This window comes from Ciconia boyciana, chromosome 13, assembly GCF_034638445.1.
Source record: "Ciconia boyciana chromosome 13, ASM3463844v1, whole genome shotgun sequence".
Taxonomy (NCBI): Eukaryota; Metazoa; Chordata; class Aves; order Ciconiiformes; family Ciconiidae; genus Ciconia; species Ciconia boyciana.
This window is the reverse complement of record NC_132946.1, coordinates 3429948-3708118: the sequence shown is the minus strand read 5'-3', so window position 1 is coordinate 3708118 and position 278171 is coordinate 3429948. Positions and strand designations below refer to the sequence as shown.

Genomic DNA, 278171 nt, shown 5'->3' with positions numbered 1-278171 from the left:
ATGGTTCCTGGGACCCCTTCTCCTTGCCCTGCCCTCGGGGTGCAGGACCCCACGCTCTGTCCTTCCTCCAACCTCCCACCTCCCGCGCAGAGCTCGGTCCTGCACGGGGCAATGCGCCAGCGGGGTGCAGGGGGCTCGGGAAGGACCGGGCATTGCTGGGGGGGGGGCGCAGGGGCATGGCTCAAGCTCAGGCTCAGGCCCAGGCCAAGCCCTGGCCCCAACTCCAGCTCAGACCCAGACCCAGACCTGACTCAGGCTCAGGCTCAGGCTCAGGCCCCAGAGCAGGCCCAGGCCCAAGGCCAAGCTCAAGCTCAGACCCAAGTTCACGGGAAGGCCCAGGGGCTGGGCCCAGCGCAGGCCCAGGCCCAGGCCCCAGTGTAGGCCCAGGCCCAGGCCCAGGCCTATGCCCAAGCCCAGGCCAAAGCTGAGGGAAAGGCCCAGGCCAGGCCCCAGCGCAGGCCCAAGCCCAGATCTGACTCCGGCCCAGGCCCAGGCCCCGGCCCAAGCTCGGGGGAAGGCCCAGCCCCAGGCCCCGGCGCGGACCCCGGCCCAAGCTCGGGGAAGGCCCAGGCCAGGCCCCGCGCTGGCGGGGCGGGGCGGGGCGGCGCGGCCGAGCTCCGCCCCGCTCCGTCACTGCGCGGCGCCGCGGCCGCCGGCCGGGGTCCGCCATGGCCTCGGGGGGAGCCGCCGCTCGCGCCGCCGAGGAGCCGCCGCCGCCCGAGCCGCCCGCCGAGCAGAAGCCGCCGCCGCCGCCGGCGCCGCCGCCCGCGCAGGAGGAGTTCTCCTTCCTGCCGCTCGTCCACGACATCATCAAATGGTAACGGCGGCCACGGCCACCGGGGCGTCGGCACCGGGCCTTCCCCCGGACCGCCCCCCCTCCCCGGCGGGCACCGCGTGGCAGGAGCTGCTCTGCACCGGGCCCGGCGCGGGGACCTCGTCCCTGCTCCAGCCGCCCCCCTCTACTGATGCTGTCTGACCCCCGGCGTCCTCGGGGTGCCCCGGGTGGGGAGCAGGGCTATGGGGTCCCCCCTCAAATGATGCTCGCCCGGCCCCCGCATCCTCGGGGTGCCCTGGACGGGGAGCGGGGCAATGGGATCCCCCGTTAATGGTGTTCTCCAGCCCCCAACATCCCCAGGGTGCCCTGGGTGGGGAGCAGGGCAGTGGGGTCCCCCCTGGAATGATGCTCTCCAACCACCAACATCCTCGGGGTGCCCTGGATGGGGAGCAGGGCGACGGGGTCTCCCCTTTAACAATGCTTTCCCACCCTCAGCATCTCAGGGCAAGGGGGTCCCCCCTGGAATGATGCTCTGCAACCACCAACATCCTCGGGGTGCCCTGGACAGGGAGTGGGGCAATGGGATCCCTCTCTAATGATGTTCTCCAGCCCTCAGCATCCCTGAGGTGCCCTGGATAGGGAGCACAACAATGGGACCCTCCTTCTAATTACGCTCTCCAACCACCAACATCATCGGGGTGCCCTGGATGGGGAGCAGGGCAACGGGGTCACCGCTCTAGTGATGCTCTCCAACTTCCCAGCATCTCCTTTGCCCTTTTTCTCCCAACAGTAATTCCTGGGAATAGTGTCAGAGGGAGCTGGCCCAGCCCCAAGTGCATTTCCGCTCTGAGTCACGCCGGTACCTGGGTGGTGTTTGGGATACCCGGGCAGTGCAGGTGCTCCGATGGCCCAGGTACACTGCCCCACCATTCACAGGCAGGAGCAGGAGCGTTGTATGTGCGCTGGGTTATTGCTGCAGATTACTGTCCTGTTTGGCTGATAACAGCCTCAGAAAGTACAGGCAGTGCTGGGGCAGGAATGCAGCCCATTTCTGGGGAATTGTAAAAAGGAAGACGACTTCTGCAGCAGTACTGGTTAAATTGTTCTCTTCCCGGTTCCAGATCAGTACTGTAGGGGTAAAAGGTACTGGGGTTTACCTGGGAACTGGGGTGTTTCTGGCCCAGCATAACCCCTTCAGAGATGCTTGTCTGAGGTCCCGGTAGGGGCATGGCTCTGCCACGAACATCCGTCCAGGCCAGCTCCGTGCTCTCACCTGGGCACACTGCGGGGTGAGGCAGAAGGCATGGGAAGCGTGAATTCCCTTGTTACTGGTTGTGGGCCTGGCTGCCCTTTCCCTGTGTGCTTATTTAGGAGCTGAGGCTGGTTTGTGTCCTGCTGCTGTTTCACTTGCATCAAGGACGTCCGAACGGCGAGAGAGGTTCACCCTTAACGACTCTGCAGCCTGAGAGCCGTGGCAAGGAAGGACTGAATACCCCGATACACCAGTCCAGATACAGAACGGGCGTGAGAACGCAAACCCTCTGATTTCCCTCAGTCTCCCCGTTGTGCTGGAGGTGGACAGTTGTCCCCAACCTCGATTCTGCCTGATCTGTCCAGACCACAGAAGTGAGGCTAAGCCCAATGCCAGGTGCATACACGTACATAAGCAAAGTGGGCAGTAGCCGTGGGCCGAGACCTCCCAGATTCCTACATGTCACCGAGCAGGTCATGCTGACCCACAGATGACAGTCCCTAGGATATCTTGTGCCCTGTCCCACTGAGCCACCCAATCCCGCTACCCAGCTACCTCACTTGGCTTCGCACACGGCATTTCCTGGGTGGCTTGAGCAGACGTAGGTATGCTGAACAGTGCTGCAGACGGGTAGGACCACAGAGGCAAGCAGTGGGATGTGTTGCCTCGTGTCCCTGACAGATGGCCAACGTATTATCCTTTAACACAGCCGCTAGTCGCAGAGCCCAGCCCTGCTGTTTTGGCACTGACTCAGCTGTGAAGACACATCTCCAAGGTGACTCTGTGCTCGGGAGCGAGGATGTGTCGCGTAAATTTGCTTACATTCAAGGACACGTGCTCTTTCCTGTTGTTTGGGTCCCAAGAAAGTTTTCCCAAGCGGGGCTTGCTGGTATTTTCATCCTTGTACAGTCAAATGGTATTGCCGCCGGTGTCCCAGCGTGTGGCTCCGCCAACGGTGGGTTGTGCTGGTGTAATGAAGAACACCGCCTGAAGGGAGGTCTTATTTGCGGTCCATCAGCACAGGTTGTGGCTGGACGTTGCGTTGAATGCTGTGTTACTGCAGGCAGCTGCAGTCTCTTCCCACACCACCTCACCCCTGTCTGTCCATGCCCTCAAAGAGGGAGTCAGTGGCTTCATCCAGCAGGAAAACCACCCATCAGGAAACAAAAAACCCAAACCTGAAATAATTATTCCTTTGGATCAACCGGCCGAACAGGCAGCCATCAGTTCTCTAATTGTGGGGAAGGAAACAAGAACTGGGGAGGCCTGGAGTGGGGAGGATGTCCCTCTCAAAGCCAGCCTGCAGCTATCATAGATTAAAGGCAGCGTCAACTCATCTTTCCCCAGACGTGCCATGGGGTTGTGTGTGTGCCTGTACTTTTCCACTGCCAACCTGACCGTGAATGCCTGCATAATGGGGATACATTATAGTACCAGCTGCAGTTTTATTTAGAAGGGAGTAATGAATATTTTGTTCCAACAGGCTTTTTAAATGAACGGGGACCATCTGGTTAAAAGTTTTGCTCTCAGCCATGTCACGATTCCTCAAAGTTATAATCGAGCACCTCTCTGCCCTGGTCATGCCAAGCGGATTTATTTTTAGGTCTGGCTATTGAACAGGCTCCCAGATTTCAAAGACCATTAGAATCCCACTCTCGTTATTAACAGGCGCCCTGGAAGCGGGGACTCGCTTTTGCCTGGAATCAGGAAAACTTCTTGCTGGTGCTAACAAAGCTGAGGCAGATACTAATGAGGGTTTGAGGGCAGACGCTGCCTCAGACAACACTGATCCTTGAAAAGCACAGAGCAGGCTGCAGGACCAATTGTGCTGCTCTTAAAAAAAAAAAAAAAAGCTATTGCTTCTCTTTTATTAGGTATACATCCCTAGAGAGTTGTTTTAAAGCTCCAAAGTACCCTTTTCTCTGCCATTGGATACTCTGATACTTTGGGGAACAGTTTCTGTTTTCCGCTGTCAAGCTGTTTGACTGCATTGATTTTTTGTATTACAGCAGCAACAGGTCACGGATGAGACTGAGATCTTTTTTTCCAGGTGCCTACACACAACACGCGTATGTAATCTTATCTTCCCAAAGAGAGATACAGGAGTTCAAACAGAGGGAGAAGTTAGCCTGCTCCATGATAATGTTTTAAAGCTGCAGACCGGCTCCTAACCTGGTTGATGGGTCCTGAGGTAACTGGATTGTGTGCCGGAAATTAGCAGGAAACCAGTTTGCCCCAGAGGCTACCCAGTCTGTATATCTATCTGTGTCCATTTTATTGGGATGGGTTAATTAGGTGCGTGTAGCTAGATATCAAGACCAAAAGTTTCCTAGTGAATTCCCATTTAAGCACTGGTTGTACTGGACATGACAATCACCCCTGTGGGCTGAAGGGGTCTTTCCAATTGAATTCAACAGTGTCTCAATTTTTTCTCCTCTGCAGCATGGACAAGGACAGCCAGGATGTTCACCAGGTGCTGAATGAGCTCAAGAACAAGTTCCAGGAGATGAGGAAGCTGATCAGCTCCATGCCCGGCATCGGCGTGAGCCCAGAGCAGCAGCAGCAGCAGCTGCAGAACCTGCGGGAGCAGGTCCGGACCAAAAATGAACTGCTGCAGAAGTACAAGAGCCTTTGCATGTTTGAAATCCCCAAGGAGTAGGAAGGGTGCAGCTCTGCTCTCCGGGTCCGAGATACCTCCTCTTCTGGCTGATCAGGAGAGAAAAAGGTGGCAGAAGTTTACTTTTCTTTCTTTTACGCTTTTTTGGTCGCATTGCTCTGAAGTTGTGTCTGTGTGGATCACAGGCATGTGACACTGCACCAGAACACTGTGTGCCTCACATGTGATGATTACAGCGGTATGTTCACTTTGGTCTGCTGTAGGACTGTGCATTTATGTATGCATCTCTTCTGTTTTCTCTTGGGGTGGGGTGGGGTTTTTTTTTACATTCAAGCAAGCGGGAGACATTATGTTTTCTCTTCGCTAAGGGTCAAAGTACCTGCTGGTTAACTTCAACAAGAAAAAGAGGGCATTTTCTGCAATTTTTTTCACTTCTGAACTGACACAAGTGGCCAGACATCAAAAGGGAGCATAGGAGGGAAGCGTGAGCTGTTTGGCCCTGCTCCTGGAAAGGGTCTCTGGGGCACTTTCCAGTCTGTGTCGAAAGAGGAATGATTGCTTTCAATTACTTTTGTATTTCTCTCTCTCTCTTTTTAATCAAGTGATGGTTGTGTCTGAGATGAGTAAAGATTTAGAAATTCCAAACTGCCTCTCTTGTGTATTCACTGAGTAAACGTGCGCTGAGCAGGGGCAGGACTTTGGCAGCGCAGAGGACACGCGTAGCCTGGGCCCAGCTCCTGTGTCTTCACATCGCTTTTTTGGAAGCAGGGTGACTTGGGAGAGCAAAGCAGGGACTGCCAGGGGAGTGGATTTCGGTAGGCTTTGGGTGCGTATATCTCCTTGGGTGAGTGCAGCTTGTAGACAGTACATTGGGCATCTTGCTCTTAAAACAGGGGAAGGGCAAGCAGAATCAAAACAAAGGGCATAAATGACAAGAGCTTTTAGTTTTTCCGTATGTGACAGAAGTCAGGCTCAACAGGACGGGTTAGTTCCACATCCGAAGTGCTCCAGGGGCTTCCCACAAACACAAGCATTTGAGTGGCTTGGACATTTGCCAGCAGCTGATGGGAAGTTCTCAAATGTTGTATCGCATTCAGATGGATCTTGGGGCTCCCTGCCCTCTGTCCTCCTGCTGTTAGCTCTTACGGTGGCAGATGACAACCTGGTAAGCAGCGCTGCATCTCGCCGACTAACAAAGATGTGACGGGACCTTGAATACCACGGTTCTCTGAATTATGCTGAAAGATGGTGCAGGTCAGTAGTGGAAGGGGTGAAAAACCAGCTAGTGAAATACAGTATCTGTTGAGAACCAGCATCCGAAGGCAGGTAGCACTCGTGCCTTCCAAAGAAGAGAAGCGAGGTCTGTTTGGGTAGGCTTTTCCTTTCCTAAACCAAAAGGCAAGTAATTCTGCTCGTTGGGAGCTGGGATGGTTGCGACACACCTGTAGCCTAGAGATTACTCTGTCCCCACTGGAATGCTTTACTAGTACTTTCTCTGGGAAGGTGCCAGTGTGTAAACTCTGAGTAAAGCAGAACACCAAGATAAACAAAGCACAATGTACGCTCTTTTTATTACTGAAATTACCTTTCTGCTAGCCATTGCCTGTCTCAGCTCAATAAATTCTTGTGTCTCATGCCTGGACAGTGGTTTCCCTTTTTTTGCCAGTTGCTGTTCCTGTGAAATCAGGGCATATGCGGAGCTGGAAGAAACGTGTTTCCAAAGAAGTGTCTGGCACTTAGCACAGGAACAAGTTAACTCTGTCAACTTGAATCCAAGTTTCAAACGAAACTGAAGCAGTTTGGTTTGCAGTCTCACTCACCCACCTTAGTTTTGTGGCTTTGATAGAATTTTTTTGCTATTAATATGTGTTAAACATAGATTGGTTCTGATGCCTGGGAGGGGAACGGGGGCTGAAGATGAACTGAGAGAGAAGCTGGAGCCAGGGAGAGCTGTTCTTTGAAGAGCTTTCCCCTTTCCCTTTCACTTCTAGCAATGGTTACTGTGACTTGTTATTGGGAAGAGATTAAAAACCATCAGATGGAAAGGTGACCTTTCCAGCAAAGTACTTCCTTTACTCATATTGCAAAATAAAAACAATATCCCAGACGGGGTGCAAATGAATCACTCTCTGTTGACATCATTAAAGTGTGCTTAGTTAATCGGAGAAAAAGCACGAAACACAGTCAGCGCTTTATAATGAAGTGATGTCAGTTTGCTCGGTTTCTGCAGTGAATGACATGCCGATGCCCGGCGTGTCATGGGGTTGGCAGGATCGTAACTCGGCGTTAGCGAAGTGAGGAAAGAGTCCTGGCTCAGTGACCCGTTTGAGTAACTAGCTCTGTGCGTGGCCCCTCGTTACCCCGTGTGGCAAGAAATCGGCTGCTTGCAGAGACGGAAACCTTTGCACTGGGAGTCGGAGAAAATGGGGTAATAAAGGGATTGAGTTGAGAGGCTGTTTTTAGCACCTCGGAGCTGGGCTCAGGTCTCAGTTTAACAGGATTTGGTTTTGCTACGGGGCCAGGTGAGGAAGCAAAAGCAAACCCACACGTGTCGTTTTAAAAAGATTTTATTAATTTGTAGAAAATATAAAACATCAAGTTTCACCCACAGTAGAAACACTTGAAGATTTTTTTGTTCGTGTCAATGACAACCAATACCTACATAAAGTGCCTATTATTTTCTTATTTTAAAAACCCTTCCCACTCCCCCCACCCTCCCCAAATCTTGCAAATCAGACAAGACAAATGTAAACAAGAGTCAGTTTTTTGGTCCATCAGGGCTGTAACTCTGCAATGTCTTTGCAACAGTTTGGGAGTGTCTTCTGCACGTGTTTTGCAGACACAGAGGAACACACAACACAGAGCCAGAGTCCGTGCACAGCTTCTCAAGTTAAAAAAAAATAAAAAAAAACAACAAAAAACCAACCCCAAAGCCCCAAGCAGGTGCTGGCAGGCCTCTGCCCTCCCTGCTGAAGGCAGTGCCCGAGGCTGGGTGGTTTGGGAGGGAAAGAAAAACCAAGGTCTGTGCCCTCCACGCTCATCCTCCCACCTGGCTGCTCAGCAGCTCGCGCTTTCCCTCTCTCTCTGCCCAGAGGAGGCTGGTCCCAGCGACACCCCCCTCCTGCCCTCCAAAGCCTCCCCCTTCGCATCCCTCGCTCCCAAAATGCACCCCCAGGGGAGGGAGCTGATGAAAGCGATCCCTCGGGAGGAGGGAGGCTGGGGAAGAGGCGACCCTCTCTCTGCCCGGGTGGGCACCTGCCCACCCTCCTGCCTGCCCAAAGTCAATTCAGAAACGAGCATCTTTCCCCCCTCCCATCCTTCCTTCCTTCCTTCCCGTCGCGGGGCGAGCGGGGGGCTCCTAGCTGATGACACAGCGGTCCTTCTCCTTGCCGTGCCCGCCACCGATGGCTTTCTCCCGGATGTACATGAGGTCGCTGTGGACGCTGGGTCGCCGGGCAAAGGGGGCCACGATGCCGTATGCCTCCTCCGTGCTGCCCCGGCCCCCTTCTTTCAGCAGCTTTTTGCCTTTCAGCGCCTTCTTATGCAGGATGTCGCAGTACTGGACCGAGACCTTGCGGTGCAGGTCGGGGCTCATCTCACTGGGCAGCTTGGCCATGGCGAAGAGTGCTTGGAACATCTGGTCCAGGCTGCTGTTCTTCTTGGCCGAGATCTCGAAGTAGGCGCATTTTTTGGGGTCCCCTCCCACCAGCTGCTCGATCTCCCGGGGCTGCACCTCCCGGTAAAAGTCCCGGTCGCCTTTGTTGCCACAGATGACCAGGGGCACCTCTATGTTCTCCTTGGTTTTGTTCTTCAGGCATGACTTGGTCTCCAGGATTTGCTGCTTCAGGCGCTGCACCTCCTCAAAGGAGTCCCGGTTGTCCAGGCTGAACACGAGGATGAACACGTCTCCTGGGGACAAAGAGGAAGCGTGAGATGGCTGCAGGGACGGGGACACACACAGACACCCGCTGCGTAAGCCATACAGAGACCGGGGAGGGAAGGACCAGGCAGCACCTGGGTCCCTCATCCTCCCATCCCACCCGGTGAGGGGAGCAAAGTTGCCCGCTCCATGCACACACAAAATCCCACCTCCTTCCTCTCGGGACTGGAGAAACAACCCCAAACTGGGCAAGAAAGCCTGAAATCTGGCAAGGGAACCCCCCCTTCCTCCTAGTGCTCCCCAACCAAGTACCTGTGAGGATGGAGAGGCGGCGCATGGCTGGGAAGGGGTGGTTGCCCGACGTGTCCAGGATGTCGAGCTGGTAGACCTCGCCGCGGATGCTGTAGAACTTGCGGTGGAAGTCCTCGATGGTGGGCGTGTATTGCTCCTCAAAGCGACCGGTGAGGAAGCGCGAGACGATGGCCGTCTTGCCCACCTTGGAGGAGCCCAGGATGACCATGCGGTAGCAGTTCTTGGCGGGGATGCTCAGCTCGGCCTCGCTGGGACACATCTTCTTGATCATCGCTGCCAGTTTCATTGAAGCCGGCGAAGGGGCAGCTTGCACCGAGAGGAAGGAGGAAGAGGAGAAGGAGGAAGGCGATGTCTGCCCGGCTGCTCAGCCCCTCTCCCCTCGCAGGAAAGGCCGCTGTCAGCTCTGCACGGCCGCCGCCGCCGCCGCCGCGTTATATGGAGGCGGCAGCGACCGCCCCTCGGCGCGTCACGGCCCGGGGCGGCGGCGGCTGAGTCAGCGCAGGGCTCCGCTCCCGGCCCGCTCCCCCGCCGCAGCCCCGGCCGGGCTCCCGGTGCTGCACAGCCCGGTCCCGTTTGCAGCCTGGGTCGCACTCCCGGTGCTGCACAGGCCGGTCCCGCTTGCAGCCCGGTTGGGGCTCCCGGTGCTGCACAGCCCGGTCCCGTTTGCAGCCTGGGTCGCACTCCCGGTGCTGCACAGCCCGGTCCCGCTTGCAGCCCGGTTGGGGCTCCCGGTGCTTGGCAGCCTAGTCCCGTTTGCAGCCCGGGTCGCACTGCCGGTGCTCTGCCAGCCGGACCCTTTGCAGCCCCGACCGGGCTCCCGGTGCTGCGCAGCCCGGTTCTCACTCCCAGTAATGCGCAGCCCGGTCCCGTTTGCAGCCCGGTTCTCACTCCCGGTGCTGCACAGCCCGGTCCCGTTTGCAGCGCCGTTCCCACTCCCGGTGCTGCACAGCCCGGTCCCGTCTGCAGCCCGGTTCCCACTCCCGGTGCTGCGTAGCCCAGCCCCGTTGGCAGCCGGGTGCGGGCTCCCGGTCCCGTTTGCAAGCCGAGCCCTTTGCAGCTCAGCCCAGGGACCCGGTGCTTTGTATCCGTCCCGTTCGCAGCCCGGTGCGGGCTCCCGGCGCCCTGCAGCCGGCTCGGGGCTCCCGGGGCTCCGCTCGCCCTGCAGTGGGGTCGCCCCGAGCGGGACCCCTTGGCCAGCCGCGCTGCCCGGGGACCGGGACCCTGGGCGGAGGGTGCCGGGGGGTCCCGGCCCGCTCTCCAGCGTGGTTTTGCTCCGTTTTACACTTGCTCTCGGTGCAGAAGCGGGTGTGCGGGCACCTGCCCCGCAGAAAGACCGCAGGAAAGACCCCGTACGGTGGGTGCTCCTGTACCCGGGGCAGGGGACGGGAGCAGAGAGAAATCTCCGTCCCACCGGGCACTGCAGCCCGGGCTGGAGGCTGCGCGGTGCCCCCCTGAAGGAGGGCTTTGCATCGCTGCTGTCCCCTTAACCGCAGCCCCGACCCCAGCCCAGCTCAGCCCCAGCCCCAGCCCAGCCCAGCCCCAGCCCAGCCCCGATCCCAGCCCAGCTCAGCTCCAGCCCCAGCCCAGCCCAGCCCCGATCCCAGCCCAGCCCCGACCCCAGCCCCGACCCCGACCCCGGCCCCAGCCCCGACCCCAGCCCCGACCCCAGCCCAGCCTCAGCCCAGCCCCAGCCCAGCCCCGATCCCAGCCCAGCCCCGACCCCGGCCCCAGCCCCGACCCCAGCCCCGACCCCGGCCCCGACCCCGGCCCCAGCCCCGACCCCAGCCCAGCCTCAGCCCGACCCCGGCCCCAGCCCCAGCCCCAGCCCCTGCCCAGCCCCAGCCCCGACCCCGGCCCCGGCCCCAGCCCCAGGGCGCCGCGTGCGGCGCCGCTGCAGCGCCGACTCCCCCGCTAGGGGGCAGGCGAGGGCCCGGCCGGCGCGGGCAGCGCGGGCAGCGCGGGCGGGGGCGCGGCACCGGCCCGGGCAGGGCGGGGGCGGCTCGGCCTGAGGGCGTGAGCCGCAGCGCAGGGCCCGGCAGCCGCTGTGGGGCCGTGGGGGGCTGCCAGGAGGAGGAGGAGGAGAACAGGAGGAGGAAGGATGCTGACAGGGGTACAGGCGCAGGGCAGGCCGCAGGGTTGCTGCCGGGGCGGGCAGGGTGCATGGTGCTGCTCCGTATCGAGGGCCTGATCTCGTCGGGTGCTGAGTGGCTGGGTCTCACTGGAGCTGGACGCAGGGGCCAGCCCAGGCAGCCCCCCCCCGGCCCCGGACACGGCAGGGCTGCAGCGTGCTTGACTGGACCAGCATCTTCCTGAGACAGCGGGACACAGGAAATGTTCCCATTGGGGAAATGGGAATGTTGCTGTGCTGAGGGATCTCTGTGCCATCGAGTCAGAGACGAGGCCTCGGAGAAGCCAAGCTCCTCTCTCACATCAGGCTGATGAGAAAGTTTGAATCGAAAAAAACCCCAACCAAACCTGTGCAGTTCTATTGGGGAAAAAAAAAGCGAAAGGTGATGTTTAAATAAGGTTCAGGACAGCAGAAGCCTCGCCTACAACACTGAGAGGGTCCTCAGGGACAGCTGGAACACACAGATTTGTGGAGCATGGTGCGTTTCATCGGCACCGCTTGGGAAACGGATGCTGCTGGGCTTTTCATCTCCCCCGAGTGTGGTCTCACACTCTGGACATTAATTTAAACGTTGTCCGAAGGTTTACGGAGGAATTGCAGTCGTCTGTGGGGTGGAAGGGAGCAGCGGTTTAAACAGCCCCATGCAGCCCCATCCCTGCCTGCAGGGAAACGTCCTGCCCGGCAGCAGAGGCACAAGGACACTTCGGGGAGAGAAAGTGGGACAGCTTCCCGTGTTTATTGATCTGTGTGCGAGACAGCGAAGAGGTTTAATAGCCGATTACAGAGCACAAATGTATCACCCCAAAATAACAAAAAGATCATTTAATTGAAGCAGTTGATGGAAAACAACGGGGGGAATAGGAAGCGCCGACCTCTGGGGGACAGACAAATCGAATATCTCGATTGGCGTTTATTGTTAACTGTACAACTATTAATTGTGCCAGGAATGGGTAAAAATAGCCTGCTCGAAGCCTGCTCTTAGATTAACAGGCTTCAGCAATGGAAAATCCATTTTCTCCCTCCACAAGGCTCTTTGGTGACAGCAAAGGCAGAGCACACCACGGGGCAGATGTGTCACCAGGATCCCGTGGGCTCGGCTCAGGGGTGCGGGGTGCGACCGGAGCCACCCTGCCAGGGACCCCCCCGGGAGCAAGGGCAGGGATCCCGGGTGGGCGGAGGGGAGCCGATGGCTGCAGGAGCTCCCGGGGAGAGGACGTGGGCGCTGCCTGTGCTATCCCAGAGCCCAGCTCCTCGCAGAGTCACGCAGAGCCTAAGGAGAGGAGCATTACGAGGCATTAGGCTGAGTCCCCCCAAGATCATCTAGAAACTCATCTCCTGGTGGAAGCAGAGCACATTTGCCGCGAGCCGGCTGCCAGTGATGGATGATAAAGGATCCACCTCGCTGCGAGGCAAAGCCTTCCCACGGTTATGACTCTGTTAAAAATCACCACCTATTTCTGACCTGACTGCAAATAGCCTGAGTCTTAAGCAGGGGCAGATAAAATAGCATTTTCCCCCACGGCTGCCGTACCGCCTGTGCAGGGTTTGACCCTGCACTTGCAGAGTGTTTTGCTCCTCTCCCAGTTTTGGAGGATACAGGCTCTTTGCTTGCTCACGCAGCAGCTTGGTACAGCAAGAGCCTCAGGCAGGCTGCTGTGCACGAAACCCAGGGACCGCAGACACCTTTAATGGAATCGAACACCTTCAGCACAGATCATTCCCTGGTTTCTTGCTATTTCTCTCCCTATTTGCATCCTCCTGGGTTTACCAGCCACCTGCCAATGAACAAAACCCGCCCGGTGGCCATGAGCAAGTGGCTGAGGAAAGGAAATTCCACGAAAGTCACACAAACATCCCGGCAACAGAACATGTGGCTCCCCAGGGTCCGGCTTGGACGAACTGTGCAAGCAGCAAAATAAAGCTTGCAGCAGCGACAGCCTCTGCAAAAATGTAGGAAGCAAAATGTACCAGGAGGCAGGAGCGTGCATCGTGCCTCCCGGCCCAGGGACAGGCGAGCGGGAGGATACTTGAAAAAGAACAATTACATCAGAACATGACTTTGATTTCTGAGCATGCTGTGGAGCCAGGAAGTATCGTCACCCCGGGGTTGAGCCGGCCTCGGTTCACAGCTGGGTCCTATGGGTCCAAGTGGTGAAAAAGCCACAACTGGAACAGCCGTTTGTGCCTCTTCCGCCCCGGCACACGCAGACCCCGTGGCCTCTCCCGGGCCACGGAGAGGAGCACATCCGACACGAGCTCCTTATCTTTGCTGTTAAGATGCTTCATGTCCTACCAAGGGCTTGTCCCCTGTGCAGCAGCACACAGCATTCCCTGGCTCCAGACCGGGGCTTTGCGAGTACACGCATGGAGCCAAGACCTGTCCCCAGCCCGACTTTCCTGGCTCCCCAATTCCTGCTTTTCTCCCCCAGGACAGGGACCTGTTCTTCAGGCAGGGACCCTCTCCCTCTTTGGTGTACGGCACCCCGGCGTGCTGCTCGTTAGCCCACTCACAAATAACCAGCGTGGGCTGTGCCTTTCCCAGCGGCTGCTGGCGAACAGCAGGGTCTTGTGGGACCCCAAATCCTGCCCTGGCTGCTCCCCTGGGACGGGAGAAGGAGCGAGGGGCCGGAGGAAGAGGGGAGCAGCTGGGAAGGGAGGCTTTAGCTATAGCTCTTGCTTGTCCCCCTGGGGAAAAGCATCTGATTAAATCAAGATGCAGCATCCAGGGTTGCTATTCATTCCCTATATTATTAGCTTGTCTCATTTTATTAAATCTCCTTTAAGGCTTTTCAAAAGAAGCACGTAATTCACAACATATAATTTTTCCCAGATGAGATATGATGCAGAAGCAGGCTGCTCTGTCACTGGGGACCAGGGGGGTGGGTTTATTTGTTTCCTTCACCCACCCCCTACTTCTTTAGCAACACTTTTCATGTCTCTTGATTCCTTTTAGCATTTAGGATTCGATTAACAGAGAACTTGAAAGCCTGAGACATGTCTCAAATCCCCAATTCCTTGAGTCATCCAGGCAAGGGGTGGTGAGAGCTCCCTTGGAGACGCCATCCCTGCGCCCGGTGCGATGCAGCTCCCGGAGCAGGCTCATGCCGTGCCATGGTCTCCAGATGCATCTGCTCCCCTTCTCCCGTCTTTGGTGTGTGCTTGCTGCGATAAACTTGCCAAAAACCCACGGCAGGGGCTGAACGCCCGTATCGTGCTGCAAAACTGGGGAAGCGGCGTGCTCTGGCAGATCGCTCGGTGCCACTGCTTTCCTTGCCAGCAGCGCAAACGTGTGTCGGATGGCCGAGCATAGGGCGAGAGCTGGAGTTTCGGTGGCACCACTCCGTAGTGGGCTTGGCTTTGCTGCCCAGCCGCCCCGGGGACAGTGCCCCACTCTCCTGCCATGGAAACGTCTCCCCTCTGAGTACACCGAGGTGACATTAACTCATCGTCGATAACCATGCGGTGCAGCTGGGTCAAGAGCTCCATACAGAGCAGCACCGGGGTTCCCCGAGCCAGAGGCACCCTGGGAATCCTCTGCTCCCAGTTTCCATCCCATCTCGTGCCATCCTCTCGCCCGCCATTTGCTCAGAGGCAGCAGCATCCTGCCAGCATCTGGCATAGACAAAGGTGTTTGTGTGCCCTGGATATGTCCCCAAACTCCAGCACCTTCTGCTCCTTTCCAAAGAGCGGCAGCCTCCCTGGGATTAGAGAGAAATGTCACCTGTAACCAGAGATGGGCAGCGACTGGGCTTGGAATATAGGGCACAGGGGAGCGGGAGGCTTGGTGACCCCGGTGGACATCTTGCTACAGATTTCGGGAGGGTTCCCATGGGAATAGCGATTCCCGGCTGCCGGGGTTATAGGACAAAAATAAAAGCCTAAGAGGAGGCAAGGAGCCAGCCGGGCAGCGACGGGCTGGAGCTGGCAGAGGGATGCGCAGCCGGTGCTGAGGGCTTGGAGCCCAGAGGTGTTTCGTGCCTGGGTCCCACATCCACCCCCGCTGCTTCGGTCATGGGGTCTGGAGGGGGCTGAGGCCAGCACAGGGTTTGAGGCTGAGGGGGGGCTTTGGGGGAGTTGAGCTGAGCAAGGGCTGAGCCACGCTCCATGTGGGTGCCCAAATCGAGGACCCCAGAGGCTCCTACAAACGCTCAGCCCTGGTGCAGCAGCAAAGCAGAGCCACGGGCAGACCCCAGCCCCGACATCGGCTTCCCGGGGGGCTCTGGCTGCTCTGCCTCCCTCCTGCAACCCCGATCCAGAAAGGAGCCGCGCTCTGTAAACAATTCCCTTCCGAAGAAAACGCAATATGGAAAAAGCAGCACATTCCTACGATTTTTTTTTGAAATAAGATCCAAGGAGGATGCGGCGCAGCGTAGCCAGTTCACCGGGCTGTCCCGGGGCGGCTTTTAGTGTGCAGATTAAAGCCAACAGCCTCTCCTAACTTGTCCTCTGGCACATGGCGGGAGCTCCATGCGTAAAAGCCCCCCGGGGTGGAGGGCAGAGGTGGGCTGGGGCCGGGGTGGGTTGGGTTGGATGGCATCTCCGTGCTGTCCCTGGCAGGAGGGATGTGAAGGGCAGGAGGTGGGCACAGGGTGCCGCTGCTCTCCCGGCGCTGGGGGTCATTTTGAAGCATCCCCTGGGCACCCACGAGATGGGGGCTGCCTGCATCCACAGACCCCAAAGCAGGAGCCCGCCAGCGGTGCCCATGCGGCTCAACGCCGGCTCTGCCGAGGCGGGATGGATCCTGCTCCCGCCCCAGGCATTTGTTCGGGCTCCAGCACCGGTGGTGTCCCACCTGGAAATAGCTTCCCACCAGGGTGTTCTTCCCATTGCATTCCTTTGTGACCATTTGAAGCCCAGAGTGCTTTCCCTACGCAGCGGGGATAGAGGAGACTGGCTTATTCCCCTGTCAAGATAAGTCCTGTTGTGTCCCCCCTCTGCCTTCTCTGGATTAAGGAGTCCCTGCTTAAGCAGTCAGTGCCCAAACTGCCCCTGAAAGCCCCCGAACCGCCTGTGCTCAAAGCTTGGCTTTGCTTTTGCATCAAATCCCAATCGCTGGCAGACAAGCCTGTCTCCCCTGCCCACCGAACGGCCGTGTGGAGGTTCAACCTCGGCGTCGGGACTGGTGCGGGAGCCATCGCCAGAGCCCCCCGTTGCCCTCCGTACCCCTGAATAGCAAAAGTGCAGACTCAGCAAGCTGGGCCTGGCAGGAGCCCGGTGGGAATCGTGACTTCTCCATCGCTCCGCTGATGCGACAACGCACTGCCTTGATTGCGCCGTGTGTTTATTTTCCGTTCCTGGCTAATCGTGTTTGTTTGCCACGTAAGGGCCAGTGGCCGTCCCTCCCCCGGGTGAAGGCAGTGCAGCTTCGCCAGGCAAAAGCAAACACGGACACGGGGTTACGGGTGGTCACAACGGAGGGCAGGGCCTTCGGGGACATGTTCCTGGTTCTGGGTGTCCCTGCCATCCCATTGCCTTCGGGGAAAGGACCGCAGGACGCGGTCTCCGTCTGCAGCCCAAACTGTCCCTGGATGAAGCACCCCTAAACATGGAGCTGGCCCCGCACGGCGTGCCTGTCGCTGGGGCCGTTTGGGTTTGTACCGGTGATCCCCCCACCCGCGATAAAACATCACATGTGGCTTCAGGGAGGGGAGACGCACACGGGGAGCCACGCAAACAGCCACGGGGGGGAAAAGCCAAGCAGAGCGTGAGGGTGGGCACAGCCGCTGCTGGGGGCTGCGCAGCAGGACGGGGTGACCCGAGGCAGCGCAGTGCGATGGACCTGGTGGCCAGCCCATCCCTGCCAGGCAGGAGTTGTGGTTTAACTAGTTTCTCCTTTCCCGGTGTTTGCTCTGGAGAAATGTCCCAAACATCAAGGGAGGCGTTATCTGCACACAGCCTCACGTGCGGCGTTTCCCAAGGCTGCAAACAAACCCCCTGCCAAGCTCAGATGGGCCCAGCAAGCCCCACACTGGATTTTGTAGCCATGAAGTTATGAAAACGCACCCAGGACCACATTTCCAGGGATGCTACTTGGTGCTCGATGCCTCCCTGAGAGCCAGAGGGATGCACCCGCCCGTGCCAGGTCTGCAACCAGCTGGTCCTGGGGGTCCGACAGCGCAGGTCTCTCCTTTGGAAGCAGCAGGAGTCTCACGTCCTGACCTGGAAGCCGTGGGGTCCATCCCTGCATCAGTGCAGGACGCGGCCCAGCTGCAGCCAGGCACTGGCCCTAGGGAAGGGGGGAAATAGCTCCGACACCAGGAATGCTTCGTGCTCAGCCTGAAGGTTTCATCCCCACCCTCTGTAATCTCAAATTCTTAGAAATATGAGGTAATCGGAGAGGAATCAATTTTTTTCCTTAAAACCAGGGAGGGAGAGTCCCTTAACCCCTCGCTGTTAAATACTATAAAACAATATAAATAATGGTCTCTTGGTGTTTTCCTCCTCGCAGCACTGGTGAGCGGCACAGCACCTGGCCAGGGCCAACCCCCCCACCCAAGGGAGAGAGGCAGGCTTGGACCCCATGAGATGGGCTTGAACATCACCTTCCAGCTCCTCGGTTTTGATTTAGGGAACAGAACAGATGCCTCTGAAACATCAAACTCCAGCTTTATGGAAGCCAGAACCAGTTCTGCAAACGCAGCGACACATTAATCTGCGCTGGTTGCTGCGGGAAGAGCTACTAGAAACGGGGATACATCTGGCATAGCCCCAGAAAAACCCTTGTGCAATGCAAAGCTGACATGGAGCGGCGGGGAAGTGGGAAGGGTTGGATTTGAAATGGCAGATCAAGGGGGACGGAGTCCACGAAGCTGGTCCCAGTGCAGCACCAAACCCCCGTGCTTTTGGGATACTGCGGGCACGGGAGGGGAAGCAGCTCCAGCACTGGGGTTTATGGTGACAGACACCCATCTGGGGGGGCTGATCCTGGCTGGGGATGGGAATGGTACAACTGGGGTCCCCCCGGCCTCGCAGCGGGGACAGGGAAAGGCATACACGGTCCCCAGACTGGGAACGAGATAGCATGAATACAGCCCTCGCTGCGTTCTCGTTAAGAGTAATCCTTCCCAAACAAGCACGTGTCTCTTCGGTAAACACTGATTTCACCTATCAACAAATCTGAATTTATTTACATCAGAGACTTTGAGCCACAACTGGCAACTCTGACATAAATTGTCTGAATAATGCAATGTATCCTCTCCTTGCTGGTTGCTATGGGTACTGGGCTGTTTTACCCTCCGTCTATAAACACTAACCGTGAAGGGGATGTGGAAACTTATCTAAAAATAAAATACTATGCCCAAGTCTTTAAGAGGAAGGTCATTGAGATGGCCATAAAAAAAAATCCTCGTGTAATGGCTCTGAAGCAGTGAAACATAAACACAGCGTCTGTGAGCTGGGCCGAAGGAAATGGAGGCTGGACTGAAAAGAAACCAACACTTTTAATTCCTGCTGAGCAATGCCCGAAGGGTGAATTACAACATGCAAAAGCAAAAGGAAATCGGACCGTTTTGCAGAGGTGACACTGCGAAAAGGGAGGACCCTCTGCGGAAGGGACGATGCGATGCTGAGACGCGGCACCACATCCCCGGCGCCTGCACGGGAGCCGGCAGCAGCGCAGCTCCCTTCTCCAGCGCCGCTGCTGGGGGCTTTACGCTGCTATTTTTTGTTGTTTACAGCTTATTTCTCAAACTGTTCTGGGAATCCATAAACACTGAGCCTGGGTCTGGAGCATCACCCCTGGGATCTTCCCGCTCAGGGCAGGATCCAGCACCAGGCTCTTTGGGACTCGCCGAGGCTGGTGGCAGGGGCGGAGGGGCAGATCCGTACCCGGCTGCTGCACAGCGCAAAAGGCAGAAGCAGCTTTTTCCCTTCCACCGCCCCTGCGAGGCAGTGAAAAACAGCTGGAAGGCACTGGGTGGTGGGGAAGGCAGGCAGGACCCTCACGTGGCCCCTGGGGAACAGGAGGGACTGGGTGGGTGTGGAAGGGGCCGGGGCACCCACACGGCCAGGGATGGGATATCTGCAGGGTGTGGATGGGGATTGACTCTTCCCCTTGGTCTTCTCCATGCTGGGGCTTCCCCACGGGATGGCTGCCATCCCTCCATCCCCCTTGGGCGGTGGTTTAGGTCATCCGTTCACATTTATGTAGCTTTTCAGTCACCTTTCTCGGAGCCTTTGCAAATAGTGCGGAGATGCTACAGGGCTCTGCACAGGTGGGAAACCACAGCTCTGGACGGGGAGGTTTCCCTCTCCCAGAAAAGATGAGGTTTGTTGCTGGGTTTACAGCAGGTTTTGTTGTTGTGGAGTTTGCAGCAGTTTCCCCTCTTCCTTCCCCAGCCGTGTTTGAACGCCCCAGGGGCTCCCGAGCCCTCTCCATTGCTTCACCCGAGCTTCTGTTTGCTTCCTGTGGCTCTTCGGCAGCATCTTCAGATGACCTTCAGCAACAGCCGGAGCCGGTGCTTCCCCGTGCTCAGAACTCGCTTACGAAAGGCCCCCGGTGTCTCCATCGTTACTCTGCTTGCCCTCCAGTCCGGCTTTGGAGCTGGGTTGCTTTTTCCCTTGCAGATCTCCAGTAATCAGTGAGGGAGGAGAGGTCGGTCGGGAGGTCCCGCGCCATGCGGCTCCCGGGAGAACATCACCTTCATGGCAGGAGCCACAGTGACCCGGCAATGGGAACCAGGACCTGGGGACAGGGACCCCCAGCTCCCGCGGGCTGCAGCAAGGAGGTGCCACCATGCTCAGGCTGTTCCTCTGATCACTTCCAATACTGCAGGGTGCTCAGTTGGCTCATTAAGGGTTGCTGGGCTAATTAGTAGGATACATCTCAGTAGGAAAACGGGCAAATCGGACAGCGCGGGGACCGGAGAGGCATGCTGTGCCGAGGTATCCGAGATACTGCTTTGCAAAAGGCAAAGAGACAAGAGTCTGTTAGGGATTTCCCTGGTGCCACAGCATCTTTGCTGGGGCAGAGGCAACGGGGCTGCCAAAACCTCAGCAGTGCCGTGTGCTTGTCCAGCCTCTCCAACTGCCAGTGGGTAGATGCACCGGGGGTTTCCAGGGGGGCATTTAACCCCAGGGAAAGGAGCCCGGGCAGGAACTTATGCTTTTGCGAAACCTTTGGCCTCAAAAGGCAAGCCTGGGCTGAGTCTCTGGGGTGAGCCGGTGCAAGCCCATGTGCAGAAATGCTCTTGGCTCAGGCGTGGAGCAGCCTGGAGCAGGGATATGCGATTTCCCTGCGGGGTGGTCGGGCACGCAAGCCCTCTCGCACCATCCCTGCCGCTCGCTGGAGCACCTGCCACGGCCAATAGCTGTTTTTTTCTGCCTGATTTAGACTAAGCCTGGAGCCTCGAAGCTCCCCAGCAATTTTTTCTCGCGCTGACTCTCAAGTATATAATCAAAACAATTTGGGGGTTGCTGGTCGGGTGCCAAGAGGCGGACACAACTGCCACTGTGTAAAGCCTTCGTGCCTGGGTTTTTGCGGTTTTTGTTGAAGCTCAAACCCCTTGAGAAGTGCAGGAAAGGCTCTGGAGGAGCCGGGGAGGGCAGGGCTGGGCAGGGGTGCATTGGGAGGGCGGGTGGTGCTCCCGTCCCCATCGAACACGCTCGTAGGTGGGGGAGCCCAGCAAAGCAGCCCCTCTCGCTGCAATGCCGATTAGCAAACATACCTGTTGCTACTTGTTCTTCACTCCCTTCTGTTTCTGCCGATATATTTCCTCTGTGAAAGGCCTGTGGTTGGGAGGATGGGAATTTGGGGAGAGAGGGGGCAGAGAGGGGCAAAAGAAGGGGGGAAGAATTACAATCAAGACTACTGCGTGCTCTCCTTTGGGCACAGAAACTCTGCCCTTCACAGGCTGGCACGGCCTGACTATTCCTGTGCCATGGCAATCCTCGGCTTGGTCTCTCCGGACTGCGGAGCAGCTCCAAGCTGCTCCCACCCAGGACCATCCCTGCGCCGAGCGGGACGAGGCTCAGCACACGCTCGGACTCCCCTTGCATGCAGACCGGCCTCGGCTCTCTTTGCACCTCCTCCTCCCTTGCAAACACAAAAGACCTTTCACTGCTGAAGCACAACCGCTGCTTCTGGGAATAATTCTGGGCTGCTCTGTCCTGGGCTGCCGGGCTATTGTGGTGCAAAATATCAGAGAAGCCCATCTAAGGAACTACAAAATGCAAGCTCTTCTTGCAGGGTCTCTTCAGATGACACAGTAAGCCCTCTCACTGCCTTCCTCATTGTTCTTCTATAGACAGAATCAGGCACTCGAAAGAAAAAAAGAGCTCATTTTGATAAAAATAAACAAACGCATAAATGATCCTAGAACTCAGCAAATAGTTTCAGAGAGGAATCTGCCCATTATCAAAACAATTGAAAAACAATCCTCTGTTTTCCTTCTTCCCTGCTGAATTAATTGGAAAAAACATCTCTACTTCTGCAGTTCCCCGAAACCTTGGGAGTTAAAGCTGGTAGAAATAATTAGAAGCTCTCCAGTTTTGCAAAGCTACTCACCCCTCATACAGCATTGCGATTGTGTAGGAAATTGCCACTACAGCTGTCAGCAAAAGGCCAGCTGGGCTTGCATGCCTGTTTTGAAAGAGAAGAAAAAGATCAGGTAGGTACATGGGCTTATGCAAGACCTGGTTTAGAAAGTGAAATGAGACGCTAGGCTCCAGGAGAGCACTCTCGTGCTCATTAAACAGAAGCGAACAAAAGGGTTGGGTTTTTTTTACTTAATGTTAGCTGTCTTAGACAGATGTTACTTGGCAAAGACTCTTCCCCAGCCTACTTCGGCGACTTCTTTTAAGTCTGATCCCTGCACGTCTCTGCTAAGAGAGCTTCTGCTTTGATGCTAAGTCCTGAGATTATAAGGCCGTTTAATAGCTGAGCAGCTGCTTACGTAGGGCTGTGGCTCCCAGCCAGCGCTATAAGGGAAATGCCTGATGTGCGCAGAAAGATGGGCCACCCAGGGTGCAAGAGACACCTGGCAGACGGAGCAGCGTATGGTACCGTATACATCGAAACGACAGCTGAGTCATCCCAGGGCTGGGGATGGAAAGGGATGGAAAGGTCCATGCCTGCCCCGTGAAGGGTGCTGAGGTGGCTGCTGCATCAGGGCTGGGTGCATGGGGTGCTGGGGGCTCGGTTCACATTCAAACCCGTTTCAAGATGGTTTAGGAACACGTCCTATCACCTCCCCAGGCCCAGCTGAATGGGGTTCTTCAGCAGGGGGTCACCAGGCACAGCACGGGGGACCAATGCCACCCACCGAACCGCACTGTCTGGTTATGGGCAGAGATGCTCGCGGGCTGTGGATGCGATGGGAGCACTAAGGCCAAAGAATTGGGACCAAAATATCCCCATCACCTCCTGCTCTAAAGAGAGATCTCAACGTAGGCAGCAAACCTGCACCACCCACATGGGGCCACCTCTTTGATGCTTGGCCCAAAAGTGTCTGTGGCAGACGCCAGCAAAGGCAGCGAGGGCTTTGCTACGGCACCAGGATTTCAGCAGGTGAGTTACCGTCCCCAAACCAAGTGCTGAGACCATCCCGTGGTGTGCAAATTCCCCCGGGTGAGAGTGGCCACACGAGCAGCCGTTCCCCGCTTGCTAACCCAGCACCCACAAGGTCCCGGCCCCATCTCCCCAGTGAGAAGCGTGGCTGTGTCTGGCTCACCACAGGCACCAGCCCTCCCAAAAAACCCCTTCTGCATCCTACACCTCCAGCTAATGGCTGCAAGTGTTGCCCTTAATTAGGACACTGCTGATTGCCTTTAATTGCTGGTCGCAGCTCAGCTCTGAGGGGGGCAAGAGCTGGCTGTCAGCAAAAAAAAGTACTTAGCTGGTCCTTGGTGAGGATAAACATCCTGCAAGCCTTGTGCAAGGGGATTAGTCCTGTTGGGAAAACATGCCTTCAGAGGAGAGACCAAACTACCCAAACCTCGTACTGGCCCTGCCGTCAGGTACTGCCCAGCCACATCAGTTCCTGGAGAGACGCACACAAATCTTCACCTTTTCACTGTTTCCACTTTGCAATAAGTTTTTCCCTCATTAGGAAGCATCAGGCAACTTCTTCCTCTCCCAGCCCCCTACTATTACATGCTTAGTCATGTCTCCTCCTTGATTCCTATCAGAGAGAACAAATTTGCATGACTGTTTGTTGACAGCAAGACCTCTAATTGCATCATTTGGCTGCGGCTCCAGCTCTGATTTACACAGCCTGTTGCCATGAGTTAAAACACTTCCCTACCAAAGATACACAAAGCTATCCCCAAACAGCTAATGCTCCGTTTGTCTTTCGGGAGAAACCAGGCTGCTCGCCGCGGGCGATGAGAAGCATTGGGGTGAGTTGTTCCCCTCCTCTTACAAGCTCGACCTACTTATTGGGCAAGGGCTCGTGTTGTAGCAGGGTCGACAAAAGAGTCAGCCAGGTAGGTTTCATGGTCTTGGTAGGACTTTTTTTGGGTAGGAAGTCTGTCCGTCCTCAACCCTTGCTGCAGCTCCTCGTGGCTGTGGGTTCTCTGCAAAAGCAATAGTGTGGGCTCGCATCCTTCCTGCCAGCCTCGGTGGTCCCGGGTGTTGGACGTGGGGCACCCGCTTTGCCCTTTCCTCCTGAAGCTCCTGTTTTCGTGGTGATCGGCAGAGGTGCCTTCTCCAGAGCATTTGGCGGACACATTTTTGGCTGCAGAGCTGCCATTAGTCGAGCTGGGGATAGCTGCGATGTCCTGCAAGGGAGGAAACAGCGACTCTCGCCCCACGCGATGCTTTTAAAGTTGGACTGGAGTCAGAAGGCAGGCTGTCTGGTGCGCTGCCAGGCTCGCTTACGTTATGTGGTATGTGCCCTTACAGATGAAAAGGAATCAATCCTTTGGGCTCTGATGCCAGTATATGGAGCGTGATACATCACTGAGGGAGGACAAATACGCTCTACGTTTTAGGTCTGTCCAAAACCAGACGGCAAACACATTCCTCCAGCATCCCTCCCACTGCCACGGAGCCGGGACGTTAGCTCTGGCCTCTGAGGGCAGACACCTAACATCTTCTGAAAGCCCTGGGACCGCAGAAGAGATCTGGGACCCCCCAAAAACCTTAGCAGCCCAAGCTGAGATCCCAGGGAAGAGAAACAGTCAAAACCACTGCAGGAAGGGTTGTGCAGGGCTTCCCCAGGGCAGGTGGGCGATGTCCTGGTGCCACTTTGCACAGCTCCAGCAATTTGTTAACAGCAATTGTCATGCCTCGCTGCCCTTTACGGAGGCAGCCTTTTAATGAGACAAAGGACGCAATCACACTGTTGTCTTGAGCCGATTTGAGCTGCTTTTGCCCAGGATTGCAGTGGAACACCAAGCAACGTGCACCCGATGTGAGGATGCTCTCTCGCGGGGGTGAAGAAGGGATTTCTGCGACAGAAACAGCTCAGGAGGGTTCAGCTGGTTCTGCAAAGGTTCTAGGAAATAGTTCGATGCTGATCTTAAACAAATAAAAATCTTCTTATAATTCTTCCTGGTCAAATTCCTCATTTTGTGCTGTTGTGAGGGTGGTGGTGCCAGTCGCTCTCCAGCCGTGGTGCGGTACGGGGGGGCTCATTCGGCCCCGGCTCTGCCCCACTCCCCCTGCAATATCCACACTGCCATCGCGCCGCTGCCAACCCCGCGTCTGGCTCTCCTGCCCGGCACTGCCACAGCCCCAGCAGCGAGCTCGCCCCAGCTCTTGTGCACCATTTCCCAGGGTCTGGACCCAATCCAGTGCCGTGGGTCTGCCAGGAAGGCAAATGGCCTCATGCGGCCAGCCCTGATGGCAGCGGCGGGAATTTCAAGTGCAGAACGAAGAGCAGCAAGGCTCAGCGGAGACAGGAGAGGAACCATCAGCTTTATGTATTACCAGGGACCAAAAACCACTGCACACGTGGCTGAAAAGGTGACCAGAAAGTGGCAAAGCCCTTCCTTTTTTCCACTGAAGTAGAAGACAGGTGGAACTCAGGATATATGCAAAATATCTAGTGATAAAGGCCGGCAATGCTCCTCGGGTTCCCTGTGTAATACAGCCAGGGTTTTTTGTCCTGGGCAAATAAATAAAATGTGATCTTAAATGAAAACCACATAAAACTTGTTACACAGAATAGAGTATATTGCTCATTTGCTGCTAAATTACAGCCTATTCATTTCCTCCTAAGCAGGCTATTAAGCCATGTTGTATCACATGAGGAGTGTTTCGGAAGTGTTATCACCGTGCAGTGGGGGAAAGGGTGTGTTGGCTTGTTTTGCTTTTTTCAGAGGTAATTACAGGGTCACACTGATCCCCAGTATCAGTGCCCTGCCCCTGCCGAGTGACACCCGGCATGAATTCGGCCTTGACTGTTGATTTTTCCACGTGCAGAGCCTGCCAAGGACTTCATTCAGCTGCAGAGCATTTGCTGATGCTTCCTCTCCCCAGCACTTGGCCGTTATTTATTTTTCTACAATTAATGCTGCAAGTCTTTTATGACAGCAGAAGATTTTGCACGCACAAAAATAGTCAGGAAGCGAGAAGTCAGGGCATGTTGCACTTTCCCTGCCATTTTATCGCTGACCGCCATCACCAAGTGTTTCTTTGTCCTCTGATACAGCCCGGCACCGTATGCCCTGCCGAGCACAGACCCCACGCTTGCCCTACGACCGCTGGCGTTGGCGTGGGCACGTACTCACATGAGGGACCAGCCGAGGTAGACGGCTGTGCTGCCCCAGTACATGGGATTATCCAGGATGTTGAAGGGGAAGCTGGTCACTTTTGCCTCCATCAGGATGCCGAAGTAATCACCTGCAGAGCAAACAGAGGGTTGCTGGTTAGGCTTCGTGAAGCTGGGAGTCGCGGGGGGCTTTGGCATGCTAATACCCTCCTTGTGCCACAGGACATCCCTGCCAGGGATGCAGAGTGAAGGCGAACGAGGGGTTTCGCTGCTGACTTCCAGGCTGAGAAAAGAGCAACAAATAGGTTGGCTGTTTACTCTGTGTCTATCAGCTTTTCCGGGAATGGGTCTTTGCCCATGAGGAAGGTTTGTGCATTGCAACGAGGCTACGGCAGCCATGTCCCTCATCAGGAGGCAGCTCTCGAGGTCCCAACTGGCTGATTCTGGCTTTCTCATTTGAAAACTGCCCATCTGATGCCACTTGACGAGGAAGCAAATGCATAGGATCAAATCCATCTAATGGGGAAATAAGCCCAGCGCACTGTAATGGTGTTCCGAGATGTTATAATCACGACTGCCACCACCAAATGCCCTCATTCAGTGTCACCCTTATCTCATAGTTCAGAGAATTTCTCAGAATTTCAGAAAATAGCACCTCTGCCTACAAAACACTCAATTATCGGCATCATGATGATGATGATAATAGGTGATTGTCATCTGTAATGAGGAAAGCTTTCAGAACTGTCAGCATCCAACCAGCTTCCTATCTATCTCGGAGTAATCCTTCCACCCTTCTGAAAGGAGCCTGGAAAAGAAATGACAAGCAAGGAAATGTTGTGCAGCTTCTGAGTGGCATTTTGGGGGGGAGAAACGGCTGGGATGTCAAGCTCTGATTTCTGCTGGTCTTACTTGCGAGAGCATGAAGCCCAGCAAGGATTTTGCTCTACGTCCACTGTACAAGATGCAGCATCAATCACGAGGAGCGGTGCCGGTCCCTCAGCTCAGGGAGCTGCCGCAGCCCTGGGTCGCGTTCCCAGCTCTGCTGCCAGCCCATTTCCTGACCTTAGGCAAGTCCCCTCCATCCGTCCCGGTGCTATTGTGCACCGATCATAATATCAATCTTTCTTATAGCGCGGAGGGCGGTGAGGATTAATGTATGGTGAGAAAGTGCTCAGAAATCCAGATAAAAGGCATTACAGGAGTGCAAACTATTCAAGGTTATTATTATTACCTGGATCGCAGTGTAATTTCTTTGACCTCACACGGTGCAGAAGCATTTATTTCTAAGGATAAACAGCGCCTGCCCAATTAGACAATGCTTTTGGGCTTTAACTACAGGCCACTAAGTGGGATAATTGCCTGGTATTCATACTATATGTTCTCACAGTTACTTGGCAATGCATCTCTGAGATTGTTCTGGTAGAAAGAACACATCACCCCCCGCCACAGCCCATTTCTGTGCTTTCTTATGTGTCAAAATGCTTCATTATCCCCTGCCCGCCCTCATCTTTGGGCTGAACACCTCGCTCCCCAAACGGCGCTGGCACCGGGGAGGTTCGCACAAAGCCCTGGGTCCGTGGGGCTGGCAGGGGCTTATCTGAGCCTGGCAGCGGTGGGGCTGCAGGACCCTCCGGGCAGGCTCCCCGCAAGCAAGAGCACAGAGCAGCTGAGGGGAGCAGGCAGCTCCCCCAGGACACAAGCTTCTCCGATGTAAACCCTGCCTCTAAACCCACACAGTTAAATGAACACGACCGTCACAGAGGACCTGTGATATTTTTATATTCAGGCAGGTGCTAAGGGAAAGGACCGTGCATCAGTTTGCACAGCACCAGCCTGGGCATCTCCTGTGCCTCCATTAAGCCCCCGAATCAGGAATCAGCTCCTTGTCAGGCTGGGGGACTTTGGCATCTAATTTGGGTTCTTTTTTGCTGGAGGTCAGTGTAACCATCTCGCTGCACAGGGTAGACACTTTGGATCGTGGCAGCAAAAAGCCATCTGATGCACTCCGCAAGGTCCCCCACGGTCCCCAGAGCCCAACCTGGGCTGATGCACCACCTCCCCTTCTCTCCCGAGAGCCACCAGCTTCAGCATAGCCCAGTAACAGACTTTGGTCAAGTCAGATTTACTTGAAATCTTGGTCAGCACTGGAAGGAACCGCGCTCGGGTGCGAGACAGATGGGCTCAGACAGGCAAAGCCGCCTGTCGGTGCCCTCAGCCTCCGGGAAGCCAAGCCCTCGTCACTGCGTTCGTCAGGAAATAGGGCAAACGGCGAGGCGGACGGCGCTGAACTGATGCCCGAATCCCTGCGAGGGCATGGTGCAGAGACAGGGCACCGGGAAGATTGCTCTGCAGGGGAGAGGGCTGCCGGGGTGAGGGGCCGCATCCAGCTGCTGCAAACAGAGGCTGGGGTCGGCGGTGCTGTGCGGGAGACGGGGTGGCACGGAAAGGCTTGTTGGGTGACTCACGCGGCTCCTGCTGCACCGTTTAGCCCACGCTTAAGAGACAAAGTGCTCCGCAACCGCTCCAAAGCTTAAATGTGCTGTTAAAGAGGAATCTAACGCGCAGCCCCAATGCGGCCTCTGTGCCCTGCCTGGTTCAGCCCTCACTGCTGTAGGAAAACCCAGAAGGGAAGGATCAAATGCTGTTCCAGTAAGTTTTTGAAGTGCTTGGGTGTCAGAGGCTCTCTCAAACCTTCTCTTGAGCTCAGATACCGACTGTGAGAAGAAGCTGGATGCCCCCTTCTTGCCAAAGCAGTGCAGCCCTTTGCTACCTGCAGTCAGAAGTGCTGTCACTGCTGGGGGACCCTGCTCCTCCTGCAGCGCCAGCACATCACTAAAACCCTGCACGCAGGAGGACGTTGGAAGTACCAGTCCCAAGTGAGTCCTGAGCAAGAGAACATCCCACGTGAGATCCTCAGAGACCTGCAGACCCCTTGTCTTCCCCACAGCTGGGTAAGAAACCACGCTGAACAGTGTTCTCCATTAAGAGTTTGCTGACTTGGACTCGTGGGGGCTTGCACGGAGCAGAGAAGCCGCTATCGGTCCAAGGATGGATGCTCTGTGGGGCTCCAGCTGGGCCATGCCTCTGTGGCACAGAGGTCCCGAGCCAGCCTGGCTGCACCAGCACATGGTTTTGGCATCTCCCCGTCCTGACTCAGCTCTGCCCCGGCACCCGTCATGCCCCGGCTAGCAGAGAGAGCTGGCCTCGCTCCCTGCTACGTCATGCAAGGCTTGGAGCTGTGCAGCCTCAGCCCAGTGGCAGGGAGAGCCTCCGCCGGCCGAGAGGATGAAGCAGAAGTGCCCGATACGGGCGACTAACATCTGCCTCTTGCCTGCCCCGGGGGGTTACGGGAGCCACCGGCCATGCAGAGCAGAGGGGGACAGGGCCGCTCTCACCGCTTACGCTGAGCCTGACTCACTTGTTTGCTTTTCCCCAGCGGTTCAACTCCAGTGGATCCTCCTGGTCGGATGAATCAGGCTTTACGTAAACAACCCCATACCTGGCTGAAGTTCAGGAGCATTCAAGCAGCTCTTGCTGGTGGGTACTCCTGTGCCCGGCCTCTCTGGACATGTCTCCGCAGGCACAGCATCGCTCCCGGGGGCTGCGGGTGATTTTGGAGGACGCCGGTACCCGGTAGCTGGGGGACAGGGGTGTAACATGGGGCCAGGAGCGGGGCTGCACAGATGAAGGGTGAGGGCACACATTCAGGAGTGCCGAGCTCTATTTCTGGCAGTAGGATCTTGGCCAACTCAACACATTTCTTTGCAACTCCACTTGAAACCAGGAAGGCTTATTACCTCCCTCTCTTCTTCCTGGCGACGCTGCAGGAGCTAATTGAATTTGGTTTGTAAAGCACTTGCAAAAGCACAGCCTAAATGCAGTGTCAAAGCTGGGGCTGTGATTATTTCAGCCAGCGGGAGCTGCCCCTTTCCTTAGATATTTATTGTTCCTGTCTCTATTTTATTTTTATGAATTCCACACATACTGGCATGTTTTTAAAGTCAACAACGCTAATAGAATTACTCTCTAAATGTGAAAGCAGGCACAGTGGAAAATGCCTTCTGCCATAAAGCGGCAGATAAAAGAATCTGTCAACAAACGTCAGGTTTATTGCAGAGGGAAGAGCAAACGAGATCTTGCCTCGGCACGTGTGTCGAGCGTGTGGGGGCTCAGAGCAAGGCTGCCGGACAGCTCGCACCCGCTGTGCCTGCTCGCAGGGTCTGCACTTGGGGTCCCTTTTCTGGAGGGCATTTGGGCTGTCAGATGATCAGCTGCTTTCCAAAATTTCAGGCTTGACACTGAAGGTGATGGGACTCACCGTATAAAACCACTGCACCATCTCCTCCGTGCGAGGTGACGGCATGGTTAGATCACGCTTTGGTGATAAAGCCAAGACCAAATCCAACAGCCCTGAAGGCAAGGAGGAGGAGATTCTTACAGGACTCTGCTCTAGCAAAAGACCCCTCCAAGGATTAAATGCACTTTCTGGTTAAGCTGTTGAATTTTTAGTGCTTACCTAGGAATGTCCCAGTGAATCCCAGTGCTAAGAAGCTGGAGATGACAAACAAGATCCCTACAGCCAAGACGGCCAAGCCCGAGTAATAGGCCCAGTGGCAGTCCAAGCCCTCCAGCTTCGGCTGGCTCTTCATGGCTTCTGTGAAGCTGTTGGAGAGACAACAAGGGCTGTTAAAGCGGCGACTCATTACTAACACCATCCACCTCTCCCTGGGAGGAGACGCGGGCTTTGGGAGAGGATGCTACTGAGGAGGACCCTTCACCGCGTCCCTTTTTCCACCTGGACCTACTCAACCTCCCAATGGCAGAAGCAAGGAGCCAAAGCCTTGTGAGCAGCCAGGGCTTGACCTGGGGCAGCTCTTTCTACTTGCAACCCTTGCTCACTCCTGGAAATACCAACCCCACTGAACTACAGTATCAAAAGCTTTGCCTTGCTCACCAAACCCCAGGTTTCATCATGACCGGGAGCTCTGGGAAAGACGCCCTTGCGAATGCTGGAGGCTGCGATGCCTCGGCACAGGACTTGAAGGGTTGGAAACAATCGGCTGGGTTATCTCGTGCTCCCACCCCCGTTCCTCTCCATCAAAATATTTTGCAGCGTTCATGTGTTAGCCACGTGCCCAGGAGTGATTCATGGCTGAAGCCTGACAGTCAGGGGGAGGATTGGAACGGCGAAAGGAAAATACTAGAGACACGCATTTTCAAGTGTGAACACAGCTCCTCAGCTCCAGGCTCGTTCAGGCATTTCAGGTCTGACCTTCCAAATACTCGTTTGTGAGTGGAATAATTGTGACCCCTCCCTTCAGCTCCCTGAACCTTGCTCGGAGCAAGGCTTGGCAGGCTCAGCATCTCACATAGCTCCGATACAAACGTATGGCTACAAAGGAGACAACACTGTGATTAAAAAAATGTCTATTAATAATAGTGAGAGGAGATAACAGACCCGCAGAGCCATACACAGTGTTTCTCCACATGTTGCTGATACATGAGGTAGGAAACTTGGAACCTTTTTTTAAGGAAAACCCTGGAGGCTGAAATTCAAGTGGAATAACAGCTCTCCCATGCCTCTGGCCACCGCTGCCTGCCAGGGCTGGGCCAGGAGAGCTGCTCCTGCCCGCGCTCCCGGGCTCCTCGGCTGGAAAGTGCTTCCGTGCCGTTACCTGCAGGGCTTGGGACAGTTTTTTTCCCTGATGTCCAGCTTCCCCAAGCCCTGCAAATCCCTGGATTTTCTCTGTTGCCCAAATGAAAGCTGAGAGAGACAATCCTGCCTGCCCAGCTGACGGACAAGCGCCTGGAAAGGCACCTTTCGAAGGCTCAAAGACCAGACGGCAAGTTACATGCACCAAGCAAAGTCCAGGATTATATTTAAACCCCATGGTTTAGGGACCTGGATGATATTTTTTGTTTTCCTTGGAGCTCATTCCTACTAGGTTTTCTACTGCCGGGGAGTTTTTAGGACCCCAGAACAAGCCATTTAATCTTCGCTTTGGACTGGGGCAAGGAAACAGAACACAAAATAAATGTAATGTGCTTGTGAGTGAGCAAGAACACAGCGTCTTGGTGATTTACACTCTGCCCCCCACGCTGGAAATTACAGGGAAATTCCCTTTTCCAAGGAGCTGAGCGCAGGCACAGGAACGCCAGCGTGGCCCCGGGCAATGTAAGAGCAGACGTCCCCGGGGCTGGCCCTCCTCCAGCGCCCAGCACACCTCCCTGCGCTCTCCAGGCTCATGTTGGTTTAGCTTAAAATCATTACTGATGGGAACACACACATCTGGCTGCAACGTGAAGCGGCAGCAGCTGCACAACCCTTTGTATAATTTCCCTGGTATTTATTTTTAAATGACACAAAAGTCTCCCCTATGAGGAAGCCCAAATCTGCATCCCTGCTACCAGCGCTGCCTGGGTTTGGGAGGAAAGCAATCCCCCTGTGCCCGTCCGCCTGAGCAATCCTGGCCTGGCCCGTGCTCTCAAAGCACAATGTGACATCCCTGGGGATGCTCTGGAGCTCTTTGCTCCCGCAGAGGAAGATGCTAATGCCTTTTCACAGCACTGGAGGTTTGACTCTGCAGCTGGCCAGGACCTCTCCACAGGGTACCAGCACCGGGAAGGGATCTCCCAGCAATCAAAAAACGCTGCTGCTGATCCCTGGGGAGGCAGGTCTGGGAGATCCTGGATCCCAGTTCCCAGCAAAGAGACGGGTACCAGAGAGAGGTGCAGCTAGAGCACAGTGCTTGGAGGCTGCTCCTCGCTCCAGATGAACTGGATTCATGCTATCTTACATCCTTGAGGCTCCTCTATCCTACGCTAGTGACCTGAGTTGGCCTCAGAGCAGGAGAAGAACAAAGGTGGCTTCAAGACCGTTGAACTGGTTGACTGCAAATCAGCCTCTGAGGTTTTGCAACCAGCACGTGACATGGTTTGATTTGGCAAAGCTGTCTCCCCTGCTCCAAATGATCCCATCCTTCCTTTTCATGGTCGGATAGGCCTGCATTAGTTACCCTCATCAGCATGTCTTGCTCGGTCCCCTACTGTTTGGCTTACAGCTAGAGACGGAGGTGTTTGCACGGAGATAATGGACTGCCTTTCCCTCTAGTAATGTTTTATACCTTCCTAAACATACTCTCTATTTGCATTAAACATGATGCGCGCAGGAGTTTTCAGAATTGGTAAATAAACCTTTTAGGCATTTATGATGCTGGGCCTTGACAAGCAGCACGGAGTCATCAATTATTCTGGCATCCGTGACTGCTCCTCGGAGGCGGGGGAGCCTCACCACGCCGCGTTTCACCCTCCCTGGCAGGGGGAGGACAAGGTGTTGGCCATCTCCCTTGCTAGGGGAGCTAGTCATGCAGCCGATCTGTCATGAAACCAGTCCCTTTCACCATGTGCCTCTGAGTCATGTTTGCTACAGCATTTATTTCTGGCTGCACGACAAGGCAGCGGCCCAGCTCGGCACCCAAGAGGACACCAATTAAAGCCACGCTTTGTCTCAGTACCTGGAAATGCTTTATGTGCCAAGCGGAGCAATTGCCATGGTGAGGAGCATCCCTCTTACCAGCGCAGGGGAGGGGGGGGCTGGGCTGCGACCTACTTTAATCCCATACCCGGCTGCTATCACAAGGACATCTGCCATCGGGGGGAGGCTGGAAGGTGCCCCCAGCTTTGGCAAATGGAAGTTGGGAAAATGGGGCTTCCCCTGACATCTCCCCATGCTTGCCAGCGTGAAGCATGATACCAGAGGCACCCATTCTCCACCCCAGCAGGGAAAAACCCCAAATCCATCAGCTCTGCTCTGGCCAAATTGGCAGATTTGGCCAATTCCTGGCAGGGCGCAAGCAGCCGCTGCGGCTGTGGTTGGGCTGCTCAAGTGCCACAGCGTGGCACAGGGTTTTGCATGGGGAAGCCAAGGCAGCGGGCGTTGTTCTGCCCACCCTTCCCAAATCAGAGACACGCTTGTTCAGACACTCAGCTGTTGCTGCACGCGTACCACTGCTTTGTGGGAATCATGGAATGGTTTGGGTTGGAAGGGACCTTTAAAGGTCATCTGGTCCAACCCCTGCAATGAGCAGGGACATCTTCAACCAGATCAGGTTGCTCAGAGCCCCGTCCAACCTGACCTTGAATGTTTCCAGGGATGGGGCATCTACCACCTCTCTAGGCAACCTGTTCCAGTGTTTCACCACCCTCATCGTAAAAAATTTCTTCCTTATAGCTAGTCTGAATCTACCCTCCTTTAGTTTATCACATAATAAACCACATGAACTGGAAAAACACTCAAAATGGTACTGAAGCACGGGGTCGGAGATGTCACGCAGGTGGGCTTGCAGGAAGAAAGTGGGAGCGAGGGAAACAGGCTGCAGGTCCTCTCGCTGGGACGCAGAGGGGACATGGGGCCAGGTTTGCATGAACAGGCGCTGATTTATTCAACCGGAGAACGGTGATTGCAACACCAGAAAACTTATAAACCCACAGCCCAAATACATCTCCAAAGGCCACATGGAGCACAAAGTAAATCGGGAAATACCGTACTAAGAGAGAAGCTGAGCTTTTTAGGTCTCTAGGCCTCTCTTGGTGGCCCACAGTGAGCATATTTTGTAATCCCTTTCCCACAAAGGAGGGTAAAGACCTCACCCAGCAAACTGGGTCACTGCTGGGAGCACAGCACAGCACAGCCCAGCAGTGCTCCCTTTGCCTGATCCCAAAAATCAGCCTGGAAACTGGGGCTGGCAAATGCAATTGGGGCAGAATTGGGCCAGGGCCAGCAGGCAGCAAGGAAGCAGCGGTGGTGCAGGCGGCCAGGGTTTCGGAAGCAGCAGCCGCCGCTGCAAGGTGCCGTTCTCACCATGCGGGATGTCGGTCCATCCCCCACGCCTGAGGTTTTGTTCCTCTTGGCAAAAGGAGGCAACGGGGGTAAAACCATCCGGTGGTGCCCAGCAGCACACACTGCAACAAAAGATCTTGTTCATTCGAAAAAAACAACCTCAACAACACTAAAATCGTCCTGCCAATACCACCGGCAATTGTTAGCCCGGTCATCATCTTCACAGCTTCTTTTGCCAATAATTGACTTTGCTTTTCTGCCAGCGCCGGTGTGCATGTTATTTAGGTCAGCTGGGGACTGTGGCAGCTTCTCCCCTCGCCTCGCATCTCAGCTGCCCGGTTTCCTCATCTGGATGAGGGGACACGAGGTGTTGTTGGCTGCCTGGGGCTTTTCCTGGACAGCCATCAGAGATTGCTGGCAGCATCGCTCAGAGGGAGCACTGGCTCCTTCAGGCCACACTCGATTCCCATCATTGAACTTGGTCACTTCTGCACAAAAGGCCACGTGGCTCTCAGATCGATACCGTTTACACCATGCTTGTTCATGGTACGAGCTCACAAAACTAAATAGCACTGAGCACAAAGGCGAGAGGCGCTACCAGGCAATGACGGATAACCCCTTCCCTGTGCAAAATCCCATCCCAGGGTGGATTCATTTTCTTGGAAGCATCAGCTCCAAGCGAGAAGCCTGTCCATGCAGGAGGCCATGCCCAGCGGGCGGCATCAATGAAGGACTTCATGTCAGCCGGCAGCACGGTACCCACCAAGCACATTGCCAAAGGCACTGCCCTCGCTCAGCCTCTGCAGGGCTCACTCTCACTCGAGGCATCATGGCCCCAGGCACCCCAAAAGCCTCCCATCTGCAAACCCCCCCCCCCCCAATTCAGGGTGTGCACATGGGTGCTGCCTTTACAGCTCAGGCAAACACCCCGAGACCCTTAAGGTGGGAAGTTCATAAGCTCCCTGCATACAAAACCACCTGCACATGCCTGCCCCGAGATGGGGAGTTTGCCAGGGTGTGCAAAAGGGAGCGCAGGAGGGCTCGGAGGCAGCACCAGTGGCTAATTGTAGAGCTGATGCAGGGAAAGATATCAACAGTGCGGTAAGGCAGGAGGGAGCGACACTGGATGCAAGTCTGGAGGGCATTGAAGGTTGTCACATCCCATGTCACACAGGTAACAGTCATAAACTGCTGGGGTAGAGCAGGCAGAGCAGATAGTTCAAAAGTTCAGGAATTGTTTTCACAGATAAGAGCCTCGGTGATGGAAGTTCCCTGCTTCTTGCAGCAACAACACTGCTGTAATGAAAATAATCACTGCACCAAAGCAATTAAGGATGCTTGTCTTGTGCAGTTGACTAAGCAGGTCCCCCCCGGTCACAGGTCATTCTGGATTGCTTCTCAGAAAGAAGCCAAGGCTGATAATGAAGCTCAGAGCTGGGAAGCACCTAATTGCTTAACTGAACACAAGACATTCCTCTTCTTACACCCAAGGTATCTCTTCGGAGCAAAGCTTGACAAGAGCATCACGGTGCCGAACCAGGGACAGGACCACAGCAGAGACTCATGTGCGGGGTAGGAGGCGAAGCAGCCGCGCAGCCCAGCTCCCCGGTGCTTTCAGCCACGATGCCAACCCGCTTGCAAAGTTTCTGTCTGCTCTGCCCTCCCCTCCTCCGCCCCCAGCTTGGAGCCTTTCAAAAATTCAGTTGCAAAAAGGAAGCTGGTTTTTAAAAACAAAAGAGACATCCCGTGGGCTCCTCAATTGCTCCCTGGCAGCCCCCACCCACATAAAAAGTCCCCAAAGCATGCAGAGAGGAGTTTTAAAGGATGGATTACAGCACTGGGGGTGGAGGAACCCCCCTGAGGCCGCCTTTTCGCTCACTATCAGCAGCCAGCAGGCTCCGCGCAAGCGACCCCAACCGCTGCGCACAGCCGAAGCACGAGTTTGCGCTTTGCCGGCTGGATTGCCTCCGAGGGGCTGAGGAGCGGAAAACCTGCTTTCATCAGTGCGCTCCAGTACAAGTGACTCAGAAAATAAAATAAAGGGAAAAGTGAAATAGCAAGAGCGGGTGAGACTCGTCCCTCCCGGCATCACCGGCCGCTGAGATGACAGCGCCTGTGTCCTGCAACCCGGGAGCTCCTCTCTGGCCAGCTGAACCCTGCGTTTGGAGCTGGCTGATATCTTCATGCAAGGGCAATGGACAGGATGAAGCCTTCCCAAACAGCACAACCTCTCCAGGCTTGAGCAATAAGCCCCAGGCAGCCCGGGAGGGCTCGCTGAGCTGGGAACGGAGGCAGCGAGTCTCCCAGATGTGTTTCAGGGCATCTCCAGCAGTTCCTGCTCTGATGACCACCCTGAAACCATCCCATCACTCCCACGGTTAAGGGCTTGCCTTGCTTGAACAGCCTCCAAAGCCTGCTAGCTGTCACTCGGGCCAACTTCAGTACCCAGGACAGGCAAGGGAATAACCCAATCATGTTGGAACACCTGGGCAAAATAAACTTCACATTGCAATCATCTGAAATGGCCTTGGCCCATCGGGGTGGGCTGGCAATCGCAGTCGGCTAGTGTTTCATCCGTGTTCTGCTAGGAGTGAGCTGCCCCATCTTCTAGGGACCCTCCTCCAAAACCAAGGTCCAAGTGGGGCTTTTCCAGCCCCCCGGGTTGACCTTGCTGTCTCCTTCAGGACCTGACTCGTGGGCTGCACAGGCAGAGCCACCCCCAACGAGCCCCGCAGCACTCACAAACTCATCGCATAGAGCAGAGCCAGCGATGCCAGCCCTGCTAGGGCACTGAGGGGTCTGCAGGGGGAAAGCGTGATGTAGTGCTGGGACAGATGAGGTCTCTTTGGCTCTCCCAGCAGTTCCCCATCAGTGCCTTGCTGTGACCCAGTGAGCCTCGCTGACCCAGGAGCCAGCAGGACCGCTGGGAATGGAGACTGTCCCTCCATCAGCTGTGCTTTTAATTACAGCCAGGCACAAGGCTTTGCATTGCTTCCCAGACAACAAGTGACTATGTCATCTGTGCAAGAGTCTGCCGAGACATTCTCCAGCGAAATCCAAGCCCGCTGTGTCGCTAAGACATCAGCAGAACACACACATGCCCTCTGCATTGCCCGCATTCAATTATGGCCCCGTTCATTGCAAGCTTTCTTACAGTTTCTGCAATAAGCAGCAGCTGGGACAAATGCAGAAGGGCAAGGGCAGGTCTTGGTGTCACTTCCAGGAAGGCCAAGCTCCTAAATACATGTGCAAATTCCAACCTGATATCTCTGTGCCTGCAAAATTACCCAAAGTACTAAACAATCCATTAGCTCTGACCCTGGCATAATTGAATCTGGGAATTTAGTAAGAGAGTCTGTCTCTCCTAACAGCGTTGAAGATAGAGCCTACCAGATCGCAGATAAAGTGCTGGCATTGAGGAAATCTTCTGCAGTAAACCTCTCTGCTGCACTCAGAACGTCAAAGGACATATTCCCATGGTGTATGGTGCATCAGTCACACAATACTATTAGCTAGCACAGGTGGTATTTAAAAAGATCGCAGATAAGAGTTTAAAGAGACTGCTTGCTAAGTGCACAGATAATCCCGCTCTTCTACACAGCAAACTGCGGCTTCTTAAAAACAGGTTTGATATTGTTTATGATTTTTACAAGAAAATTAAAAAATTCTGCTGTTACATATGATCCATCCTGTGCAAACAGCCCTCCTGTCACCTGGGCTGCTCACAGGGCAGGGGAAACCATCTCCAGAGAGCGGAGCAAGGAAACCTGCGACGCTCAATGGCTGCTGTCACTGATGGTTTTGGCCACGCCACTGCATCCCCCTCGTCTTTATTACAAATCCTGGAATAAATCTGCTGCTGGCTGAAGGTATCCAGTGATGTAAAAGCAATATGCTGAGGCCAGATCCAGCACTGCAGAGTAAATATCCCTCATCCCCCCACCCTGTAGGGGCATTTCTCTGCATTGATACATAGCAGTAGGGTTAGCTCCTTACCAATGGCTCCGCACACAGTTAAGCATCAGGATAACAGCACCCAGGCAGTAGCAGGCAGCGTGTGGAGAGCCGAAGACTCGGCTGAGCGCTCGTGTTTTGTGCTCCCATCTGGCTACCTGAAGAGACAACAGAAAACAGAGCGGGTAGTCGGGGGTGCCAGGATGCCGCAGGAGCGAGCCCCGCAGCCTCCGCCCCACGTCTGCGTATCCCCAGGGATATGCACCGTCTGCATGGCTTTGGGCAAGAAGCAAGCGGAGACCACTGATGGGACATGGCTTAAACCAAATGGGGGATGAAAGCTCCTTCTCCTACCCATGCCAGCCCCTGCTAGCGCTTGCATTGCCCTGTTCACCAGGCCAGCCAGCAGCACTGAGGCACTGGCTCAGTGGAAAAAAATGGAAAAAAAAACCCCTATGCATCAATTTTGGGGAATATGTGGCCTGGACAACATATGTCCAACAAGGCTGAGAGCATTGCTAAGGCTGCGCCCAGGCCACCAAAGCCAACAGACCCCTGCCATGGAGTCTATTATTGCTCTCCTGGAAGGAAAAGAGATCCCTGAATAGGGGATGGATCACAGGGACACCCAGCTCTCATTTTCTCAGCTCTACCATCTCCTACATCCAGCTGCAGGGATGTAGGAGATGGCAGAGGGGACCATAGGCTATATGGGACCATAGAGGGGACCATAGGCTGTATGGCTATAGGAACCATACCTGGCAGGAACAACCCCTCCCTGCTCACTTCCAGAAAAGTTTGCAAGCACTCCCCCAAGCTCCCCCCAGGTAAGACCTGTCAGCTTGGCCCAGAGAACCGCTTCCACGTGTATAGGCTGAACCAGCTGGCCTTCCTGAGCACCCAGCAACTGCAGCCGTGAAGGGCTCACCCGCACTCCTCACCCATCCCCGCACGGCTGGCTGAACCCAATCCACGCAGCACGTCAGTGACAGCCAGGACTCACACACACGCACGCAGGCAGCATCTCCGGGGAGGCATTAGCATCCTTTACAGCACACTTTTCTCTGGCTGCAACGTTAAGCTCCGTGTTCTGCAGAGCAGCAGAAGCTGACGGGCCTCTGCCCAAAGTGCCTGGCAGCTGAGGAGGTGCCCCTCTCCCCCTGGGAGGCTGCTGCACGCAGGTGGCTGGAGCTGCTCCCAAAATCTGCAAAACTGGATCCACTCAAATCACCAAATCCAGGACTCTCACTCCCAAGCTTATGAAAATCCTTACAGCTACTCTGTTTTCTACCTTTCCTGGATCCCTCAGAAAGCTGTCGCTGTATTTATTGCCTCTTTTAGGCTCCGTTTTCTGGCGCCAAGCTTGGGGTTTGGATCAGACCCTAAATTCAAGCCAAGCAAAGCACACCTGGGCAATGAAGCAGGAGGTGGGAGTCAGCAGAACATCTCGGCACCAATTTACTTCTCAGACACAGCTGGCACTTCACTAGCTTCAAATGCACTTCAGTCTCTCGCATGGAGCCTGGGCGGCTTTTGGGAGGCACCTGCAACCCAGCTATTCATCTACTCTGAATGCATTTGGTCATTTATTGGCTCTATTTGAGCAGAGAAAGGTGGCCTTGCAGGTCCCGCTTTCTTCCCAGGCTGATACAGAAGCACAAAGTGCTGCTGGTGGAGGGGGACCGCTGGCTTCAGGAGGGGAGAACGATGAAAACCTCCGATAAGCAGAGTACTGATTTCACATGCTGAGAGCTGATTCAATTAGTTATGCAATGATTGCTCTGAAATTACAAATCCACTCATGACAGAAAGAGCTGCTTCACTGCCTTTTTCTGGCTGGTATAAATAGTTTGTATTCTAAATTGAATTTAAAACACTGTGCGTCATGCTGCTGCTAAAATGGGAGCTGCTGTTTGAGTGCTGCAAGAGAAAGAAATATAGGGTGAGTTACCACCTTTGGGAAGTAAAAAGAAGTGACCAGACCAGTGACTGAGTCACAGATGGAAAAATGCAGCCACATGCCAGTTATCTGTACCAACTATTTTGGCAGCATTTGCACGGATGGCAGCTCCTGGCTCGCTTAGAGAGCTTCGCAAAGCATCTCAGACGGCGGCAGAGCTGAAGCTGAAAGAGAAGGCAGTGCCACCGGGATCAGAGGGGAGAGCCTGCGTGCTGCTGGGAGCCGTCGAAGCGGCCTCGTAATTACCCTTGCCTTTAGAAAGGCACGTCTGGGCAGCGACAGAGCGTGGCGGGGCGAGGGGACGTGTTTCCGAGCCCTTTGGAGCTGGCTCGGCTGTGTTGGGATCGTTCCCAGCACAGCCCAGCTCACACTGCATCACGTCGCTGCTGACTCCCTGGCTGGGACCGAGACGCCAACTTTTATTTAGCTGTCACAGCCTTCAGATGGGACCCTGGGCTCCTTTTCGAGCCCGCACGGGAGTCATCACGAGCAAAACGGAGCGGGAGCCTGCGTGGGGCTGGAAGCGGCGGCGCCTGCCAGGCCCCGCGGCGATATTTCAGCAACAATTAATTTGTTCCGGTTCTGGTTCTATTCCTTGAACAGCTAATTAGTTCTGGCTCGGTTCTAATTTTCTAACTTTAGTAATTTCTAGCTAATATTAGCTCTCGCTCGACCCACGGCTATGCAGCTGGCTTAATGGTTTTATAAAATCATGAGCTAACGTGTTATTATTTACTGCATGACGGATGCAAAGTGCTTTCAGCATCCTCCACGGCCACGTGTGGGACGTGGCAGGGCTGAGACCGGTGGCCTCCCGGGGAGGGCTGTGGCTATTCCCGGTGTGCCATTTGCTCTCCCAGCCGAGGCCGGCACCGTGCTGCCCACGGGCGAGCACGGCATCGGGGGGGAAAAGCCCCACGCCACGGCTGTGTGTCCTGGTGAGGGAGGGAAAGGAGCATTTTTATTTTTCTTCCAACCTCCAAGTTTGGAAATGGAGTTAATACAAAGTTTCCTGACTTACCCAAGGGTCAAAGCAATAGAAAAATTCAAGGCTCCTTTTCCAAAGCTCTCAGCCTTCTGCTTTTACTTTAGGATACTTGGTGAGGGCTGTAAGTAATTTTTTTAATGTTTCCCCCAATGCTCGTTATTGAAATAAATCAACGAGCGGATGCGGCTGCAAAGCTGGGGAGTGCTCTTGGGTCTCATGTTCTGCCTTTGGCAGGCCGTTTCGGCGCTCGTTGGGGGCAGGCGCAGCCGGCTGATGTTCCCAGGGAATTGCCACCTTCTCTATGTAAATTTGGGGCTGATTTCTACGTAACCGATCCAAGCCATCTCCCCAACTGCTCGGGCAAATGCGTAAACAAAAATGAAAGCACCAGCACGCATCCCCAGTGGCTGCCCTGATGCAAAATGGAAATGCTCTGAGTTTTCTTTTCTTTTTTCGGGCAGGCAAACCTTCCCGAGCCACATCGAGAGGGGCCGCAAATATCCATTCGAAAAGCAATTTCATCTCACCAACCTGCCTCTGCAGCTGATCAACGGGAAACGCTCTTTACAGCTCTGTGTGCATGGCAGGCCATCGCCTCTCATTAATATTTAGTATTTGTTTCAAGGAAATTGATTATTTTTGTCTGCCATCCAGGGAAGCTGGCTTTTGAATACGCTACATTTTAATTTGCTCAAGCCCAGCTCTGAAATAGAGATTTTGTTCTCTTTTGCCCGACTCCATTTCTATATCTGGCTCGCCCCAGAGATGAGGAACGAAACCAGAAAGCGCAAAGGCTCAGGTCTAAGGGACGTTTTGCATCTCGATGCTAATCAGCCAGTCTATGTCCTCACATCGCCCCATCACCATAGTATCCAAAGAAGACCGAGTGGGCGGTAGTGAATTTAGCCTTGCGGCATGCCTGGGAGGCTGGGATGGATTAGCAGCTCCCTACAACGCAAGGGAAACTGAGGCACGGGAGGGTTGAGGTGAGCGGCTGCTTCCCAGCTCTCTGGGGAGCAGGGTGGCAGGGCTGTGCTCACGTCCCGGGAAATCCCAGACCCATCGCCCACCCGGGGAGATAGATGCTCTGCCCGCTTCTGGGGATGCTCTTGCCCTGGCCAAACCATTGGCATAAAAATGTTCAGTGCCCAAGACCAGGCTGGACAAAAGATGACAGTGAATAGGATACGCTGCCTTCACCATACCTGTCTCGCAGTATTTGCCAGCATGAAGGATTTTGCCATCACGCGGGCTCTGGGAAGCAACCCACCGAGAGACCTAAAACTCAGAGATTCCATGAAAAGCCCAGAGGAAGAACGATCAGCTCCTCGGGACATGTCTGCACCCTGGTCCCAAGAGGATGCCTGTGCATAGGAAGAGCCCTGCATGCATGGACAATTCAGCCCAAACAAAAACATCCTTAAGATAAAACCCACCTGGGCAAATTTTTAAACTTTCTCCTTCAGTCTGACCTCTCCTAGGCCAGCCGTGGGGATGCGTCCTCCTGCAGGTGCTGGGGCAGGAGAAACCCTGACTCTGGACTTAGATGGCTCCATGTGAGCATCTCCCATCGCAGGAGATGCGCCCTGGCTAGCTCGTAACCCGATGAAAGGGCAGGAAACCTGATGTTACCCTTATTTCACCTATGGGGACCAGAGGCACCGATCTGTTCCCCTGTATGAAAAATCCATTTTTCCTTTCTGATTCCCCGGAATCCCTCGTTAAAGCGTAACGACATTCTCTGTTCTCTGTCACTGCTTAGATGCTGGAAAACAACCCTGCTTGCAGCTACTATGCTTATCGAAAAGACAGGGAGGAAAAAGATACAGCTGAGCACCCAAAGTCTGACTGTGGTGCTCCCAGGAGCGAGCAGGGAAGCAGAGCCAACGCAGAGCAGCAACAGCAGAACAGCCTGCAATGTAAATGCACATCCACCGCCCGCCTGCGAGTGCCGGGGCTGGCTGACCTTTGCCGAATGCCGGAGGAGCCAGCCTTTCTGGCTGTCCCGAGTGACCGCGGAGGAAATGAGCGTGGCCTGACCTTATCCCTCCCAACGAACCACGCTCGAGCCCCTCTGCGGTTGGCAGCGCCTAGCGTGTGCCGGTTTGGCAGCGCTGACGGTGCCGGTTGAACATCGCGGCCAGGCTGAAAGCTCCAGCCCGGGCTCCTGTGGCTGCTCAAGGCAAATGTCCGAGCGCTCGTGCTGCTTCTAGGTGAGAAAAACTCTGCTTTTCTAGGAGACTGCAGGAGAGATGGGAGGGGAAACTGCAGGGCTGCTCCTGGGGAGGATCGTGAACGGCAGCCCCGAGGGGTGTGTGGGGGCAGTTCCTGCAGCCCGCTGGCACGGCACTGAGCCCCTGGCACAGGAACAGCACTGGCCGAGGCTGGCACGTGCCCATGTGCAGCCTCATCCGAAACACTGGCCCACCAAGCGCCCGCCCCAGCACCGGGCACCGGCACAGGCATTCCGAAGGCATGTGCAGAAAACACCCTGGGGACTGGCGTGCCACTGGCAGCAAGAACATGATTAGCAGGAGCTCTGGGCAGCGAAGGCAGGAGAAAAAGAACAGAACAAACCACGGTTTAATTTGTACAAGCTGGTAATTATAGTCGCTATCTGTCTGAAATCTCTACTGAGTTTATTTAAATATGTTCTCCGTGAAGGCCATTCAGACAGGAATTATCAAGGTGTTGCAGCAGAGGAGATAATGCCATGCAGTTTTCAACAGATCAAGGGCTGATTAGGAGGAATTAATTAGCTGCTTAAACAGTCCTTGACTCGCTGCAGCAATTAGCCATCACCTCCACGCAGTCACGTTCCCCGTGCAGCAGTGGCGGCGATACGAAGTGCCCGTCAGCAGAACTGCCTTCCCCGTGCCGCCGGTGAGCACTGGGCCAGCCCCGGGCAGGCACGTGGCCCGGGGAAGGTGCCCCAAACCCACAAGGTTTAGCCCATGGCCAGGGCTCGGCAGACGGGCAGCGATGCATTGGGCTGGGTGACTCCCTTGCACCCGCCACGGTGCCCATCGCCCGTCGGTACGCGGGCGTCCCTCGTGCCACCCAACACGAGGCAGACAACATGTCTTCCCTCTTCCAGCCTTTAGCGGGCCAGTCCCTTGTGCATCCCCCATCCACCACCTCTTACATGCTATGAGCCACCAGTTCTCAGCTGTGCTCTACCACCAGGGCCAGTTGATCATCCAGCAGCCTTAACCCCGCGTGCCATCGCTCGCTGTCCCTTTGGCAGGGCGGGAGCATCACCCCCACCTCTGCCCATCCGAGCCATCACCAGCCTTCCCCAAGCCCTCGTCCCACCCAGCCCTGCCTGCTGCAGCCCCTCCGTCCTGCCGCAGCACGGCTCGGGGTCCCTTGCTGCTCACCCCTGTCCTTCCCAGCGCAGCCCGTGGCGCAGGACCCATCTGCAGGGTGCAGCCCAGGTGGGCAGCAGCTCTGGGGCTGGCTGGGAGCGGGTGCTGCAGGGCAAGCACTAAACCATGGAAAGAGCTGGTGTTGCAGAGCTGCCTGGGGAAAGTAGGCTGAGCTGGCCCCGGCCGGACACTTTCCAGAGGCAGGAAGAGAAGCCGGTGCTCAGGGGCGACCGTGAAACCACTTTCTGTCCCTCCTGCCAGCACAGCACCCCGGGGGAGCTGGTCACAGGCTGCCAGATCCTGCCAGCACCACGACAGGCTCCACTTTGTTTAACTGCTGCCTGCCTGCACTGGGAAAAGCTGCGGTGGCTCTGGACTACCAGATCTAGAGACCGAGTTATTTCTCTGAAGGCTTCTCAACTTGCAGGCACTCAATTACAGAGAGCCATGAGACGGTAATGGAGCCTGAAAGCTTTTTAGCAAATTATTAAAGCCCTGTGAAGTTCCCCTACTAAATACTGGAGCAGCAGCTTCCAGTTCATGCAATTAAAACACTGAAGCGATATTAGAAGAGACAGGCACCGTCTTAACAGCTTCATGTGAGCTGTAAGACAACACAGGCCAGAGACTTTGCCCATGCAGCTTGTAAAGGTCTTTTTTATGATAATGCACCAAGAAAAGATGCACCCAGAGAGGGGCTGCTGATGAGCAATGGGCACTGGTGGCAATGGGTGACAGCCCACGCACATGGAGCTGGAGCAGGGCAGGGACTCCCCATCGGAGCCTGGAAGCTCCGGGCACCCCGACCTGATGATCAGAGACCTGGCACGTGTCCCAAGAGATGGGGACAGGCAGCTCAGCCACAAAAGGTCTCCCCAGGAGGCTACACCAGTTAGTTCTTCCCATTTTCCCACTGGTATGATGGCAATAACAGCTGTCAGCAAGCCGCAGCTGAGCAGGATAGCTTAGCTTATCCGTGTCTGCCAAGGGCTTTCAGTTTGGAAAGGAAGGCGTCAATTTGACTCAAGGAAGACTTTTCCATTGCCTTTCACGGGCTCTGGATGGGGGGGTTGTTGTTTATTCCAGCCAAAAGAAACAGCAGTGGGGTTTCAGAGAGATGGGGTTTCAGTACGTAGACTGGCTACGCAGTGATTCTGCAGCATGGAACAGCCAGTTGGAACGACGGGGCTGTACACCCAGGTGACAGAGAATTTCACGGAGGGAAAAACCACACGTTTGCAGGCTCTCGCAGTGGAACCTGAGGCTTGGAAAGCACAAAAGGTTACAAAGAAATGAGAATATCCAAGAGGCTGAAGAAGAGAACTATCTACAAGCGGAAAGCAGGGCCGGCTCCTCTCCAAAACCAAGGGGCTGGTTGTGGAGCTACAGTGCTGAGACGAGCCGGCGTGACAAACCCTCGCTGCCTGCAATGCCCACTGCCCAAACGAGCGGGTTAAGAGGACGAAACGCAAGCTGGAGTGCCTCTTCTAGTGACTTTTCCCCGACGAAGCTGGCGTGCCACCACCGAGGGGTTCAACGTGGTCCCGTCTGAGCACTTCGACACAGGGAGAAGAGTAAAGTGGAAAGATGACTGTTAAAGAAACCCACAGCCTGCCTCCACAATGTATGAATTTAGCCTAAAAAATAAACCCCCTGCATCCATCCCCAGTGAATGTAATTGGACTGAAATGGCACAGGTCACCTCAGCTAACAGCCTTGAACTGGGGAAACAAAACAAGCCCGCAGGTAAACAGATAAGGGTTTTGTAAGGACTAGGTACGCTCTACCTCAAAGCCATCCCTTGAGATTACCTCCACACGAGTCTTTACCTTGAATCCACTCATGATGAACAGTTAGATAATAAATTTCATTTCTCTAATAGTGTTTATGTGATTTGTCAAAGTACCATCTCATTAGCTGGTTGCAATAAAAACAAGCCCCTGCTTAACGTACGCCAAGGCAGCCCGGGTCTGTCGATGTTCCATGAGCCACATCCTCTCCTCTTCAATAAAAACAAAAATGACACGGAATATGCGCTGTATTTGCTAGCAATTTCCAACACAAAATCTGAACAGTTTCTCCTCAAGGCAAGGAGCTCATGATTTATGTCCGAAGAGCTGGAAGCTGAAGGCAGGTGATTTCGAGTAACCCAGAACAAGCTGTGTTAATTAATTTTGAGAGTGGGCATTGGGAGCCCTTACCATCAGCTCCCCAAGACTGAGCAAGGGAAGGGTGACGCGCTCCAGCTGCAGGGAATCAGGCTGCACGGCCCAAACAGACACTCCCGGCCAACAAAACCCATGGAAAAAGTATTTGCGAAATAATGATTTCTCCAGAGCGCAGCACGGGATGGGGAAGGACCTTTCTAGTCCCAGTCTGGGATGTGGTAGGGATGGCCAAGCGCTGGGAGGGACATGGGCTGCATGGGGGAATGGGGAGCCCCCAGGATCCACCCAGCTTCTCTAAAGCAATACAACCAAATAAAATAATCTCCCGAGATTAGGGCAAGGCAGAGGCTGCACCTACACAAGTATTTGGGGCTCTGCCGGAGCCCAGAGGGAAGGCAAGTGCTGCCAGATGAGCATCTCATGCGCTGGATGGTGAAGCATTTTGCCCAGCGTTTTGCCGGATTTTTTTTCATCTTCCATGCCCAGATGACTTGGCCCACACTCAGCTTCCCATTGCACACAGTTCCCATCCAGAAAACCGCAAACATCATATTTTCATACATTTTTCTGAAGCTCAAAGCATTTTCTCTGAGCGAAACAGGTCTGATTTTGCTCAGGCAGTCCATAGCAGGCACCTTCCCAAACCAAGCAGAAGCAAAGGTGTGTGTTGGTCTCTTGAGTGATTGAGAATTTTCTGCCCATCTCACATCCTGTACTTGCTTATTTTTTTTTCCTGTTGCTCATACTCATGCAACACTAAAAAAAGCAAAGCTGGGGAAAGTGCCTGAAGTGTTATACACACAGCCGCTTTACCGAAACAGGCTGTCTACCCAAAAGACCCATTTTCAAACAAAGCAATCCAACAATAGCACTGACGATGTTTGAACTGGCATTGATTTAGAAAGACAAGCTCTTTGCTGCACCACACTGTCAGCAAGCGCTCAGTACAAATGCCACGTTACAAGACGAACGCCTCTCTTTTTTTTAAGACTTCTCTTCTATTTTCGCGCCTCTGCTCCGTTGCGTTATTTCCAAATCAGGCCCTGGAAACCAGCGAATCCACAGTTCTAAGGTCAAGCCCCTCTGAATTCACTGCAGACTTCAACACCTGGGGTTTGGTTTTAAATGTAGGGACAAAGCTTTTTATCTTCGTCACAAAGCATCTATCCTGCTCTTCAAAGCTTTCCAACCATGGCTGCAACCCTCCAGTTCAAATCGCTATCACCGTTGCAAATAAGGTCAGCCTGATTAAAAAACAGTTATTCTAGCTGGAATAAAAATGGAGAGTCTTCAGCAAGTGCATCCTATGTAAGAAATATCCTCTTACTGAACCGAGACAAGTCTTCACTGGCTCCAGGTAAAAGAAGATTGAGGTCACCTAACGACTCTGACATTTCTTGCAGCCTCTGATTCATTGCAAAGAGACCGTATAAACCTATACTGGAGATGTCAGCCAATTCAAGTGGCTTTTTGCTCTCCCGTATGACCTGTATTTAGTTGCAGCTCTGATATGTGTTCAGGTACCGGGGCTGTGTGAGCACCCAGCTCTTTCTCCGTGTCCCCAGCCAGCTGGACCTGCAGATGGGCCGCTGCCGGCAACCAAAAACTGGGGCTGGATGCCGCAGTATTTCAAGTTGGGCAATTCTTCAAGCAGATGTGGCCCATGGGAGTGGAAATACTTTGGCTCTGTGTCTTAAAGATTAAATCAGAAGCTTCGGCTTACTCAACATACAAGAGTAAGAAGGAGCTGGCAGGAAAGAAGGGGATGGAGAAAGGCTGGGGGTGATCAACAAGCAGAAGCCTCTCGAGACGCAAACACGTCAACACACAACCACACAGCCCCATGCGGAGGAAGAAAAAGCAGCTGAGCCATCCCAGCGCTGCCTGGGATCTTGTGTTTGATGTGAGGGTTTTCAGACCCAGGCATCATCTTTGCAGTTTGCTCTCATTAATAGGTTTGCTTGCATTCCAGCTCAGCCCAGCTCATTAGCCACACTGCCGAATCCAACACTAATTCTGGATCACTCCTATTGCTACAAATAAATAATAAAATTGCCTCCACGCAGGGGTTGTTTTCTTCCTCTCTCCCCCTAACGCAGGTCTGGTAGCATCTCGTGTATCCGTTAATGAAGTCCATTATATCCAGAGTTTCTCAGCAAGTAAAAATTACAATCATTAGCCAGTGTCTGACGAGAGACAGAAACACCATTTCTGCCCGGGCTGGCAATAACAGTACGCCAAGTACACGTCCCAGTGAGTCGAGCCTTGCTCTCCTGTAATATGGTACCCAATGTTCTTCATTAGCATCTCTCTTTTTAATAGAGCAAGACAGCGTCCTGCGGCAGGTCGCAATTACACACAACAATTAATTCAGGCAGAAACAACGACGGGTGTCACAGAGGCACATTTTGCAGCGGGGTTGTCAGAAGGTCAAGTGGAAGATGATTAGGAACATTTTAAAGCCCTGCCTAAAACCAAAAACAAGTGGAGGCACAAGTGACAGCACGGTAGAGGAGACTTGACTGGTTTCCTTGTAAACTACTTTGTAATTTTAGTTTTAAATAGTAAAGAAACACAATTATTCGTTTGGTCGTAATACCCCAATGACCAGGACCAGTAGTCTCGGGCCAGGACTTCTTGTGCTATTTGCAAACAACACACAAAGCCGGCTCGGCTTCTCCCAGAGCTGCAGCCGCTCTCTTGCTGCCCTTTTGTGAAATTAGGGTTTAATTCTCTCGAATAAGTCTGCTAATAAGGACTCCCAACACACCCGTCCTCTGGACAGCGTGTACTTGCTCATCGCTCCCCCAGGGGCTGTGATGGGAGGGGGGACGGGGAATGGGGGAGAAAAAAAAATACATCTCGCAGAGCACAAAATGCAAGAGAAATCTAATACCCCTTCGCAGAGTAGTGAGAGTTCGTTGGAAAAGAGGTACTGGTTGCACTGGCCGCACTCGGTGGAGCGCCGATTTTGGCTGGAGGGCCTCCCGTCCTCTCGCTGCTCGACATATCACGTTCCACGCTCCGTGTTAAGCCTCCCCTGGGAACATTTCCCACGGCACCGAGGACACGCATGTTTGCGATGCTGCTGTCGTCCCAGCGGCCAACAATAGAGAGGGACAATTTGATCTTTATGTAACGCGGGCAGGCGCCCGCTCTGTTCCCCTCTTCTCGGGGATGGGATGTTCAAACCGCGCAGCACAACAAGTAACAACAATCTGAAGGGTTAAATACAATCATCAAACCGCTTGGGCTTGCTGGTGTTATCACTGGGGTTCCTGTGGGTGTTGATGGGTGTAACCACCTGCCCCACGGTATTCGTTCAATGCAAGAAACGTAACCCAAAAGCCGAGCGAACAATCAGTCATCCCCAGACCCAGTGATCTGCGCTGCAGGGGAGCTCCTTCCCCCTTTTACAGCCTCAAAGCCCAATGCTGAGATGCATGTACGAGTCCTGCACGCAGTGCTCAAACCCTCTTACAGTCTTTTGCTCCGTGCATTTGTACCGGAGCCCTGCGCAGAGGTGGATGGGGGAGGCTGAGCAAGTCCTTCCAGCTAAGGATCCCCACACATCCACACCAGAGACCAAATCCTGACGGGTACAGGCAGGAAAGTAATGTTCCTCAGTTGGGCAACGCACTCGCTTTGGCTTCCAAGTACATCAATCTCTGGAAAATGATTGCACGACAAAGCCTTGAAATGAAACTAATTCATTGCTGCTCTCCAGCCTTGGGAATCAAATTAGTAACTCTGCAGTCATTAAAACAATGTCCTGGTAAAAATAAACAGGAAAGGGCACTTAATAGGAATGCTTCGTAGTTAAAAATATTGTATCTCGTCTGAGGTCATTCAGTTTTTAATAGGAACAGCCACGCGTGCCCCAAGGTGATGTGATTTGGCATTACTCCAGTCCTGTTTCGGGCATACACTGTAGTCACAGACGGATGGACGGGGGTTTTTTCCCAGTTCAAAATTCTCCCCAGGATTTTGCAGATTGATCATCTGCTGTCAGACTCACCGCAGAAAACACAGCTCTGAGGGAAGAGGCAGGAAGAGAAACATCCGACTACATGGGGGGATTTGGGATCCCTCTTCTCTTCACCCAGCAAGACTAACAAGGAGGATGCTCAACTTTTTCTTTCTAAAAGGGGCATTTCTATAGCAAAGGAGAGGCTCAAGCCAGAGGCAGGGACACTGAGCACCAGGCAGGCACAGAGCTGATGCTGGAGAAAGGGCAGGAGGCGAGAAAAGTAGGCAGAAGGAGTAATGTAAAGGATCATAAAAGCTGCATGTACATTTTCCTTCCCTGAAAATGTCTTTGTGCTTTTATGGCAAGGAGCTGCTACAATTACAGCTTCTTTTATAAGCGAAGCACAAACCAGATAATGAGCAAACCTCCCACCGCACAAAGGAGGCAACGAAGGCGTTCTGTGAGCCCTGACGGTCAGGCTTCCCCGCAACAGCCAAAGGCAGAGAAAATTGCTAAAACCCATCTCCATTTCACCCACTTCAGGGGTGTGAGCTGCTCACAGCCTGCTTTTTCTTCCCAAAAGCACAAAAAGGATCACACCAAAAATGATTGTGCCTACGCAGACAGGGAGTGAAAACCCTTCAGCCAGACAAAGCAGCAGCTCGCACATCCCGACCTGCAGAACAAGCCCACGACTGCATCATCCCTGGTCTGGAGGAGTAAAGAGAGGGAACAAAAAAGATTTTGCAAGGAAAAAAAAAAAAGGCAAGATATTGCCAAATCCAGACGAGCAGGTAATGCACCGCGGAGGTTCATGATTTCAACGACACGGGAGAATCAAGAGCTCCTGCCAGCCTTCCTCTCCCTGACCCCAACATTTGCTGGGAGATCGGGGGAGTTTGACGAAGCCACACGCAGGTGCGCAAGCCCGGGGCTTCCAGCTTTTCTGGCAATCAAATTTGTGGTCTTCTAAGAGAGTTGCCCCTCTTTCCCTGCACGTGAGCAAGCACGGAGTTTCGGATGGCTTGGCAGAGAAAAGGAAAATCCGGCAGCGGCTCGCTGGGTAGGGCTATTTCATCCCACTCCACAGCCCTTCCCCTGCGTCGGGGTCACCCTCCGAAATCAAAGCCCCGTGCTCTGAACAGCCGGTGCACCGCTGCTCCCATCCCTGTGCAACGTATCAACCAAAGCCACTGCCCAGGCACGCTCTGTGTCCATAGCTCGTGTCCTCCATCAACGTAATATATCAGCACCAGCTTCCAAAAATCGACTATTTCTCCCTGGGCTGGGGTACAGGGGTTTCAAAGCTTTGTCAGCATGCCTTAGAAAGGGGAAGGTAAGGGAGCCGACACAGGCAGGCAGCCATGGGGGGAGTGCAGATACTTGTTTGCTTTAGCTGATATGAAGCTCCTAATATTTACCAGGAACCACTACTGCTGTGATCTGGCTGCTGAACTATCTGGTTTCACACTCAAGAGAGCAGGGATGTGGGATGCTCCTGCCAAGTGCCACTTCCAGCTGCTCGTGTCATTGGGGACATAATACAGGTGGAATAGAGAAGGAGGGGTTTGCTTTACTGATTTACTAATCTACTTTACTACCCATCTCCTCCTGCCATGTGAGCAACTGGAGATAAGTGTCCCCTCAGAGTTCGTCAAGGGGGGGAGAAAGCGGAGAAAACGAGGAAGCATTTTCTTTGGGGTGCCAACCTTGCGTGCCACCAGCCTGCCGCAAGCCGGACCCAGCACCCCCCCCCCATTGAAACCCCAACGCCTCCCTCCCCAGCCACGAGTCTCCAGGCAGGCAGGAGATGTAATTGCATCGTGACAGAAGCCACGCAGCGGGTCTTACGGAAATAACCTCCCCAGAGCACCCAGCAGATTGTGTGTCTCTGCATTTCTTCGTCAAAGCAGCCTATTTTGGGAGATCCCATCCTTCTGGGAACTGGGCAGGCTTCTGCTAAACAGTCTGCGCCATGGCACAGCCAGAAAACACCAGCTCACGTCTGCATTTGCAGCAGACACGCAAGCCAGGAAGCCCCGTCCAGCCGCCAGACGGCTGACGTCCCAGGGGAGGCAATGGGTTTCCCTGCTCCGGGCTCCAGCACCTCCCAGCCTCAGGGCCACATAGGAGGACTCGCCGTCTTCCATGCCTCCTGGGCTGGGTAGATCATACGACTTTCTTTTTTGCCTCCAAACGCATTTTTTGCCTTGTCCTGTGGGATGCAGGTGGTCATAGACTTGCCATTTCATAGACCAACATCGTCAAGCAGCACCTCATCAGCAGGAGAAAGTGTTTAGCAGCAGCATGGCAGGATAGGGATGGAGTGGGACAGAGAAAAAAGGGCCTCTCCCAACTTCTAGGGTCTACAGATAATCCTCTGATGCGTATGGAAACAAGACCGCTGGCTTAAATATATTTTTTTATCTTTCGTGTGTGTGCTGACTTATTCCAGCAGGGCTGCCAGCAGCCCGCAGTTTATTTTTAAAACCCTAAACAAGAAATGTCCAGCATAGGCAACAAAAACCCTGGGTTTCCAGAGAAGCATTCTGCAGAAGCTAAAAAAAGGAGGTTGCTTTTCGGGTCAGCTTAGCCATGATCCATAGGGAACTGTGAGGTGAGAGACAGATTCTGACCTCGGTTTAGAGAAACACTGAGCAGGCACGTCGTACACCAGCTGAATCCCAAATTCACGCTAGGAACAGGCATGGGAATGGCTCAGCCACCCAAGCACACCCTGCCTTGGCAGGTACTCGTGCACGGTGGCTAGGCAGCAGCTCAAATGATTGCCACTGCCTCGCCTGGAGCCCCGAGGGCTGAGACCCTGCCTGGCTCGACACACAGATGAAGCATCTCAGCTCACAGCTGCCTGGCCAAGCTGGGCTCCATGATCCCCCCTGCCGCAGGCAAGCTCAGCCTGCAAGGACATCGTAAAAAGATATTGCATGGCTTCTTAAAGAGGATTTAGATGAAACCACCACCACCACCACCTAGCTGGGAAGCTGCAGGGAAGCGGCGCTGGGACGAAGCATGTGGCTCTCCCTCAAGGTGACAGTGCTCCTAATTGTGTCACTCCAGCTGGCAGGCTGGAGGATGCGACCCAGTTTTGGTGCCTGTTATGTGGCTCGCAGCGGTGCCGACACGCTGGAAAAGCTAAATTTAGGAGCCAGACAGGCGCAGTGTTACACACACGGCCAGGACTCACTCCGTTACGAGATGGCCAGAGAATCGATGCCGTCCGCTCATGGCACACGTTACAGCATCGCTGCAAAGCCCTCGCCGCCTGAGTGGGAAGCATTACCAAGTCACTCGGAATGAAACTGCCACTAAATGCTGTTTGGGGGAGGGAGGAAAATAAAAAAGCAAATCCTCACTCTTTCTCAGGCATCGCAGGAAATGAAAATGGCTATTGCTGCCTGGTAGAGAGTCCAATTACGAATAATGTGCGTTCTCTCCCTGCACAAAGGATGAAAGGCATCAGAGCTGGTGGTGACATTTTAAGACCGGAGATGTAAGAGCGAATCTGAGCCTCGTTGCAAGCCCAGCTTTACCCCAATAAAGAAACACTTTCTGCAGTCAATTGCCTTGCAGCGTAGCTTGAAGCCCTGCTATTGATCTAGCATCTGTTATAAGCAGATAATCATCGTCACTGTGCTGTGGCTTCTACAACGGGATCTAAAAGCACTTTCCAGAAGATGGTTGAGGGCTGTTTTTCTGCTCTCACCCACGGCTGCAGGCAGGCAGAGGGTTGCAGGGGAGCCCACGAAACTCTCGCAGGTTTGCGGAATTTGAAGGCCAGAAAAAGACCATTAAATCACTCCGACTCGTTCACCTCCCAACCCTGTAAGCTCCAGCTAACCGAGGTGTACTCCCCGCAGGGCTCTGCCTGCCGCTCCAGCCCCAGCCCTCGCACAGCCATTTCATACCCTGCAATTTCCTTTCCCCAGCGAGATGCTAACACACCACCATCAAGCCACTGCTCAGTCCTTCCCTTCTGTAAGACAGACAGCGAGAGCTGCTGAAATCCCCCAGCATCGGGCATTTTTCTCCTGTCCCCAGAAAGTTTCTCGGAGTTTGGCTCACTGAGGTCTGAATCCTGATAGATCCCAAGCTCCCGGCTGCTTCCCAGCAGCACGACGAGGTTTTGGGCCAGGCACTTTCCTCCGAGTTTAGCAAGAAGTGGTCAGAGGTAGGTGAAATCGGGCTGCCAGCGCCTGCAAACTCCCGCCTCCCCACTTCTTATCCACTTGGCAGATTCCTCTAGTCTCAAAAGAAGGAGAAAAGGATGGGAAATTAAAAATAAATGAACCAAGAGATACACATCCATCAGGAGCCAGGCGTTGTCAGCCCAGGTCCCTGTGCAACTAATTCTTTAATCAAAACCTCATGCAGTTTAAACACTCGACAGAAGTCTAGAACAGAGATTTTGTTACCCTGAACAGGAAAAGCTGCAACCTTGAACAATAAAACCACGTTCCTCTGATGGGGTCTATTTTCTTTAAAAACATGCTGAATTACGTTAAGCCCGTTCCTAACCGTGACATTTGAGGTTTCACCCTGCAGATTCCTGCGAGATGCACGGGTGTCTCGAGGGCGTCACCGGAGGTGACGGGTGGAGCAAGCTCTCGGGTGGCAGCTGAAGATGTGCCATTTCTAAATCAGTCCGTGACGCCAGCCATAAATTTTTAAGAGGCTCAAATCAAGAAAAGGATTGCTGATGGATGCGCTCCCCACTTGAAACTCACTTGCATGGTGACGGACGTCAGACTACCTGGCTCACGGCTATGCCACTTGCCTGTTTGCTATTGTGAGAGTGTCAGAAACCTTCCAGCTTTCTAGAAACTCCCCGTGTGCCAAGGCTCAGCGAGCTCTTTAAAGCCTCCCGCATGCAGGTTATCTGCCTCTCCCGGCTTGAAAATGTTTGTCCCCGAGGAGTTGTTATTTAATACCTTCCTTAGTTACCAAGGGATGGGAAGTTTCTCCCATCGTTCTGCGGCTTTCCAAACACAGATGGGATTTATTGAAGTTTCTACTGCTCTGACCTCATTAATGTTTTATGGCACGGCTCCAGCGATGCACCTACTCCTCGCCGGGTGCCCCTCAACAGCCCCACCGCGGCTCAGGTCTCCTGGCTGTGTTGAACATCCTTGGGGAGTTTTAAGCAACATCATCCCCAAAACAGCTCCGCTGGTGCCTTTTGGGACCTCGCCTGCACCCTGCCTCGCATGGGATGGTGGCTCCCAGCAGCTCCTTTCGTAACAGCCGCGGCGGGTGAGAAAGCAGAGACAGCATGGGGAGGAGAGACGAAAAAGAAAAGGAAAAAAACCAGAGAATAGTGCAGGAACACATCCAAGCTGTGCACGGACAACATAACCTGGGGGCCACCTGGGGATGGGTGGGATTTTAATTGGCATGGAGCGGGGGAAGCAGAAGAGGGGGTGCGAGCCCTGGGTTTGGTGGGGAAACGCAGCGGGTGACCCCGGGGCGACTTCATGGTACCCCCAGCACAGGCCTACAGGGAGGAGGGTGGGAATTGGGAGTCCCGAGGCCTTTTTTGGAGAGCTTTTCTTCCCTGTGGAGAACAGGAGGGAGCATCAGCACAGCCCGGCTGGAGTCCTGCAAATTGCCCCACTTAGGCTCTGGTCCTCTAAATTGCTCTCCTAACGCAAGTACATAAATCGACCCGACATCAAGGTTTTCTCCAGAGCCACGCTCCCCCACAGCCTTCAGAGTTCGTGCTTCGTCCCCAAACCCTGCAGGTCTTGTCCCAAAGAAACCTTCCTGGTTGCTTACCAGGGCAAACGCCTCACTATACTTGAGGCCTCGAGATGCGCCTCTTCATCGGCCGAGCACCCCACCGAGCGGGGGTTTCCCCACCACATATTTATTCAGAGGCACTGCACAGCGAGGACAACCCGGCGCCAAACTTTGCAAGAGGAAGACCTGGCCGGAGTTCAGCAGAAACGGGGAATTAAGACACTGAACTAAATCAATGCGTCCCCACCCAATTTCTACCCAAATCAGGAATTTCATGCACAGGAGGGGTTTTGACCAGGCTCCCACATTACTTATTAAGCACAGAGAGCAGAGAGTGCTTGGCACTGCACAGAAATACAGTCTTTGCACTAAAGCTCCTGCAAGCCCAAAGTAATTCAGATGCAGAAGCGATCTCAGCTGCTGGGAAGGAACTCAAATAGCAAAAGACAAAGGGAGCCTGTGCAGGGATGTAGAGAAAGAAAGAAGAGCTGCTGGCTAGGTGCAAGCAGGGGACACTGATCACATGGAAAAAGGATGGGGAGGAGGTAAAGGAAGCAGGTCAGGGAAATCCAGGGATGGCTGGGGCCACTCCTGCTAAAACGCACTCGATAGCGGGGGCTTGCTCGGGGCTGCAGGTCCCACAGCCCCCTGCAAGAGCCTTCCAGCAGCGCCTGGTGCGAGCCAGGACTGGCAGAGCCTGAAAATGCCAGGGAGATGCCTGGGGGCCTGGGCAGAGCAAGCGTACGGATGGAGGCACATGGACTGCGAGAGCCACCCGGCCCGCTGCAGCCGGGGAAACATCTAGTGCCACGCTCACCTCCCCAGAGCTTTCCACCAACACACCAGCTCAGGTTGCTCACTGCAAACCCATGCAGAGATGCCTTCTGCTCCCAGGCGCAGGCCCTGCACGTCTTGCTTGCAGTGCCACCTGCCGCCAACGGCAATGCTCTTCAAACGCTGGAAGGGGACAACAGCAACGCAGAGCAATGAACTTCCTGCTGTTACATCAGCTTTCCCTGTCCTTTAACAGCAGCCAAACTCTGGATCCAAAAAGCAACACTATTTCCCAAGCTGCAGGCGTCCCACGAGTCGCAGGCGTAGCAGCAGACACTAATAAAGTACTTTTTTCTTTCCCTTTTATGCAGTTTCTCGCTGGAGCCGGTCTCTCCCCCCAGAGACCACATCCTGAATCTTCTTATTCATTGATTCTTTATGCTAAATGATGACTCCGCAGTCGAAATAATGTGGCATATTCTAGTTCGCATTTCAGACACCGTGAGACTTTTTAATAACGAGTTGCATGAAAAATTAGGGAGGCTGCAACAAAGAGCTCCGACGGAGGTTTCCAAAGTGACTCACAGCCAGGAGAGCCTCGCTTTTCCAAAGCCCAGCGTGAGACAATCTCAAGAGCCCCCGCGCTCAGAGAGAGCCGAGTCCTCCCCCTCTGGAAAAATAAGGCCTTTTTAAGGAGACTTCCCCAGGGTGAGAATCCCTGCGGGGAGGTTTGGCAGGTGGTTTTGGGAATCTTGGCTGAGATGACATCCCGTTCCCATGAGCGCTCACAGGGAGAAGGCTTCACCCCGCACCTCAGCTGTGCTGCCGAGGGTGCTGCGGGGTGGGAGTCACCTCGTGCTGCAGCCGGCCTGGGCTCCCCGCTTGGCTCTGCGACGCTCCAAAACGGGGCCAGCAATGATTCTCGCTGCTCTTGCAGGGAGGTAGCAAACCACAGCAGCAAAGAACAGCAGAGACTCTTCCAGTCTCGGCTCCCAAAGTCGTATCACACCCATGGGGATGGTATGGCACCCACAGGGACAGCGAGCATCACCCGTGCACAGGTATCCCTGCTCCTGCTTCGGGCTGGCCTGCTGCCAGTTCTGCAGCTCTTTGCCAGACTTTGCAGCATGATGGAGGGGGAATTTCTTCAGGCTAACTTTTGGCTGACTGTTTTTGCTTCCTGCCATCCACACAACCAGCTGCCAATATATTTCAAGGGGAAGCAGCGGGCAACATATGCAGTGCAGCCCCCCCACCTTTCATGCCATTTATGCTCAATCCCAGTGGTGACCAGTGCCTGGCTGCTGGGGTGGGAGCTGCGGCAGGAGGGGGCTAAAGGATGGGTTTGATTGCTCTGCCTCCTCTCCCAAGCTCAGCTCCTGATTCATTCTGCATCCTGTGCTGGCTCCCGCCTTCTCCTCTGTGACACCCGTCACAGCCACCCCCAGCCCCAGGAGTTCTCTCTGCAGCACAGCTCCCTGCTCACCCCCTTCGAACGCCTAATAACTGAGCACCGCTCGCCCCACCCAGCCCAGCAGACTTCCCTGAAAGAGGTTTTTCCTCCAGTGCAGCCCAAAGGACATCCCCCTGTAGCTGGCAAAGGAAGGCTAAAAATAACAGGGTGGCTACTGAGCAGGCAGCTCTTACCACGTTCCAGAAGAGCGGGTTGAAGGCGATGGAGAGGACGGCCGCAACGAAGCCAGAGTCGGTCACGTCCACGTAGCTGAAGAACTGCGCCATGGCTGTCACATCCACCTGCGGGGGGAGAGCCAGTTACTGGGGGTGCGGATTCCTGCAAGGGCACCGGCCGTTGTGCCCGAATGTGGGGCACTTCATCTCTAACCAAATGCATCAGCTGCCCTGCAAGAGCGGACGGATCTTTTAATGGCCCCAAGCAACACGTTGCTACGGCTTGCAAAGCGCTATGTCAGGGTGCAAAGCCAAGAAGAGGGGTGGGGGCTCCTCCAAGCTGGCTCCCCCCACACCTGGGGGGCACCGGGCTCTCAGGGAGCCCCGCGTTTGCAGCAGTGCCCAGAAGGACACGGGCACTGCGAGGACAGTGCTGCTGTGAGGACGAGCACCAGCCCTACAGGGCAGCTGCCAAGCCAAGCGTGTTTCCAAGCCGCAGGAAAGGGAGCATCGTTTCACAGCGTCTCCGTGTCCCTGGGGACAGAGGACTGTCCCAGGGATGCTGGTCAGCATGGAAACTCCAAGCAATGAACTGTGGCAGCCTCAAACTTGCCTGCCATAAAGTAAGACTGATGCAAACCCCCTCCACGGTGAGGGGGGGGATGCCCTTGCATTGTAAGAAGCTGCAAAAGACTTTCCTGTCTTACTTAATGACAACAACAACAAACTCTTAAAGCTCGCTGGTTTTCCCCCTTTCTCCTTTTAAGAGGTATTTTTCCCAGGACGGCTCCCTGACATCGTCAGCATTTTTACGTGCAATAAGCCATGCTGCTTCTCCCTCCCCGCCCCCTCTCCCTGCAGTGGTATTTGGATGAAAAACAGCCAAAAACTTTGAAAACAAAAGACAAAATAGCCCGGCCCAAGCCCTTCCCTCGCTTGAATCAAAATCAAGACAACATCGGGACGTGGAAGGTTTTTGCTTCCCAAACACAGCTGTGTTTGCAAGTCCTTTGGATGCCAGGGGACAGGAAAGGCTTGAAAAGGCATCGGCTCCACCTCGCCCGTCCAAGAGAGAAATTCCCACTGGTTCCTCACAGGTTCTTTGAAGGAACCAGAGCTGCAGTGGGATTCATGGAGAGGGGCTGCTAAACCTGCCGTCTCTCGTAGCCAAGAGCAAAGGCCCGGGGAATGGCTCCCACGCTGTCCCGGGGCACGTCCAGCCGCTCAAGGTGCACAGCCGTGACCGCCCACGGTGCAAAGTGCACAAGCAAAGGCCGTACCGCCCCGGGGAAATGGGGCGATCCTCATGGGAGTCCGCAGCTCTGCCTTCAGCCCCCGCTCCCCCAGGCTCCTCCATCCGAGCCCTCGGGACATGGGTGCTGGTGAGGAATGGTGGGAACAGCCCCCAGGGCCTGGTCCTGACCCATCTCCCCCTGTTCCTACCCTCCCGGCCTCTCCTCCCCTCCCTTCACCCCTGAGCAGCCCTTCGCCACCAGACCTCGTCCCTTAAACCCAGCGCTGTCAAGCTGTAACCCGGGCACCGAGACAGCCGCTGGCGCCAGGGCCGAACTGTCTGGTCCCGCTTCAATTGCAAACCCGTGGGATCAGGACAGCTTCTTTCCTCTCGTTTTGTACGGCACTGAGCACACCGCCAGCACGGGCTGAACAAAAGCTTCTTGACCTACTAACTCCTGGCTGGCAACATCGTTAACATTGCACTCACCTTCTTTTCTCCTCCTCAACAACTAAAGTCGCCGCTGCCAGTGGGAGGCAGATTGGCCTGTGCCTTGTATGTGCTTTTAGGGATAAAAGGGGAGCCCATTAGGATGAGCTGTCTCTGCAGGCTGCTGGGACAACCTCGTAACAGGCACAGAACATTCAACTTTGCCCCCTCCTCCCTGACAAGTGATAAATAACGGTGGCAAACGCTGCCCGCTTGCCCGCAGCCCCAAAGTCAGGGAGGATGAAAGTCACACGGGCACCTGGGTGAGCCCTGCGTGGGCACCCTGGAGAGACCTGCATGGGCACCTAGGTGAGAGCTGCACAGGCACCTGGGTGAGCCCTGCACGGGCACCCAGGCAAGAGCTGCATGGACACCCTGGCAAGAGCGGCATGGGCACCCTGGCAAGAGCTGCACGGGCACCCGGGTGAGCCCTGCACGGGCACCCGGGCGAGAGCTGCACGGGCACCCGGGCGAGCCGGCGGCAGCACCCACGGGACTGCCGTGCGGTGCCGGTGCAGCCCTTGCCACGTGGCTGGAGCATGCCGTCGTGGCCTGGGTGGAAAGGGGCCAGGGACGGTGGCGGGTGTGCCTCGGGCAGGGGGTACCGAGAGCCCCCGGGGCCTGCTGCACCCGCGGGCGCAGCCCGGGGGTCATTGCCTCCTCCCGTGCCAACCAGCTCTGCGGAGCCCCGCGATGGCACCGGCAGAGGCCGGGGCTGGCGGCGGGGGAGGGGGGGGGGGTCCGGCCCCGGGCCGCCCCCCCTCAGCCGAGCGGCAGCGCCCCAGGCCGGGCCCTTTCCCGGGGCCGCAGCGAGCCCGGCGCTCCCCGCCCGCCCGCCCGGCCCCGCCGGTACCTGCCCGTACTCCAGGCCGCCCAGCCCTTCGCAGCACTCCCGCGGGAAGGGCCGGCCCCCGCCCGCCGCCGCCCGCCGCCCCGCGCCCGGCCCGGGCCCCCCCGCCATGGCGCGGGGCCGGGGGCCGGGGTCGCCCCGCTGCCGCCGCCGCCGCCGCCGCCTCCCCCGCCCGGGGCCGGCCGAGCGCGGAGCCCCGCGGTGGCGCTGACGGGAAGCGCAGTCCCGCCTCCTCCGCCGCCGGCAGGGCCCCGGCAGCGCGGGGGGGGGAGCCGGGCCTGGCGGCCGGGCCGGGCCGGGCCGGGCCTCGGCGCCGGGGAAGCACTGACCTCGCCACGGGCCCGGCCGCCTCCGTCGCGGGCTGCGAGCGTGTGTCCGGCCGCGGCGGCGGGGAGGGCGGCCCGTGCTGCCGGCGCCTGGACTTCGACCCTGCCCGGTGAAGCAACCGGGCCGCGGCGCGGGTCGGCCCCCCCCCTTCCCCTCCCCCGGGGCGGGCGGGCCGGGTCCCCCGGGGCCGGGGCTTCGCCTCGGCGGGCAGCCGGCGTGGGGCCGACCGCGGGGTCGTGCGTGGGAGTGGGGGTAAAACAGCCCCGAGGGGAGAGTGGGCGAGAGCGCGAGGTGCCAGCGCTGCGGTGGGGGCAGAGACCCGGCCCTGCCGGCCCCTGCCCGGCCCTGCCGGCCCCTGCCCGTCCCCCCGCCCGCGCTGCCCGTGTTCAGCGCCGACACCGGCCCAGGGGGAGGGAAACGGCCCCAGTGCCTTTCTGGCACTGGAAGGGCTGTGGAAATGAGATGTCGCGTGCCCACCGTTACTCATTCCACAGCAAAACGTAAAGCCATCAAGCCTGGGTGTATTTTGAGGACAATTCACTGTGCCCTATTCCCTTCAGCAGGTGTAATTTTATTTTTTTTATTGCTGTTATTATTCCTACTAATAGTATTTCACTTCTTCACTCCTCTCTAGGATGTTTCTGGTTGATGCACCTCATGGGCTGCAGTCCCGGACCTTCCTGTGCGTGGGAAATCAGGTAGTATCATCCCTGCAGACCTCTGAGGGTCTCTGCACGGACCGTCTGCTTTTGCAGACCCTCCTCTGAGGGGAAATAAATTTTCTTCAAAAAGGAGTTTGATATGAAGGAAGCCTCGTGAATGAGCTGCAAGTGTCCCTCCCAGAGGTCTTGCGGGAGTGGGGAAGGGACGGGATGTCTGAGCGCTCATCCCCTGGCAGGCACCGAAAATGTGCGTGAGCGATGGCTCACATGAAACCCTCCCCCGCAAAATGGCATCCTTGGAGGCTGCGCTTCAGGAGACCCAAGGGGATCCCAGCTACGACTCTCATCCCTATGAGAAACCGGCTTTCCTTAGTTCTGCTGCTCCAAACCCCTCGCTGCAGCAGCGCATGCCCACCTCCCCGCCTGCAGGGTCAGCTCCTGCACTCGGGGTGCTCACACGGGGATGGACCCCATCCCGCCTGGGCCCGACGGGCGCATTCACAGTACAAATTGCAGCGCCGGGCCGGTTTGGGGTGAGGCGTGCACGAAGGCGCCATGGGTGGGAGCAGCGTTCCCTATGGATGATCTCCAGCTGTTTCCGGCCTCTTCTCCCTCGCGCTAGATAATTTTGCTGTGCCGAGTGTGTAATTATCGCCTCTGTCATCTCCCAGGCTGGGGCGCGGGAGCAGATGGGAGGATGTTTATTTTGCGAGTCCCACCAGCTGGGTGCTTGGGGCAGTGGGGAGGGCGAAGGGGACGCAGTGGGGAAAGCGATGATGGCTGTACTCAGAGAGGACGAAACGTCCCCCCCGGGGATGGAATTAGCAGGGAGAAACCTTCTCCAAGCTGTCCTCCCTGCTGCAAGGGGAGGAGGTCCCGGTGCTGCCAGCGTGGCCAGCTGGGAAAGGACAAGGATGCCATGGCAGGCTGGGAGGAGGAATGGGTCTGGCCGAGGGATGGACGGTGAGGAGGTGTGGAGGGGTGAGCTGTCTCACTGGCTCCTCACTCGAGGCCAGCAGAGCTGGGCTGTCATGTACACATCCGTCCTGTCACCCCACATTGGGGGGCACCCAGTGAAGGCATGTGCTGCAGGGCCCAGTGCCCCACCACCCACTCGGCTGTGTTTGGGGCAGGGAACCACGCCGGAGCCCCCATGCCATTCCTGCCACGAAATCCCCTGTCCAGGGAACATTTTCCGCCTAAGAGGGACAAGGGATGTTTGCGGTGGTGGGGCCCCTCTGCATCAGCCTCCATCCCACCTCAAAAACATCCCAGCAGCTGTGAAGGAGACAAAGAGGGCTTTCTGCAGGGCTGGATTTTTCTTTGTGTCCCCATCCCTCCCCTTCTCCCCGTGGCATGCCTTTTATCCAGCTCTCCGTTTCCGAGCACCGAGCTAAGGAAGAGGGCATTGCCCTCGGCTTTCCCAAGTCCCTTCTCAGCTTGAACCCTCCCCAGCGCTCTTTGAAATCCCACCAAGGCCCCGAGAGGTCACCGATGAATATGGAGTAGCAAATGCCTGTGTGGGCAGAAGGCACTTAAACGAAGTCATTCGTAACGGCGGCGATGAGCTGCCCTGTCGGAGGGAGGACCGGGAGCCGGCCCGCCGTTTGGCAGCTGTTAGCGGCATACAGGGATCGTGCAGCCGCCGTTGCTTCCACTGGCATCTGCTGCACTGGCACGGAAGGGTTTCCACGCGTTTGACACGCTCATCGCGTGCAGCTCAGCAATGCATGTGTGCATCAGTCCGGTGAAGGATGCTCGCTGCCTGCGAGTTAGCAGGACGCTGCGGCTCAGCGAGCTGCAGTTTGCTCAGGAGCATTTCAAACACGAGGAGACTCAGGGGACTCCCAACACGTGGAAATCCAGGGCAGGGAGTGCTGTCGGGTAGGTTTCCCTTAGAAATGGGACGTTGGTTGGGAAACTGCATCCAGGTCAACGTCAGCACAAAGCAACATCTCTCCTTACAAGCCCAGGAGAAAGTTTCCAGGCCAAAGGATTTCTTTCTGAGAAAAAGGAAAAAAGGGGATACAAAGCACCCACAAGCTTCCACTCTCTGCAGGTGACTCTTGCTGCCATCCTCTGCAAAGCAGGACAAGCTCATGAACTCCCCTGCTTGCCCGCAGCTCCTATAACCTCCCTCCCACCCATCGCTCCAGCCAGGCGAACCAGACTTTATGTTTGTCCCAAGCAAGCCTTGGTGGTCACCAGGAAGGGCTGCTTTCTGCTGGCAATCTTGGTTTCTTGTATCTGAGCTTGCAATCCGCCGAGTCCCACCCCAGCTACGTCCCTTGCTGACAGACGTCCCATGGGCGCAGCGTGGGGCTGGGGCCTTTTTCCCAGTCCTTTTTGTCCCCTTCCCCGAGGGTTGTGTCATGGTCCACATGTTCAAAGCTGCCCTGAAATAAATCTGACCCCTGTGGGTTTAACCCTTGCAAACCTGCAAGGGCTTGGACTGACGGGTCATGGAGATCAAGGACAGAGCATCAAAACACATGGGAAAGGACGGCATTGCAAGCCTAGAGCGGAGCACAGAGCTGAAACCTTGGGCAGAAGCAGCAAAATTGCAGATTCTGTCCTCCATCAGATAACACATTGTCACCAGCGGTGCAATGCTGCAGTCCAGACCTGCAATCCTAGTGGAAATCCTCTAGTGTTTGTGCTGGAGGTTAGCTCTATTTATATTCTGATGAATGATTTACTCGAGTAATTGGCACACAGCTCCCCTATTACAGATCATAAAGAATTAATCACGAGATTTTCAATGCTCCCCTATCAATTTTATTAGGCTTGATTGAACGCAGTGGATTGGGAACATATGGTATGTGAGTCAGACTCCGCTCCCAGTTACACCCTGGTTAATGCTGGGGACTCGCTCGGCTGCTGATCCCTGTAAATCCGGAGAGGCAGCTGCTCCTTTCCTTCTTTCCATGCCGCGACTGCTCCTCGCATTCCCTTAAATGCCCAGAGATGCAGAGAGCAACCAAGATCAACTCCAAGATCAAGATGTACCTAAAATTCTCCAAAAGCCTGAGATGCTCCCAAACTGAAAGCCAGGCTGGGAAGAGGATGCTTTGCCTCCAGCTCCTCCACGTATCAGCATGAGCCAGAAACCGGAGCCAAATGCTTGGGAGCTCGAGATCTGCCCCTAGAGCAGTTGTCGAACAACAGCCCCTGCGAAGGGGATGTGTCACGGCGTGGGAGGCTTGTCGCCGTTGAAAGCTGAGGATGCCTGTGTTGGCGTCGGGGCGTCCTGCCAGGCAGGTTTGCCCATGGGAGATGCTTTCTTGAAAGAAAGAATTAGCAACAAGAAGTCCTAACACCTGCGGGAGCAGGATGACGCATCCCTGCCCTGAACCCGCAGCGTAGCATGATTCCCTGGAGCAGAAACCTTAAAAGCTGTGTCCCCTGCATGGCTCCCCTCATGAAGAGAACCAGGAAAACCTCCAAAATTTCTGCGTCAAAGGCTCACAGTCCTTCCAGTGCTTTTTCGCCTGTGGGTGTTGTTATCGTGCTAGCTTATCTGCAGAGTCGTGATGCTGGGAAGGGGACGGTACGGGGCCCTGCTCCAGCTCGTGGGCAATGCTCACCCCTGGTGAAGCCATTCCCGCTGCGCTCCCAGTAACTACACCAGTATCTCAATAGGTATTTACAGGAGGGAATGGGAACTTTTGGTGTAGATGGAGCTACTTGCATAAGCCTAGCTTATCCTGAACCAGGCTTGCAGAGCAACCAGTCTGGCACAGCTACAACCCACGTCCCCATCTGCTCTCTTGAGCAGCTGCATTGAAGGGCACCGAGAAGTTATTGCCAGCAACTCTTGGCAGGAGCCAGTGAGGAAACCTCCCTCTGGGGAGGGCTGATCTGGGGAGGGCAAATCAGAAATGCAGCAGAGGACAGAGCAGGATCTGTCCTTCCTGCAGGCAAAGGGGAATAACAACGGCCCCTTTGCCTTTACAGTCAAAACATTTTGCGCACACAAGGTCCTGGTTGGGAGCAGAGCGGGCAGGACCTTGCACAAGGGTCTTGCCAAGCGTCAGTGTGCTCCGATTGCCTGGGGCTGCCTCTTCTCTGCCCTGCCTGCACTGCCTGCACCCAAACCAGCTCTCCAGGACTGTGTCCATGCTCCTGAGTGAACACCCCGCGCCAGCACCCCAGGCGCTGGGAACCCCCCAGCTGACTCCAGGCACGCCTTACGTCGGCAGCTCGGAGCCGGGGAGCACCGCCGCGGGTCTTGCCTCGGTGCTCTGCCCTGGCAAGAGCCACAGCTTGCGTTGCTTTAACCCAGGGCATCGTGTCCTCGTCACGCATCAGTAGGGAGAACCGCAGAGGGAGGGGACGGACACAGAGGCACTAAGGTGCATCTTTCCAGCCTCAGCCTATTTCCAGGGAGCTCCGGTGCCCCATGAGCCATGCGTGTGATGGGCACTGCGGGAAGGAGCAGGCTCCCTCCGAAGGAAGTCACGCTGTCAGAGGAGCTTCCCGGCATCTGCGCTCTGAGCCCGGTGGAGACAACATTTAGGGAAGAATTCACAACAGCTTCCCCAATCCCCAAGGCCGCGTTCATCACCAGCATGTCTCTAATGAAGCAGAGGCTTTACTTTCTGGGATCAATGAATCCACCGATCGTGACCTGTCTACTAAGTGGGAAATCAGGTCTCTCCCTCCCCGAACTCGTCTGAGCTCGACTCAAACAGCAGGCTCCGTCCCCAGGGTACTCCGTGTCGCTTAATTGCAAACCCTGTGTCTGATTAGAGAGCAGCAGCGAGGGTGTGCGGAAGCCCTTGCTACCGCAGCTTGGCAGAGCAGCGGCTGCTCACCCAGGCTGGGAGATGGCTGCAAGGAGGGAGGAGGTTTCGGGGCTCCAGGAGGGTGGAAATCCCCCCGGCTTTCTCTTCTCCAAAAGGTCCTGACTCTGCACAGCTGGCTGGAGGGTTTATTGCCAATCTGCTCTCCCTCAAAGCCCTAAATCCTCCAAACCATTTAAATCTCTCCGAAGTACCTTTCATGGGGACAGATGCTTTAAGAGAAGCTGAGGCTTCCCAAAGCAGGAGGCAGCTGAAAAGGTCACTGCTACCATGTCCCCTGGCCACAAGCACGTCCCATGCCGGAGGGGGGAAACAACCCCCATTGCCCCCTGGGTCCGTCCAGCTTTCCCTAAAGCCGCCTGCACCTCCCGGTTCTCTCTGCACCTACAAACCACCCTGTGCACCTCCAGCACCTTTGCCCATACAGTGCAAGCTGCAGAGGGCTGAACCAGCCTCCAAAAGCTTCCCTGCACGTCATCAGTCCAGGGATATGGGGCATTGCTCCAGACACATATAATCAGGGTGTCCCCATTAGCCGACCAGCCAGGTTTAGGATGCCAAGCTGTCCAGACGCTCGCCTAATGCTCGCCGCAGCAGGGATGATGGAGGGAGATGAGTCACGGAGCCCAGCATCACCTTCATGGCCATCTCTCATCCCTCACGCTGCTGGCAGCCGGCTTTTCCCAGGCAATATCAGTCTTGCTCTCAGATGTGACACCCAGGAGGGCTGTGGAGAGAAAAAAAACCCTCATCGAGGACTCGGCTGGGGGAAAAGCCTGGTAGCGTGGGCTGCTTCGTGCCGCGCGTGATGGCCCCCGCAGCAGGCACCCGGCCCCGGTACTCAGCGCTGTGGAGAGTTGGGCTTGGAGCTTATTTGGGGCATCAGCCCTTCCCCGAGTAGTCGCTCAAAGCTGCAGGGATATGCTCTGCCTCTGGGCTTAAACCACCCGGGGAACCCCTGGGGAAGGGCTGACTTGCAGGTCTCGGACAAAAACACGCGCTTGCAGGGGCCAGGGAAGAGGCTTCCACGGGGGCACGCAGGTTTATCCCGAGGAACCACAGAGCCGGCTATAAATACCTCCTCAGAGCATCACTCCCCTCCTCTTTGATGTTTTGCTGTTATTTACTTCAAACCCAATCCTGCTGCTGTTATTTTTATCTTCTCTTCTTTCCCCTCTGCTTTTGTGTCTGTTTATGAGCTGCATCACAGAAGCACCACAAAGAGGAAGATGGAAAGAAGGTCGGGGACCCCGGGATGGCAGAGTCCCTGTGGCCAGTGAGCTCCCCAGCTCCTGGCACGGTGCCCTCCCAGCAACACGCGTCCCACTGGCGAGGGGCACGGCAGTCCCCCAAGCAGGGAGCTTCTCCGCTCCGGGCATCGTGCTCACCCCAGGCTGGACTGATATTAAAAGCAGAAGGGGTACAGAAGCCCAGCAGAGCCTTTCCCATCTTCTCCCTGGTGCATCCCAGGGGCTTTCTGCTCCACTTCCATCCAACCTTTGGCCAGACACTTTCCTCCACCAGGATGAACCGGTCCCGCTCAGCTGCTGCCAGCTCCCGGTGAGGCCAGCTCCCCATGCCACCCCCAAACAGTGGCTGGTCACGAGGCAGTGGGTCCCCATAGGACCCCCAAAAGTGCCCCCCTCTGTGGGGATGCAGCTAACAGGGCCTCCTGATGCTCCCCAGCCATCAGCATTTGTTGAATTTGCAGGAAATTGGTCTCCCTGTGATGCCAAACCCCTGCCAGAGCCAAAGGAAACCAGGCGAGCAGCTCAGAAATTAATGAAAGTGGAGGCGATGTCAGTAGTCAGACACAGACGAGCTTAATTCCCTTAAACGAATTAAAAATACATTGCTCTGCACCACCATGAGCCCGAAGCCCTGAATCGCAGCGGCAGGAGGGGAGCGCGAGCCGTGAGTGCCAGCAGCCCCACCGACCCCCTCCCCACCCAGCCACGGGGCGGGGGGGGGTCCTGCCTTGGCCCTTGGACCCCCCCAAATCGAGGAACCAGGTTTTGCTGCCACGACCTTCCTGGTAGGCAAGCTGGGAGCTGGGTGCCGATTCAAGTTGTTTCAGCAAAAAGAAGCTGCTGGAGCCAACTTTTTAATTCTCTTCCTTCACCTTTTCAGCAAGATGAAGAACACCAAGCACAAACTGATCTTCGCATTGTAGAAAACAAGGCCTGAAACAAAAAGTCTGGGGTTTTCCCACCTGAACCATAGCAGACTGTTTACCTTGTTTAAGGTTTAAGGCATTTAATCCCCTTATTGCTAAAGAGAAGATGCTGTCCCCGCTCTCTCCTCCACACATCCCTCCTTCTTCCCACACCCGGAGAAGCCAAAAACCGCCTGGAAGCACCAAAACCCAGATGTTTGCTTTGCCGGGGTGCCTGCCTGCAGCATCGCCCACCTGCCAAGAACTGGGGGTTTTTTCAGATCCCCATAAAAAGGGCAACCGGCTGGGCTACAGGTCACTGTCTGGGCAGGGGTGCAGAGGCTCCGTGCTGGCCGCGGCCGTCGGGACGGATGTTTTCTGCTGCGGTTTGTTGTTGCTGGTGGGGAGCCCCTGGGACCCCATTTGGACATTGGCTGCAGGGGGAGAAATTGAATCCAAAGGGCAGAGGGGGAAGGACGAGCGGCTGGAGCGGGGCTGGGAGCATGGGGTGGACCCGGCACCCACCAGCCGCAGCCCCGTGGCAGGGCACAGGACGTGGGCGCAGCAGGGGTGGGAGGGGGACAGCCCAGCTGGAAGCACGGCTGGAGCAGGAGTAAGGAGGCTTTGCCAGCAGATGGGTTTAGCGAGGGCTGCCATGAATTCTTCAGTATGGGGAAAACTTTAAATCCCAACAGGCTGCTCCTCTCCAAGGTCTGCTCCAGCCCAGACGGGCAGGCGTCCCGGGGAGCCTCCTGGCCTGGATTGCGCAGGAGGTCACGGCTGTCCCTGTGGGCTCTGCGAGCCGGAGCCCAGCGAGGATGGATGCCGAGTGATGGGAAACCGCGCTCGGGGGTGGCCGGTGGCTCCATGCCAGGGCACGGGGACCCTCCGTGAGGGCACCCAGGGCCCTGCTCCCTCACGCTGCTGAGGATGCTGCGATGGGAAGCAGCTACCCCGGGCTGAGAAAGCCCTGCGTAGCCCCTGCGGACGGGCTGCCCCTGCGCCAGCAGAGACCCCGCTGCTGGCACTGGTCCTGGTTTCCAAGGCAAGGCTCAAAGCTGTTGCCTCTCCTTCTCTCTCGGTGCCGGCCGGCGTCTGGCCCCGCACCGGCTGCTGGGGATCTGCGTTGGGCTCCAAACAAGTCTCAGCTGCACGGAAAGCGGTTGTGTCCCACAGTTGGTAGCGCAGGGCAACGCTAATTGGGAAGAGAAATTACCTCCATCTCCTTGTGCCTCTCATGAAAGCCAAGCCTGGCAGCGTGTGCTTTTTCTCCCAGGCGGGTGCTCGGCGGGGATGGGTGCTCCCCTGGCCGGAGGGCACATGGGTGCATGTGGGGAAGGAGGCAGGATCCAGCTGCTTCGCAGCATGTTGATGCACAGCAGCTGGGCATCGCCTCCGTGGCGCTGGGCAGGGCTCCGAGCTGTGCTGCATCCGCTGCAAGCCTGCTCCGGCTTCCCTTAAACACTGCCTTTCATCCCCCCATGTTGGATATTCCCCATGTGGTCGCATCCAGATGCTTTCCCCCCTCTCCATCAGCTTACAGCGTGACGGGACAACCCAAGCAGGCTTGCAAAGCACCGGGTGCAGGACCCAGGGGTGCAGGGGGTACAGGGATGGGGCACAAGGCCACAGCAGCGCTGCAACTGCCAAGGAGCATCTCAGGGTTTCCTGATCACCCCCAAATCCAGCCCCACCAGGTGCTGGCGGAGGGAAGCTGCCTGCAATCCATCACCTCTCTGCCCGGCGCGTGGAGAGGAAAATAGGCTTGGGGGCATGCAGTACGGGCTCAGGGCGCGTTCTCTCTGCTTGGCTAAAATGACACTAATTAAGCCCCTTGCAGCGTGCAAAAGCTATTCCTACAGGGCAGACAATTAACCTTGAAACTTGGCTTTTAGTGCTTGGAGGGGAGCGAATTTTTCATCCTGTTATTTCCCCGTGCTATTAAGCTAATCCTAGAGACCGCAAGGGAAAAGCGGCATTACACGTCTGCAGCTCCCAGCCTTGCCAGGAGCACAGCGTGTGGCCGGCAGCCTCATGCTCCATCCCTCCATCATGCTTATATTTTCACCCACAGTCTCCAACAGCATCATCATCGCTGGGGAGCACTGGGAACGAGGGATGTGACCAAGGGCACGCGGCAAGGCTGTGGCATTACACGATTATTATGGTCAGAAGTAAATCCAGCCTCCTCCGAGCGCGCTGAACGCGATGCCAGCCTGGCCTTGACTTTTCAGTGAGTTTCCCTCGAGGGACGGCACGTCCCCGGCTCGCCAAGGCTGTGGCTGCTGGCATGGCATCGCCCCAGCCCAAGCTCTGCAGGAGACTAGCCACCAAAGTTTTGTTTTCGTGGAGGAGGAAGGGAAGGATGAGGAAAGTGGAGAAAGGGGGAAGATTTGGAGTTCAAACCCTGCCCCAGGGGCTGGGGCTGTCCCCGGGCTGCCCCATGTCCTCCCCAGAGCTCACAGCTCCTCTCCCCCCCAACTCCCCTTTTGCCCCCCAAAATGCAGCCGATGACAGCGCTGAGCTTGGGGACACTAGGGACAGGAGCTGGTGGCTCGGCCTGATCCTGCCATCAGCAGAGGCGAGGGGAAAGGGAGGATGGATAACCCACAAAACCCCACCGCAGGCTGCCATGCAGGCACAGCAGCACATAAGTAACATGTTTAAGCACTAAAAAAACAACCTGAAGACATTTGTTGCAACAAGCTGCAAAAATTAACCAAAATGATTCATCACCCCAAGAAGAGAGCACTGGGAGGGCATCGCCACGGCGCAGGCACCCACAGCCACGCCAGCATCGGGCAGGGCTCTGGCAGTGCTCCAGACCTGAGCCAGCCGTGCCGGGGCAGCCGTCCCCGCAGGCGAGTGCCTGGGGAAGGGGGACGGGGGGTGAGGGAGACCCCAAAGCCATGAGACGCAGAGGGCAGAAGCCGAGAGGAGAGCTGGGAAAGCAAACCCGGCAAAGGTCTCGGGGGTCTTTGGGACAGAGGAAATGAGTGAAAGCCATCGGGAAGGCAAACGGGAGCGTATTTTGGGGTGTAACACCAGGAAAGCTCAATGCCAGCCATGTGCCCAAGTGAATCACAGAATCACAGAATCGTATAGGTTGGAAAAGACCTTTAAGATCATCAAGTCCAACCGTAAACCTAACACTTCCAAGACCACCACTACACCATGTCCCTAAGCACCTCATCCAAACGGCTTTTAAATCCCTCCAGGGATGGGGACTCCACCACTGCCCTGGGCAGCCTGTTCCAAGGCTTGAGAACCCTTCCAGTGAAGTAAAATTTCCCAATATCCAGTCTAAACCTCCCCTGGCACAACTGGAGGCCATTTCCTCTCCTCCTATCGCTTGTTACCTGGGAGAAGAGACCGACCCCACCTCTCCACACCCTCCTGTCAGGGAGTTGTAGAGAGCGAGGAGGTCTCCCCTCAGCCTCCTTCTCTCCAGGCTGAACAACCCCATTTCCCCAGCCGCTCCCCCTCAGCCTTGTGCTCCAGACCCTTCCCCAGCTGCGCTGCCCTTCTCTGGACACGCTCCAGCCCCTCCATGTCTCTCTTGTGGGGAGGGGCCCAACACTGAACACAGCATTCGAGGTGCGGCCTCACCAGTGCCCAGTACAGGGGCACGATCACTGCCCCGGTCCTGCTGGCCACACTGTTCCTGATACAAGCCAGGATGCCATTGGCTTTCTTGGCCACCAAGTAGCAGCTTGTGAGCAAAATGCACCCAGGGTGATGAGCAGCAGGCGATTGATTTGGCAAATGCAAATCATTTCCCCGTGGCTCAGTTAATGTCAATTAACACTTCCACAGGAAAGCCTTTTTCCCTGTGGTCAACCTTGGGTTAAAACCTCCCTTTCCCCCTTCAGCTGCTCCTGCGCGGCTCTTGTTCAGCTGTGAGGTGAGCAGTGGTGGGGAAGGGGTGGCCCTATGGGTCCCCACCTCCAGGGATCCTGGTGATATTGGTGACGGGGCATCCTGGTGATGTTGCTGCCAAGAAGCAAGGGAAGATGTGCAAGATGTCCTGCTCCCATCGGCAATGGTGCCATGAGAAGGTAAACCAGCCTTTGGGGGTGTCCCGGTGCGGTGGGAAAGGCTGTGCTGGTGGGACACCGCCATTTGCTGGGGTGATGCAGCAGGAGCCTTCCCCCCAAAATACATGGAGCAACCCACAACGTTGAGGCCAAGGCTGAGATGAACAAGGCACGGGCAGAAAGCTGGCCGAGCCAGAGGAGAGACAGGTTTTGCCTGCAGAAAATTTAACACCATTCTGCTCGCTGGGCTGGTGTTATCTGCGTCAGCCCATGCCACCCTGCACCCAGATGTCTTCCAGGTGCTCCTTCAACCAGGCCACTCAGCATCCAGCACAGGAGCTGCAGCCGATGCTCATCTCCCCCAGCTGCATCCCCCAGAGAGGTCTTCTTCATCTTCAGCAACCCTTTCCCACTGGTGGAAGCTGCAAACCTCCCCCTGACCCCCACACCGAGCTGAGCGCTGGCTGCTGTGTTCCTGCTCCCAGCCTCAGCACCCCAAAATAGCAGCAGACCTCCTACCTGAGCACTACTGTAAGTGCTTTCCCAGCTTGCTGCACTAATTGCTTGGCCTTTAAATCAGAGCATGGAGGGCTGCAGCAGCCCTCAAGGAGCCATTTTGTATGTGGGTGCTGTTTCTCTGAAATGGTCTGTTTTTTTAACTGCTTTCCTCTTTTTCTTGAGGGGGTGGTACATTATGAAGGCTGGATAAAGCGACTGAAGGGAGAGCTGCACCGTAAAAGCCAGTCTGCTGCTAAATCTGTTGAAAAAATGATGCTGTAAAGTGCCTTTGCAGTTGTTTAGTCATTTGTTAGCCTGGCTGAGGGGTGATTTGCATGGCCGTGCTCTGCTTGTGTGCACAAGCACCGGCTACAGAGCATCACGTAGGGTAAAAAGCTCTTAGTGTGTACAGGGACCAGAGGAAGGGTCAGGAAAGGAGGATGAGAGAGCACTGATAAGAGATTTTCTTTTTTCTGGGGGACTTTTTTGGCTTGTCTGCCTTACTCTCCCTTTTGCGAAATGATGCTCATCTTCTCCAGGGCTCCCATGGAGGTAAATTCAGCTCCCACTGCCTTGCAGCTTTTGCCTCCCCAAGAACCATGCCCATGAAAGACACTTTTCCTGCAGCTCTGTTGTTTCTCACAGCTAGCTTTCATGCTTAAAAAAAAAAAAAAAAAAAGAGTAGGTGCCTGGGGTAGCAGATGGGACTGGCTTCTCCTGCCTGCTATAAATCACAGAGGAGGTTTTACCTTCCTGGGATGAAGCCGTGCTCTCGGAGCACCGATCCTGCCGGAGCCGGCCGGGAGTGAGGCCAGGGAGTGGAGGCACGGCCGGCTGCCAGCACCGTCACCGCTCACTGCTGCATCTTTCTCTCTGGAAGAAGACAAACCGACCCGCTGCGCCTCTTCTGCAGAAGTGGCAAGGTCCTAATGGGATTGCTAAATCATGGCCGTACTTTGGAGCGTCCTTCTGCTGGCGTAAATCAGCCCCACTGAAATCGGTGGCATTGTGCTGATTTACACCGGGCGGGGGGGAAGATGCTGGATGGTTCCTCTGAGCATCCCTGTCCTCTGAGCGGTGGCAGGCGGCCACAAATCGTCCGGCGATGATGGAGGGAACTCAGCAGCCCGAGCTCAGGCATGGGGGATGAAGGAGATATGTAAAGCCAAAGGGGGTTTGGAGTGGCTGTGGGAACGAGTTCCAAAATTTAGAATAGAATAGAATATTTTCAGTTGGAAGGGACCTACAACGATCATCTAGTCCCACTGCCTGACCACTTCAGGGCTGACCAAAAGTTAAAGCATGTTATTAGGGGCATTGTCCAAATGCCTCTTAAACACTGACAGGCTTGGGGCATCGACCAGCTCTCTAGGAAGCTTGTGCAGGGTTTGACCAAGAAGAACAATTTCTTCTTGGTAAAGAAATGCTTCCTAATACCCAGTCTAAACCTCCCCTGGTGCAGCTTGTAACCATTCCCATGAGTGCTATCACTGGATACCAGGGAGAAGAGATCTCACTGGAGACCTCCCAGGCCTGCTGGAGGCTGGGTTTCTCTGGCATTTTGGGGGGGTTTAGCATGTACCTCATTTAGCTTGCAGGAGATGCAGCCTTCCTGAGCCTGGGTGGTGCAGGATGGGGCGAGCAGGCACTGAGCTCAGCCCTGGGCTTTTTGCAGTAGGGCGAATGGTTACGAGCGGCTGGTTGCTCCAAAATTGGAAGGGATAAATGCGGAGTGGAATGCGTGCGAGACGACTGGGCTGTGTTAAACCCGGCGTGAGCGCTTAGCTGTGACAAAGCATCGGCGCACCGAGGGGCTTACATGCGCGTGAGCTGGTGTCCAGCAAGCCGGGCCGTGCTTTATCGGCATTCACAGCTGCAAAGCGGCGGTGCCGGCTCCGGGGAGCGGGGCTGGCTGGGACCTGTGCTCTGCTGAAAGCCACCATGTCCTCGGGTGACTGTCAGCTGTACCTGTCCCCAGCCCAGGGGAAAAACTGTCTGTGGCCCTGCAAGTTGCATTTACGCCTCTAGATGACTACGGAGTTGAGGTGCAAATGTACTATAGCCTGCTATGTCTATTTGATAAGGTCCATGCAGGATTGTATTACCTGCATGTGCTGGGGTAGACCAGGGCTGGGGAGACCCCAACCCCCCCCACAGCATTTTTTGCCCTGATGGTGCAGGATAGGCTGCGGGACCAGCAGCAGGTTGGTGTGGGAGCGAGGGTTTCTGCTCTGCACAGGAATATCTTGGCAGGCTGAGAGCGATTCCCAAGGATAAAATTTGGTATTGTGCCAAGGGCAATGCCTGGGGCTGCCCCGGTGTCACGCTGCCTGTCTCCTTGATCTCTCATGCTGGGCTGAACTGGTGGCTTCCACCAAAACCTCCGTGATGGTAATTTGATTTATTTTTATCCCCTCCCCATTCTGTGCTGCAGAAAATCCAGAGCAGCGTTTCCCCAAAGTGCCAGCGCTTTATACAGCACAAGACCCAACGTGCTCCCTTAGGCACGGACACAGAGCCGTGCACGCAGGCAGGATACAACTCCCAGGACTCATTTATGTCCCTGCACTTCTTTATACCACTGCGAATCCCCACGCTGGGTTACCAGGTCATAGCAATACCTGCAGCAGAAATACACCCCTGCCTTAAGCAGCACGTTTTTATCCCAAGACGCTATTTGTTTAGTGCGTTGTGATTCTAATTCAGCAGATGGTACCAACAGCTGCCAACGCTGCTTCTTCTCTCCCTCCTAGCAGGCAGCATTGACCCCATCTAACCCCGAGCGGGGCTCAGCCTGACACCCATGGCTTTGTGGGTGAGGACATCCCCTGGGCAGCACCCCCGGTGTGGGCTGCACCCAGGCAGGTATCAGCCGGGTTGGGGTGCAGAGGATGCTGCAGCCCCCCAGGGTGCTGCTGCCCGGGCCCTGCTGCCAGGGGCTGCCCCAAAGCCGGGCAGAGGCTGCCACTTAGTGTCGGGAAGGCAGCACGGCTGCTGCAGGCACCTGGCAGAGGGCCTGCGGTCGGGGACAGGCCACCCCTCTGCTCCTCGGAGGGTCCCCAGGCTCCCGCTCACACCCCGGGATGCCCGAGCTCCCCCCCGGGCAGAGCCCAGCCTGCCCCGGGTGCGGGTGGTCCCATCTGATGACGGCCCGGCTAATCAGTGCTAATGGGACTCATGCTCCTCCACCCCGCTGCCCTGTCCCTTGGGGTGCTGGCAGGCCTCACCCCGCTGCCTTCGCTCCCAGCCCTGCACCCCCGAGGCAGCTGATGAACGCCCTCGTCCCTCCCCAGGCACTGCCCGCATCAGCCGTCATCGCGTTTTCCAGCATCAGCCAAGGCAGCCCCCAGCAGCGACACCAGCGGCCCCCTGCCCGCCGGCAGCCCCCAGTCCCTGCTGCTCCCCAGCTCCTGCTCGCCAGCCGGCACAGGCACCCCAAATCCCACAGTTTGGGTGACCCCCGGCTCCAGCTGCCCTCCTGGACATGTTTCTATTTAAACAAGGTGTCTCGTACACCTTTTCCTAGGGAACGTGGCACAGAGGCACCCAGGGGAAGCAGGATCCTGCTACTGTCCTTGATCTCCTGGGTGACTCTGGCAAACTCTCCCATGCCTCAGTTTCCCCAGACTGTACAGTGGGTCAATGGCAAATAAGCCCTTCACCCAGCTCCTGGGGTCTCCTGGCTGCTGGAGCAGAGCTCACTGCCCCTTGGCCACACGGGGAAACTGAGGCAGGGCTCAGCAAAGCAGGGCCGGGTGGTCCTGAGCCGGTCTGTGCTCCCACCGCCCCGAGCACACCGGCTGCTGTCATCTCCTGCTCCTTCCCCTCATTACGGCCCGATTCCCTGGAGACCACGGCGGCAGAACGTCCTTCCCCCGTGATGTTACATTAGCTTAATAGCAATTTTCCACTCCATTTGAGAGGGGAATTTACAATGATCTCCGATTAGGACTGCCTTGGCAGCGGCATACGTCCGCCCGCTTGGGCCAGCCACCTGGCCCCACCCTGCTCCGGGTTCAGGGGCTGAGGGTGCAAACTGGCCTCTGGCCGCTCATCACCCCGTGGTGCAAAAGCCTCCATCTCCCTGCGCCCCATTTCTCATCTGCTAAAGAGCTCGGGAGCAGGGGGCACGGCTATTCCCGTGGCTCTTTTTGCCCACGCATCTCACCCTGGTCATGCTTGCGAAGCCGGCTGGGCACCGCTTTGCTCTTCCAAACCCTGCTCATGGTCTTGCTTGCAAACCCCACTCGAGGTCCTACTTGCAAACTCCGCTCGCGGTCCTGCTTGCAATCCCCACCGGCAGCCCAGCAGGCAGCCCCCCATGCAGGGCACCCCCAGCCCTTGCTCTGGGCACCCCCAGCTCTTGTTTCAGGCACCCCCAGCCCTTGCTCCAGGCACCCCCAGCTCTTGCTCCGGGCACCCCCAGCCCTTGCTCCGGGCACCCCTAACCCTTGCTCTGGGCACCCCCAGCCCTTGCTCTGGGCACCCCCAGCCCTTGCTCCAGGCACCCCCAGCTCTTGCTCCGGGCACCCCCAGCTCTTGTTTCAGGCACTCGCAGCCCTTGCTCCAGGCACCCCCAGCTCTTGCTCCGGGCACCCCAGCCCTTGCTCCGGGCACCCCTAACCCTTGCTCTGGGCACCCCCAGCCCTTGCTCTGGGCACCCCCAGCTCTTGTTCCAGGCACCCCCAGCCCTTGCTCCAGGCACCCCCAGCTCTTGCTCTGGGCACCCCCAGCTCTTGTTTCAGGCACCCCCAGCCCTTGCTCCAGGCACCCCCAGCTCTTGCTCCGGGCACCCCCAGCTCTTGCTCCGGGCACCCCTAACCCTTGCTCTGGGCACCCCCAGCCCTTGCTCTGGGCACCCCCAGCTCTTGCTCCGGGCACCCCCAGCCCTTGCTCCGGGCACCCCTAACCCTTGCTCCGGGCACCCCCAGCCCTTGCTCCGGGCACCCCAGCTCTTGCTCCGGGCACCCCAGCCCTTGCTCCGGGCACCCCTAACCCTTGCTCCAGGCACCCCCAGCCCTTGGTCCAGGCACCCCCAGCCCTTGCTCCGGGCACCCCCAGCCCTTGCTCTGGGCAGCCCTGGCTCTGGCAGCCCCTGCCCTCCGGAGCGCTGCGGGCTGCACAGCCCTGGCCTCTTCCTCACCCAGAGCCGCCACTGCTCTTCCCTCGCCTCTGCCACAGACGGTTCTGGGATCACTTACCAATTAGTGTGGCCTGCTCATTAAAGCTCATTATCTGCCAGTGTGAACTTGGACAGGATTGTGCAGGCTTGGCGGGGGATCAAAATCGTCCTTCTTTCCAATTGCATCCCGCTCAGCCCCCCCCGCTCCGGGAGCAGCCCCGTGGCCACACCAGAAGGCTGGGGGATGCGATGCTGCCTTTTAGAAGGAAAAAAAAGTGCCCAACAAATTAAGCCGACCCCTCCCCACGGCAGGGACTGGTCGCTGCGCTGCACTGATGCTGCGATGGAGTAGGAGGACGCCTGGGCTCAACATCTTCCATGGCTTTCCAGCAAGCTGGGGACACACAGGCGGTAAACGGCTGGACTCCATGTCAGACCCTAAATCTCAGAGTCAAGCTTACAGCCCAACAAGCCCAGACTAGTGATTTCGGAGGCTGGGAGGCAGCTGCAGGTACTGGAGTGCCTGCAAGGTCACACTTGCCAACTGGCCATGGCTCAGCCCGGGGAACTGGCGTGCGTGCCCAGGGAAATCCCCAGGCAGGTCCTGGTCCAGCAGCCCCAGCTGCCCCCGGGCGATGCCCGAGCCCCCGGCTGTGCCCGCGGGGTTTTGGGCAGATCCCAGCACTGCACGATAGCGAGCACAGCTCGGCTCCAGGCCACAGAGCCAGCAGCGATGGGGAAATACCAGCTGCCAACCACAGAAATTAGGTTTCTTCTCTACGTGCTATGGTGTCAGAAGGGGCTGGTCTCAGAGCTGTCTTGGCTACTTGCTGCTTTTAATTGCAAGGATAGAGGGGAAAACACAAATCTCTGACAAAAACATTCTTCTCCCACGGTGAATATTTGCCTCGGTGGGTGTTTGAGTTAAATAGGTGCTACAAAACCCAACAGATTACATGGCTTGGATGGAAACATCTCCCTTCAAGGAAGGAGACTTCACTGCACGGGGACCCCTGGCTGTGGTCTGAGCTGGAGGGCAAAGCCCCACGCCGCCGTCCTGCCCCGCTGTGCCCCATGCCACAACACCGCTGCGGGGCTGGCTTTGCTGTCATTGCACGTGTCCCTGACACTGGGACATCGGTTCCTGGGGGGGTAACACGGACTCAGGTCCCCAGGCAGGGATGGGGCCGTTGCTTTCCTGCCGCGAGGGCCAGTCCTGGGCATGCTGCACCTAGGAGGCAAACAAGCCAAAGCCTTTCCATGCTGGGAAAATCAACCCCAAATGCAGGCTGGTTTCATAAGAACCAGCGGCATGGGAGAGGGAGCCCTGGCTTTCCCAGTGCCTCCTTCCCCTCTTTCCCAAAGCCGTCCTTCCCCGGGGAGCCACCAGGTCTGGCTTTCATTAGCGAATGAGCCTGTTTGGGTGAATGGCTCTTGTCAATATTGATTAAATTCCATCTTCCCATGTGCAGAGAAATCCTTTTGCGGTTCCTTTAGCGCTACCATCCTAAAATAACTGAGTAACAAGACCCGGTTTAACCCTTCCTTCCTTCTCCAAAAAAAACCCCTCCAAGGTGAAATCACCCACTAACTGCTCCTTTGTTCATCTCCCACACGGAGCCACCCAGTAACGAGACAAAAATCTACCAGCCAGTGGAAAGCAGCTGGTCTAAATTCAAGCCAAACAGCCCCAGCTTGCGTGAGCCAGGGCTTTAGCACAGGCCAAGCTGGGAAGGCTGCGCCTGCATCATTAACAAAATCCCCAGGAAATGCTTCCCATGGCATCCAACCAGCTCTCCAGGGCTGCAAATTGTGCCCAGGAGCGTATTCTTCCCCAGCTCCTCCTTGCCAGGGTGCCTTTCACCGCAGACATCAATGTGCCTGCGTCCCGCGCCGGCGTGGATTAACTGCCTCTTTTATTGCTGCCAATTACTGGCAGCAAAGATGGCGTGGGGATGGAGCATGCGAGATGGGTTACCACCTTCCCGGCCCTAATGCTGTGAGGTTTTGCAGGCTGCAGTGGCAGCTTCAGCTCCCCACGGAGGGGGGGATCAGCCCACAGCCCCCCACCCTGCTTCCCTGCACCCCCCACCTTTGCACCCCGCTGCTGGATGCTGCAAATGGCGTTGCAGAGAGCGCCGTGTCCCCGAGCTCTGGCACGGATTGGGGGCCAGGGATGCGAAGGTGATGCCCGTCCGTGGTGACCCGGAGACCTTCACGTGCGGGTGGGAGCAGAGGCAGCGCGGGGCTGCAGGCAGCAGACCACACTCGCCTGCTGCTGAACGCTCTGAGGATTCACACTGTGAGAAGAATGAGCAGATAATAGGATTTTCTGTCTCTTCAAAGGGCGCGCGAGCCAGGCCCTGGCGCTGTGCGGCACCCTGGGAAGAGCCGCAGGGAAGATCCCGCACCTCCCAGCCGGTGCTGCAGCCACAGGGATGCTCCCAGCTGCAGAGCAGCCACCTGCGTGCAAACGGGGAGCAGGGACCCGAGTCCTGCGAGGGCACAAGGCTGGCGGGCACCTCCTGCACCACGGGGTTTAGCGCTGGTGGTACCAAGGGGAGGCAGGGAGATGCCAAAACCCTGGCGATGCCATGCCAGGAGCCAAGGGAAAGTTCAGCCGCCTCTGCCAGCCGCCCCGACACGGCGCGTTTTTGCCGGGAACAGCTGCTCTGCTGCAAAAGCAAACGGGAAAGCAGACAGCGGGCTTTCCACTTCGTACTTATAACAGCCAGGGCACGCACACATCACCACACCGAAGGCACGAAACGCTCACACCTCCTCTTCTGCACACACACTCTGGCACCAGCCCGGGGCAGAGCAGCCGCCCCCGGCGAGCCCGGGGTCCCTCGGCCCCCGACCGCCACGCAGGGCCAGCCGAGGGACCATCTGGAGGCTCATTTGAAGAGCACCCGCATCCCTGCATCCCTGTTCCATTTCTCCTCGGATGGCTTATCAGCAGTGACTTTCCCGACAGCAATCGATAGAAAACATTTTATCGCCTTCCCAGGCGGCAGGATCCTTGGAGTGGGTCTGATTTCTGTTTCTATGGTGACATCTTCCGGGCTTATGAAAGATCTTGCCTTTCTTGGTTGTTGTTGGGTGGTGGAGATGGGGGGTGGAGGGGGGCTGGTGCTATATTTTTTTGTTGTTGTACGTTTTGCCTTCTTTTTTTTTTTTTTTTTAATACCGTTTGCAGCGTAACAAGGAAGTCGCCAGCCAGCCAAACGCGATGCCCGCAGCTCACTCGCAGCACTGCTGCTCGCTGGGAGGGGCCCCAGGGCAGCTTTCATCCCCGAAACACGCCGCAGCCTCTGAAACCTATTGAGGCTCGAATGCACGTTGGCTCGGCCGGGGACGTCTCCCTCCTTCTCTCACCCCCGTCCCCCTTCCCACCCCTCCAGGCTTCTCCTGCCAGGCCTGGAAAAAGCCACTCGGCCACACAGCAGGGATGGCCTCAAGCACAAGTGACTGCTCGGGGCGCTTTGTAGCGCAGCTTATTTTGCTCCTCAGCTCTGCTCCCTCCTCCTTCCCCTTCTTTTTTTCCTCCCACCACCTGCTTTGGAGGAGGAGGAGGGGGTTTGCCACGCAGCCCCCCACTGCCAGCCCCTGCCCTGCTGGCTGCGGTGGCCCTGGGACCCAACCAAAGGGGCAAGGAGGGATGCCGAGGGGTTCGCTTCATATCTCTGGGACATGATCGCTTGCCATCTCCTGCATGCAAATGGCCCGGTGCTTTTGCTGAGTTATCTGCACCTGAGGATCTCACTGCCTGCCTAATTAGTGTCTGCATGGTTCCTTCTCGTTCGACCTCCCTTCAGCCCGTGAATGGCATCGTCTCCTGCTGCCTGCCCCTGCCGAAACAGCCCCCGTGCTCCAGCTGGAAGCCACCCTCCTGGAGCCTCCTCTGGGAGATGGATGGATGGACGGATGGACGGATGACCTCTCATGTCTGGAGGCGATACCCTGTGCTGATGCATTTAGCAAAGCAGCCCCCAGCTCCCTGGCCCTCGTGGCTTGGGACCCAAAGGGGAGCCCCTCTCCTCCACCACCGAGTCCCCAAAGGGGTTGAGCCCATGTCCTTACTGCAAAGGGAGGAGATGCCTGGCTGGGGTGGACATACCCCACGCTCCAGCTTCCCAAAAGCCCCATTGCATTCATCATGCAGCAACCCGGAGAGGTCGAGCAACGCGAGGGGGCCAACAGCCCCATGCACCTCCCGGTGCGACACCGGCCGCGCCGCCCGACCTGGGATGTGCCACGAGGGCTGGCACAAGGGCAGGGACTGGCGCTGAGCAGCTGGGAGGGCCGAGGTGCTGCCGATGGCTTCAGTCCAGGTTGCCAGAAGTGGGTTTGAAAGGCATCGCCGGCTTGGCAGTACTCTGCCCACACCTTTCCTGTAACGATCAAGCTGCACCGCTCTATTTAGTTGATGTTTCTCAGTGGCACAGCCTTCTGCCTGCACAAAAATAAATAAATAAAATAAAACAGAGGTTTCTTCTTTTTTTCTTTTTCTTTTTTTCTAATGGGAAACTCCAAAGCTCAGAAAGTTGGAACCGCGTCCTGGTGTTAAGTGACAGCAGGGGATTACTCTTTGCATCGGGCATAGACCCAAAGCACTTAAAAGCAAGGGCAGGAATGGCTAATGTGGGCCTGCCATCACCTTACCCAGCTAAGAGAAACGCACCGCCTGTGACACAGATCAAAACCCCTGCATATTTCATCTCAACACAGCGCCCTTATCTTTGACCCAAAATAAAAATTATTCCTTGCTCAGCAATCTCAAAATACAAAATTATCTACGTGTGCATTAATGTCATGTATCAATCAACTTCAAATGCAAATCCACCGAGCGTTTATCCCTAATTTTACCATAAAAGGATGGTTACACGCCAAGCACCTCGCTCAACATTATTCTAGGGAACGGCAGTTACGATCAGCAAATCTTCTCCTGGCCATTGACAAATACTTGGATCCTCAGCTTCTCCTAATGGAAACAATCTGGCCGGTTCCTGAGAGAGGGCAAAGCGCGGAGGCCAGGAAGGAGAGCAGCACGTTCTCTTCTCTCCCCCCTTTTGCAGCCTCCCTCCCAAAAAACCCCCTGCAGATCTGGAAGCCGGTACGGGGATGGGTGCCAGGAGAAGGAGAGTGGAGCTGGCTGGGAGCTCGGGTGGGAGCAGCGAGACAAACCCCTCTTTGCTCTCCGTGCGAGGGCAGCGGGCAGGACCAGCGTTATCAGCCGCTTCGGGGAGAGCCTGCAGCCCTTCCCTGCTGACAGCAGCGCTGCTCAAAGGGAAGCCCGTTTGCTAGGACGTGCAGAGGGTAATTAGGGATTTGCAAGGCTAGGCATATTCTGCAAGTCTTTTTCTTCCTTTTTAAAGAAATAGGGGAGCGTTGGTGGTAAAAGGCGCTGTACAAGCGAAAGGAAAACACCAGGGAGCGCTTAAAGAAATGGCAAAGCACAGATCAAAACCAGACCATATTAAATGTCTTTCCAGATGACTGCGAGGCTGCTGCAGGGCGCTGGCGGGAGCGCAAACGGACAGACAGCAGGGCCCTGACAAGTATCAGTAAGAGCTCTAGAAAGGCTAAAAGTCCTTGGGCACATGGCACGCGCCAGCCGTGAGGAGCAGGAAGCCCCCTCGAGCGGGCTGTCCCACCGGCGCTGTCCCACCGCCACCGCAAGCGGCTCAGCCGCCAGACACGGGGTTTGACGAATTCCCGGCCTGATCCGCTTTGGCAGCTCCTGGGTCCCGCTCACAGCCCCGGATCAGCCCCCGGCAGCGCTGGGAGGGTGCCACACAACAGGTCCATCCGAATTTCCGCCCCGCGTGCTCAAGGAACAATGGCCCGTGTGTCCCTCGGAGGCTCCTCCTGCCGCACGCGGCTGCAGCCGCCTTCCGAACACTCTCCCTCTTGTTCGCTTTGGCCGGGGAAGCGGCGGAGCAGCAGGTATTTCCTGCCATCGGCCGCCATCCCCGCCTGGCCGCCCCCGCGAGGGACGCGCTGCTCCAGCCCGCGTCCCTGGGACCCCCAAGGGACCTGACACCCCTCGGGGACAAAGCAGGGGCCTGCAGAGGTTGCTGTCCCTCAGCAGGCAGGTGGCCCTGCTCCAAAGGGACACCAGTGGCTTGATGCACCCCCCCCGCTGTGCACATCCTGCTGGAAATGATTTCCCTTCTGTGGTTCCAAGTCCCAGCTAAAACGAGGCTAAAAAACGTGCAAAACGCTGTTTTCGCTTCGTTTCCTTTGTGCGTTTCACAGCGTGTTCTGCAAACAGGGCACTTCCTCATAGTTTCACTTTGGCTCTCACGTTCGGGAATAAGAGAGAGGCTTTTATTTTAATAGGAAAACAGGATTATAAATTAGCAGCTGGGCTGCGAGAGCCCAGAATCTTCCTGTTAAAAATACCTGCACACGTTGCCGTGGCCAAAGCCGGGTGTCAGCACCGGGGACACAAGCAAGGAGGGGTCCTGGGTGCCACCCCTCTTGGTGCAGAGCGGGTGCCGGCGGCCGGTGGCACATCTGAGATGCAAGCGGTTAACCAGCTGCAACCGCTGAACAGAAAGGGCTTATACCAGATACCTGATGGAGAGGAAAATCCCAAGCAAGCATTAGGCAGCAGCGCTGGCTGCAGCCAATTTTCCTCGCTTAATATGTTTCCTGCACTCGTCCCCCTCCCTGACCTCAGCTCCTCCTTGGAGCACGTTCAGCCCCAGACGCACCGCTGAGCAACAGCCAAGGCCAGCGGGACTGCTGCCATTTTGTCCCTCCCCTCGGCTCGGAGGCCAGGGCTCCTGCCGCGGCTGCTGCCGACCCCAGCTTTCCCTCAGGGCTCCCCAAGCCGCCTGGGATAGGGTAAGGGGGCAGCAGCCTTGGGGGGTGAGCACCCCGTGGCACGACGGTGCTCTGTGCATCCGTCGGGGCTGCCGTGGGATGCTCGGAGAGCAGGGGGTCGGACATGTCACCTCCATCCTTTGCAAAGGATGCGTGTTCCAGATTCAGAGGCAGATGCGGATCCAAATCCAGATGAGGATCTGAATCCAGCTCCAAATGCAAATCCAGATGTGGATCCAAATCCAGATCCAAACCCTGATCCAAATCCAGACCCAGATCCAAGTGCAGCCCCACATGTGGTTCTACCCTGATCCAAATGTGGATCCAGATCCAGAGACGGACCCAGACCCAAATCCAGACACGGACCCAGATTCAAATCCCGATCTAAGCCCTGACCCAGGCTCTGCCGTGCGGTCCCCGGTGCGCGGCGCCCAGCCCGCGGTGCCTGGGGCCTCACCCTGCCGGTGCCCAGCACCAGCACCCGGCGGGTGCTGCCCAGTGGGGTGCCCTGCACCCAGCACCGGTGCCCACCGTGCAGTGCTCGGTACCCGGTGTGCCCAGCGCGGGCTGCCCGGCAGCCGCCCCTACGATGCCGCTGCCCGCTGCCGGCTCCCGGTGCCCCGTGGGCCGCGCCCAGCGGCTGGCGTGGGCTCCCCGCTGCCCGGGGCCGGCTGCCCGGGACGCGATGCGCAGCGCCCGTCGCACCGGCCCCCGCTGCCGTGGCCCGGTGCCACCGGCGGCGCGCGCTGCCCGTTACCGGCGGCGCGCGGCGCGACCGGCAGGTGTCGCCGCCGTCGCGGGCAGGGCGGCGGGCGCGCGTGCACTTCCGACGGCGCTCGGTCATGCCCCCGACTTTCCTCCCCTCCCTCCCGGCGCCGCGCGGGGCTCCCGCCCGCTGACACCGCCGAGGCGGCTCGCACGGCGCGGCGCGGCGCGGCGCGGCGGAGAGCGGCGCGGCCGCCCGGGGATGGCCGCCGGGGCCGCCCCCGCCCAGCGCCGCCGCTGAGACGCAGCGGGGCACGGTCCGCCAGGTAAGACGGGCTCCGGCTCCGGGGGTCCGGGCGGGCCGCGGCTCTGCCCCGCCGCCGAGGCGGGCCCGGGGAGGGCGGAGGGGGGGGGAGGGGGGTGTGTGTGTGTGACAGCCGTTGTGCGGCGGGGGGGGGGAGCGGGGCTGGCCGAGCGCGGCGGGGGCCGCGGCCCCCGTGCCCTGCCGCCGGGCGGGGGGCCCTGCCCGCCGCCCCGCGTTACCACCCCGCTTGGCTTCGCGTCGCAGCGGCGGCTGCAGCCGCAGCTCCCGCCGGGCCCGCTGCGTTCCTGCTGCCGCTGGAGTGGCGGGGGCACCGCGTCCCCGCCGCGCTGCCGGCATCTTCCCTTCCCTTCCCTTCCCTTCCCTTCCCTTCCCTTCCCTTCCCTTCCCTTCCCTTCCCTTCCCGCTGCCCAGCGCTGCATTCCGGCCGCACTCATATTTGCAACCGCAGCCCGGTCCGGCCCCCCGCTCCCCCCTCGACCTCCCCCCGCCTCGATCTCCCCCCCCCCAAGCGCGAGCCTGGCCCTAGGTCGGTGACGTCACGGGGGGGGGCGCAGCGAGGGTCTCCCCGGCAGCCCCGGCCCCACGGGTGGGCGCAGCCCGTGGGTGGCCGCGGTGCTCCCGGCTGGCAGCGCGGGGATGCGAAAGGGACTTGGTGCAGCTGAAGCCCCCCTGGAGGAAGGCGGGCTGGGAGCCCCGGCCCCCCCCCCCCCCGAGCCCTTCTGCTGCAGCTGATTTGAAGCTGCTAAATTCCAGCTCCGTTTCAGTGTCTGTGTGTGTGTGTGTGTGTCCGTCCCACCACCCCCTGGAAATGTGCAGCTGGAACAGCAGCCTGAGCATGGCGGTGCATGCACAGCCAGGGATCCCAACGGAGATGCTGACCGGCCTCTTCCCCCGGCCCAGGGGTCGGCATCCCGAGGGCTCTCCGGCCGGTGGCGAAGCGTCGCAGCTGACGTCGCAGACCTGCCGGAGGTTTATCATTGACGTCAGAGCGGGGAGCTGCTGGGGTGTGTGTTTGTTCCCCGCCACCTTTGACGGAGCGCGATGTCGTCCCTTAGATGTGAGCAAAAGCTTTGGGTTTGCAAAAGCTCTTGTGGCCACTGGTGGCCTGCTCTCCCTTTGGCTGCCAGCGGTGCCCTGGCTGGTGCCCTCAGGTGACCTCCCAAAGTGATGTTTTGGAGGAACAAAAACAACAGTGGGGTTTTTGCGTGGGAGAGGGCTCCTAGGGCCCTGTGCAAGGTGGAGAGAAGGCATCTCTGGTGGTGCCAGCACCTTCAGAGGGCTCCCCCAGCTCAGCTCCAGCTGCCCCAGCTCTTGGCCATCGCTGGAGCCTCTTTGAGGGTCCAGAAATGGTTTTCTGCTGGGTGCCGGGACTTTGCAGAGCACTCCTACCCCACAGCTGCCGGGACGGTGCAGCCGCCTTCCCCGGGGTGGCAGCTCGTGTTCCCCAGGTGGGCGAGCAGCGCCGTGGTGGCTCTGCGGATGTGGGTGCTGTCACCCGTGTGTCGGTGGGGGGACCCGCGGGGGATGAGGCGGGGTTTGGCTCTGCATGGAGCCCCAGCGCTGCACGGTCAGGTGCACAGCCGGCGCTGAGACCGCAGCTCCTGGTGTGTGTCACTGGCTGATGAAAATGGACCTTGAGCTGCTGGGGGATGGATTGGAGAAGGATGGGAAGGAGCCAAGTGAGATGGAGAAAAGGACACGTTCCCCCTGAGCGCTCTCGATGTTCCCCATGGGATTGAGGTCTGCCTCGAGGCACGGCGAGAGCAATGATGGTGGGGGGGGGTTCAGCGTGGGTCTGCGCACGGGGCTCAGAGCCCAGGCTGGGGGCACCCGCACCCTGAGCAGCAGCTCTGCAGCCCGGGGCCGGGAGCTGTGTGAAGTTCAAGGCAGGAAGTGAGAAATAAAAAGAAAAAAATACCACGACCGGTAGAAACAGCTGGGGAGATTTAGGGAAGCGGCACGGCTGTGCCGTGGAGCCCAGAAGAAGCGTGCATCCTCGTCTGATGAGGAGCTGCTCGTGCCAGGGACCGCAGACCCACCTCTCCTCTCCCGGCTCTGTCTCCTCTGCAAGCCCCAGGGAACAATTGCATACAGAGTGCTTCGTTTCAGAGCCGCCACAGTCATTTCAGAGACCTTTTAGGCAGGAAAAGTGCTCTGTAGCGTGTAATTTGAAGGTTCTGCTCTGAACCTTCACTGTCGCTCTGCTAAATGATCCTCTGCTCTTCCAAACCTTTGCTGCCTGGAAACCAGCGGCAGTGACCTGGTTCCTGGCCTCGCTCCGTCCCCGGTCTCCCTTCAGCCCTGTGCTAAGGTGAGGGGAGTCGTGGGTTGCAAGGAGCAGCCCAGGGTGTTTCTCTGTCTTGCATGGGGCCTCTCAGACATCAGAGTCCTGTGAGATTTCAGCCAGTCTTAATCATCTCTCGCCTCTGCCTGAGCTGCAGAGGTTGTCACAGCTCGCTCAGGATTTTACAGCCCGGAGGGTCGGGTCTTGTGAGGGCTCTTCGGGAAAATCTAGGGACCCTGACTGATTTCCCCCAAAATGGGGGAGCTGCAGAATTATTTTCTGTAGCATCCCACAGGCTTGGCAGCTCGCGGCGGGGAAGGACGGTTTGTTCTGCCATCAGAGGAAACGGCACAACTTTGGTTTAACTGATGGAGCCATACCGCAGCCTTGCCGGGGGCACGGCAAGCTGAGCCTTGGAGGTGACGGGCCATCAGTTAGCCAGGGAGCGTGATATTGCTGGGGGTTTCCTCACCCTCGTCTTTCCTCTCCTGCCCATCCCAGCGTGAGTTGCCTGAAAACTTTTGTTGGTTGGAGGCACACCTGCAGGAACAGAGCGAGCTGTGGGTTTCCTCTCGCCGTGGGCGCTGCCTGCCCTGCCAGATGCAGGCAGGGCTTTCGGTTCCCGGCAGCTGAGGTGTGCAGGCAGCTTTGCAGTGGGGTGCAGGCAAAGGGAAAAGGATGGGGAGAAGGAGAAACATTTGCACGTGAAGGGTTTGGCTGTCACCCCTCGGCCTGTTTGCGGCTGGTCCGGTCCCGTGCTGCGGCACAGGGCTGAGCGCTGGGCTGGTACGGTGGCAGCGTGCCGGCTGGCACCGTGCAGGCACGCACACGTCTCCTCTTGCCTCGCGCGGCTTCGCTCTGCTTTGGATTCGCTCCTGGTTTCCGCCGAGGCAGGGAGAGTCCCGGTGACGGCGGATTTATGCACGTTACCGAATCAGACGCGCGGCCAGGGCAAGAGGAAACTGTCTTGAGTCCATCCTAGCGGGCTGGATCAGCCGTGCCAGGCAGATACCTCCATCTAACCTGCTCTTAAAAACTGACGGTGCTGGGGACCCCACCCTGTCCCCAGGCGATCGCTGCCACTCACTAATGACAGACTTCCAGCTATGCAACTTGGCTTCTGCTCGCATCCTATCCCCCGCAGCAGGGCACGAGGCAGAGGAAAGGCAGTTTCCCTTTCCCGTCTTCACTTCTCCGAGGGATGCTCTGCAGCTACAGCCCTTGCGATGACTGGGCAGGATGCATCCCAGCTGGGGCAGAGGGAGCAGCATCGTCCTGCCGGCGTCCTGTCTCACCGCCCACCTGAAAACACACTCAAAATCCACCTGCCCACCACTCGGCACCTCGCGGATTTGGGATTTTCCCCAGGAGGGCTTGTACAGCTGCTCGGGGCCAGCAGCAGCGAGGCTTTCACCCCGGTGCGGAGGAGGAGGAGGAGGAAGAGGGAGGCAGGTGCAGGCGCTGGGTAGCCGGCGTCGTAGCCCAGCGCAAAGAGCCGGCTCCAAGCAGTGGTCACCACCTGCGCTCGCCAGCACCCAGCCGGCAAAAACTACACGTCCCAGCGAGCCGAGGGCCACCGCCAGCCGAGCAAGATGGAGAGCAGCTTCCTAGGGCTGGAGGTCACCCCCGGTCCCCGGCGGGAGGGTGGGCATCGCTGCGGGGAGGCTGCTTTGCTGCGCGAAGGCAGCCGCTTGGTTTTTGCTTCGGTTGCACGGCCTAGTTTTGAGAGCTGGAATATGCTCAAAGATGGGCTTTCTGAGTTGCTTTTTTTGGTTTTGTTTTGTTTTAAATGACAGCGTTTCCCCTTTAAATTTACATCTCTAGCTGGGGAACACAGAGCCTGGTGAGAGAGGGAGTGTGAGACTTTTATAAAAAGAACGAGTCGGGTTTTATTATCCCTTTGAGACGAGCAGGGAAAATCTATACTGAAGGCATGAAATAGCAATAAAAATGGACTTTTTGCCAAAGCAAAATTAATTGAGTGAATCTCAGTCCTCAAGCCTGAGCTCTGAGAGGCTTATGAGTTGGATATGAACCACGCTGCCCCCTTCCAGGCTCTCATGCCCCGAGGAGGGGAGGCAAAACCTCCCTCCGGTCCTCAGCGCCGAACAAGGAAGCGCGATGTGATCAGCGCACAGCAGCAAAGGACTCGTGCCTGGGATACGGGCATCCCCACCGCTTGCAGGGCTGGGGTTGCCTGCAGTCCTGATGATCCCTGGAGCAAGGACCTTCTCCAGGTCCCTTGGCGTGGGGACCTGCTCCGATGGCGTGAATGCGATGCCAATGATCGTTCAGTGGTCACCGCTCCAGCGTTTCCATCACTGTGAGTCATGGCATCCCATCTGGATTGCGGATTTGGGGCAGTCCAACAAGAGAAAGGAAGAAGGCTGGAAACAGGCTCCTTGCAGCCCGCTCTGGAAGCCGGGAGAGGAACCTGCTGTCTTATCCTGACCTGGGCTTGCTCTTATTAACCATTTTCCTCCCTTGTCTCTGCTTCCCGCTCCTGCCCCACGCTGGGGTCTGGCTCTCCAAGGCGCTTTCTGGGCAAAACCTTCCCAGAAAAGGAAATCCCCTCCTGGGTTTTGTTCATCTGGACGTACACGTGTGGTGGCACCAGCTCCGCTCTCCCCTTTTTAGGGGGGAGGATGACAGGAGGAGCCACCGGACAGAGCAGCCAGGGGAAAGACAGCTTCTTTTCAGCAGATGGTGCAAAGAGGACGAAGCTGCGTAAACCTCCCGAGCCCACCAGAGAGACGGAGATTAAATAGCGAGAGGGCTGAGAGGCAGCTCCAGGCGGGAGAAGGAAGGAGAAAAAAGGAAAATGGGGGTGGAAATAGGATTGGAGAGTGGAACTGGGGAGAGGAGTGTTGGTTTGAGCAGGAATCTCCTCCCACTTGATGTCTCCCCTCCAATTCAGAGGGCCTAGATTCAGTGCCATAAAAATACAGCCCTTTTCAATCCCTTATCTTGCAGGAGCAGAAACAATTGGCCTGCAAAGAAGGAGAAAACAATCTGTTTGACTGACAAACAAAAACACATTTCTGCACAAAAGGAGGAGGAGGAAGAGGCAGCTGTCTGGCTGCTGCTTCGGCTTTTTTCCTTTCCCCTCCCTCTCCTGTCCCCTCGCCCGATGGTGTCGGAGTGGAGCTGCTACCCTTGCCAGCAAAACACCCGCCGTTCTGACTGGCTGGGTTCAATGTCAGGCTCCTGCAGCAAATGTCATTGTCCGCCCCGCTGTCACCAGCCGTGGCAGAGATGCACAAGCCCCGCTGTGATGCCCTCCTGGGGACGGTGGGGAGAAAGGTGGTACCCTGAGCATCAGTGGGGCAGAGCCCGGCTGCCAGGAAAAGGTGCCCGTTGGGTGCCAGAGACAGAAACTGGTGCTTGAGAGAGAGGGACCAAAGCTGGCAGCTCACGGCGGCTGAGTTGGGGATGGAGGGGACGCAGGAGATCCCTCGTCGGGGGACCTTGGGGAAGTTCAGCCGGGTTGTTGGCGATACGCTGATAACGCAGCACGTGGGCAGCATCGTTGGAGCACCTGAGTGCTGCAACTGGAGATATTGCTGGAGCCTCGGCCATCTCCGGAGTCAGCTCTGTGCCTCGGTTTCCCTGTCTGCAAAGTCAGCAAGATAACATGCAAGTGCTGTAAGAGAGCTGGGGCACAGAGGTGCCCTATGCACCTTAAGTCATTATCCCAGCAAGCTGTTATCCCCACAAATCATTATTCCCAAAAAATCATTACAGCAACCACCGTACAAGCCAAATTGGTGCTGGGGGGAATCCGTCGGACAGGCAGGAGCAGAGCCCGAGGGATCTCGGCAGTTCTCCATCTCTCCAGAACAAACTCCTCGCTCGGAGGCTTTTTTAAAAGAAAGAGCAACTGATTTTCCCCATGCGATTCCCTGACCAGAAGCAGCAGCAGTTTCCTGCCTGGAACGGCCTTCCAAGGGGACTCTGTTCTACGGGGACACGTAAAGCAAATACCTGTGCTCTGAAAACAGCTAAATGCCATACCCAGCGCCTGCCCAAACCTGGAAAAGCGGGAGGCTGGAGCAGGGCGATCTCTGCAGGGGCTGGTTTAGTGCTGCCGCAGAGGGAATCTATGGTAAATAAAGGGGCACAAGAAGAAAACCCTGAAGCCACCAGGACACTCTTAATTGCTTTTGGTCCAGGTTGCTGGTGACCTGCTAGAGTCCACTGGCAAGATGATCCTGCACTGATGGACGATTTGCTTTTTCCTTTTTTTTTTTTTTTTTAAGGAGCTGTTTCATTCCACAGCCAAGTAGCAAAATAACATGTAAGAAATCACAGATTCCAGGTGAGTTAATAACAAATAATGACTCTCCGTTCATGAGTGGTTCTCTCGATGCCTCCGTCCAGGCGTATAACAGCCAGGCTTTCCTGTGCATACGCAGCCAGGCTTGTTGAAATGCTGGTACAAATTGATAGAAACATCCTGAATTCAAGTGAATTCAAGAGATCCAGCCTCTGCTTTCTTAGAGCACCACAACAGAAGCTTTGGGGAATATTTGACCTGAAACATGAGAAGAATTTGATTTTTTTTTTTAATTCCTGCACCTAAAATGCGGAGTAGTCTGCATTTTCCTTTCCTCTTTAGTTTCAAAGGAAGGTGAGAGGAACCATCTCTGCACACGTCAAACTACAGGCAAAAGAAGATAGGAAAGATGACTGGACTCCTTTTACAACTTTGGCGCTTGACTTTCCTCCCCAGAAGGGGAAGATGCATTGTCAGCCTGTCTTGTGATCGGGCTGTAACCTTTTGTTACCCTGATAAACGTCAGCTGACCAGGCTGGGATGTAGAAAAGCTCCATCTCTACCAGACCGTTGCTGTGCTGCCTTGCACGCAGTATTTGGGCAGGAAGAGGCCCAGCGTCTCCCCGCCTGAGCCGTGTTTGCAGACTTTGCCCGGCGTGGGGGCAGTTGAATGCTCTGCAGGGAAGTGCAGGCAGCGACTGCAAGAGCAGGTTTTGCCTGTGCTGAAGCGGGTGGCAGCACCCTTCAGAGACCGTGGTTCCCAGCATACGATGCTCCAGCCTGGGCTGAAAGGGTCTTTGCTGGGATGGGTGGTCTGCAGAGAGTCTATACCAGAGAGGCAAAAAACTGTTACTGAAGTGGCATGGCTGACCCTACCGTCAGTGCTGCTCGGGGATGCTGGTTCCCTTCCATCTCAGCAGTGTCATGATCATCCCGCGGCCTCCTGCCCAGCTTCTCCATGCTGGTGCCTCCTCCAAGCTGCTCTATGCCCTGCTGCGGTCCCCAAGGTCCTCCAGCACCCTCTCTCCTTCTTTACTTACTCCTGCCCCTCAAACTCTCCCTGCCTTCTCCCTTCTGCTCCTCCTTCCTCCCAGCTGAACCCCGTTGGCAGAAAAGCAAGCCTGGTGAGGGTTTGGCCTCCAAGTTCAGTGCCGGCAGATGCAGCGCAAAGCTAATGCTGTGATAAAGTAAATCTAACAAAGACTTGGAGTTTGGCTCCTGGGCAAGAAAGACCGTTGAGGTTTTAGCAGGTGCCTGCTTCTCTGGTCCTGCATGCTCTGAGCATCAAAGGTGGCCACGGGAACAGCTCTCAGGGCGAAGCCAGAGGTTGGCTCAGCCCAGGGCTTGAGGAGAGGTGGCCGAGACAGAGCGGGATCTGGTGAAGCCCCGGCTCTCAGCTTCAGACTCTGCAGATGTCTGGATGCTCGCAGTCTCTTGCCGGTGGGATGGTATTTCCCATTGCAGAGCCAGCATTTGGTGAAGCAGCATCCACCCGTGTTTTATCCAGACCTACCTGGAGCCTCTCCTTTCCCTGCTGTTGCCATGCTTGCCAGCCACGCGCAGGGGGGGAGCAGGCGTCTCCCACCCCTTCTACCAGTCGCAATCGCGCAGTCCTGAAGCTCGTCCTCGATGTTACTCTGCCCTCGTGCCTCTTGGGATTTGGCCAGCATGTGTCCGGGCGACACTCCTCTTCCTCTACAGCTGCTCTCTGCTCGGCTGCATCACCCAGAACATCCCTTCCTCCTGCCTGGGGTCGCTTTGTACATCCTGTTTCGCGAGTTATTTTGCCCTGATTTATACTAGGTCACGGGCGTGTGGGTCCCTTACTTGGCCGTGGTAGCACAGCCTCTTCGATTAGGTGTATTTCCAAGCATGACTTCCATCTGTCCGTCAGTCGCTATAGCTAATTTCTGCAGCATTTACAGCCATGCAGGAGCCTCGTTCGTATGCAATAATCGCTGATGGTGGCGGGACTGTGATAAATTATCTACTCCATGCATTTCACCTCTTTTCTATTCACAAATTGTTCGTGATTTTTGTAGTTGCATTAAGTATTCAAAGTGACTGCGATTTCCCCCATCGTATTCATTATTCAAAATTGTTCTCCAGATAATTTCTGCAAATAATTCGCGGTCTTTGCTCTTTTGTGAATACTCGGTCTCAAGAATGAGAGTCGTTTTAATTGGGATCTTACATCACATGATGGATTTCGGCTTCCCGATTGGGCAGGCTTAATTTTTAGACTTGAGGTTTGGGGAGGGAACTGTTGCAATTAAGAATTTGAAATTCACTTTCTTCCAATATCTTTAGTTGCCGCTTAAAATTAACAGTCTGTCTTGTCTTTTTTTTTTTCCCTTCCTGGGCAAAAATCCCTGCCGGTAACTTGTTGGCAAGAAACACTTGGAGAATATAAACAAAAAGGTGGCACCAAAACAGCTAAATTTAACATATCTAAAAACTGGAGTGATGATTCACGGTGGTTTGTTTTGTATTATTCGCCTCGCTCTGGTAAAAATAATGATCAAAATAATTTAGAAACATAAGAAGTCACATAGCAAGGGGACATTTATAGCACTTGCTTTCATAAAATCTTCCATCGATGGCTCTCTGCGTGCCTGAGAAACATCCTGTGGGCTGGCCCGTGTGTGGCGGTGAGTTGGTACCCTGGTCCTGCTCGGTGCTCTGGCCGCGGGCTGAGGCTGCTGCCGGCTTGGTGGAGGCGGAGGGAAGGAACGTGCGACCAGCCTGGCTCCGCGTACTGCCTTGATCCACACCCGCAGCAGACAAGACTCCGGTTGTCTTGTGCAGAGCTCGACTCCAGGCAGAGCGCGAGCATAAGTGACTTGGCCAAGGTCGCACTCCAGCTCCCTGGTTCAGCTGGAAATAGCCCCAAGGTCTCCTGATCCCCCCCAGCAGCCCCTCCTGCCGCGAGGTGAGACGGAAAGGTGCGGAGTTCAGATGTTTTCTCTAACCGACAGCCTGGCTCCTGCCACCTCTCATAAAACCTTCTTGGCTCTATTTTCTGCCCCCTCGCCATCGGGCTGAGTCAATACGGCCCCACCCGTCCCCCCCCTTAATAGCACGGGCTCCCGTGGCATATTTATGCCTCCGAAGTGGAGCGTTGTGCCGGCGTTTCTGTTCGTGCGGCACCCGCACACCCTGGCTGCTCGCTTCCACCAGCTGCTGCTGCCGATTTCCCTTAAAAATAAAACCCCTCTAAAGGTACAGCAGGGACACCTTAAATGCAGAGCTGTGGCGTGCAGTTAATCATATCCTCTTAACGGGTTTATTCGCTCATTAAATATTTAAGACTCGTTTCTCTTTATCAATAGTGTGGAGGCGTGCAGGCCCCGGTGCAAAGATTTATGCACACAATAGGATCGGTGCATTTAGATTTGTTTGAAGGGATCCGAGAGCCATTTAAAACTCGACTGAGGGGGACGGTTTCTGCTGCTGCTGTTTTCCTCCGGTGAGGTTTCTGCCTCCTGACTGTGGTTGGGAGGTGGCGGGAGGGGAGGTCGGGGGGTGCGGGCTGATGGCTGCCTCTAATATCCCCTTTGGTTGCTTTTGAAATAGCTGTGCCCCTTTTTGAGGGATGCAGAGGTCTCGGAGGGAGCCCACTCGTGCCTGGCGTGAGCATCCTCCATAGCTATGAGGATGGTCCACATGGAAAACGCGGTGCGTGGAGGCAAGACCTGGTGCTGGGAGCTCAGTTGTGGAAGCGGTGTTTTGATCCCCGCTTCCCGCCGCTGTCTGTGGGAAGAGCTTTGCCGTTGCGGCTCAGATGTGAATTCCAGCTTGTCTGGTGCCGTTCAGGAGCCGTCATGCAGGTGCAACATCTGTTGTTCTCCTGTTATTACCTGGGCTTTGCTCTTCACGCAGGCCTATGAGCAGTGGTGGCCTTTTTGGTTCATAGGATGGGGAGGACCAAACCCACACCATCACCTTGATCCTGCCTCCCCATCCTTCCCATCATCTACCCCCCTGCCCACCGCAGCTCACCAGCCCAGACCACCACCCAGAGCATCCAGTCTTCATCCACCCTGCCCCATGCATGGTCCCCAGTCCCTACGTGAGGTTCCGTGGCTGCCAGCTGCTGCCAGATGTGTTGCTCACCCTCGGTGCAGGGACGCAATTCCTTCTGCCGATGTGCACCCTGCTAGCATGTGTGTACGCCTGTTCCCTAGGTTCCGAGGGCTGTGGGTTGCAACCTTGTGCTGGAGCGAAGTGGGGCCTGAGATGGGGCCGGGAGCCTGACTGCACATCTGATGCAGTTGCACAATGTGACCTGTACCCGTCCTTCCATTGAGCGCGTTGCCGGAGCTTGCAGGGACGGCAGGTCCCGGCACGCAGGACTCTATCACCGTCTCAGCGGCCCGTGCTTAGATCAGGAGGAAACATCTCATGCCAAGACCTGTCCTCCCCAGGCTGCAGCTTGGAGCTGGCGATGGCAGCAGCTGACGCCCAGGTTTTTTGGTCCCCCATGGCATCCCAGCGGGTTCTTCCTGCAGCCTCGTGGACAGCCAGACGTGCCTGTCCCAAAAACTCCTCTCCAGGAGGTGCTGGGGTGGATAAGGAGGGTGAGTGGCTGCAGTGGCAATGGGAAGAGCTGGCAGCTCCCTCCTGGGGGTGTGAGAAATACCCCGGCTGGATTATTGACAGCCCAGAGCATGGGAAGAGCATGCATGTGTCAGATATTTCCCCAAACCTCTCCTGCTTTGCAACGTGCCCACTGAAAAAAAGGATCTGACAGCAATAAAACTGTCGGGCGGCTGCTGCTGCTTTTTTTTAAAGTTCTATGATAGCTTCTCCCCCCCTTTTTTTTAATAGCTAATGCATCTGTCACTACTTTCCTAATGAGCTTTCCGAAAGGGCCTTGGGGACCTCTACCTATCCATGTGGGTTTGGATAGGAGCTTACTCAGGGGAGGCAGAGAGAATTCAGCTCCCTCTTTCACCCCCATCTCCTCCCCACGCCCTCCCAAACTCCTCTCCGAGGGCAGGTTGTCCAGAGGGAGGGGAAGACAGCAATATCTCAGCACTCGGCGAGCTGGCATGCACCCCCTGCAATCACAGCCAATAATGACAAAAAGACGGGGCTGCTGCCAGAGATAGAGAGCTGAGCTCCAAGCGTTACAGCAATGTCACAGCCTTGGGACTGCTGCTGGCTGCTACTGGAAAGAAATTTCCTCACAACAGGCAGAGTTATAGGAAGGAGCCATTGATTGCATTAAAAAACACCCTCCCCACCTCTTTTTTTTGGCATGGATTTTCAAGGCTTTTTTTTTTTTTTTCCTCCCCCCCCCCCTTCCATTTGCCATTGAAGTTGCGTTCAATAAAACCCATCGCCCGAGAGCGTCTGTTCGCGTGTTCTCAGCAGTACAATGGGCAGAGGACTGCAGTGTGCAGACGCTTAGCCAGCCTCACGCAGACAATGAGGGGGTGGGAGCGGGGCAGGGGGGGGCTTTTATTTTATTTTTTTTTCCCCCCACCTGCCGGCCCCCACTACTAATTGTAATTACAAAAGGCAAATGGGAAGGGACTGGGGGAGCAGGGCTGTGGTTCACTGGGGTCATGGTCTCCATCAGTCATTCTCCCAGCCTGTTGCTGGGTAAAAGCCCGGCTCCGCGGTTTATCAAAATGACTGTGCAGTAAAAGCCTCTTCGCCCCCCAAAAAAAGAAAAAAAAAGCTGTTTTAACTGACTCAAAAAGCATGAACTTCCCATTGCCGTCCATGGGAGACTTTCCATTGACATCTCTAGGCGCAGAAGGGAAAACAGAGGGTTTGGTGACTCAGGCATAAACCTGGGATCTCTTCCTCTCTCTGACGCTGTTGGCAAATCATTTAGGGCCCGATTCAGCAAGGGGCCGATCGCTGCCATCCCTGTGCCATTCGATAGGGCACGAGAGGATGCACCGCTTGGCAGGACTGAATCTCTAACTGCACCGTGCCCGAGTTCCCCTCAGCTGTAAAAGGTGACGGTGTTAACCCTACGTTGCATGATGGTGGAGAAGCTAATAACTATTAATGCCAGGGAGATGCTTCCAGATCTCTAGATAAAAGGTGCTCAAGGAGGGAAAATTATTATCAACGTGGGCCAAATAGCTACAGGGGATTCGAAATCTGTTTGTATTTGTAGGATGTAACCACTAAGGAGGGAGAGACTGGGACAATGGAGCATGCACAGCACTAATGGAATGAGCGTAGGAAAGAGGATATCTCTGGAGACCCTTAGAAACCATTTCCCAGTGGTAAGATCTGCTTGGGTTGTTTGCTCTTCTTCCCAGATGAGAGCTGCAGTCGTGGATGCTTTTATCACTTATGAACTGGACTAGATGGAGGGCCAGAGAGCGTACTGTAGGGACGAGCCTGCATGGCTCTCCAGTGGGTGGGTCTACGGATTTAACAGGTCTCAGGTTCCATTTCTGTCTTTCAGAGCTGCGCTTTATAATGGAGGAATCTAGACTGGACATTTCAGAACTGTTTTTCAAGCTTATCGGATGCAGGTTTGGCCTCTGGTAGAGATGCAAGGGCATGACTTGGGCATCTTGAGGCTGCAGCTGCAGCAGAAGGGTTGTTCAGGGTGGGCATATCCCCGTCCCATCCCGGGATGGAGCCTTGGCATGCAGCTTGGGCTGAGGTGTGGATTTGGAACAGCCCTGTGGTAGCACATGTGTGTGGTGGTTCCTTAAAGCCATTTCACTCGGAAAGTCACTTTTTCCAGCTGATTCATGTTCCCGGTGCAAGCCCATTTCTTGCCGTGGTGACAGTAAAGCTTGCTGAGGCTCTGCATACTAACGTGCAGTGGTCCAGGCTAGAGTCTCTTAACGGGCTCTGAGCCCGGTGGTGCCAGGAGCTGTACAAACACAAGTTGTTCCCTTGAGATTAAAACCAAGTTAGACAAGCTGTTTCTTGTCTGTGGTCTGGCAATGCTGAGAGACCTGTGCATTGCTGTGCAAAAGCATTGGGCAAGCATGTAAGAGACAGGCAGCGTCCGTCCCGGCTCCCCTGGAGCGTACATCCTTGCTTACCCACAGTTCCTCGCTCGCGGTGGCACGCACTGCTCCGAAATCACGACGTCGCCTTTCCTTTGCGCCCTGAGACAGCCCCATTTTGTGCTCTGGGGAGCTGCAGCCTTTCTCACTGAAGACCTGCAGCACACCATGCTCTTTTCTTTTTTCTCTCCTGGACACTTTACTTAGGTTCTTTCTTCCCTCTCATTTTCTCTACCATCAAATGAAAGCCATTCAGACCAAAACGGTTCAGTCTGCTCTTTGTGTCTGGAAAACAGAACACCAAAGACAGCTGGACCTACCCGAGATGGCCACGGCCGTGGCAACAGTGGCTCTTTGTTAGCGCTGTTGTCTCTGCCCCTATCTCCAGTGTCTGGGGCCCTGTCTCTTTAAAGCTTTAGTGTGCTGTGTCAAAGCCAACAGAGAGTTCAGCTTATTAATGGATTCGCTAGGTTAATATCCCAACAGTTTGGTTGTGGGTTTTTTTGTGTTGTGGTTTTGTTTTTGGGTTTTGTTTTTTTTTTTCCCACCAGCATAATTTAGAAAGGGGGGGAGGGGGAGAGAAAGATAACCCAGTCCCATTTCTGGGGAGGAGGGCACTGCATGGCTCATTGCTTTGGAGAAATGGAGCTGGAATGGTTGGTCGGGGCCACGAGGAGGTGGTGGCCCAGCCCTTCGCCTTCCTGTCTGTCTGTACATCTCTCTCTATCTCCTTCTCCTGCGGGGTTCCCTGCATCAAAGCTTCTTCCAGTTCTTATGCTAATGAGGTGCATTAATGCTTAATGACTGTGAACAGGCTTGTTTAATTGCACCTATCTGAGCAGGAGGCACGTTGCTGTATAAGAGGGAACGACCATGTAAGCAGCTGCATGCCCTCCTGGACAGTCTTAATTACATGTAAAACTGATGTGATCTAAACCACCAGGCTGGTGATTAGTTTAGTGAGGCAGGTGGTACTTTGCAATTCAGTGCCTCAGAAACTCTAGAGCAAGTGAGATCAGATTCTTTCGTAGGCTACGGAGGATAAGGCAAGCCCTGATCATCCTTGAATTTGATGTTGGGTGGGGACAAGCACGGCATAGTAGATTAATTTAATTAATTTATTGCAGTTAGTTTGCAAAGACATTATCCGCCAGCGTCTGTGCAGAATACTGAGCAGTCCCATTAATGCAATGCTATTTTGCCTGTAAATCCTCTCCCCCCGCCCCTTACAGGAGGAATGAGCTGCGATGGTCTCAGCTTTCTGCAGTGTTATCTCGCGCTGTTTGAATACGACTGATTGTCTGAACTACAAAGGGGCCCGGCGCTAATGCAAAGCCATCCCTATTGGCACTAGACCTAGATTAATGACTCTGCATGCATTGCCTTGGCTCTAAACTGGATTTCCCTAAAGCAGCTCACGGCGCTGCTGTCTGCGCTCCCGTATCGGTGCCTCTAGCCGGGCTGCGATTGTTCAGCTGGCGAGAGCAGCGGATCTGGGAGCACCTCCAAGTGCGAGGGCTGTTAAGTAGGGGTGCACAGGTATGAAGGTACCTGTCATCGTGAGCCATCTGCTGCTAATTACCCGGCCTCGCTTCCTGCGATTATTTGTTTTGCTTTTATTCACCAGAGGAGGGGGATTTAAAAAAAAAACACAACCTTTTTTAGAAATGGCTTTGGGCAGGGGACTAAACCGAATCCAGCAGCGTTTTGGGGTCGGTTGTGCTCCCAGGACTGGCGTGTCCCAGCACACCGCTGCCCGGGGGCTCAGCCCCCTCCCTGTCCCCACACCGGACCCTTCCCCTCAGCCTCCTCTCCCTCGAGCGCTTCCTCCCCGTCCCGTCCCGTGAACTCTCTGATCTTCCCCTCTCCCTGCCCGCCCGGGCCCCAGCGGAGGCTCTTCCTGACGTTACTCCCACAACAACCACTTCCTTCCCGTCCCGGCAGCCCCCGGCTCCGCAACCGTCCCTGCCCAGCCCCGCCAGCCCTGGTCCCTCGCTATCTCCCCAAGACCCTTCTTCTGCTTCTCCACTTCCAGCCACCGCTATTTATTTTGTAAAAAGGCTTATTTCGGACGTGGAGGCTCTTTCTGCATGGGGTGAAACTCGCGGCCGTGGAGCTGCTGGGTGGGAGGTGACTCAGGGCCCAGCTCCTGCCATCAAAGCCCTCTCCTGGTGTCCGCAACACCCGTGGGGTTTTGGGGTTAGAAACCCACCATGTGGGACATGTTTTAGCCAACCTGCAGGGACCAGCTCCCCAAAATTAAGCATCTCCCCAACCCCGCCACGCTTCAGGCTTGTCAGTGGGGAAGGAGGGCCCAGCCATGGCAGCCATCTGCTTGTGGCGAGGCAGGAGCTGGGGAAGAAGCGGGCTGGGTGTGTGGCAGGGGGATGAGAGTGCTGCGGGTCTTCCTCGGCGTCTTCCTCGGTGTCTTCCTCCCAGCCGGCATGTTTCCTGGCAGGAGAAGGTGCATGGTCATGGCAGGGCAGCAGCGGGAAGGCAGCAGCTGAGGAGAGGGGGTGGCAGGGGGAGACGCAAGATGGAGGCTACCCTGAGGGGAGAACGGGGCCCTGCCTGGTTTGGGGTGGGAGCTCTCCCTCCATGGGAGTGAGCCCTGCTCCGAGGGGCCGCAGCTGCCTGGCTCCCCATGGGGGAAGACAGAGGCCCCGCCGCCATCTGCCTTCTCCTCACGCACCCCATCATGGCTGTTTTCCCTCCTTGTCCCGCCGAGGCGCGTTTTGCTGCGCCAACCCTTGGCCTTGCGATGGCCCCAAGGCAGACTTTGGGTGGAAAAGAAGACTTTTCCTCTCAGAAAAGCCACCCTAAGCGCAGCCCCTGCCTCGGTGTAACGCCACCACACGAGACCACGCTGTCCTGGCAGCATGGCCGCCCGCAGTGCTGTCCCCTCGGGTGGGCCGAGCACCCCAGGACACTCCATCGCTGGGAAAGCAGGAGTGTTTTGCAGAGAGATGGAGCCGCCGCGGCAGTGGGGTGCGTCCGCCCGTGGGGGCTCAGCCCTGCCTCGTCTATGGGCAAAAAACACCCGAACTCGAGCCCCAGCGAAACCTTTTTTTAGCACTCCCCTATTTGCCAAGCGTACTTCCTTTCTTTTGATTCTTACCACCTACATACAGTCTGACTGCAACAGCAGGGAAAAAAAAAAAAAAAGAAAAAAAAAAAGAATTGCAACATTCAGTAGAAGGCTTTTCTGTCTAATGACGTTAAATTTATTAACCAAAACTCCAGCTGCACCAGGCTGGGATCTAATAATATTCAGGCTATGGAGACATCAAGTAGAAAGAAGCTTAAAGCCCTTTTTATTTCACAGTAAAACTGTCAGTAAATAACTGGATTGTCTTGAGACTGAGAAAATGGGGATTTATCTTCCTGAACATGAAAAGTGTGCTTATTTTTTTTATCAGCTTCAAAAAGCCCCAGCAACCTTGATTTTCCTTCCACACCGTTCTCAGCATCTCTGCCAAGCCCCAAAACCACACAAATCAAGAGACAGGCTCTAAAGATATTTTTAATTAAATTAATTCCTTTTCCTTCCTTCCCCATTTCTCCCTTGTCCCCTCCTCCATTCTCTCTTTCTCTCTCCCTGTGTCCCCAGCTAATGACTTCTAAGCACTGTGACATTTCAGCACTGGCTGTCACTAACACCACACCTCCGTGCTGGTTATAAATTGGGCACAGAGACATAAAATTCCCCACAGAAGGTCCCCGTTTGATGATATTCTCTGAGGTAAATCTCCAATAGCTCCCTGTTTTCTTTAATAACGCTAATAGGCATAGATTAATTAAACTGTTATATTACTTCCTTCTTTCTACCAGCACCAGTTAGAAATCTTATTACCTGCTCCTCTCCGCTTGCCTTTTCCCCCAGGGTGGTTATATTCCAACCAGTTACCAAGGTTTTTCAGAGGCTGTAGCACAAGGTGAAACGGCAGACGTCGTCTCCGCGAGGCCGGATCCTGCCCCCAGCCCTCAGCTCCGAAACCCCACCGACCTCGGCAGAGTCCAGGCGGGTGTAAGCGGGGTCAGGATTAAGCCCGGTTTGTCTGAAGAGGTTCTGTCTTGAAAGCAACAGCGGGGCTATTGTTGAGTCTGGATGCCCCCTCTAAAAGGGACCACAGCTGTAGGAAAGGGAATTGTATACATCCATCAACTCCTCCAGGGCCCCAGGATGTATTAGTTAAGATTGCGGGATAGCATGTCTCGGCTCCACTGAAGGGGTCCTTTGAATGACATGTTGGATATACTGTTGCACATCTGGCCGCTGTATTATTGAATTGCTCTACGGTTGCATTTTCCAGACCACGGGAATGTGTCGGTTCTTTGGGGGGGTGGGGGGGGTTGGATGAAGGGGACAACATGTGGGAAAATTGGAGGGATGCATCCCGCGGGGTGGGGTGGGCTTGGATGGAGCCGCGTGGTAGAGGCGAGGAGGGAAGGGGGGGAGCAAGGCAATGCTTTCACACAAAATGCCGTGTTGCCATTTGAAATCCACTCCAGAGCTTCCTGCTCTAATTAAATTTGTCACCATCGTTACTATAATGCCTGCCATTCCTCCGGTGCTTTTTTGTTCTCAGGGATCCCAAAACACGACAGAGGCAAGGGCAGAATCTCCAGGTCCTCCGTGTTTCCTCTGCGGGAGCTTTTTCTGAGCAAAAGCAGGAAAATGCAGTTGTAGGAGCCGCTTTGGGGCAGGAGCGCAGCCGCTTCTGGTTTGGGGACACCTGAGCGAGGGACACTGAGGCCGGGGGATCTGGGCAGCTCTTGCACTCACACAGAAGGTGTCTCCTGGGACCGCTAGTTTGCCGGAGCTTGGGCGAGCACCCCGGGAAGGCCCGTTGCAGCAAAGAGCCCTTCTTGGGCTCTCACTTGGCTCGTCCCACTCTCAGCCCCTCCGGACCCGCACGGGAGCCCAGCATCCCCGCAGCCACCACTGCACCTCTGCTCTTGGCGCCATGTAACGGCCGGGCAGCCACCGCCGGCCTGCCACGAGGTGCCGCGTACGGCTGCTCCGCACCACGCTGGGGCAGGAGGAATTCACTAATTACTTGCGGCTCTTAATATGGCCCCTGAACGCTGCCAGAGTGGCGTGAAGGGCTCAGAGCAGGAGACACAACCTGCTCCATCGTGTCTTCTGTGTCAGCTTGCGACGAACTGAATGCAAAAAGGCTGTCTGTGCTGCAAACAGCGGAGCCCTTGGAAATTTAAAGGTGCAGAGCACAGAAAACAAAGGCGAGGCGATCGCGCTGCTGAATATTCATCCCGGCGTCTGATCCTGCCAGGAGCAAAGCCCGCACAGCTCCCGTGGAAGCTGATGGGAGGGAACCTTGGTCTGAACCTCATCTTGGGCTCCAGCCCAAATCTGAGGGGGGAGGGCAAATTAGTCCTTAATGCACATATATCTGAGACTAAAACCTGATAAGGGAACTCTCCTATGTTAATTTACCTGAGTTATTTACTATACTGATTGCTGAAGGTACTCTGATTAGCGCATGAAATATTTCTATACCTTCGGTCTGATTAACCCATATCTGCAAAATAAATATTTGTCTCATTATAGTTATGCGATCGTGCAATCAAAGACCCTATCGTAATGGGAAAGGGAGAGAGTATCCGTGTGGAAAAGGCAGGGAATGGCGACACAGAATGAGTGGGTTTGAGAGCAGGGAGGGGAAGAGCAGGGGCATAACTGGAGGGGGAGGCTTAGCAGTCACAACTCCGGCCAGAGGGGTTGAAATGCCGGGGAGGGCACGATTCTCCTCTCGTTTCACCAGTGCTAATTGGGACTAATTCCGTTTGACTCAGCAGCGTTGCGCCAGTCCCAGCGAGAGGAGGGTCAGACCTTGGGAATCACAGGGGTGAGTCCCAGCAGGCTCCCAGCCTCCAGCTTTTTTGAAAGAGAAGCAGGGAGTTCCCGGCAGCGCGGTGCGTGTGCCAGTCTCCCCAGACAAGCTCTTAAAATAGCCCAGCGCACCAGGCTGTGGCACCGGGGGAGAGCGCAGAGGATGAAGTGTTCAGTCTTTCTGGCCCAGATCCGGGGAGAAGGGGGGGTTGGCAGCTCCCAGCCCAAGGCAAAGGTGGCTTAAAGTGCGGTCTGGGGAGGAGGGCAGTCGGCACCCCGCGACCGGGTGTGAGGGAGCAGAGGAGGCGGCAGCTGGCGATGCCGGCATTGCCATGCGTGCTGGACATCTTCCCTCGGCGAGGGGAGCTGTAAGTCATCTGGAGGAGAGGATCCCCCCCCCCCCCCGCCGTTACAGGGCTGTTTTGCATATGCTCCGTTAGGAAAAGAGAGGAGTTTTATTGTGGCTGTACAGAAGAGCTAAGTCAAGAGGTTGCTTTATGGCTCGCGGGTCCCGGCGTAGAGAGGAAAGCGTCCCAGATGCAGCATATAGTAAGCCTGGCAGCGCTGTATAGCACTGCTGCATCGCGGAGTGGCTGCGAGCACTGCTCTGCAAAAGAGCTGAAGTCATTTTTCTTCTAAGGGCAGGGGGTAGTGGGGAGGAAATATGAAGGCAGCCCTGTTGCTAAGGAAATCTGCTCTTTGTATGGTTGTACATTTAGGTAATGCTAATGAAAGGCCATATAGTAGCGAGGTGCAGATGTCAGCACTGTGCACTCCTGGATATTTGATTAGCATTTCCTTGACTTTGCCTTCTCTAACAGAAATACCTGAGTGCATGGATATTAGGAAAATAAAATCCCTCTTCCCCTCTGCCAACAGCCCAACAGGACGTGTTACACAGAGAAAGGAAAAGCCTTACCAAAATAAGACGCTCCATAATGAATGTGTGTTTTTTTCCCCCCACACACACCCTGGAGAGGATGAGAGCAAACATGTGATGAGAACAGAAATAGTCACATCACTTAATGCATTGCTGGACGGTACCCAGCCGGCACAGCGATGAACCTGGCGTAAGACCCGATAGCAGCAAACCAGCATAGCATCCTATTTAATGGCTGGTGGCCCACAGATGTTTTAAACCTCGAGACTGCATCTCTCAGAGGTTTCCCTTTTGACTCGAGCATCGGCGGGCTGCTTTTGGAAGCAAAGGCTGCGGATGCTCTATCCAGGGACCTAGCGCATCTGCGGATTAGCTGGTGCGTGCGTACGTGCGTGGCGTCTGAGCCCAGATCCGGTGATCTGGCTTACGAAGCAGGAGAGGACCCAGGCTGCTGCTACAGAGCGCCGTGTCCTGCTCTCAAGCATCACTGGAAGAATGAGTCAGCCGTTTTCCTTTGCGCGAGGGTCGAGTGGATGCCCCTGTCTGAGTGTCACTAATAAAAGCACCCAGAAATGTAACGGCTCTGTGCTTGCACGTCGTGCTTGCGACTGTCTTAAAGACCAGCTGCTCTGCGTGAGACTTCCAGAGAGCGAGAGCGCTTGAATGAAGCCCTTATATCTCTCTCTTTTTCTTTTGCCCTTTTTTTTTTTTTTTGGCCACACATTACAACGTGAGCTCGGGTCCTCCTCGCCTTTTCCTCTTGCTCCCCAGGGCAGCCCGCTGTGTCTCAGAAGCATGAGGAGTGAGTCCTCCTGGGAGTCCTCCAGCTCGTGTGAGGAATGGCTCCTCGGGGGCTAAATCGGGCAGCAGGGCCCCGAGGTGGCAGAGACGTCCGTGTGGCAACGCTGAGCATCTCTCCTCGATGACAGCAGCGCCTGGGACGGAGGTTTGCATTTTGGTGCGGTGGCCGGCCGGGGACACCTCCCTCCCTGCCCGCCCTGCCAGCACCTGCCCCTCCCTCTCGCCGTTGTGCAACATCCCAAGGGCAATTACAGCAGTGCTTACGTGGAGGAGTGATATTGGGGAAGTATTTAGTCATTTTTAACTGTTCTGCTGGCGGCTCCCCTCCCTTAAGGTGGTTCCTATTTCTTCTTCTCCCTCTCCCAGCATGTTGTGGCAACTCCTCGCAGCAGCCCCTGGCCCGGCGACCCTTCTTGGTGCATCCTTGCGTACCGAGGGCTTGTCTTGGTGAGGGGGAGCCCGCGCTCCCGTGGAAGAGCCACATTCCCATCGGACGACTCTTTTCCTTTCCTTTCCCCATCTCTCCCGTGCTTACTACTGTGATTTTAAAGCTTCTGCACCTTGACAATGATGGCGGGGGGGGGCATGGTTTTGAAAGCAAAAGTAAGAGGCAAGAGGATGCGGAGCTTTTCCTGCTCTCAGAGGCTTCTGGACGCTTCTCCCATCTCCATCCCCGGAGTGATTTTCCCTGGGCCCAGTGTAAACAAGGCAATCCGTTATGGCAGTTTGAGCGTTACTCCACAAACACGCCGTCGTCCCCTGCCCCCACCACAGGCTCCCTCCGCTCCCTCTCTTCCTGCCGCCGTGCCGTGCCGTGTGGCGAGCGTTGCTGTGGCACGGGGTTTATCGGGCACTTGTCCGCACGCAGGAACGGCCTCCGAGCATCGGCGGGCGAGGAAGGCTCCAGCGGGAACTGGAGTCAAGTCTGCAACAGCCCCGTTGCTTCGCTGCACGGCTCGCCCCGGTTCGGAGGGACAATTGGAAAATTGAGGAGCATTTGGGGAAGTTTAGGGACGCTGATGCGCTCCCAAGGAGGGACATGGAAAAGTCCGGGTATTGTTTACCCTAGAAAGATGGTGAAAAGAAGAGGCCACGGTAAAAGAAGAAAAGCTCACGTGCGCACAAAAACAACGCTAAAAAATACATGATTAAGGTTACAAAGTCAGGCGCTGAGCGCGTAAGAAATCCCAGTATTAAAGACACCTGAGCGGCTTACATCCGGCAGAGTGGCGTGCATTCATTAGGGCGCAGTCTTAATTCTGTGGTCACAAGCTAATTCTTCTGCAGGGGCTCTGCCTCAGGGAGTGTGTGGGACGGACGGAGCTCGGTTAAAAGCAGCTCAGTGTCCAGTATATGGCTGTCCCACTGCTATTTGGTGTGCAACCATCATGCGAATCCTGCTTGGAAGACGAAATTGTCTGTTCCTCCTGGACTATCCTAAAGTGCAAAGCACTTAAGTCTGCTCTCGCCTCTTGCTTTCCTTTCTTTCCCTCTGTCCCTTCCACCTCCATGCGGCTCAGTGGTTGGCAGGGGGGATTAGCAGGACCCCCTCCAGTGATAACCCTTTTGGGGAAGGCTGGCTTTGCCTTGGGACCCCAGAGCAGGACGGAATACACTCTGCAGCTCCAGGAGGTCTGATGCAAGTGCAGCCCACATGCTTCACACTGCCAGCATTTAATTTTTCCATCTGTTTTTTGTTTTGGTTCAGTTAAAGGCAGAGAGGAGAGGTGGATTTTGGTGTGAACCTCCTGTCTGTCTGCATGCGGTGTGTGGGACAAAGGCGGCTTAGCTTGGAAAGCCCCAGAAGCACCCAGGAGCAGGCTGGGGGACTTAGCAGACATCGTTTCTTCTGAAGCTGCGGGAGAAGCATACATTTAGGAGAAGCAGCCTCGCAGCCTGCTATATGGATTCACCGTCTGAGAGCTGAGCCAGCCAGAGCCTGGAGGGGACAGATGGAGGAATTAAGGACATCTCAGCTGGGCAGTAGGACCAAGGGATGCTTGCAGGGGAGCTGGCTCCCATACCTGAACCACTTTGGAGACAGGGCTAGGAGTTATCACAGCTTTTCTTAGCAAGAGAGCCCTCCACCGGAATAATGTGTTGTGGACATAAAAGGAGATCTGGAGAGGGAATATTTTCACCTTGGAAGCTGCTAAGGAACTTGCATTTAGCTGCTAGCAATCTGTTTCAAACTGGGTTTCTGTCCCAGGAAAGAGAAAGCAGAGCAATCTCGCTGCCCTGACCAATTGTAAATTCTTTCCTGGCTTTGCTGGGGAAAAACAACGCACTCTCAGAGAAAACCTCCCAGAAATCCACGACATGGGTATTTTATATGTCAGCCCTTTACCACTTTGGAGAGAGCAGTTGAGGAGACCAGTCAAGTAGATCCCCTGACTTTTATTTACCAACGAGTCAGTGGTGTGTCTGGTGAAGGACGGAGATGCTGCCTCCCTCCCTGAGCCGGGCCGGTCACGGGGACACACGCATGACCGCGGGAGAGAGGCCGAGAAACCGTTTGTGAGAGAAGAGATTTGAAAGGGATGTGTGTAGCAGAGCACACAACGCAAAAGCCATGTTGAAACTTTGCATTTAGATGCCTGCAGCAGCAAACCGAGGAACTTTCCATGAGGACCAATAGATTTCCCGCCTCACAGCATTTGCTTAAAAAGTATTCATAAATATACCCGCCACTACTAACCATCCTTTTCTGCTGGGAATTGCCATTAGCAGCTAAATTCAGCATTTTACATATAAAAAGCACTGAGACTTAATTCTGTGCCATGTTTTCTTCAAAGTCCTTGTAGAAGAGACAACTCCAAGCTGGATTTTGGCTAAGAGTTACAGCGAGGTGTTGGGAAGCGGGGATTGTAACGCTGCTCAACGTACGATCGCAGCACCCAGGAGGTGCACGTGGTGCGGTCAAGACGAGATGCCACGAAGGATGGGGTGTGCTCCCCGAAGATGGACCCGTCAGACCTGTGAGTTGCTGCAAATGGAAGTAGCCTCCATCGAGCATGCATGAGCGGCGCTCCCTCGGAGGCCAAAAATGGACACCTATTTCTGGATGCAACAAGAAGTGCATCCCTGACGCTAATTATCCCGTTGCATTGCAAATCCCTGCTGCAGCACGGAGGGCTGCACGAGTCGTTCAGCCTTTTAAACATGGAGGCCACTTTCTCAAAAGCACCTGGACTTCCCCAGCTGAAGTTTTACCCGTGCCAAAATGAGCACGGAGTGAAGGTCCCCGTGGAGTTGCTGCTTTGGAAGGGAGATGCAGTCTTGTGCTCCAGTCTGTGGAGGACTTTCCAAACACGGGGAATTAGGATGGGATTTCAGTGGAAGCGTATTATCCTGTTTCTTCTCTGAGCACATTTCTTCCTCCAAAGCAGCACATGACAGGCAGGGCAGCAGCCGAGGTGGCCGGTGAGGCAGCTCCCATGCGTGCCGGAGGGGACCGGGCCAAGAGCTCCAGAGGGTTCCCTGTGTTCCCGGTGCAGCTGGAGCAGGAGCAGCAATGGCAGGAGCGGGATGGCGGGGGAGCAGACGGCGGGCACGGAGCTGTGGCTCTGAACAGGCGGCACAAAGCACTGTCGGAACAGCAGGGGCTCGCGCTGGCGACGGCTGCAAATGGAGATGGAAAGGGCTGGAGAGGAAAGGACGTGACACAGCTGGTCCCCTTCGGCTTTGATCTCTAAAGCAGAGGGGTGTTGGCCATGGAGCGGGAGGGGGGAAGAAGGGGGGTGACTCATAAAAATATTGGTGTTTCCATGAAGATGCAGTTACCTGAGGACAGGAAGGAGGAGGGAACTTCCCCGCAAACGTGGGGGGAGCTGGAAGAAAAAGTCCCACTTGTGTAGAAATTGCCAGCCCGCTTAGGAGCACAAAGCTGTTTGCTTTGGAGCCGGCGGGTTGGTTATTTGCTGTGAGTTGCTGGTTATGTGCAGAGCAGAAGGTGGTTTGCGTGCTTGTTGCTTCAGGGCAAAGAAAAAGAGAGGAGGGGGGGAAAAAAAAAAGGAAGAGCTGATTTTCTTGGAGGCCTGTGTGGTGGAGATGTCTTTGGAAGAGAAAAGAGAGATCTCCTTCCTGCTGCTGGGTGAGGGAGCAGGTCGCGGGGGATAATCCAGCCCCGGGTAGCTGGGGAGAAGTCAAGCGCACCCCAGGATCTTCGTTCGGAGGCTCTGGCCACGGCAGGGCTGAGGTTTCGCCTTCCTGACCACCATGGGGTTTGTGCTGGGGAGAGGGTTGTGGTTTGCTCACAGGCACGTAGGTTTGCTCTGCGTACCCGTCCCTGCCCCTGGCAAGCTGAGAGGGGTGTCCTGTCCTGCACAGGGGGACACGAGAAGGGCGGGTGGACACAGCTGACGCCTGCCCTGCACCAAAGCAAGCTCAAACTTTCTCTGGCTGCTCCCTCCATGAGCCCTTGGGGGATTCCAGCTCACAGAATCCCTATATGTGGCGTAGGACCAGCTCTAATTTTTATCCTGGAGGCAAAAATCACTGGAAATAATGCTTCATCACTCTGAAGGTCCTGACACCACCCTTAACCACCACATCACGAACCTCCTGTCGCAATTGTGATCTGCGTATGTGTCAAATCTTGCCTCGCAGATAAAAGCTGCTCCGCAGGCACCTTTTGTACTGAAATACGGAGCCTTTAAAATGTGAAAGAAACAACAAAATGTAGGACGCCACACAAAGCTGACCCACTGGGGACTGGGGGGGGAAAAAACCGCAAGAAGGAGGGCTTGACACACAAAAATTGTTTTGTTAACAAAGCATCATTGTTCCACTCTGAATCGGTTTGACTGGAGTGGTAGAAACACCCCATCTGGAGACAGATGGAGAGTTTTCTGGCTAAAGAGACGGTGGGAGGAGGGACGGCTGACAACCCAGCAGATAGCATTGTCTGCTGCTACCTTGGCAATGGAGAGGAGAAAGGGCGGGTGGCAGATTAGGCGTCCCCTTCGCAACCCGCCCGTCACACTGGCTCCTTCTGCGCCCCGGGCCCTGCGCCCGGAGGGAGGTGTGCGCCCAGGTTGGCAGCTCGCACGCCGGGATAATCCTCCCTCTCTGCTTGCAGGGCTGGTTGGGTGCTCGTGGGGGCCGGTGAGGTGTCTGGGGAGGCTGCGAGCCGGTGTCCCCCCCTTCCAGGGTGCTCTCAGTACACGCCACGCTGGCAGAGCCCAGCTCGGCGTAATGGTACTGTACTGCTTGTGTGCTGTGCCGGGGCATTGCGTGATGTGGTTTTAGGGGCATTGCGTGATGTGGTTTTAGGGGCATTGCGTGATGTGGTTTTAGGGGCATTGCGTGATGAGGTTTTAGGGGCATTGCGTGATGTGGTTTTAGCAGAACCGGGGGACCCAAGTGGAAACTGCTTCACGGAGCGAGCACTGAAGGCTTGCTCCTGCTCTCGCATCGGTTTTGCCGCTAACTTCCAGGAGAGCAGGATTTGGGCTGCTGAAAGGATGCTGAGCAGAAACAAGCACGGTCAGAGCTGCAGGGAGTAAAACTGGTGACAGCAGCAAGAGTTAATGCAATGCCGAAACACACAGGGATGGGACAAGCGCAGGGGTGCTTGGGTGACCCAGCGGGTCTGCAGGACGCCTGAGGACCCGCACCTTGAATTGCCCTGGCCACCTTGCTGAGGTTGGGAATGAGGGAGGGAAAATCTACGCTTGAATGCCTGGGGCCGCTCAGCTACAGCACACACTAAACGTGAGATGGTTTATGGCAGCAGGCTCCACTGGCACAGTGTCTGCTCTGCTCCCCGAGAGCTCACCAACAGCCCCTGCTCCCTCTGCTGCCTTCCATGCCTGATGGGAAACTCCGGGGTGCGTTTTGCTCCTGCCAGAGCTTTGAGGGATCGTATCCTGCCCACCCTATCTGAATTCCTGATTACTTGCTAATTGCTTGACACACTCTACTTGCAATGCAAGAGACGGGCTCACGTCATCCTCTGTGGTTTTCCAGGGGAGAGTGTGAACCTCTTTTTGACTTGCCTTGAAATAGATGAAAAAGAATAGAGCTCGATATGATTAATGTGAAAACTTCAGCTTGGTTTCCTGCCTTGGCATCTGGGCCTCGGTCATCTTAGCATCACTGTGCCTTGTTTTTTCGAGGGTTGGGCGCAGTGGGGGTATCTGAGGGCTGATGGTGCGGGCTGCAGTGGCCTGGGCACTCCTCTGCGAGGTCCGTCCATAATCCCCAGCCGCTGGAGACATTTCGGACATTTCGGGTTTGTGCAGCAGTCACGGAAGGATTCAGGTGGTTGCCTCGAGGCACTGCTGAGATAATACCTCAAGGGCTTCTATTCAAACCCACTGGGGCTTTTACATTTGCATGGTGGAAATCTATTCAGATGCACCATGGCTTTTCACTGAGCCGAGATGAGCGGGCCAGCTCGTCCAACTCGGCTGCGGGCAGGCGGTCGCCCATGCAGAGGGGATCAGGGGACCGGCACGGCTTAGATACAGCCCTGCAAAAAAAGTGAAAGTAATAAAATAAAAGGTAGTTTTGGTTTTTGAGCCTCGGGGCTGCAGATGCAGCAGCACGGCGGTGGCAAGGGGTGTCCTGCTGATGCCCCGGTGTCCCCAGACCCATCCAGCGTGTGCCCATGAGCTTGCGGAGGTGGATGCAATATTGGCTTCCCTGCCTGGCTCACCAGGTTTGCCTCCTGCATCCCCTGCTCTGGGCTGGATCCTGGCTGGTCCGAACAGCCCAGAGGGACGTGGCACAGGGAGGAACGTGAGGGTGATGGGAAGGTCTGTGTCACGCTGTGATGTTCAGCACATGAGGTCCCAGAGCATTTGCATCCATCATGGCACCGCAGGTGACTTTGGGATGAAGCGTGGCCTCAGGGAGGAAAAGTGAAGGGGGTCAGCGAATGCGACCGAACACGCAGGATGGAGTAACACAGGTCGGATGTATTTACCTGAGCTCTTCTGCAAGGCGTTGTGGTTGTCCCAGAGGGAAGGGACCTGGACTTCAGAGAAGTGGGACGCTTGGACAGCCAGCCCCTGCTTTTGCAGCCATTTGCCTGCCCCGAGCTGCCAGGAACACCGTCCCCACAGCCTGCCCTGAAAAAACATCATTCTGCTGTCTCCGATTTCAGCCCTGCTGCAGGCAGGGACTGGACCAGATGCACCGTGCTGGCAGGAGAGAGGAGGTGAGGCAGGGCGGGCAGGCTCGGCTCGTGCCGACTGCTGTCACGGCGCAGCGCCCTTGACATGGCTTTCGATGCCAGGAGGCCAGCCAAGGTGCAGACCCCACTGCCGAGCGCTGGCTGCCCTGGAAGGAGGAGATGGGACCCGGATTGCTGGTCATGCAGCAAAGCATCCACGAGTGAGGACTCTGACACATGCATGGCGGCAGGTCAGGGTGCTGTTTGCTTTGCCCTACCACTTGGAAAGCAAAGTACTTCCCTGAGGACCCGTGTGCCATCCACCTCACCTCCCACACCGTGCCATCCCTGCCGTCCCAGTGCTGGGCACATGGCGTGAAATCTTTCACCTGGCTTTCCTCTGTGCAGAAAGGAGAGAAAAATCAGCGCGAGAGCTCTCCCGGGGAGCAAGGGGGATGAATTCACCTTGCTGAGAGGCGAGGGAGTTGCTGGGTAAGAGGTGCCGGAATAAGCGCAGAGTGGATTAATCTGCAGTGACTTCGTTATCGCTAATCACTGGTGTAAAAGCGCACGGGGAGGTCGGGTGCTTTCGGGTGGCGTTGTGCAGAGGCAGCGCTGCCTGCGCAGGCAGCAGCAGCCGGGTCGCTCCTCTCTCTGCCTCCCAAACGCCTCCTGCGCCGGGCTCTGTGAATCAGCATTTCTGCAGTCGAAACGAGACAGCGGGGAAAGGCGGGAGGCTGTCGGGGCGTGGGGAGCCTGGCGGGGAGGAGGATGGGGGGACCTCGTTAAAAAGGGGCAGCCTGTGAGTTGAGGGTGGTCTCATGCCGCGGATCTGCAATCTGCTCCCTCTCGGTTTTTGCTCATTACCGCCGTACACCCCTCGTGCGCGGCTGCCGAGGTAAACAAGCGCTGTGAGCAATGCCTCCCCTTTTCCCTCGTCCCCTCCCTGCCGCCGGTGACGGGGGAATGTGACAAGCTGGCACTGGGAGAAGGCATGAAAGCGATGTGATCCGCTGCGGCTCCTGAGCTGAGAACCTGGGGAGATCCAGTTACAGCAACGGGGTTAGAACAAAAGAGATTTGCCTCCGGGATCAATTCCTCTCCATTTTCCGGGCTTGTGCACGTGCGTGTGCGTGCACGCGCGTAACAGCCTCCGTCTCCGGCGGTTAGCGCTGCCGGCTCTGCGGCACAAGCAGCCCGGGGCCCGGCCAAGCACCAGCTGGGCCCTTCTCCGAAGGGCTCTGACACTCCAAAATGCTTCTTTTTCCCAAAACAGGGAGAGCGGGGTGATCCCCTGGGACAGGCCTAGAAATAGCAAGGCCAGGCTTTGCAACGCTTGAAAACCAGCAGCAAAGCCGGGCGGTTGGCAGTTGCCGGAGCTCCAGCCTGTCCTCTGCCAAGGGCCGACCCGATGCGGGGCTGAGCTCCGGGTGTGGGGCTGAGAGCGGTCTCCGTGATCCGCACGGATCGCTCCCTGCTCCCCACGTGTTTCGAGGTGACACGTCCTCCCCTCCATCACATGGCTGGCCAGCGAGCAAAAACCGAACCCCTTAAAAGCCCTTTTTGCGACATAACGGCTGTGCCAACACCGCGTTAACTGAGATGCCTTTAACCCGCAGCCATGGCGGGGATGGGGGCACAGCGAACGTTTCATACGTGCTGCCGGACCAACTCGAGGAATTAGCAGGGTCCCGCACCCTGGGATGCTTCTCGCTCATTTTGGGGGAGATTTGGCTTATTTGTTTTTGGATTTTTTTTTGGCATATTGCCTTCTCTCAAATGCCGCTGGGGATGAGCCGTGGAGAGCACAGATGTGCATCCCAAGCATACCGCAACGAGGTTCCTGATTTAAGGACTGTGATTAACCTCTTTCCGACAGTTGCTAACCAGGTGCAGAATTGTAACGGGAAGAGGAGAAAGCTCAGTGAAAACAGCCAGTTTTCCTCCGTCACCTGGAAATGCACACGGATGCCATTTTCTGCCTGGAAATCAGGCAGGGTTTAGGATTTATAAAGGGCGCAGGGACACCCCGTTTTTATCAGCACTGCCCTGTAGCTGCTCTCCGGAGCCCATCTCCTCCTTTCCGGCTTGGGATCCTGCAAACAAGGCATCGATGCAGCGTGAATCCGGTGCAAGGTGTGCCGGTGTGCGGGATGACGGGCTGCGGACCGTGCCCCGCTCGGGGCTGGGCATTCAGGAGTGCTAACGAGAAACGAGGCAGAAAATCACCCTGGATTTCCTGCCCTTCATGTCATGAGTCTGAGCTGGCAGAGCACTATCCCTTGCGCAAAAAAAGCCGTGGCATCTCCCAGGCATTCCTGCGTGGGATACATGTGGGGACCATGACCTGCACGCATGGCCGTGCACATGGGTTTGCCCAGGCCAGGTTTCCGTGGGACCTTGCTCTTTGGAAAGCTGGGTATTGGGAAGAGAAAAGTGGTTTTCCATGGTTAGGCATGAAAAAGGGGAGCCATTGCAGCTTGTGTTTTGCAGTCAAAGGTTAAACAAGGAGCTGCCAAACTCGCTCATTTTCAGGAGATCTGGCATCTGTGGGACTCAGGGCTCCTCTGCCCAGGACTGTCACTGACCTCCCAGGTCTGGTCTTTGTGTGGGACACTCACAAGTGCCGTATCTCACCTCAAATACCGCTCTGGCATCATGGTCGGTTTTAGATCGACTTTGAAGTTGTCCACCGGCCGGCCAAGTGCTGCGGTGCATGTGCATGCATGGGCTTCTGCACCTTGTTTTTCAGAGAGCTGGACTTTTACTCCTGTTCCAGCCGCTGGCTGGATGGTTTTAGGACCCCCCCGTCGTACCTCCTCCCCTTTCCATCTCCCCATCTCTTAACCACAGCCAAATCCCTGTATTTTCCCCCAAAGAGGAGGCTGCAGGCTGTATTTCACGCTGAGGCGTCCCCAGGCAGGGAGCAGCGGTTGCTGGGCTCCAAACACTTTGCAGAGTCAAGAGCTGTCGTGTCCCTTGGGGGAACAGCAGGGAGAGAGCGGGACGGGGTACCGGGAAAGAGGGGCACCCCCAAAGCGGGCAAGTAAATGCGAGGAGACAGAAAAATTTATTTAAAACAATTAATAGCTACTACAACCAAGGATTTAAACTGAAACCAAAGCCTTAGGGAGGGAGGAAATGAAGTGGCTTATGATTGTTATTTTATTGCTTAATATTTTTTTAAAAAAATATGATATGCTAAATGCAAATAAGCGTTCTTACCAAGCAGGAGAGGGAGGGGATGGAAGACATGCCGGGAAAAGTGAGTGGGATCTAGGTTTTGCATCGTTCGCTGAATTACTGGCAGGTCTTTTGTAACATCTGTTAAAAATAAAACAAACATTCATTTCCATTTCTCACTGCCTGAGATGGCTTCTGCAAAAAAATTTCAACCTGTCCAGGAATTTGTCTTGAAAGTTGCCCTCCCTCTCCTCACGCCTCCTCTTCTCCAGGGGAGATTTCCTTCCTGGACTTCCCAGGGGCTCCATTAGCCCCACATTAAAGCCTTTTTACTTTGCTCTAAAACTCTCCATCGAAGTAAAAGGAATTCTAATAAACCGCTGGGAAGACTCTGCTATTCACTCTTTCCATGGAAACACGGCGCTGCCTCGGAGCAGAGTTCCTCTCGATGGAGCCTGGGTCACGTCAGGAGGAGACCAAGGAGGGATGGAGAGATGGTTTCCATTATAAGAGATCTTTTGAGAGAAATAATCACTGCTCTCCCACCAAGGAAAGCCTTCAAGACGACGGGGGCCTTGGCACGCCGCGGGAGCGGGGCCGGCCTCGGAGGGGGCGGTGGCATGAAGTGGTGATGTGCCGGGCGCTGAGAAACTCATTAAAACATCTGATTAGCGGAAACGAAGGCACCCGGTACCGATTCCTCGCTCTCGATGGGAGGGACGAGTCTGGGAGGGTGGATGGACCCGGTGCTGCGGGCAGAGGCTACGCAGGGGGCTTGGGGATGGGGACGTGGGGTGCGGCAAGGGACGGGGTCGTGGGAGGACATCGGTGGCTCCTCGCCCAGGGCCATGCTGCACCGACCGAACATCACACCAGGCAAATACAGTTTTCAAGGCCAAAAAAAGCCTGTTTGCTCTGGGAGGGGGTTTCTGGCTGTTCCCTGGGTCCCAGGCGGGAGCCGGTCCGAGGAGGTCAGTGCGATGGCCTCCCTACCTAAAGTGACTGCGATATAATTAATTTTGAGCCCCCTCGCAGGCACAATCGTCCCGAGTGTTGCCGCTCCGACACCGTGCTGCAAGATGAAGGATTTTTTTTTTATTTTTTTTTTTTCCAAGCATGAGGAAGCTCGTTAGAAATAGCCCGAAGGGCAAAGTTAGGAAATGAAAATCCATCGGATCCGCTCGGAGCCGGTGCACGGTGCTTGATGAGAGTTGAGGCAGGGCTGCCTGCTCCCTGCCCGCAAGGAGCCACGAGCACGGGGCGTGTGGCACAGGGTGCGAGGTGTCACCCCAGCCAGGGGACGAGAGCAACCCATTGGGATCGTCGGGAGCGGGGCTGGGGGAATCTCAGCCAGGGAGAGGGATGAGAGGAAGAGGAATGAGGAAGAGCCGGCTCAGAGCATCCCGCATAGGCGCCGGGGAGGTCCCGGGGACCCCGGGCCAGGGGAGCACGGCACGGCCGGGCGGAAGGGGAGGCTGGAGGGGAAAAGCTCCTATTTCTCAGCATGGAGGAGGAAGCCTTATCTTTGTAGGTCGCAGTGGTGAGACGCTGAGGGAGCCGGAGTGCCTTTGTTTTAGCAGCTCCAGAAATGACATTGCAATGAGTCATTATTTTTTAGCCCCCCCCCCCGGCGTAGGAGGTGGGGGTTTACTTCCAGGGAAGCCTCCGACTTTGGTCAGCAAGGTGAGCCCTGTCCTCACGGTGAGGAAGATGGGCTTTTCGATGCCGGTCGCGCTGGGTTTGTGGTAGCTTGGGGTGAGATCTGCTCTGCAGAGGCGGCCGGTGAACGGACGGGGCACGGGGCCGTATCCACACCCATGGCAGGGGGCTGCGTGCCACACGCGGGGATGCTCTGGAGCCAGATTTCACCAAGAGGATGGAAACTTTCCCATCCGCGCAACTGCGCAGCAGCATCCTCTACGAGCTCAGAGGCTTTAACAAGTAAAGTTAATTGCTGTGATAGGTGATGCTCTCCCACCCAGCCGGCGGTTGGGCTGAGACAGACACGGCCATGTCATGCAAAATGGAGGCGACGTGGGTGCCGGCACCTCAGAAGTGCCGAGAAGTCAGGAAATCAAGCCTTTGTGAACCCATAAATTGCAGAACTATGAAGCTGCCGGAAAAATCACAGCATTTAAAAAACAAAGCGTTTGGTGGTGATTTAATTTGCATATGGGCCTCGTGGGGGCTTGTGGTTTCAACCTTTCTCCTCGCCACGGTGAGGTCAGGGCTTAAGGAGAGCAGGGCTGAGGTTCTCCTGAAATCACAGGACTCCCAGAGGCAGGGATTTCAAATATACCAGAGCCGTTAAATGACCCGGATGGACCAGATCACTCAATTTATGGGACGGTAGTGTAAAAATAACAAATCCTTTAGCCTTCTCTCAGTCCCAGAGGAGAAACTGGGGGTGATGCCCGTGGGGTATGTCCCACCTTGGCTTTACTAGGGCGGCAGTCACAGCCCGTGGTGCCAAATGGCGGAGGAGCTCTTCCCTGTGAAGGGCACGGGGGATCGGTGGTTATGGGGGATAAATACCGAATCCCCGGAGAGCCATGAGGTCCTGGCTCAGTTTACCATCCTGCAGAGAGGCACGTGTGAAGTCGGAGGTGGCCGGGAGCGTGCTGTGGTGTATTAGCTATAAACAGCCAGGCTGGGGCTGGGATGGGGATGAGGGTGAGGATAAGGATGGGGATGAGGGTGAGGAGAAAGGGGACAGGGGAGATGAGAGCAAGCGGTCTGCTTTGGCAGATGCTAGGTCCCCTTACGAGGTTTGGTCTGTTTTGCAGCTCGATGCCTGCTATCTCGAGTAATTAACAGGGAAAAGAGAGGGCCTGGTTATCCATCCTTCAAGAGCAAGGGGTTGAATTGAAAGGCAGCACCTTGGAAGTGGATCAAATAGCTCTCCAGCCCCCCGCGTACGGCTCGGAAACTTGCTGCCGTGCTGCGTTATCAAGGTGAACAGCTTTAGTTCAATTAAAGAGAGGTTCAGAGCGGAGTCGTGGGAGGAGGCAGGGCTGGGTGTTTGCACCCTTCGGGCAGGAGCCAGCACGCACGGAGCTGCATGGCAGCGACCCCGGCCAGCCCGCACGGGCACGGCTGGCAGCCGGACGCGGGTGTCCCGGTGTGCCAGGGCCACCAAAGCCCTCCCTGGCAGGCAGCGCTGCGCGTCTCTTCACGAGGGGACCAGCTCCCCCTCCTCGCCTCTGCACCGGATTTTATTTACCCCTTGGAAAAAGCAGCGTGTGAGGAAGGATTGCTCTTTGTTACCGTCTCCCTTTCTCCCCCCCCAAAAAGAAACCCCCCAAAAGCAGTCGATCCCGGCGATGAGCTACTGTCAGCTCCCCGTGCACCTAAATCCCCGCAGATGCATGGCCCTGGGAGCCCACGCGCCTGTATTTTTCCTGCCGGTTGCTGCCTGGGCTGCAGCTGGCTACGGCGCGCAGAAAGCTGCAGGTGTGATTTGTTCATTTGCCTCCACCCCCCCGCGCTGCCTCCCTCTTGCTTTCCTTCCCCACTGCCGCGCGAGCCCACCTAGCTCATCCCACCCAGCTCATCGCGGCGGCGAGACCCGCATCCCACCCCACGCCGACTCCGGCATCTCCCCGGTGCAGCGCTGGCGGAGGGTTGGGATCGCTGGGGCTGGCGTGTGTGTGTGCGTGGAGGGGAGGGGGGGTTAATCTGATCCTACGAGGCTGGAAGAGGAAAAAAATCAAAACTATAAAGAAGGCAGCAGCCTCCTCCTTTTCCCTCTCCCCCGCTCCAGAGGATTAAGCCTACAAAAAAAAAAAAAAAAAAAAAAAGGGAAAAAAAAAATGTCTGCAGCTTTCTGTTGACCCTGCATGATGGCATTTTTGCGCTCTGTGTGCTGCCTCTGCTGATTGCTATTCCTGGCACAAACACACACACACACACGCGCGCACACACACACGCAGCCCCAGCACGGCTCACACGGGCACGGCGAGCCCACTCCAAAAAAAAAAACCCAAAACCAACCAAACCCCCCAAAAAAACCCCAACCACCCCCAAACCCAACCCAAAACCAGTGCCGTTGGCCCTCGGCGTCCCTGGCCACCCTGGTCTCTGCAGGGAGGGCCACCAGCACCCACTGCCGCTCGCCCTCTCCTCCACCCCACTTCTCACCTCGTCCCCAGCTCCACCGAGCACTTTCTGCCGGAGCCGCCCGCAGCCAGAGCCCTCCACCACTCCTACCGCTGGCATTACATTTTCAGGCTGGATGCTATAGGGCCGTTTCTAATTACCTTATATCCCCTAGTGGTCTATGAATAATGGTTAGTGAAGGAGCTCAGAAGGGCTGCTGAGAAGGGAAGCAAAAAAAAAAAAAAAAAAAAAAAAAAAGGAGAATTGTGCTATTTCTCACATTTTTTTTTCTAAGGATCTAATCTGGCTACTGTGCTCTGGAAGAGGAGGAGAGCGAGCCAGCAGGAGAGAGAGGAGAGAGCGAGGACCATCGCAGGTATTGTTGCAAGCTACATCTTTGTGCTTTTTTTTTTTTTACCTTTTTTTCTGTCTTTTTTTTTTTATTGAAGCCGCAGCAGAATTGGGGGGGTGTGGCTGTGTGTGTGCGGACGGAGCTTTTTCCGGATTTATTTTTCTCTTGTGCAACTCGTGTGCCGCTGCAATTGAATGGATGCACGGCGCCGGCATCGCGGAGTTTGGGGGGGGGGGGGTGTACGTACGTGTGTGTGTGTGTGTGTGTGTGTGTGTCCGTGTGTCCTATTTGCAGCAGCGGCAGAGGAGGTGGGGGGGGGGGTGTTTTGCTTTTCTGGAAGTAATAAAGAAATTTGCAACCGGTCCAAAAATCCTCTAGACTTGCCGATTGATGGGTGTCTGAACAAAGATACAGCTGAGACTTGGAATATTTGTGTAAGGGATGGATTCATTTTGCTTGTCCTGACTCCTACTTTTCCAAAGTTAAAATAATAACGGGCACGGGGCTGCGAAAGCCTCTGCAGAGGGAAATCTTCCAGGGGAGGTTTATTTAATTTAGGAGTTATCCATGTGCATGGTTTTATACTTATAAAAGTTGCGGCAGTGCCGCGGTCGGGCGCCTGGCTATCCTTGCCGTTGTCTGCACGTGAGAACGCTGACTTGATGGATTTTCTTTCTTTTATTCGGTGGCTGGCGGGGCAGAAAAAAAATGGATCTAACAGATAACCCGAGGAATCGTGGGGTTTGCACATCTGGCTGCGCCTTTGGAAAGCCCCTCGGTGGGACCTTCCCCTCCCGCTCCCTTTCTCCCACGGCAAATTTTTGCCCCCAAATCCTCCGTTGACATTAATAAACAAACAAACCAGGGAATAACCGAGGAGCCCGGCAAGGGGGCTCGGAGCCTGCTGCCGGGGGGGGACCCGTGTGCTTTTGTTTTAAATAACGAAACGGCGATGATTGAAAACATATGAATAGGATGCAATGCAGAGCGGGTGTGTTACGGGGGGGGAAGAGCTGGAAAACTGCTTATACAACAGAAGCGGAGCTTGAATGAGTGTGGTGAATTGAAAGGCGAGGGGTCCGTCCCTCGCCCGGCTGCGGGGCTGCGGTGGGGGGGCGATTCCCAAAGGCAGAGGAATGGTCTTGGGGTGGGGAAACTCACTGGGGAAAAAAAAAAAACAACCCTGGAGTGAAGTATGCGATTATATCCCATCCAACTTTGCCGGCTACGGCGTTAATGGAGCTAATTGTACTCGAAAATAATAAAATCGGAGGAAAATACGCCTGTGCGTGGAGGGGGGAGATGTGTGGGGAGCAGAAGCAGGTCCCGAAACCCCATCGGCCCCCCAAAAGCGCTACCGAGGTGGGTGATATTGAGGCGGTATCCAAACGGGGCCGGATTGTGTTTATTTGGGCGGAAATAAAGATCGAGCAACTGCCCCGGGAGGGCTGTAATCCCCCGGGGAATGGCTCCGAAACCTCGCCGGTGCTGCCCTTCGCTGCCTGCCCTTCGCTGCCTGCCCTGCCTGGCCTTGCTTTTGTGTTTGTTTGCATCCAAGGGGGGAGAGAAGGGAGCCGGGGGGGCGCGAAGGCGGGGAGAAGCCGTGAGGGCGGAGAGCCGATTTAAATTGGACTTAATGGATTCCCAGGGCAGCTCTTTTAGATGAAAGTCAAAATAAGAGCCAAAGTGAATCTCAGCAGACCTGTCTGTTGCATTAGAGATGCAGCCTTCCTCTCCCTCCCTCCCTCCCTCCCTTTTTTCTTTAAAAGAGAGGGGGAAAAAAGTGTTATCCGTACAGAAGACGGTGTGGAGTTTCTCGTTCCTATAATGAGAGCTCTAATTGAAGAACTTGCAGCCTCTTGGGAGAGTCTTTACTGATCGCTGCTTTTGTTATTCATGCCGCGTTCTGTTTTCTTGGGGTTTCGGGGGGGCTGGCGCAAGTCTGGCTGCATCGGGGTCGGGGTGCGATGCTGTGTGCACCCCAAGCTGGCTCCGCGGGCTGCCGGCAGGTAAGACCCCCCTGGTCCCCGCCGTGGGGGCCATGCCGGGGTCCCCCGGGGAGGCTGGGCGGCTGGTGCTGGCTGTGCTGTGCCGGAGGAGGAGATGTGCGGCTAAACCCCCCCGAGAGCCGCGGGGTGAGACGCCGCAGTCTGCTGCGGGTGGCTCTCATCCTCGCAGGACCCCCTGCGCTGCGGGACGGATCCTGCCCGGCGTGGCGCACGGGGATGGCCGGCGGTGACGGCGCAAAGCAGAGCTTGCGCTTCCCGCCTGGGCTTGCCGCAATAGCGGGGAACCCCACGCGGCTGCGGGGTGCCGTGGGGTGCCGTGGGGTGCCGCAAGCCTGCTCGGTGCAGAGGGCACAATGCAGCCCCGCTGTCACGGCTCTCCTGGCCCACAGGGGTCCGGGGTGGCTCTCTGCAGCCGGAATGTCACCTGGAGGGGACAGGCGTCGTGCCAAAGCCACGTGGATCCTCTGCCCGCCCAGGGTGCAGAGTGCGACATGGCCACTGAGCCAGCAGGACCTGTGCTGGGCAGGAGAGGTGAGGGTCCCCCCTCTCCTGCCTTTTCCATTGCCCACCAATTTGGGACGGGGACGGGCAGGGGAACCGGCAGATGGGGCTCTCCCCATAGGGTTCTTGTCACCCCCACTCCCAGGCCCCCTTGGGGGGCCAGTGTCTCTGTGACCACGGGGAGGTGGTGGCTGTCCCCAAGCCCCGTGTCCCCACGTGGTCCCACGGCGATGCTGTGTGTGGCAGTGGGCTCGTTTGATGCAGCCGAAAGCTCCTGGGGGGCAGGTCCCTATTGCCCCCGGGTCCCTCTCCCATCCATGTAGAGCTCCCATCCATGAGCTCTACATGGATGAAAACAAGAGCCACGAGCCCTGGGGTTGCTCTCGGTGGCATTTGGTGGCTGCGGGGCTGAGTCTGGCCAGGGAAGAGGACGCGTGAGCAGGACAGGGCTCCACCAGCCCATCGGCTTAGCGTGGAGGCAAAGCAGTTAACCTGGACATCTGATCTCCCCGAGAATTGTGTATTGACCCTGACAGCGATGCATCAGGAGCGACAGACTCTCCATCATCAATCCCTCTCCTCCCATCACCAGGTGTCGACACTGACGGTCGCGGAGCCGGCTTTAATTTCAGGCTGCTGGCTCCAGCGCGTAACACTTAGCCATGGTCCCAAGGTGCCGCCAGGCTTTGCAAACACCTCCGCGGGCAGGTTGCCATCCCCGTTTTGCGGCAGGGATGGCAGTTGCTGGGGGTGGCCGGCTGAGCCGGGGATGGGGCTTACGGAGGACCTGGGAGTCCTGGCTCCCAGGGCCATTGGGTAGGGTGGCCTCCCAAAGCGGCATCGCAGCCTTTGGTGGAGGACCCAGGAGGGCACCTGGAGCTCCTGCTTTGCCAGTTTTTGCAAGGAAAACCCTCTGGTGTGGTCGCCCCGTGCCGTCGGTGCCGAGCAGCAGAGGATGCACCTGAGCTGGGGAGTCCTGGTCCTTCTGCAGCCTTTGCCAGGTGATCTTGTCTGGCCAGGATGCCTCTTGCCCTCCCTGCCTCCGAAATGGCCACGGCCAAATCCAATGGGCACGTGGTCACATGTGTGTGCCACCCCATGGAGACCTGATGGGGAGGGTGCTGTTTTTCTTGGGTGCCTTGATTTTGGGCAGGATGAAGCCACTGGCGGGGGCCGGCTGGCACGCCGCCTCTCCTCCTTCCCAGCATCTTGAGATTTCCGAGACGCATGCAGCCAAGCTGAGGCTGAAAAAGCTGCTTGTGGTTCAAGAGCATCTCCTCGACGGAGGAGAGAGGAAGGCTTTTCATTCCTCCTTTTCTTTTGGAGCTAGCTGAGCTCCCCTCGACGGTGCAGGGGCTCTTCCCGCTCCCCCCTGCGAGGGAACGTTAAAAGCCAGGGGCAGTGGATATCTTGACACCCCGTCAATCTGAGCCTTTTACAGCAGCAGTCTCTGAAGGCTGGCACTCTGCTGCACAGAAGAAAACAAGTGAGAAGAGGGGGAGAGGCAGGAGCAAGCCTTTGCAGCCGGCAATCGATAATTGTAGTGTCAGTCACTGCCTAGGAAGTTCCCGCATCCCCACTGTTGCTGGCGGCGGGGGGAGAAGGGGAGGGCGAGAGCTCGGCTCTGCCCCGCACAGCGTCGGGCACGGGGCAGGGAGCGATCGCGGAGGGCGAGAGCCCGGCCCTGAGCAGCAGCCTCCCGCTGCATTACTCACCACTTGATGTAGCTTGAACCTTTCAACTCCCTCCCCTTGGGGATGGAGTGGGCTGGGCAGAAGGTGTCAACAGAGCAAGGGGAAAGCGCTCTGCTTTCTTAGGTTTGAGGGTTTTTTTCCCCCTTTCCTTCTTTTTTTTCTTCCCCACCCCGCTCTGTGTGCATTTTGGGGCTCTAATATTCTCCAAAAAATAGAAAAGACACGCAAAAAAAAAAAAACCCAACCCACCTCCCCCTCGTGTGTCTCTGTCTTAGCAAAAGCCAAGGCAAAAGATCAAGGAATTCTTCCTTTTGTGCAGCTTTCAAGACCAAAGATGCGCTGGTGAAAAGGGGAGGCTCAGAGTACCAGGCACACACAAGTGTTAAAGGAGAGGCTTCCCTTTTGTCTCCAAGGCGATCAGCCGGCGAAGGGATCCGCAAATTAATTAAAAATTGCTCTGTCTTGATTGAGTTATTCCTGCTCGCATCCCACCTGCCTATCAAAACACTAGGAATGGCAGGAGGAAATTCCTATTTCTTTCCCAAACAGCTCAGACATGTACTACGGACTGGCTCGCTCGCCTTTTATCCCAGGCAGCAAAGGAAATAAAAAAAGGAAGGGCTGGCGCGCTATCCGAAGAGATCTCTCCCGGAGGATGCGTCCCTCTCCTGCGCTAACAAATGCTGTGTTATTTGGATGATTCGGAAGAAAAATGAACAGATTTACACGTCACGCATGGGCCAAATTGTGGTTGTAGCTCCATGAAGTTGATGGAGATCCATCGGAGATTAATTTGGCCCAAGGTCTGGTGCTTGCTCCACGGGGAATAGGCTGGATCTCTGCCTTGGTTGAAACAAGAGTTATTCAAATGGGTTTGTTGTGGCTGCACTATGCCCAAGTGGTAGAGCCAAGCAAAAATCCCAACTGGTTGTATCCCTTGTTCCAAAGCGCCATAAATATGCCTCGATCTGTCAAGTCGTGCACAATCGCTACCGCATTTAACCGCCGCGAACATTTTAAGGGGGTAGATTTATACGTAGAGGCTGTGCAGAAGTCTCCCTGTGTGCTTTGCTAAGAGGCTTGAACTCCGTCCCAGCGTCCTGATGCGGGGAAGCCTTTCTCCCCTCCCGTTCATGGGATTTCCACCCAAACAGAGCCTGCGCCAGGGCCGAGCTCAGCCCGAGCCCAAGAGAGCCTGGCTCCCCATCGCCGGCTCGGCTCGTGCCCACGCAGGGCTTGGGCTCTGTTCTCGTTTGGGGGAGCATCGTCAGTCAGTGCCTCCAAGCTGGATTCGGGGGGCTGGTTTGCTGCTTTGCAGTCAGACCTTGCTTCCTCCGCTTTATTGTCATCTCCGCTCTTAGTCACCGCTCGATGCCTCACCAGGGGACACCGCTCCTGCTGCATTTATGGCAGCCACTAAAATTGGCGCTCGGTGCTTGTGCCCAGGCAGGGAGGGACATTGAGCATCAGGGAGGCTCTGCCCAGCTCCGTTACGGTCCTTGACATGATGTGGGGTGTGCAGAGGAGCTGCAGGGCAGGTCAGTCACCGGATGGGTCCCCTGTGCCGGGGACGGACCTCTGGCTCCGCTGGGTCCCATCCAGCTTGTGCCGGGAGGGGATACATGAGCGGTGCTGGAAAGGAGCGGCACCAGCCATGTTCTCAGGTGGAGACGGCCGGCACGTAAATGAAAATGAGATGCTCAATAAAGTAGGAAAGAATAATTAAAAACGTTCACGGCTGCTGGCTCGCAAAGGTGTGAGCACTCAGTGATCCAGCGAGGCACGGCCGCCCCCCCCCCAAACACGGCGTCCTTCAGCTTGGCTGTCGCTGGGTAAACCCCCACACCTTCTCGTCCTGTAATAGCGTGTCCTTCACCATGCCTGTCGCTGTATGATCTATAGAACAGGGCTGGCCTGTTCATACCACCGCCTTTCACCAGGCTGGCAACTGGATTCTCCGGAGGAGACTCTAGTCCTATCGTAGCATGTCCTTCACCGTGACTGCTGCTGCACGAGAGGCACGGCGGCGCGGGGCTCTAATACCTTGTAATTCACTGTGACTGCTGTGGCAGGACCTGTACGGTGCTGCGCTGCGGCAGCCCTTCAGACCCTTTGGCTTCTGCATCTGCTCTCTGCCTTCAGAGCGAGTGCTGGGTGGGAGGGGACTCGTGGGGGGGGGACCTTAGAGGTACCCCGGGCTCGGAGCCTGCTTCCTGGCTCCTGGCGGGTGCGGGGAGGGCACGGAGCATCCCTGGGGCACGGTCCCATCCTGCCTTCTGTGTGGTTTGCAGGGTGAGGTCCCTGCGGGGAGGGGGTGCGGGGGGCCAGACCCTGCCTAGGAGGGGAGAAATCCACGTCCGAGTGTGCCAGGGTGAGAAATGGCCCTTAGATGCAAGGAAAGCATCCTTCCTCTGGGTGGTTCTCGGGCAGCGTAATAAATGTCAAAAGCCCAGCACGCACAAAGGAGAAGGGGACATTTGGCTACCAAGTGCGTTTGTTCCAGGAGCTGATTTACTTTGAAGACTTAAAGGGTTCTCCGATGCTTCCCTCTTCGCTGGTTAACCTTGTTCCTTTGCCAGTTAAACAGAAATGCAGCCGCCATCAATAAAGCCCTTCTGGAGGCTCCGCCGTGGACATTTGCTGTGGCGTTCTCCTCCCCAAGCGCTCCCGTGCGGAAGTGCCGCACCGGACATCGCTCCCTCTTCCACCGATCCGGTTTAGCTCCTCCGTGGGCAGAAGGCGGCTGTACCCATCAGCTTTTGCTGCCGTGATAAAGCGAGGGTCCCACGAGGGGCGAGGGTCCCACGAGGGGCGAGGGCTTGCCGGCCAGGCGATGGAGATCCCCAGCGCTCACCGCTTCCCCTCTGTGCGCAGAGGAGCCGGGAGCTGCGGTGCCGCGGTTGTGCTCGGCACAGGGTGCGGGCGACTGCGGCTCAGCCAGGAACCGGATTCAGGGCTGTTGCTTTGTGTTGCTGGGTTTTCTTTGCAGGGGAGGCGATGCAAAGCCACGCTGGGAGGCTGGAGCCTGCAGGAAGAGCGAGAATGAAGGAGAATGTCCTTGGAGGCCTCCCGGGCTGGGAGAAGGGCACGTTCGGCGGCAAGACGGGCGAGGGGGCAGATTTTCGGAGCCGGCACTTCCCTGCAGCGCGATGCTCAGCAGCGAGTGCCAGCGTGCGGCATTGCCGGAGGAGCCATCAGCCTGCCGATGGGAGCCCGCGCTCCAGTTTTCTGAAAGACGGGGGTTGGCATCTCCCATTTCGCTCCCGTGCAAATGGAGAGCGACGCCGCTGCTCCTGCTTGGACTGGAGAAGGAGAAATTTGGCCCGGTGGCTTTTCTTCTTCCCACTTCTCCCAGCAGCCTGGGCTACATATCTGCAAACAGCTGTAAGAAGAGCAGAGATCATTAGCTGGAAGGATCAGATGAGATAGTTTCTTAAAAGGATTGTCTGATTTCTGTATTGATCAGCCTGATTTAAAAGGGGGAGTTGGGTCAGAGGGCATAAATTATCATTGAAGGAGGGGTGAAGGCCTCAAAGGCTGTGCTGCACTTAGCTGCAGTGCTGAGGAATGTGTCTCTTGGTAGGGACGTGCATAGCTGAGCGCTGTGGCTGCCGGCCAAGTTGGGTCTCCTCTACGCTGAACTGGGAACCGAGTCAAGGGAAGTGCATTTAAACTTGGTTAAAGAGCCTCTCTCCGCCAAACTGGTTTCTGCAGCCCCCGCCGGTATTGCAGGGGGGGTGTTTGGGGTCATAGGGGGAAGGGGTGCAATGCGTGGCCCTGCTTGAAATTTGGGGTGCGGTGGTGGGTTGGGGGAGCTGTGGGGTCCCCCTGACTGCGAGCTCCCTCCCTCCCTGGGGAGAGGATGCTCTCGCCCCGCAGAGACCTGCGACCTCTCCCTGGCTTTCCCCAGGCTCCCTGTGTGGTCTCCAGTGAGATGTTGAACCACGGGAGGTTTCTGCCTCCCTGGCTATAAAATGAAGCTAATCTGCAACCTGAGGTTGCTGCTTTCCCCGTTCTTGTGATCGCTCCCCGGGGCTCCCACATCTCCTGCCGCCAGAGTCACGGGACTTGCAGCCTTCGCTGTGGCATCCCCCGGCCCTCCAGCTTATGGGAAGAGGAACGGGAAAACATCCGCAGAAAATAAGATGCCATCCCCCTTGATTGCAGAGGGTCCGGTTTGGGGGACACACCACATCGCCCGCACCGGCTTGTTCTGGAGCAGCGTGGATCCTTGCAGCACCTGCGGAGCTCCCTGGGCAGCCGGGGCTGTAGGAGCGTAATTGCTGTTCACTCGAGGTAGAGCTCCCGTAGCACACGGCGGCACAAGCCGATCGCCGTGGAGTCGCTGGGCAGCAGCGTATTTGTATCTGTCGGGGTGCAGGGAGCACCCATTTCCCCAGCGAGTCTCACTGTCGCCACCTTCTCGCTCCTGGAGCTCCGTCTCGGCTCCCACTGCCCGAACGTGGCATCTCCCCGCGCTGAGTTCGGCGCGAGCTGGTCGGTGTTTCTTGCTGTTTTGGTGTCCAGTGGGGGTTTGGGGTGGAGCAGGAGGGGCTCAAGCCTGGGGCGTTGTGTGCGGGTGGGAACCGCAGCCCTGCAAGGTGCATAAAGCCCAAGGCCAGCCCTGTGCATCATGCTTCTCCTTTCCTCATCCTCATCCTCATCCTCATCCTCATGGTGGCGGAGCCTCCTGTGCCCGGGTCAGCGTCCATCTCTGCCTTCTCCTGGGGTTTACATCTCCCACCTCCAGCTGTGCTGGCTGGGGACAGACCACGGGGATCTGTGACAGGGTTGTGCCACCCCGATGAGGCGTGAGCTGGAGCCGGGACAGGCTGGCTGGTGCGGAGGAGGAGCAGGAACGGTTGTGGGATGCTGCAGCATCCTCCGAAGGGGGTTTGCGCCCTTTCCAGCCCCGATGGGGTTTGTTCCTCTTTTGCTTTTGGCTGTGCTGAAATAAAATGATGCAAGAAATGTGGTTTCTGGAACATCATCGGGATAAATACAAGCAGAGCCGATCCCAGGGGCTGTGGGCAGGCCCACGGTGCCCCGGTGAGCGCTGGGTTGGAGCATCTGCCCGGAGCAGCGCCATGGGGGAGGCTGATACAGCCGCACCGCTGGTGTCCCCGAGCTGGGGACGTGTCCCAAAGGTGGGTCCATCCACCCTTCCCCGGTGCTGCTCCACACGCCAGCAGTGCTGCCGGTGCAGCCGAGGCTGCTGCCTGCCCCGGTGCTGCCTGTCCTCTTGTTCCTGCCCTCCTGTGCGCCCTGTCCCCGTGCACGGAGGCTGTCGGGGACGGCAGCACGGCAGTTCCCCGTGGTCCGCAGCTCGGGGCTGGGAGGAGGCGAGCTGAGGCATTATTGCAGGTCACCTCTGCCAGGAGGAGAGCAGGGGGCCGGGACCCCAGCCGGGGGCATGGCAGGGTACGGGCAGCATCGGGCAGAGGGTTCAGACCCAGCACAAGGTCGAGCTGGGGCGGCAGGGGCTTGTGGCAGCCCCGCGCTCGCCGAGGAAGCGAGCATCTCTTCCAAGCATCCGCGTGATGTTGGCCTCCCGGCATGGGTGCAGTAGCGGCCACCGGCAAGCGGTGGCTGGGCTGGCATTATCCTGGAAATGTCAGCCGAACGCCAGCCCGCCGGTGCGCGCCAGGACGCAGCGGGAGGCGGTGACTCGGCTTGCTGGCATTGGCTACCATTTTAGAGGAAATGTGGAGCGGCGGGTAATTATTTCTCTTTCTTAATTGAAATTTCAGCCTCAGTGGTTTGCGAGAGCGGGCGGGAGAAGGAGCACAGGCGAGCGTGACACGAGCGTGGGGCTCATCGCGGGCCGAGGGGGAGTGCAAGCATGCCGAGCCCACGGGGTGGCAAAGCATCTCACAGCTCGCGTGGGGTCCGGCACCGTCAGGAAGGGATTCCCACAGCCCGCGGCACGGCCTGCTCCTGGTTGCAAAATAAAACCAACCCCAAAAACGCAGGGATTTTAATTTTTTTAGGGGTGAGGATGCTTTATTGTTTCTTTATTCCTCTATTTCTGTTTTGCTTTGGATGGAGGGCCAATTACATGAAATTACGCGCTGCAGTCTGGCACCCCGCGCCGGCTCGGAGCAATCAGGTGTAACGCAGCATGGCTGATGAGAGCCAATCAAGATGTATAAATGAGGTGTTGACATTCAAACAGCAGGTACCCGCGCCGCCCAGCCGCAGCCGCGCTCACGGGCTGTCGAGCCCACGCCGCATATTCAGGCACAGGGCTGTGACAGGCGGCAGAAGGGCCGGTGCCCAACAGGGCAGCCGGGATCCGCTTTGGCTCCAAAGCATTTCGTATTAAGCGTGACAGTGAGGACACACCAAGCAGCCCGTGCCGTGGGCGGTGGGCATCTCCGCCGGGGTCTCTTTGCTGGCAGCCCCCATGCCTGGTGCCAATGCATCGGTGCATCCCGCGGTCGAGGAGATGCAGCAGCCGCCGAGCCCTTAGCACTGCTCCGGGGTGGGCAGCGAAGCAAAATGCTGTTGCTTTGGGGAAACTGAGGCACGAGGCAAGCTGATGGCATGCGGGCAGCTCTCCTGGCTCTCAGGCTTGCCATAGCCGCCGCCGCAGGGTGCGGTCCCCTCGCCGGGAGGTGGGGACCGGGGGGCCGGCAGCATGGCAGCACCATGCAGATCGGAGGAGCTCGGAGGCTGTCCGGGGAGGAGAAAGCAGCTCTGTGGCGAACAACCTCATCAGCGTTTCCTGTCTCACGATGGAGAAATCGCATGTGGTGAGAGGCTCTAAAAATAGGCTCGGCAAACTTTTAACCACATTTGCAGATGTTAAAGGTAAAGCCAGAGCAGCCCTGGGGGAGAAAACATCCCCGGCCGTGCCTCTCTGGCGTTAACCCTCAGCACTGCTGGCGAGCTGGGGGGCACGCAGCTGGGAGCCGGCACGGCTACGGGCGAGCCGGATCGGAGGGCAGCAACCCCCAGATGGGCAGCGGGGCCAAGCCGCTGTCTCGCCGCGCCTCTCTCCTCCGCGTCCCCATTAAGCGTGCCGGGGAGGACATTAGGAGCAGGAGCACGTAGCGGCAGGCTCTGTCTAACAGCGCTGCCGCCTGACCCTGATTTGTAGCAGGGCTGAGCGGGGAGGTTTGCTGTAGCGTTACAGCTCTTCCTGTGGTAATAGCCGGCGAGGCGTCACACGCACGGCGCTGCCGGTGGCACTGGGAGGCCGCAGCCGCCGGGGCGGATGGGGTGGAAAGGAGAAGCCACCGTAGCTGCGTCGCGGCACACTTGCTTACGAGAGGGGAGGGAGGGTGCACGCGGGGACGCACGCTCCCGTGGCGCAAGCGGTGTTGCCGCCGGGGTTGCTTCTCCCTGCAGCAGCGGTGCCCAGCAGAGCGGCAGGGAGACGGCCGGATGCCGCCTGTCCCTGTCCCCACCAGCCCCGTGGCCCCATGTCCGGTGGCTTGTCCCACACGCCGCAGCGGGTGCGTGGCGGTGGTGCTGCCGTCCCCTCGCTGCCTGCCCCTATTTCACATTGCCGGTGCTGGAGTCACTCGGGGACAGTGGCCAGGGCCGCCAGGTCCTCTCCCAGCCACGGCGTAGGCTCCCCGATGGCACCCAGGGGACATTGTTTCACCTCCCCAGTCTCCCCAGGACAAGGGTGACAAACTGTCGGAGGGTGCCAGCCCCACGCCTGCCAGCATGGTGGTCACGGCGAGGTGCCCGTGCACCATCCCTGGGCCACGGTGATCTCGGCGTGGGGACGGCTGCGTCCTGCTGCCGTTCATCCCCAGGAACTTGCAGAGACAGAACTGATCTTGGCAATGGAAATACAAAACCTGGAGGGTCGAGCTGGCCCCCGGCGTTGCTGCCCTTGGGCTGGCAAGGGTGTTCTGGCCACGAAAGATGGAAGAGGCGGCACTGCCTGCCGGCATCGCTCCATGGTGCTGTGGTCCCCTGTGCCTGCACCGGCCCTGCAAGCCCCAGTGGGAGAGAGCAAGAAACCTTTAACCTTGCAAACCTGGAAGGTTGACTCAGACCATCAGAAAAATGAAAGAGCCGGAGAGAGGGAACAATTAAAGGGAAGAAAACGAGATTCCTCAGGTTACCTTGGCTGCCCGCTGCCTGATGCCGGCAGCTCTCAGGCCCTCGGCACCTCCGCACACGGCTCGCATGGAGGGCGGCATGGCTTTCTCTGGGTTGGGGTCCCCGGGAGGTTTTTTTGTGCAATGACTGGGGGGAATCCATCGCTTTCTGTCCACCATAGCCTGGCTTCAGCTCTCCTCCTGCCTGCAACTGCTGCATCCTCGCGGCTGGGTTCTGGGTGATGGTTTGCATTGTCATCAGCCTTTACCTGCAACCCTGGAGGGGAAAAACTGCCCCTCGGAGGTTTATTTAGCTAAAAATAACCCCAAAACTGACCCTCAAACAGTCCCAAGCTGCATGGTGCCTCGTGGCTGGGTGGCCAGGGTGCCGGGGAGCAGCGCTGGTCCCCGAGGGTCTCCACAGGTTAGAGCCGGCCATGCCGGGATTGGTGTTTTGGCAAAAGGCATCACCTTGCTGGTAGGAATAATAACCAGGAGGGGGAGGGGGCCGGGGCAGGCAGACAAGCAAATCCGTTTTATCAGACGCTGCATATTTTATGAAAGCACATTTCAGCTCTTCAGCCTTGGAAAGCTTTTCATACCCTTTAATTTTCTAATAAAAAGGAATTACGTTTGCTGAAAAGCCAGTAACAAGATTCACTGTCATTGTCTTTTGTACAGACCATAATTCCTGGCATGGGCTCCTGCCTGCAGCCCTGATGTGTGGTCCTAGGTGTGGGTCCGGCATGCTGGCAGGAGGGTGTGGGGGGCCACGGCCGTGCCGGCAGCGGGCAGGGGAGAGCTTTGCCGGCGGGAGCCCGCGGCAGCAAGCCAGGGATGCCAGGGGCGAAGGCGAGCGTCGCATTCGGCTGCAGCCGCGGCGATGCCAGGGGCGAAGGCGAGCGTCGCGTTCGGCTGCAACCGCGGCGATGCCTCGTGGCGCCGCGCACCGAACGCGGCTCCCTGCGAAAGCGAGGTCTGGCTTTGAGGCACACCGAGGTGGTTCCCGCTGGCTGTGCTTGCCAGTGGGCCGTGCCGGGGTGGCTCCGGTGCACCCAGACCCGCAGGGTCCTTCCCTAGCACCTTCCAGGCCGGGAAGGCATTTTGCGATCCCCCCTAAAACAGGGGTTTGGGAGGGTGCGGAGGACAAGGCACAGAGGGGAGCGGTGCTTGCTGCACCCCATGCGGCAGCAGGAACTGGATCAGGCCCCGCTGCTGTGCATCCCCCTGCGCCATCCTGCCTGGTTTTACACCATCAGGGCGGTGGGGGTTCCCCATTCCCGGCTGTCCACTGGCGGGAGAAGAGCTGCCGGTCCTCCCGCCGTCCCCCCCATCTCATCACCCATCGCAGGGTTTTACTCCAATGGCTTTATCCCAGTGGGGAATCGGCACGGTGTTGTCCGGCACCGTTCCCTCCTTTGGGCGTAGCAAATCCGTGTGTGTAGGGAGGTGAATCTTCCTCGCCTGCTGCTTGCATCAGATGGGGTAAGGCTGGAGCAGGAACCTCGTATCACCCCGATGGGAACTGCTGGCAACTCCCAAGGGCCGGGATGCGCCGGAGCGGCTGCTCCCTCTCCGCCCTGCACTGGCTCCTCTCCGGGGGCACCAGCTCCTGCCGATGGCCCTGCCGGGACGTCCCTCCCTGGCAGCAGCTGGCTGTGCTTGATGCAGGGGGGCCATCGCAGTCCTGTCCCCCATGGGGAAAGCCGTCCCCAAAACCCCAGGGATCTGGCGGCTGCTCATGGGGTGGCGGGGACGGACAAGCACTGGCACAGGCTCGCTTCTTCCTGGCTTCGCCTTGGTGAGGGGCACACTGCTAGCATGGCAGGTGGGATGGCTCTTGAACCAAAAAACGGGGAATTTAATTGCACTGTCAGCAGCCTTGTAACCGCGAGCTCAAGAGCGGTGCAAGGCCCCGGCTAGGCTGGTGGCCGGAGGACAGCTTTGCCGGTCTTTGGTGGACAGAGGACAGCTTTCCTGGTCTTTGGGTGGACGGGGCAGGTCGCAATTACATGCGTGTTGGAGCAACCAGGTATCTCTGCGAGCAGCCCAGGACAGCGAGCCAGTCCCCCGGGTCTGCACCGGCACTGCGGACACGGCTGGTGAAGAGGGTCGGCTGGGCAGCCGGCGCTTCCCGGTCGCCCCCGACCTCCCTGGGCATCCCTCCTGCAGGGTGCAGGATCCAGCGTGCAACCCACGGCTGCGGCATGCGAGATCCCACCGACCACGGGCTGTGCCGGTGGGCAAAGCGTGCCTGGGTGCTGGCTGTGGCACGGTGAGCAGCAACCGTGCGGCACGGCTGGAGCCGGCACCGAGAATCACCAGCTCCTCCCAGCTCCCCCCAGCACATCCCGGCCGCGCTTGCAGCATCAGGAGCCCTTCACAGGCTCGCTTGCTCCCTGCGTCCCTCCCGGGATGCATCTCTTTCCGACCGCTTGAGCCGCAGCTCTACCTTTGCCGTGCGGGATCCCGGCTAGCTGCCACGTGGCACCAGAGCCACGATGCCGCAGCCGCCGGTGCTCCGTCTCCCTCTGAGTTGCTCATTTGAAGTTTCAGCTCGCCGGCTGTTTTCGCGCAGGGGGGATGCAAAACCAGCCTGCAAACACCAATAAATATCTTCTACATCCTCCCCCCCTCCAATTCTCGTTTTCATTCTTACTTCCCAGCTGGTTTTGGGGGCGAAACGGGTTTTCAAAGCTTTCCGTAAACGTGTGTAACAATAGGAAGCGTTGCCTTTTAGCCTGCGGCCGGCACAGTTTTAAATGAGGTCCCAGGTAGTCATGGTTACCTCTCCTCTTCAGTAAGAGATGACTTTTATTTCCTGCCTTTTGTATTTGCACATCTCAGATATACATTCTCCTAAACCATAATTGGTATTCACGGATAGACGGGGACGCGGGAGCAAGCCGCCGCGAGAGGGGAAGAGCCAGATGGACGCAGGGGGTGTCAAGGTCTCCAAGCCCCCAAACATCAGGAAATCTTAATTTCAAGTCATTTTTCCTCCCCTGGCAAGGGCGGGGAGGCAGACCTGCCTCTCTGCAGCCTCAGGGCTTGTCCTGATCCCACCTCCCTCACAGCATCCTGGTTAGCCTGGATGCTGCCCGGGGATTCGGGATTCACCCTGCCCGTGAGCAGCGGTCCTGTGAGCCTCTCCTTGCGGAAGAGCTCCCCGGCATCCTGCATCCCCTCCCAAGCATCCCTCGATGGTGCCGGGCTGGGAGGGTGGCAGCGGGGCTGCCCTGTGCCCCCCGGCCCCAAGCAGGATCCTGACCTCATGGGCACTGGGGGGACCAACCCTGCACCCTTTGCTTTTTGGAGGCGAGGATGGAAAACGGAGCGGCGGGGCCGTACGCTTGCAGCGGGCACGGCCTGGGGAGCGGGCGCGGGAGGGAGAAGCGCTCAGCAATGATTGATGAAAGATCATAGCCTCATTCCACAGGATCATTGCTCAGAGTGTGGGCAAAGCTGCGCGTCCCAGGGGGACCATCGCCGGGATGCATGCGAGCCTGCGTTTCAGGGCAGAGGGGATGGAAAGCCACATATTTTATGCCTTTTTTTTTTTTTCCCCTCTCTCTCTAAAGCACCAGGAAAACAAAAACCCAAGCTGTCTAATCAGAGACAAGCAGATTCCACCCACTTCCTTGGAAAACTTGCATTTGCTAGGAAATCATCTAGCTGCATTTACAGCAAGCAGAGTGCCCCAGCGGTAGCTCGTGCCTTTCTGGCAGGATGATAACCAGCGCTGAACAATTATTGCGCTGGAGCGGGAGCAGCAGACATATTGGCTTTTCTCAGCCAGCAGGAAAGAATTTGCAAAACTAAGCAGGCGACTGGAGCAGCTTGGATTTGCAGCGCTGGATGCGCGGTGCCGGGGATTTGCAGCTCACCAGATTTGCTGGTGGCAGCATATCAGGGACTCGCACACCGCATGCACCTGGGCTCCTATTTACTTTTTTTTTTTTTTTTTTTTGCAAGGGAAGGGCCTGGTTTTGCTGCCTGGAAAATGCATGCGGTTGCCAGCTCCCCCCCCCGCAGACACTCAGCCCCCCAGGTGTGTGCTAGGGCCAGTGGGGAGAAGTTGTTTGCTTCTTTATTTTTGTTCCCCCTTTAATGAGAAAAATGTGTTCTTGCCAAGGAGGTTGTCCTTAAAAAATACAGCGCTGGGAAGAAAGGCGGCCGGCTCCGTGACATTTACCTCTGCAGGACCGCGATTGATGTGCAGCCTCCGGGAGCCAGCCCTGTGCCAGCCCGGCTGCCCGCAGCATCGCCGGGAGGAGCAGGGTCGGTCCCGGGGCTCCCAGGGGAAACCCTCCTGGGGCACAACCCCAAATCCCCACTCAGGGCAGAGCTCCTTCGCTTGGTTTTCACTCCAGGCAGGGATGTATGGGATTGCTGGAGTGACTGCCATCCCGCGGAGGATTTTGGTCCTTCCCTGGGCAAAACTCCCGCTGATTGCAGGTCGCACGTCCGCCCTCAGCTGCTGCACGGGCTGGGCACGGGGGAAGCAAAGAAATCACTTCTTTACAGCCTCGTCAGGTTGGGAGCCAGGTTCTGGCCCCGATCCCCTTCCGCCCGCTCACAGCAATCCCCTTCTCAGCTGGAGCATTTCCAAATTGGATTCTCCGATGTGGAAAAGTGGCACGGCAGGGTTTCGGCGCGGATTCGCACCCTGCTCCCACCGCGGGTGCCGCCAGGCAAGAATGGCAGGGCAGAGCCTGGCCCGGGATACGCAACCCAGCCCCACTCCGGATGCAAACTGCACATCAGTTGCAACAGCAGCTGATGGAGACTCCAGTATATTAGCAGCATTAATTAAGTTACAAAAATTATGCATGTTATCAGTTATGAGACGACCTTTCATAAACTCAGTTATTAAAGCAATAAAGCATGACCCGCTGGTCCTAACCAGTTTAATGGCTGGCTAAGAGTGCGGTTTTTCACATAATACTTTTAGCAGGTCATTAGCTGAGCAATAAGATAACATGGAGAGCCTAAGTGATGCGCACGAATGGCAGCAGAGGTAGACGCGTTGCTCGACGGGGGGACGTGGGGCTGGGGGTTATCCATCCTCCCGCACCGCTTCCATGGGTGTGCACGGGCTCTGGAGTGGGCAACAGCGGCGAGGCGGGTGCTGCCGGGGCTGCTCGCAGCCTGGCTGTGCCGTGCCGAATTCCCGGTGTCGTGGGGCAAACCCATTCCTAGGGTGCTGCGGGGCAGGTCTGAGGCCAGCGTCAGTCCCTCTGCAGCCCCGGTATCACTGCCCAAGCCTGCGCTGCAGAAGGGAGATGGCACTTCGTGACGTGGCCACCCCGGGGCTCCCAGCTGCGGCCCTGGTGCTGCTGTAAGATGGGAGACCCCAACCCTCCGTGGGGCTGGGCGAGGGATGGAGGGGCCTGGGTTCCCCCTGCCTGGCTGGTCTGGGCATACGGACGGTGCCCGTCTCGGCATACGGATGGCGCTGGTCTCGGCGTACGGATGGTGCCGATCGCGGCGTATGGATGGTGCTGGTCTCTCCGGGCTGAGACCCCGATTCGGGGCTATGCAGGTTGGTCCCTGCATCCCTGCCGTGCCCACCGCAGCACCTGTGGGGACACGCCGCACTTCCAGGGCCATCAGGAGGAAGCCACCGAGCCCTGGCCGCCAGGTCCTGCTCCCTCTATGCACCGTTGATGTCGCCGAGCATATCCCAGCCAGGTGCCGATATCCTCCCCACCCGCGGCCACGCCGTGGTACCCAGACCCGCTGAGAGCTGCGCCGTGCCGCCGGCACCCCCGGCACCCCCAAAGTGCCTTTCCCCGTCCCCGCTAGCCGTTTCCAAGCACTGACCCTCTCCATAAACAAAGGAGAGGGAGAGGGAGGGTGGCTGGCATGTTAATATACTCTCCCCCCCTCTTTTCCTCCCTTCATCCCTCTGGGAAAGGCCTTTGCAGATATAAGCAAACCTTGATTAAAAGCTGCCTGACAGGCAACGGCAGCAGCAAGCAGCAGGCAAGGAAGCTCTCCAAGTCCAAAGGGAGCTGCTTCTGCTGCTGCCGCTGCTGCCTCCATTCTCAGATGTCCCTGATCCTTTAATCAATCACAGCCGCGGAAGAGAAGAGCAAACACCCGTGCCGGGGCAGAGGTATGTGCATGCATTCGTTCCAGCCGCAGCCGAGGCAGCAGGGCGGCCGCACGCCTTCAGCTGGAGGCACGGAGCCGTCCCCGAGCTTGGAGCTGCCCTTTCATCTCCCGGAGACGGCAGAGGCCGTGTCCCCGATGGTCCCTCCGACGGGACCCGGCACAGAGGATGGGACCCCGCGGGGTGTGGGCAGCAGGATGGGTGCGGGCAGCAGGATGAGTGCAGGCAGCCTCTTGCCCGCGTCTGCCCCCTCTCCGGGTGCTCCGGTGCAAAATGCATCCCCGGGGGGAAGGATGCTCTCCGCTCCCACCCCATGGGCTGTGCCACACTGGCATTCACGTGCCCGGGTAGCAGTGAGCGGGGAAAATGGGGTGTTTGCGGATGAGTACCCCGGCGGGGAGCCGCCGGGATGGGGACGGCCACGGGGCGCCAGCCTGGGTGTTGCATTTAACATAGGGCTGGCCAAAACCCAGCCATCCTTCGACGGCAAACCGCAGCCGGGCACGTGGTGCTGCGCCTGTGGCTCCCTGCTTGGCAGCCCTGGGGATGGCCCCAGCGGGGAGCAGAGCCCTGTCCTGGGCTGCGTGGGGTGGGCGAGGGCTCTGCTCCAGCCCCGGGGCCAAGCACCAGCCGTGGCCGTGCCCCGAGCCACCGGCATGCAGAGAAACCCCCCCCCCGGCATGATTTGTCACCAAGTCCTGTGTGTCACCGCAGGGCTCGCTCCTCGGTGAGGCTGGAGATGGGGGTGGAGAGAAGGGAAAAACGTGTCATTTTAATAAAACCCAGCAAAATCCTCTCTTTCCTGCCGTGCTTCCCCAGCCGGCGTGCGGCCGCGGGGGCTCTCCGCGCGCGAGGCCGGCAGGAGCAGGCAGGGACTGCGATTTCCTTGCTTATTTTTGCCGTTGCTTATTTTTAGCGCCGCATCTTAATATATTGTGACAGTGCCCTGGGACGTACTGCGCCTCCGGTCGTATGGGAAGGTGTCTGGGGCAGAGCCGCTTGACGCCGCAAACGAGTTTCAGCCAATCGCCGGCACGGCGCTGGCTAACAAGGCACCCGCCGCTAACGGGGGTCCCCGGAGGGGGCCGGGGGGGGGCGGGAAGTGGCAGGGCTGAACCGGTGTACCGAATTTGTTGGGGCTCTGCGGGGAGGGACTTGCTCTTGGGGGAGTCCCGGGTTTTAAAGCCCTTTTATGTTTTTTAATAAGGCGGTTGTGGTAATGACGGGCTGATCGCTGGCAGCCGCGGCGGCGGCTGAGCCTGTGCTTGGCGGGAGCGGTGTCTTCGGTCGGGGCTGCGGTGGAGAGCGGGTGCCCACGCAGACGGGGACATCGAGGTTTTGGTGTTTCGAGCAGGGACCTCGTGGGTACGGGGGGATGCCGGAGCCGTGCTGGCCTCAGTCTCCCTTCCTGGAGCTGCTTTTTGGGAAGGGTTGAATGGTTTCCATGCCAAGACGTGCCATGCGGTTGCATTTTTGGACCTGCAAGTGGTTTTTATTGCAAAGAGGCAGCCGGCAGAGACATGGGGACATCGGGATCTTGCCGGGACCTGGGTGGGAGCCCACCAAGCCAGAGGTTGCCAGCACCGGCTCAGCTGTGGGTGCAAATCCGGCAGGGACCCTGTGGCCGGGGGAGAGCCGGGCACATCACGGTGCTGGTTTCGGCAGCAGGCATCTGCGCGCGGGCACTGGCTGCCCGCACGCCCATTAGTAACGGGTCTTTGTGGAATAACCCTCCTCATTAAGGTGAGCTACCCCCCTGTGTCAAAGCCACTTTATAAAGAAGTTATATTCAGCTCCGGCCAGGCTGTGCATGCGTACATGGGGCGATGCACAAGCCCTGACTGAGACATCACGGGACAGCTCAGCCCGGGACCCCCGGGGATCCCCAATGCTGCGGGGGAGCGGGCGGCTCTGGAGGGGCCAGAGGGTGCTGGTGGCAGGGGACGCACCCCAGCCACCTCCCGGGGTCCGGCAGCCCCGGTGTCCGCTCGGGGCCTTGGCAGGAGCCGCGGAGCTGTTTAGGGCTGGGATGTCTGCAGGCGTCTGAGGACGGATGCTCCAGCATCCCAGCTCCAGCCCCCCCGTCCGCCCCGCTTTGAGTCCTCCCGACAGCACCGTGACGCGGCTCCTGCCTTCTGCACCGCGGCATCTCTCTTGGTTTGGGGGAGCAGAGGGGAAACCCCTCCTATCCACCCCCCCACCCCCCCAATTTTACCATGATGTCCCTGCGTGCCCAGCGCTGGTAGTGGAGGCGTGGGGTCCTCCTCTGCTCCCCGCCTTGTGCCTGACCTGGAGCCCTGCTGAGCCTTCAGGGATTAAATCCTCCCGATCACACACGTTTGGGATGTTGGGATGCTCCACACACACATTTGGGATCCTGGGATGCCTCAGGGTTTGGGAGAAGCTGGAGCAAGGTGCCGGAGCTGCGGCCGTCCCGAGCATTGGGCAGCTTTGGAGCCCATCGAGGGACCTTGAGGAACACCAAGGGACACCGAAGAACACCAAGGGACGTCGCGGTCCCTCACACGGCACCGGCGCCTGTTCTGGTTGCTGCTTTCCAGGAAGGATTGCTCAGGCCCGGAGTGGACACAGCAGCACCAACCCCCAGATCCGGCCGCAGCATCCCCACGTGCCGGGGCATCGGCGCCTCTTTGTGCAAACGCGGCGGCAGCTTGGCGGGGAAATAAGACCCTTCTTTTTTTTGGCAGCGTGTTGCTAATCAGCACGACCCAGCGCGCACCGCCGCGGGCGCGCGGCTCGCTGCTATTTAAGGAGCCTACTTGAAATACACCTGCAAGAGGGGAGAGGAGCGCCAGCAAGTAAATAACCCAGCAACCCGCCGGAATAAAAACACCGGCGGGGGCGCGCGGGTAGAATGAGAAGAGATGCAGCGATTTAAGGAAAAAAAAAAAAAAGAAAAATGAAGTGCGATCTGGTGATTGAGATCCCAATCGCGGTCCCAATGGCGTCCCGGTTTTCCCTAGGGATGCTGCCCAGTCTCCGTGCTTGGCGGGGAGACCCCGTCCTGATGGCTGTGGTTGAGGGGTCTCACCCGTGTCCCCGGCATGGGCAGGGGGATGGATGGAGCCCCCCGCCCGCGTCCCCACTCGGCGTGTTTACCACACGCTGCCATTCGGCTCCTGCCTTTATCCCCCTCCCCTCTCTCCCCTCCTTTTCTGAAACATTATAAATCAAACGGCTTAAAATGTAAAGCATCAAAAATTCTAAAACCTTCATCTATTATTAACTGTGACAGTAAATTCCACCTCTGAATGTTTCACATAGCAACTGTTACCAGGACTCGGCATCCGAAGCTGATGTTCCAGCAACTTTCCATCACGCCGCTGCCGCTCCGGCGATGCCGAGACCGGCCCGGTGAGACACACTGCCGCTCCCGACACCTTTCCGTGGGAATTGGGATGCCAGCAGAGAAACCCAGCTTGGATTTACTGAGCGCAGCCTGGCCACGCTGCTGGGATAGGAAAGGAGCTCGGCACCTGCGTGTTGGGGTGCGGGAGCCGGTGGTGGGGGTCCCCCATTATGGTCCTCCCTCCATGATGGTCGTGTAACCCCCAAACTTCATTACTTTCACCATCACGTTATGGAGCACCGTAAATAACGAGGATGGGAGCGGGAGAGTTAAAATAAATGGATGGAGAGATGCTTTGCAGGGGACGGTGTTTGCTTTTCTAACGCCGCTTTGCGCCAGTGGTGGTTGTGGTTGTGCTCCCCGGCACGGGCAGTGGGTCTCGCTGCTCCGAGCACTGGGCTCGCGGTGAGCTCATGGTGTGCCGGGTGCCCGTGGGGACCGGGAGCCTGGCGTTTGCCGCCGGCGCTTGTTCGCCTTCCCCGCGCGGCATCGTGGCTCCGCTCTGTGTTGTGCCCCCTGCGCGGAGGCCGGGATGGCTCTGACTGCCGCCGGCTCAGGTGAAGCTGGGTTGCGGTACTTTGGGTTGGATTTGGCTGCGCAGCAGCACCGGGAGCCCGGTCGGAGGCGGGGAGAGCCCCGGTTCTGCAGCCTGGTCCGATGAGCCTGGTCCGGTGAAAGCCTGGCCAGCACACTGGCATCCCCGGTGCTGAGCCGTGACCGCGGCGAGGCTCACACCCGCATCCCCAAGCACCCAAAACCACCCAAACCCCCCTGGCAGCGCCCACCAAGCCATGCCCGGTGCCCCCACACCCCGGCGCGGGCAAACCCGCTGCGCCATCGCCCCGGCTGTGCTGCCTTCCCGCAAATCCCGGCGGCTGCCCGCGTGCCGCCAGGATCTCTGCCGTGCCGGGCGGCAGCGGCTGCTCCGCCGCCTCCCCAGGGACAGGCAGCAATTTTCCTGCTCTGAAGAAGCTTGTGAAGGTTTGAGTGAATCTGGGAAGCAAATCTAATTGGCAACCTGGTAATTCCTCGGGGGGACATGTACTTTGGTCATATCTAAGTACATTCCAGCCAGTGTTTAAGACACGCTGAATCCAAACTTGGACAGTCAAATACCAGTAGCTCTAAGCTCCTTATCTATTTCAGGCAGATTAACTCCTTAATCATCCCTTTTGGAAGTTCCCTGCCCCAAATTCCTCTCCCGTCCTCTCCCCCCCCCCGGATTTTTTCAGCAGGAACAAAAGGAGCAGGCAGATTTTGCGGGGTGCGAAAGGTTGGAGCAGCGCCCACGGTGATTGACAGAGTCAATAACCGGGAACCAGGAGAAGGCCTTGGAAATCTGCTTCCCCAGTTCACCTGCCCCAGTATTTGTCTTCAGGATTTGGAGACGGGGGATGTTTAATACCGAAATAATTTATCACACGGCATCGAACCTCGGTTTATTTTTTTCAAACCTCTTTTATATTCTATTTTTTTTACCTCGATTTATTTTTTCAAGTCCTTTTTAGTCTTTTTTTTTTTTTTTTTTTGGTCTTTTTCCCGGGGGATTCCTGCTCAGCATCCCCTAGCGGGGGTCCAACCAGGGGTACCAGCTCCCACTGTGCTGGCTGGGGAGACATGCCGCTCCACAGCCCCCAGCCCTGCTTGTGGCAAAGGGATGCTCATTTTTCCCCCTCTCTTTTCCCCCCCGGCAGGCAGAGTAGGCCAGCCGAGCCGCCGGGATGCAGCCGGTGCTGGCCACTGTCACTCAGGGGAGTGTCGGAGCATTACGCTTCATTACCGAGCTGTCTGCTGCCGGCGGGAGATGACTTAGAGGGCAGAGCCTGGCAGCGGCGCAGCCGAATTCATCTCCGGCGGACAGACCTGTCTGCAGGCAGACGCCGAAGCGCGGCATCCGCGGGGCGCCTGCGACCGGAGGGTTTGCCGTGCCGGCGGTGGGGAGCCAGCGGTCGCTGGGTCTCTTGGCTCGGGCAGCGCGATTCGGCACGGCGGAGTGGCTGCCCCAAAAGCAAAGGCAGGAGGTGCCACGAAACCGGACCGCTGGATGGCAAACGGGGGAGGGGGTAATGCCCCCCGTAACCGTGGGTCCTGGCAACCACCATTTAATAACCCTCAATTTTTGGTCAATGTGATAATTACCAAATTTGGTAAATGGTGGCCAATGGGGCAACCATTTGATAACCCTCATCTAAAACATGGGCATAAATGTCCCCGTGTGCTCACCAGCAAGGAGGGGACATGACGGGGACATGGTGGGGACATGGCGGGGACATGGTGGGGACATGGGGCACTGGTGGCAAAGCCCCATCGTCTCCCAGAGAGGGAGTGGGAGCGTGGGAGAGGGACAGGGTGCAGCCGGGTGCCAGGGTCCATCCTTTGCCCGTCTGTAGCCCTCCCGCAGCAGCTGGTTTCGGCCACCACAGCGTGAATTTGCAGAAAGTTTTTTGGGGAAAAACTGGCTGTGGCTGGGGCAGAGCCCGACCCGCTGAAGCTGGAGGGGATGGACCCAGTGGCATGGCCGGGAGAGCTGGAAATGTCCTGGGGGTGACGGCCACCCGTCACCCTCTGGGGTCTTCAGGGCTGCCGGGGATGGAGGAGGTCCGGGACCCCAGCATGGGGCTGGGACACGAGCCCGCTCCATCCCCTTGCTCCCGGGCTGGCATTTCCCGGCCCAGCGGTGCTGGCTGGGGACAGGAGCCCCAACACCGCACACAAACCTGGACTACCCCAGAGGTGAGGAAACTGAGGCACGGCTGGAGAGCAGTCCCATCCCAGCCGGGTTCCCCATGCGGGGTGCAGGATGGCTCTGAGCTGCGGTGCTGGGCAGGTGCCAGGTCCTGCCACCAGCTTTGGTGTGATTTTGCCGGGTCGGCGGGCGCCTGTGGGCCAGCACAGCCTGGGAACCACGAGCCATCCCCATCGCGTTCCCCAGCTTCATGCGTTCCACTGCATCCGCTTGCAGCATCCATGAGCAGCCGGCTCACGAGACAGCCGCCTGCAGAGCGGATCCAGGACCGGGACAAGGATCCATTTGCTCTCCCATCCTTGGGAGAGCTTCGATTTGCTTTTATTTTTGATGCAAGCAGCATGAACCGCGTGGGGCCTCAGCATCACCGGGGAGGATGCCGTGGGGCACCCTGCTTTCCTCACCCAGCGAGGGGGGTCCCGCAGCACCTCGGGGGTCCAGCACCCGCTTCGCTCCCGGTAACGACCCAGCATCTTGTTTATATAATTTCAGCTAAACAGCTCGTCCGGCAGCCGTACCAATGAGCGAGCGGTTGCGAGGCTGCTCCGCGGGGAGGGTCTCGCCGGCGATTTGCATATGAGCAGCGCACGAAATATTGCAAGCAATCAGCCGGCGTCGGCCCTGGGCGGCACAGCCGACGGGCCGCATCTGGAGAGCCGCAGAGCAGCGCTTCATCGCCGGCAGCGATTGCCAGCGTCGCTCCGGCTGCTCTGCTCCCCCTGCCCTTTCCTTGCAGGGATGTGGTTTCCTTCTGGCTTCAAGGGGAAACTGAGGCAGGGGGCAAAACAGGGCGTGGGAGAGGGAGGGGGGGAGTTAATATTAGCAGTCGCAGTAATGATTGGAATGGTTAATTGTTATTGGAGTCCAAGTGAGTCAGGCTGAGAGCGGGAGGGGAGGGATGAAGGAAGGGAGGAAGGAAGAAGGATCCCGACCCATCAGGCAGAAAATGAGTAAAGAAGAAAAACGGGAGCGTGCCAAGACCCGGCCAGGCTGTCGCCTCATGCCGGCACTGCGCCGGCACTGTGCCGGCACCGCACCACTCGCTCGCTTTGAGGCTGGAGGGTCGGCTGAAGGTCACCGTAGCGGCGAGTGGCTGCCCCACGGCCGCCCCACGGCCGCGGTTGTGCCCGTCCGTACCCCCAGCATGGGCTCCTTCTGCCCGTCCTTGCCGCCATCTGCCCGCGCCAGCAGCTGCAGGCAGGTCTGCAGCAGGATTTCGGTGCGGAGGCTGGGAGAGCCGGGTCCCTCCTTAACCCCAGCCGTATTTCCAGCCTCGTGACAGGCTTGTTTTCCTCTCCCCGCCAGCGCCTCAAGGTTGATGTCAATCCCCTTGCTGGGGAGCGAGAACACGCGACGCCCTCCCTCCATGTTACGTCCGGCGATGAATTTTGCTCCGGAGCGCGATTCCCCGCCGGAGAGGGAATTTGCTTAGGAAGGCTCAGGCTGAGCATCTGCTTTGCTGTGAGCCTCCAACCTTATTTTTCCCATTTTTTTTTTCTTTTTTCCCTTTTTTCCCTTTTTTCTTTTCTCCCTTTTTTCTTTTTTCCTTTTTTCTCTTTTCTTTTTTCTTTTTTCCTTTTTCCTTGTTTTTTCTTTTTTCTCTTTCTTTTTTATTTTTTCCTTGTTTTTTCCTTTCTTTTTCTTTCTTTTTTCTTTTTCTTCTTTTTCTTTTTCTCCTTTTTCTTTTTCTCTTTTCTCTTTTTTTTTGTTTTTGTTTTTCTTTTTTCCCTTTTTTTTCTTTTTTTCCCCCCTCCCCCCCCCTTTTTTTTTTTCCCCTCCCTTGCTTTTCAAATCCTTTCCTGCCAGCTGGCATTTTCCAGCAGCAAGAAAAAAACACAGCAACTTGCTCTGACTCTCAGAGCCTCCCCATCCTCCCCAGCCCAACCCTCTGCAAACCTCCCAGCCCTGACATCAAGGACCCAACCTCCCCCCCCCCCCCCCCCGAATAAAGGAGGAAAAACCATAGGGAGAGAGGATGGAGCTGGCGGATGAGCCGGATTTCCATGCGAGGGGATGAGGTTGGGGAGGCCATGGGCTTCCCCTGGCAAGCAACGGAGAAACCGAGGCCAGCAGAAACGTTGAGTCATGAGTGCGGTTCGCAAGCAATGTGTTGGGTTTTGTTTTTTTTTTCCCCAGTAAAATTCCTCGCTGGGGAGGAGCAGAGCTGGGGGTGCTAGGGATGAAGGACTGTGCCCCCCTCAAATGGGACATTGACCTGATGCTGATGGGGATGCACCCCATTGCAATGGGAATTCCCTGGGCAGGTCCCGTCCCCCCCAAACCCCCCCTTTGGGGGGGGTTGGGGGGGGCGGGACCTGCCCAGGGAATTCCCCAGCAGTTGGATGGGAGGAGTAGCGTGATCCGGGGGGGGGGCTGCAGGAGATGGGGGACCCCATCCCTCCTCCTCCTCGCTACCCGCATCCGCCCACCCCCACGCAATGGGCGGCGCAGCCCCAGCTCCATTTATCATCATCTGCGGGCAAGTGAAGTGTGCAGGGAACAGCTGCTCCGGTCGGCTGAGCGCCGAAAGAGGGGGGGAACACGGTGATGGGGGAAGGGGGGGGCTGGGGTCTGCCCTGTGGGTACCCCTCCCCTCGGTCACCGCACTGGGACGGAGTGTTGGCGTTGCGGGAGATGGTGGTGATGATGGGACGGGGGGGATTGGGGAGAGAGGGTGTTGTTAATGGGGTGCGCTGGAGAGAGGGTGTATTAACGGGGTTCACTGGGGAGAGGGTGCATTAAGGGGGTGCGTTGGAGAGAGGGTGTTAAAGAGGGGTGCATTGGAGAGAGGGTGTATTGACGGGGTTCACTGGGGAGAGGGTGCATTAAGGGGGTGCGTTGGAGAGAGGGTGTTAAAGAGGGGTGCCTTGGAGAGAGGGTGTGTTAACGGCGTTCACTGGGGAGAGGGTGTATTAACGGGGTTCATTGGGGAGAGGGTGCATTAAGGGGGTTCATTGGGGAGAGGGTGCATTAAGGGGGTGCCTTGGAGAGAGGGTGTTAATGGGGTGCCTTGGAGAGAGGGTGTGTTAACGGGGTTCACTGGGGAGAGGGTGTATTAACGGGGTTCATTGGGGGAAGGATGTATTAACGGGGTTCATTGGGGAGAGGGTGCATTAAGGGGGTGCCTTGGAGAGAGGGTGTTAAAGAGGGGTGCCTTGGAGAGAGGGTGTATTGACGGGGTTCACTGGGGAGAGGGTGCATTAAAGGGGTGCATTGGGACAAGGGTGCACTAATGAGAGAGTGCATTGACGGGGTGCCTTGGAGAGAGGGTGTATTAACGGGGTTCACTGGGGAGAGGGTGCATTAAAGGGGTTCTTTGGGAGAAGGATGCATTAACAGGGTGCATTGGAGAGGGAGCGTATTAAAGGGGTTCATTGGAGGGAGGGTCCATTAAAGGGGTTTCCTGGAGAGAGGGTGCATTAAGGGGTGCCCTGGAGAGAAGATGCATTAAAGGGGTTCATTGTGGGGAGGGAGCATTATTGGGGTGCATTGGACAGAGGGTGCATTAGAGGGGTTCACTGGAGGGAGGGTGCATTAACAGGGGGCTTTAGAGGGTGCATTGAAGGGGGGGGCGTTGAAGGGGGGTGCACCCAACGGGGGGTGTCCGGCCCCGCCGAGCTGGGTGCCATTGCCCAGTGCCAGGCACCGCAGGGCCGTCCGCGGGGTGCAGGGACAGACGGACGGCCGCAGCTCCACAACCGCCTGGAGGGTTTGACCCTGCCCTGGGCGAGCCCCGCGGGTCCCTTTGCACTGCCGGGGGGTCTGTCTGTCTGTCCGTCCCCCCAGTTCCTCTCACTCCCAGCTCCTGGGGACAGGATGCCCTTTCCTGGGCTGTCCCCCACACCCCGACCCCCCCGGCTCCCCCCAACCGCCCCTTTTCTCCCCTCCCTTAATAATCAAATTCTCTGGAGCAGTTTGCGGTGTGGCAGCTGGCCAGAAAGGGTTTCTTTAAACTCCACCAGCTCACAATTAAACAAATCCGGGGCTGATGCTCCTTGATAGGCGCTTATTCACCCCCCCGAGAGCCACCGAGGGGGGGCCGGGGTGGGGGGTGGGGGGGGTCCTCTCCCTTTGCTCTCCCCTCCACGTGGGGCTGCACCCCTGGGTGGGGGGCAAGGGTTGGGAGGGGGTTTGGTGCAGAGGTTTTGGGGTGGGGACCGGGGGGTGCCAGCGCTGCCGCGATGGTGAAGCATCCCCCCGCGAGAGCGCGCTGCTATTTTTAGTCGCCGAGTCCTTGTTGATGGCGCAGCGGCAAAGGCGAGGGAGCAGCCGGAGGAGCAGCAGGGCTGGGGGTGCTGGATCAGGCCCCGCGGGATGAGCAGCAGCTGGGAAGCGAGGCCGGGGTGCAGGGGGCTGGGGGATGCCCGCCGCCCCCAGGGCCAAGGCACTGGGGGGTCTTGGGTGCTTACCGAGGGTCCCCTGCCACGGAAAGTCCCGGGGTGCCTTCAGAGGGCTCCGGATCCAGCCCTGCCGTGTCCCTGCCAGCCAAGGGGAAGGGGGAGGAAAGGGGAGAAGGTAGGGAAGGAAGGAGGGATGGGGGGAGGAAAATAACACCAAACCCAGCCACGCAGCACAAATCCTCCCGAGCAGCAGGCAGGCTGCGAGCCACCGCGCGAGCGGGCGTCTGCGGCAGCGGGGCTGCGCTGGCCTTGGCGGTGCCGCACGGTGCCCCCGGCTCGGCTCCCGGCACCAGCCCCGGGCACCGCATCAGCTCCATGCGCTGCAGCGTGGCCTCGTGCACCACGGCGTGGCCCCGGGTCACGCACTGGCTCTGGGAGGTGCAGCGGGTCCTGCGTGTCCCCGAAGGGTGACGCTGGGGCTGTGCTGGGAGCTGTGGGGCCGGCTGGGCTGTCCACGCGTCCCTGGGGACTGGGGCGACGGGACGCTCCGGGGTGGCTGTAGCCGGAGGCGAGCGCGGCTCCTTGGATTGCAGGGACAGGATTGCGCTGGCCCTGGGCACCGTGATGGCCCCGGGTCCCTGCCGCCTCCCACCGATGCCCTGGGGACCCCTTCCCGGGGACCCATGCCGTAAGCCCTGGCTGCAGCCGTGGTGGCTTTGCCAGGCCACCAAGGGCAGGCATCCGGCTGCAGCCATGTTCCGACGGCCCCGTATCGATTCCCATCGCGGGGGCAGCAGGGGCCAGGCTGGAAACTTCTTCGGGGCCGGGGGGAGCACGTCTGGCAGGGACATGGCGGGGGGAGCGAGTGCACAGGGCCCCAGGGCCGCGGCCGCCTCCCCCTCCCAGGAAGGGCCGTAACCTCGCTGCTGCCGACAGCTTGATTTGATGCCATTAAAGTGTTTGCTCGGAAACAGCCTCCATCAGGAGGCAACATCTGTTATGGCCCTTCTCCGGCAAAGCTGCGGCAGAGCCCAGGGCAGAGCTGGCCTCCGGCTCTGCCGACAGGTCCGGGTGCTACCGGTGATGAGCGTGTCCCCTCCCGGCCCCAGACGGCAGCATCCGACCCCCGGCGGAGCCCGGTGCCCGGCTGTAGTCTGCAGGGAGATGAGGCCGTGGCTCCCGGCATGGCACCTCTCTCAGCACAGGATTTTGGCTCATCTCGGACGGGGAAGCAACAAGGCAGCCCCCGCCGCATCTCCTGCTGGTGGGCCTCATCCAGCCCCCCATATTGTGACCCCTGTAAGAAGATGCCCAAGGGCGCAGGATGAGCCCCCGGCCTTGCCAGGCACTGGGACGTGGCCGAGGCTGGCTGTCCCCATGGCCTGATCCTGCTGGGGGGCTTCCTCCCACCCACACGCGTGCACACCCTGCTTGCGTGCGCGGCGCTGCACACCCTGCATGCGTGCATACCCCCCATGCATGCACACCCTGCGCATGTGCACACCCTGCATGCGTGCATACCCCACGTGTGCACACCCTGCACGCATGCACACCCCGCACATGTGCACACCCTGCACGCGTGCGCACCCTGCATGCATGCATATCCCGCACGCGTGCACACCCTGCATGCATGCGTACCCCATGTGCATGCACACGCTGCATGCACGCACACCCCGCACGCGTGCTCACCCCGCACACATGCTCCCTTTGTGCATCCCCTCCTCTGCGTGCTGGTGAGCGACCCGTCCCCTTGCACCGGGTGCTTTTGCTCAGCCTGGCATTGTCCCAGCTGTTTGAAAAAGTAACAATAATTAATTAATAATCATAATTAATATTAAAAGAGAAAAGCTCCCCTTAAAGGACCAGCCCAGGGTCTTCTCAAGCTGATTTCATTTTTCAAACCTGCTTCCACGTGGAGCGTGAGGGGCCCTTTTCTCCCTTTAATTTTCTCGCCGCCACCCAGGGCTGCCCCAGAGCCCTGGCTTTGATTTTGCTGCCTTTGTTCCGGCAGCCCCGGCGCAGGACAGGGCAGCACCGCGCCCACACCGCGGTAGGGGCTTTCGTGCCGGCCTCACCAGATTTTTGATTGACCCGTCTTTTCCCCGGGATCTAGGCTTTAACCCATCCAGTTGCCCGTGCAGCCTGCGAGATGCAGCTGCAATATGGGGAAGCGACATGGAAAACGTCCAAAAAGGGGATGGGGGGCACGGGGTGCCAGGCTGGTGTGGGTGGCACCGAGCCCGGCTCCAGGCATGCCGGAGGGCATCGTGCCATCGGTGCATCCCTGAGCTGCTGGCAGTTATGGAAATATAACTAAATAAAGCCCCGTGTGTGTACATAGACCCTGAAAAGGTGCTGAGACGTTACCGGTGTCCACAGGGCGCTGGGGGGAAAGGGGGCCAAGCTGGGACTGATCAAACCAGCCGTGCGATTTGCGCAGCTACGGCAGAGCTACCGACAAAGGGCCCGTCCGGAGCCACGCAGCGTTTGGCACGTTGTGGCGGTGACACGAGGGTGGCAGGGGGACACGTGAGGACACACGTGTGTGTCCCCCGGCTCGGGGCTGCCCGGCGCGGCTGGCACCACGGGAAGGTGTGCCAGGGAGCTCGGCTCTGCCGGTGGGTGCTGGGTGTCAGGCACCACCAGCGCCCCGTCCCCTCCCCTTGTTACGCTCATCACCCTAATGAAGGCAGAGGGGACAGCATGGGCTGCACCGGGGTCACCGCCGCGGCACCGCACCAAGGGAGAAGCACCGGGGAGGTCCCCGGGGAGCTGCAGACCCTTGGGGCTGCCCTAACCGCAGCTCCCAAATCTCAGGCCGCTGCTGAAACAGGCTCATGCCCCCCCAGCGCCTCCGACCCACTGGTGCTGGGGACAGGCAGGATGCGTCCCCCCCGCCACTGACCCCTTCATTAGCTCACGGGGCCCTCGCAAGCCACTCCGCCGCCTCCGAGATCAAACCGGTGACCCAGGTGCTTCCCTGCACCTAACGCAAGCGGGGCTAGGAAATGGGGAGGTTTAATGACGACGGTGGCGAGGCGCTCGGCTAATAGACGTCTGCTGGCGGGAGCAGACAGCTTCCAGATGGTATCGCACTGGGGCAGGGGGATCGGCTGGGGCCGGGGGGGCTGCAGGAGGCAGCAGCAGGCAGAGACGGGCAGAGCCAGCAAGTTGAAATGACTTTTTTTGCAGCAGAGCCTGCGGTTCTGGCCCTCCACGCTGCTGCTTCCAGTAATTAGCCCAATAATTAAAAAGAATGGCGATAAGCGGGGTGTTTGGAGGGGCTCGCAGAATCCCGGCATCCCCGGGGAGGGTGTGCGAGGAGGGGGGGGTAAGTGATTTGGAGAAGCGAGGGGCAGTGGGTGCGTGAAACACAGAGCGCCGGGGCTGGGGGACCCCAATACAGTGCAGGGGGTCACTGCGCCACGCGGGGCAGGCAGGGAGGGGGTTTGTTCGCCCTGCAAGGGGGGTAGGCGACAGAGACGGGGAAGGCTCCCAGCAGCAGGGCCAGGAGGGCTGGCTGGCCATGCCGCAGGCAGGGAAGAGGCAGCCGGACCCCAGCCACCCCCCAGCTCGTGGGCACCGTGCTGCGAAGCAGGGTGATGCAGCGTGGGGCGATGCAAGGAGGTACGGTAGAGGATGATGCCGGGCGATGCAAGGTGAGGCGGTGCAACACCAAGCGATGTGATGTGGGGCGACACGATGCGATGCAGAGCGATGCGAGGGGATGCAAAGCCAGCTGCTGGGATCTAGGGCAATACAGGGCGGTGCGATGCAAGGCGATGTGATGTGATGCGATGCAGGGCGATGCGATGCAGGGCAATGCGGTGCAGGGCAATGTGATGCAGGGCAATGCAAGGCGATGCAATGCAAGGTGATGCGATGCACGGTGATGCAATGCAAGGCGATGTGATGCAGGGCGATGCGACGCAGGGCGATGCAAGGCAAGGCAACATGATGCAGGGCGACGAAATGCAAGGTGATGCGATGCGATGCAGGGCAATGCAATGCAGGGCGATGCAATGCAAAGCAACATGATGCAGGGCGACGAAATGCAAGGTGATGCGATGCAGGGCGATGTGAGGCGATGCAGGGCAACGCGATGCAAAGCAATGCACCGCAGGGTGATGCAAGGCGATGCAGGGCGATGCGAGGGGATGCATTGTCAGGGTGCCGGCGAGGCGATGCAGTGCCGGCGGGGCGATGCCCTGGCAGGCGAGGCGATGCCCCCACGGCGTACGCGGCGCTGCCCCTTGCCGCGCGCGGCCGCGCTCCCCAGCCCACCACGGTGGGGATACTTCATTTGAATTCTCGCCTCTCTCTCTTCGCAGATAACGAGCCCGCGCCATGCAGTCCTTTCGAGAAAGGTGTGGTTTCCATGGCAACCAGCAGAGCTACCAGCCGACTTCACAAGATACATCACGCCTGGAGAATTACAGGCATCAAAGTCAGGCAGGGCCGAACTGCGAGCGGCAGAGGCTGGTGGCGAAGGAGTACTACAGTCAGCAGCAACTGCCGTACTCGGGCTACGAGAACAGCGCCGTGGAGAAATACCACCGGGGAAACAAGCAATTAGCGGGGCAGCAGCTGCAAGGCAGGCCGGCCTTTTCCAATTACGCTGTGCAGGAGAACAGCCCCTATCCGGCCCGTTATTCGGGGGACGAGAGCTTGCAGGCGTGGGGCGGCCAGCCGCAGGCGCTGCCCGGCGGCGTGGCCAAGTATGAGGACAGCCTGATGAAGAAGACGGCAGCGTCACTGGCGGGCGGGCGGCCGTACCACGAGCCGGCAGCCGCCTCGCTGCCCTTCCGGACTCACTTTCAGCAGCAGCAGCAGCAGCAACAGCAGCAGCAGCAGCAGCAGCAGCAGCAGCAGCCGCCCGCGCTCCCCTACCCCAAGCTGCAGCGGCAGAAGCTGCCGAACGACGTCTCCTCGCCCATGCCCTTCTCGCAGAGCCCCCACTTCGGGCAGCACTCGCAGTCCTTCCCCGCCTCCTCCACCTACTCCTCGGTGCCGGGGGGCAGCCAGCCGGTGCACTCCTACAAGAGCTGCACGGCACCCTCGGGGCAGCCGCCGCTGGAGCGGCCCCTGGGCAGTGCTGCCAGCCTGGCCCCTGGCCCCCGCGTGCCCAACCTGCATGGCTACCAGCCCAACCGCATCGGCTACGAGCAGCCCCCGCAGCCGCCGCCGCAGCCCCCGCAGCCACCGCCGCCACAGCCCCCGCAGCCACCGCAGCCCCCGCAGCCCCCGCAGCCCTTGCAGGGCCGGCATCACGCCCCGGAGACCCTCCACTACCAAAACCTGGCCAAATACCAACATTACAACCAGCCAGGCCAGACCTACTGCCAGGGCGACGCGCCGCCTGTCCGGACGCCGGAGCAGTACTACCAGACCTTCAGCCCCAGCGCCAGCCACTCGCCGGCTCGCTCGGTCGGCAGGTCCCCGTCCTACAGCTCCACTCCCTCCCCGCTGATGCCCAACCTGGAGAACTTCCAGTACAGCCAGCAGCCGCTGAGCGCCGGCGCCTTCCCAGCCGGCATCGCCGACCACAGCCATTTCATGCCGCTGCTGAACCCTTCTCCCACCGACGGGACGAGCCCCGACGCTCAATCCGGGAACTGCAAAAACTTGCAGAAGGAGAAGCTGCCCGAAAACCTGCTGTCGGACCTGAGCCTGCAGAGCCTGACGGCGCTCACCTCCCAGGTGGAGAACATCTCCAACACCGTCCAGCAGCTGCTGCTCTCCAAAGCGGCCGTGCCCCAGAAAAAAGGCATCAAGACGCCGGCAAGGACCCCCGAGCAGCTCAAGGGGCAGCACTGCAGCCCTGAGAGCAGCACCTACTCAGCAGAGCAGGTGGGGACCCCCCTGTCCGACCCGCTGAGCACGCCCCAGTCCGTCCACGCCGAGACACAGGATGCCGACTACCTCAGCGGGTCAGAGGACCAGCTGGAGAGGAGTTTCCTGTACTGCAACCAGAACCGCAGCCCTGCCCGTGTCAACAGCAACTCCAAGGCGAAGCCCGAGTCGGTGTCCACCTGCTCTGTGACCTCCCCGGACGACATGTCCACCAAATCAGACGACTCCTTCCAGAGCATCCACGCCAGCCTGCCCCTGGAGACCTTCACCAAGTACGTGACCAACGAACGGGACTGTCCCCGGCTGCTCCTCAGCGCCCTGTCCCAGGAGGAGCTGGCTTCCGAGATCATTGTCCTGCAGGACGCCATCAGCGAGAAGGCGGACAAAGCCTGGGCCAACTCACCCATGCTGAGCAAGGAGGCCACCAAGTCCCCCTTCCAGCTGGAGAACCACCGGCCTTGCCTGGACTCCATGGTGAAGGGTGCCTGGCCCAGCCAGGGCGACTCCAGCACTCTCACCGAGCCCCTCAAGCTGGACAAGGCTTCGGGGGCCAGCGCGGGGAAGGACTTTGGCGAGGAGGTGTACGAGGGTCCCCAGGTGGAGTTCGCGGCCACTGAGACCAAGGACGCGCTGAAGGACGCGGCCCCACTGGCCTTCAACTCCAAGCCCAGCATCCCGGCGGCGACATCGAGCACGGGGGCCGCCGGCTACAGCTGCTACTCGAACACCACTGCCAATTCGGTGGGGTCCGAGAACGCCATGGAGCACTTCGAGTGGCCGGAGGAGAGTCTGGGCGAGGCGTGCCTGCGGTGGAAGGAGCTGGGCTCGGGCCTGCAAGCTACTGACCTCCCCAAGGGCTTGTTCCCCAGCAAATTGGTGGGCTCCTGCAAGGAGAAAAAAAATGCCTGCGGCTTGGATCTGTGTGACGGCGAGCAGGCGGCCAAGAGCGAGCCAGCCCGGGAGTTTGGCCAGCAGGTGATGGAGGAGGAAGAGGAGGAGACGCTGACCTACGACGAGGCCGCGAAGGCGGACAGCGAGAGGTGGCTGCAGGACACTCGGCACTGCTGCTCGACCGGGGACTTCAGCGAGATCCCCATCATCTCCTCGCCGGAGCTGAAGGAGTCAGACCTGGAGGCGGAGGAGTACTCCTCGCTCTGCGAGCTGGCCGCCTCGGAGCAGAAGTCGGTGACGTACGACGCCTCGCCACCCAAGCCCCCGGAGATGCCCGCCGTGCTGTCCTCCAGCGAGGTGCCCGTGTCCGCCGAGGAGACCGTCAGCACAGTGGAGAAGGAGAGCTCGGCTCCCGCCGCACGCCTCTCCGGCCAGTCCGTCATCCTGCTGGGCCCTGCCGTGGGCACGGAGACCAAGGTGAAGAGCTGGTTCAAGTCCTCCCTGCCCCACATCCAGCCCGAGGAGGAGAGCGGTGGAGGGGAGACGTCCCACCCGGAGACGGCCGATGCCCAGTCTGCCCCGTTGGTCACGGTGAAGCAGCAACTCACCTCCGAAAACGCGATGGGGAAGACTGAGCCCGTCTCGCGGGGCAAGAGCCTCCGCAACAAGAGGGTCCACTGCCGGCTGCCGGAGGGGGACGGCCCCGGCAGCGCCGTGCCAAGCCCCTTCGATGACCTGCCGGCAGCCGGCAGCGTGGCCAGCGCCTGCCTCGGGCCAGATGGCCAGGCGGAGATACCGAGCAAGAACGCGCACAGCCAAACGCCCCGGTTTCCAGCCGAGGGTCTGCCGGCACGCATGTGCACCCGCTCCTTCACCGCCCTTGCCGATCCCCGTGCCCCAGCGCCGCTGGAGGGGCTGAAGGCCCCCGCGCACCAGGAGAAGCTGGGGAAGAAGCCCGCCTGCGGCGTTAAGCAGCGGGTAGCTTTCAAAGCCAGGAAGCGCAGCGGCCGGCCGGCCCCCAAGGTGGTCCAAAACGCTGGCGATGCCGCCCTCCTGGTGCCCGGCTTGGTAATGGCGGAGGAGGCGGAGGGGCCGACACCGCCGGAGGGGGATGCGGTGGAGGCAGGGGAGAGGGACCAGCGGTCGATGATCCTGCGCTCCCGGACGAAGACGCAGGAGGTTTTCTACACCAAGAGGCGGCGGGGCAAGCGGGCGGCCGACGTCCGGCTGAAGAACTGCAAGGCACCCAAGAAGCTCATCTCCAACAACCACCTCCCGCCTGCCTTCAAGCTGGCGGCCCCGGGCAGCCCCCACAAGGAGGGCAAGGTGGGCGCCAGGATGAAGCTGCCAAAAACGGGGCCGGGCGTAGGGGGCAAGATGTCCGAGCGTCCCCTGCACTCGCTGAAGAGGAAGTCCACCTTCATCTCCCCCATCCCCGCCAAGAAGAGGAACCTGGTCCTGCGGAGCAACAGTGGCGGCATGAAGGAGGAGAAGCCGGAGGCCCCCCCCAGCCTCTTCAAGAAGATGCCCGTGGCCAAGAAGGTGAAAGCCAAGCTGCCCCCCAAGAGCTCTGGCGAAGCCGTCCCAAAGCCCCCCCCGCCGAAGGAGGCCCCCGATGTCTGCATCAAGATCACCTCCCGGGCGGCCTTCCAGGAGGCCACCAAGACCAAAGTGCTGCCTCCCCGCAAGGGCCGCGGCCTCAAGCTGGAGGCCATCGTCCAGAAGATCACCTCGCCCAACCTGAAGAAGTTTGCCTGCAAACCGGCAGCCACGGCGGTGGCGGCGGCGGCGGCCACAGCGGCTGCCTACGGCACCTCCCTGAGCCCGGCGGGGGCAGAGAGGGAGCGGGCGGTGAAGCACAGCGGGGTGGCCCTGGTGGCGGGCGATGCGCGGCTGCCCAAGCTGGCGGCGGCGCAGAAGGTGCCTGCCGCGCCGGTGGCCGAGCAGCTCTGCCGAAATCCCAACGGCCGAGCACCGAAGGGGAAGCTGGGCGGCGGGAAGAAGCTCTCCACCGACAGCTGCCAGGGCGAGGCCTGCGCGCCGGCCCCGGGGGCCCAGCCCAGCTCCACCATGGCGGCCAAGAGCCTGGGGCTCCTGCCCAAGAAGAGGAACCGCAAGGGCAAAGCAGCGGCGCTGGGCATGGCCAAGGTGCCCCTGGGCCCCGTGCCACCGCCGCTGATCCGGGAGCGTGCGGCCGGCCCGGGCGGCGGGGAGGAGGTGCCGCGGGAGGGCAAGAAACCAAAGAGCGAGGAGAAGGAGGCGGGGGGCGGCGAGGGCCCCCCCGAGGGACGCCCCACTGCCGGGCCGGCGCGGGGGCCGAAGCCGCGGGCCAACCACTCCAACTACAACGGCTACTCCAAGCGGCAGCGGAAGCGTCTGGCCCACGGCAAAGCCAAGGCGGTGCCGGCGCGGTGCAAGAGCCGCGGCAAGCGGCGGCGGCAGGCCCAGCAGGCCCCGCTGCTGCACCCCGCCGAGCCCGAGATCCGGCTGAAGTACATCTCCTGCAAGCGGCTGCGGGCGGACAGCCGGGCCCCCGCCTTCGCCCCTTACGTCCGCGTGGAGCGGCGCGGCGAGTTCACCACCGCCTGCACCGTTGTCAACTCGCCCGGCGAGGAGGCCCGGCTGCAACGGGGACCGGCCGGGCCAGCGCCGCGACCGCGGGCGGCCCTGCCCGCCTCCTCCACCATGCACATGGGGCCGGTGGTGTCGAAGGCGCTGAGTGCCGCCTGCCTGGTCTGCTGCCTGTGCCGCAACCCCGCCAACTACAAGGACCTGGGGGACCTCTGCGGGCCCTACTACCCCGAGGACTGCCTGCCCAAGAAGAAGTCGCGGCTGAAGGAGAAGGCACGGGCGGAGGGGCCGGGCGAGGACGCCATCCTGCCCGCCGCAGCCGAGCGGGTGCCCCGAGGGACGGAGGGCGGCTGCGGTGCCGGTGGCAAGGCGGCGCGGCCAGAGGGTGCCGCCGAGGCGGCCAAGCAGAGCGCGCTGCGCTCCAGCCCGCGGGGCATGTTTCGCAGGCTGCAGAGCTGCTACTGCTGTGACGAGAGGACAGAGGGCGAGGAGGCGGCCGAAAAGCCCCGGCGGCACGAATGTCACAAGGCCGAGTCCCTGCCGCAGGAGCCGGCAGGCGACACGCAGGAGCACTGGCTGCACGAGGCCTGTGCCGTATGGACCGCTGGGGTTTTCCTGGTGGCGGGGAAGCTCTACGGGCTGCAGGAGGCCGTCAAGGCGGCTGCCGACCTGGTAAGAGCTCGGCTGCCCGCCCGGCACGGTACGGCATCCCGGGGCGGCATCTCCCACTGGCCGCCTTCAGCCGAAGCCGTTCCCGTGGCTGCGCTTCCAGCTGGGATGAAAATAGGGTTGGCCCCCGACGAGTCGTCCTGGGAGAGCGGGGCAGATTCAGGCACCATGAACCCCACTGGCTTCCCGCGAGATTTGTGCTGCTGCGTCTCTGATAGCACCCAAACCCCCCTCTTTTAGGCGTAGAAGTATATTTACGTCGTTGTGTTTTGGGAGGGCGGCAGGGCCCCCCCAGGACCATGAGGATGCTGAGCCCGGTGGGTCGCATCCCCCAGCCCAGCTGTGCGTCGCAGGGGACGGCTTGGGGCGGGACAGCCGCAGCCTGGCGAAGGCAGGATGGGAGACGAAAATGGGCGCGACGTGGCCTGATGCCACAGTGATGGGCAGCAGGGGAAGGGGAGCTGGAGGGAGGGGACGGCTCTGCGCTTCGAGCGAGCAAAATAGGGAGGACGCTGCTGGGAGACCGCCAAGAGGACGCAGGGTTTTGTGCTGGGGAGAGGGAGGGGACAGCCACCCAGCAAGAGGCCGGGCAGGGGGTCATCAGCTAGCCCCCCCGGTACCAGGTTTGGGGCTGGCCATATTCCCAGGCGTGCGTGCTCGCAGCACGTCTGTCTGGAGGCTGCTGGCCTCTCCCTGCCCACACCACAGGTCCGGGTGCTCCCATCCCTGCAGCACCCGCTGGGGACGGGGCAGGAGATGGGGAACACTGCGGTCCTCCACCACCACTGCCACCGAGCCGTGGCACGGCCCAGGCCATGTCCCTTCACCTCCGCACCTCCTGCCCCATGGAGGATGGCTGTGGACTCGGTGCCGTCCAGGGGAGCGGTACGGCGGGTAGAGACCTCATGCGTGGCTGCAGTTGGCCGAGCAAGAGGCACGGCATTGCCCGCGGTGCATCGGCATGGGCGGAAGGATGCTGCCCGGGGCGAGGCAGCGCGGGGCTGGAGAGGCGCAGGGATGCTGGCACGTTCCCCATGCGGCCGGGGCCGTCGGGGTGCTTTGCTCCTGTGCTGGGCTCTGACGGGGTCTCTCTGTCTCTCCACATCTCTCCTTCCCTGCTCTGAATTCCCGGGTGCGTTTAAAGAAGTGCTCGAGCTGCCAGCAAGCAGGAGCCACCGTGGGTTGCTGCCAGAAGGGGTGTCCCCACACCTACCACTACGCGTGTGCCGTCGACACAGGTGAGCCTGGCTGCAGGGACAGGGGTGCGGGGTCCCCTGGCACCCTCTGACCTGGCTGGCCACGGGACCAGTCACTCCGCAACTCTTGAGCCCACCCAAGGCCAGGGTGGGCTCGTGGCTCCCTGCCAGCCAGGTTGGCGATGCCTCTTGCACCGGCACTGCCGGCTGGTGTCCCGAGTTTGGCCGGCCTCAGCTGAACCTTTCATGCAAATGCTGCGGCTGGTCCGGACGGTGGCGGGAGGCCATGGAGGGTGCTGCGTCCCCCCCACTCGGGGACAGCCGTCCCTCAGCATGGGGACTTCCCTGACATGGCTTTCTCCTCTCCTCGCAGGTTGCTTATTAACCGAAGAGAGCTTCTCTCTGAAATGTCCCAAACATAAGGTAAGCCCAGAGCCCCCCGCGCACCCCCCAATGCTCTGCAGCCCCTTGGGGCAGGAGGACCTGCCTTCGGACCACGTCCCCCCGGGGACACCCCGCTCCGCAGCACACCCACCCCAGGCGCTCGGCCCCATGTCACACGGGGCATCGCGTCCCTGGGGGACACCAGGCCACCCCAGAGCCCTCCGCTGCGGGGGCAGGCCAGGGGGTGCGGGGTCTGGGACCCCCAGCCGGGCTGGGGGGGGTTTATCCCCCTTCCCTGCGCGCTGACGGAGGGGGTGTGTGTGTGTGTGTGTGGGGGGTGATAATTGAACCCGTGCTACAAGCTCTGCGGCTCGGGTGGGTGCGCGATTAATCGCGGGTGGGCAGGGTGGCTGCTGTTGGGGTCAACCCTGCCAGCCCGGGGACCGCACCCAGGGGCCAACCCCCCCCCCCCCCGCGGCGGGACCACCGCGCTGACTCCCCCCTTCTCCCCGCAGAGGCAGCCGGTGTAGCGTCCAGCGAGGGACCGGCGGAGGAGGCAGCTCCCGGGAGCGGAGCGGGGCCGGGCCGGGCCCCACCGGGAGCCGCCCCGCTGCAGGTGGGCGCAGCGCTGCCGCCCCGTCCCCCCTCCCCGAGCCCGTTCCGGGCGGGCACAGCCAGCGCCGGGTTTTCCCCCCCGCCGGGCCCCGGTAAAACCCGGCCTGGCCGAGCGGGAGGAGGAACGGGATCCCCCGGCCCGGGATCGCTGCACAGGGGGGGAGGGGGATGTCGGGGAGGGGGGGGGGGCCGTGTACAAGGGGGTCCCGGCGATGTTGTCTTACTGTGGGGGCCGCCGGACCCCCCCGCGGGTCCTGGCTCTCCATATCTCACACTGATCTGATCTGAGATGTTGCCTTCAGCAAACCTCACGGTGTCTGTCTGTATATACGTGCGGCGGAGAAAAGGAAAAAAAAAAAAAAAAAAAAGACAAAAAAGACCAAAAAAAAGGAGAAAAAAAAAAAAGGAGAAAAAAAAAAAAAAGACAAACAACGGCCTGCTGTTTGAAACACCACTCTGCTTTTTCCGTTTCGTTCTTCCATCTCCTGTCTGTCCCCACCCTGCCTGTCCCGGGGTGCCAGCCCCTGCGCCGGGCGGCTGGGTCCCCACCGGGGCGAAGGACGCTTGGCCGGGCCGGTGGGTGCCCAGCGGCTGCCCCAGCCCTGCTCCCTCCCTCCGAACCCCGGCCCATTGCACCCACCACCCTCCCGCTCCATGGGGCGCTGGCGCTGCTGGGACGGGGACACCTGGTCCTGCTCTCCGGGACCCCAAAAACCCACCCTCCTCCCTCTGCTCGGCCTCGCCAGCATCTCCTCTGCCGCTCCTCTTGCTGGGGACAGGCTTTGCTCCCTGCGCTTGTGCAAACCCCAGGGCTCTGGGTGCAAACCCCAGGCTCTGGGTGCTGAACCCCCAGGGCTCTGGGTGCAAACCCCAGGGCTCTGGGTGCCGAACCCCCAGGGCTCTGGGTGCTGAACCCCAGGGTTTTATCCTGGTGCAAGAGGGTGCAAGCAGCCCAGAAATGGCTTCCAGCCAGCAGCAGGGTCCTTGCCGGAGGAGGAGGAGGAGGAGGCATTTGCTTCCTCCCTCTGCATGGCCCTGGCTCACTGCCCTGGGTGCTGGGTTCGCTCGGCTCCCTTGGCTTTCGCTTCCCTTCCCGGCCACCTCGGGGGAGCTGGGGGGCTGCCCAGCCCTGGGATCGCCCCCGGCCCGTGTCCCCGCAGGGTGCCCTGCATGACTCCCCAGTCTCTGCACCCCACACACCCCAGCCTTGCAGCACCCCCGCCCCGGTGCAGGTAGCAAATACCCAACCCAGGGTGAATCAACCCCAAATCTCATCCTAAAAAGAGCCGCCAGCCGCCCCGACCTGCGAAGCGTCCTGCAAAGGCGGGGTGCAGCCCCGGCCCCATCCGTCCCCCCCAACCCCGCAGAGCCAGCTCCCCGTGTCCCTGCCGGCTGTCGTGTCCCCTCCGTCCCACCCAGCCCTCACCCTCAAGGTTTGCTGGCCACAAAATGTCTGTTGTTTCAGCAGCTTGCCTCGGACACGGGAATGAAAAACACACATTTAAAAAAAAAAAAAAAGGAGGAAAAAACAAAAGAAAAGAATAATAAAAATAATTAATTTAAAGAAAAAAAAATATCCCGGTGTCCCTGGCAGTGTTGCCTGAAATCTGGCTATTTTTAGTGACATCTTGTACATATGACTGTAAAATGGTAAACCGTGTGTATTATATATTGCCTCATTATATAGTGTATATATATGTATACATATACATATATATAATATATATGAAGACTGTAAATGTTAAGACTAGTGTTCTTATTAGTATATTGCTTCACACTGAAGATTGTGTGTAACAAGCTGTTTCTAAAAGATGTTTATTTTCCTTAAGAGTAAAAAACAGGTCATTGCATTCAGAGCGTCAATAAAGATACAACGATTGTTTTGGAAGTACGTGGCGCCCTGCTCGTGGCCTCTCTTTCTCCCGGGGGGCTACCAGGGGTCCCCTGGGGCTGTGCCAGCCCCTGGCTGGCCCTTCGTCCCCAAGTGCCACCAGCACCGAGGGTCATGCTGTAGGGCTGGGCTGGAGAGGACGCTGCGGTGGGGCTGGGGTATGGGGGGGTGGGAGCAGCACCCCCAGCACATCTTGGGGTAAGGAGGGTGTGTTTGGGGTCCCTTGTCCCCCTGTGTCTCTGTCCCCGCCACCCTTGTCCCCCCCATCTCGTGCAGCCCTCTCCTGCGGGGGCAAGGCAGGACCCACAGCCAGGGATGCCCGGGGGGGTCTCCCCTTCCCCCAGCCAGGCTCTGTGTGCCCCCCAAGTTCGGTGTCTGTCCCCACCCCCCCAGTCCAGCACACACCGGTATAAATAATCAGCTTTAATTGTCTGTACAAAACTCTCCAACTATGAAAATACCATTTAAAAAGGCAAGGGGGGGGGGGCTAGGGCAGGGCGGGGGGCTATGTACAAGAGGGGCACAGCGAGGGGAGGGGGCACCCACCAGCCCCCCAGGAGCCCCACGCCACCCTGCCATCCCTTCTCCGAAACCGCTCAGGCCCGGCCATGCCCAGGGGCGGTGGCAGCTCCTAACTGGGGGGACTGGTCAGTGCTGGGGGGCGGGGGGGACAGGCTGGGGGGACCCTCTTGCCTACTGTGGGCACGGTTGGGGAGAGGGCCCTTAGCTGCCACCATGGGGCCAAACCTCCTCCCCCCCATAGGGCACCCCAAGCCCCCCCTGCAGCAGCGGGACCCACGGGGGGGGGGGGAGGGCAGGGACACCAGGAGAGGGGGGCGAGGACGGGTCCCCTCTGTGCCAGGGCACTGGGGGGTACGAGGTGGCACCGGGGCCAGGCTGGCCAAGCATCCCAGTGCCATGCAATACTGTGACAGCGTCACTAGAGGTCCCCACGTCCCATCACCCAAGCAGGCCGAGGACAGGGACAGAGCTATGGGGTGGCCGAGCCCACCCGGGGTGTCCCACGCGTGGCTGTCCCACGCTGGGAGCCTCCACACCTGCCGCCGGTGACACCGGGCATCACCCTGCCCCTTCACCCCCCCACCACCCCCTCACCTTAAACCCTGCTCCCTAACACCATCCCACAGAAGGGGCTCCCGTCCCGGGGGAAACTGAGGCACGCACCTCCCCACCACCCCCAGGCACCCCCCGGCACCCCCCTTCCCCACAGCCCGGACCCAGGGGGGCTAGCAGGGGGGGCTGGCAGCGTGCCCCCGCCTCCCCGGCTAGCCCGACGTGACGGTGGTGCCACTGCCCAGCTTGATGATCATCTGCTGGCAGTCGTGCAGCGTCCGTTTGTCACCCAGCTTCTCCAGGGTGCGGGCGGCCTCGGCCAGCATGCCCACGCGCTGGCCCGGCCCCGAGAGGAAGCTGGGTGGGAGGTAGCAGCAGGCCAGCAGCAAAGCCTCGGCATGTTCCCGCGGCGTGGGGTGGCTCTCCGGCTCGCCGGCTGCAAGGGGGGGAGAAGCGGGTGTCAGCCCCAAGGGTGCCCCTGGAAGCCACCGACCCTCCCTGGGGTGCTCTGGCACGGTGACAGGGCCATTTGCCCACCCCAGAGCAGGTGTCACCACCAAAGCACGGCAGGAAGCCCCCACGCCCCATCACCCAGCGCTGCTGGGGTGCTGCAGGTGGGAAGCAGGGTTTCCCCATGGGGCACGGCGCCCAGGGGTGGTCTCCCACCCCGTGACCTACCTGTTTTGCTGCCCTGCACCCCTCTCCTCCGCAGGCTGCGGTCCAGAAGCTGGTGGGTGCGCGTGGGGCTGGCCCGGGCCATGAGCCTGGCGGTGGCTTCGTGCAGGAACACCTTGGGGGGGGGGACACACACGACACAGTGAGCGTGGCTGGGTGCAGAGGATGAGGGGACCCACCAGGATGAGGGTCGGGGTCTCACCCGGCGCATGGCAGGGCGGAGGGTCTGGGCCAGGCGCCGCAGGCTGCTGAGGTCCTGCTGGAAGCCGCGGAGCTCGAGGGCGGACGCCTGGTAGAGGCAGCTGCGCTGCTGGCTGACGTTCATCTGCTGCTGCCACAGGTTGGTACGGGTGACGAGAAGCAGGTCGCAAAGCAGGAGCTGGACCGCCTGGGGGGGGGGCAAGGGGAGCTGGGTGAACAGGATGGACGGACGGACGGACGGACGGCGGGGCCGAGGAGGTCCCTGCGGGCAGGCGTTGCTGCGCGGGGCCCCCGCCGGGCTGCATGGCAGGGGCATTGCACTCCCAGTCTGACACATGCAATGCAACTACAATGCACCCCCGCGAGGGCCGGGGGCACCTCCCGCGAGGGCCGGGGGCTCCCCCACCCCCAAGGGCTGGCGGCCACCTTGCCCCCCGGCCCCGGCTCACCTTGTCGATGGTGCCTTTGGGGGGGCTGCTGAGCTCCAGGCTCTCCCGCAGGCAGCTGCTGGCCTTCTCGCAGTGGCTCAGGCTGGCCTGGCTCCCGTCCTGCTTGCTCAGCATGGCCCGGACGGCCCTGAAGGAGTGCAGGGCGGCGCGGGGCAGGGGCTTCCTGCAAGGGGGGGACGACGATGACAATCACCGCAGGCGCCTCGCTGGGCACGTCAGCGGACGCGGGGCAGCAGAGCCGCAGTGCTCAGAGTGCGTTAGCAAGGGAAAAAGGAGGGGAGGCGTGTGATGAGCTGTCACCCCCCACCACCACCACCACCCCCCCCCCGTCGCCCCCGGCACTCACTCAGAGCTCTGCAGCGCCCGGGGCATGGTCTCCACCAGCGGGTAGAGGCGCTCGGCCCCCTCCTCGTCTCCCTGCAGCCAGTGAATAACTGTGCCAATGATGGACGCCCACCACTTGGACACGGGGTCGGTGCCTGCGGGGCGGGAGGGACACGGGAGGGGAGTGTCCACCACTCCCGTGACACCCCCCCCCCAACACGAAGGGTCCCCGGGCACGGGGGGGGACATGCCGGCCTCACCTGTGACAGCCGCCAAGCCGGAGCTGATGGAGGGCACGGGACCGGGCGTGCTGCTGGCGTCAGAGCAGCCGTTGAGCAGCTGGAGGTACTCGAGAGCGTCGGAGAACCGCCTGCCAGGAGAGGGGCCGTGAGCGGGGCCGGCCCCACGCCGGGTGCAGGGAGCGGGGTGCCCACCCCGGCACTTACCCCTCGCCCTGGGCAGCGGGGCGGCCGGGCTCAGGCATGGCCACGCAGCACAGCGCCTTCTCCAGGAGGTGCTCGCGGAAGAGCTGGGTCACCTGCGCCAGCGGGTCCACTGCGGCACAGAGAGGCGGTGAGTGGGTACATCTCCACCCCGAAATGGGGGTCTGGGGGTGCTGGGGGCCGGGGGTTACCTGGGTTGCCGGCGGAGCTGTAGATCGTCTCCCTTGGGACGCCCTTGACGGCCCAGTCACCATCGACGAAGAAGCGGTGGCCCAAGGGGTGGCAGAGCCACTGCATGGCGGGGGGCACGGCCCCGCCGTGGGACAGGGCCACGCGCCGAGCGCTGCAGAGGAAGGGGCGCTGCCGGGAGAGCGGGGGGTCAGGGGGGGGACCCACGACTGGGTCCCAGGGGACACGCGGGACCCCCCCCTCCCCCGCCCCACTGTGGAGGGGGCTGCCCCGCACTCACAGCCAAGAAGTGGAAGCAGCGGTGCAGGCTGGCTTTGACCCGCAAAGCGGCCGCCACGTAGATCTCGGCCAGGGCGGCCACGGAGACGGCATCGCCGGCGCACTCGGCCAGGTTGACGGCGCTCAGCGCCAGGTTGATGGCCAGCAGGTGCCCCCCGGCCTGCTTCCCTGCGGGGACAGGGACGGGGGGGGCTCAGGGGGGACGCGGGGTGCAGGGGTCCCGTCCCCCAAACCCCCCCGCCCCCGCGGCACGGGGCCATACCGGCGAGGTGGAGCTGGTGCAGGCGGTGGTAGGCCATGGCGGCGTCGCGGGCGCTCTGACGGACGTGGGCGGGGGACGGGGGGTCGGGGCGCAGCCCCCCGGCGCGGGCGGCCAGCCAGCGGCCCACCCAGAGGCGCTGGAGCAGGTGCCGCAGCAGGCTCCAGAGCAGGCTGCAGGCCAGGTCCCCGTGGGAGGCGGGCAGCGGCCGCCCCAGCGCCGCCAGCGCCGTCCGCAGGTGCTGGGCGCCCTGCGCGAAGTCGCCCTGCGTGGGGAGGGCGGGTCGGCGCGGGGCGGGGCCGCGGGAGGGGGCGTGGCCAGGGCTAACGGCGGGGCGGGGGTACGCGGGTGGGCGGGGCCAGGCGCGATAGGTGGGCCGAGCTTAGAGGGGGTGGGCGGGGGTAGCCCAGGTGGAAGAGGCGGGGCGGGGGCGGGTGGGCGGGGCTACCGGCAATAGAAGGGGCGGGCACTGCGGGACGGGCGGGGCTAACGCAGAGCTGGGGCAGCGCGCTGGTGGGGCGACTGGGGCGTGGCCAGGGTGGGTGGGGCAGGTGACATCATGAGGGGTGGGGCAAAGGGGCGGGGCTTACCCGGTCGAGGTCGAGGTCGGCCTGCCGGCGGTGCCGCCAGAAGAGCACGGAGGGCTCGGAGTGGGGGCGGGTGACGGGCTCCCCGCAGACGAAGAGCCGCACCACCGCCCCCAGCACCAGCGCCGCGTTCAGCGCCCAGAAGGCCAGCGTGGGCCACAGCCACTGCGACCACCCCCACGGCTCCTCTGCGCGGGGAGGGGGTCAGCACCACCCCGCCGCCTCCGCCCTGCGCTCGCCCCAGGGTCTCCGTCCCGACGGCCTTCACCCCGCGCCCGCCCCAAGAGCCTCCACTCCAGTGGTGTCCGCCCCAACAGCCTCCACCCAATGGCCCCTGCCCCGCCTCCACCCCAGCATCCTCCACCGCGCTCGTCTCCCATCTCGGACCTACCCCGACACCCCCCCTGCTGATGGCCTTCACCCCATGTCCACCGTGACCGCCTCCACCGCTGGTCTCCACTCCAACGGCCTCCATCCCGACAGCCTTCACCCCATGCCCACCCCAACAGCCTCCACCCTGATGGGCCCCACCCCAACAGGCTCGACCCAGGTAGCCCCTACCACACACCCACCCCAACATCCTGCACCCCGACAGTCTTCAGCTCAACAGCCTCTAGCCTATGCCCGCCCCAACGGCCTCCATCCCAATGGCCTTTGCCCCATGCCCACCCTGACAGCCTCCACCCCACACCTATCCCAACAGCCTCCATCCCAGGGGCCTCCACCCTGCGCCCACCCCAACCACCGCCACCCTGACAGCCTCCATCCCAATGTCCTTCACCCCAAGAGCCCCCACCCCATGCCAGCGCTTACCCACGGTGCCAGACTCAGCCATGATGCTCCTGCCGGGGCTAGCGGTGCCCGGGCTCCCCATAGGGGCTGGGGCACCGGAGCCCCGGAGAAGGGAGGCCAGAGGGTTGAAGGAGAGGCAGAGGAAGACGAAGGCGCAGAGAGCCATGCGGGAGCGGTCCAGCATGCCCTGGCTGCTGGGCGAGGGCGGCGGGTGCTCCTGCTTCACCTGTGTGGGCAGAGCTGCTGTGAGCCCCGGGGCACGGGCATGGACATGGGGTGTGGTGATGGGGCACAGGCGTGGGGTGTAGGGCATAGGATATAGGGCATGGGTACAGGCATGGGGTACAGGGCATGGTGATGGGGCGCAGGCATGGAATATAGGGCATGGGTACGGGCATGGGGCACAAAGCACATTTTGGGGTACAGAGCATAGGGCATGGGGCACGGGTGCAGCCCAGTGCACCCCAGAATACCCCCACACCCCTCCTTCCAGCCCCAAATCGGGTGAGAAGCAGCCTCAGGGAGCAAGACCAGGGCTCTCGGCTCCTTTCCCCATGCTAGCATCTGGCGTGCTTTGCTCTTGGCACCCCCGGGGTGATATAGCAGATCCCCTGTCCCACTCGGGGCGGGGGGATCCCCCCCACAGCCTCCCCACACCTTGCCATGGTCGCAGAGGGGGCTGTCGGGCTCCGAGTCGCTGCTGCTGTTGCTGCTGCCCCCGCTGAGCGAGAGCAGGTTGCTGTGGGACGGCGAGCCCACGTCCGAGGGCGGCGGCGTCAGCATCTCCATCACCTCCGCCTTCACCACCTCCATGGGGGCCTCCACCTTGGCCCCCCTGCTGCAGGAGGCCACCAGGTCCTTCAAGGACTCTGCAGAGAGCAGAGCGGGCTGAGGGGTGCTGGGGGGTCCGGCAGCCCCGGGGCTGAGCCGCCCCTGAGACCTGCCCTTCCACTCACGGTTCTTCTGCACGGCCATCTTCAGGGTGAGGTTCTCTTGCTTCAGCTTCTGGTTGCTCTGCTGCAGGAAGCGGATGTACTCGATCGCCTTCCTCAGGACTGCCGACTTGTTGAGCTGCCGGCGGGCAGGGACAGCTCAGCCCAAATGCCGGGCGAAGCCCCCCCTTGCCCACCCCTGCTTCACCAACCCCGGGCTCCCACCTTGGCCTCGGTGCCCACCACCAGGTCCTTGAGCTCCACGATCTTGTCGTTGATGGAGGAGCGGTAGCGTTTCTCGATGGCGTTGTGCGCCGTGCGCTTCTCCCCCCTGCTCTGCACCAGTGCTGGCTTCCCGCTGGGCGTCAGCCGGTTGATGGGCAGCTTCTCGGCATCCACCACCAGCGGCACCGTGGCCAGGATGGTCCCTCCGCTCACCAGCGCCTGCAGGGATGGGGGGTGGCATCCGTGGGGGTCCCAGAGCATCCCCCTACCCCGGAGCTCCCTGGCAGTGGGACCTACCGGCACCTGCAGCGGGGTGGCAGAGCTGCTGGCGCTGGTGGCCAGGGAGGCGATGCTGGAGGTCTTGGCGCTGCCGGCATCCGTCTTGACGGCCGTCAGCAGCAGGGAGTCAGCCTTGATGAAATGGGGCTGCAGCAGGACCTGGGGGGCGGCGGGGGGGTCAGCAGGGCTGGGGAGGCCACTGGGACCCCCCCACCCCTGGCCCCGGGCTTACCGGCACCGGCTGGATCTGGGGTGAGACGGGCTGCGCGGCAGGGGCCAGGAGCTGCTGGGGTGCCACGCTCTGCACGGGGCCAGGCAGTGCCATGGGCTGGCCCGGCTGCGGGGCAGGCAGGGGGCTGGGCAGGGCCTGCCCCGCACCCCCGGGCTGCACGGCTGGGCATGGAGCAGAGGACAGCGTTACCAGACCCCCCCGGCACCGGCCCACCCCGGGCAGCCCCATCCTGCAGGGACGCATCCCACCCTCCAGCAAGACCCCCCCGCAACAAGCCCCCACCCAGGGAGCCCCGACCCCCCCCTGCACCTCCAGATCCTCACCGGAGAAGCTGTGCTGGTTCTGGTAGCCCACCAAGGGCTGGGGGCTGAACTGGCCGGGGGACGCGGGGACGAAGCTGGGAGCCAGCATCACGCCGGGCTGGGGCTGGCTGCTGGGCACGGCCGCTGGCTCCTCCTTGACACCCGGGGCCGGTGCCGGCAGGAGCGGGGCTGGGGGCTGCGGGGTGAAGGCCGCCATCCCGGGGGACCCCGGGTAGACGCTGCCGGTGGGGGCGGCGGGGGGGGACTTGCCAGGCCCCAGGTAGGTGCCGAGAGAGCCCGGGGCAGGGGGAAGCCCTGCGGGCACGGTGCTGTCGGGGGCACCGAACGGCGAGTCAAACAGCCCCGAGAAGTCATTGTCCGGCGTGTTGATCAGCTGGAGCATGTCTGCAAAACAGCCCCGTCCCGTCCCGTCAGTGGCTGCTCCAGCCCCACGCTTCCCAAGAGGCCCCCAAAGCCCTTGGGAGTCCGTGGGCTGGCCCCATGCTGCCCACCCCAGAGCTCAGCACTTTGGGGACGGATTCCCATAACCCAAGGGGAAAAATTCCCTGACAGCCCAGGAACCTGCTGTGCCCTGCTCCTCACAGCCTCCCAGGCACCCTGCCAGCGGGGAAACTGAGGCACGTCACTCACAACCAGGGTGCCAAGGCCTGGCCACCAGCAGTCAGAGGTTTCCAGCCCCGTCTGCGGGTGGCAGGGCAGATCTCAGCCCGTTCCTGAGGTCGAGGTGGGCAGAGACGGGCTTGTGCCAGCTCATTCATTTATCCTGTACTAGAAACCCTGAAAACCCCCAAAGCAGCCAAAGGGGAGGGGGTGCTCGGGCTGGGACGGAGGGGTGGCACACCTGGGATGTGCCAGATCCCCGTGCCAGGTGTGCCTGCCCACGGCACCCCGCAGGAGGGCAGCTGGGCAAGCGCGGGGTTAAACAGCCTTGGGGGTCTGCCCCGCTCAGTGGGACCTGGGTGCCCTGGGATGTCCCCATCGGGGCGTCCGGAGATGCCCCCACTGAGGTGTCTCGGGATGCTCCCACCAAAGCGCTCCGGAAGGCCCCGTGGCTGTACCCCCAGGCGCACCCCCCCCGGGGCACACAGACCCCGGGGTGCCCCCGCTGGGGTGCCCCCGCTGCGGTACCCCCAGGTGCAGCCCCCCACGCACACACCCCCGGGGATGCCCCCACCGAGGTGCACAGCCCCCGGATACCCCCCCATGGGGTGCAGCACCCGGAGAGGGGCCGCGGCAGTGACCCCGCCAGGCGGGGAGGAGGAGGATGGCAAGGAGGGGGTACCTTCGAAGGTGCACTCCATGCCGGCGGGCACGGGGGGGTCCCCAGGAGCAGACTGCGGCCCCCGCTCAGCCCCGTGCCGGGCCGCGACGAGGCACCGGGATATTTTAAAGCCATGTTCTCGCCTCCTCCCTGCCAGCCCTCCCTGCCGCTGCCCACGCCAGGCCTGGAGCGAGGCCGGCGATGGGGTGATGCGACTCCGCCAATCGCCGCCCGTGTGCCCGCCGGCCACCCGCCGCCCCCAGACAGCCCCGCGGCCACGCCAAGGTGAGCCCGGCAGCGGGTTACTCCCGGGCACCCTGCTGTAACCCGTCGGCGGTTACTTGGGGTCAGCCGCCGTTAACCCCTTCGCCCCACGCCCCATCGCCCCCCGTGTCCGGCCAGCCCGACATGACGCTCCTCTCTCGACGCCCAGTGCCCGGAGGGGTCTCCCCGCAAGGACCAGGGTCTTTGCGCAGCCCCATTTCCCCCGCAAAAACATCCAGCCCTCGGCACCCCTCTCCGCGCAGGTGGGTTTCCTTCCAGGGGGGCTCCCAGCCTCAATCCCCCCTGCTCAAGAGGCCTCCCCAAGGCTCCCCCGTGGTCCAGGGGGAAGAGAGCAGAGTCTGGGGGTGCAGAGAGGGGGTGCTCCCCCCTGACCCCCCCCTTCCTGCTGCCCAGCCCCAGGGTTGGGCACGGCTCTCCCAGCCACCCAGCACCTACCAGATATTTCTATGCTGTGGCACCCGCTGCCACCCACGCCATCAGCATGACACGGGCACCCGGCGGTGCCATGGCTGCCCCCACCCCATTGCTTCAGGCCATGGGAGCCCGTGGGGCAGAGCCACATGGCTGTGGGTCCTGGCAGGTCCCGGTGGGACAGGGCACCCACACCCCTGGATGCACATCCCGCAGTCACCCTGGGGTGGGCTCGGGGATGAGGGATGACCCGTGGCCACCCAGGGACCAGTGGCAAACCCACGGCCCGTGGAGTCTCAGGCCACGTGGGGGAACCATGGGGCACGAGGTGGTTCGGATGGCCACGATGCAAAGAAGCGTGGCAAAACGCCACGACGGGACACGGCGGGTCTGCGCTGGGCACCCAACAGCTCTGGCCCGGGTCCCAGGGGACCCAAGGGGACACCAGCACAACTCCGGAGCATCGCTCCTGCCTGCCTGCAGCTACCATCCTGCCCTGCCCGTGCCAAAACCTCGCCGGGGGAGGCAGGTGGCACCTGGATCTGCCCTGATCCGCCCGACTGCCGCTGGGATGAGCCTCCAGCCCTGGGATGCCACCTCCGCCCCGGCTCCCGGAGGACATATGGCTCCCGGAGGACATATGGCTCCTGGCACCGTCGGAGGGTGCGGACCAGCAGAGCCGGTGGAGCATGCGGCGAGGCGGGCGCGGGGCTGGCCCAGGGCCGGGAAACCCAATTTTTGGCTAAAGCCATGGTTATGCCGCACCCAGCACCGGTAAGACCTCGGTGCCACGGCGGTGGGGAGGGGGTCCACCGGGGGAGCGGGTCCCCTCGGGGAGTGGGGTCCCCTCGGCGGCATCCCCAGCCCACGGACCCCCAGCTCGGCGGGGAGGTGGGTGCTGATGGGTCCCAGCCCCAGGGATGCCCCGCTCAGCCCCGGGGCAGCGCGGAGCCCCCCCCCTCCCCCCCGCCCATCCCGGCTGGGTGGCTCGGGGAACCCAGGCGTCCTGGAGGGAACGACCGGGAGTAACCCCGCCGGTGACGTCACGGAGGGGCGGGGCTACAGGCGACACGATGCAACGGCCGCCGGGGGCCCCGTCGGGGCTGTCCCGGCACCGGCACCTCCAGCCCGGGGGTCCCGGTGTCCCGCCCCCCCCCACACACCCCCGGGACCCTGCTCCTCCCCGAGCCCCCCGCCACGGACCGGCCCCCGGCAACGGAGCCAGCCCGAACCGCCCGGCCCTGCGCCGACCCCGCGCTCCAGCAGCTCGGTGTCCCCCTCCCCACGCCGGGCCCGGCACCGAGCCCGGTCTCCCCGGCTGTGCTCCGGTGCGCCGAGCCCGCTCCCTTCAGGCCGGCCGGGCACCGAGCCCGGCCCTCCGGCCACGCACCGAGACCCGGTTATGCACTGAACCCGCTCCCCCGGGCGCGTCCCGGCCCCCGGTTCCCTGACCGGGCACCGAGCCTGGTCTCCCCAGCCCCGGCCATGCACCGAGCCCGGTCCCAGCCGTGCACCGAGCCCCGGTACCGCACCGAGCCCAGCCCCCCGGCCGCGCACCGAGCCCCGGCTACGCCCCCAGCCCGGTCCCGGCCATGCACCGAGCCCGGCCCCACTCGCCGCTGCCCGGGTCGAGACGCACCGTCGATGTCGCTGAGCAGGGCCGTGTCGATGTCGCTGGCCCCGGAGAGGCCGAGGGTCGGCGCCAGCCCCTCCAGGGCCGCGTCGTCGAAGGCGAGGGCGCTCATCCCGGCGGCGGCGGCGGCTCCCGGGCTGCGGCGGCTCTAGGAGCGGCGGGGCCGCCCGCCCGCCATGGCCGCGCTGGCCCGGGGAGAGGGAGGAAGGGGACGAGCCGCCAAGTTGCTCCCGCGAACCGTGCCCAGGCCTGCTACCGGGCAGGGGAGGGAGGGGACGGAGGCGGACCCGCCGCCGCGTCCCGCCCCGCGGCCGCCTCCCCGCCCCGCACCGCCGGCGCCGGGAGCTGCATCGCGCTGCACCGCGCCGGGACCGCCGGCAGCACCGGGCAGGGAGCTGGTGCAGCAGGGCCGGAGCAGGGAGCAGGGCAGGCTGCAGCCCCTGAGCAGGGCAGCAGTGCCCTGGGGAAGTCACCGAGCCCTGGGGACAGGCACCGAGCCCTGGGGACAGGCACCAGCCCCTGGGGACAGGCACCAAATACCCGGGCTGGGCTCTAAATACCCGGGCTGGGCATTCAATACCACGTAGCCCCGGATCGGGGCACATGTGGGAGCAGGCAGGAGGGCCAGCGTGGGGAGAAGGTGGTGGCCGTGGCTGCAGAAGCCCCCAGCACCTCGTGGAGGCCACGTGCCGGGGTGAGCTTGGGCCACCGCGTCACCTCTCGAGGCTCCTGCGGTTCCCAGCGCAGAGGCAGGCTGTGGATATCTGCCTTCCCGCTCCGGGGTCCAGAGCAAGTCCCAGCACCGCCGCCCGACTGCAGCACGGCCCAGGGTGGGAGAAGCCCCCGTGACGCCGGTTAGGGGATGCCAAAGGGCCGATGCTGCCCTGTGAGCCCCAGCTGAGCCCACGCACCCTCCTGGGTGCCACGAGCTGTGGGACCCAGGAAAACCGCTGGTGCCATCAGGGTCAGCCCTGTGGCTGCCCACGGGTGGTGGGTCTCAGCGTGGGGGTCTCACGCCAGGGCAAGGCCACGCCGCTATGGCCTGCAGCGCTGCGTGGTTTGTCTTACTGCTGGGAATAATTTAGGAAAAGAAAATGCGCTGCAACATCGGCTCCCTGAAAGTTTGCCCTCTCCTCTTCTGCGCCACTGAGCACAATCTGAGGCTACCTGTGAATTAATTAAACCTGGCTGCACCATAAAAACGTCCCCCGCAGCCTCACTGGCTTCCACATGGCAGCACAGCAGGCACCCCTGTGCAATACGGGGATCCCCTGCATGGCACGGGGCACCCCAGTGCAACATGGGGCTCACCGGGGACCACGCAGAGCACCCCGTACATGCACGTGGTGGTGGCAGAGCCGTGGGTGCACAGCCCGGCCGATTCCTCTGCACCCTCATGCCCACTCGAGCCTCCTCAAGCCGGGGACGTTAACCTGTGCCCAAGCTGGGGACGAGCCCAGGGAGTCCTGGCTCAGCTCCGTGCCGACGGCTGGGGCAGTGTGACCCGTACGCAGGCCACTGGCAGCCACTCGGACATCTGTCGCCCACAGCAAACGCTACTAAAGAAAAACCCTTGAGAGATCCACAGCCTGCCATGGGGTGTGCAGGGGGGCCGTGTGCTCCCCCTCACATTTTTATTGGGGTCACCGGGGAGAAGCCGGGCTCCGTGTTGGAGGGAGGTTTCCCTTCGCTTTCAAGAAAGCCCGTGCAGCAGTCCGCGTGCTGCAGGAGGAGAGGGCAGGTTTCCAGGGCCGGTGAGATGGATGTGCCGTGGCCCCGCGAGGCTTTAGGGCAGCGTCACGCGAACGTGAGGGTCACACACTTTTAACAACCCACGTGAGACCTGGGACACAGCCTTCCCTGCGAGACATAGAGGGGGAAAAACCACACGCACAAACACGGCTTTATTCTCGCACAAGCTGCGGGCAAAGCCGGATTTTTAGGGCTCTTTCCCCGCCCCCAAGCCTCCCCCTGAGCCAGAGGGGATGTGCACCCTGGGGACCCACACACGATGATTTCCCCTGCTCCAGGGGACCAAAGCAAACAAGCAGCATCCTCGGTGCAACGGGGAAGAATTAAGCACCCCGGCAGCTCCATGGGACGGGGTGTGTTTGGAGGCCGATGGATGCCACGCAGGGTGGGGCTCCCTGGGGTAAGCTTGGTTGCGGGGTAGGGAAAACCCCGCCTGTAGGACCAGGGCCACGCAGCCAATAAGCGCGGCGGCCTGGAGTGGAGTGATTCTGCATCACGGCTCAGGGCCCGCGATTACATCATGTCGGTCCTGCGGGGATGGCAGCGGGGCCACGTGGTTGCTCCGGAGTCGCTGAGACGTTTTCCTGAGCGCAGGCTGGGAGAAAACCGCAGGGATGAGACAGAAAACAAACCGTCCCGGAGATGGTTGGGTTCTGGCCGCCGAGCCGGCCGGGCAGGCTCGCACGGCTGCAGCGGGCTCAGGTGGCTGCGTAGGGCTCGCCGGCGGCGTTGGAGCATCGCCCCGAGCTGCGCTGGCGGCAGCGACAGGCTCCAGGACGTGCTGTGCTTCAGCTGCAGAGCCCAATGCGACAGCCCCAGGCACCCTGCATGGAGCATCCCCCATCCTGCTGTCCCCTCGCTCAGCCGGGTGGGCTCCCCCAAAACGCTGTGCCTAGCCAGACGCGAGCCCCCGGACGTTTGCCGCCTGCCAGCACGCCTTAACCCTGCGCTGAAAGCAGCCCTGCCCGCCCAGGGCTTCCTGACATGCCCCACACCCAGCCCTCAGCATCCCTTGTGCTCCAGGGTTTGTTTTGCTATGGCAGAGCACGGCTTTAATCATTAATTTGTGTCGCAAACAGATTCAAAGCCTCTTCTCTCCTTCACTACCTGTAACTCTGCTTTGTCAACTATCCCTTCCTGAGCCACGGCTTGGGTAAACACACAGCCAGGCCCGGCGGCACTCCAGCGTGCCACACAGCCCCTGCTCGGGGTTTATTTACCCCGAGGTGAAATGGGAAAAGGTAAATGCACGTGTGGTCCCTTCCCATTCACACCGGGATCCAAATTCAGTGCCCAACGCTGAAAAGCAGTGACGTGCACGCTGTCCGAGGCTCAGCCCGTACTGGGCTCCGCAGCATGCCCTGTGCCAGGGCTCGGCAGCCTGCGGTGGAGGGCAGTGATCTGCGGAAGCCCCCAGCCCATGCTGGGAGCTTGCACGGTCTCTGCGGGAGCCCAGGCAGGTTTGGAGATGAGAAACCCATCAGGGTTCAAACCCAGGGAAAGCATGCTCGGCTTGGGGAGTCAGGTGTCACCAAGCAGCTGCAGGCTGGGGGGGGCACACATGCAAAATGTCCCCGCATGCTTGTCCTGCTCTTACACTCTTCCCTTTGCACCCACTTTGGCCCCTGTTGGAGACAGAATTTAGGGTTAGAGGGATCTTTGCCTCATGCGTTTAACCGTGGGGCTGCAGAAGACAGTGGGGTGCAGCCCTCCTGGAAGGCAGCAGACCCCCGCCCTGGCAGCCTTCCTCCTGCACAGCGCTGGAAATTTATGACCCAATGCTTTTTGTGCGATTTCTGCTCTGTCAGGGCAGCAGTAGCCCTGCACCTTTCTCAACAGAGCTGGGCCATGAACCTACCCGAATATATCCGACACAGAGTCAGGCACATGATCAGTGCGATGGTAAACAAGCCGGCGCAGAGCTGGATTTAATGCATGCTAATCTGCAGCTACAAGGAGGGGAAACCCATCTTTCAAGCTGTTCCACACACCCCCCTTCCCCAAAGCAGCTTTTAAACCACAGGCCATTAGTTTTTATCTCCACGTGCAAGACGGAGGGCACCATTCTGACAAATTGGTTTGGTTTTGGCCGAACTAATGCCATGTCACTTCTCCAGGGTTCCTAGATGGCTGCTCTTCCTTCTCCTCTGCCCATCAAAACCACTGTCATAAATTAGGATGTTGGAACAAATTCCTGGCCGATGAGTCAGGAAAAGTCACTCGTTCCACGGGCTGGGAACATCACCTGCATTGCAGTGCACGACAGCTCCTTACCTGTCACTTTCTAGGTCACCAAGGCAGAGTTACCCTCTGAGGACCATCTGGCAAGCCCCGCAAGGTGAGCAGGTGTCCCACCAAGCACCAAGGTTGTCACCTGTGTGCCTGTCTGATGTTAGCCTCAAAAGATGTGCCAAAGATTTAGTGGGGAACAAATTTACCAGCAGTGGCAACACACCACCGTACACAGCAAGACCCCAGCAAGACACAGAGAGCATCTTCTGCTGGGGACAACCCTTCTCCTGGGGAGAATACCCAGGCCTCTGTCATTTAGAGGAAACTGAGGATTCCTAAAAGCCTGCGTCGTGTTTTGACATCTGACGGGCACCCAACGGCAGCTGCAGACCGTGCGTGTCTCCCGCGCTCACTCGTACCGTGTGTTCAGGCCGGGCGGTGAAGCACAGCGAGACACCACCTGAGAGACAGACGGATACCATCCTCCAGGTCACACCAGTAGTGCATTTATTGGAGTATCTCACATGCAGGAACCAAAGTAGAGATGATTTCTGGAGCAAGTTAAACAATGGCAGATTAATACAGTTGTATCGTCCTTAATGTAAACACTTTCTACGTGAATACAGCAACATTTTAGTGTTGGGTTTCTTTGCTTTTTGTGTATTTTGTTTCTCTTTACATAGTCAATCTCTTTAAACAGTTATGTCCCCCTTCTCCCCCTACCCCATTCCCAAACAAAAAAATATCCAATATCTTCAGTAAATAAATATTATCCACTTTTATCTGGAAAGCCTACAGCTGTAATATACAGAGAAGCTATTACACAGGTTACATTTGTAGGGTTAACGATAGCTCATAATAACATGTACAGAATGAGGAGCTCGTACTCATAAAAACACAGAGCAGGGTGGGAAGTCTGGCGTAGGTTTGCCATGGGCTAAAGAGAACCAGCACCGGAGCTCGGCACGGCTCGAAAGCCAGTCAGCTCTCGGTGAAACGCAACTTCGCCTCTCTCCTGGATGGAGGAGCAACCTGCTGCCAGCGTCTGGGGCACGGCGGGGAGGCTGGGGCTGGCAGCCTGGGAATGGAGCACGCAGGCGCAGCCCGCTCCGGAGGCTGCAGTTTGGGAGGGATGAGTGGAAGGTGCTGCGCGGGCACCAGCAATGCCTCTGGGCGCCTGGCAAGGGGATTCCTGCCTCCTCTCCTCTGCTGGTGGGCAAGGGCGGGTGGGTGCCCCCAGCAGCTGAAGGGTTACCTCCAAGAAGGCTATAAATCGACTCACCGATTGCCTGCTTCATTATTTCCATAAAAATAACTGTCCTGAGCTGTTTTTTTCCAGGGTAGGCTCCGCAAGCCTTGCGGTTAGCATTTAGGAGGTAAACAATGACTGAGCTGGATGAGGCTGGCCTGGGGATGGAGATAGCACAAGCAGTTCCCACTCCACAGGACTCCCAGCAGCCACAAGAGACCTGACAACTCATCGGACGAAAAAGACTGTTGAAAATGCTGCTGTGTTTGCTCTCCTGGTCTGCATGTCCTGTCCTCATGGGTGAAAGCAGGAGAGCATTGAATAGAGAGGAACAGGAACAGGCTGCGTTGGCCGGGGGAGCGTGGGCCCAGCTCCTGCGGCAGCTTACGGAGGGGGACCATCACCCCTGCCCTGGGTCTAAAACCACCGCCCAGATCTGTTCTTCCACCACTGGAGGGAAACACCTCGCCACTACAGCCAGCTCTGCCGAGTCCTCCATTTAAAAGTGGAAACAGCCAATGTATCCCACAAAAAAAAAAAAAAGCTGAACGAAGTCAAACGAATGGAAAGCCCCACTAAAATCTTTCTTCAGCTTGGAGGTGTAAAAACAGCCCTGGAAATGGCAGAGCTGATTTGATCAGCACATTTCAGAGATGGAGGCTGTGATAATCAGAAGGGGAAAGGTATTTTGGAGGCTACGTGAGGGTCCCAGTGAGGACCAGCCTCTGCATTTATGCTGTTCCCTTTAAGAGACACCGTGCTACGTTTTTATGAGCAATTCTCCTATGAGCCTTACCTACACACTAAACGCCCTAAATGTCTGTACACCACGTTGTTATCTATTACACCTGCCAAAGATGTAGCTGAAATCTACACATAACAATTAAAAAACCCGAAAGGATATATTTAAATAGAAACGATTCATTTCTTACATCTCAGCGCATGAAGGGTTAACAGAAGAGGTTAAAAAACACACTGGAAAGAAAATATATTGACAAAATAAATATTTTAACCTAGAGTAGGGTATGATTAGAACTTACAAAGGACCCCAATAATAATTTAGTGTCATTGAGTGTCAAGCTGTGATTCCTAATATGCCTAGAAAGCGTTGGGATGTTATTTCTTATGGAAAGCAGATCAGGCTGCAGCTCCATCCCTCTTCTCACAAGGGTCGGAGCCACGCAAGTCCTCTGCCCACTTGCACAGAGGAAGCACTTAGAGTGAAAGCGAAGGAAGAATAAATCGAGAGGTCAGTCTTCTGAAGTGAAAAACCCCTTTCCTTTCCCTCAAACAGTTTCCACCGCTCAGGTTTTCTGCAGACCACAAGAGGACGGGGAAGATGAGAGATCCTGATACAGGACATTAGGGAAGCTCTAGCGTAGCTCTTACATTTGTTCAAGAAGGTTTGGGCTAAACCACTCATTCTGCCGCACACTCTGTCCCCTTTGGTGCTTCCAGCCCCCGCATGCTCAGCCCACGAGAGCCAGGTCTGGTGGATTCGGGCTCCAAATTTAACTCACGGCAGGGCTGCGCTTTTACCAGACCCATCAAGGGTCCCACCAAAAAGATGTTTAGCCATTGCCACAGGCTGAGCACACACCTCCCAAGGAAGGCATCTCCTGAGTGCTGCCCTACTTCCAAGCAAAGCCACTGCTTGGGCCGACAGCACCTGCCAGCCCCTGCAAACAGTGCCCTTGCTTTCTGGCAGATAATGTGGGGCGTCAGTGGGGACCACGGAGTGCCTGAGGTTGCAAGCACAGAACAGAGTCCCTTGAGTTGTGCCAACACACGCTCCTTATCTCCCCTCAGCCCCAGCCTTCTTGTTTCATCTCTTTTCCTCCCCGGTTGGAGGGAGCAGTCACTGACAGCTCTGCAACATCTTCCAGAAAGGGACCAGATTCTCTCTAAAGCAACAACTTGGAAGTCCCAGGACAGGTGGGACTAAAAGACATGACAGAAAGAAGAAGCGTTAACAGCACACACCCCTTTTTGCTTAGGGGTGGGGGAAGACAGGCCAGCAAATCCGCAGCAGTGGGACTCTGCAGGGGGGCTCGGTGACAGCGCTGGTGATATCCTTGCCACTCAGCATCATTTGACAATGTCCCCATGCTTGAGCAATGCGATTATCTCCTCCGGCTTGGCAGGGAAGCTGGATTAACATGCTTAGAATCACCTGATGTGGCCATTTACAGGGTCAATGTGTTTCAAGGATTTAGAAGAGAAAATACACGCTTAAAACACCCACGGAGCTTTTTGCATTGACAGGAACACCAACAATTCATTCTGTGCTGGCAAGACTGCTCAGGCAATCATCAGACACTGTCTGAAATCAAATCAGCATCACAACAGAAGTTTCCTCAGGTTTCTGGGAGCTGGTGGCCACATCTGACGTGTTGCAGAAAGGCAGGGTCTGGCAGGAGCTGGCAGCGGGGTGTCTGGCAGCCAGTATCTGAGCATTGGGCTCACCTTGTGTTAAACAGCGAGGGCAGTGGACGAGAACAGCAATGCATACATGCAACCAAGGCGGACTGTCCTGGCACTTTCCATTAGCCACAGAGAAGATGAAATGGAGAGAAAGTCTCTTGCAGAGACCCACATAGAAGGGCTTCAACTGGGGAGACGGCCAGCAAGTGGGGAGAAGAGGCAGCTTGATCGCCAAGCTATCTCCATCCTTACAATGATTTTCCTCGTCCACTTGCAAGCCATGCTACCTTCTGCACGGCGCAGAGCGGACAGGGAGCAGTGAGCTACGGAGCAGCGATGAGGTGCCAAGTCAGCACTGGGGGGGTTGCAGGGCAGCCTTGCCTGGGCCCAGCTACATATGGAGCGATCCTGGAAGAGGATGCAGGCAGGGCAGGACAGAGGAGAGGATGAGCAGGGACAGCACAGAGTGACATCTGACCTGGGACTGCCTGGAAATCCTGCACCAAACAATGCTTCCCTCCGAAGATTAATGTGTCTGCTCTCAAAGACCATCAGTGCTGCAATTGAGCCATTTGGTAAAAGGTTTTATGTGTCACAACCTACTAAAGCATGGCATACCCTAGAGAGTACGTTACGAGCTGAAATAGCTATGCTCAGATAAAAGCTTCTATCACTTTCACATCAGCTGTTTGTAGCACAGCTTCTTGGTCTAGAACAACTTCTGAGAGAGCTCGACACACATCAGCATCCCAGGAAGCTCAGACATGCCAAGTCAGAACAAAGTGGCTGGCTGCCTAAGACAACGAATGCCCCGAGGAAGAGGGGCTGGAGCTCTGCTGCCTGCATGGGCGTTCATCTGATAAAGTGCCTCTCTGTCAGGACAGGAGATTCTCCCTGCCATGCAGCATTCCGCTCTCTCTTTGATCCTGCCATCTTGTGCCACTGGCTTCCTACCAAGGAACATGATGGGGGATGCAGCGATGGCTGGAGCTGGCTGCTCCAGCTCTGCTTGTCAGCCCAGCAAGGCAGGCACACATGCTAGAATCCCTTCTGGCAGCTCCAGCAAGAGCAGCACTCTCGGCCATGCCTCTGGCAAGCAAGGGAATATGCTTGTTTGCACAGACAGGAGGGAGACTGCTGCCCCATAAGAGCTGGGAGTTAATAAAGGGGCAGAGGTATCAAAGAACACTCCAAAAATTACAAATAGCACGGCCACAATCATCCAACACTTTCTCAGGCCCAAACCTAGAAGGAAATGAGAAGTTTCACCTCCAGCACAGGCAGGCATAGCTAATCCCTCTACGGTAACCATCTCCCTCAGCATTTCTGTACAAGCCTCTGTGAGGTTTGCCTCTTTTTGTCATACCTACCACCAAGAACCAGCATGTCTATCCTACCAGGCATGGCAGGGAATCCAGGAACCTCAGTTCACACCCAGTCCACGAGCAAGTCCCATCCATCTGCATGGATGTTATTTACAACAGCTGAGACAAGTGCAGAGCTCTACAGTCACTGAAGAAGGAATCTAAGGTAAGGAAAAAATAACCTAGCTATTTTAAAAGGCAAACACACTAGAAAAAATCCTCATGTGAGAATGCTCTCCCAAAGAGCAAAATGCTTCATGCGCTAACGTTACAGCATCCATTTAGCTCAGCGCTTTTCGTTCTTGTCAACTGCCAGAGCTACTGGACATGGCCAACAGACTGCTTTCAAATTAGAGCAAGCCCAGATAAAACACAAGGAAAAAAATACCCTGTGAGATTTAGAATATGAAATGCCACACAAAGTGGGGAAAAGAGACCACCATATGGTACCGGGAGATGTGTGAGTGGGAGAGTAAAGGATTTTAACTTGTGAAGCACATGTTGAAAGGGGAACAGTTGTTCCTTGCTGTCGAATCCGACAGGAAAGCCAATACATTAACATTTTATCTAAAAATGAAGACACACTCCTCCTGAACATTCCAGCTCAGTCAATTACATGCTGATCGACAGAGCAGTCTACTTGGCAGGACCTGCCTACAGAAGAGGATGATCCCTACATAAATTGAAGGGCAAGGCTGCTCTCTCCCCTCTGGGCTTTTGTTTCAACACAGTGTGACGTACTCATGCATTCTAAAGGGGTTTTCAGCATCAAGAGCTGGTTTTGTGCAGCTGGGATAGGAAGGAGGGGATTAAGCGAGTGCTGGAGAATCGTGGTCTGGCAGGAATAGTGTTGGACTTAAATAGAAAGAGTCAGCTTGTGGGGGTGGATTGTTTGGGGGGGGAGGAGAAGCAATCTATGAAATCGGGGGGAAAAGGGGTTGTTGTTAGCCAAGTACTGTGGGAGGACAAAGTGGCCGTACAGTGACATTCGCCTGCAGAGCACGGGGGTGAGAGGGCGGCTAAGAGCAATCTTCACAGTGCAAAGAGGGCATCCTCCGAGCGCTCTTGCTTTTTCCTGCTGGAAGGATTTGTCGGAGGGGTGGGGGCTTCCAGGGGAGGGGATGGCAGATTGGGAACCATCTCCGCCGCTTTGGCTCGCTCTTCTAAAAATTTGTCAAACTCTGCAATGCAAAAAAAGAAGGAAGACAGGTAAGAACTGGAGTTGTACGTTTAGCCCCAGGGACAGAGGTTAGCAGGGTCTGAAATTCCAGTGCCTGGTGTCCCATCGGGCCGTGTTTGCAAGCACACATACTTGTACAGCCTCACTTCCTCAGGAAAGGGTACACACGTCCTTTGAGACACCCTAGCTCAGGCAGCAGAGGGAATCAAACCCACGCTACACCACTGGCCGCAACAGAAGCAGGGAAACATTATTCCAAAGGGCTGTGCAGCTTGGGGACGCATTCCTGCTGGCACAAACACAGTGCACAGCCAAGGAAGATGGCAGGAAAGCACTTACAGCCAGGAAGGCTCCTCACACCATAAATACTAACTTTTTGCTCTGAAATGCTCGCCTCCCGCCTTTCCGAGTGCAGAAGCATTTGCTGGGGAACATCAAGCTGGGAGAAGTCAGCATCTCAGCAGGGATCAAAGCAGATAATTCAGTCTGCGCACTAGCCTGGGAACGGCTCATAGCCACAGGCATCTCTGCTTACCTTCACTGGTCACTCCTTCTTCCAGTTCGTCTCCTTTCTGCAATTGGAACAAAAAGGTGCGTGAACACACAGGCAGCGCTTCACCTTCACTATTATCCTCTACACCCATTTAATGTAACTGGACAGTTTCCACCACTCGTTTCCACATGCTAACTATTTCAGCAGGGAGACCTGGGGAAATCGCATGGCTCCCACATCGGGATGCCAATGGTAACTGACATTTCACTGTGCTGCAAAGCAAGAGGACGAGCGCTAGAGATGCTTCTGAAGATTGCTGGTGGATAGCTAAACTTTCCCCGTTGGACCTGAATGGCAGTCCAGCGCTGTTTCCACTTCAGACAGTAGGCCTGATCAAAAACTGAGCTGTGTGAGTCACACAAACACTGTACAAGATGCCATCTTTTGTTACACAGTCCTTTAAAAAGTCAGGACTGCGGTTTGCATTGTGTCTTCAAATAAAATGCACTTTTAGCTCACAAAGGACACACGCCACAAAATAGTTTGGGGCCAACATTCCTCCCGTGGGAGTTCATTTTAGATTACATACAAAAATATAGCAGCTTTCCTGGCATCCATGCCGTATAAAGACAAGACTAGGGTGGGCTGGATGAAGGATACTGATGGGCAGTTACCGTCTGTCCATGAGATACAAAGACTGGGATGCCAGGGGGTCAGTGCATTTCTACCAGCTATGTGTATTTCAACATGTGAATTTCCAACAGCTCTTTAATCAGGAAATTAAATTAAGTCCAAGGATGTGGCATCCTTGTCAATCTATCAGGATGTTAAAAATGGATGAAAACACTACTTGAAAACCTCACGTTGAACCTGCTTTGAAAAAGAAAAGTATTTGTCCATGCCCTGGCTTCTCCACCAGGAGAGTGGGAACCCACTGCCTGGCCTCACAACGGTGTTTAATGCCCGAGAATTAAATGCCACCTAGCATCTATTAGCTTTCTACTGCACAGAGGTTTCCAAAGGTACACACAGCAGACACTGCTTCACGTACAGAGGTACTGTTTGTTCCAATGTACCCCAAAAAGGGTAAGGAAATAAGTAACAATTAGCTAACCTAATGTGTAACTTCCTCAGCTGGGAAGCAGAGAACTGAAATGAACCACTAACAAAAAAAGGAGGGGGGGAACCCAGGGTGAAAAACAAAAATCCAGCCCAAACTTTCTCAGAGCGCATCCCTATGCTGCACCCACATACGGTCAGGATCCAGACCCAGGTACCCAGGAGAAGGGAAGCCGGTACAGTCACGGCCACAGCGCGTGCGATCCCCAGGCTTATTCAGGCACTTACATGGCACTTCTCTGCTTTGCTCTTTTTGAGTAAGGCTATCTAGGGGATGACAGATGTACAGAGCTACCTCAATATCTCCCCATAAGATCCTCTCTCCTGCTAAATTAATTTAAATGTCAAAGAAAAAAGTTTATTGTTTAAGCAGAGTGGACATGTTACATTTACTGTATTTCTTTAACAAAATAGGCCAGGTTGTAATTAAATTTGAAAATGACTGCCTGTACCAAGGCCTGAAAAAACTACCTGCAGCTGAAAACCAGTGACATTTCAAAGACAGCCAGTCAGTCTGCCAAACTCGAACACTGAAACCCAGAATCTGTTTAAGCACTTCAGGCGGCTTTGGAGAGCAGGAGCATTTTCTTCCTTTCAGTACAGTCAGCTCCTCTGGTGCTGGAGCGGAGGGCTGACGTGCCGGAGTGTGCCTGCAGCACTGCTGCCAGAGCCAGGGAGCGAAGCCTGAGCCCCGCAGCTCCCAGCTAGGAGCTGAGCAGGCAATAGCAAGGGGCTGGGGGAGACCTTAAGGAGTAGGGAGTTATCTAGGGACAGTATCTGAAGTCATAAGAAGTAATGGAAGGAGACAATCCTTAGGGATATGATGACCACAAGGAAAGAGTTCAGTTCACTAAAACCATGTTTAAAAGAACAGTCTGAAACGCAACCCACCACCCGTCCCCAAAATGCACTTGGTTAATTTGAGTCAGATGCTTACATTAAAAAAAGAGACCGGAATAAATGCGTACTAGCTGTACCACTGCTTAAACCAAATGTGTACTGGTACAGCAAAACAAACTCCAGAGCGAAGGAAAAGCTACTTTTAGTTCTGTCTTTTGTTTGTTTGTTTAATAATTACCAGACAACAATCATTTAGGAGAAACTGAAAGTTATAAACATTGAAGAGAGACTGTTATAAATTTTTATTATTGCTATTATGAAACATGTCAAGATTGCTTGCCAATTTAACAAAGACATCTCGATTTGAAAGGAATCTAAGCCCTGATCCAGCATCTCTGAAAAGCATGCCTCAACATAAGCATGTACTTAGATCCTGTCAAAGCTAATGCAGCCTTAAACATGTGCTTTAAGTCCAGTGGAGAACACAGCCAAACTTCAGCACATGTTTAAATGCTTTCCTATACGGGGACCAGAAACAGAGGACTTCTGGAATGCATGGTATTCTGTGATGTTAACATGGAGAAGTGAAAATAAAACAACTCAGAGGAAAATGTTTTGATTGAATTGCTGAACACGACCCTCTCTCCTCCTGCTTAGGTAGTCCCCTCAAAGGGAAATAAGCTGTATGATTTGGAAGTTTCACTGCCTCCCGTTACGAGGAGTACCAGTAACTCAGCAATGCATTGAATGTTATCCGTACAAGTGCTATTGCCCATGTGAAAAATGAAAATATAAAGAGTCTCACCAAGTCGGTACTGAGCCACTCCTCAATGTCATCCATGACAGAGGACTGTGCAACAGGGATCTAGGGAGTGCAGCGAGAGAACAGCAAGGCAGGCAAAAACCAAAACACATCCACAATCATGGCCACAGAGCGATGGAAAACACCAGAAATAAGATTAAAAACAAAACAAAAACAAAGATGTAAGATGTGCTGGAAAAAAAAGGCAACAAAATATAAATGGCATTTCAAATAAAGAAACACTTGGAAAGGAAATTATGAACAACAAGGCTAAAAAAAACCAAGAGAAAGATTATGGGGAATGACATGACTTGATGCCAGCGTAAGACGGGTAACTTCTCGACCACGTATTAAAACCATCAAGATGGACTGATGATTCTAATCTTGATCGTGAAAAGTTTTTAAGGGTAGAATACTGGATATCAGTTAGGTTTTGAAATGTTAAATTTACACCTTTTATTTTTTAAAATGGCTATTGGCCACAGTGAAGGGTTAGCAAAAAGAGGGGCTCAGGCAACACTCCTATGAAAACTCAAGTCTTCAGGCAACACTCCTATGAAAACAATTTGATTTTCTCCGCAGGTGGAGGCAAGCAGAGCCCAACGTACACAGTCATGTTTCCTTCCAGATCCTCCTCCCACCACACCACCGAGCCTTGGCAAGCCTCGGCACACCAGTTTAAAGCAAAACCGTCCCGGCTTGCTGGCCCCACTCCTCTGCCAAAGGTGACCCTCTTGCAGCAGAGGCAGCAGAACCCAGCGTGTGCCAGTGCAAAGTGCAGGGTCTCAACGGTGAAGGTGAGGAGGAGGATGGAGCAGCAGCTCTGGGCACAGGCAGAGGAGGAGAGCACAGCACGCGTTCCTCTTGGCTCCTGCTCCAGCACCGGCAATGCCTTGCAGTGCTGCAGCAAGGCTCGCCGGAGCGTGCCCGTCAGGCCTCCACAGATGGTTTAACAAAAAGGCAGGGAAGGTTTGCCTCTCCTCCTGCGATAAAACCGCTCACATTATGCTGTGCGATTGCGACAGGCAGCGCAGACGCAGCACACCAAGTGCTGAAGTGCAGCTATTTCACGAAGCGCTACAGGCAACTGGGTCAGCGAAGGGAAATTACTGCTATTAGGTGTAGAATTTCCTGACTTAACGACACTGCTTAAATACAACAGAGCGCTGCAGAAGTAAACAGGAAAACACCACAATAGATCTCGTAAGGACAACCTGAAAAACACTTGGAAAGCAATGTCAGACATGCAGGTTCCAGGCCAGAGCACGGTAGCCGAGCAGCGGGGCTGGCAGGCAAGAGATCTCGCGGTGCTGGAGAGGCTCTCCTAGCAAGGAAAGGTGTCAGGGGTTGTCCACAGCTTTGACTGAAACCGCTCACAGGAAGAAGAGCTGAAAGAGGCTCTGCAGATGAATTTGCTGGGAGATGTAGTTTTCTCAGGGACTTCTAGCAGAGGAAGACAGACAGACGCTGAATTACAGAGGCAGCAGCACAGGCTGACGCTGTTTAGCGGAGCTCCTCAAGAATTTTTTCTTCTAATCAAGTGGCCCTTTGCACTGAGGGGGTCAGTTAAGCCCTTGCTTGAGGTGAGATCTGCTAAAGTGGGTTAGTTGTGTCAAAGGACTGGAAATCCAGGGCTCAATCCAAAGCATCTCCCACCAAGAGAGCCACCGGGAAGATGGCTTGGCTCCAACTCTGCAGGTTGCCGTACAAAGTGCATGTGACAGATCCAAGAAGGGTCAGAGGTGCGAGTCGTCATTTTGCTTTCAACTAATACATGAAGATCCCAAACAGAAAGTAAGTTCCTGCACTTTCCTTTGGAATGGGCCAGATTTAGGATAATTGTCCCTTTTTAATTTGCAATGGAGAGCCGAATCATGCACGTACAACGCTAACGCGGTGTGCTGAAGCTGCTGCGAGCTGGCCCAGATGGCCATTAATGAGAGGAGGGCTCTGTAGACATCTTCCAACATGGTCCTTCCCAAGGACAAGTTGCATCTTGTAGAACTGGCTTGTTAGTTTAACAGCTTTGGAAAATACTGCCTTCAGAGATACAAAGCAATGAATTTATTCAGCCTACAGCAACCTAAAACCTACTGCAGAAGTTTCACTGCTGTCTCTCTCCTGTATTGCTTAACACTGCACACAAGAAGTAATGCTTTGGAAGGTGTAGCCTTCAGAGCCGTTGGCTAGTTTGCAGCTCAGAAAAGTACTTACATTTCTTTAAGGATAAGAAAACCTGTATGGAGGGGAGGAAGAAAATAGCAGAGCGTTTTCGCTTTTCTGTGAATAAAGTAAGAGCAGCTGTTCTAAAGAGCGTGGTGGTACTGCGGTCCCTGTATTAGGAGGAACAGCAATTCAGATCTTGGTTATCCTGAAAATACAAGATGACTGAGCAAGTAATGGATTCCTGAGAATTGCAGGACTCTCGAGTTTGCAGGAGTCCTCGAAGAACAGTTCAGCAGTATAGGAGCCTGTGCTGCTGTGTTTTGTAAGATTTTTTAAAAAAAAGGGGGGGGGGCAGAGAAAAAAAGGAATTCTACTTTCAGACAGACCTACTTTATATAACAAACAAAAACCTCAGAAGTGCAAGAACACTTCTCGCAGATCATACATAAGAAGCAGAGAGCTGTAAGATAAACATTTGAGTATGTCAGCTGTTTGCTATTCAGCACTGACCTTTTAAAAAGCTTCCCCCATCCTCCAGCACACTTACAGAAGAGCCAAGGGTTTGTATCTATTGCTCCTTCCACGCTCAAACTTCCAATTTACTTTCCTCAGACTCTGAGCCCCATTTTCCCCATAAAACATGGGTTAAATGTATCACGTTTAATTTGTTCAAGAATAAAGAGGGGGGAAACTCCCAACAGTTACTGGAAGTTTTAAAATATTTTAACTATAACATTGTACCATTTACATTTCATTTGGAACTGACCACACGCAGAAGTTCATTTTTTACCAGTCAGTTGTGTATTTGGCAAGTCTCCCCCTTCCAGAAGCCCTAAACTGAAAAATGCGGAGGGGAGTTTTGTTAAAACTAATCCCCTAAAACACAACAGAAGCAATGTAAAAATAAATTAGCTAGTTTACACATTAAAAAAGACAACAGTTTCTGGGAACAAACAGCAGTGGCAGCCGCAGACTACATGGAAATGGCTCCAGAATGGGATACCGTCTTGTTAATACTTTGATTATGCAAACATACACGGTCTAGTGAAGCTCTCAGTCTTGGCAAGACAGCTCCCTAGATAGTCAGTGTTGGCTGCAAGAGCTGTTTTTATAATGATATTGTGATTTCTTTTTTAAAAGTCTATACTCAAAGTAAAAATTAAGTCACAAAATATTTTTTGGTACTTTAAGTAACTGACTTTAATTAAAAGTTGGGCTCATTGTTCAAATTCCTTTTTTATTTAGTCTTTGGAAAATCCTACAAATGGGATCATCTCAACAGTCCTGAAAGGGAAATGGAAAAGGAGGGCTGGGAGAACAAAAGCAAGCGTTCAATCCCACAAAACCCACAGGAACCTGGAATTCAAGTTCATACTTATCCAAGTTAGATTGTGTTGGTGTTCTCACCAGCAATCAAAAGCTAAAGAGTATTGCCAATATATTTCCTCAGAAGTCATAAAATCCAATATTCTACCCTTAAAAAGACAGTTTGAGGTTATTATTATCACATTTTATTTCTATTAAAAAATGATCCCACTGGAAAAGAAGCAGGCATGAAATGACAATTCAGGTCTCTAGGTGAGCTCATTAATGTTCTTAAAATGTTTAACAAGGTTCATGCTAATTGTTGCTAGACTACTGTCTTGTCGTAGCTTAGTTAATTCCACTTCTTTCTAGGTGTTTAACAAAGCTGACACCAATACTTAGTTAGCTGCTATTCATTTCCCCCCCCGCGTTCGTTAGCAAGAGTAAAGAAAGGTCTGTTGTTCCTACGGCAGCAGAACTAGAGCGCTAAGATTCATGCTAGCAGTCTACTCCAGCTTACTGCTACAGTCTGACTGTCTATTTAAAGCTGTTGTGATCTTGAAATAGCTGCCTGGCCTCAATATTAGAACACGTTTGACTTTACATGTAAGGATTGAATTAGCTACTCGATTACTTGTAGCTGTGTTTACACATCGCATAGACAGGGAAGGCAAGAGCTCACGTGCAGTATGTTCCCCAGCACAGCCTGTTGTGCCCGTACAACAACCAGCCAATATGGATCTGATAGGCACGTCCAGACATCAAAAGCCTTCGTTCGTGCGGGGTATCACATTGTCCTTGTAGAGTGCTCCGTAAAATGCCATGGCTGGACAGGTAATGAAACCTACGTGGTCTTCAGAATAAGGGAACACGCCTGCTTGCCTTCAAAAGGGAGACGGGTCCCACCACGCAGAAGAAATTAGATCTTCACACATCTATATCTCAGTTTGTCCACAATACAAGCACTTTAGTCTCCAAGAAGATGATGTATTTCAACAGTCTCATGTTACCCAAGTAATTTCCACATCTTAGATCCTATCTCTCTGTTGAAGGCATACATAGCGGCATCCCACTTTGTTACTAATTACCAACCTCCCAGCGAAGGTTTCATTTAATCTTTACTCACATATCTGTACTACAGAGATGAATCTCGTCTCTAGCCAGGCATGCTGCTGCTGGTGGTCAGGATGCAATGCTCAAAGCTGTTCATATCACTTTCTGTGAATACTGGTTCAGTTTCTTTCTTCCCCTGCCACTGTCCCAAATAATGTCTGTCCTGACGTGGTGGCTTAACTAACACCTGCTTCTCACTTTTGTAACAAATATCCATTTGGCATGTGAGTGGGGTGACAGATTATTCTGACAAATGAATATATTCATGCAAATCTCAATAGCTACCCAAACTCATGAGAAGGGAACTGGAATTACCTGCACTAAAACGTGGTGGCCTTATGCTAAAGCCTGTGCCTAAGAGCTGCTGATACAGACCACCTGCACAGTCTAACTTGTAAGAACCCAGACCTTACACTGCAAACAGATCTGGTACTGCAACAGCTCAGCTAACATCCCTAAGCCATGTTTAAACCAGGAACATTTTCTGCAGGTATCATTTTGTCCACATTAGTTTTGTAGGCATAGCTGGAATGGATAAAGGTGTGGTGTGTGTCTCCACGGTCCTGGCATCACCTTGCCAGCAGAACTGAGCTGTAGATTAAGGTGAAACAGAAACAACGCTGCCAAATTCACTGGGAGAGTACACACGGAGCCCTGAGCAAGCCTCCCTCTGCAAAGGTGTGTTGCTGAACCGGGATGCACAGAAATGGAGTGGGAGGAACTCAACCCCAAGCTTAAATGTATCGCAGTTTGGAAAGAACAACGTCAAGCCGTGAGGGATGCGAGTACCACTCTGGCAGGTGGAGAATACCCTTTCAGTGGTCTCAGTGTTGTACAGGCACAGGTAATGGCAATGTCAGCTCACCCCTCTTTTCCCCCTCATCTCAAAAGTACAAAAAGTTACCAAAGAACGTGCACATGAAGTTCATACCTGGGATGCTAGTTATTCCACTGGTATTGCAAATGTTACAAAATCGTATTAATAAATACGGTTAAGAACTACAGCCAGTTAAGAGAGAAACGGAGTTAATGATTAGTGTAGTTTTATTTTAGGTATTTCTCTCTCATATTTAGCATACAAACAAGGCGACAGGCTTGTAAGAGCAGCGACTGGCTGGACAGCCAGATCCCCTTCCCTCCCCAGATCCGTATGCCTCCATGAATGCTGCAGTATCCTTTTTCCAGACTGAATAACCACAAGCCAATGAACGAATATTGTGTTTGTTTTTTTAACAAAGCAGTGGTGTGAGTGGTGTGAACAGCAGGGGTGCCGATTTCATGCTTCCCTGCTCTTGTAAACAGTGGAAAGGCAAAGAAGAGGAACTAACTCAATCACTGGATTATTCATTATGGATGAACATCTAGCAGTGGCATAGTACATCTCTGGCTGCAGCAGAGCCACCGAACAGCAAGAGCCTCTGTGAACCTTTGCCTCAACAGTATCAGAGGCAAAGCAAGCGCTGCTCACTTTACAGCTTTTCACTCTCATGTTACGAGCTGTGGGTCTCTGACAAGCACTGAAATGAAACTCTGGCTCCCAAGGACAGGTACCTACAGCTGGGCTTACCCATGTGTGCTAGCAGGCACAGAACTGCTTCTGGGTGCTTGCACTGGCAGGCAGATATGACCGTGTATATCCAATCACTATGCATGTACCAGCCATGCAAACTTCTGACAAATTCACAAGCTGGCCCTCAGAAATAATCTGGATTAGCCCTAAATCTAGAGGAATAAAGGCAAAGTGTTTCCCAGAGTTGGTGCACTCTGGTATTGCAGACTCTGGATTTTCTCAACCTTAAACTCTCTGGGATGTTTCTCTTTTTAAGCACTGAGTGGCTTCGTCTGGGACATTCGAGGCTCTCCCCGGAGTGAGGCATTCCCATTCCATGGGTCTCCTGATGCACAGCCCCACATGCTGCACTGCAAGCGCACCCCAGCCCAAAGGGAACTCTGCACTGCACCTTTCTGAACTCAGCTGCAGTCAGGACTGTCTTGGAAGGACTTTGTACAGTTAGGTCACATTATTGGTACTAATCTCAAACACTTAAAGTGACAGATTACGTCACCCAAAAATACAAAATTGGCCTTAGAACTTGGCTTTAAGGCATAGGTGAGGCTATTTTTTACCTACCTCTGACTTCTGCACTTAAAGCAGGCTTTTGAACTTCTCTCTGCAAACATGTCGATAAAGGACAACTTCAAACAAGGTCAAAATGTGCAGAGATTCAGTGATCTTCAGAAGCTTGATTTTATCAGAGCACTGGCATCGCTAGACACAGGAATTAAATCCTTAAAGCCAGCAACACTATTGTACCTTTTGGAGTCTGAATCCTAATGCCAGTGTAATTCCCTGACTGGGGTGGAAGATGTCAATCTGGGTAGCAGTTCTCCCATTCCCTTCCTTTCATACGGAACTATCCCTACATTACTCAGTTCAATTAGGTATGATCCTACGAGCTCCGTATGTTTATTCCAGACCATGAAGTTAAGCACTACCAGAAGAGGCTGCTTTAAAGACACGTAGAAAGTGTCCTCTTTATGAACAAGATCCATGAGACTTGTGTTTATCCCTCGAAAAGTGGATACTGCATAAATAAATCAAGACAGTATAAGGAACTAATTGGATTCCCAGGCCTCTTCTGAAGGTGATGTGGGATCCTACAAATGATTCAGTTGGTTACAGGCCTTTGTGCTGTATAAACCAGAAATTGGTGCAAATCTTTCCCTTTGCCCCAGGTAATGATGTAGGTGGGAAATAAACTCCTTGTACTGTCTGATTTCAAGTGGTTCAGTAGGGCAGGACGAGAGGTGAATGGAGGATGGTTATTCTAGGTAAAGGGAATGGGGTGGGCAGTAGGAATCGCTTCACTGGTGAAGTCCTCACCATTCCTTGTGTAATTAGCCACTTGTCTATGGGCTCCATGTCTGAGTTCCCACCTTTACCTCTCCTCTGTGTTGAGAACAGAAAGGTCCATAAAGAGAGAAACCACAGCAACAACCCATGATAAAGTAATATAACAGCAGCAAGTTAAAAACTTCACATACACATACACGCACACAGGGTTGCCTATGGTAGCTTCTGGCAGCAGCTGCATCTCCCTCTCCTGCCTGTCCCTGTCCCTCCGTGGAGGGACAGACCTCGCCCCGACCTCTGCACTTCCTACAGACAGTTCACAGAAGTTTAGCACTTCCTCCATGCTCATATTAAAAAAAAAATAAAATAAAAAAACCACTGACTAGTAGTGAGGCTGATGTTTGTCATCTTCTTAGAAGAAGAAAAAGTATATGCTATACAACCTACTAAAATCAGTAAGACTTTACTGGGAACACTAGTATAACGCACTGTGGGGTTCCCCTTGTTTACGAAGCTGTAAGTTGCAGCACTCCCTACTTACCTCCTTGATCTCAGCAGACAGACTCTGCCCTGAACTCTAACAGTACGACAGCTCCAATGATGGCGTTGAGCAGGACGGTAAGCAATGGCAGTTTGCTGCAGTGTTCTGGCAGTCTTTCAAACTGCCCCTCTCTAAGAACGGCAGAGGTTAAAAGGACCGCTGATGCATCCAGTTTCCTCTGTGCAGGCTGCAGACTGCACGGCACAGCAATGCAAAGACTCTCAAGATGGCTTCTTGTCCTTCAGCATCTCATCCCTGAGCCAGGGCCCGGATGCAGAGTCATCTCTAGCTCTGGAGGGGCTTGCTCGGGACCGGCAGAGCGCAGCGGTTCCAGCCCACCAGCCCTGCCAGAACTGGGCTAGCTCAGCAGAGAGCCACTGGTGTGTTTATGTACCTCCATCTGGATACCCGTATACGCGGGATACCTCTCCTCTCCCCATTACCACAGATAATGGAGAATCAGCTGTAATCTTTTATGTCTCATTTCAGTACTTGTGCTGAGAATAAAAAAGGGGAGATCACTCCAACTTCATCTACTATCTGTGTAACACTGGAGAATTGTTTCTTGGACACCTCTCCTCCCAGTTGTGATCACGCAACAGCTCTGTGGCAACACAAGCAATTCCCAACATGGAAAAGCAATATTAAGAAAACAGTGTATTTTTAGCTCGTCTTGTTTCCAGCTGCTAAATCATATTAAAAGACAGCTAATGCCACGTGACCAGCCATCTCTCTACAGACCATTCTGAGAATGACTACATTAGAAACGTCGGATGTGCTGAATTTTACCACTGGACAACTGTGCTGGAACAAGACGTGTGTGAAGAATGCGTTGCGAAGCTTTTGGCTCCTCCCTAGAGCTGTTCTTAAATTAGCTCTGTACCCAAATTAACGTGTGTCTTTCATTTACTGAGCACTGCCAGTTTTTTCCTACACATGCTGGGGCTGGTAACTTTAGGAGAGTTTAATTTTTATTTCCTTTAAGAAGAGACACGCACAAGCCTCACAACACTTGACAAAAAGTAGTGTTTACCAATTACCGAAAGACTGCATTTCCAAACAAGCTATTCTGATTACATGATACAGTCATCAGGACCTTTGAAAAGAGGCTGAAAGTCTCCACAACGTCTCAGAGCCTGAAGTTCCACAACCCATAAAGCATTTGCCCCAAAAAACTTTGACCGTCAGATAAGCTTAGACACAGCCCTTCAAACTGACAACACTTCGGGCAGAGCAGCAGCTACGCTGGTGCGAATGACACGTCACATTGGTGCCTCGAGCAGAACTGGCTGAGAACAAAAGTGTTAATAAATAAGGACATGACCCCGTGGCCACCAGGGGAACACAGGCCCCTTGACCAGTAGCTAAATGCAAGTCCCTTGCATTTGGTTAGCCAGGAACAAAGAGCAGAATCTCAAATCCTTTCCCAGGTCCTGCCAATAACACAGCTCAGTGATACTGGGGGCTTGGGTTGTCACACTGGCTTCAGAAATTCCTCTCTCACCCCCCTTAATATACTTCTGCTCCTGTCTCCCCATGCTTCCCCCCTTTTCCCTCAGTACTGCTGGCATGAGTTTTTGTGGGGCTGAGCTTGAAACTGGTCACGGGGCTGACCTGGGTTATAAATTACCTTTTTTGCAGGAGGACAGGGACAGGAACAAGCAGGTAGATTTGTGGGGCGGGGGGATGCTCCGTAAGAAGTCATTGCTGAAGCCCTGCTACCGCTGAACTATGGCCCAGGCAGGCAGGCAGCTGTGATCTGACCCCAGCTGGCTCCGAACGCAAATTCTCCCTGGCTCAGAGCACAAGCTGCCAGGCATGCCAGCTGCCCTGAGCACTCCCATTTCGACTTCTGAAAGAACCAGGGGGGGATCAGCCAAGGCATGGGGAGGCAATTCTCCATGGAGGGAGGCGTGTGCATGCTGCACTGGCTCTCCCATGCTCCACTGGCTCTGCCATGCTCCCTAGTGGTCAGCACAGCCCAAAATTAGGCTAGGAAAAGGCTCTGAACTTGCTCCGTCATCTAAAAACTTGCACATAGCTGAGTACAAAAGAGCAGGACAGTTTTAAAAAGCAGCGTGGTAGAAAGGGGTCGAGGGACAATCTGAAAACTCTTTTCACTTCTGCCTTCACCAAGGTATGCAGACAAAGCTGGCCAAGCTCACTCTCTCAAACATGTTTCTAGTCTCAGCTGCTGTGAGGTGACAGCACATGGGCCTCTTCTGCCCACACAAGACAGCAGGAGCCTGCCCTCGGATAGTCAGAACAGACTGCATGCAAGGGCAGTTATGGCAAGGCATGTGAAGCATTAAAAGTCTACATAATTTCTCTCCCTGTAACTTGCTTGTGTATCCATGCACTTAGAGCAAAGTCTAGTAGATTAAGACTGTAACAACTTTCGTAAGCAAAAACGAACCAAACACATGCACACCAGTGTTCACAAGGTGTTCCCCACTTATTCTTTTCGTCAGTGACTCCAGACAAAGAGCTAGACCCCCCAGGCAAGCTGCAAGAACACAGGAGAATTTACCCACTATGATTTTAAAGTCTTTTAGACTGGTGTGCTAAGTAGCAGCTCTTTAGATATCATTACTGAGCAAGTACTTGCTCCTAGATATCAATTTCAAAATAGCCAGTACTAGCATGTTGCTGGAATACAGAATGAGAAGTCTCAGTCAAAGCAGCTGCCTACAGCTTGGATTCCACGCAGAGCTTCAGATAACAAAATACAGAGCAACGACCTACCCCTCCTGTGTTCTGTTTTCGAACATCCAGGGCAGATGCTAGTCCTTTGACAGCCTGTGGATCCTCATATGTCACGCTGAAAGAAAGGAACAAACCGCAGAACTAGAAGGAAGTCCAGCAGTCACCCATGCAGAACGCACTTGCTACTCTGATTTAACTCCCCTGGAAATCAGAAAGCACATTCTTTTTCATAACAAGACTTCAAGTGGACTAAGTGTATTCCAAGAAGAGGAGTGTGCTCTGTATAAAGACCATCCATCAGTTTCAGTAAGCATGTTGAAGCAAAAAGAATGATTGGCATTATGAAAGGTAGGCAAATAGGTTACGAGGCACCATAAGTGTGTCCAAGGGCTAGCAGGGGACTATGAAAAGAAGCCTGATTACAGATTGCATTTTGCAAAGCTTTGAAGATGACATTTGGAAGCCTGAACTTGATGCGTGCATGGGGGGAGGCAGAGGGAGACTCGAAGACAGATGAAACATAACTAAGCAACGACAGTGAAGCATACAAAGAAATGCACTATGTACAGAGGTTGGATTTTTAAAAAGCTTCTTAAATTGCTATGCAAAAGGGACACGAAGCAATCAGGTGACAGAGGCAATAGCATCATTTCTCAATAGTGCAGTGGTGAACCATGAGCTGAAGCAGATGCCAACACCTGCCCATAAACTAGCCCCTGGGAGGAGCCGCGTGTCTGAGCAGGAAGAGCACTTTCCCCTCCAGTGTGCTGGCTTCTCCCAAGCTCTGAGCACAGCACCCAGAGGCTCTCACCTACACACCGCGGCAAGTCACACTCACATCTTTACTGCCTCACTGCTGCTCCATTTATACCGCGTACAATCCAAGGAAGATATAGCAATCCTCCCTTGTGAAATCATGGACTGATGTGTGCTCCTTGTTCCATTAGCTCGCAGAAGGAGATTGAGGTGCAGTGTGGGAAGACTAGTTTCGTGCTTCATTTAGCACAACAGACAGAGGGACCTCCATTAGATCTCTCTGCAATGTGTCTCCTTTCTGACTATACATTAGGGCTCTCAGCCTGAAATCTCCAGTGGTAACGTATGCCTCTACAGTAGAGCACATCTTCTCAACATTGATACTACAGCTGAGGCAGTACCAATAGCTATATTGATAACTGCAAATAAAAGATCCTAATAAATTTGCTGGCTCAAGTTTTCCAGAGCTGGTAAGTTTTTCATAATCTGCTAAGGTCTGAGCTAAACTATTTAACACCATTTCTTAGTGAGACAAGATATTGATGATGTTCTGACTACTGGTAGCTACTACATCCTCTAGAATCTGAAACCAGGAGGCAAGAAATAATATATGAAAGAAAAATACCTGAGTGTGTCTTTTACTGAATCTCACTTGACAGGGATCAAAGGATTTCTTAGTAATTGCATAATTTATTTTACACTAAAATAATTTGACCTGTTAAATGCCCTTGAAAGTGCCAGATTTGCAGCTCTAGAGATGCAAGTCCTATACATATAAACAAATAAGGGACAGCATGGCAGCCAGGCAAGCTACACTGCCTTGACAGCCTGCAAGAGTCTGACTGCTGGGCCAAAGGGAGAGTTTAACTGGATGGTAATTCTGTTTCCAAGCCCTTGATGACAGTAATTCAGTCACCAAAGTATATCCATGACCTTCAGGTGAAGGACCCTTATGCTCCTGTATCTCAAGCACCGGCCGGGTGGATGGGATGACAAGCTTCTATGAGAAGAAGCATCTGCAGAAGTAAAGGCAAGTTCATTTCCAAGTTTCCAGTGAGCTCATTAACTAAGACAGACAAATAACATTACTCAGCCAGTCTGCTCTGCCCAGCAGCAGGAACTTCTCCACTTGCTTATACTAATAATGACCAACGGGATAGGGCTTGGATTAAAAGCACAAAAACATAGACCAAAACTACTTTTTTTAGTCTGGAATGAAGTCAAGAAGTTTCAGATTTATGCCCTTAGAAAAGAGCAATGCCATGACTCAAACAGAACTAAAGACAAACCCCAACATACTTCTTTCGCTGCTCAGCCAAGGAACTGCCTCTTGTCTGTGCAAACATATCGAAGTCATCACGAGGATTACAGTGTTGTAGGGAGCTGAGTGTGCCACTGACGCTGTTTGCACCCAAGTCTGCAACCAGAGGCAAAGAAAGCAAACCAATGAAGTAGCAAACCATATGCAAACATCACTGCCATGACTGTGTAGGTTACAGAGGAAGTCATTAACAATACAGGACAGCTACAGATATCATCTAGTTAACAGTTGTAGCACTGAGCACAATTCTGTCCAGAAGAGGCTGGAGGCTGCTAATCATGCATTTCTTAAAGAACAAATGTAGAGATTGTCTTATTCCTCCTGGAAGCACCACACTGTACATATTCCTCATTGAGAAGCCAGCATTTGGGAATTGGTGTGTACCTGCTGCCAATCTCATCCTGAGATATTTACTATTCACTATCATGGTCCAAAATTTGGTGCACGGATACTCCTCCACAATGTTGTCTCTCAGCTATTGACTGTGAAATCAATAGTTTCAGATCAAGTGATATGATATTGGTGCAGTGCCGAAAGAGGTGGAGAACCTTCAGTCAAATCCAGTGATTATATCAAGCAATCTTTGGTTTGATTTAATGTAAAACACCTAACAGTTTCATAAAACCTTTCATCCAAAGATTTCAAGTATCATTTGTAGAAGGGGAATCAAGAACATTCACCAGACTGATTTCATGGAGTGCTATACCTATGCAGAAATAAAAGTAGTAGTACAAGTTTTACCATGAATGAGAACCTGCATCCTTTCCTTCACTTTCCCCTTTGGTTAACAAATCCCTCCCTTCATGCCAGGCTGGTTCCCTATAACAGATTGCTACAGTGCCGGGGAGTAGGAAAGCCTTCCTAATCCTGTAAGCCACGTACCCAAACCTTCTGAAGGCTACATGGCAACATTAGTCAGGTAGTAGAGAGCCAAAGGGAGCAGAAACTCCCTGACCCACAAGTGAAAGAGGAAAACGGCTCCTCATAAATCCCCAAGAGGCATTTAACTGTGATAGGAGCTTGTACTAGGTGTTCAGGTCGGTCACAGGGACCTCAGTGACCGCTCAGACTTGCTCCCACACTCACACGCCTAGATTGCCTAGCAGCCCCCACATGCTGTTCAAGACTCACAGACTGGTCAGGCTTGAAAAAGTCCATGCATTGCAGCCTCATGCTCATCAGCACTATTTAGATCAGGTACTCACCAAGCCCTGCAAGCTGTGAAGAAAGTGAAGACGGGGGTGCTGAGTTTCCGACCATTGGGCTCACTACAGCTGGAGAGCCAGGACCCAAATCTATTAAGTTATCTTCTGTCACCTCATTCAGTACCTGTTGGGACACAAAAAACACAGCAAGTTACACATGCCAAAGATTTCTTTTTGCAGTGCAACATTAAAGACCAAAAAATAAAGGGTGCTTCCTAAAAAGATCTCTCTGGCACACTGCCAGATGGACCGGTCTCTTGGATACTGCGGTGATGAGTGCAGAATAAAAAGGGTCAGCCACCAAAAAACCCTCAAGTTTGACTGCTCAGCACAGCAGGGAACTCTCCTGGAGGTCATCTGCATCTCTTCAGATTTAGTGTTCTCCACCTCTTTTAGCACTGGACCAACATCAGATCTAAGTCAAACTGAATTTGCTAACATCTTCCACATTAGGTATAAACTGTTTTCAGAAACAAAACTCATTTGTTGTGACTGAAGTTACAATGCAGAGCCTGTGCTGAAGTTTGCATCACAGTGCAGTACAAGTGGCACTCAAACAGGCAAAGTAAATAGTGGAAATTGTTAGAAGAAAGCAAAATAGAAAATGTAATAGTGCCACGTATGAATTCATCATGAACTCAGATCTTGAACACTATAAAACAACTATAAAATAGTTTTCATTGAAAGAATAATTAGAACTGTAACTCTTCAGCTTGGAAAGGAGCTGCTGAAAAAGGAGATGAGAGAGGTTCCTAAAATTATGAGTGGCATGAAGAAAATTAATCTGAACAGTGGTATTGTAAGACACCATGAAGAAGAATTAGGTGGATCAAATAAAAATCATTGTGACTTGTTCAAATGTAAAAAAAATATTTATTACATATACATACCCACATAAATATGTAAAAATGTGTAGTGAAACTGTGGAACTCACTGCTTAAGGACATTGTGAATGCCTAAAGTCTGCATGGACTCAAAAGCAATCAAAAAAGCTAACAGAGGAAAGAAAATCCATCAAGGACTGTAAACACAGAGATGTTTTAGTGTAGTGTCTGCCTGAGCTAAAAGTTGTCACCTGAAGTTTGCCACATTCTTATATTCTTTTCCTGGTATCCACTATTAGCCACTCCAGGCAGGACACAGGGCTGGACAGATAAAAAGTCTGATACTAGTGATATCAGTACGGCTAGTATGGTGTAGCTGCTGATACAATAAATGGAGTTAGGTACTTACTCCATTGCTGGCATTTTGTGTTGAACGTCCTGATCTGTATCGTTCAAATCTGTTTAGAAAAAAACCAAAAAACCAACATGGACTATCAAAGACACCAATAAACAATGAAAACCACAAGTTTATAACAAAGCCATGACACGTTTGCCACTGAACTTAGTTCTCGTTGGTTCAAGAGGGAACCTTGAAAGCTTTAACACCAAGCTAGGACAAAGGGAGGATAGTTACAGAAGTTGCATTCTTGGCAAATGTGGATATTAAGTTGACTAATCTGATCTTGCAGGACACACATGCCTGAAAAACACTGTAGGATTTGTCTTTGTTGTTTTTTTTTTCATTAAGTGCTTTGTGATAGACTATTCTGTTAGCCAAGGGACAGGAGGAATTGCAGCAAGATTGATGCTCCCAGCTAAATAAGCTGAGCACCGCAGCAAGTCTTACTCCCACTTAACAGCTCCCTCTTGCTGCAATACATGTAAATTAGAAGCCATATGCATGCTAGCACAGCCCTACCCAGGCAGCACATGGCAAGAGAAACAACACTTAGCAAATTCATTTTTTAAAACATTCTGGGTCAGCTTAAGGATCGTCAGAACCTATGTTCAAATAGGTTGGTACTTTCCAAGAATAAAAAGTAAGGATGTTGGCTAAAAATCCTCATACTTCTTAGGGGAAGAAGTCTGGCTAGTCAAGATCTGGTCTCTTCTCTACTCCTTCCCCAACCAACTGTACCTCTGGGGCCACAAACCTAAACCCAGCTTTCACAAACTCAAAAAAGCAGGGGGAACTACCTCCTGTCTGAGGCCAGTCCAATCTCCTTCCTTACCAGGAAAAGCACCATGATTTCTCTGAGGTTAGAGTTTCTCCTCATTTAAAAGTAGTTTCACATGTAACTTCTCTTTTCAAGAAAAACCCCATAATATTCATATAATCCTGTGGGTTTTCTCCCAGATGGATAAAGTACAATAGGGAATCTCAAGCAAACTAAAATGTTTTCTTAATGTAACAGAGGAAAATGCAGACTTAAAAGGCAGCAAAAACAAATTCAGTCCCAAATTTCAATTTTAGGAAACTGTGGGTGTCTACTATTACTGGAAATCCAGCTCCCTTAGCTGGAAACCTAAGACACCTCCCACCTCATATTTCTCACCAAAAGGCTTATGAACCACACGTTCGTTTACATCCAAAGCTTCACAGCGAAGGCCAGAGCTCCTGCTTGAGTCACTGACGGAGCTCGGTACCCATACTAGAAATCAGTGTGAAGAATGTGGAGCTTTTGGAATAGCAGAGGAGGACTGGAATTTATCGAAACACTCAGGCCAGTGCAGCTATTCTACCACAAATAGCTTGCTAACATCACTCAGCTCACTTTTCAGTGTATAATGGCTACAAATACATTAGCCCCAGTCAGCAAAGTCGCAGATGGAGGAAAATAGAAAAAATATTAAGGGTGACCAGACTAAGCCTTAGTGACAGTTACACTGCCACTTGTAGACTCATGCTTGTGCATGAAATGCATTCCATTTCACATAAAAAGCCAGCATTTGTTGTAAAGTTTGCCTCAATCTCCTCTGAACGACTAAATCAAAGACAAAATCGAGGCCACTGAGTCTTCTTTCCAGCCTCTGCCGTGACAGCACAGATTCACAGGTCTAGAGTCTTATTTTTAAAGGCTTGAGAAACAAAGCCCTGTGCTGAGAGCAAGGAACAAAGGGTACTCTTTAGTGCCTCACTCCCCAGGCCTGTCATTAAGGGGAAGATTAAACTTTCCCAAGAGTGCTGTATCACGTGTCACCTACTGCAGCAGATGTGGCTGACAGCGCCTTTGTCTAACATGTCCAAAGTCCTATGACCCAAGTCCCGCCCCTGGGGACAATTCCCGCAGACCAACTCCTCAAAACCTCAGCTCTGCGCAAGACAGGCTTTCTTCAAGATTTCAAGTGTTACTTAAAAACAAAACCCTTACATGCATGAAGGTCACACCCACATCAGGCAGCTCCCCTTGCACCAGTACTGGAACTGAGCTCAGAGATCAGAAGACGGAGAGAGCTCTCGGGAGCCTCCCTAAGCCAGGAAGCAGCCCAAGCATTTGTGCAGAGCCCAGGCCAGCAAGTGGAACTAGTGACTGTGGCTGTGCTATTTTTGGTCCCAAGTCCCTACATCTGTACAGCACCGCGCAACAGGGACTTGCAGACTCAAGTCTCTGCTAGTTGAGAGAGTTTTGCACAAAGTTGCCCTGCATTTTACAGATATGCCCCACAAAAATTCAGTGGCTAGGACAAAAAAAAAAAAATCATAGTATTAAAGGAAACAACTGAAACAGGAATGTTACCATAGAAGGCCACAGAAAGACTTTCTAAATGCTTTCTGTGGTTTGGTTCTCTGCATTTTGTTATGGTGGACCATTGGCCCAGATGGCTAACACTTGTCAACTGACCTACTTTACACTTAAGTGAAAACCCAGAACGAATGTAAATAGTTGATGGAAAAGGTGCCCTACCTTTCATATCTGAGGAAGACATTATTTAAATCATCATTCACATGCAGCAGTTCCTCTGTGACTTCTTCATTGGACACTCGTGAGATAAGCTCCACAATTCTCTGCTGCATAGCTCTACAGGTTCGGTTCAGTTCCTAGGAGGAATGCATTGTGCACACACATCCTGATAAGCAGCTAGCAATAAGTAGATTTAGTTGAGCTCTGTTCACAGCCAAACATATCGCCCAGCTGAGAAACACTAAGACAAGTCTATCTTTGCATGATTAAATGTCACCCAAAAGCACATCTAATCAAACATGCCCTTCAAGAGACGGTGGCATAAAACCTTGAGAGCCTATTTACAATTCAACATTCTGATTCTTCTTTAACTCTGAGCACTTCAGAAAATAAATATCTGTATTTTAGTGATCTGTTTTAAGAATAAAACATGTTAATACAACAGCTTTCCAGAAGAGAGCTTTCAAGGAAAATTCAATCTGCTCCTTTTGGCAATATCATCCTTAAAAACTAAAAGATGCACGTGGTGGAACAAGTGGGGAAGAATGTTCATCGTGGCTACCACAAGTAGCTAAGTGTGTGCTACACAGCAGGAAGAAAAGGGTTGGGGACACAGAACTTACCAACTACTGAGAACATGAGTGTGAACACAAAACAAGGAGCAGGAGCATGAAAAGATGAGCACTCCGCACACACTTCAGTACTGAACTATACACAGAAACATTCCCTTCAACTGAACAAGTCCAAAGACAAGAGACTGCGAAAAGGCAGTCGGGAGTTTCAGAAGAAAATTTTAAAGAATATAGAGTAAGGGCATTTATTTTAGCAGTCTCTCATGCCAAGAAATCTAGGTTTGAGCTTGCCTAAACCAGGAGTTCTCATGCTTCCAGGACATCCCTTCCACCACCAATTACTTAGCAGAATTCTTTACTCCTGAAAGGACTCAAAACCAGTATGTTGAGGAGGAACTACAAGAAGAAACGTGACATATGGCATGGCGCCACTGATTAGGCCCACGGTTTTACTTCAATAAGCACTGACATTTCAACTAAAGCATGTCCCTCTGTCATCTTCCACCCCGCCCAGCTCCACTTCACAGCAAAAATTCAGCACTAAACAAGGATGACTTGTTGGTACACAACCTTCGGGATTAAAGCAAAAATGTGTTTGTTTTCCTTGCTTGGTCTGACATCCTAAGCTCTGGATAAATTTCACCTAGTGCAATCCAGCTGCCTTAACAGCTTGAGGAATGTGTTCTCCAATGTCAGTTTTGATCCCATCACCTTAGAAGCAGATTGTGACATTTCAGAGGTTTGTTTGCTGCCTTTCCGAGAGGGCTGACAGTACCTATCTATTCTGCTCAGAGCTGGCTCTCTAGCAAGCTGTTTACATTTGATTGTTGGAGAAAATGTCAGGAATTATTTAAGGAGGAGGGCTATATAAACCTCAAAGCATGCAGCACCCGGCTCACAGCTTTCAAAAGACCAACCATCATTTGTGATCAAAACTGGGTTCTCCTCAGCTCTGTGATTCAGATTTAGGATGCATCAGTCAAAGAAGGGAACCAGTTGGAATAAAGAATCGTTGCTGTCACTCCATTTTATGATCAAGTTCTTTCACCTTAAAGCTATGCTGTAAGGTTACGCTGTCAAGATGTTAGTAGTTGTTTCTGAATGTAAGCAAACTGTTCTACGTTGTTTTGGTCTGTCGTGGTTTCCTGGAAGCTTCTTTTGTTTTGAGCAGTCCGACTCAAATGGGCAGTAACTGAAAGGCTCTTTATTGCAAAGCCTCTCATCAGCTGCCATGATGGCTCTGAGACAAACACACAATACCACTGCATGGGAGAGACCAGTTTTTGGATGGATTTCAAACTCTCATGTATCACAGAGAGCAATTCCCTGCCTTCCTCCAAATGTACTGCTGTGGGAGCCCATCCTCCCTGCTGGAAGATCAAAACAGAAGCCTATTTCTGAAGCTATGGAGAGGCAAATACCATGTTAAGGGCAGCAGCTGGAATGCTAGATCACAGTATTCCTCATCTGTGTTGCATGTGGTACTGTATTACTTTCCTCAGGCAAAAGGGCACCCTGCTACCACTGGCCTGGGGAAACAGGTATGAAGCCTGAGACATGAGCTCAACTAAAACCGTTTTCCCTTTTGAGATAATAAATGCTGTGCTGGATTGAGACTTTCCAGCAAAGAAACCCCTTTCCAGCAAAGAAATCCAGTCTAACCCTCCAGACAGCATGAAACTTCGCCTGAGCGCCTGCCTGAAGCCACTGCCTTCAGGAGAAACTATAGCACATCTTCTGGAAAGACAGTTAGTTCATATATAAGATTTTGAGCGGCAGAGAATCCACAGACCCTTGGCAACATTTAGCCTAGCTGGAAACATAGATCGTTTTTTTCTTGCATAGCGACCAGGAATGTTTTGCCACTGTACGACTGATGATGGAGGATGTAAAAGAAGCAGAGCCTATCACAATTTTAAGCCGCTTTGTGGCAAAGGAGACCTTATATTCAACATTGGGAAAAATTTCTAGCTACTCAGAGAAGAAAGCACTGGAACGAGTTTCAAGGGAAGTTAGGAAATCCTTGTACACTGGAAGCTTTAACAAATGAAGAATATCAAGTGATGAGACTAATCAGGGTCAAGTGCAGTCCACATTAATTTTGTGAAACAAACCAAGGCAGTGAGATGAACTACAACAAAACCCACCCTCCCAGAAAAACTTAAGCACAGAAAGGATCAGAATCATATTTGCTAGGAAACAGTTACCTGGAGTAACTCAAGGTCTGAGGAATCCTCTTGTCCAGGTACCATTTCTGTCAGCATTTCAGACATCACTTTTGTATTCCCACGAACAATATCCAGTTCACTGCGCAGCCGGGCAATCTAAAGTGGGGTAAAAAGACAGCAAAATACTGCACCAGTATTTACATATATCGGAAAACACAGATCATTTTCAAGGGACTTTGTGACTTTGTGATACCTCTCGTTCTGTCTGATCTGATATCTGAGGCTCCAGACATTCTAGCAGGGAAAAAAAATGTAAAGATAAAAAGTTTACCCAGAAGAGAATTTTAGAAAAGCAACAGAAAAAGCAAAGAACTTTGTAGAACCACTCACTATCATCACAAACCCAGATATGCAATGCTTGGTAGGGAAAGGAAGCAACTGAAAACAGCAGCTAAAAACAGACTTCGGCTGCAGTACATCTTGCGTGCCTCACCCAAATGTGGGGAAAGATGTACAACTTTTGAGCAGGATCTTTGGCTCTGAAGTCATTATTTTTGCAGAGAGAAAAGAAGATCCTATATTAAGGCATTTGTAAGGGTCTTACGGATGCAGACTTAACTCCCTGTTAGAAAGACTTCCTGCATCTGCAAGACATTCTGTGCCTTTAAAGGAGGGGGGCTAATGAGAATAACTGCTAACCTACTGCACAACCGCTGAGTGGAATGGTATATCAGATTGTGAGGTCTCGTAACTGCTGCCATTAGGAGGCCATACATACAAATCTAAAGCGCAGATTTTACAGGATAATAGGAGGAAAGATTACTAAGTAGAACCAGACCTAGGAGGCAATCAAAGTCAAAAGAGTTAAAATGAAAGTTCCTCTGCAAATTGGTTTCTAATTTGATCTGCTGAAAGAGTCTCACTCAAAAGAATCATCATCCCAATACCTGTTCAGAATTAGCAGTGATGGGACCAGTCACATTCAGAGCTGGCGCCTGAGGAGCAGAATACGCCGTTGGAGAAGATGAAGAATAAGAACTGGTGCTCATCCTTTGCTGAGACTGTGAATTGTGCATATTTGCTGCAGGATCAACTTCAGGAACACTCTGCCACATCAAAAAGACATGAGTTCAAAAGCTGAATTGTGACAGCACTTGCTTTGTCAGCAACCTCAGGCTAAATACGTTCAAATATAGAACATAATTGTGCCTTGTGGAAAAGGTCAGTGTAGTTACAAAAACAGACTGGCAGACCAGCCCATAAACAGACAGCTGCAACAAAAATGTATGCCCATATCTTTTGACCCAACCCACATGCATTTAAGTCAATTTACCTTTACAAGAAAAGTGAGAAGCAAAATAAAAACAAGAGCCAATGATAACTAACTATAAATTATTTTAAACTAGGAATTAAGTTGCAGGCTTACAAAAAACAATGTGATACATCGATACGGGATTTAATTAATCTTGGCAAACAAATTGTAATCTTTTAGTCCTTGATCACTTGCATTTACCACTTCAAAGATTCATTAACTTCAGTTTTCAGAGTGAATAACCAGAACACCTGTCATCATTCAGTTACTTCCTAGCAGCAGGTCTGTCAACTTTACAGACCTAACTTTTCAAAGGTGTAAAGACCTCACCTTACCATGGGATCAGTGAGAGATTCAGACTCTGTATAACTTTGAAAGACAGGCAGGCCTTGGTTCAGGGTTATCACCAACGCAAACAACCATGCTTTTGAGAAAAATAAGTAAATCTCAATCATATATCCTGCTGGACTCTCTCTGAACAAATTAGTTGCATTTGCCTGGTGGTTTTGTGGTACAAGACAAGTGTACAAACCTCCAAACTCTCTTCTCTTCTCAGACTGATGTTTGACTCAAGGGAGGAGATACCACTAGCTTATCAGCCTGTCAAATGCAGCTGCGTTATGCTCCTCCTACATGCCCTTTAAAAAGTCCTTCCGGGAGTGAGAAAATGAGCCAAATTCAGACAAACAGGAGGGGAATGAAGAGTAGTTACCCAACTATTTAGACATCTCTGGAAAACATCCCTGAAATTGCAATGCTGCAGCTTACCCTCTGTGGTGTGTGTATGGGAGACAGAGCATCAAGATCTGCCATGGGAAACTCTATGCCTTTCCTCTTGAGTTCTTCATAAATATGCACTACTCCAGTTAAATCAGGGCTACTTCGAAAGGCATCAGCCCAAGCCTGGAAAACATGAGGGATTATCCATAAACCTTCCAAATGAAGTTCCAGCTCCACCCTGACATCAGATACTGACTACAAAACCTTTCATGTGTTTCAGCTTCAAAGGGAAGCTGTAATCATTAGACCTGGTCAAAAAGATCCTGCAAATATTATTAAGACATTCACGTACACATTTTATTCAAATATAAAACAGACAGGAACCCAGTGCACAGTAGCTATGTCTAGCCCCTGACATCATCAAAATCTGTAAATGCAAATGAAAGCCTCTTGCAATCTCCTCTACTTAGCACTGATTGCATGTTGATCTTTTCTTGCATATTCTATGCCCAATGACCCACCAAAAAAAGTCTGTATAAAAGATTAAATTGATCTGAGCAAAATTCATAAAGTCATACAATCATTTTAGGTAATCTCAATTTACTTTGTGAAACACCCTCATTTGTTACCAAAGAAAAAACACAGCTGTCAAGTTTTCTTCAGTATTTTATTTGGACGAAACTTAAATAAAAAAGGTAGTGTCTGAGGTTCTTACATTGTGAAACATGCAGTCCCATGAGCAGCAGAACTAATGAGGCCTGGGTTCTTACAGAGCATATCCAACACTTAGACTCCCCGGTGTGTCAGAAAGAACAAGTTTAAAGGGAGAATTTCCCACAGCCAGAACACTCATAATATCTCTCCCGCACGAATTCTCTCGTGTCTAAAAAGACTTCAATTCACATTTGAGCTTTTCCTTCAGTGGGAGTACTAAGTGTTTCTCTTCGCTAGCCAGCCTCCTGTACTCATGAAGCTACTAGGAGCATAATACCTAGAAAGCCTCTACCCCCTTTCAGTTTTGCTGGAAATTAGCCAAGTATTAAAAATTTAGGGGAAGGAAAAATTGAAATATTATGACTCAGTTAGAAATGAAGCATTCCCCAAACCCCCACATATGTGAGGCAGAGTATCAGTGTGCTGGATCCAGAACTACTGCGAGACACGTGTGTGGGCTCTGAACTTAATTCATTTAGTCATCACTTTTACACTAGTTCTTTGACTATTTTTATTTTAAAAGCTGTTTTTAACCACTTTTTAATATTTGAGAGGAGTGAAATCAAAGACAGCAAAACAAGATAAGAAATAATATTAATATTTAACTTACATACCTATTCTGTTCAATTCTAAGAAAGAGCATTTCCTACCCTACGTGCCCAGGAGACAATCCATTATCAGTTGCAAGCTAACAAATCTGGGTTTGCTTCTCAGCTTTGTTAAAGAGTAAATTAACTGCATCAACTGTTCTGATGCAGTGCAAGTCCAAACAGCCCTATTTCAGCCAGAGAAAACAGCTCCGACTGCAAAGAGCCATTCTGTTTCCTTGGAACTGACCTTCCAAACCATCCCTAATTCTGACGGAGATATTGACTGTACAAGTAACTCTACCTTTGCACTTTCTCTGCATTTTCAATTTACATAAGAAGTAATCTGAATGATGCTTCTACATAATGGTGTTCCCCACTGCAACTCTATTTGCAAATAAGAGTGAAAAATGTTAGGCAAGGGATGTTCTATTTAATAATCACTCAAAAGAAACTTAGAGGCAAAAGTATGCTGTGTTACTGCTCCCCACTTTTAATGAGGCTTGTTTGCCCAGGAGGATGTAGTAACGCATCCTCTCTTTCACTGGCTTCCTACAGATTTTGTTGTGGTGAACTCACTTCATTTGCACTCTGCCTTTTTAATATATTCTCTCTTCTCAACTCTCTTCCCTGGAGAAAGGAGACACTTTCATTTGTATTCTTCTTCACCTGAGCTGGGAGCATTATCTACATTAGTCTGTCTCAGAGGTCACAAGCAGGACTGGGTGCTATTGTCCTAAGTGCCGTCTACACACATTGTAAGACAATCCCTGTCCTAGACAGCTTAAAATTCAACTAGGCAACAGTAATATTAGCTCTACTTTACAGATAAGGAGCTACACACAGAGCTTAGGAGACTTGCCTGTTGTCCAAACAAGTGTATGACAGAGGTGAGATTGAATTCAGATCTTCTGAGACTTTGGGCAAGATCATCAAAGGTAGATACTGAAGGATGCTGCTGTATAAATCCCACTTGGCACCTCAGCGTGCCCAAACAGGTTAATTAAATACCATTGCGAAGCCAGCCCCTAAATCAGTGACCATCTCAAGACAATTTTTCCAGTGTCGGACACTTTTTTTTAACACATGTACCTTCAAAAGAATTTGCCGTGCCACTAAAAGTCTCCTCATGATTCATCTTTGATGACAGTGCTCAGCTGCTGGGCAGCAAGGTGGTATGAACTCTGAGATGATATGCAAGCTCTTACCAGAGGCACAACAATAAGGAATATTTCCAAGGTCTTTTAGCAAGGTGAATAAGAAAGGATAAGCAATATGTAATACATGCTAATTCGTGTACACTGGGAAATAGGTTAAGAAAGTGAGACACGAGATGCCCAACATCTCAAAACAGTCAAGTCTCTAGATAAGAAACTGGATGGCAGCTTTATCTACCTTGCCATGGAAAGGCCCAGGAGTACAAGAGATGTATGGCTGAAGACATACGCTGTTTGTACAGCTTTTTTCCATGCTTCCAATTGCTATTAATCCTCTCATTTCTGTTCTTATTAATTCCCCGATATCAAATTGTAAAAAGCCTACAGAAGGGGATAAATGTAATGTTAGTGGAGCAGAGCTGAGAAGAGATCAGCCCCCTGGACTGTAGTTAACTCCAACTTTGCTCTAAAGAGCAAAGTCTAAGCTGAGCAGAGTGGCCATGACGTACGGGATATTTTGGGTGTGTGTGTCAATAGGGCAGCTGAGATGAGTGACTGCAATCACTTTTCCAAACTTGTCAGGCAATCTGGAAAACAAAGTCCCCTACCACCTCCAGCTAAAGAGACACTAACAGAACCCACCCACAGGCAACTTTCATAATTCTCAGGCTTTTTATACCAAAAGGCATTTAGTAGCCAGAGTGAGGCTTTTAGCTCTACTGCACTAAGTCTGCTCAGATAAAGCTCTGTTTAATACACTGAGGCAATGACTGCAGCTTTTTGGTTATGTTACAAACACTTCCATCTCAGTTACACTGATGACTGGGAATCCACTTAAATCCAGGACCCAGTGTAACCAATATCCTCTAAAACACTGTAGCAGAGCAAACAGTACAAAAACACGCACAGTTTCCCTTTATGGGACAGTATTTAACCTCACCTCCTGGTCACAGCATGCATCAGCTCTCCCAGCAAAGCAGGCAGACACCAAGGGCTCAGTCAGATGCACAAGAATTGCTTTTAATAATTTCATTTATCTTGTGCAATTTTTTTAGAAAGCCTTGAGATCACAGACCAGAAATAAAGGGACGCCACAGACCCCAATGCAATGCCCACCTAATTTCCCCACCCAGCCTATTTCCTGTTCGGAAATCACTTATTTACATTGTCATGCTCTAACGATGTCCTATCTGTGTATCCAAATAACAAATAAACCAGCAGAAATTCAACTGCGTGCTTTGCCACAAAAATCAGAAGTATATTTGGAAAACTGTGCTGTGCATTTGTAAATACCTTCCCACAAGAAACACTGCAGCAGGTTTATATCATTTTAAATACGCAGTGTCTTTTCGTCTCTGGTGTATGCAATAGCCTGTAGGAGCTTAGTGATAAAGCTTCCTTAATTGTCAGATTTCCTCCAGGCAGGCACCAATGTTTCCTCATGTGTTGCTAATGGTTTGTGGAATTAACATGGCTGTTTATTGTTAAGCTGCACAGAAGGAGAAGTGGCAGACAGGCCTATGTCTGAACTTCCCCACTACAGGCAAGGATCTGACAGTGCACTTTTACTGAACAATAACCAGAGAAAAGACACCAAAACCATTTTAACTCCTATATGGTCATTTGCTTTTCTATAACCTTCTTCAAAAGGAATTCAGAATGCTTGCTAATGGAGGGAAACAGCTCCATTTTACGGTCAGGGAAACAGACACAGAAAGGTAAGTGTTCTGCAACTGACAGCAAAAGCGCGATCCTCTAAAATTTCCTGGCCTCAGATGACAAGCCCATCACAGAAGCAGGTCTCAGCTTCTAGATTTGACTGTTAAATTGCAAAGCCATCCATTTATCTTTTATTAAGTCCTCTTTTTTAGAGTAGAGTGGTACCTCTGTAACCAGACTCCAGACATTTCTCCCTGGATAAAATATCTATGCATGTGCATGTCTGCTCTTCCCTGCCAACCTGGATATATTGTTTGTTTTTACATATTAAAAACATTTTTAATGATGACAGCATGTTTAGCAATGCGTAGCACTGAAGCAGACAGTCCTTATTTCAGGCAGCAACATATGGAAGCAGAGACAAGCTGTGTACCTGAATCAGCGCTAGTACTTTATCCTGTACAATAGTGGGGGGATTATTCTTGGGCGAGATGATTTTCACCAGAACACCATCTATGAAGTCACGGTTTGCCACTAAGACATGAAAGCGATGGCCACAGTTCTTCACACAGGTCTCCAACACCTACACACACACAAAAAAACATTCATTGTTGGAGCAAAGCTGGATCACACACACAGCACCTATGTGGTTGGTTTCTGATTTTGCTTTTTTTTATTTTAAAACTTTTGATGGGAGAGAGAGAAGACAGAGGAGAAATTACACTTATACTCTTAATTCTTCTTTTCTTCCCCAATTTTACCAAAAAGCTTTCTTCTCTACACACACATTTAGACGTACCTCACCCACCATTAACATAATCAGCACTTTTGTGATCTACCTTTGCCTGTTTTCAAGGTAAAGAAATATAAAGTTTCTTCCTCTACAAAGCAGAACTTTCCAACCTGCACAGCTGAACAGCTAAGTACACAGCATCACATCAACAGCAGTAAGACAGAGGACATCCTGTCACGGTGAAATATTATCATGATGTGGCACTCCACCATTTTCTATGTACCTGGAACACAGCTGGACCCGCTTGCTCTGAGCTATAAGCCATGTTTTAGAGTTGGGAATTCAGGTGAATGATCTTCACTCATTCAAAACACTCCCTTGTGGATGCTCTGACAGGTTATACTTTGACACATTTTCCCCCTGCAACCTAGCTAGAGGCACCTTCCACTTGCCATTCAACTGCCATGGAAGAACAGCTGTTGATTTTTCTCTGAAGAACATGATTAGCATGGAGATAAATCCAATGCGTCACTTCTCCTTACAGCCATGCCTAATAACCACTACGACTCTGTATCTGAGGAGTCTGTAATTACTCTCCTACTTCAGCTACTTTCATCAGCCCTGATGACATGGACTCATTCCTGATGAATTTCGCTCTTTCCTGCACAATGGATAATCTCATGGTTTGGTCTTTGGTAATCTGTCAAAATGACAATCCAGGATAGGAAATGGCAAGAAGACAGAAAATACAGTCACGCTTTGTCAGGGAGATGCAACAAGAGCTGTGTGAAAGAATCATACAGATCACCTACCCACAGCAGTATAACTCGATCTAGTTACTGCTGCTCATTCCTCAGACTTCTGCGGCACAGAGCCCGCCCAGCACCGCGCGTTCACGAGTGCTGCATTATCCAGGAAGCCCCTAGCTAAAGTCATCAGCAGGAAAGGTCACTGGCAAATTATCTCACACCTTAGCAGTGCTGCCTAAATGCACAGAATATAATTTACACTTTATTGAGTGAAATTAGATCAGCATAAATTAATTCAAGTCTCCTACAGAGATCCGTTCACAAGGGAAATTGTGCATCAGCTACTTAAGAAGCTGGAAATATGGCAAGTTCATCATCCTCACTTGCAGATATGCCCACAGCTGTTGTCTTGGAGTGGAGAAACAGTAGGACACAGGGAGATGAAAGTAGAAGGGAAAGCCCCAAAGGGTACACAGACCCGTCTGGGCTACTTTAACTTTCCTCAGTCAGTACTTGGGATGAATAAGAGCCCAGAAAAAAAGCAGAAATCAATTGAGTCAGAAAAACACTATGCAAAGCTTCCAGCAGCTCTCCCCAAGGAAGTGAGGAGGCAATTGGAGAGAAGAAAAGGCCAGAGCAGTGGCTGTTAAAGCAAATAGCGTATGCATTTGAGAGAGGGCCAGGAAAAGGAAAATGACAAAAGAAAAGGGTTCTGCCCTTTTGAGGCATTCCAGCCTGCCCCCACTCACCGTCAGCGCCAGCATGACCTCTCTGTAATTTTTGTTTCCATTCAGCCTCTTCTTCAGTGCTCGAATGGCATCCTTTGGACTGAAGGAGAAACACACCATTTTTAAAAGACAGCTCAGACACACTTTTCACATGCCATATACTGTGGGAAAAGGAATCCTTTACCATTTCCAGCTGGACATAAGCATGCGTGTTAACTTCATATTACTTGACTACAACCAAACTAGGGTCATGTAGGAGACATGTGAGGAGACAAGATATCACAGAAATCAAGACCAGAGCAATGCCCAAGGCCTCCAAAAAGGCAGGATGTTGATCAAGCAGGAAAGATTGACAACCACTCAGAAAAAGGCCCAGGGCATAAGACCAGTAATCAATTCTCCTGCAAACTGCAAGCAGCACAGCTTTTCTGATGCTGAAGGAGATGTATCAGAGAAGCTCTCTATTCAGATGACCAAAATTAATAGCATTGCAGCACTGCAAAGAGATACACCTGCTGAAAACAAGAACCCCACAGGTATGAACCTGGTATCCTCTCCAGCAATACGTTTTTCATGCCAGCCCTCCCAAGCAGAGACCGACCACAGAAAGTGCTGCATCATACAATAGTTTTCTGAAATGTCTAAGGAGCAGGAAAACTAAGCAACTCATCTGCAAACTGCATTCAAACTATGAGCATCTGCCCCCAGACTCACTGCACCTCCTCACATGCTAAGTACGACTGGATGAAGATTGTGTTCATGAACCTTCCAAAGTTTGCTGAAATAGCACATACCCTTCTTCTGTCTCGTTGATAATGTCACAGATCTCCATGTTAAGTGTCCAGTCTTCACTCTGCAGAGAGCCATCTGTGGCCTTTTCTGTAAAGAAAAATAAATCTTTTCACATCCTCCTGATTAGGTACTATACTTCAATCCATCTTCAGTTACTCTGAGCTGAAACTATCCAGTAAAAGAAAGATAGGGGAAAAAAAAAAAAAGTCCCCACTGGCTGAAAGCAATGTCAAACCTTTCCTCCTGGTTTTAGGGATCAGCATAGAAGTTTCCAGACAGAATCAATTATAGAATCATAGAATCGTTGAGGTTGGAAAAGACCTTTAAGATCATCGAGTCCAACTGTTAACCTAGCACTGCCAAGTCCACCACTACACCACCTCCCTAAGCACCACATCTACACCTCTTTTAAATACCTCCAGGGATGGCGACTCCACGACTTCCCTGGGCAGCCTGTTCCAATGCCAGACAACCCTTTCAGTGAAGAAATTTTTTCTAATATCCAATCTAAACCTCCCCTGGCGCAACTCGAGGCCATTTCCTCTCATCCTATCACTTGTTACCTGGGAGAAGAGACCGACCCCACCTCTCCACACCCTCCTGTCAGGTCGTTGTAGAGAGCGAGGAGGTCTCCCCTCAGCCTCCTTCTCTCCAGGCTGAACAACCCCATTTCCCCAGCCGCTCCCCATCAGCCTTGTGCTCCAGACCCTTCCCCAGCTCCGTTGCCCTTCTCTGGACACGCTCCAGCCCCTCCATGTCTCTCTTGTGGGGAGGGGCCCAACACTGAACACAGCATTCGAGGTGCGGCCTCACCAGTGCCCAGTACAGGGGCACGATCACTGCCCCGGTCCTGCTGGCCACACTGTTCCTGATACAAGCCAGGATGCTATTTGGCCTCCTTGGCCACCTGGGCACACTGCTGGCTCATATTCAGCCGGCTGTTGACAAACACCCCAGGTCCTTTTCCGCCAGGCAGCTTTCCAGCCCCTCTTCCCCAAGCCTGTAGCGTTGCATGGGGTTGTTGTGGCCCAAGTGCAGGACCCGGCACTGAGCCTTGTTGAACCTCATTCAATTGGCCTTGGCCCATTGATCCAGCCTGTCCAGATCCCTCTGCAGAGCCTTCCTAGCCTCAAGCTCACTACCCTCAGCCCACATAGATGGGCTGTTCTTCAAAGACTCCCGAATTCCTACGAGAGTAGGAAAATGTCAGCTAATTCCAATTTAAACTTCTCAGATGCTGCATTGTTGGCAAGTTATGAGGTAGGAAAATCTCCCCAAAATCAACACAACCTCCTCCCTGTTTTAGTAGATAATATCTCCACATGAATCGAGGGAAGAAAGATAGCAACTTGGAGACAGAGTTCAAGGAAGTCCAGGATTTCAGTATGGAAAGAACCACCAGCACATGAAAACATTTAGCACATGACAATTCAGGTCACAATTTCATTCACAGGCACCCCTTTTTCCCTGGGACTCTTTTACTCCTGTACCACGGTCCTTCAATATCTGCTTGTCAGGGGGCTGGGCACTGCTTCCCTCTGACCCACGCTATGTTCCCCATCTCCTCCCCATGCTGGGGCTACGTACACATCTCCCAAGCACAACCCGCCTTCCTCCTGACTCCCAAATGCTCCCTCACTATTTGCGTGACAGGTAAGTAAGTCACTCCGGCATCAGACTAATTCTACAGGAAGGATGACCTACAGCACCATGACAGTGGCAGATGCCAACTGTTGGCAGTTTAATTTATAGACGTCTGCAAGAGTAGCATAACCATAACTTCAAGTAATCAGTTGACAAGAACTATTTCCTCCTTGGGATTTCCTCCTAAATCAATATAGTTCTGTCTAGTGGTGCCTAGAATGTCCCCTGAATTTTTCACACTTCTCACTTGCAGCATTCAAACCCTATCTGCGTTACACTACCCACATTCAGAGATGCTATTGAGTTGAACGTTAAAGCCTGTTGCCAGAGACACCTAAAAAGGGGACCTTCAAGCCAATGACCTTCTCCGCTAAATTAGTCTACGTTTTTCTACAGATCCCTGGCATCCAATGTTGGAAGGTAAATAGGGTAAACAAAAGCATTTTAAAAATGTAAAATAAACCAAGAAAAAAATTTCCAAACACATTAAAGCAGAAACAAAACCACAGGTACCATCTTCTCCAACTATCCTTCTGTCTTTACATCAGACCCCAATCTGTCCCCCATAACAAGCAGATTTTGTTTGAGAACACCAGGCTCCAAGGAGTTCACACATCTCTCTTTCTGTTTACCAACGATGTTTTTCCCATTAACATTTCTATCACTGTGACTGAGGATATAGATGCCCACAGGCCATAATTACGAGACATTATTTGGAGAAAGACTATATGTCTGGGTAATTCAAGTTTCAATGACTTGTCTACACCAGATTTGTGGCTAAAGCAGCTCCACCAAGGACAGTAATTGTACAAGTCTGAGACAAACCAGACAGCTGTGCAAAATCCAAGCAGAGAGTGCTGAAAAGAAGCCATCTATCTCCAGAATGGAGAGGACCCCATTGAAAAGGAGATTACAGAACAGGAGATCACTCTTTGCAGGCCTCACTTACCATTCAGAGAGGCAGTGCTGCAAGGCATGGAGATCGCTGCACAGGGTCTTACCCATCGGGGAAGAAACAGAGGCTGCAGAACACCCAGCTGTGCCATCTTCACCTCTGGGTCTCTTTCAGCCATCACCACCTCACGGCAGAGTTCGCTTTGGCAATGAAAACTCCTTCTGCTTGAGGAGAAGCCTTAGAGAGATGCATGGCTTCCAAAACGTCCCATAAATACTGGACAGGTTATTGACTATTTTTAATTTACTGCATTTAGGCTACGTTTGGCAGGGATTCTCTTAAGGAACAGTGCAGGCAGAGCTGTTTAATGTTTTCTGGGGTACAGGAATTCATCTTTGTGCAAAGCTACTAGTAACAATCATTTTTTTTAGTTGCATTTTGTTCTTATACTGTACATAAGGCTTTATTGGTATAGAATGTGATCTGCCTTCACCTCCATATAGTCCTTGTTGCTTAGGAAAACATTTTATTTAACATTAGAGAAAAACCCTTAATATTCAGAGATATAAAAAAATCACTACATCTGCTCTGCTGGAGAAGGTGATCTCCAAAGCTGCTAAGGATTTATAAGCACAGTGCTGCAAAATGAGAGATTACGCCTTAAGTAGAGGATATTCCTTAATCTGGGCGTATGATTTGTTTTCTTAATCTAAAACTATATTAATAAATTTGTGTGTTCTTGACAGCATTTGGCATCAGGCGGCAACTTAGCAATATTCGTACTCTCTGGTTCTGCTATCACTTCTTATAAATGCTTGTGGAAAATGCTGATCCTGCACAAAGCTGTGCTAGCAGCCACTTCATTCATTGGTCTTGTAAGACCCATTTAGTTAAGGTTTCTTTTGACAAAAACTGTGGTATTTTGGAGAGGGTAGAGTGAAGAGATGCTGCTGCAGCACTGTACAGAGGGTGGCATAGGAACACTCGTCTGGGGTCCCCAATAACCTCATTTGTATTTCCCTTCTGAGATACACTAGGGAAAACGAAATCCCCTTTCTCCCAGAAAGTTTGGTTACTGCCTTTTTATTTTTTCATTTCTGTTCTTTAGTTGGAGTAATATGTGGTTGAGACTGTGTGGGTTTAAGACGTAACAGTTGTCTTTTTGAGAATTAGTTCTTTTTCCCTTGGGTAATTTTTAATTCGAATAAGAGTCAGAAGCTAATTTTAGTCTCTTCTTCAGCGACAGAGAGCACACAAGCTCTTGTCATCTGTAGTCGTTTGTCCTTTGTAGGGTGTGTGACCCAGATTTGCTGCTGCAGTGCTCTCTCAACTGTTACAAAGGAGTTAACTGACTGCAGAGAAGGCATACGGGTTTGTGTGTGATTTGTTTGAAGAACAGTATTACGCTGCAATGAACTGAAAGCCTGTAGAGCTCTTCCAGAACCAAAACGCAGCAGGTTGTAGTTCTGGATTTCTGGTGAAACAGCTCTGCCTGCACTCATCCGTAAAAGAATCCCTGCCCAACATATCCAAAATGCAGTAAATTAAAAATACTCAATAACCTGTCCAGTATTTATCGGACATTTTGGAAGCCATGCATCTCTCTGAGGCTCATCCTCAAACAGCAAATAGATTAAACAGACAAGATTAAACAGATTTTGGAAACTATCACAGAACTGTGAAGGAATGGCATGCAAATCATGCAAATACCCTTTAAAAAAGTCGCCAGCTCCTCAATCTCTTTCAACCTCATTAAAAGGCATCTAAATGGCACTAGTTCACCGAAGGACTCTGGAACACGACCAAAGGATTCCAGGGTGACATAAGAAATGTTAAATTAGAGAAGGAAAAAGGCAATGAGTAGGAGTCCTTCCTGCACCTCCCTTCACTGAACCGAAGAGTTTATGGTATAGTTTAATTGCGTAACAAAAGGGCTGGCAACTCCCAGCCTGGGTGCCAAGGGTGCCTTGCACAGCTTCTGCCCCAAGAGCACCTCCGAGCGCTGTGTTATTGCCGACTTCGTCACCGCAGCAGGGGCCAGGAGTTAGTGTCTCACACGGAGACATGATACCACCAGTGAGATTATCAGAAAGTCTCTCTCAGAAACAAGATGCTATCGGTTCCCACCATGTTTCCCAAATTAAAGCATAAATGTTCTGGTAGAAAGAAAGACAATCTGGCACTCCACGCCTGACACGCTGCAGACCTTGGACACTGCATATGAACATGCAAGCATTAGCTTATCTCTAGTCTGCAAAGAAAAGGAAAAAATAAAACTGTGCTATTTTTTCATTCACACCTTCCCTCTGAGTTCTAACTCTTGTGGCCGCATTTCCACACTCTGCCAAATGGCAATATCAGTATTTCCCTGCTCACACTGACATCGTGTACATTTTATGGCATTCAGAAGGCGCTGTTCAGTAGCGTAAAGTTTTCAGTGTAAACAGTCTCAGTGCACACACACCCCCAGCCAAGCCTCTTCCCAAGCAACATGCTCCGACCTGAGAGATGTCACCACAAGGAAATCAAGTCAGAAATGCCCAGGTAACTGCCACGTAATAAACAGGCTGTGCAGGGCAGGACAGGAATGCTCTTTAAAATGCAGGGAAAAAAACAGAAGAACTTTTACCACCCATCTTGAACGCAGCTCAAAAGTCACCTAACAAAGAAATGTTAACACTGGTTGTCCTCAAGAAGCTGTTCCCACAGCCTTTTTCAGTCCATACTACTTTTGCTTCAGAGTTACAGTTCAATGTTGATGACACTCTGAATATTCTACTTTGTTCACATACGGATGAGATAAAGCAGAACTCCTTGCTCTTCCCTGCTTCCCCCTTCCAATGCTCATCTCTGACCATTATACTGAACCTGCCAATGGAGACAGCCTGAAGATTTTCATTAGGATTGCAACTGCACAAGTTGAAATCTGTATGCTATTTACCTCACATACCATATGCATGCTTACATAGCCGAGACTGAAAAACTGACTGCTGGAAGCACCGAGAACACCTACTCTAGCTGAATGATGACAGCAGGCACGACCAGGGTAAAAATCTCTCCAAAAGACTGCTTATCTATCTATAAGCACCAGTAAGCGACTGTGGTGCTGCATCATGTTCTTGGAAGAAAAGGCAACAGTGAAAGTTAAACGTTGCACTAGCTACAAATCACATCAAATGAAAATGGAGAACTGTGCTGTTTTCTGTGTGAATACCAGAATCTCGTGAATGAACAGATCTTTGTGTTCAGAGAAATCATAGTTTTCTCTCTTGGGACTTCTCCAGATGTTGCTTCAGAGACTCTTGATTCATACATTTGTGAAGAATTACGCACGAAAAATCACCTTCTGTTTATGCAAGAAGCATGCACGCCAATGCACCGTACTAGAGAGATCCAAAAGCAAGAAAGTTCTGATTCCAAATTTCTCCCCTTCCCTCCAACATCTTTTTTTTTTTTTTTTTTTTTTTTCTGCTTGGAAGTTCAGAAGATCGTGGATCTTAGATCTTTGTCTTGCCTCTTAACAGTCCACCTGCCTACCAGCTGTGCTCCAAGACTGAAATTAGCAAATCAAACAGTCAGATGTGTTATATTTCACTCTGCATAATATGTGACAGAGAACAGAAGAAGCCACAGTATTAGCAGGCTTTTACATCCATCCTACTGGTCCCCCTCCCTTCAGCTCAGTGGAGCTCTCTCAGAAGCAAGGGCTATCAGCTGAGGTCAAATGCAAAATGCTTTTATAGAATGGACAGATGTCTTTTGGGGGGGAGGGAGGGGAAAGAGTTTTGCAAGGCAATGCAAAACGCACAAGATAGCTCACAAGGGAAGATAAGCTACTGAATGAAATGATAACGTCTCTCCTCTGAGCTGTAGCTTACAGCATTGTTTTGCTTTAAAGCATCATTACGTTTTGTGACTGCAGTTGTCTCTCTTGGATTCAAGAAATCATCAATGACCTGCACAGCACTGTCAATAAGACCTGGGGAAAGACCATACAGAGGCCACGGAAACATATTTCAGCTGTCCAAGCAAAATGAAGATAAGACTAAAGATCCTCAGCATTCGCATGGCTGCTGAGTTTAAGACATCTCACTTGGAAGACAGAGATACACTAGAATAACACACCTGGATACTCCTGGACCTAACAGTCTGTTCTTGCTTTCTCTACGTTTGCTGCTAGAAAGACAGTCACGGACACTTAGACATTACAGTAACCAACAGGAGGTTTTTTTCCTTTTTATCAAAACGCTGCTATTAAAAAAATAAATGTGACTTATTCAAAATTCAAGATCAAAACTCAACTCTGAAGTGACTTACTCACAAAAACCTGCCAGTTTCTTTGTTAGAAAGCACAGCTCCAATAGCATTTTTCAATTAGCCACCTCACTGCTCCAAGTCCTTTTTCTACATTCCTTATTTCACACTGCTCTGAAAATGCTGAGCTTCACACTTCCAAAGAAAAAGCCAGTCAGCTAGAACAAACGGGCTCAGTCTGAACTGCAAGGCATTACAGAGAAACGTGATTTGGGTTGTACCGCTGCAGCACTGGTCATCCACTTTGACCGTTGTGATTTTTCAATTTATTTTAGCTATGCTTACATCGAAACTCTTTGGGATGAAGTCGTCTATCCTCCACTCATTGTTTTGCCAAAGTTTCTGGGGCTGAATAAATGAATAATCATAGTTTATAATGACTGTGGAGTCTACGTTAAAATAAAATAACAAGAGGATTTGTGGACATGCATATGTGCGATCATAATGAGTATTTAGCTCAAATGCTGTTTGAAGGCACAGCGGTAAACTGGGAACTGTCATTTTCTCCAATTAACTTTCAGGTTTTCTTCTTTTTGGAGCTGCCGCCCAAATGCCAAACTTCTTCAAACCTGCCTTCCAGATTGCACTTACCTGAAATCATGAATATGTAATATGCAATTACTGTGCCTTTTTAAAGACTGCACAGTATTCACAGTTATGCTACAACATTCCTGTGATTTAGATATGCTACAGAAAAGACATCGCCCAACATCTCCCACAGATTCAGCCTCTCAGGAGCAGGAAACTACAGCTGATTAACTGAGCATAGCTGCGCAGCAGTTTCAGAAACAGAGCAAGGTGAATGGATTAATACATATTAAACAAATATTAACAGCTGTATAACAAAGACAATGTTTCTTTCATACTCAGAGGCTACACCTGAACATACTCAGGCTACACCTGAACAAGAAGAAAAACAAACCAGAAATCCTTACAATAATATCAGAGTAGGCAAGGGAGCATATCAGCCTGACTCGCTTAGTTTATCACATCTCATAGGTCCCGATGCATTTGCAGGTTGTAAAACCAGACGGACCTTCCAGTACTATGCTATTGTATTGTACAGAAATGGCATGACAGGGCAACCTAGTCCAGGCAGTTTCTGTACTCAGATGTCGTTCATCTCAGGCACAAATGATGGTTTAGTCATAGTCCTTAAAAGCATTTGGAATCTGGATCCCAAGCAGAACCATGTGTTTCTATACAATAAAGATTTTTGTTATGAATCTTCTCACTGAAGTTCCCCCATCAGCAGAAATTGTTGCTGCTGACAGCATGCTCCACTGAATGACATGTGTATGTAAGTTGCTCTCTTTCAAAACAGATGGCAGAAAAAGACTACTGCTTCTTTAAAACAAAGTGAAAGCCCTCTGACTTCTTCATTCTACATAGCTTTAAAAACAAAACACAATAAAAAGCCTTCCTCCTATGTACAGTACGCTCATTAAAGCTAACGTGTTGACCTATGTACTGTAAATAGCTGTCCTTCAGAGCTAGGTCATATGGCAGCAGCTCCCAGCTCATCAAGCCATTTGCGTGATTCGGAGGCACTTTCCCCTAAAACTCAGCCTGCACCGCATGTTTCTTCACCTCTTTCAGCAGTGACCTTGGCCAGATTCCCATCTCACTGCAAACCCACGATATTCAAAGTATGGTGCTACTTCACGATTGACAAACAAGGACCTGCTCACGTCAGAAATCAATATGCTAAAGCCTTCAATCAGAAATGTCAAAGCAGTTTTAAAATATACGTCCTGTATTAATGGATTTTAATGGATTCGAATGGAGATGTTTACTGTGTGATTTACTGTAGGGGAGCAACAAATCAATGTTCCTTTATGACGTGTCACATCTCATGACAGACTGTCCCCTCGTACTGTTGTATCGGTGGAGATGATGGCTCGCCACTTCGCAAACATCTGTGATCTATTAGGCAACACTTCCACTAGTCTAATATTATCACACTCTGAGTGTCCATCTTTCTTCTCTAGAGGAGAGGCACGAAAGCATAAATTAAAACCTTCCGGGTGACAAAAGGTTCTCCCTCAGATTTGCCTTTTCTGAATTTGACTGCAACTGCTATGACTTGTCCGTATGACTCTGTATGGGAGAATTTATCAGCACAGCGTTGTTTAAACAGGTCAGTGCATTGGGATGGTTACCCAAATCTCCTCCTCCTTTGATCACAGTAAGGCAGCCGGTGCTGTATGCCAAATGGCACCGACATTTAGTCATTTCCATAGGCAGAACTTGGATTGTAGCCTACTACTTCCCAAATGGTTTTTACATTGTTTTAATTTCTCCAAGGAATTTGGATGATTGGGAGGGGGGGTTACCTTCTTCCTTAACTGGGGCTACCAGTTCCTTAACTGAGAATCTCAGGTATTAAAACACTGACATACTGGATGAGTAACGCCTGTTTACCAACACCAGAAAGACAAAATTTCTTAATAGTTGACTCTGGCTCTCTCCCATCCAAAAAAAAAGGTCAGACAAAGAAACTAGCCAAAGAAGCTGAAAAAATAGCCATCTTCCAAACATCACTTAGTAGCTGAGAAGCTTTTCTCACCAGAAAGACAACTCACTATAGACAACTCCAATATTCCAAAAAAGCTCTTAAACACCTAATACATATACATGAATTTGTCCTAATGCCAAAAAAGAACTGCTAAAAAAAATGCAGACTCCATTCATTTTATCAACCTTAACTTACAAATCTGAGAGAAGGGGCAGCTGAAAGTAGTGATTTATTTCCCAACTTCTTTGTTAGCAAGTATGCCTAAAGGCTCCATTACAGTGGGTTTGTTATTTATAAGAACACCAGTATGACAGTTCCTTAAATAAACTGTTGCAAACTGCTTTTTAAAACATTCTCCCAAAAACGGAGAAAAACAGTACCTCATGTACAAAGTGGAAAGAATGTTTTTGACCAGTAAGATACTACCAGAAGGTAAGAGAGAGAAAGAGGAATATTCTACGCATCCGGATGCAATTTTACCACCCAGAACTGCAGGCAGAGTGGTATTACAATTTGATATCCTAGCTGCACAAAATGTTGCAAGCACCATCAAGAGCAAGAAGGTGTCCTGATCTGTGACTAGCTGCCCCATTCAGAACTTCAACGGCATCCAGTAATTACAGGTGAGACCAAAAAAATGTCTTTATGAAAAGTTATGGATGATCAGTGTGTCAGTGAGCTATATTTGAAATCTATCAGCTCTTGATGGCTAATTTTGTACTACATGAGTAAAGCAAGTTCTAATAACTCACTTGGGACTTCACTCCAGTACTTACAAGCTACGTGCTTTTCATATTCATAAAACAAAACTAATTGCCTTTCATGGATGAAATGTTCTAAGAATTTTTAATCCATGTCAGCTGCAAACTCTAAAAATCCATCCCCATAAATTTAAAACTCCCCCTCCCACCCACTCGCTTGTAACATGTTGTTTGCTGCAAACAAACTACAAGGCAAAGATAATCCATCAGGCTCCTACATTAGAATTTTTTTTTTTACAGGTTACTCCTAAAGCCAATTGCCCACATTCTTACATGCTTAAAATAGACTGAAAACACTAATTACATTTAGTGAGGGGAAAAAAGGCAAAATCATTCATTCCTACAAAGAAAGCAGTTACAAGAACAAGGTTACTCCTTAGCTGCAGCATGCTACAGCAGATTTTTAAGTAAACGTTCATACACGATAATGAAAATGTGTTACAAATGAAATTAAACAAATCTTGCAGCAGACTATTTCATGGGCATGTTCCCACACCCAGCTCTCCTATATATCTACAACTATGAAGGTGAGAGCAGCGTCCTCTGGAAAACCACCATTACCCCACACGTAGAAGCGAACTAGATGGCGAGGAGTCTGCAGCTTTTGAGGGCTAACAGTTCACGTTTTCTAGTGTGAAATGCTTCAGTTTGCTTTTCAATTTTGCAGCCTTCCCTCACACTGCTCTACAAGATGACAGCAGGCCTGTGCAAGAGGCAGCTAGCTCCGATCCCATTCAAATTCTCCAATACCTCCGTGGCTTGAAGATCAGCGTCTGGAATACTCTAAGCGTTTTCACCACGGGAAGAGGGGAGAGCTGGCTCCTGTTCCACTAGGTAACGGAAATCACTTTTGCCAACGCTGCTGTCATTGAAGGGCTCTATTGCCAGCTGCCCGTTCCAACAAGCCAAGCTTGCTATGCCTGCAAAAGCTTGGTGGCTAAACGCTTCCAAATGATCTTCTCAGGAAATCTGAGTGCAAATCAGGCAACAATAATAACAAGATACATGTGTGCAATTCCGTCTTGTATGGGCTGAGAAACGCAGATTTCTTGGTCTCTAATAACCCTATTAAAAATTCTGCTCCATTTCTACAGCCACATTTCTCATGTGCCCCTGCTGTAGATAAGCCTGAAAAATACTGATAAATAGAAAATGTAAATACCAGAAGTTTAGGTCAAGTATGCAAATGCCTATTTCTGAGACTGTCATTGTAATTTTCCCGTAAGTCCCCATTCACCAGCTTGTGTTTTCTAGTCATACAACTTTGTAAATTCTTCAGGTCAGGAACTGTCCCAATACATTTCACATTCCACTGCAATCACCTATATTACATGATACTATTAGTGTGGTAAAATTAAAAACAATGTAAATGCATTGGGGACTGCAGCATACTTTTGGAAAATAACCATACTGGTCCTTGGACAGTTAAAATTCTAACTAGAACACATATTTTGAGCACGGCTTACAAACGGTTTGGCTTATTTACCATATGCAGCAGGGAAGCAAATCCTGGCAAATGAAAAGGGCTGATCTAGTGCATTCTGAAAACTGCAGATTAGGAATGGGAAGGTAACCTTCCCAGTGTGAACATATACAATCTTCCGCAATCTACAGAAAATCAGCTCTCCAGTCTTTGCGGCTTACATCTTGTTAATCAACAACACAGGAGATGTCACAGGATACCAAATAACAAATATGAAACCTACTGAAGCCTTTTTGGCAGTGTGACACTGATATATGTTAGCGTCACTGCTGCCGCTTGGGAAAGCAAAGAGTACCTACCACCAGCGGCACTAGCCTGGCCCCGTTCACTGCTGGCCAGCTCAATGACGGAGCTTCACCAGCTCTGGCTGAGGTTCACCTCTTCTGGGCATTCCCTTATGTTTCTGGGTGAATCCAGACTTTCTCAACTTCTTTTGGGTTTTATGTTCATGCACACTGTGCACGTCCTTCCTCTCAGCCCAGCAGCAGCTTCCTAAGCAACCAACGACAGTATAATGATGCCTTTTATGAAAGAGTGCCCTTCAGCGGTGTAAAACTTGCCTGAGCGAGGCTGCACCGTTTCAGCTCTCTCCTGGTGACCATCAATGGCCTGGAGATGATTCTGCAAGCCAGCATGCAAACTGAGGTTTGCTTTAAGGGATGCTACACGTGAAACACCTCATTAGCTGCAGCAAGACACAAGGCCAATACCCTTTAAAGAATCTGGTTGGAAGAGGGGTTTTTCATTACTCACTGGCTATGCCAAGTCATTGCCATAGATGGGGATTTTAAAGGCAGTTTTAATTATAGTAGGTAAAACCCACGCATGATCAAGCTGCAGTGTCAGAAAACCACCAGAACTAAACACTGACCCATTTGGGTTGTTTGCTGAACTTTAATCACTTTCCAAGTCTGACAGCTGCTCAAACTTAATTGCTCATTGCGCTTGTAAATAAAAACTGATCTCACTCTCTGGTTAGCCAACCATCTTATAGTTGCCATAACAACTTCTTGTCTAATAAGTGATTTCAGATTTACCATTATTTGTACTAGCAGAAAATTTCACAAAGGTCTGAGATGGCTCTTTTCACTAAAATACCCTTCTAATTAGAAGAACCGAAAATCAGGAGAGAAAGGGCAGCTCAAAGATAATGAAAAAACAAGCTATTTACTACAACAGCTTAAACATGAGATAAGGGTACCCCAAAACCAAATATATGCTGGATCCTGCTTAACCCCTACCTTTCACCATTAATCATCTTATTATCATACCTATATCCCATAACAACTGCTCAGAAAAATACTAGACAGCATTCAGGTAATAACTGGCCACAATGTGGCCACTGATTTCAAGATTCACTCCAGATGAAATATTCCAGTCAAGTTTGCATATTTTCTCTCCTAATCTTAAATTAGGAACCAATTAACCGGTTAAATTCCTTAACACTCTGTTAACTGACAGGAGCGCTTTTTGGTGAACACTGAGGAGTTTGGATTCTTGACAGTGCCATAGAAAAGAGGAAAAAGCGTTTGTGTTGAGCCCAGCCGATGTCCATTGCATCAACTGCAATGAAAGATGTTTTGGAAGGAGGGGCTACAATATAGTACCTCACCTCTGGATCACCTCAGTCAAAAACTTACTTCAGGCTTGACTTTGTGGACGGAATTACTACTTAAAGCCTTGCAGATGTCTGGAAAAAAAATATCTGTATTTCAGGAAGTATTTGGTCATCATAGCTTAAGTAAAATGCCTCTATTAAAATATACAGACCTATTTGTTAGTCTGAGAAGACAAAGTGATTGGAAGCTATCAAATACCACTAGCCTGTAAGCCTAATACAGCACAAAGACCTTCCAAAACTTGCTGGCAAACCTGCTGAAGCTTGCAATTTATTTAATCTGCCCAAAGTGGCTTTTTGTGTGTATAGGCAAGGAAGGACGCCCTTTTCCTTCCAAAAGGAAAATAAATGCAGAAAGCTATAATTGAGACAAAACTAAAGTTTAAAAAAAAAAGTCAGGAAATACCAGATTTTTAAAAAGGATTTTTTCTGCATTTACTCAGCTATGCAAGGAAAGTGAGTTTTTTGTTATTTGGGTCAATACAAAGCTGGTCACACTTCTTGCAGTAGATGTATCCCACAAAAATACAGAGGATGCAACATGTCCAAGTTAACAATATCCTCAACATTCCTGACCACGTTTGGGATGTAACAAAGTCTTTCTTGCCTTAAGAATAAGAAGCCAACGCTCTGCAAAGTTCTTGGGGTTCAAACACAGTTTATAACACCAATCTGTGCCTTCACTTTGTGTACTTTTTCTTTGATCTGAATTTGAACAAAGAATTTCTTCCCAAAGTAATCTAACCCAGAAGGCTTCCGAGGACCAGCTGGGGAACAGACTGGCTTACTCTCAAAGAATAAGCAGGCTTACGAACTAGCCAAACTATTCAACAGGTTTCTCCTGAATATCTTCTCATTTTTGAGTCTCCTGACGCTCTCTGAGACTACGTTGGAAGCACTGAGCTGCCAAAGGGTTTCTGTGAACGGAGAGATACAGAAGCACGGGTAAACAGTCTATATATAGCCGTGCCAGGAATTGCCCAAACATGGACAGGGTATATACACACATGGACTTTTTTTCCTTCCCTAATCCTTGATTTTGAAATGAGTTGCTACATTATGGGGCCTACCTCATAATTCTGGCAGGTACAGAATAATCATAGAGCATATATGTAAATGAAAAGACAGTGCTGCCAGTAACAGACTGGCTGAATTTATTTGCATCTCCCCTTCTTGAGCAACAGGAAGAGTACCTACAGATTGGAAAACCTGGCTCCATGAGTTATGTAAAGACATGTTTACCTGTAGCAAAGGACCTGCTCCTAAGGGAAGAGAGACCAGGCTCTAGCAAAGCCTTTAGACCAGCATCTTTTGTGCTCAGGAATCATCAGTTTTAAAAGAGCCCTTTATCATTGATGATAACTGAAACAAATGAGCAAAACGATCGTGGAGAACTGCCAGCAGAATGACTAAGCAAATATGGAAGATAAGGCTTATCTATCCTAGACAGGATTTTTATACTCAGCAACAAGTTTCTTTTACGTAGCAAACTAGTAATTCCCCAGGTGGATACAAATGAGAAAATGGAAAACTAGTTCCGGATGATCTGTGCAGACTCATCGTATGGGGGAAAAACTGCATTACGCAGGCTGGCCTTTCAGGTCACTTCCTAACTTCTCAGGGCTCTTTCTCCCCTGTGTTCTCCAAACTCTTATGCTTTTTATCACCTATACATTGCACAGATTTTGAAACCAAAAACACAAAGCGTGAAATGGTTTATCCAGAGTCAAATATGAAATACCAGATGAGGAAGGAGATTGCCAGGCCAACCCTGAAGAGCACCTGGCCTGCAGGTACTACGCAGCGTCCTTCCCCATGCAGGATCATCTCACCAAAATTTCTGCAACAACTGCTGCTGTTCCTCCACTGACCATTACCACTGAGGATACTACCAGATGCCTTGATCACCTTCAAAGAATGCTTAATTATAAACCCAACATAGTTTACGAAATCAAAGGAAAGTCTGACTAATTTAAAATTGTTCTTAATTCAACTAGGGAAAACACACAATACTCCTTTTTTTGGTGAAAATTGTTCTGGATGAAATACAAAATCAGTTGGAAGGGTCTGTGGGGATTTTCTAACTGTGTGTTTTTAGTCAAGCATATTCTAAGTATGCAGTTTAAAAAATCTGCCGAGTACGTGAACAGAGCAGTATCAAACTGGGAACGAGCTGTCCTCACACTGCAACCTCTCACATATAGATTTATATTAGAAGCATATGGAATATACATTTAAGCATACTGTGCTGGAAGAGATAAAACTGCATTACTCAGAAATACATGCTATAATACCTTCATGAACTACAATCTGCTTTTGTGCCTATAAAATAAATCCAGTCTCGGAAACCTAGTATTAAATGGTATTATACTAATTATCCAGCTTCACACATGTATGTAGTTTCTCCAAGTTGCCAGATTCATGACTCAGTATTTATTTGCTCCTTTAAAAGCAAAGATATCCATTTTCATATTTCATGGAGATTTTCCTTACAACATAATCCATTGTCATGATGTGAAAGCAGATCCTAATAATCTTATAAAACTAAAAGCATTTTATGAGACTCTCTTTTGCATGACTAGCACAATTCTGTATGAAGAGTGGGGGGCTGGATTTTAAATGACTGACCAGCTACAGGAATACCTATAAATGTTCTTAAACTCTGAGGAGAGCACTTCTTGTGCCCTCTTCATTGTGTGAAAAAACAAAATTAATCTTTTTGATGCTGTGGGCATCTGATAGCAAGAAAAGTTACGGCTACCCTCTACTGAGAAAAGTTTCCCTTAGAACAGGGCACAATACTTCAGTGGTTATAGGTAAATGCAAAGGACTTTTTATTTTATTGTAATGCAATTAATGAAAAGAGAGATGATTCAGACCAACAGCATGGTGCAAACACATAATTTTATTGGTACTAGGTCCTAAAATTACGGTGTGCACTTTAAACACTGACTTCTGGCATTGGGAAAAGGTTTGTCTCTAAAAGAATGTTTTACTTACAGCACAGCAAAGTAGTAGGTTTACTCTGAAGGGAACTTAGGCAAATTGTGTGTGTGGACAAGAAAGCCTGGGTTAATTCCTCCTGCAGGATTACCATGGGCTGCTCACTGTAATACATCTCCCTGTTCCTGCATATAACCATCGACTCATTTATTTAGGAACCATTTTTGTTCTAACACTCATAAAAATCTTAACATATAAGAAACCTGAAGAAAGGTCTTAAGTGCTTCTTATGGAAAGGAAAATAAAAAGGTGTTTATACACCCTCCAAGCTGAGGCATTTTCTCATTTTTTCTTTTTTAGAGTGGGGGAACAAAACAGCAGCTCTGGAAACAGACTCTGTCCACTATATTTATGATCAATTTAACAGCCCTGAATGGAAACTGCAAGTGCTTTGATAAAAATCAATTGAAAAGCTGTCTGCCTCACTGTTGCTTCCATAAAGCGTCTCTGTATCTTTTGCTGAAACCTTGTTTTTGTAGCCTCTTTAAACAATACTCTGTATTAGATCACAGCACTGTGCCTCCTCTGAAAACAGACTCCAAGGAAAGTGTCCAGACCACCACCCCTTCAAACCTCCCTTCATGAACAGGGACCAGGGATGTAAACCAGCATCATCTGATCAATACCCCCACCCCCAGTTATGCAGGACACCTTAATTTCTACTATATTGTTAAAAATTAACTTTCAGGTCTCTGTGCATTTAACTCAGGTGCTGGACCTCTCTCCCTGGAGGTCTTTGGCTTTGAGTCAAGCAGACTTCAGGTTGTGGCAAGAAGAGCTGACTTCAGCAGCACACACAGCCCTGACCAGAGCCCTCACCCAAACGGACCTCGATGCCCCCGTCCAACACCCTGTGAGGAGCCCATTTCACACATCGCTGCCCCAACTCAGCCCTTCGCACCTGAGGGAGCCAGGGGGGCCAGCAGCAAGACTTGGTTTGGATTCAAACAAATAAACACTCTCCTGAAGCCTTTGCAAAGTCTCCAGAGTGGAAAAAAAAATACTACAAAATGTAACTGGTTTTACTGCATCCTCATGTGTAAGCCATATGGCCTATATCAAATAAGCAGAATGAGCAAAAAAAGTCACCACTACTCCACATTCTTGTAATTCAATCAGCTTTAATCATCCAAGATGTTTTCGCTAATCTACGGTAAGGGTATTTGTTCTAATAACCTTGAATAGAGTGGTGACACTTTAAAGATGGCTCCCTTGAACAAAGAAAGATAAAAACGCAATTTATGGCAGGATGTTGAATCTCAAGGCAAATTCCCGCTACTGTAAATTGCAGCTTTTCCCCCAGGCCAGCCCCTCTCCAGATAGCATGCAGTCTGTCTCTGCCGTTTTACTACACATCTTCCTGTACTTCTCATACTCACTGGTCAGGAGTATTCCTCAAAATAGTCCTCCTCTAAGGATCTAGTCTTATCGTATTTACAGCATTAGCTGGAAAAAATAAACAGTTCAGTTGTAAGAACTGGGCCAGCACTCAATGCCACAAAGGATCTTGTCAGCCCCGACATAATCAGCAGCCTACGAAACCCGCGGCACCCAATTCCAGCCTCTAGACTCTTGCCAGCTTTCACAAAGACCTTCTCCAGGGCTGGTGGCACGACCACCCCTCAGCTGGCCAGAGCCACACAGCACCAGCTGCCAGGGCAAGCTCCAGTGCCCCCCCTGGCTCCATGTCCAGCATTGCTGACGGCTGCTGGATTCACCGGGCATGGAGCATGCAGCACCGGTTAAAAGCGTCAGCAGCATGTCAGCCTCCACACACAACCCCTGCCCAGGGATCTTCTTGAAGAGGCCTGCTAGGAAGCACTGGCCACCAAAAAAAGTGACATTGTGAAGGGGTGAAGGGACCACAAAGACTTCTTGTAAGTCCTGTGGGATGCTGAAAAGCACCATTTGCTCACAGAGCCTTTGAGAAGTAATGGGTTCTGCCACATAATCCTGGATGAGATTTTTAGCTTATACGGAAAATGGTGCTATTACCTAGCTCCCTTCACTGCAACCTCCAGGTGAAAAGCCATATGGATTGGGCAAAATGGATTTTAATTTCAGGAATCTCCTAGGCACACCGCAGCAGCTGACTGCCTTCCACACAACAGCCCTGTCAAAAACCACCCCCTCTGCTCAGGAGAGGACCTTGCAAGAGACAAAGGACAGTTCAGTGTCCGTGGGTCAATTGAAGTATTAAAGAAAAATTAAGTGAGGTTTGCAATTAGTAGCCATGGTGGTCTTTTATATAGTTTCTGTTACTCGACCACTGGAAACCAAAAAGAGGCTACTATATAAGCCCGTTGCCAACAATCAGGTAGCGTTCAGCGATGAGGAACCTGGCCGCCATTGACACTGGCACTTTAGATGCAGGAGACTCTATCCATCTCCATTACAAATCCTCTGAGCTCATCCTAGCATTACTTTCCCACATTAAGCAAAAGAGTTAACATAAAAACCCTGTCTAGCTTCAGACATTATCCAGATAAAGAGAAGGAGAAAAGAGAAAATCCCTTGTATTACCTCTCTCAGCTCTCCCCAAACCTCTCTGACATCTTTGTGCTTTCAGACCTGGCATTTATCTGAAGACATTGTCTAGCCCTAATTAAATCTTCATGTGAACCACTGCTACTTCCTGGCAGAGAACATGCATTCTTGGTGTGCTGATGGACCTACATAATTTTCTGCACTTCTCCCTTATGGTGAGTGTTAGGCCTTGCTTGAAAACATCACAACTGTGTTCAACACAATATGTTTAAACAGAAATACAAAATTATTCAGCTCCTTTTAAAGAATGAAGAGAAACATAAGTGAAAATTATATTCCACACGCTCATTGAAAAAAAAACCTGTGGAAACACTGGGCAAATAGCACTGTCTGAGAACAAGGCATGCTTTTGTTTTACTGTTGTCTCAGAAGGGGATTACTGGCAGTGATATGAGAAGCAGAAAAATTTTTCTTCCAAAATAAAATCTGCAGCTATCTCTTCCCCCTGGGGATGACAAAACACTCTTAAAGCGCAGCTGAACTTTGCATTAAGGGAAGTTGCATTGTAAACCCCTCACACACACCTAACCTGCCCGATGAAAGCAGCTCCTTCAGAGCTTTGTGTTCAAAGCCTCTAAGTTGGCAGCGACTGCTTATTCAAAGAGAGCAAGGGGATGTAAGAGCTATGAAAATCTTTGCACTCCAGAGTCAGAAAGGCGGAAGGCTAGAAAAGCAGATTTTACTGCTAACCCTCCCCCCAACAATTCTTAAGTCTTAAGGAAGCCCCTTTAAACCACTTACTGATGCTAAAAGAAACTGACAATAAATAAATGAGAAATTATTGCCTTCCCTTAACAACACTCATTGTAGAAGGCTTGTCCAAGCAGCAAAGCAGCCAGCTGTCCTGGCAGATGTGGTCAGATGGCCAAACACAACAAAGCAAATTCACTTTAAAATCATGTTTAACTTTCACTGTTCTCGTTATTATCCTCCAACTCTCGGCGCTTCTCTCCCCAAGCAGAGGAAATAAACACCCCAGATGGCCAAAGAAAAACAGAAGCTATACATATGCTCCATATAGTCTGACAAAGCAAGAGTCCGGCCATCTTCAAAGCACAGTGCGAGACTTACCCGTTTAAGGGCCTTTTAGCTCTACAAAGGGGTGTCTCTGCACGTGTGGGTGAGGCGACTACTATAAAAGAAGGGTTTTGAGGCCACGACCAGGTACTCTGCAAAATTTTTATACTTTAATTTCCAAAGACACAAGTCTTCCATCATTCCATAAATTAATGTAGAATAGCTATAGACCAGACTATACATAGCTATACATTATACTATAATTAACCCCTAAATAAGGCATTAGAATTACTGTTGCTTATGAAACAAATTAAGGAAACTATGAGCGTGGTTTCACTGGAGAGGGATGCTAGCGCAAGTGCATTCAACTGAACATCGCCTTGGCTTCTGGGACCGTATGCCACGGTCCCCGCACTGCAGGAACCTAAGCCAGTCTGTTGTTCTTTCCCACCGCAATGTGAGAGAGCTTGTACTTCTTCAGGGCCTAAGAGAAGACAGTGGGAGGCAATGACAGCCCACCCAACTGTGGGCAAGTTACCAAACTCCGCAGAAGTGGTGCCCAGGCTTTTTCCTGTGGCCCTGGCTGTGGCAACCCAGACCGAAACCACACTTGCCACAGTTGAGAGCGAACACATCTGTGGGAGGGAGGGAGTAGACGCAGCAACCCAGGAAGGACTTGGCTAGCCACGCAATGAAAGCACACTCAAAATAACCCGTGTAATGTCACCAAAGCATTAGCAAAACCACAATTCAAGCTCTGGGCTGAAAACTGAGCACGTACTTGTATCTCTAAACCATGTCACCCTCCCTGCATATCCACAGGTCGAGGGAGGTTTCAACATTTTGGGAAAAGGTGGCTGAACAACAGGGCTGCTCTGTAACAAGGCGTTCACAGGAAAAGGAGCTGGGGGATGCAACAACTTTCCTTCACCCACCAACCATCCTGAAGTGGAGTCGCTCCTTCCTCATGACAAACAGCCTGCCCAAAGCTACCGCTACCCCCATGGCCCTCTGCTGCCCACAGAGCCCTCCACGACCCACACTAACCCCCAGAGACCCCAATAAGGCCTACAGCACCCACCAACCCCGAAAGCCACCCACCACCTCCAGAGCCCTCACCAACCCTGAGATCCCCGCTACCCCCAGAGGCCCTCCAATACCTCCAGAGCCCCCCACCAACTCCCACAAATACCTCACCACCTCCAGAGCCCCACATTAACCCCAGAGATCCCCACAACCCCCAAAGACCTCCAATAAGGCCCACAGTCCCCCCACTGGCTGCAGAGATCCCCGCGGGCCCTCACAGACCCCCCCACCGCGTCCACAGCACCTCACCGACCCCCAGGGCCCCCCGCTGCCTCCAGAGCCCCCGCTACCTGGAGCCCCCCACCCTCCAGAGGCCCCGCTGGCTCTCCGGGCCCCCCAGAGCCCTCTGCACCCCCGGGGCCGCCTTACCGAGGCTCTGCCCCACCGGGGTGCTGAACGGGTTCCCCAGCAGAAACTCCATCTTGGGATGACAACAAACAGCGGCCCGGCGGCCCCCCCTCCCCCACCCCGCTCTGACTGGCACCCCCGCACACCAATCACAGCTTGCTCTGCCAAGCGTGGCCCGCCTTCTTGCATTCGATTGGGCAGCGGCTAGACGCCCCGTGGAGTCATAGGTTAAAGAGCGTGCCCATCACTGTCAACACAGGGGCCCGCCCCCGCGGTAGTCCCGCCGCTTTCCACGCCCTCCAGTTGATGGACAGCAGGGACACCGCTACTGCCATTCTCCATTGGGCAACGGCCAAACCATTTTCCAATGCTATTGGGCAAGAGAAACGTCAATCATACGAGCCTCCTCCCGCCCCGAGAGCACGGTGCCGGCGCTGACTGGCTGACACGGATTTCTCGCGCTCTGATTAGCAGCCAGCCTTCCCACCCACTCCCTGAGCGTGTCACGTGGCCTCCCTTAGCAACGCGCCTGGGCTTCCTTAGCAGCCGGGCCGGGTACCGGGGCCGAGGCGCAGGCGGGGGCCGGGCCGGGTACCGGGGGCGCGGAGCGGGCCTGGAGCCTTCGGGACCTGGGGGGTGAGAGGCCTGAGGAGCCGGGATCTGGGCCTGGATGGGTCTCGGGAGGGAGGCGGCAGCCCACCTGGGGCAGAGCCACCCTGACAGGCAGAGTCATGGTCCCCGTCTCGGGCCCTGCAGGGCCTGGGGGTGTCGGGGCCGTGGCGCTGCTTCCCAGGCCTGGGCTCCGGCTGGCTGTGAGCAGCAGCTTCTTGTCTGGGTGGCCGACCCACTGCTCGCACTGACACCCGCGTTGTTCCCACTGGATGCAGCGAGGCGCTGACCTCGCCGTGTGATTAGCTCTGTGGAACCAACGTTGACTAAAGAGACGATGGACAAATACAGGGAAACTGGAAAGTCTGGCAGGTCAAGGATGAATAAACCCAGAGCCTGCTACTCCTCGGTCTGTACTGAGCACAGCCATAGAGAGGTTTGGTTTGTTAATTAAAAGCCATGATGAGGAGAGAACTCTCTAAACCCCGACATTTATTGTTTCTGTGCTCCTATGCAAAAAATCAGCAGAACTTCTTCCATAATTACAGACATCTTATGCAAGCAAAAGTTTGCAGATTCAAGTCCTTTTTACTAATTCATTAACTGTGCACAGTTCTAGAAAGATAAGTAGTCTCATTGCCTCCCGGGCAACATCATGCATATTTAAATGACAAAGCCAGGACAGAAAGTTTTAACTGACAGAATTGTCTGTTTCCCAAAGTGAGGGTCTTTGTGTGCAGTACTAGATATTGACTGAACTCGGTAGCCTTTACTGTGGATCTGCATTAAGTGCCTTCTTCAGAAAATCACTGTTACTCTTTATAAATTTTCCTCCTTCCTCAATTTTGTTTTCACTTTTATTATGCTGGTGGTGTTTAAAATTTAGGGAACTGCTGTTGTTAATTTTCCTATGCGATAAATACGTGCCTCTTACTCTATAAATCGAACTTGCCTACAATGAGAAACTTGCCATTTGAAACGAGATGAAATGGCGCACAGAGCCTTGAATGTGCCATCTTCAGGAAGACGGGCTTCAGCAACAGGTGACTGCCATGCGATGGACCATTGCTGTTCCTAGGTGCTGCACAGGGCCTCCTTTCCTGGTCTATTCATCTGGCCAGATTCTGGCATCCTTCATGGAAAACACTCAAACGTGGTGGGAAGTTTGTGTGCGATCGTGCCCGGCCATTTTACAGTGCTCGGGCTGTAAGTCACGTCAGTGACTTTGTGATAAAAGTCAATTCTGTATTTGATATCAGCTGTGAGGTATTAGATCTTCTTAATGCTCAGCTGTGCTCTTAATTCCTTGGAATTGTCATGCCCGTTCAATGCATGTTGGAAGTAGTAGCCAGGAAGTGATTTAATTTATTTTTCTTTTCTGTCCTTTAAGGCTGATACCGTCTAAAAATGAGTCAGTTATACAACAGCATTGAGCCAAACGTTATTGATGATGAAATGCTTCAGAAAGCCGTGGAAGAGCAGTGTCCAGAGGACATAGGAAAGCTTGCCAAAAGGGAAGGTATTAACTTTAAGGATGTGACAGAGCTACAGCTTAGTTTTAGAAGTGAGTATCAGAATATATACTTTTTTTCTTCTTCTTTTGGTAGAGGGTAATAGAATTAAGCACGAAGTGGCTAAGTGGCAATTAAACAATCATGATTAGCTTGGATTTGTTATGTGAAAAGTAACATCTGGACTTACATTTTTAGTCATACCTGTCTGAAGTAGTTTCATTAGAGAGAGCTGGGTGCTTTTGCTGACAGGTAACTTCAAAGCTGCTTAACTTTACGCTATTATTGTCACCGCTATTCTTATTTAACATTTATATTGTGGTGACACCTACAGGCCACAGGCCTATTGGGCCCTTCTGTACGTGGACAAATCAAACCCCGGGCAGGCTCTGCCGTCGCTGGCGATTATGTGAGAGCTGTCTGGTAGCTCGTGGTGATTACAGTCCAATTCAGTGGCTTCCTCCAGTCATCCATACCATTATCGCAGCTTGCCGCTTACTGTCAAACCAGTCATAGACTTGCATTCAAAAAATGAAAACGAAGAACATTTGGGTCAATATTTGAGTATTTTGGGGGTATGTAATTTCATGGGCAAAAATCTGCTTGCACACAATTCATTGTGTGCTCCAGTAAAATAATGCGTGTATTAGTTGAGTTCCTTACAACAGACTCCCTGTTACCTGATCCTGCATGTGTTTGTTTGCAAATACAAAATCTAGAGCTGTTTGAATATTTTGTGCATGCAATTCCTTGCTTTACTCCGCACTCACTAAACAACGACAGCAGCAGAGCAGCTAACAAAATCCTCTGGGAAGCCATTGCAGGGGGGAAATAGAGTTGGGAGCGAGAATGTTCTGTATTTTCTGTCACCTTGGTCCTAATGTTTTGCTGTAGTGCCTAACGACCTGCCCTTGTGATTCTGTTTTTGGAGAAAGCTAAATGCAGGGATATTGATTAGTTCTAAACTGCAGCCTTCACACAAAGAGTAGACCCCAACTTGCTCTCCTGTGATGAGAATCCCAGGAGCAGGAGGGTAATTTACAAAAGCAGTAGCTGGCCACCGCTAGCCTGCAAACGCAGAGAAAAGCAGAATCTCATCCCAAACCTCCCTCTTGGAGCTGGAAAGGAAAATGAAGGTCAAGGCCTCTGAGTAGTGGATTCATAAAGCCACTCCTGACTGCAGGGCCGTAGTCAGCATCCCCTCGGTGACTCGTTGGCATCGCTGATGAGCAGTGTGCGCTGGTGCAGGACACTGAGGTTAACTGGGCTGTTTCACTGAAATCTCGTCCAGCCAGTGGACCTCTCAGCTCTCTAGGGCAGTCATCACACGCTATCGTAATCTGCTGAAAATCATTTTGGAGGTAAGACTGGGCATGTTTTCCTTGTGCAAGATAGCGTGTCTGCTAAACTGAAAGCTGTCTCACATGAAAAGCAATTTTGTTTTATTTTTTTTCCTGTGGCTTTAGATACCCTGCAGATTGATAATCTGTGGCAGTTCGAGAATCTGACTAAACTGCAGCTGGACAATAACATAATTGAGAAGATAGAAGCTCTGGAGAGTCTGGTTCACCTTGTATGGCTGGGTAAGATACAGGCACATGAGGCTGGATGCCTTCGCAGGTGCAAAGCAATCTGCGATAAAGCCAGGATGTCGCATTCCTTCTCAAACACGACTGATAGGAGCTTTCCTGGGGAAGGCTGTCAGCTGTCTGTGTGTTTCCTCATTTGACTGTCAAATGTCAAAATGCCTGAATATCAGAGCTGCAAAACAATCCTTCAAATGTTTAAAAACTGGTTTTAATACATTTGGTGTGGCAGGAACAGGAAGCTGAGATTTCAAGGTTGTTTCCAGGGTTTGTACTTGTATTTGGAGGTGACTTTCAGAAATATTTATGGAAACACCTCTGTGATTTAGAAGCCTGTATTCTGTTTTCAAAGCTAATGCAGGTATTTTGCAGGCTAGAACCCACTGTCTTTAACCCTATATGCTTAAGGGCTTGTTGTCATTGTTGTCCCAAGAAGCGCCCATCCTTGTAGTCATATAAGACTACTTACAACTAAAAACTCGGGACGCTGATAGCAGCATCACACAGTGGTGCAGGTTTTGATGCTGGGCAGATTGGTGAGCTTGCTGCCACAGATTCATAGCTTAGAGCATTCTCTGGGAACTGCAGCTACATTGCTGGTTGGCCGTGTAAATATATCCTCAGCCGTCTTTGAAAATAGCATGCAGGGCGTCGGTTCATAAGCACATCTTGAAATGTCTAATGGGTTCTTCCGCCCAGTTGTCTGCACTGTTCTGCTGCACAGATGACTAATGCACTTGTGAATCAACAACTGATCACCACAATGTAAGCAGAGTGTTTTGAAGCACACTCGTGGGTTTTGTTTGCCCAAAGGCCGCAGTGGTTCAGCAGCTGCTGCATGAGCGTTTTAGCCATCCAGCGGCTGGGGTGATGCAAGGGTCTGAGGTGTTGCAGACAGGCGGTAACCTCATCAACCATCTTTGGACTCCTGAATCGCTCGGTACTGGCCTGAGGGCAAATACTGCCCTTAGTCATGATGAATGTAGGTGTTAGGATAGATGTTCTGGCAGGATAAGAGGAAATTTCAATGAGTGAAATAGCTAAAGTGAGTAAATCCCTTTGCATACCTCCATTGACAACAGGGCGATTGTGAGCGTGGAACTGGCATATGTTGTTCCTATGGGAATGACCATGACAGTGGGCATTAGTGTGGCAGGCAAGAGTGTCCAAGAAACAAGGCAGGGAGTGTCAAATTTGTCACAGAAATACCCCCCTTTTAAGGCGTTTCCCCACCTCTTTTCTTGTATTTTGGGTTTCCCCCTAAGGTAGAAATCACTTTCAGGTTGTGTATGTGGACTCTGCATGGAATACCTTCAACTGTTCCTCTCATTTAAAAGTTGCATGCAAGGAGGAGATGTGAACAAATGATGATTTAATGCTGAGCCTTTTCTGTGGGACACTGAACACCCCTGAGGAAAGTACCGTACATAAACTCCTAAATCAAGAACCAGGCTAAATGCAAGGTCTGAATCAGGGCATTCTGTTAGAAATAATTTAACTTTGGCTTGTAAAACTTTTGACTTCTAAACTCTTCCCCAGACTTGTCCTTCAACAATATTGAAGTAATTGAGGGCCTGGATACCCTTGTCAAACTGCAGGACCTCAGTCTCTACAATAACAGAATATCTAAAATGGAGCACATGGACACATTGCAAGAGCTGCAGATTTTCTCCATTGGAAAGAATAACCTGACAACTCTGGAAGATGTGAGTGCTCCCTGTGTTTGCAAATGTTCCCTATCAAAGGATCAAATATTCTAAAACTGACATTTGCCACTGTGTCCGAGCCCCTTCTTACAGGAGAAAATTCTCCTTAGGATTTCACTGCCTCTGTAGTCTAAGTTATGGTTTTGGAAAGCTGTCCTGGTGTTAAGTGCTTACTACAGCTATTTCTCTTTTAGATTATTGACTCATGGGGGCCTGGTTCTGTTACTGCTATCAGCTATGGCAAAATTCCTATTGATTCCCATGAAAGCTAGAAAAGGAATAAGTAGCTACATATGAGAAAAGGAGGGATTGGAGACTAGGATTTATTTGGGGTTCTTTGGAGCGCAGGTTACCAATCTAAGACCCATGATTTGTCCACCCCATCCACCTTCTCTCTACACCCATCCTTTATATATTCACAATGTGAATGTAAGTATTTCCTTTCCTGAAAGCATTAGAAAGAATTTAATGTCGCCTGTGTTTAGCAGCATAGCAGGATACGTATTGCAACATAATTGTAATAAGAGCAATGAATTTCAAGGCTGTGTTTTTCCCCAGCATGGGAAGTACAGCATCTCTTTCCCCTCGGCATAGGTGATCTATCTCAGGAGGTTTAAAAACTTACGCACACTGAATCTCATGGGGAACCCTCTCTGCGATGATGAGCAGTATATGCTGTTTGTTGTTGCTCATCTTCCAGACCTGGTATACTTGGACTTCAAGCTCGTGAGTGACACCACGGTAAGCATTTCTGCATTCCCTGCTCGTGAAATCAGGCACCAGCATCTTACAGATCATTTGCTTTGTTGGCATGCCAGACATATTCTAGCATTCGGGGCTGGTTCCCTGCAGAAATTAGGCTTACAGAAACACACAGTGTTTATTCTGCCTCCACCTAACAGCTGTGAACCTGTAGGCCAAATTCTATCAAATCTGACAGAGAGGCAGAGGTGTCAGAGGCATGATGTCTTCACAGATTTTGTGGAAATCAGCAGCTGTGTGTGGGAGAGGGGCCTGGTTAATGTTGCCACAGAGAGGCTGCAGTGTGAGCGCAAGCCTTCTTAGAGATCAGAATCTCAGAGGAGATCAATCTTGAAACATGGATCCAGGGGAAAGGAGGCTTGGTGGTCCTGCTGCTCACTGAGCAATTTGTTTCAGTAGCAGACTGATGGACTATCCAGGCAAGCAGGTGCCATTGAATGCATTTCCCGCTCTTGATTTCTGAGAACAGGACAGCGCACCCGCACCGGTAACCTGTGGGACTGCTTTTTGATCCCAGGGCTCAAAGGAACAAAGATGGGGTTTTTTTGTTTGGGTTTTTTAGTAACCAAAGAACATGAGTAATTGTAAATTTGCTTGGCACAGAGCAGGAGCTGTACCTGGAATATACTCTTACCATAGGACTGGAAGGGCTTTCCAGGCCATCGAGTCCATTCCCTGCTCATACAGACAGTATGTCATAGAATCGCATAATTAAATGTGTCAAGTTTCAGTTTCAAGCTAATTAGGTTCTTGCCCCTGCTACTACTACCTTGCCATCCACTCCTCCAAAGAGCCTTCTCCTCCCTATTAAATGTATTAAACTTGCTAGCTGGTCAAATCGGAGCTCAAATTCTAGAAGTCAAAACAGGGCCTCCTGCTACAAAAGAAAAAACAACCCTAAAGATGAGGAAATGGGGAGAGAAAATTTTCCTGGGACTGAATCAGCTTAGATGCATTGAATGCAGAGTCAGAGTAATATGCCAACAAAAAATGGGATGAGGCATGGATTAGAAACTTCATAAGTAGTTTAATAAAAAGCCCACAAAGAAATGGAGATGCAGATGTCACTCGGGTGCATGTTCTAGAAGATCAAATGCTTCTGCCCAGATTTGTTGAGCAATACTGGACAACGTAATAGAAATATTTTCTTTCTTTGCATTTCTTAGCGAGAAGCTGCAGTTTTAAAGTATCAAGATCTTACTGAGCCATTGGAACGTGAGGAGGCTCGGGCCCTGGCTCAGCTGGAGGAAAAACAGGCAAAGCAGAAAGAGCTGCAGTACCACAAGGTATGTTTTCTTTGGCTGGTTGTATATTGTCTCAGGAGAAAGAAGCGCAACACCTATTGACTTCTCTTTTACCTGCTTGAAGATTTAATGAGAGGTTAACAGTGACTGTGCTAAAACTAAGGCTAGGATTAATCTCTGTGATCTCTGAATCTCATCTTTTGAATGCAAACAGGAACTGCTGTGGAATACACATGACGTGGGGGAGCATAATTCTTTTGGCTGAACAATGAAACTACAGATACAGACGCTGCAAAGCTGTATAGTAAATCATACCCGAGGATCTTATCAGCCTGACATGAGATTAAGAAAATTACAGGTCTGAGGGAACTGTTAGTGTTTTCATGGTGCAGTGACTTTTTTTTCTCCTTCACACTAAGTTAATGCTTTTCATTAGTTTTATGGTTAAATTCTTCAGGGCTTTCAGAGATCACTGTAGTCCTGTGAACGGGCTGAAAACAAGACCAGGCAGAATGGTGCTTTCAGTTGTGGTCTGCCTCTGTGTTCCAGCCCTCTAGAAGATCAGACCGGCCGAAGAGCAGGAGGTGGTTAAGTGACAGGGAGGACACCTGCAGCTCTTCCCTCCATCCCTCCCCAAAGTCCACTGACTCCTTATCTGAAAGCCTTAATAGCCTTGCAATATGTGGTTGTATGTGATAATGTCTTATATAAGATTGAACAGTGTTTTCTATCCTTAGGCTAGAGAGTTCTAGCAGCAAAGCCGCGTGTGAACCAGGATGGTTTTCACTCCGGTTGCAGGGTGCTTTCATGCCCTGGTTGGTATATCTATTGTGTTGGGATCACTGTGTCTGCACCAATGTTCCTCTGCTGGTAAAGTGCTTATAGGAGAGACGCATCTTGAGGACTGGCAGCAGGTTGGCACTCTTTATTTTACTTACATTGCTCTGATTCTCTTCAAAGACAGCCTTTGTTGAGTACCTGAATGGATCATTCCTGTTTGACAGTATGTATGCAGAGGATACAGAAGCTGCCAAACTGGCTTACCTCCCTGGAGTGGGTGACCTGCTGCAGGCATATCCTTCCTGCGTTTAGAATACCTAGAGCTAAAACCTAATGCCTTGAGTTAAAAAGGAGGTGCATCCACAGGGACTCTTCATCCATTGCTTTTGTCCAGAGCTGAAAACTACATTGATCTAAGATCTGAGACAGTCTGTGTTCAATTTTGGAATGGTACCAAAACAAACCACTGCAAGACCGTGAGACCACTGACAGCTTTAAGGCTTGATATCTCGTGAAATATGAGGGCCACAAACAAATGGTTTATATTACTGGCAAGCTGGCCAACCCAGCTTGAAACATCTCATTTGTAAAACCATTCGCTTCTATCACCAACAGGTCATGAGATTCCAGCGTTTTAAATTCTCACCATTGTAATTACCATATTCCTTTTCCTTCACTTGAATCAAACACAATTTTGGTAGCCGCCTTTTCTGACCCTTCAAGAATCAAGGCTTTGTACTTTCTTTAAGTCTGGAATCCACTTAAAGTTTAAAATGAGCTCTAAGATAAATCTCTGTCAGTTAGATTGTAAGAGCGCAGTCACTAAAATCATGTTGAAATTGAAGTGGTAGAAGATAGGAACAGACTAATCAGAATGATACGAGTCGCATATCTCACAGCCTGCCAGAGCTGGCAACATGAAGTTTTCAGGCCAGCACTTTTTTCTATCATTGCTCCTACACGGGGGATCAGAAAGCAGACACTTTTTTTTCTTTTTTCTTTTCTCATTCAGATTAATAGAGCATTGTCAAGGCCAGTAACTTGACCTTCCTTAAAATTGCATTACACTGTTGGGGAAAAATGCATCACGGCTTAACTACAATAGACTCTAGAAACAATTCCATTGCCAAGATAATAGCAGAAGAAAAATTGACGTTATTTTTGTGATGCTACCAAGTCAGTAGTTTATTCTGTGCTCTGGTGGTAGGCTCCTGAGCTGTATTTATTAACCACACAGGCACTGTATTCACACTTGTGAAGACAGATAGGGTTGTATGCTTCATTCCGCCGCTGTGTCAGAAAAGAGTCAGAGAAGTATGTGTATTTCCTTTTTTTTTTTTTTTCCTCAAGGCCTTTTTCCCCTCAAGTTGCCCCAGCTTTCTCCATACCCTTAAGGTAGCAAAATCCTGTGCGTAAAATGTGAATGGGTGACCCAGTCCTGCCGCAGACAGAATACTTGGCAGCCTGCTCCCAGCAAGAACCACAGAGTTTACATCACAGTAGCTTGTAACTCTTGTTGCTCAGATTTGCAGAGCTAGAAGGAACGTAGCATGTTGCTCCACTGAACAAGCCAAATACCTTGACTCTGGTGTCACATACAGGAAGGAGTTTGTCTCGGTTTGTGAGAAACTATTTAACTATGGTCTGAGAGAGTATGAAAACCGAGAAGCTGAAGTCTCTGATTTCTACGAAAGCCTTCATGAAGCATTAACAGCCAACCAGCAAGAAGGCCGGAAAATAATCCTAGACTTCGAAAATCGGAACAAAAGGGTAACGTCGTTCTACTTTTGTTTGATACATGATTTCTCTACATCATAAGCCAGCTTTTAATTTCACTGAGAACGAGGGTAACTCCATTAAAATTAGGAAAATTATTCTGGATTCACAGTGCTGTAATAGGAATCGGTACTTGATCCCTAATGGCAGAATCACAGAGTGGTTGAGGTTGGCAGGGACCTCTGGAGGGCATCTAGTCCAAACACTCTGCTCAAGCAGGGCCACCTACAGCAGGCTGCCCAGGACCATGTCCCGTCGGCCTTTGAGGATCTCCAAGGATGAAGACTCCAAGCCTCTCCGGGCAACCTCTTCCAGTGCTCGGTCACTGATCTTTCTTTACGTGTTTCTTACAGTATAAATCTATACCAAGAACAATTGTGTTAGCTAATGTAACGTCATTAACGAACGTAATGTTAAAAGTTTTTTAGTACTTTATGTAGGAAAAGAATTGGGGGATTGAAGTTTCAACCCTTTGGGCAAACCATAACCAGCTAACGCTGACAGCCTTTATCTATACTGGAAATTCAGCGTAGGACAAAATTAACATGTCATAGTGTTATTTTATTGTCCACAAAGGTAAAGGTCCTTCAAGGCTTTACGGGAAAAAAATGGCTAAACATGGTGGGTTTTTTTTACTTTTCTTTTGCCATCCAGAAAACCTACCAGTCTTTGAGAAAATGGAAATGCTCAACCTTTCTTTTAGTTTAAATATTCTTGATGAAGTTTATTTAAAATAGATATAGAGATTTATCAGAATTTAATGCCACTCCCCTTCTCTTTGAGGCCTCCAATAGCTCTTCCTTCATCGACAAATGGGGAAGAAAAGCAAGGAGATTGCAGGGTATTCAGTTTGTTTTCAAGTAATTTTCTGCTTCAGTTCATTTCGTCAGCAAGAGCTCAAAGAACTTTAACAAAAAATTAGATAAAGGTATTGTAATGTATTTCTAGTCTTTTTAAAGCAGAAACTATCTTTTTTTCTTTCTGCTCAACTACAGCCACCCATTGTGGCTGCTAAGGGCGTAGCTTCTAGCTGGATCCCTTTCTAACCATGTATAATAGATGGATCATTATTTTGTTTCCACAGAAAAAATAAGGGGGGGCGAAAGCCTAGTAACAGTGTCAGCTGAGCAGAGCAAGGCCCTGACAACTGACACCAGGCACAGTCACGAGCGCTGGCTCCCTTTGAAAAGCAGGTCACTTTTATTTAGGTGCCTTGTCACACGCTGGCAGCCTGCTGAGTCACTCTGCACCCAGGTCCTTGAACCTTGCTGACTCACGCTGACAAACTGACTCCATCAGCTCTAGTCGGGACATGAGTTTGCAGCCTTACCAGAAGGCAACTTATAAAGATTGAGATGCATATTCAGTTAACTTGCGCTAGAATTCCCAATATACCTTCCATTTTAAAAAAACCCAAAACACTAAACACCACAACAACAAACAAACAAGCAAAAAAACAACAAAAAACCCCAAAATCAAACCCAAAGAAACATGGCTGAGGCCAGATTTTGACCCTTCATCTTTGTGTGATGACCTGCAGGCTCAGCTATGGATTGAGCTGCAAGAACAGGACACAGTGGCCAGCATGACAGTTTTCACAGAAATACTGGAGGAGTCGGTGTCAAAACCGAACACTGTATTTTAACAGCGTTTCCCCATTCATTTAAAATTGCCGGAGGAGTTCAAAAGGTGCAGAGGTCCCAGCAGACTGAAATCTGGAAGCCTTAGGGGCTGTAATTCTTAGGGGCTGCTTGTCTTGCTGTAATCCTTTCATGTAAGCTTGGGTAACCTGTAAAATAACTCTGCTCTCTGAAGTTGGTTAAGGAGCGAAGAAGCATTAAAGGCCTTGAACTTTGAAGTTACTGCTCCCAGAGGTGCAGCTTGAATGGCTGGGGAGCTTTTTGAGCCTCCTCACTTGTTTACATTAGAAAAGAAGATACCTTGCTCTCCCCTTCCCCCCTTTTAACGCTGCAAAGTTTGGGTAATCCAGTCCACCTTCAGACACAAGTCTTGGCAATCATTTTCGTCAGAATTCTCTATTTTAGCCTGTTCCATTCCCTCTCAGGAGAAGTGGATTAGACATCTTAAAACATGCACATTTTCTTTCCTCCTATTAACGTTTGATTGTTAACTTATTTTGAACGCACTTGAAAATAACACATTGCTCAGCACAAGAGGATTTTTTTTGATCCAAGAAATCATAAATCTTGGCTGATACAAAACTGACGTCAATATTTAATTCTGGAGGGCAATAAATCCTTGTTGTAAGAGGAAGGCAGGCAATGATAGGTATTCCATATTCAGAATACTAAATCCTGACCCTACGGAAGTCAATCAAGATTCTCCTTGACATGAAGGGGATCAGGATTTAGGCCTCCATTTCTTTCTACGAAGTAACTGTTAATCTCTTCTTCATGGCCAGCAATGTCAAGAATCTAATTTTTTTTTTTTTTTTTTACTTGAAATGTGTCGGAAGGGGAACCAAAGTTGGAAGCGTAGAAGGGGCAAAGTCTTCTGCTGACTGGAGGATGAGGAAGCTTTTTCACCGATTTCACTGCATTGCCCCTGGATCGTTAGCGCAGTAGCATACCTCAGCACTGTTGACTACCCAGTATGTAAATCTGGAGACTTCCTGAATCATCACATTTCATTTCAGCTAATCAGCAGCAGGAACTTTTCTCACATATGTAACAAGTTAATTAAATTGCAATGGAGTGCTGAACACAAACTATAAGTAATTTATGTATCTCTGTGTTTAGAGGCTGGATGAGATTCATAATGCCAGTAGTTATGATATTGCTGAGTCTAAACGAGGCGAGTACAAGGAGAACATACTTCAGCTGTCAGAAGCACTCATGACCTTGGAAATGCTGATAGCTGACCAGCTGGAGGTAAGAGTCAAGCACGTACCTGTGAGACCTCACATCCAGAACACGGGGGGTCATTTTTCTGTGGCTGCACCCCTCTGTTTAGTAGCCCATTGCAGAAAGAGGGGGACATAGGTCTTCCAGTCAGGCTAATGTTTTGTCTCCGTCTTATTCTTTCTCTGCTCAGAGTTGATCTGGGTGAGCTCAGGCCCTGGACATTGCAACAGGTTTCTGTTTCTCAGAGCAGGTCGCAGTATGTCCTTCGCATCTATCCAAGCTGATTTCCTAGACTGTAGAGAAAGGGACTTGAGGTCATTCCGTCATTTTATAGGTCTGCGTACAGAAGTCACTGCGTACATGGGGTCTGCATTTGGGATTCTAGAGGTGTAATTCTTTGAAGCTGATCTTTGCTATGAATAAGATTACACACATTCCTGCTCAGCTTACTGCATTTGCTTGCATAATAGCTGCCTTTTTTCTCCCCAGACTTTTACTCAAAAACTAGGGCAAGCCTGCTAATGTGCATCTTCATTTAAAAAAAAAAAAATCTGTTTAAAAATTAGCAGGCAGGAGCTGCAGCCTGTGTGCAAGCAGATGCACCGGTTTACTTCTGTGAATGTGCGTGACAGAAAGCTGCAGCTCAAAATGGATTCCTCACTGCATCAGGATTGTGCCTTTTAGTGTTTTCTGAATTGGTCCTCATGTATCTGCAGTCACTGATGGAATGAGCAGAAGCATTCCTCCCTGCATGCCCTTCTGGGTCTGCAGGATTCAGGTGGCTGTATTTGAACTGTTGTATCAAGACGTTAAGTGCAACACTTCACAGATTCCCCATCAGCCATCTTTGAGAGAGGTAACAAGCAGCAGCAATTTTAGTTTCTGAGAACTAAAACAAAAGCTGCAGTAAGCCCAGGCATTGGTTATGCTTCCGACAAGAGGCTCTTCATACCTACAAGGAGAGTGCAGCATGGCAGCGTACAGGAATACAGCACTCTCCGTGCATTACTTAGGTGAGGGTAAAAAACGATCAGCTGGCTTGCTCCAGACAACCAGGTAATGGTATCATTCAGTCATCTTCCCTCCAATAAACTGATTCTGATTTTCTGTCCCTCGATGAGGAAAGAAAATCTTGCAGCACTTTCAAAACACTTTAAATGCTTAAGGCGGTACAATTTCTGACTGTGCTAATAACAGCAGTGAGTCCAAATTATAATCAGTTGTGAATTCTTCCTAGACTCCCTGACTCCCTTTTCCTTTATGCAAGTTTTCATTGTAATATTTCTTCTTTTTCCCTCTGTTAAGGAACTAATAAAGGATTTTAAAAGAAACATTGCTGTCATAGCATCAACATTCATTGAAAACGTTAAAGGGATATATCCTTTTGACAGTATGTTGGCCTGGATCTCCCAGTGATGTACGTATATCTCGCTTCTAAATCCAGAAATGAGCCACCAGTATAGAATTTGATTTATTTTTATTTTTTTTTTAATCAACAGAAAAGGTCTTTTCCCAGCTTTGCAGCAATGGTCATTTAAGGTGCTCAGCTTCTTTCTGTGGAGACTCTGGAGAGCACAAAAGGATCTACATTCTCCTGTGCTGAAAGTCTGAAGGACTTACGCAGCTTTCTTCCCCTCAGGAATCTTCCTTTCTTCTCCACACAGCCATGACAAAACCCTGGGAAGATCTGGTTAGGCTGTTTTCTATGTACATTCTTGCCATAGCAGCCAATGAAATACCTACAATTCTTGTTGAAGTTTCTTTAAATGGCCTTCATTTTTGTGTTGTTGATGTCTTCTGGAACAAAGTGAGATGAGAATAGCAAAGTGCTTCAGTGGCAGGTTACAGTACTTTAAATATATAAATCTCTTGGGCTGGTGCAAATAATTGCACCATATTCAGAGCTTAGCTTATATCCTGGCAGCCCTCTCTCAATTTCCTTTGCAAACCGAGGCCCACTCTCAGTTCTGCGTAATATATGGCAGTGAGGATGAGACCCAATGTGCGATTAAGAGCAGAAAGTGTATCTCCTGACATCCCAGCAGCTTCTGGCAGCAGCCAGGCTCTTTCCCGTGGAGGCCCACTGTGCGGACACTCAGTCTCTACTTACAGGAGGTCATTTAATCTCTACAAGTGAGTGGTGTGGTCAGCTTTTTCCTTAACCATCTTCTGTACGATGACCCAGTGCCGGGACCTGGAAAACCGTCACCATGAAAAGCTGCTAGAGATCTGCATCACCACGCTGGAGAAATCAGTCAAGAATGAGCTTGATGAGGATTTGCCAGCTGATGTTCGAATGGTGAGGGCACCAAAAAAATGCATCTCTGCTAGGGAGTCAGCAAGAAGAGGAGGCCACAGCCTCTTCTCAGAAGGGACAGGGTTTCCAGGAGGCTCAGTACAGCTAAAGCCATGGCTAAACCAGAGCATAACCTCCTCCTAAGAGGCCCCAGCCACTTGGCTGAACTGCAGTGCCGCCGGACATCTCCGCTGACTAGGACAGAGGATAACTGCACTGCAGCTTTCCCTGGGCGCTGCCAGGGCTGGTGGCAGCAGCCCAGGAGAGGTGCTGAGGAAGTCTCTCTCCTGCCTCCAGCACAACTCACTTCTCTGGCTGATTTCCAGACAGCCCCGACCCAGCAGGCACTTAGGCAGCGTCTTTGCTGCACTCGCAGCTGGTTTTGCTCAGATTCTCCCTGCTCCCACAGGAGAATCCGAACACCGCTCTGACTTCCGTGCACCGGGGCTCTGTTTGCCTCAGTGATTTCAAAAGCCCTCCCTAGAGCTCCCCAACCCATGAGCTGATCTGGAGGCAGGACATGACATTTCAAAGAGAGCCTTCCACTGCGCCCTCAGTCTTGCTGTGATATCAAAGATCCCAGGAGCCTTTCAGAAAGCACAAAGATCATTGCAGTGCTCCAGTCAGCAACACCGCTGACCTTTTTGGCTCCGTTATTCCTTCATTTACTGGCTAAATGACTCGAGTTTTGCATTTGCTATGGTTTTGCTCCGTCCAGATTATCCCGGCCCCCCCATTACTCCAGGTAATCAAGAGCTGACAGACACAAACCAGACCCCTCAGCCCCCCCCCCGGGGGAGCTCCCTGCTTTATGGCCTGTGCAGATGGCTGCAGTTACGCACCGTTGCCGTGCACCCATTTTGCCTCGCTGCCATCCATTTCCACAGAGAAGCAATCTTCATTTGTTCAACAGCTGCACTTGGCTGCAGGAGGAGAGTCATTACGGTTTAGCGAAGCCACCCTCTATTTAGAGCCACAGGGGAAGTCACTGCTTTGATTAGAAGCTGGGTCTCTCCAAAAATGAAGATTTACAGCCAGAGCCACTAGTGCAAGAGACCCTTCCAAGTGCGATTTTCCACTTCCCGCACCTGTGCTGGGCCAGGCGTGCTGGAGCATATGCAGCCTTGCTTCAACACCAGCTGCCTGCAGGGGCCTGCCATGTGCTGTGAAGCAGCCCTGCCTGCAGCAGAGCACTCAGCAGCAGGCATTTGCTCCCTGCTCCAGCAGGTGAGGCCGAGGGTGCTGCCTCAGTTTCCCCACCCGTACTAGGGATAATACTCCATTACACCGTAGCGAGGCCTGGACACATCCTTGCATAGGGTAAAGCACTGGATTCCTCCTGATGACTAGGGTTTTGTCCGTCTGAAACAGAGGGCTGATTTTCTTCCCCCGAGCACTGCAGTTACTGTGCTGCTAGTTCCGAGCTCCGCTGCTTTCGCTGCGCGCCCGCCCCCCTCCTCTCATCCGGTCACGTTACCTCCTAGCTTCTTGTGGACAAAAACACCATTGTCAACACAGTCAACACGTCCCATGGCATCCGCCTGCTGAAGATTGATAAGCGAGAGAGTGACATCCTCAGCAACACCTACCGCTGGCAGGCCTCCGTGACAGAGAAGGTAAGAGACCCTCGTGCTCAGGGGGACAGGGCACAGACAGGTCTGGCCCAAGCGGTGGGGACACTGCTGGGAAAGACGCTCCCTAACCTTTGCTGGAGCCCTCTGTGCTACAGCAAGGGACCCTGACAAGCCTGCGGATTCACTGCTTGGTTTCAATCTGTTCAGGCTGTCCAAAACGAGATCGACAGAAACCGTGACCGTGTCAAAGAGATTTTTCAGTACATCGACAATCTCCAGGAGGAGCTGGATAGCATAGAGATCCTGGAGCCGACGGAGTAGGTCTGCCACGGGCTGGGCAGCTGCCTTAGCTGGGGGCACACAGGACAGTCCCCAGTGGCAGCATGCCCAGCAGGGATGGCTGCCTCTCTATGCATGAGCAGTATGGGACATTTCAGGCCAAAGGCATACTTCTTCCATCCCACCATAAACTGCAAATAAAAGATACTTTCTTGACTCTGGAAAAGCATAGGAAGCTCTGTCTTTTCCATCACATTGGCACGAAGCCCACGCAGACAGAGCTCAGACCTGGTCACAAGGGGTTATGGATCAGCTGTGAGCCGATTGAACCAAATCATCGTAGCGTATCGTGCCTGAAAGCTTTGGTACCTGCAAGCACAGTGGCAGGAACCTGTGAGCCACAGGCATGCGGCAGCAGCCTGGGAGAGAAGTGCTCTCCATCAAACCACCCCCAAGATAAGAGCAGGTTTCCAGCTCAGCAAGCACAAGGCTGGTGGGGGCTCTGCGTGCCCGGGAGCCTTGTCTTCTCACCACCTCTCGCAAAAGCAGCTTTCTGCAGCGCGAACAGAACAGCCCCCCCGCTAGCAGGAAGGGAAATCAATGCTTCCACAGGAGCTCACACACTGCCGCTCGCAACAGCCAAGCGAGGAGTCATTAATTCCCCTCCTTGCTCGGTGACAGCAGCTGCTAAGCTCACTTGTGGGCAGCTTCTGAGGAATGATGCTGGCCAGGGCGGTACTGCTCGAGGCAAGTAGCAAGGAGAAAGGTGGGAAGGTTAAATGAGAGGGTGGCTGCATATGCACTCTGGGGAGAGACCGGGTCTCTCCAACAGCTCGGTGGCTGGTGCTGCCTGTCATACACAGATTTAGCTCGTAGTACCCTGTGCTTTTGAAGATGGCAGGAGCCCAGGTTCCCCCCATCTTGCTCTAGGGCTGCACAGTCAGCTCCCTGCTACTCCTTGGCTGCAAGGACGGGGCACCTAGCATGGAGAGGCTCACACAGAGATGTGGAGGGAGCAGATCTGTTTGGTAGTTAGTGTCTGCTCAGCTCTGCTCCGTGTTTTTTTCTCCCTGCAGCCATCCCAGCACCTGCCTGGAGCCTGGCAGCTCAGGACCTACACCACGGTTTGGTGATTAAAAACAAAAAAATACTCAGCAGCACTGGCTTTCAGTATCTAGCAGGGGCGGGCCTTTAATCAAACAGAGAGACCCTGGTGTTACATACAGGCACACTGAGGGATGAAGAACAGATGCAATGGAGTCTGTTTTCAGATTTCCATAACAAGTGTGTGTCAGGAGCTGGCAGCTATGAAGACATGTGGCATATGCTGGGTATGTCTGTGCCGCGCCCTGCCCAGGAAGCTGTTTCTTTCGTGGGAGCTCCTCTGATGAGTTACAGACACCGGTAACGGACAGAGCTGCTGTCTTGGGGATGCAGAGGAAGCTCACCTTGACCTTTCCTCCTTGTGGGCTTAAAACTGCTGGCGCTGCACTGCGGCAGGCAGTCCAAGCGAGGAGTTGCCCACGAAGTCGCAGTTCCTCAGCGCGAGGCTGATCCCAGGAAAGGCGTGGTGGCAGGAGGGTGGTTACCGTCCGCTGGGTCACGCCAGCAATTCACGGGTGGGCATTTTCCTCCTGTGCCCAGCCCAGCAGCCTCAGTCCTGCAACAGCTTGTGTTTTACAGTCGAGCTCTCCGAACAGAGATGAACAAAGAGGGTCCCAGCTGCCGCGCGAGCACGCAGCTCGCACAGATCATAGTCATGGGCCCACTCCACACTGCCCCACCGCTGAATCTGAAGGAGAGGAGGAACGCGAGTCAGTTCAGAACTGGATTATACGTAGAGCTGCTCAGCAACTCTCAGCCTCCCTTTTCATGTTTGTGAAACACGGCTAACGCCCCAGGAGCTGTGCTGATCGCTGCCTGCAGGGGTAGGGAGATCTCCAGATGAGTTCAGTGGAAGGACATGCTTCATCTGCACTGGGCTCTGAGGCAAAGCCCCTTAAAAGGAGGACAAAAAGATTCCCGTCAACTTCAGCCACTTTTGGGTCAGGGAGAGCTTCACGCCAGGCCAGCTTCCAGCAAGCAAGTTATTAGCTTGGTGTCTACCAAGGCCTCCAGGCTGGGTAACCCACAGCAAGAGAAGCCAGCCATGACTTTGCACTTCAGATTAGAGAGGGAGAAAAGCCGCCATCCGAGTTCTGCAAAAAAGAAACTGGCAGCCCCGGGAGCACTCTGGGCTGTTGCGCCCATGATGTTGCTCTACAGCAGCGTGCTGCAAACTCTCTCAAATGGGGAGTCTGGTAGAGTGGAACTTCTCCTGCAATAGCAGGCACTTCCCTTGCCAGCTATTTGTGGTGGGAGATGCATTTGTCACGCTGAGATTATTGCTATTTGAATTATAGGGCTGTTCTGTAACATCATTTACCTGGTATTCTTCCTCCAGGCGAGACAGAAGCACAGCTTTCTCTACTGTAATGTGCCTGTCAATCAGACCCATGGACAGAATCAGAGATTTCAGCTGGGTGATTACATATTCTATACCTGGAAGGGAACAACCCAAAACAAACAAGACTGATGGTTGTTTTCTGCAGCATTACAGCAGCATCTTCACATGCTCTGAAGAGACAGTCGGGGTGTGGTATCTCCTCAGGGATAGTGATACCTCCCACTTGCATCTGGGCACTTAAGTGTCAGATCTGCAGTTAACAGCAGACACAAAGTGCTGTTCTGGCCACTGTCACCGCAGTGACAAAGGCTATGCCTTGGAATCCGCCTCCTTTTATTCTGCCACAAACCTGCCCTGTGCAAAGGGAAGGGATACCCATCCAGGCCCGAGTATTCTGGAGCTCAGCTGAAAGTCCAGGGTGAGAGGGACTCGCATACTGTTTGGTGATAAAAGAGCTGTCCGCATCTATAACCACTCCTAGAAAAACACTGTGCAAATGTGTGTGGTGGGCTGTGCCCTGGGAGAACCCTGTCGGTAAAGGACACAGCTGCTGGGCTCAGCTGGTAAAACAGCAGAGCTCTTTCCTGCCACACCACCAGCTACTGGCTTGCAAGACACCCCTCTTCAGGGGAGAGCGAGTGCCTGATGGCTGAGGGACCTGAGCAAATCCCACAGACACACAGAGCCAGGAGGAGGAGGAAAGAAGGGCTCAAAACTCTGAGTTGCTGAGCACTCACAGTTCAGCTCAAGCTGACAGGAAATGTAGCATGCGCGTACACAGGGTCTAAGGAAGGAACTGAAGTCAGACTTGTCCTGCGTCCAGTCTAGGCCAGACCTTGAATTTCGGGTCTAAAGTCGACCAGCTGCCCAGAAGCTCCCCTTCCCCAGGGGAGGCACGTGCTTTTCCCTTCCACCCTGCCTGCCCCTGTTACAAACTGTGAGGAAAAGAAATGATTCATCAAAAATATCTTTACAGGGGTAACAGAAAGGGCTTTGCAAGTCTGTCCCTGTTGACTTCCCTTAGCTGCTCAGCTAGTGTCTTCTGTGGGTTTCACCGTCTGCTGCTCATTCAAGTCTTGCATTTGAGGACTTGAGCAAAGCAAACATTACTCCATTTCTTTATCTTCAGGTGTCATTCAGCAGTATAAAGATCAAGTGGGCTGTAAGGGTGAAAGAGTGAGGACAGTGCACAGAACCATGGCCACTTGGAGCACTAAACCCCATTTCTCTTCCTGGTGACAGAGCTGAGGACTAAACCACTAGAAAGTTTGGCATTAAAGAAGTTACTTGTGCTAGGGTAGAGCAGACAGCTCGCAGGCCAGCGCAGTCAGACCCTGAATGCTAATGGCACTAAGAGGAGAGTCCCTACCCGTAACAAATTACAGCTAAGGGACTGGCCTGCGGATTAAAAACATAAACCTTAACACTCTGATCATCTCAGCGTATCAGCAGGAGAGGGAAAACATTACAGTCACTTTTCTGCCCCGTGGGGAGGAACCGCCTCCTCCACTGGCACAGCCTGAGCGGAGGGCTCCCCGGCGCAGCCTCTCTCACCTTGCAGGGCCCACATGTTGTAGGACGCCAGATGGCTGGCGAACGTCTCCTTGGTGCTGGCTGGGATGTTTGGCCCCAGGATGCTGGTGGAGGAGCCAATTGCCACATTGTACCTGGAATGATCACCCGGCCCCTTAGAAAAGCACAGGGCTCATGAACCTTGCAGCTCCGACAGTCACAAGGACTAGAGCTCCTGGCCTCAGCAGAACAAGGGCATAAGCGGACAGAAACATCTTTGACCTCTTACCTTTTCTCAGCCCAGGCAACAATGGGATCCCATTCATTCTTCTGCAGCTCCGCCAAGGCGGCTGGCTCCTCTACACGATAGCTGGGACATTGCAGAACAAAACCACACTGGACATTCACTCCCAGGCTGCCAGACTGCTCCCTGCCAGGCTGGGGCACACCTCTGGGAAGGAAGCTGCACCCCACCAGACCACAGCAAGGGGAACAAGGGCCTACTGTCCACCCTGGCAGCAGTGACTGGGAACGATCCCCCTACTTTTCCCCAAATTCACAGCTTTTTGTTGTTCCAGGAAGGACAATTCTATCTTACTACAAAACAGAGCAGCAAACCTGCCAGCAGAAAATTGCAGGTAGCTCCAAGCCAGCCACAGGATGCACTGAGGTTTAGCGGTTAGAGCAGGGGACATATCCCACTGGAACTCTTTACATGGGGCCACTCCTCCTGCCTCACCTTGCCCAGCAGCTCAGCTCAGCACTCCCCGCTGCCAGCCTGACCAAAGCCACAGAGGCAGATGGGGGAGTCCAGTTCCCCTCTCCCCACAGGAGCTGAGCAGCTGCCAGTGGACACCTCAGAGGCTGGGACTGTGAGGCAGAAGCTTGGATATGAACAAGCTTGATCCTGCAGCCCACAGGGACTTTAAGGAACGAAGGGCATTTTGCACTGGTACAAGTAATCTGAGATGCCTGTACTGGCACAGGAGTACCAGGGACTGGGCTGACAGATTCCCCCAGGCCTTTCAAAGATGTTTTCTTTTCCCCAAGGAGATCTTCATTTCCTGCTGCTCCCACCCTTGCCCAGCACAGAGGCATCGAAAACAGAGTTCAGCAGAGGACCAGATCCCCATACTCCCTCATACCTATGCCCTTCTGGCGCAGGGACTTCCACTAGGTTTGCAGATGTAGGACTGCCCTAAACTAATTCAAACCCTCAGGCCAAAACCAGGACAGATCAGAGCCCTGCCATGACTGGGTTACGACAGACATTTTCCCTCACTTCCCCCAACCACCCTTCCAAAAACCACACTGTGACAAGACAACCTTGCCTCTGCGCCAGCGGGGCCCCCATCTCGTACCAGATAGTGTCAGTCTCCAGGAACTTCACAGCCGCACGGATCAGCTGCATTTTGTTTCGCTGCGTGGGATTGTCCAGCGCTGTGTTACATAGTGTGGTCTGCAGGATAAAGGCAGTTTAAACCGCTGTTATTCAAGGCTTGGGGAATACTTGGCCTTCCACTGTACAAGGCCAAGAAGAAGAGGAATTTGGGGCAGACAGAGAACTAAGGAATGCAGCTAAAAGGGGTGCAGGGCCAGGACGTGGCTCACATAATAGGAATCTTCTCACTGGTTTCAGAAGCGTCGGGAGCAGGCCCATCAAGCACCAGGGGAGAGGGCTCACGGACTGCTCCAGAGCTCATCCCATTTCCTCCTGCGCCTTGCTATCCCCAATAACACTGTCCAGCCCCTTCTCAAGTCCCCCAGTGACACAGATTTGCCTCCAGCCAGTATCTAACTGCCCTCACAACCACAAAGTTCTCCCCAGTGCCCAGCCAAAGCCCCAACCTCTTGTCCCCAATTCCATGGGCATTAGCACAACCTGCTCTCTCCATGTCCTGTGTTTGGAGACCATTCTCACGTCTACACAGTCACCCCAGTTTTACGCCAAGCCATGCCAATTCTACTGCAAGTAGAGCAGGTGAGCTGGTGGAGGCAGGACGTGGAAGGAAGCATTCTCAGAAGACTCCCCTGTCTCACACACCCCAGCACAAGGCTTATGCCCCAGAGCAGTTCTCAACCCCAAAGCGGTTCTCAAGCCTTGCTTTGGAATCCATTCTGCCCGTTGGCAAAGCCCTTGCCAGGCGGCAGTGGCCCGTCAAACCCATCTTTAGCCCTTGGCATTTCGATTCCCTGTCTTTAATCCTGACTTCCTTGACATGACTGCTCCCAACACAACGCATTCTGCCCTGCCGAGGTCTGGGTGCCCCGACCTGCCGTGCTCACCAGGTGCATAGTGTAGAACTTGATGGTGTCTTTCTGGGAGTCCCATTCTGTTGCCACTGCAATGGCCAAGGCCTCACTGGGGACAGTGAAGAGCTTGGCCTGGGGAGTTTTCAGCTTCCGGTGGTCCAGGTTTATTTCAAAGCCTCCTGGAGAATCAGAGTATAAATCCTGGGGAATCAAAGAGGAGCAGGCACTAAGGAACAACAGACAACCCCACAGCGGGAGCAGACTCAGAGCCGGAGCTGACAGGAGCAAGGGACCAGGGATACTTGAGTTTCCCACCATCACTTTGACATACTTTTCCCCCAAATGGTCTTGGAAGCTGTTTCCCACCACACAGCTTCACGATAGATGAGGACAGGGCACAGCAGGCTGGTGACAAATACCCTACTCACACAGCCTGGGTTGTGGGTGTGCCATGCTCTCGCTGAAGAAGCGTGGGGTGATAATACCCCTCCCGGGGACCAGCCCCTCCGTCCTGTCCTGGCGGCCGTACTCACCTTCTCCTTGCGAGATGCTCACGTTCTGGTAAAACCGCTTCCTCTCTGGGGGCAAAAACAGAGCCATTCAGAGGGCAATTAGAGGAGGTTCGGCCGCATCCCCTGCTCCCCATCACAGCCCAGAAGAGATGGAGGCCTCGGTGCTGTCATAGAATCATAGAATAGTTTGGGTTGGAAGGGACCTTTAAAGGCCATCTAGTCCAACCCCCCTGCAATGAGCAGGGACATCTTCAACCAGATCAGGTTGCTCAGAGCCCCGTCCAACCTGACCTTGAATGTTTCCAGGGATGGGGCATCTACCACCTCTCTGGGCAACCTGGGCCAGTGTTTCACCACCCTCATCGTAAAAAATTTCTTCCTTATAGCTAGTCTGAATCTACCCTCCTTTAGTTTAAAACCATTACCCCTTGTCCTATCACAACAGGCCCTGCTAAAAAGTTTGTCCCCGTCTTTCTTATCAGCCCCCTTTAAGTACCGAAAGGCTGCTATAAGGTCTCCCTGGAGCCTTCTCTTCTCCAGGCTGAACAACCCAACTCTCTCAGCGTTTCTTCATAGGAGAGGTGTTCCAGCCCTCTGATCATCTTCGTGGCCCTCCCCTGGACCCTTGGACTCGCTCCAACAGGTCCATGTCCTTCTTATGTTGGGGGCCCCAGAGCTGCAGGTGGGGTCTCCCCAGAGCGGAGTAGAGGGGCAGAATCCCCTCCCTCGACCTGCTGGTGACGCTTCTTGTGATGCAGCCCAGGATACGGTTGGTCTTCTGGGCTGTGAGCGCACATTGCTGGCTCATGTCCAGCTTTTCACCCAGCAGTACCCCCAAGTCCTTCTCCGCAGGGCTGCTCTCAATCCCTTCATCCCCCAGCCTTTATTGATACCAGGGGTTGCCCCGACACAGGTGCAGGACCCTGCACTTGGCCTTGTTGAACCTCATGAGGTTCACATGGGCCCACTTCTCCAGCTTGTCCAGGTCCCTCCAGATGGCATCCTGTCCCTCAGGCGTGTCAACTGCACCACTCAGCTTGGTGTCATCTGCAAACTTGCTGAGGGTGCACTCAATCCCACTGTCTATGTCATTGCTTAAGATATTAAACAGTACTGTCGAGGTGGCCTGGCCACAAAAATCCTGCCCATTCATCCACAGCTTCCAAGCACCACACCATTTCAGCGAGCTCCACTCAACTGGGGAAGCACCACAAAACTGGTGAAAAAACACAGTGCTGCTGTGCACAATCAGCAAGTGAACAGGACCAGCTTGACTTTGCTTCCACCAGCCCAGGCTGGGCTCTCAGCTCCCTTCCAACTGGCCTGCACCAAGTTTCTACAGAGCCTGGCAGGGGTGGTTTCCAATAGTGGTTTCCACTCTGGGCTCAATCTTTCAAGGTTTTCCCACTGCAATCACGTTTGACAAATAATCCTTGAACCGCCTTGGCTAACTCTCTCTCCCTGCTTGCTCTCAGAGCAATGAGAAACCCATCTCGCTCATTCTCTGCTTTGACCCACACCTCGCTGGAAGAACCACAGCTGCCAGCAGGCTCAGAGCACGCAGGGGCAAGGACGCTGTTCCCTCCGCTACCGCCGGACACGTCGCACACACTGCAGCATGCCACTCAGTCACCAGGGGAGGAACCATCTCCCGCAGCCACCCCACACATCCCGCTCCAGCTCGGGAGTACGCCTGCTCCACCAGCAAGGTGAGCCTGAGGGAACTGAAAGTCTCTGTTTTAAGAGCAGCTTCCTCTCCTACCAGCACCGTTTCCCGCACTCCCAACACCTGAGAGTTGGATTACCCGTGTTGCAAAAGCTTGTATCTCTCACGCAAGGCAGGAAGAATCCGCAAGCTGTTCCCCTGGGACAGCAACCAGATCGTAAACCCTGAATCCATAAATCTACCTTGTGAAGGGTGAAGCAAGCAGGCTAGGCTGCAGGTCTGTTATTTTAGGCTAAAAAAAAACACGTTCCCGCTGGGAAAACGGTAAAGGATTTGCTCAGGCTCAGTGACCTGCAAGCTTCGGGGCCTCAGAAAAACCCACACTGTTGAAGCACAGTTCTGAAAAGATTAACATGTGTGTACCCCAGGGGAGTCCTGAGTCATGTCAGTGGGCTCCTGACACCCTGTGATGAGTCACTGCAACTCTGCAGCCTCACCTCAGACAGAATGAGACTAATTTTACCATCCTCAAACCCACACGTTTCCAGCAAAATCTGTGGAGGGGATACATGGCCCAGAACGTGCCTGAACCACTCCGGCTGGGTCCCATCCCCCCCCCCAAACCCTAAAAAAACCAACAAAACACAAAAGCCAACTGGTGCACTGAGAACTTGGCCGTGCTGTCAGCGATTCCCCCCTCCAAACCCCCGTTAATGCCAGGAGAAGGGCTCGGGGGGAGGCCCAGCACCCGGCCACGTCACGGAAAGGCCGTGGGGAGCCCGGACCCCGCGGGGCTGCACTGGCAGCGCCGCCTGCCCCGCCGGGGCGGGGATGTGACCGTGTCCCATGTTTCCACCCACCCTGAGGGCGCCGAGCCCGGCCCTCCCCTGGCCCGGGGTGACCTTGAAGGGTGTCACCGGGAGGGGAGGTGGCCCAGAGGGACCAGCCCCACCGGGCCAGGGAAGGGTCCCCCTCCCCGAAGGGGGCTGGAGAGGCCCCGGGCGGCCCGGCGCTCCCTCACCTGCCGGTGGGGCGTAGGTCCGGCCCCCGCCCGGCCCCACCGGGCCGCTCCCGCCGGCGACAGGAGGCGGTCGGGGGAGCCGGGCCGGCGGGGAACGGCCTTGCAGCAGCCGGCAGCAGCCGCGCCACATCGCGGCGAGGGATGAGGAGGAGGAGGAGAAGGAGGAAGAAGAGGAGGAGGAGCCGCCGCCCTCTCGCCTCAGCGCGGCTCCGCGGGCGCCGCCATGCTGCCGCGGCGGCAGCCAATCCGCGCCGCGAACGCGTTTTGCCCCTTCGGCCGCCCCGTCCCGCCAGGCAAAACAAAAACTACACTTCCCAGCAGCGCCCGCGGCCGCGCCTGCCGGGAGGAAGCGCGTGCCCCGCGGCCGCGGCCAATCAGTGCCCGGCACCGCCCCTCGCGCAGCGCCCGCGAGGGCCAATGGGAGCGCGCGGAGGCGCTGCCGGGAGGCCCTGAGCCAGGCGGCGGCGGCCTCGGCGTGTGGGGAGCGGAGCGGAGCGGAGCGGGCGGCGCCTCCGGCCGCGCTCGGCCCCGGCCACGCTGGCGCCCGGGGACCCTCCCGAGATGCCGGTGCGGAGCGAGCGGTGCCGCGCGGGCGGGGCGGCGGGCTCGGCCTCTTCGCCGCCCTCCGGGGCGGCCGCCAGCAGCCTGGTGCCGCCGCCCCCCATCAACACGGCGCAGCCCGGCGTGGCCACCTCGCTGCTCTACAGCGGCGCCAAGTTCCGCGGGCAGCAGCGCAGCAAGGGCAATGCCTACGAGGTGGAGGTCGTCATGCAGGTGAGGGGCCCGGCGGCGGCCGCGTCCCCCCCGGGCCCGGTGCGGCGGGGCCCCGCTCTCCTCAGGCCGCGGTCGCCGCTCCCGCCCCGCCGGTCCCCTCAGGCCGCGGTCGCCCCACCTAATTCCCTCCCGGCCCGCTAAGGCCGCGGTCGTCCGGTCTCCCGCCCTCTCAGGCCCAGCCACTTTTTCTCTTCGCCCGGTCTCCCGGCTGCTGCCGCCCTCCCCGTCCCCGTTCCCCTCAGGCCACGGTTGCCGGTGTCCCGCCCCCCCCCCTCCCGGCTCGGGTCGGTGTCTGCCTTCCCCCAATTCCCTCAGAACCCAGATGTTGTTGTGCCACCCCCCAGTCCCTATGCCCTGAGCCCCAGCGAGGCCTGTGGCTGAGGTGGGGGAGACCCCTTTCCCTTAGTCCCAGCGTCCCCATTCCCCTGTGCCCCGGTGAGGTGCAGCCAGGGTGGCGGAGGCCTCGGGGAGACCCTTCCCCTCAGGCCTGGAAAGGCTCATGGTCCTCCTTGCCCCTGCTCCCCTCCGACCTGGCTGTGATTCCCTTGGTTCCATCAAGCCCGGTAATGGCTGTGACTCCTCAGGCTCTGGAAGAATCTCTATCCCCCTGTGTGCTTTCCCTTCCTTTCAGAATCAGGGGAAAAGACCCTGCCCTATTTCCCTCAGGCCCCAGGAGAGAATCCTTTCCCTCAGGGCCAGTGAGGCCCAGGGCCACCTCCTTGCTCCTTTTCCCTCAAACCCTGAGGAAGGCCCACTAAAGCCTTTCCCCCCCCACCTCTTTGCCCCATTCCCCTTGAGCCTGGCAAGGTTCACAACCTGGGATCCTTCCCCCATTCCCTTCAGGCTCTGGAGTGGCTGTGCACCTCCGTGCCGCAGGGTGGAAGGGGAAGAGCCCAGCTTGGAGTGGGTGGTGTCCTGAGAAGCCCTTACCAGCGGGACAGCCTGTATTTCAGGCCTGGCTGGAAATCGGCGTGGATCCAGACCCAGGTCCCAGACCCTGGCTGGCAGAGCATGGCCTGGTTGGACCTGGGACCCAGGGTTCCCCATACCTGGGGTGTCGGAGGCTCCCCCGGCCTGAACAGGGAGCCTGGGATGAAGTGCGGTGGTTCGTCTGTGGCAGGAATGCAGCCAGACAGCTGTAGTGCCCAGCTGTGCTGGGGAATCGGGACGCTGGCTCGTGTGGCTTTCCCATTCCTCCCTGCAGTCATTGTCACCCTGCGTGCTTTATTTTTAGTCCTAGGCTTTGGCACGATCGCTTTGGGCAGAGCTGGCAAGGTGTGGAGTCATTAGTACGCAGGCAAGCCAGACATCTGATACATGCTTTCCTATAGAGCACCCTGCAAGTCACAGCTTTGTTCCCTGTTTGGTGGCACGGGATCTGGGGGACCGTGATTGAGCATGTAGCAAGTGCAGTGATGAAGCTTGACGTGTGTGCCGGCGTTGTGGAGTAGTGTCAGAGCCCCAGGGTCAGCAGATGGGGTAGCGTTTGAACTGGACCGTCTGTTTTCACATACGGTCCTTCACTTGTCAACACCACAAGCGTACCTGGTACGGTTTGCCGTGGTGGGGACATCCTATGGCTGATGAGCTTCACTGCATGCTGCCTTCTCGCAGGGGCTGGCTGTGGCTTTGTGCTAAAAATGCTGCTGTTTTGCGCGTGTCAGCTGAGAAGAGGTGGCTGCCTGCTCTCCCTGTGCTGAGCGCAGAGAAACGTCGCTTTTCTTTGATCACAGGTGGGGAAGATCCATCTTCTCACAGTTGATGTTTGCACTTCCCCAAATAACTCGCTTCTTGCTTTGAAAACTGATCTGGAGATGTCGGGGAAAAGCTTGGAAAATCCCCTGGTTTTAAAGGTGCTTGGAACAGACGCAGCCCCCTGCCTAGCTTCTGCACAGCAGAAGTAGCGAGATGCAGCCCTGTAACTCAAAAGAAGGGTGGCATAAAAGCCTTAGATCTGGGAGAAAGGCCTCTTTCAAAACGCACGAGGCATCGTCTGGCATCTGAGCAGGCTTTGGCGTGTGCCGTGCCGGGTACTAGGCAGAGAGTACAGGTGGTGTGTTAGAGAGGCGTGGGTCAGGCCTCTTAAATAAGCAGACGGTGAAGCTCAGGGCCATGCTTTCTTCCTCTAGCCGGAATTATCTCCAGTAGATAGATGCTTTTTACTCTTCCCTCACCTGAATGCCAGTTTGTGACTGGGAAATGTGGGGGCTGGCAGTGTGGGTGATTCTGCCAGTGGTGCTCTCACTTGGAGAAACCTGTGAGTCTGCTTCCTTCTGGGTGGAGATGGGGGGCTTTGCTTCCCGTTAGAGATCTCTGGGCAGAGGGCGCTGCCTGAGTGTGATGGTGCTGGAAGCAGGGAGGGTGTTGTCAGGCCTGGGATGTGGGGGCTGTCGGAGGTGAGATGGGCACTTGTAAATGATCTTTCTGAGTGGTTCCCAGCCATGGGGAAGGGCTGCCAGTGTGAGCGTTGGGCAGTGAGCTGGACAGTCTGTACCAGCTGAAGCTGAAATTAGCCTTGGAGGGGTTAGAAACTGCTTTGGATCAATTGGGTGCCTTCATGCCTATGCTTATGGTTGGACTTTGTACTCTTTTCTAGCATGTGGATATGGAAAACTCCTATCTCTGTGGATACTTGAAGATTAAAGGCCTTACAGAGGTGAGTGTTAACTGCAAAACAACAAGAAAAGGTGCTGTGTAAAGGGTTTTCTTTTTCCTGGTGGGGTGGGAGAAGCTGTCACCAGGAATAGGAAGTGGAGGGATTGAGCATACAGTAAATTTGACCACTAAGTAGTTTAATAGCTTCAGTCTGTTGTTCTTGGCATGTTGAGCAAGTATGATGGGCCAGTATGGATGGGAGTCCTGAACGAGGGAAGCTTATCTGGCATCCCTTAAGGTCTGAGCAGAACTGAGTCTGACCCCGCAGTCGGCTTTAGGCGCTCTACCAGTGGTGGTGTGTTGCTGAAAGAAAATAAACCATGACCCAAACAGTCAGATCTTTACATACTTCCTTCCCTATCTGTCCTCTAAGAGCTGCTTGTGGTGCCGGACAGTCAGTGAGAACTGTCTCCCAGGGGTGATGCTTCTTTCGGCTGCAGTGCACCGTATGTCTGTCATTACACGGGAGCGCTTGGAGAAGCTCGCTCACCCCAGCTGAGCCTGCTGTTCTCTGCCTGCATTCTGCTAATTCGGTGCCAATACAAAGCTGAAGAGGAACACCTTCTCCCCTGCTGGGGTGGCTTAATCCAGCCCCTGGGCTTTGTAGCAGTCATGCAGCAACTGCTGGGTATCCACTGGGGAGCAGTGGTGGCTGTAAATGGTCACTTGTGGTCGTCCAGCTGGGAGCTTCCCCACAGTCCAGCTCTGACACGGCTCCTTCTGGTTTCATTAAGTGAACAGGGAGGCAGAGAGAGGCTGGAATAAGAGGGTGGAGGCTGTGCGTGTGTATGTACGAGTCAGACTGTAAGAGGTGCGGGGCAGGACGAGTCAGCGTGCTGCTTGGAGGGACGGGAGCACCGGCCTCGGATTGTCCGGAGCTCTTGCTGCGAGATGCTGCTTTTTGCCGAGTGCGTGCACCTCTATCTGCCTTTGGGCTTCTGTCTCTAGGTGACAAATCTTCTGACCTCCCGTTCGTGTCTCTTCTCTCCTAGGAGTACCCAACCCTCACCACTTTCTTTGAAGGGGAAATAATCAGTAAAAAGCACCCTTTCTTAACGCGCAAGTGGGATGCTGACGAAGATGTGGATCGTAAACACTGGGTAAATAAATAGGGGGGGCAGATGCAGTCCTGGCTGAATAGCTGATTTGGAGATGAGGTGCAGTGTGTGCCCATGCAAGAGCTGTCAAAAGGGTCTGGAAACCTCTCCTTTTTGGGTGTGTCACTCCTCCTCCCATTGGGATCTTTGCAACTAGAGGTCCCTTCAGGAGGCTGTTGGCTGTGATCCATGAGAAGGGCGTCTTGCTTTCCACTTGCTGTCCCTGGGGTTGGAAGGGGGCAGGAGCAATCCCTGTCTCTTGACCCCCTAGGAGAACACGCTCCTTATTTTGAAGACTCATTGCAAAATGGAGTGGAGAAGGGGAGAGGAGCCCCTCTGGCACAGGCAGGGCAGTTGGTACCTGTGTCTCAGCCACCTCAGGCCTCTGCTCAGGACAGGGTGTGTCTGCCACTGTGCTCTGGATCAGGGACACAGCAGCCAGCTGATTGCCTCCCCGCTTTGACCTTTGCTGTTGTTTGTCAGACTTTGATGTTTATTATGTTTCTGTCAAAATATCTTCCTCTGGAAGTGTCGGAGCTTCTCCAGCCAGGCTGGATATGGCTGTGGACATCTGGTAATCCTCTGTGTTCCCCTGTGCTAGTCCTGGGGTGTGCGTTTAGCACTGCTCCAGGGAAAGAGCAGCCCCTTTGGTGAGGAGGTCCTGTGCCATAGCAGTTCTTCCCTCCTAAATAGCATCTGGCACTAGTGAGCTCTACTCCTGGAATAAGCATCCTGGGTTTTTTTTTCTTTTCTTTTTTGTTTCAGGGGAAGTTCCAGGCTTTTTACCAGTATGCAAAAACATTTAACTCTGATGACTTTGATTATGAGGATCTGAAAAATGGGGACTATGTCTTCATGAGATGGAAGGTAAACTCTGCCTGTCTCCTTCTCTGGTGAACTGCTTACAAGCAACTGACAGAGGCTTGTGGTGCCTGAAAGCTTTTTCAGCTACGCTGGTTTAATGAAAGGTCTGACCCTACCAACCTCGTAACCCACCATACTTGCAAATTCCAGTGTGACTCCTGTCTAGCCAGCTAATTGCATCCTTAAGGGTTGCAGTCACGGCTAAAAACACAACAGGAAAATCTTGCTTGGTGGTGCTCCAGAAGATGAGAGAATCGGTGTCTTCGGTCTCTGTGCGGGGCCTGTGTGTTTTCACAGAATCACAGAATTGTATAGGTTGGAAAAGACCTTTAAGATCAGAGTCCAACCGTAAACCTAACACTACCAAGCCCACCACTACACCATGTCCCTAAGCACCTCATCCAAACGGCTTTTAAATCCCTCCAGGGATGGGGACTCCACCACTGCCCTGGGCAGCCTGTTCCAAGGCTTGAGAACCCTTCCAGTGAAGTAAAATTTCCTCATATCCAGTCTAAAATATCCTGGCCAGTCTGCACCTCTCTGCTCTTCAGCTGGATCGATTCCTCCCTCTTTACACAAGCTTTGTGCAGCTGTGATGGGAGGAAATCACAGAATCACAGAAAGGTTTGGGTTGGAAGGGACCTTTAAAGATCATCTAGTACATGCCTCTTCCCCTGCCATGGGCAGGGACATCTTCTGGTTGCTTAAAGCCCCAACCAACCTGACCTTGAACAATTCCAGGGGATGGGGCATCCACAACTTCTCTGGGCAACCTGTTCCAGTGTCTCACCACCCTCATAGTAAATAATTTCTTCCTTATATTTAATCTAAAGCTACCCTCTTTTAGTTTAAAACTGTTACCCCTTGTCCTATCACTGCAGGCCCTGGTAAAAAGTCTCTCTCCATCTTCCTTATAAGCCCCCTGTAAGTATTGAAAGGCTGCAATAAGGTCTCCTCAGAGCCTTCTCTTCATCATCAGGCAGCTCTGATTCCCGATTTTGCAATTGGCTTCTGGTTTGCAGTGGGCAGCTGGACTGAAACTGATCTCGTGTATTCTTAAAACTGGTTCTGTTCTCTGTTGTCTGCTTCCCTGTAAGATGCCTCCAGTGGCAGGTAGTGAAAGAACACACCGGTCTCTGTGGTCTGGGCTGCTGCGAGTGCAGGGAATGCTCAGCCAGGAATGCCTTCGTGTTCATGGGTGCCAATATTCAGTTTGGGAGGGCAGGTTGAGGGGAGGGGGTAGTATTTGGCCAGCATTTTAAAATACGGTCTGTGTTTTGTGTGCAGGAACAGTTCCTAGTCCCAGATCACACTATCAAAGACATCAGTGGTGCTTCCTTTGCTGGTTTCTATTACATCTGCTTCCAGAAGTCAGCAGCATCTATAGAGGGCTATTACTACCATAGGAGTTCAGAATGGTAAGGAAGCTTCCTTCCTCCTGCGGACTGAAGGGTGGCTCCTCAAACTAAGCAGTGACTCCTCTTCTGCTTGTCTGCAGCCTTGGGAGTGTCCAGGCTGTGCTTCTCTGGGCTGGGAAGGAGGTTCAGTCTGGCGGCTGGACCTCGGGGCAGAAGGGAGGGTGTGTGTGCCATGCTTGGCCAGAGCAGGCTAGCGCAGCCCATTTGTGTGGTATAAAGTGCTGTCCTTCTTGTATGGCTTGGATAATCGGGCTGGCAACGTGGCGCAAGGGAGATCCAAGGTCTGGATATGTGCTGTGGCCCAGTGAAGCAATGGTTTGGTGCCTCAGTGAGGTACGTTGGGAGGCAGACGCCAGCTTTGCTCAGTGATTCAGGCTTTAAGCTTCTCCACACCTTGGCCCTTCAGAGGATGTCGGAGGGGCCTTCGAGAAGGAGCTCGGTGCTTTCTCACATATAACAGCTTGGCTGTTGCTCTCTTCATGCAGAAATCTTGTTAGGCCAGTGCTTTGTAGTCCATGGTCCTTGGAGTGTTGCTGTAAGACACAGGGAACAGTCAAAGTTAATTGGTTGGTTTCTTGTGAAAGCCATGTGACAAGTAGCTGTGGAGAGCTCTTTTCCCTCCAACAGCCTTGGATATTTGTCACGCGCAGCAAGTGAATCTGTAGGGTGGCTGGAAGCTCTGGGGGGGAGGGAAGGTACCTGGGAGGCTTTCAGACGAATCCCCTCGAGCTAAGCTTTGAAAGACCCAAGTGTAATTTGCAGTTGTAGCAAACACTGTTTGAACATGAAAGTTTTTGAACTTCAAAAGGTGTCCAAAAACCACAGTCAGCCCACCTCGAACGTAGCCTGGCTGCAGGTAGCTCAGAGGCACAGGAATGGAAATGAGGAACGATGCCGATTCCTCATGGGGTTTTGGCACGATGGGTAAGTGGGTGTTGGGTGCCTGAACATCTCTGAGACTTGACTCTGAGACTGTAAAGGGGAAGAGAGGAGCCAGCCACCAGGATGTCTGCTCTGTGGCCTGCCAAGCAGGAGCCGTTAGTGCTGGGGGAGTTCTGTTGCTCTATGTAATCCTCTCATCTGTCTTTTCCCTCTCTCCCAGGTATCAGTCATTGAATTTAACTCACGTTCCTGAGCACAGCGCTCCTATCTACGAATTCCGATGACAGCTGTCCAGAACTGATACCGCACAGAAGCAAACCGGGCAGGAGAGCATGGCCTGCCAGGAGAACTGTGTCCCTGTCGGAGCACGGGAATGCACGCTTCTCTCCTGCCCCTCGGACTCGCGAGAGAGAGCCTGAATGTTAACCCACCCAGCCCAAGGAGCGTGGCTGCTGGAGCTTGATTCTCCCTCCTGTCGAGTGGCGATTTGATCTTTAATCTGGTTTTAAGCTACCTTTAAATGCACTTTCTTATTGCACAGCTAGTTTCTCTATCACTGAAATTCCTCCCAGCTCTCCTCTGGAAGCTGTTTCTCAGTAGCTGGAATCAGTGGTCTGTCCTCTGAGTAATAAGAAAATATAAGCTCGGTGCTTATATTTTCATTGTTACAGCCTGATATGGGTTGAAATCGCCAGGACTCAGGTTTGTTGCCCAGATTGCCAGCTCTGATGCTCCCAGAGCTGGGTCCCGTGTGTGAGGCTCTGCTTGGCAGAGCGCTGCTCAGCTGCAGAGTCTATTGGGGGAGTGTTGGCTGAGACAGATAAGGCTTGAATGAGTCTTTGCTTTGCGCTGGCTAACGAGGTTAGCCGGAGCTGCAGATCTTTCAGGAACGCCGGCCCTTTGGAGCTGGGAGCTGTCCCGGTGTCTGGATACGCCACTGGGAATTAATTTGATGTATGGACTTCCAGGCTCTCAGTAAAGTGGATCTGAACTCTGCTTATAGGTGTATATTTGCTCTTCACTTAAGTTAAGGGTAAAAAAGAAAAAAAAAAAAAAGAAAAAGGAAAAAAAAAAGACTTTTATTAAAAAAAATATTTTTATGGTTCCTTTTCTGAAGGACCTTATGGCAAATGCACAAGTACTCGATTACATTTTACCGTTTTCACATTGAAAACCGGGAATGTCTGCATTAGTTTTTATATACATGTATGTAATCAGCTAGCCGCTTTGGGAAAGTAATGGGAGTGCAAGCGTTGAGCAGCGTCGCAGGGACAGCTCTGGTCTGTTCAGCATTTGTACTCGCTCTTCATGCTTCACCAACACCACTGCTTGATACCTTTTTACAAGGCAAAAAAAAAAAAAAGAAAAAAAAAAACAACCCCCCCCCCCCCATAGCTCTCCTCTGACTTTGAAATGTTTCAAGTGATATAACTTAAGGCTTGTGTGCCAAAGTGTGTCTGTATGCGCGTGTGGTTTTTTTAAAGATGTTTTAAAAGTTGGCCTTGGTTGTATATTTAATGTGACAGTCCCACTTGCGGGGCTTTTGTGAGAGTTTATTTTGCGTTTTTCTGGCTGTTTTAAAAACAACCCCCTTAGCGCGTGACACAAGCCTGCTTTAACCGGGTGGGTGTTGAGGATGGGTTTGCCGCCTGGGAGAGGAAAGCGAAGCCTCTGCGTGCCTAGCGCCAAGGTGGTTTGGGTTTTCTTCTTTTTAACTAACTTTCTTCCTTTTGGCAGCATGTCTGTCTGGTTTATTGCAGCAGCTGAATTGCTAGTTTAAGCCTTAACGAGAAAGTATTCAGGTCTCAGTGAGTCCGTTTCCTCTATTCCAAGTTGGGATCTTGTGTGATCAGAGAAGCGGCCGGGCTGGTCTCAGGAGATGATGTGGAAAGCACCCTCCTCGTGCGTGCTGTTCGCCGCGGATGAATCCTTTTCCCCAGCACAAATGGAGAGAGACCTGCTTACGGGAGAAGGGGGGAGATCCGACACTTCCGTGGGGCAGAAGCCTGGCCCCTGTGCCGGCGATGAAGGAAGCGTGTGCCGTTGTCTTGGCTGTTGCGGGTAGATTTGTAGAGTAGCGCGAAGGCAAGCGGGAGAGCGATTTGAGGTGCGAAGGGAGAGTGGCTGCGAGCAGAGCAGTTGGGGAGCGGATTCCCATTTTATTCTGCTCCTCTTGGAGAAACTCGTCCCCTTTGGCAGCGGGGAGAGGGGTTTCCTCACTGGAGGTGTTGGGAGATGTCCTGGTTTTGGAGGCGAAAGCCGGTGGTGGTCACAGCTCCGCTGTGACCAACCGCGGGGGCGAAGCCTCTTCCCAGGCGCTGTGTGGGCGATGGGGATGTGGCTCCGCCGGCTGTCTGCAGCCCTCCGGAGCTGTCTGTGTGCAATATTGGTGGCGGCACTGGTCTCCTTGCGCTCCCTAGGGCTGTCAGTGCCAGCGTGAGACTTGGGTTTCTGAGTGCTTTAGTTGAATTAACGCTGTGGTCGTTGGCAGAAGCTGGGCTAGGAACGGTCCTGGGGTTGTTTAATATGTATAACTACCCCAAAGCTGCTCGTGAAGTTTTTTCTCTGAGACTCGATATGTTGCGAGAAGGGTGGGGAAGGAGCATCCTGCTCTCTGCCTGTCTCCTTCTCTCTGTCCTGAAGCCAATTTCGGCTGAAATCCAAAACCGGCGGGGTGATGCTGCCCCGTGGGACACGTGTGACGGGCGCAGAGCGGGTCCTGGAGCCGAGAGGTTTGCGGGGGCTGTCGGTGTTCAGAGCTTCCCTCCTCTAAAGCCTTCGTTTTGGTTTTCTTTTTCTTTGACTCGTTTGATGAGCTAAGGAGAGATGTTATGTACGTCGTGGTGTGGTGAGAGGGAACTGACTGGGGGAGGATCTGGGGTGCGGAGGTAAGAAATGGGGTATTTGGTCTTGGAAGAGGTTGCGATGTCTCTTTTTAACCGCGCTGGCTGCAGAAGGGGTGTACCTGTGGGCAGACGGAGCAGGGGCTGAGGAGGCATTTTGTGGAGCGATCGGTGTCCAAATTAAACATGAAATGTATTTAAGAGGTCTGTGTCCGTGTGTGTTTTGTCAACCAAAGCGTTTCTGTGTTCCGGGGGAGAGCTGTGCTTCATCTTCCCTCCTCGAGGGTTTCTCCAG

The 278171-nt window shown here is 54.2% G+C and overlaps 9 protein-coding genes across 26 annotated transcripts; 4 read left to right on the top strand and 5 right to left on the bottom strand.

The window, feature by feature from the left end:
* Positions 1–624: 624 nt before the first annotated feature.
* Positions 625–6285, top strand: MED9 (mediator complex subunit 9). Of its 2 annotated transcripts, XM_072878115.1 has the most exons (3): positions 2430–3050; positions 4037–4077; positions 4470–6285. In XM_072878115.1, the coding sequence occupies exons 1-3, from the start codon at positions 2709–2711 to the stop codon at positions 4684–4686; spliced, it is 600 nt and encodes a 199-aa protein (XP_072734216.1). In that variant the 5' UTR covers positions 2430–2708; the 3' UTR covers positions 4687–6285. The 2 variants fall into 2 exon arrangements, with proteins under 2 accessions (XP_072734217.1, XP_072734216.1); XM_072878116.1 differs by lacking the exons at positions 2430–3050; positions 4037–4077 and adding an exon at positions 625–817 and having other exon boundaries at positions 4470–6275.
* Positions 6286–7244: 959 nt separating this feature from the next.
* Positions 7245–9250, bottom strand: RASD1 (ras related dexamethasone induced 1). Of its 2 annotated transcripts, none has more exons than XM_072878055.1 (2): positions 8837–9242; positions 7245–8553 (listed from the first exon to the last, which is right to left on the bottom strand). In XM_072878055.1, exons 1-2 carry the CDS (start codon positions 9120–9122, stop codon positions 8003–8005), a joined length of 837 nt encoding a protein of 278 aa, XP_072734156.1. In that variant the 5' UTR covers positions 9123–9242; the 3' UTR covers positions 7245–8002. The 2 variants fall into 2 exon arrangements, with proteins under 2 accessions (XP_072734156.1, XP_072734157.1); XM_072878056.1 differs by having other exon boundaries at positions 8094–8482; positions 8837–9250.
* Positions 9251–18384: 9134 nt separating this feature from the next.
* PEMT (phosphatidylethanolamine N-methyltransferase) lies at positions 18385–61976 on the bottom strand. 5 transcript variants are annotated; one of them, XM_072878093.1, is made up of 8 exons: positions 61928–61976; positions 59044–59151; positions 38454–38569; positions 30135–30280; positions 25638–25749; positions 21469–21543; positions 20630–20690; positions 18385–19859 (listed from the first exon to the last, which is right to left on the bottom strand). In XM_072878093.1, the coding sequence occupies exons 2-7, from the start codon at positions 59134–59136 to the stop codon at positions 20636–20638; spliced, it is 597 nt and encodes a 198-aa protein (XP_072734194.1). In that variant the 5' UTR covers positions 59137–59151; positions 61928–61976; the 3' UTR covers positions 18385–19859; positions 20630–20635. The 5 variants fall into 5 exon arrangements, 4 of the variants coding, with proteins under 4 accessions (XP_072734194.1, XP_072734192.1, XP_072734189.1 ...); XM_072878091.1 differs by lacking the exon at positions 61928–61976 and adding an exon at positions 61602–61760 and having other exon boundaries at positions 18385–19862; XM_072878088.1 differs by lacking the exon at positions 61928–61976 and adding an exon at positions 61602–61760.
* Positions 61977–86919: 24943 nt separating this feature from the next.
* Positions 86920–165808, top strand: RAI1 (retinoic acid induced 1). 3 transcript variants are annotated; one of them, XM_072877872.1, is made up of 7 exons: positions 86920–87069; positions 121248–121415; positions 122855–122935; positions 156081–161736; positions 162878–162971; positions 163303–163352; positions 163829–165808. In XM_072877872.1, the coding sequence occupies exons 4-7, from the start codon at positions 156097–156099 to the stop codon at positions 163841–163843; spliced, it is 5799 nt and encodes a 1932-aa protein (XP_072733973.1). In that variant the 5' UTR covers positions 86920–87069; positions 121248–121415; positions 122855–122935; positions 156081–156096; the 3' UTR covers positions 163844–165808. The 3 variants fall into 3 exon arrangements, with proteins under 3 accessions (XP_072733973.1, XP_072733972.1, XP_072733974.1); XM_072877871.1 differs by lacking the exon at positions 121248–121415; XM_072877873.1 differs by lacking the exons at positions 121248–121415; positions 122855–122935.
* A 1197-nt stretch (positions 165809–167005) lies between these two features.
* SREBF1 (sterol regulatory element binding transcription factor 1) lies at positions 167006–176951 on the bottom strand. Of its 2 annotated transcripts, XM_072877876.1 has the most exons (19): positions 176679–176951; positions 173083–173466; positions 172760–172920; positions 172546–172686; positions 172249–172467; positions 172048–172162; positions 171749–171960; positions 171113–171317; positions 170303–170487; positions 169716–169977; positions 169455–169621; positions 169177–169345; positions 168989–169097; positions 168803–168912; positions 168565–168697; positions 168219–168381; positions 167771–167956; positions 167572–167683; positions 167009–167329 (listed from the first exon to the last, which is right to left on the bottom strand). In XM_072877876.1, the coding sequence occupies exons 1-19, from the start codon at positions 176782–176784 to the stop codon at positions 167106–167108; spliced, it is 3363 nt and encodes a 1120-aa protein (XP_072733977.1). In that variant the 5' UTR covers positions 176785–176951; the 3' UTR covers positions 167009–167105. The 2 variants fall into 2 exon arrangements, with proteins under 2 accessions (XP_072733976.1, XP_072733977.1); XM_072877875.1 differs by having other exon boundaries at positions 167006–167329; positions 168565–168912.
* Positions 176952–180361: 3410 nt separating this feature from the next.
* TOM1L2 (target of myb1 like 2 membrane trafficking protein) lies at positions 180362–241051 on the bottom strand. 8 transcript variants are annotated; one of them, XR_012044906.1, is made up of 17 exons: positions 240968–241001; positions 222306–222472; positions 219715–219799; positions 218942–219020; positions 217144–217293; positions 212642–212776; positions 211509–211667; positions 210601–210717; positions 207825–207958; positions 205328–205376; positions 204095–204218; positions 202868–202985; positions 200852–200927; positions 190131–190190; positions 187409–187445; positions 186674–186874; positions 180362–181207 (listed from the first exon to the last, which is right to left on the bottom strand). XR_012044906.1 is itself a non-coding variant. In XM_072877877.1 (16 exons), the coding sequence occupies exons 2-16, from the start codon at positions 222427–222429 to the stop codon at positions 186726–186728; spliced, it is 1596 nt and encodes a 531-aa protein (XP_072733978.1). In that variant the 5' UTR covers positions 222430–222472; positions 240968–241000; the 3' UTR covers positions 186240–186725. The 8 variants fall into 8 exon arrangements, 5 of the variants coding, with proteins under 5 accessions (XP_072733978.1, XP_072733980.1, XP_072733979.1 ...); XR_012044905.1 differs by having other exon boundaries at positions 180382–185854; XM_072877877.1 differs by lacking the exon at positions 180362–181207 and having other exon boundaries at positions 186240–186874; positions 240968–241000.
* A 1911-nt stretch (positions 241052–242962) lies between these two features.
* On the top strand, positions 242963–258149 carry DRC3 (dynein regulatory complex subunit 3). The gene is made up of 12 exons (XM_072878471.1): positions 242963–243119; positions 244533–244649; positions 246192–246358; positions 246953–247099; positions 248287–248406; positions 249325–249437; positions 250740–250914; positions 253680–253811; positions 255090–255160; positions 255960–256083; positions 257565–257696; positions 257862–258149. The coding sequence occupies exons 1-12, from the start codon at positions 242963–242965 to the stop codon at positions 257973–257975; spliced, it is 1569 nt and encodes a 522-aa protein (XP_072734572.1). The 3' UTR covers positions 257976–258149.
* Positions 258150–259004: 855 nt separating this feature from the next.
* Positions 259005–267612, bottom strand: ATPAF2 (ATP synthase mitochondrial F1 complex assembly factor 2). Of its 2 annotated transcripts, none has more exons than XM_072878025.1 (8): positions 267344–267589; positions 264678–264820; positions 264178–264323; positions 263253–263350; positions 262181–262261; positions 261934–262046; positions 260359–260474; positions 259005–259725 (listed from the first exon to the last, which is right to left on the bottom strand). In XM_072878025.1, the coding sequence occupies exons 2-8, from the start codon at positions 264742–264744 to the stop codon at positions 259588–259590; spliced, it is 759 nt and encodes a 252-aa protein (XP_072734126.1). In that variant the 5' UTR covers positions 264745–264820; positions 267344–267589; the 3' UTR covers positions 259005–259587. The 2 variants fall into 2 exon arrangements, with proteins under 2 accessions (XP_072734126.1, XP_072734125.1); XM_072878024.1 differs by having other exon boundaries at positions 259010–259725; positions 264678–264722; positions 267344–267612.
* A 149-nt stretch (positions 267613–267761) lies between these two features.
* Positions 267762–276589, top strand: GID4 (GID complex subunit 4 homolog). Its single transcript, XM_072878026.1, has 6 exons — positions 267762–268117; positions 270714–270773; positions 271765–271872; positions 272635–272736; positions 274021–274151; positions 275254–276589. Exons 1-6 carry the CDS (start codon positions 267905–267907, stop codon positions 275315–275317), a joined length of 678 nt encoding a protein of 225 aa, XP_072734127.1. The 5' UTR covers positions 267762–267904; the 3' UTR covers positions 275318–276589.
* Positions 276590–278171: the final 1582 nt, after the last annotated feature.

Bases quoted from the DNA above. Each gene is read 5' to 3' on its own strand.
- SREBF1 (XM_072877875.1), bottom strand. From the start codon at position 176,784: ATGAGCGCCCTCGCCTTCGACGACGCGGCCCTGGAGGGGCTGGCGCCG. The intron at 172,468-172,545 runs GTAGGTCCCACT...CCATCCCTGCAG, and splicing joins CCACCCCGCTGCAGGTGCCG to GCGCTGGTGAGCGGAGGGAC. The intron at 168,913-168,988 runs GTAAGTGCCGGG...CTCTCCTGGCAG, and splicing joins CCCGCTGCCCAGGGCGAGGG to GCGGTTCTCCGACGCTCTCG.
- RAI1 (XM_072877873.1), top strand. From the start codon at position 156,097: ATGCAGTCCTTTCGAGAAAGGTGTGGTTTCCATGGCAACCAGCAGAGC. The intron at 161,737-162,877 runs GTAAGAGCTCGG...GTGCGTTTAAAG, and splicing joins TCAAGGCGGCTGCCGACCTG to AAGTGCTCGAGCTGCCAGCA. The intron at 162,972-163,302 runs GTGAGCCTGGCT...CTCTCCTCGCAG, and splicing joins CGCGTGTGCCGTCGACACAG to GTTGCTTATTAACCGAAGAG.
- RASD1 (XM_072878055.1), bottom strand. From the start codon at position 9,122: ATGAAACTGGCAGCGATGATCAAGAAGATGTGTCCCAGCGAGGCCGAG. The intron at 8,554-8,836 runs GTACTTGGTTGG...CTTTGTCCCCAG, and splicing joins CCGCCTCTCCATCCTCACAG to GAGACGTGTTCATCCTCGTG.
- PEMT (XM_072878091.1), bottom strand. From the start codon at position 61,709: ATGGCGGGGGGGCCCGGGCCGGGCGCGGGGCGGCGGGCGGCGGCGGGC. The intron at 38,570-59,043 runs GTAAGAGCTGCC...TTGTCTCTTCAG, and splicing joins ACCCGCTCTTCTGGAACGTG to GTAGCCAGATGGGAGCACAA. The intron at 21,544-25,637 runs GTGAGTACGTGC...CTTTCAAAACAG, and splicing joins TACCTCGGCTGGTCCCTCAT to GCATGCAAGCCCAGCTGGCC.
- DRC3 (XM_072878471.1), top strand. From the start codon at position 242,963: ATGAGTCAGTTATACAACAGCATTGAGCCAAACGTTATTGATGATGAA. The intron at 246,359-246,952 runs GTGAGTGCTCCC...CCCTCGGCATAG, and splicing joins ACCTGACAACTCTGGAAGAT to GTGATCTATCTCAGGAGGTT. The intron at 255,161-255,959 runs ATATCCTTTTGA...CATCTTCTGTAC, and splicing joins ATTGAAAACGTTAAAGGGAT to GATGACCCAGTGCCGGGACC.
- GID4 (XM_072878026.1), top strand. From the start codon at position 267,905: ATGCCGGTGCGGAGCGAGCGGTGCCGCGCGGGCGGGGCGGCGGGCTCG. The intron at 268,118-270,713 runs GTGAGGGGCCCG...ACTCTTTTCTAG, and splicing joins AGGTGGAGGTCGTCATGCAG to CATGTGGATATGGAAAACTC. The intron at 270,774-271,764 runs GTGAGTGTTAAC...CTTCTCTCCTAG, and splicing joins AGATTAAAGGCCTTACAGAG to GAGTACCCAACCCTCACCAC.
- ATPAF2 (XM_072878024.1), bottom strand. From the start codon at position 267,473: ATGTGGCGCGGCTGCTGCCGGCTGCTGCAAGGCCGTTCCCCGCCGGCC. The intron at 264,723-267,343 runs GTGAGGGAGCGC...TTTTGCCCCCAG, and splicing joins GACCTACGCCCCACCGGCAG to AGAGGAAGCGGTTTTACCAG. The intron at 260,475-261,933 runs GTGAGAGAGGCT...GTTCCCTTCCAG, and splicing joins CAACATGTGGGCCCTGCAAG to GTATAGAATATGTAATCACC.
- TOM1L2 (XM_072877877.1), bottom strand. From the start codon at position 222,429: ATGGCTGAAAGAGACCCAGAGGTGAAGATGGCACAGCTGGGTGTTCTG. The intron at 219,800-222,305 runs GTAAGTGAGGCC...TTTTCTTTACAG, and splicing joins CAGCACTGCCTCTCTGAATG to AAAAGGCCACAGATGGCTCT. The intron at 210,718-211,508 runs GTATTGGGATGA...ACCCCACTTTAG, and splicing joins TCACTGCTAATTCTGAACAG to ATTGCCCGGCTGCGCAGTGA.
- MED9 (XM_072878115.1), top strand. From the start codon at position 2,709: ATGGCCAACGTATTATCCTTTAACACAGCCGCTAGTCGCAGAGCCCAG. The intron at 3,051-4,036 runs GTTGTGGCTGGA...TTTGTATTACAG, and splicing joins TTTGCGGTCCATCAGCACAG to CAGCAACAGGTCACGGATGA. The intron at 4,078-4,469 runs GTGCCTACACAC...TCTCCTCTGCAG, and splicing joins ACTGAGATCTTTTTTTCCAG to CATGGACAAGGACAGCCAGG.